Below are 241,916 nucleotides of genomic sequence, written 5' to 3' on the forward strand. Positions count from 1 at the left end.
AAGTGCTTGACAAGTTGGTCACACAATATAAATCCATGCAATTGGCATGGATTTATATTGTGTGACCAACTTATGAGGCTTTAAATGCAGCATCAATAGTAAAAAAAAAGAATTAAAACATAAAAAATAAAAAAAAACATTATACTTACCTCTCCGGTGGCCCCCGGTCTCCTTCTCCGGTTGCGTCCTCTGTCCTCGGCATCCCGCGGTGTTCTGAATGGACCTGCGCTGACGTCATTTAGACGCCACCGAAGAGGAGACTGGGGGCCACCGGAGAGGTAAATATAATGTTTTTTTTTATTTTTTACGTTTTATTCTTTTTTTACTAATGGTACCCAGGTCTGATGAGAGTCTCCTCTTCTCCAGACCCGGGTACCATCCGCGCATTGAACCGTCTAACATCCGCATGCATACATGTATACATGCGGATGTTATGCGGTTCAATGTAAGTCAATGGCGGCGATTTAGCCGCGATTACGCACAAGAAAAAGTTGTGCTGCGGATTTTTCCGCAATGATAATCCGCAGCAGAAATTTCCGCAGGATGTGCACAGCACATGCGGATTATCATTGGGAAACATGGCAGACAACTTAACATGCGTTTTTAATGTGTTTTCGCGTCGGAAATGCAGCCGGGGAAACGCATTAAATCCGCATCGTGGGCACACAGCCTAAGTGCTTCAATTGATTTAAAAAAAATATGCATAACCCTCTGAGGTCTCCTAGGAATGTATCCAACTTATTTCAAGCTCTTTATCGCAAGCAAAGCTTTAGTTATATCAAAGTGACCTCAACATTGGGTAAATGGAGAGTAACTGTTCTTTACTGCTGTGTTGTCTCACACACACTCTGTAATGTTTATGGCTTCCTCTCCTTATCTTTTTTACTAAGCTATGACATCCTCTCACTATTAGGGCTCATACCCATATGTGTGAAAAAAAAGGTCAGATATCTGGACCAAAAAATCGGATGAGTGTCATGAGATTTTCATGAGAGGACAATGCGATTTTTCACACCTAGCATCCATATGACATCCGTATGCAATGCGTTTTTTCTCTGCAACTATTATTCTACATTCATTTACAGGATCATTTACAGTGTTCAATGCTACAGAATGGTAATGTATCAGTAAAAATCGCATGGCATACGGATGGTCCGTGTGCTGTCCGTTTTATTTCTCGCCCCCATTGACTTGCATTGGTGAGCCTCGTCTGAGATACGTGGCAAATCGCAGCATGCTGCGATTGTTTTCTCAGTCCGATTTCAGCTGAGAAAAAAATAATCGCAGATGAGATGTAACTGTCACAGGGTTACCGCGACAGTTTGGAGCCAGAAGACCTCAGCGTTGGATGGCTCCTACTTCTGCTTTGAGAAGAAGCACTTCTTCATTTTAAATGTGCTGGTTTCTTTTGGCAGAACAGGGGTTAAGCGGCCATCTTGGATTTCCCTGTGTTCACAGCTGAGCTCGGTTAACCACTCCCTCTCCCTTTATAATCTGGGCTCTGACTCAGTTCCTTGTCAGAGTTAATGTGGCACCCCAGGAGTCCGGTTGCCACATTGGCATTGTCTCCCTCACAGGGGGTGATGCCATGCCTAGAAGCAAGGAGGGGTCCCCTTATCAGGTAACACCAGCATCCAACACATTTCCTGGCTCCAAACCAGAAGGGGGAGCTCTAACTCGGTTTCAGGGGAGCTTCCCCTTTAAATTGGAGCCTGGAGGCGGGGTTTAGAAAAGTCAGTTGGAGTGAGATAAGTCAGTTGGAGACAGGAGAGAGATGAGAGAGAACCTTAGGAGGGGAGCTGTGACCAAGCTCGCCCCAGAGAAAAGCGCAAGAAACCAGACACCGGAGTCCGTGGTTGTTCGGGTACTAAAGTCCTGGCAGCTAAATCCGGAGGGCAGGAGACTGCAGGTGTCCTGGCCCCACCAAACACCCGGCGGCTCAGCAGCATACTAGAGCCTGGAGCCGCCACTATGGAGCGACGCCTGAAAAAGGCTCGAGCTGCATGCCATACGGGTGAGGATTTAATGATTGCTCAGGAAAGAGGGCCGCAGCATAGCTTTAGGCAGCTGGGCCAAAGAGGACAGTGCAGAAGGAAGGCCTACAACTCCACCTGGCGAGGTGGATACCCAAATTGCTTCTAGGTCGCCTGGATCTCCATTACCTTCTGTGATCAGTGCCCCGGTCAACTCCAACAAACTTCAAGTAAAGGTAGAGGAAACCGCCATTCTTGTGTCATCTGGTCATTATCTGAACCCTCAGTCCTGCACCCCAACATTCATCCAATATAGTGCCCTGGGGCCTAGCTCTGCCCGTGGAGAGCTGCACTATCTCAGCTGCGTCACCATCAGCCCCAGTGTATCTGAATAGCAGCGGCGGCCCCCTATAGCCGCACACCATGGGTGGCGTCACAAAACTTTTCCCCTAAACAAACTGTCCTTGTCCTTTTTATTGACCGCCTAGGGCCCTGGACTGGGTCACGCCCCTGTAACAATCCCAAGGAACCAATTGAGAAGAAGCACTTCTTCATTTTAAGTGTGATTTCTTTTGGCAGAACAGGGGTTAAGTGGCCATCTTGGATTTCCCTGTGTACAAAGCTGAGCTCAGTTAACCACTCCCTCTCCCTTTATAATCTGGGCTTTGACTCAGTTCCTTGTCAGAGCTAGCATTTTGCTGCATGGTTAGTGGAGAGAGGAGTTTATGAAAAGGAGTTCTGGAGGAATTACTTGTGACTGTTGCCTGGTTTGTATGTGTGGTTATTCCTTATCCTTTTCCATTTTGGTTGATTCCCCTTACCTTCACACCCCGGTGATTCCCTCTGTTATATGTGAGAGAATATTTTGTGTGCCTGGAGTTTTCTGTTTACCCCTGTCTGTGTTGCCCTGTTTGTCGGGTGGATGTACTTCAGTGCACAGTAGCGTCCTCTTCCCTGGGTGGGAGAAGAGATAAAGCGGAGGGCTAATGCAGGAGTTAGGGCAAGGGCGGAGGCCACGGCATCCTCACCTTCTGAGGTATCCCGTGGAATAGAGCAAGCTAGGGCACCCCCTAGTGTTAGGGTCAAGGTAGGAGCCCTTGATCCCTGAGCACTCGGCAGCTGTGCCGTAACATTAGCTCTGATCGTAAACGTTTTTCTGATCCATCATGGATCCCATCTCAGCTCCGACAGTACAACTGCAGCAACTTAGTCTGGAAGTGGCTTACTTACGTACTGTGGTTTTTCAGAGCCCTAGCTCGTCAGTTTTGGGGGCCGTTACTCCCAGGCAACCCGTAGTGGAGCCCAAGATCACTTTGCCGGATAGGTTCTCTGGGGGGCGTGACAGGTTTGTAGTTTTTAGAGAGGCCTGTAAGCTATACTTCTGGCTATGTTCTACCTCCTCAGGTTCCGAGGAGCAACAGGTGGGGATTGTTATCTTTCTCCTTCAGGATGACCCCCAAGTTTGGGCCTTTTCTCCTCCGCTGGACTCTCAGTCACTCCGAACTGTGGAGGAATTTTTTCTGGTGCTGGGTCTCGTATACGATGACCCCGACTGTATCTCCCTGGCTGAATCCATACTACCTCAGCTGCAATAGGAAAACCTGCTGGTGGAGGAGTATTGCTCTGAGTTTCAGAGGTGATCCACGGACACTAAGTGGAATGACCCCGCACTCCATAGCCAGTTCTGTCCAGGGCTGTCTGTAAGGGTATTGGATGCCCTTGCATTATATGAGACTCCAGCTTCCCTTGAAACGGCCATGTCTCTGGCGATCCGGGTTGATCGCCGTCTTTGCTAGAGATGCAAAGGGACACCCCTGTGTGTGGAAGATCCAGGGCTAAGGGAACCCTGGTCTCAGACATCTGAGGAGCCTAAGCAGTTGGGTGGGGCAACTCGGTCTGGGGTTCAACCTGGAGTTGGACGTGGAGGGTGTGTGTGTTTTTACTGTGGAAAGAGGGGTCATTACGTTGGTGCTTGTCCTTCTTTACCTCGCCGTAAAACAGCCGCCGGAAGACGGATGAACCCGGGTGGCGGGGAGGTTAGCAACCCGGGTATACGTGTCGCCTCCGTGGGTGGATCTCAATTCTTTTTACCGGCTGAGGTCTATCTGGGCAAAAATAAGGTGACCATTTCTGCCTTTCTGGACAGTGGGGCGGGGTTTCACTTGATTGATGCCAAGTTCATCCAGGTCCAGGGCCTCACACTGCAAACACTGTCCAGACACATACCTGTTATTGCCATCGACTCCGCACCCTTGAGCCAGGGGTATTTTACTCAAGTAATCGGATGGTTACATTTACAGGTTGGGGCCATACACTCTGAATGTATTGACTGTTTTGTGCTAGAGGGCATATCCTCTCCTGTGGTTACCATGGCTCACGCTGCACAACCCTGTAGTAGACTGGCAGACACGGGAGGTGTTTAAATGGAGCCAATTTTGTCATGAACACTGTTTGGGCACTTGGCTGGCTAGGGTGGATACCCAGTCCATGCTTAAGTACCTGTCAGACTTTGAGGATATGTTTTCGGAGCAGGGGTTTCAAGAACTCCCTCCCTATCGTCCGGATGACTGCACTGTTAATCTGGTCCCTGGAGCCAAGCTGCCAAAGAGCAGACTGTATAATATCTCGGGTCCGGAGAGGCCGGTCATGAAACACTATATCACGGAAAGTTTGGCTAAGGGGCATATCAGACCATCCTCATCCCCTGTTGCTGCGGGGTTTTTCTTCGCAAAGAAGAAAGATGGGGGGGGGGGTTACGCCCCTGCCTAAATTTCCGCGAGCTCAATCAGATCACGGTCCGGGATCCATATCTGCTCCCTCTCATCCCAGACCTATTCAATCATATTGTGGGTGCAAAATTGTTTTCTAAGCTGGATCTCAAGGGGGGCATATAACCTCATTCGTATTAAAGAGGGGGACGAGTGGAAGATGGCTTTTAATACGCCGGGGTGTCACTATGAAAACCCGAATGGCATCAACAGGTTAACTAATGCTCCCGCCGTTTTTCAACATTTTGTAAATTACATTTTTAGTCACTTGGCAGGTAGGTTTGTGGTGATCTATCTTGACGACATTAATTTATTCTCCTGACCCTGAGTCACATCAGGTACATGTCAGGCAGGTCCTTCAGAGACAATAAATTATTGGTCAAGCCAAATAAATGCATGTTCTCAGTTGAGGAGATCCCTTTTCTGGGTTATATTTTATCGTCCACCGGATTTCGCATGGATCCATCAAAATTTCGGGCAGTACTGGATTGGGAGCGTCCTGAGGATTTAAAGGCGTTACAAAGGTTTTTGGGTTTCGTCAACTACCAACGCAAGTTCATCAAAAACTTTTTGGTAGTAGCCAAACCTTTGACGGATATGACCAGGTAAGGGATGGACTTTTCTAAATGGTCCGCTTCAGCCAGGGAGGCATTTAATACCCTAAAAGAGTGTTTTGCATCTGCACCTATTCTCATACAGCCTGACGTCACTCAGCCGTTCATTGTAGAAGTTGACGCGTCTGAAGTGGGGGTGGGGGCTGTGTTGTCGCAGGGTGCGTCTACTGGTAAATGGCGCCCGTATGCATACTTTTCTTAAAAACTGTCACCTGCTGAGAGAAATTATGACATTGGTAACAGAGAACTGTTGGCAATCTAATGGGCTTTTGAGGAGTGGCGTCATTTTCTGGAAGGGGCAGCTCATCCGATTATGGTAATCACGGATCATAAAAATCTGGAATATCTCGAGTTCGCAAAACGTCTAACGCCTAGATTGGCAAGATGGGCGTTATTCTTTACCAGGTTTAACTTTGCGTCACATATAGACCCGGGAACAAGAACATTAAGGCAGATGCCTTGTCTCGTTGTTTTACTGGAGGTGGAGATAATTTTTAACCGGTTCTTATACTACAAAAAGGCAAGGTGGTGGCATCTATATGCTCCGATCTTGAGAAGTAGGTTGTCGAGGCTCAGGGGGATGCCCCTGCGGCTTGTCCTGTAGGTAAACTGTTCGTACCAATGAATCTCCGTCTTAGAGTTCTTAGTGATCATCATGATCCGGTCTTGTCCAGACATCCCGGTAATAAAGTCACCATAGATCTTCTTACTCTGTGTTTTTGGTGGTCGGGGGTTCATCAGGATGTTCGGGAGTATGTAGCTGCCTGCAATGTTTGTGCGCATTCTAAGTCCTCTCATACTCATCCGTCTGGGTCTCTCCAACCATTGGCGATTCCCAGTAGACCGTGGACTCATTTATTGATCGACTTTATCACTGATCTACCCATGTCAGCAGGGAATACTGTAATTTTGGTGGTGGTGGACAGATTCAGTAAGATGTCACACTTCATTGCGCTACCTGCATTACCCAATGCCAAGACTTTGGAACAAATTTTCATCAGACAGATTGTAAAATTACATGGGATCCCTATCTCTGATCGGGGGGTGCAATTTATTTCTACGTTTTGGAGGGCGTTTTGAACTCGGTTGGGGATCCAGCTTTCATTATCTTCAGCATTTTACCCGCAGTCAATTGGGCAAACTGAACGTGCTAACCAGAATCTTGAGACATATCTTAGGTGTTTTGTGTCTGAGAATCAGGAGGATTGAGTTACTTTCTTACCTGAATTTAGCTGAATTTGAGGTAAATAATCGTTGTCATGAATCTACTGGTAAGTCCCCATTTTTCGGGGCATATGGGTTTCATCCTCAGTTCACTCTTTTAATGGTAATCGTCCTTCTGGTATACCTGAAGAAAGGTTTTCTTCTTCTATTATGTCTGTGTGGCAATGGGTTCATAACAGCTTGAGGAGGATGGGGTCCAAATACAAGTGTGTGGCGGAGATGTGTGGTGGGTCCGGACCTGTGTGTTAGTGACTTGGTGTGGCTGTCCTCAAGGAACATTAAGTTGAAGATTCACTCGTGGAAACTGGGTCCCAGGTTTATCGGTTCTTATAAAATCGTGGCCATCGTCAACCCTGTAGCATTCCGCCTTGCTTTGCCACCCTCCTTTAAGATCCATAATGTGTTTCATCGGTTGCTTCTCAAAAAGTATGTTGCGTCCTTGGTACCGTCACCGCTTCCGCCATCTCCGATCATTGTGGATGGGAATTTGGAATTCCAAATTTCTAAGATCGTTTATTCTTGCTTAGTTCGTCTGTCACTTCAGTATTTGGTACACTGGAAGGGTTACGGTCCGGAGGAGAGGATGTGGCTACCGGCATCTGACGTCCATGCGACCAGGTTGATCCGGTCTTTTCAAACAGTATGCCCGGATAAACACGGTTCTGAGGTTCCGGAGGTCCCTTGTAGAAGGGGGTACTGTCACGGGGCTACCGCGACAGTTTGGAGCCAGAAGACCACAGCGTCAAATGGCTCCTACTTCTGCTTTGAGAAGAAGCACTTCTTCATTTTAAGTGTGATTTCTTTTGGCAGAACAGGGGTTAAGTGGCCATCTTGGATTTCCCTGTGTTCAAAGCTGAGCTCAGTTAACCTCTCCCTCTCCCTTTATAATCTGGGCTTTGACTCAGTTCCTTGTCAGAGCTAGCATTTTGCTGCATGGTTAGTGGAGAGAGGAGTTTATGAAAAGGAGTTCTGGAGGAATTACTTGTCACTGTTGCCTGGTTTGTATGCGTGGTAATTCCTTATCCTTTTCCATATTGGTTGATTCCCCCTACCTTCACACCCCGGTGATTCCCTCTGTTATATGTGAGAGAATATTTTGTGTGTCTGGAGTTTTCTGTTTACCCCTATCTGTGTTGCCCTGTTTGTTGGGTGGGTGTACTTCAGTGCACAGTAGCGCCCCTCTTCCCTGGGTGGGGGAGGAGATCAAGCGGAGGGCTAATGCAGGAGTTAGGGCGGAGGCCACGGCATCCTCACCTTCAGAGGTATCCCGTGGAATAGGGCAAGCTAGAGCACCCCCTAGTGTTAGGGTCAGGGTAGGAGCCCCTGATCCCTGTGCACTCGGGAGCTGTGCCTTGACAGTAACCTATTGAATAACATTGGTCAGAGTCCAATTTGATTTTTTTTTTTTTTATCTGATTGCACTTGTCCACTTTTCTCTCAGATGAGTATGAGCCCTTAAAGAAGCACTCCTCCCATCAAAATTGTCATCCTCTTAATATATTGTAATCACCATATTCTATAGAGTACTTACAATTGCTCATTTTGCCCTTCTCCCCAGCTAATTATTCTATTTTCCATTAGGTCTAAGACATTACATGATTAAAGACTGACTAGCTGAACCCTTCTAATCTCTATGTAGAAACAGGAGATCAATTTTCCCTGCATGAGTCATATGTCACTGTAAAAGTCCCTGGCAGGGGCTAGGAGGCAGTAGCTGGGTCAAAAGTTGAAGAGTGGAATGATAAATACAGGGCAAAAGACTTCCTGTTTCTACATAGAGCAGAGAAAAGATGAAGTATTAGCTGGATAGAAAGGCAAAATGAGCAACTATAAGTACACAATGCCATATAATATGATGACTGCAATATATTAAGAGAATGGAAACTTTGATGTGAGTGCTTCTTTAAGAGTCATCACAAAATGACTGCTTCATTCCTTGCCTCTGCTTTTATACAAACTATGATAATCCTTCCTGATTGGCTGTGATAGTTGTAAGTCTCTATGGGGAATCCCTTCCGGCCGCACCTGAGGTAATATGAGCCTTCTCTGACTGATGCAATCTTCTGTAATATGTAAAATTGTGATACTATTTTAGGTAATTTGAATGAAACAATTTGAAAATTGTTCAAATTTGCTGGGTTGAAAAGTTATTTAGAAATATAAGGTTCATGAATCTTTATGGTTTGCCAATACAGCATTTATTATAGATAACATTGGTAATAGCAATTCGTTGGCATCATTTTTTAAAAATTTACAAATGCAATATTGTTCCATATACTCATCACAGATAAAAGGACCAAAAACTATGTCTATATGACACCATGAGCTGGTTTGGGTGATGACAGACACAACAGATAATCACATAAGACAGTAGGTAAGTAAGATAAAGGTAGGTAATACAGTTTGCAGTCTATGCCAGGAGAATATCTTGTCCATGGATGAACAGCAGTTACGGCATGTTCCATGCAGTCTGTGACATGGTAAATTTTGGGGTTGGCGTTGCCAATTAGAGTAGCCAAGCCCTGGGCATCTGTGTGAGAAAGCAAAATATAGAAATTATCTATATAATATTAATGAAAATTTTAGTTACTTTAACATGAAACACGCATGTCGTGTCTATTTTCTGTCAGATATGCCACTTTTAGAGCTGTGAGGTGGTCATATTTCACCGTCAAGAACATGTTGACTTACATTGATAGTAGTATAATTCTCCAAAGCAAGCTTTTATTTGTGCAGGAACATTCAACCACATGCGTTCTAGATTCTTCAAGTGAGGTTCTGTTGCTCCCAATCCTGTTTTAAAGGCACCCGGCTCAATTATAGAAACTTTCACTCCAAAATCTCGAAGCTCTCTTCTGCAATGGAACGAGGACATATACACTGTGTGCAGAATTATTAGGAAAATGAGTATTTTGATCACATGATACTTTTTATACATGTTGTCCTACGCCAAGCTGCACAGGCTTGAGAGCCAACTACCAATTAAGCAAATCTGGTAATGTGCATCTCTGTAAAGAGGAGGGGTGTTGACTAATGACATCAACACCCTATATAATGTGTGCATAATTATTAGGCAGCTTCCTTTCCTTTGGCAAAATGGGTCAGAAGAGAGATTTGACGGGCTCTGAAAAGTCCAAAATTGTGAGATGTCTTGCAAAGGGATGCAGCAGTCTTGAAATTTCCAAACTTTTGAAGCGTGATCACCGAACAATCAAGCGTTTCATGTCAAATAGCCAACAGGGTCGCAAGAAGTGTGTTGGCCAAAAAAGGCGCAAAATAACTGCCGATGAATTGAGGAAAATCAAGTGTGAAGCTGCCAAGATGCCATTCACCACCAGTTTTGCCATATTTCAGAGCAGCAATGTTACTGGAGTATCAAAAAGCACAAGGTGTGCGATACTCAGGGACATGGCCAAGGTAAGGAAGGCTGAAAAACGACCACCTTTGAACAAGAAACATAAGATAAAATGTCAAGAATGGGCCAAGAAATGTCTTAAGACTGATTATTCAAAGGTTTTATGGACTGATGAAATGAGAGTGACTCTTGATGGGCCAGATGGATGGGCCAGAGGCCGGATCAGTAAAGGGCAGAGAGCTCCACTCCGACTCAGATGCCAGCAAGGTGGAGGTGGGGTACTGGTATGGGCTGGTATTATCAAAGATGAACTTGTGGAACCTTTTCGGGTTGAGGATGGAGTGAAGCTCAACTCCCAGACCTACTGCCAGTTTCTGGAAGACAACTTCTTCAAGCAGTGGTACAGGAAGAAGTCGATCTACAGGGAGGGAAAACAGCACACCTCTCAGAACAATGTCTGGGAGGCTGTGGTGGCTGCTGCACGCAATGTTGATCGAAAACGGATCAAGCAACTGACAGAATCTATGGATGGAAGGTTGTTGAGTGTCATCCTAAAGAAAAGTGGCTATATTGATCACTAATTTTTTCGGTTTTTGTTTTTGCATGTCAGAAATGTTTATTTCTAAATTTTGCGCACTGATATTGGTTTACCTGGTGAAAATAAACAAGTGAGATGGGATTATATTTGGTTTTTATTAAGTTGCCTAATAATTCTGCACAGTAATAGTTACCTGCACAAACAGATATCCTCTTAAGATAGCCAAATCTAAAAAAAAAACACTCCAACTTCCAAAAAATATTAAGCTTCGATATTTATGAGTCTTTTGGGTTGATTGAGAACATAGTTGTTGATCAATAATAAAAATAATCCTCTAAAATACAATTTGCCTAATAATTCTGCACACAGTGTAGTATATGGCAGATGCACAAACCTAAATTTATAGCTTTCACAAAGCAGTTTTATTATCAAAAGAAGAAGAGTATAGCTATACCTGTGTATCAATAAACAGAATGTGCCATCAGAATATATGACACTTTTTAGGAGGTGACACGCGTTGATGTGCACGGTAGCTCAGCTCTTTTCCTTCCTCACTATGTCCACAGGTAACGCTTACTGATCTCTAGGTGTGGTTATTACAGCCTACTGCATTATCATAGTAGGATATAGGAGTGACTTATTTGCTTATATGCTATTTTAGCACAATTTGTACTCTTTTGTATTTGAATTTTGTACAATTCATTTGATTTTTGGCATGCTTTATTATTGCCTAACTATTTGGCCTATAATATGCTATTTGGCCTAGTGTAATACACCATTATGAATTGAACTAGGGCTATTTTCTGTGTTTTCTGTATCTTGTCTATATACACTGCTCAAAAAATAAAGGGAACACTTAAACAACACAAAGTAACTCCAAGTCAATAACACTTCTGTGAAATCTACCTGTCCAGTTATGAAGCAACACGGATTGTGAATCAATTTCTCCTGCTGTTGTGCAAATGGAACAGACAACTGGTAGAAATGATAGGCAATTAGCAAGGTATCTCCTATAAAGGAGTGGTTCTGCAGGTGGTGACCACAGACCATTTCTCTGTTCTCATCCTTTTTGGCTGTTGTTTTGGTCACTTTTAAATTTTGCCATTTCTCTTACCCCTATAGGTACAGTAGCATGAGGCGGTGTCTACAGTACAACCCACAGAAGTTGCTCAGGTAGTGCAGTTCATCCAGCGTGGCACATCAGTGCGAGCTGTGGCAAGAAGGGTAGCTGTATCTGTCAGCACAGTGTCCAGAGCATGGAGCAGATACCAGGAGATGTGGAGGGAGCCATAGGAGGGCAACAACCCAGCAGCAGCACCGTTACCTCCTCCTTTGTGCAAGGAGGAACAGGAGGAGCACTGCCAGAGCCCTGCAAAATGACCTCCAGCAGGCCACAAATGTGCATGTGTCTGCACAAACGGTTAGAAACTGACTCCATGAGGGTGGTATGATGGCCAGACGTCCACAGATGGGGGTTGTGCTCACAGCCCAACACCATGCAGGATGCTTTGCATTTGCCACAGAACACCACGATTGGCAAACTTGCCTCTGGCGCCCTGCGCTCTTCACAGATGAAAGCAGGTTCACACTGAGCACATGTGACAGACTTGACAGAGTCTGCAGACGCCGTGGAGAGTGATCTGCTGCCTGCAACATCCTTCAGCATGACCGGTTTGGCAGTGGGTCAATAATGGTGTGGGGTGGCATTTCTTTGGAGGGCCGCACAGCCCTCCATGTGCTCGCCAGAGGTAGCCTGACTGCCATTAGGTACCGAGATGAGATCCTCAGACCCCTTGTGAGACCATATGCTGCTGTGGTTGGCCCTGGGTTCCTCCTAATGCAGGACAATGCCAGACCTCATGTGGCTGGAGTGTGTCAGCAGTTCCTGCAAGATGAAGGCATTGAAGCTATGGACTGGCCAGCCCATTCCCCAGACCTGAATCTGATTGAGCACATCTGGGACATCATGTCTCGCTCCATCCACCAACGTCACGTTGCACCACAGACTGTCCAGGAGTTGGCAGATGCTTTAGCCCAGGTCTGGGAGGAGATCCCACAGGAGACCATCCACAACCTCATCAGGAGCATGTCCAGGCATTGTAGGGAGGTCATACAGGCACGTGGAGGCCACACACAATACTGAGCCTCATTTTGACTTGTTTTAAGGACATTACATCAAAGTTGGATCAGCCTGTAGTGTGTTTTTCCACTTTCATTTTGGGGGTGACTCCAAATCCAGGCCTCCATTGGTTAATAAATTTGATTTCCATTGATTTTTGTGTGATTTTGTTGTCAGCACATTCAACTTTGTACAGAACAATGAAATATTCTTATTTAATACTTTCATTCAGATCTAGGATGTGTTATTTGAGTGTTCCCTTTATTTTTTTGAGCAGTGTATGTGTATTTTATTGATAATCTATTTTTACTTAACTATGTTTTGAATAAAATCTATTTTTAATATAATACTTTGGATCAGATATTCCTTCAAAGTTCTCTGTAGGTTTCAGCAGGTGCTGCATGCTGCTCAAACCATGGGCACCATGTGTCAGCCACTGGCTGAACGATCACAGCCAGGTATGTTTGACTCTCAAACGCTGCGGCATTTCAGAGAAAAGCATACCTTTTTTAGCTGCCGAGGACCAAGCCGTGCAGTGACTAGTCGAACAGGCGGGTCCCCGGCAGCTTCTCCCCTCGCACTGACATTGACTGGCAAGACTCTAGCTGTGTGCGCATATTGACAGAGACTTGTCAGTTTCTGCCAGGGGGCAGGGTAGAAGCCGCTGGGAACCCGCCTATATGACTATTCATCCGCAAAGCTCAGTCCCCGGCGGCTGATAAATGTATGGTTTTTCCCTGAAACAATGCTGCCTACTGCCTTTTGTCTGATACATGTTGCCCATGGTTTGGGCAGCATGTATCACCTCACAGGTTCCCTTTAAGTCCCACACACTGGTGCCCAGGAGCATAATAACAACAGATGAGGAGGAGGAAGTCAAACCTGGGCAATAAGGCTTGAAGGAACAGCTCCAGCATATGAAACTACCCTTATTCACTCTCTGCACTATAATAAAACTGTGAAAATCATGTTTCAAACATGATTGTGAACAATATATCACATGACTGCTAGGAAACAATGCAAGAAGGATGCTGGTCCAAAAGGAAATATATTTTTTTATTTTATTTGCAGCACTTAAGAAGGGGTTATCCTGTAATAGACAATTCCTTTAAATAATAATAATAAAAAATATTAACCCTCATCTCCTGGCTTTGCGCCTTTCTCTGACAGTGAAAAGTTATAACTTGTCTAGGCTCAGTATAATGTCTTGGAAGAGTGGGAGCATTGTTAGCTTGGCTGTTTTATATTTTTGCAGTTTTTAGATGCCTGTTTCACAATTTATATGTTCTTCATGTTATATTTTAATTTCTTCTACTTTGCAAAACATAGGAACATGAATTCTACTTACCTAAGATTATCTGAAAAAGATTCAACCCCAGCCTTAGATGGGCAATATCCTCCCCCAACGATAGCTAGTCTTCCGCCACAGCTGGAAACATTGACAATTCGGCCCCTCGCCTTTATGAGTAACGGTAACAAGTTCACTGTTACATCAAAGAGTCCCACGAGATTTATGTTCACCACTTTAGCAAAATCTTCTCTTGTTGTCCACATATTAGGACCGAATGCAAATCCAAATCCAGCATTGTTAACAAGACCCCATAATCCTGCAAACAATTGATGGTTGGTAATTGATTAACAATCTTCTTAAAACATATGTAATACGATGTTTGAACTTTTGATGATGATCTGGCAGATAAAGAATAAAATCAGCTCTTTGCATTTTACAGAAGAGGGTGCAAGCCCCAAAAGAGCGCTGGATATAGTGAAAAAAAAACATAAACAGGGGCGAATAAGTAAAGTCTTCTATTTCCCAATTGGGACCCCTGCCATTTTCTTATTGCATACATGGATCGGTCTCACTGTCAACCACCAGTGCTCAGAATCCATGTAATGTGCAGGATGGAGGGAATTCTTTCTTTTTACCATCATTGCTCAATATGTTACATTATTACATCATAAGCAATGACAATTGATTCTTGCTTTAAAAATGTTCCCCATGTATTATATTACCTGTTTGGCAGGTTGGAGAAATCTTGTATGACCTGCACTTGATACAGTGCATTGTGAAAGTATTTGGCCCCCTTGAATTTTTCTACCTTTTGCCACATTTCTGGCTTCAAACATAAAGATATAAAATTCCAATTTTTGGGGAAGATTCAACAACTAGTGGGACACAATCGTGAAGTGGAATGAAATTTATTGGATATTTTAAACTTTTAAAAAAAAAAAAAAAATGAAAAGAAGTGACCAGAAGGTACAAAGAACTATTTACTACTTGTACTTAGATTCTCTTTCTCATTCTCCCTTACACTTTCAACATGCTTACATATGCTTTTACAGTTTTGGCCCCTCTAATCCTCACTCTCCTTCGCTATCCCCACACCCCAGCACCCTCTAACCAAATCATCATCTCTCCTTCCCTCCTTCCTCCCCACCTAACCTCATCTACAGATCTGCTCCTCAACCTCAGATTAATCCTCCAAAAACATAAAACAAGCCGGACACTCTCTTTCTCCCACCTGCTGTCCCTCTCTCTGCTTCTCCTCACTGCTGGTGGCATATCTCCCAATCCTGGACCCCCACAGCTTGCACCTTCCACCAATTCTCCCACCTGTCGCATCAAACCAAATGCAAACTACCACAACCCCTCCTACACAAAACCTGTCCCCCTGATGCCCACCCCGCTGCTCCCTCTCTCTGGAGCACTGTGGAATTCACGCTCTGTCTGCAACAAGCTACATTTTGTCCACGACCTCTTTACCTCTCGTCATCTCTTTTTCCTGGGCATCACAGAGACATGGCTAACACCCTCTGACACTGCCTCCCCTGCTGCGCTGTGTTATGGCGGCCTCCACTTCACCCACACTCCTCGCCCTGGAAACAGACATGGTGGAGGAGTGGGTCTTCTCCTCTCTAACAACTGCACCTTTAGCCCTACTCCTCCTCTTCCCTCCCTTATTCTCCCTTCTTTTGAAGTCCACTCTGTCCGCATTTACTCTCCCTCCAACCTCCAATTGGCTGTCATACCCCCGGGCCCAATCACTGCCTTTATCGACCAATTCTCCACCTGGCTTCTTCACTTTCTCTCGGCTGACATTCCCACAATCATCATGGGCGATTTCAACATCCCCACTGACACTCGCCAGTCAGCAGCATCAAAACTTTTGTCGCTTACTTCATCCTTTGGACTTACTCAGTGGTCCTCCTCAGCCACCCACACAGACGGACACACACTAGACCTCATCTTCACCCGACTCTGCTCCCTATCTAACCTCACAACCCCCCCTACCCCTATCTGACCACCACCTACTCACATTCTCATCCCTGTCCTCCTCACCTGTCACCCATGTCCAGCAACTAGCACACCCCCACAGAAACCTTGCACATGTAGGCACTCACACACTCTCTGACTCTGTTCTACCACTGACATCCATATCCTCACTCCATGACACAGACAGCGCCACTGCTTTCTACAATGCCACTCTCGCATCAGCTATTGACTCGGTCGCCCCTCTTATGCATGGCAGAGCGCGACGAGTCAACAGGCAACCCTGGCACAACAACCTCACTAAACAGCTTCGAGAAGCGTACAGGGTTGCGGAGCGGCGTTGGAAGAAAACACATACTCAAGATGACTTCACTGCATTCAAACAAGCAACGCTTGCATTCAAATCAGCACTCACCTCTGCTAAACAGGCCTACTTCACAACCCTCATATCTTCCCTATTCCCTAACCCCAAACAACTATTCAACACTTTCAACTCTCTCCTCCACCCTCCACTGCCCCCTCCGACCTCCATCATCTCTGCTGAGTTTGCCACACACTTCAAAAACAAGATTGACCAAACACGGCAAGTCTTTACTGTCCGACCACCACAACCCCTCTGTTTTCCACACCACTTCCCTACCCCTATAACCTCCCTTCCCAACATCACTGAAAGAGACCTTACTCATCTCCTCTCCAAATCACACCTCACCACATGTGCACTCGACCCCATCCCATCCCACCTCCTCCCTAACCTCACCCCCACACTCGTCCCATCCCTAACTCACCTCTGCAACCTATCACTATCCTCTGGTACTTTCCCTGCTGCCTTCAAACATGCCACAATCACGCCCATCCTCAAAAAGCCATCCCTCGACCCATCCGCCCTGTCCAGCTATCGCCCCATATCGCTGATCTCATTTGCCTCCAAACTCCTTGAGCAACACGTTCACGCTGAACTTTCTTCCCACTTTTCATCTAACTCTCTCTTCGACAGCCGACAATCCGGCTACCGCCCCCACCATTCCACCGAAACTGCCCTTACCAAAATCACCAATGACCTACTTACAGCCAAAGCTAACAGACAATTCTCTGTACTCCTTCTACTTGACCTGTCTTCTGCTTTCGATACAGTTGACAACTGCCTCCTACTGCAGACCCTCTCTTCCTTTGGCGTCAAAGACCTTGCCCTATCCTGGATCTCCTCATACCTTTCTAACCGCACATTTAGCGTCTCCCACTCCCACGCTACCTCCTCACCCCGCCCCCTCTCTGTTGGAGTCCCTCAAGGCTCTGTCCTAGGACCCCTACTCTTCTCAATCTTTACCCTTGGCCTGGGACAGCTCATAAAATCCTATGGCTTCCAGTACCATCTGTACGCTGATGACACCCATATCTACCTCTCTGGCCCAGACGTCACCTCTCTGCTGTCCAGAATCCCAGCATGTCTAGCAGCCATATCCTCTTTCTTCTCCTCCCGCTACCTCAAGCTCAATGTGGACAAAACTGAACTCATTATCTTTCCCCCATCTCGCATATCTTCCCCACCTGATCTCTCTATCGCAATAAACGACATCACTCTTTCCGCTGTACCGACAATCCGCTGCCTCAGAGTAACCCTTGACTCTGCCCTGTCCTTCAAACCCCACATCCAAGCTCACGCCACCTCCTGTCTCCTCCAGCTCAAAAATATTTCCAGAATCCGTCCTTTCCTCAACCCTAACTCTACTAAACTGCTTGTGCATGCCCTCATCATCTCTCGCCTCGACTATTGCAACATCCTCCTCTGTGGACTCCCTGCTAACACTCTCGCACCCCTCCAGTCCATCCTCAACTCTGCTGCATGACTCGTTCACCTCTCTCCTCGCTACTCCTCTGCTAAGCCCCTTTGCAAATTGCTTCACTGGCTCCCAATTGCCCAGCGCATCCAGTTCAAATTATTAACACTGACCTACAAAGCCATTCATAACCTCTCTCCTCCGTACATCTCTGAACTAATCTCCTGATATATTCCCTCACGTAACCTCCGGTCCTCCCACGACCTCCTTCTCTCCTCCACACTTATCCGTTCCTCACGCAATCGCCTCCAAGATTTCTCCCGAATATCCCCCATCCTCTGGAATTCTGTGCCTCAACACATCCGATTATCCACCACATCCGGATCCTTCAGACGGAACCTGAAAACCCATCTCTTCAAACAAGCTTACAGCCTGCCATGACCCCGCTGCCTCCTCAACAATGCCGAAGCTACTACTACTGCAACCCCCCAACCTACTGTCTCCTCCCCATTCCCGTAGAATGTAAGCCCACAAGGGCAGGGTCCTCTTCCCTCCGTACCAGTCTATCTTTGTTAGTCTGCTTACTGTAGTGATCTTCTTATTTTGTATGTAACCCCTTATGTACAGCGCCATGGAATCAATGGTGCTTTATAAATTAATAATAATAATAATAATAGTGGGGTGTGCAATATTATTCGGCCCCTTTACTTTCAGTGCAGCAAACTCACTCCAGAAGTTCAGTGAGGATCTCTGAATGATCCAATGTTGTCATAAATGACTGGTAATGATAAATAGAATCCACCTGTGTGTAATCAAGTCTCCGTATAAATGCACCTGCTCTGTGATAGTTTCAGGGTTCTGTTTTAAGTGCAGAGAGCATCATGAAGACCAAGGAACACACCAGGCAGGTCCGAGATACTGTTGAAGCGAAGTTTAAAGCCAGATTTGGATACAAAAAGATTTCCCAAGTTTGAAACATCTCAAGGAGCACTGTGCAAGCGATCATATTGAAATGGAAGGAGTATCAGTCCACTGCAAATCTACCAAGACCCGGCCGTCCCTCTAAACTTTCATCTCGAACAAGGAGAAGACTCATCAGAGATGCAGCCAAAAGGCCCATGATCACTCTGGATGAACTGCAGAGATCTACAGCTGAGGTGGGAGAGTTTGTCCATAGGACAACAATCAGTCGTACACTGCACAAATCTGGCCTTTATGGAAGAGTGGCAAGAAGAAAGCCATTTCTCAAAGATATCCATAAAAAGTCTCGTTTGAAGTTTGCCACAAGCCACCTGGGAGACACACCAAACATGTGGAATAAGGTGCTGTGGTCAGATGAAACCAAAATCGAACTTTTTGGTCACAATGCAAAACGATATGTTTGGTGTAAAAGCAACACAGCTCATCACCCTCAAAACACCATCCCCACTGTCAAATATGGTGGTGGCAGCATCATGGTTTGGGCCTGCTTTTCTTCAGCAGGGACAGGGAAGTTGGTTAAAATTGATGGGAAGATGGACCGAGCCAAATACAGGACCATTCTGGAAGAAAACCTGTTGGAGTCTGAAAAAGACTGGGATGGAGATTTATCTTCCAACAAGACAATGATCCCAAACATAAATCAAAATCTATAATGTTCAAAAATAAACATATCCAGGTGTTAGAATGGCCGAGTCAAAGTCCAGACCTGAATCCAATCGAGAATCTGTGGAAAGAGCTGAAAACTGCTGTTCACAAACTCACTCCATCTAACCTCAATGAGCTCGAGCTGTTTTGCAAGGAAGAATGAGCAAGAATTTCAGCCTCTCGATGTGCAAAACTGATAGAGACATACCCCAAGTGACTAGTAGCTGTAATCGCAGCAAAATGTGGCGCTACAAAGTATTAACTCAAGGAGGCCGAATAATATTGCATGCCCCACTTTTCAGTTTTTAATTTGTTAAAAAAGTTTAAAATATCCAATAAATTTCGTTCCACTTCACGACTGTGTCCCACTTGTTGTTGATTCTTCCCCCAAAAAATTAGAATTTTATATCTTTATGTTTGAAGCCAGAAATATGGCAAAAGGTAGAAAAGTTCAAGGGGGCCAAATACTTTCACAAGGCACTGTACATTTTCACAGAAAGTGACTGCGTTCACACATAGCAGTTACTCTACGGCTGAAAACTGCAACAGCACTGTGCCATTGCGGTCTTTCCAGTATTTTCCTGTACTGTCACTTGCAAAACCTTGGTGCATTTTGATCGGCCTCACAGCCATGTAGGTGGCTGAGTGTTTATGAAGGGAAACAGTGAAGGGACTTCAGGGATACAGGACAGTTTTAAGTAACAGCGTGACCACTGTGAGAATGCAGCCTTAAAGGAGTTGTCCTTTAAAACTACTTATCTATGGCCTCAGGGTGCTGCATAAAGAAAATATGAAAAAAAATCATTCACTTGTCGACTGCAGCCTTCACTTTTTTTCTCCTAGCGGAAGAAACAATTGTTCGCTCAGTTAAAAATGTGTATTCTGCAGCCAATCTGCACCTGCTGACTAACTGCAGCCATCAGGTGAAATTGTCTATGTGAGGAGACCAAAGGTGGACACAGGGTTGAGAGAGAGGGAAGAGGTGCCGGTCTGGCGGATAAGTATACGTTTATTTACCTTATAGAGTACCCTGTGGCCATTGATAAGTGGTTGTTAAGTAATGGACAACGCCTTTAAGGCCAGGGCCCCGCTATCAGTATTTGGTCAGTATTCAGTCAGTATTTTTTGTCAGGAGTGGAAGCAGTGTCGGACTGGCCTGGTGGAGTACCGGGGAAATCCCCGATGTGCCTTTCCTGCAGACGAGAGGAAGAAGAAGAGGATTAAAAAAAAAAGGCACGCGCCCTTTAAAAGCACAGGCAGAGTATATGCAGGGATGTGCGCACACAGCGTTCATTACCTGAACCGCCGCATCGCACGTCCCGGTGAAGCAGCTGAAGCTGTGCGTTTCACTTCGTCGGCTGGCGTATGACGTCATTGTCATGCGCCTGCTGCGACAGGAGTACGTGAGTCAGCTGCCGGCCTCTGATATGAGCGCACTGGATCTAAGCAGAGGAGGACACTGCACGGCGCCGGGAAGGTAAGGGGAATCTTTTTTTTTTTTCTGTGTGAGGATGCAAAATGGGATGAGGGCCTGGATGGATATTTGGGGGGCCTGTATGAACGTACGGGGGGGGGGCAAGGCTGAACACATGAAGGGGGGGGTAAGGCTGGACACATGAAGGGGGGGCAAGGCTGGACACATGAAGGGGGGGCAGGCTAGACACATGAAGGGGGTGGCAGGCTGGACACATGGGGGCCTGGATGGAAATATGGGGGGCAGGCTGGACACATGGAGGCCTGGACTGATATATGGAGGGGTAGGCTGGACACATGGGGCCTGGATGGATATGTGGGGGTGGTAGGCTGGACAGATGGGAGACAGGATGGATATATGGGGGGCAGGCTGGACACATGGGGGCCAGGAAAGATATATGGGGGGCAGGATGGATATATGAGGGGGAGGGCAGGCTGGACACATGGGGGCTAGGATGGAAATATGGGGGGAGCAGGCTGAACATATGGAGGGGCCAGGATGGATTTATGAGGGGCCAGGCTGGACAAGGGACACATGGGGGCCAGGCGGGAGCCGAGACACATGGGGACCAAGCGGGACAAGGGACACATGGGGGCCAGGTGGGATTTGGGACACATGGGGGCCAGGCGAGACAAGTAACTTTTTGGGGGCCAGATTGAGGAACATATATTAGTTCATGGTGGCAAGTGGGGAACATTATTACTTTTGTAATATAATTTACTTTTTAGGAAATGGTTTTCAATGGGGGAGGTGGACAAAAGGAGGGTCCTGTTACTGTGCAGGGCAGCATTATGCCACTTTTTTCTTCATCTGGTGTAGCGTAGAATGCGGGGAAAAAGTGTGGAATGTGCTCTAGAAGAGATCAGTTATTTATAACTGTGTGTTATTTTCTGGAGAGATGAGTCCTGGCTGGAAGAAGTGATGGCGGTCTGTGCCCGATAAAGAAGAAAAGCGAAGATGAAGGACTTCACCTAGAGACGTCACTGGTGAGTCAGTGTATTACATGTACACTTACACTATACACTATATAGTATATACAGAGCTACTGTGTATGTCACTGGTGATCCCTGTATTACCTGTACACTGACACTATATACAGGGCTCCGGTATATAACATCATTGGTGGTAATAACAGTGTTGTTAGTACTCATGATCAGTATTGTAGTATTTGGTCACTATATGGTGGTAATATGTAATCTGGTCATGGTGCGGCGGTATTTGTTCCTTGTATATGGTATTATTCGGTCACTATGTGGTGGTAATATGTGATCTAGTCACGGTGTGGCGGTATTTGTCCCTATTTGTCCCGATATGTGGTATCATTGGTGTTGGTATAGTGGATTGTGTTGTGTATGGTGGTCATTTGTTCTCGCTGATATTAACTAGGAGAAGATTTTTCCCATTAAGCCACAGCCTCACTATCAGTATTTGGTCAGTATTTTTTCTCCGGAGTGGGAGCCAAAACCAGGAGTGGGTGATAAATGCAGTATTAGTGATTTGTTTCTAGTATACCTTTTCTCTGATTGTTCCACACCTGGTTTTGGCTTCCACTCAGGGTCTGCCAGGGGTGTCTGGGGCCCATAGGGGGAATTGACCCTAGGGACCCACCATACAGCTATATGCAAACACCCATTAGCCGTTTCCTGAGAAAAAATACTAACCGAATACTGACCAAATACTGATAGTGGAGCTATGGCCTAAGCCTGTAGGTGGTTTGACAAAGAATCTGCCACCCTCTTGCAAAAAAAAGGACTCAAACATTACATGGACTCATAAGAAAATCCATGACTAAGCTATTACAGCTGTATGTAACCTTGAGCTTGTACACAAACAGAATATGGCCATGTGTGTGTGAGCCCTTTAATAGAACATTTACAAGTCACCTACAGTATATACCAAATAAATAGGGAGTTTGCATTATTTTTAAAACTGTGTAGACGTTAAAGCGCACCTGTCATCAGGATTGTGCTCAGTAAACTACATACACTGTCAGGTGGGCGACATTACACTGATTAAAATGATACATTGGTTGATGAAATCCATCCTGTGGTTCTTGTATAATCTTTTCTTTTCAGTTTGGAGATAATGATATGCTGGTGCTTCGGAGCGGCCGGGAGGGGGGGCTTTATCTGGTGCTCTGCTTACATATTCATCTGTATGCTATTATGACAGCTCATTGTCATTGTGCCTTCACTGACCTGCCTCCTGAACGATCAGTGAGCTGTCATAAGAACATATAGCTGAATATATAAGAAGAGCACTAGATAGAGCCACCCCACAGGCCGCCCCGAAGCTCAAGCATACCATTATCTCCAAACGGAAAGTAAAGATTACACAAGAACCACAGGACGGATTTCATCAACCAAGGTATCTATTTAATCTGTGTAATGTCGCCCACCTGACAATAGGATTGTGCTCAGTAAACTACATACACTGACAGGTGCGCTTTACGGAAGCCCTGGACGCATGGGCATTTAATTTTATAGTAATATGTAGTACTTACCATGATTTCCAACAATATTAGAAACCCACTTGGCAGCTGAGCTGACACTCTGTCCATCTGCTACATCTAGAATTACTGTTTGTAAGTGACTCGAGGCCTCCTTCTTCAGGTTCTCAGCCCCTTTCTCTGTCAGACATGAAGCCAGAACTTTCATTCCACGTTTGTCCAGTTGCTTGGCCAGCAGGTTTCCAAATCCAGTGTCACATCCAGTGATAAACACATATTTATCGGCGAGATTCTCCAAAATCTGACTCTGTCTGTACCATCTATACAGGATAATTAGACCCACCAGGACCAGCAGAGATAGCCACATGGCAGGATCTTACTGCAACCTAGGAAAGAAACAAGTAATATTTATATTTCTTTGAAATAATGATTTTTCTACATTCTCTATACAGTGGCTTACGAAAGTATTCACCACCCATAGCTTTTTACCTATTTTATTACATTACAAACGGTGTTTAAATATTTTTGTAATCCGATTTGTTTATGATGCATTAGCACTAAGTAGTCTAAGTTAGTGAAGTGAGAAAAATATAGGCATAAATTTAATTTATGGGATCAAATAACTAAAAATTGGCATGTGCATATGTATTCACCCCTTTTGTGATGAAGCCTCTAAAAATTTCTGGTGCAAGCAATTACCTTCATAAGTCACATGCTTAGTGAAAGGAAGTCCACCTGTGTGCAATCTAAGTGTCATATGGTCTGTGAGTATGTACACACCTTTTCTGAAAGACCACAGAGGCTGCAACACCAGTAAGCAAGAGCCACCACTAACCAAACAATACCATGAAGACCAACGAGATCTCCAAACAAGTCAGGGACAAAGTTGTTGAGAAGTACAAGTCAGGGTTGGGTTCTAAAAAAATATCGCAATCTCTGATGATCACCCGGAGCATCATCAAATCCATTATCAAAGAAAAAGAACATGGTAATGTAAGGAGACAAGACACTGTGGAACCAGAACAGCATGGAGGAATGACAGAGGGGAGGAGTTTGATCAGGCCTCTGGGGACAGCGTTGCTGAGGAGAAAAATAGCACGTGTGCAAGTTCTGAGGTGATTCTGATGCCAAAGAGAGAGACGGGAAGAGCAACAGCAGAGTCCAGAACTCCTGTCAGGAAGAAAGGTGCCACATATCCGCCAAGACCAGATGTCGATGGTCAAGCCCCGAAGACCCAATCGATGCAAGTCAAGGTTCCCAGCCCAGATCCGGACATGACTTTCTTGGAAACCAGGTCTGAGGCACAAGTTCAAGAAAAAGAGGCACCCGCCTTGATGGGCACAGTTCGGAGTCACCAGGTAGCTACCGCTTCGGAAGCCACCGGCAGGGAACCTGACTGAGCACGAGAATTACGTCCGGAGATCAGAGATATTCGAAGAGAGTTACACAATCTAGTAACTTGCCAAAGGACGGCCCCTCAGCTAGATATAAGGAGAATGACAAAGGAGAGGATGCTATACCTCCAAATTCCTTGTCTCTGACCCATCGCCAGATGGAAGAACCGAAGAGTTGAATGTTGGAACTGTGGTGGCCAAGGACATATATCCCGAGAGTGCCCAAGCCAGAGCCAAGGAAGAAGGGGGCGTCCTTTAAACTAAGGAGCCCCACGGTTGAGGAGCATACCATCAGATACCATGTCCCAGGAGAAGGGGAGGAAGGCTCTGAAAATATTGTCTCTGAAAGGAACATGACTTGGGCAGAATTTGATGGGAAACGCACTCAATATATAATGGACACGGGGTCTCAGGTGACCACTATGCCTGAAGAATACTTCCACGCTCACTTCCCTGCAATTGGCTGGTCCAACAAGAGACCGGATATTAGACTAGTAGCTGCCAACCAGCTCCCCATTCCAGTGGCTGAGGTAATGTGGATGATTGTCCTTATGTGCGGACAAGAATTAGGAAAGATAGGGATTGTGTTGGTGAAAGGCCCAATAAGCCCCAGGCCCATTTTGACGTTGGGAATGAATATCCTGAAGGAAGTAGGGAAGTTCCTGATTGGTCAACCACAAAGACGCAACCAGAATCACGTAACCAGGCGTCATGCTAGATGAAGGGTTTTTCAACAAGTCATCCAAGTGAGTTGGGTCCAGTACTTACCAGACACCGTTCAGCTTCTTGGCAAAGTGATTATATCACTGGAGGCTGCCATGACTCTACCCATTGGACAAACCATACTCACACTCCCTATAAGGGCTTGTGTACCCATCGAGGGGGTGGAGGTGCAAATTGAGCCCATAGAAGGAGATGAAACCATACCTGGGCTCCTGGTCGCCCGAACTCTCACCACAGTGCGGCACAGGTGTGTTCCGGTACGCCATGTCAACGTGAGCAAAATAAATTTACAGTTGAGCCCTCAGAAAGAAATTGACCAGGTGAATGTAATGCCAGAGGATCTTCCCAAACCCAACTCCATTGAGTTGACACAGGCTGGAAGGAAATCCATGGGCTCTATCAGTGTCTCTCGCTAAGAGAGTGAAAGAAGGGGGAGCATGGGTTGGTCGCTCTCTCCTGGAACAGATAAAGGCTGACCTTACAGAATTTTCCCCAGAGCAAGTAGAACAAATTGAGGGCCTTCTGCAGCGTTATCATGGGTTGTTCGCTAGTTAACAAGACGATTTTGGGTGACTGAGGCTATCCAGCATGAGATCTCTACGGGGGACACCGCTCCCATTAGAGAGAGATACCGTCAGATTTCGCCACAAATGTATCAATAAGTGAAAGACCTCGTCCCATATGTTACAAAATGGAGTAATTCAAGAAAATCAAAGACGTTGGGCTGCACCCATTGTAATAGTTCGGAAGAAGGATGGGACGTTAAGGTTCTGCATAGATTATCGATGGTTGAACGCTTGTACGGTGCGGGATTCCTATCCCCTGCCGCGGATTGAAGAATCCCTGTCTGCTTTAGGAAAAGCTAAATATTTCTACTTCCTCACTTTGGCCAGCGGCTACTGGCAAGTTCCTATGGCCGATAATGATCGGTCGAAGACTGCCTTCATCCTCCCCATGGGTCTATTCAAGTTCAACCGGATGCCTTTGGCCTTACTAATGCGCCTGGAACTTTTCAACGGTTGATGGAGAGATGTCTTGGGGATCTCAATTTTGATGTTGTCCACTACTTTATATGATCCCCCAATGTATTCCCCCAGGGCCCATAAATGTTTCTCTAAATACCTTGTGGTGCCTTTTCTGCCTGTGAGCGGTGCTATCAAGTGACCCCCGGCTGCAGCCGACTCTACATCCGCTGATGTCACGTCAAGTTCCAGCTGCATCAGGGGGTACTCACTTCTGCGTTCCAAGGGTGGACGCTGGGCTGTGGGCGGGGTTACCCAGCACGTCACACCCGGCATCCACTGCACACTCCCCCTCTCCTCATTTACTGGGAAAGCGTGGGATGGATGCTGGGTGTGACGCACGGAGTAACCCCGCACACAGCTCAGCATCCACTGCGGGAAGAGCGTCACTGATGTCACGCCTCACTTGATGTGACATCAGTGACGGGTCACACGATGCCTCTGAGCGGCCAGCGATAGCGCCGCTCAGAGGCAGAAAAGACACCGCAAGGTATTTACAAAAACACTTCTGGGCCCTGGGGGGATACATTGGGGGGTTCATATAAAGTAGTGGACAACTTCTTTAATCTGTCTGGACGACTTTGTAGTATTCTCCTCTACCTTCGAGGAACATCTCAGTCGGTTAGAACAAGTGCTAGAGAGGCTCCAAAAGCATGGGCTGAAGATTAAACCTCGGAAATGTCACTTGTTCCAGAGGGAGATTGAGTAACTGGGGCACATCGTCTCCAGTGCTGGGGTCTACCCCACCCCCAAAAAAGTGTCAGCTGTACAGAAGTGGCCCATTCCAACTAATATAAGAGAGCTAAGAGCGTTCCTGGGCCTGGCAGGTTACTATTAAAGATAGCGACCCTGCTCCACGAGCTTCTGAGAGGATCAGCTGGGGAACATAAACAATGGGCCATTCAATGGGGGCCCCAACAGGAAGAAGCCTTTTGTGCCCGGAAGATGGTATTAACCAACGCTCCCATATTGGCATATGCCGACTTCTCCCAAACCTTCTTACAATACACCGATGGAAGTCTGTATGGCTTAGGAGCAGTTTTAGAGCAAATTCAAGAAGGCAAAGAATGGGTGATTGCATATGCTAGTCGGTCACTGAGAGAAACTGAAAGGAACCTTGATAACTACAGTTCATTCAAGTTAGAGCTGCTGGCGCTAGTCTGGGCCATGACTTAAAAGTTTGCTGAATATCTGTCAGGGTTGGAGGTTCAGGTGAGAACCCATAACAATCCCCTTGCTCATCTCGAAAATAGTTAGGAGCGCTAGAACAAAGGTGGGTTGCCAGAATGTCCAAATACCGGTACAGAATCACGTATCAGTCAAAAGCTCAGAATACTCATGCCGATGCATTGTCTCGAGTCACTCCAATAAGTCCAAAGGGAGACACAGATGAAGATCTAGAAGGCGACGAGATCCTGGATTTCACTCGTTTCGCAGCCACCCGCCCAGGTCCTGGGACACCCAAGGGATGAGTGGATTTATCTCCAGCAGTCCAATCCTGAACTTGCGGAGCTGAGTAAGTGGGTTACCTTGGGGCAGAAACCTGATCAGGAGTTAAGAGCGACTCTATCAGCTAGTACGTTGCAGATCTTAGGCCAATGGGAACAACTTGTCATGAAGAATGGTCTGCTGTGCTGAAGGATTCAGCTGCTTCGGGAGATGGACATCACTTGGTGGCAAGTGGTGATCTGTGAAAAAATGGCGATGAGTCTGACAAAGGAAGCTCATGAACCAGGGGCCCATTTTGGCACTGAAAATACTTTCCGATGGCTGCAACTATTAGTGTACTGGCCTCAGCTGCGACAGACAGTGAAAGAAGCCTGTCGAAGGTGCCATCAGTGTGAGTTAGCCAAGCCTCCAGAACAAAGGGCACCAGTCCAAACTATAAAGACGTCTGCCCTGTTGGAAGTATTGATGGTGGGTTGCTTGATGATCCTACAACGGTTATGAGCATTGTTTGGTAATGACTGACCACTTCACAAAGTTCGCTGTGGTCACTCGACATCAGACTGCAGAAACAGCGGCCAAAGCAATTTTCCTAGATTTCATCCGTGTGTATGAGTGCCCGAAGAGAATTCATTCAGATCAATGAGCCTGCTTCCAAGGGAAGATAATGGAGGAAGTGCACCATCTCTATGGTACACACAAATCTCAAACCACGCCATACCAGCCAAAGGAAAATGTAGCTTGCGAACGCTTCAATAGAACTCTGCTACAAATGCTACGAACACTGGAAGAAGATCAGAAAATTAGGTGGCCTGAGTTTGTCTCTGAGCTGGTGTGGGTGTATAACAATCGGGTTCATGCGACCACTGGATACACACCCTACACATTACTGTTTGGGTATGGTGGTTGAGAAATTACCGAATTAGGACTAGAGTTAGAGGATGAATATTTGGGAAGTCACCCAACTACCTGCGTTTGGGGACATCATCATCAACTTCACATTATGAGACTCTTGGTGGAAGAGAGACTTAAGGAGATAGAATACCACGTCAAAAGTCCAACATGGGAAGAACCCCTTCAGGCAGAAGAGCGGTTGTTAATATAAGCCAAGCGACCCAAGAATAAGTTAGATTACTGGTGGGAAGAAGTGCCATATAGAATTGTGAGGAGAGTCCACACAAATAGCCCAGTTTATGAAGTTCGACTAGAATTTGAAGAGAGTGCACCGATGCGAGTGTTGCACAGAAATATGCTTCTCCCATGCCTTTCTGAGGCGGAAAAATGGGAAAAGGTGCTCCCCCTGAAGACCCCACTAGCAACAGTTACTGTACCGGCAGTCGATCATGATGAAGGGTGGATCAACATACCGACGAAACTGCCAGGGCTGACGCCCAGTGAACCGACTAGAATCTCTGACCTCTCAGAATAACCTCTATCGGGAGAACCATGCAGGACAGGACGAGCCAATGCAGACATTCCTCCTAGGCAGTATGCACAAGATAACTTCATCTGGATGCAAATCCAATGGAAAACTCAGGAATGTGTGCGGCTCTTGTCAAAAGTAGGACTACCCTTAAAGAAGCAACACACATTTGTAAACTTCCCTCGCCCAGGGACTGGTAAGATAAAAGAAGGGAGGCGTGTAGGGAAACAAGAGACTGTGGAACCAGAACAATTCTAGTGTATTCTGATAATTTATTTTGTTATGTGATTTGTTATTTGTTATTTTACTGTCAAATGATGTAAATTGTTACCATATAATACATGTTTTACAATTAATATTAGTTGTTAAATAAAAGAAATATACTGTTGTTCTGCCTGTGTCTCTGCTGTTGCACACTGTTTACCTGCATTATATTACCACAACAAACCTGCCAAGAGAGGTCTGCCCATCAAAACTCTCAGCCTGAGCAAGGAGGGCAGAAATCAGAGAGGCAGCACAGAGACCAAAGGTAACCCTGAAGTTTCCGCAGAGTTCCCAAGCAGAGACTGGAGTATCTGTCCATACGACCACAATAAGCCGTACACTCCAAAGAGGTGGTCTTTATGAAAGAGTGGGCAGAAAAAAGTTTTTACTTACACACAAAAATTGTAAAGGTCATTTTGAGTTTGCCAAATAACATGTGGTAGACTCCCCAAATGTATGGAGTAAGGTGCTGTTGTTAGATGAGACAAAAATTTAATTTTTGGCCACAAAGTAAATGCTGTGTCTGGTACCAAACCAACACAGTTCATCACCTCAAGAACAATATCTCCACAGTGAAACATGTGACGCGCCCCCTGGGCCGTGTGGGGAACCCGGAACCGGGCCTTTTGTGGGATGCTGGGGGTGGTAGTTACCGTGGCGGTGACCCAGTGTCGTGGCTCAGGGTGGTCAAACTAAATGGCAGTCTATATACTGAATGTCCGACTACGCCACCCGTGGATTGCGGTCAGAGTGAACCGCCGCTGCAGGGCAGACCGCTGAGGCTGGTGTTTTGGGTGCAGCAGAGTGTAGTATAACTCCCCACAGGAGGAGTGTAACGGGTCCGGGAGGCGGACTGTAACGGGTCCGGGAGGCGGAACCTCTGAGCTACTATACAAGGGGGCGGCCCTTGTAAGGGAGCGGGTGGCAGTCTCTGGGTGAACGGACAGGGAGTTACGGCAAGTGATCAGGGCAGTCTCTGGGTAAGGGGTAGGTACGACCTGTGATGGCAGAGCCTCCGGGTAGGCTAGCAGGCAGGTGGTAGATGTGTGCTCCCAGGTGAGCAAGCGAGAGTCTCTGGAATAGCTGATGGTCACCGCACGTGACAACGGGACCTCCGGGCTGGCAAGCAGGCAGGTGACGGAGATGCGCTCCCAGGTGAGCGGGCAAGAGTCTCAGGAATAGCTGGTGGTCACCGCACGTGACAACGGGACCTCCGGGCAGGCAAGCAGGCAGGTAACGGAGATGCGCTCCCAGGTGAGCGGGCAAGAGTCTCTGAGATAGCTGGTGGTCACAGCACGTGACAACGGAGCCTCCGGGCTGGCAAGCAGGCAGGTAGCGGAGAAGCGCTCCCAGGTGAGCGGGCAAGCTGGTCCATAGACAGACTGACCGGAGTTGTAAGGCAGACCGTCGGACCTCAGGCAAGCAGGCAGGTAACAAGTATTCAGGTAGGAATCAGGCAGGTAACTAGCAGGAAACTGGCAGGTAACTGGCAGGTAACTGGCAGGTAACTGGCAGGTAACTGGCAACGGGACCTGAGGGCTGAAGCACAGGTGAGACACAGGTGCAAACAACATTGCTCGGGCACCTCCATTTTGGAGGAGGTGCCTTATATATGATGAAGTCCTCCGGCCATTGGCCGGGGACTCTTTAGGGCGGCGCGCGCGGCCCCTTTAAGAGGAGGGGAGAGCGCGCGCGCGCGCCCTAAGCACAGGGGCCGGGAAGGAGCGCGCGCCGAGAGCAGAGCAGGAGGAGGACGCCGGGACGGAGCGCGCGCTGACAGCAGAGCGGGGAGAGGACGCCGGGCAGGAGCGCGCGCTGACAGCAGAGCGGGGAGAGGACGCCGGGCACGGAGCAGAGCGGTGAGGGGAGCAGCGTCCCTGCCTAGCAGAGGGCAGGGACGCCAGCGCTACAGTACCCCCCCCTTTAGGCCCCCCCTTTTTTAGGCCAGACAGAAATTTAGCTAGGATGAGAGGGGCATGGATGTTCTCCCGGGGCTCCCACGTTCTCTCCTCAGGACCAAACCCCCTCCAATCTACCAGAAAAAAGGTCTTTCCTCTTACCCTTTTGCTGGCAAGAATGTTCTCTACCTCAAACTTGTCCTCAGCAGAAACCAGAGCAGGAGGCGTACCTGTAGACTTAGAAAAAGAGTTAAGTACCACAGGTTTGAGGAGAGATACATGGAAGGAGTTAGGGATCCGTAAGTTGGCCGGGAGTTTCAATTTATAGGCTACCGGGTTGATCTGACCGATGACCACCAGTGGGCCGATGAACCGAGACCCTAACTTATAGGAAGGGATCTTGAGTCGGACATATTTGGACGAGAGCCAGACTTTATCCCCAGGACGGAATTGAGGAGGGTCCATCGCTAAATGCTGCCAGGGGGCAGCAGGTACTGGCAGAGGAAGAAGGCGGCCGGCCGACAGGTGTCTCGGAACTTTGTTGCGGGCGCAGGACACACAGGCAGAAACAAAGTCCATAACATCCTTGTGCAGGTTAGGCCACCAGTAGTGTCGGGTAATAAGCTGGAGGGTCTTTTTCCGACCGGCGTGGTCAGCTAGTTTAGACGAATGACCCCAGTGTAGGATTCTCTCCCGATCAGGTACCGATACGAACGTCTTACCAGGAGGGAGACAATTTAGACTCACGGGAGCCACCTGCATTACTCTGGCGGGATCGATGGGGCAGTCACATGGTCTATGAGGTGGTGATGTCTCTGCCTCCTCCTTAACAAAGACATCAGCACTAGACCAATAAGGAATCGGAAGTCCAGGTAGATTAGCTGGGATAGGAGAGGGACGGACGGAATGGACGGGAACCAGGCAGGTTTTATGACAGGCCTGTCCCCAGTGAAGGACTTCTCCGGTTTGCCAGTCAAGCACGGGTGCATGTCTCTGGAGCCAAGGCAGACCTAGCAAGAGGGCGTGAGGGAGACCAGGCAGAACGTGAAAGGAGATACTCTCTGAATGCAGCATTCCCACCTGCAGAGTAATGGATTCGGTGATGAATTGGATGGGGCGAGGTAAGAGGCCCCCATCCACGGCAACAACAGACAAGGGTACAGCCAGAGGTTTGGTGGGGATGCGGAATTTCTCCACCAGGGACTGTGAAATAAGATTTCCGGCTGCTCCAGAGTCAAGTTGGGCTAGTTCGGAATAACGATTCTCCCCGCAGATGATTGAGACTGACAACAGCAGGGATGGAGAGGATTTATTTTTGTCTAGATCGACCCCTCTGAGTGAACCTAGATACAGGCGTTCTCCCGACCTCTCCGGGCAGGCACGGATCAGATGCTCCTTACTGCCACAGTAGAAGCAGCTCCCCTCGGCACGGCGGAAATCCTGACGGGATTTGACCATCTTGGTCTGGTCGACCTGCATAGGCTCAGGAGAGTGTACCTGTGGAGAAACGGAAGGAATGACGGGTTCCTGGAAAGTAGGAGCTAGACGTGGAATCCTTCTCTCACGGGTGACCTCTTTGGCACGCTCCTGGAACCGTAGGTCAATCCGGGTGGCAAGGGTTATTAGATCATCGAGAGTGGTAGGAATGTCCCGACCAGCAAGTTCATCTTTAATACGGCCGGACAGACCCTCCCAGAAGACGGATACCAGGGCTTCGTTATCCCAGGCCAGCTCCGAGGCAAGGGTACGGAACCGTATGGCATATTGGCCCACGGTGAGGCTTCCCTGACGGAGGCGAAGCAGAGAAGATGCGGATGAGGTCCTCCGTCCGGGTTCGTCGAAGGCTTTCCGGAAAGCCATGAGAAAGGCAGGCAAGTCGGACACCAGGGGATCTCCTCTCTCCCATAGAGGATTTAGCCAGGCCAGGGCCTCCCCGGTGAGATGGGACATGATAAAGGCAATTTTGGCTCGGTCGGAGTTAAACTGGTGGGATAATAGTTCAAAATGCAGGGTGCACTGATTTATGAAGCCTCGAGCCAGGACGGAGTCGCCTCCGAAGCGAGGAGGTGCAGAGAGCCGGGGTCCGGAAAAGGATACCATGGTACTGGCGGAGGTTGTTGGTGGATCAGACAGAGTGTTCAGGCGAGTATTAACATTCCGCAGGTGACCCAGGATGGTCTCCTGTTGGGACCTCTGACGGGACAGTTCAAGACAGAGGTCCGAGAGCGAGGGAGCTTGGGTGCCACCGGGTTCCATGGCCCGAGCAAACTGTAACGGGTCCGGGAGGCGGACTGTAACGGGTCCGGGAGGCGGAACCTCTGAGCTACTATACAAGGGGGCGGCCCTTGTAAGGGAGCGGGTGGCAGTCTCTGGGTGAACGGACAGGGAGTTACGGCAAGTGATCAGGGCAGTCTCTGGGTAAGGGGTAGGTACGACCTGTGATGGCAGAGCCTCCGGGTAGGCTAGCAGGCAGGTGGTAGATGTGTGCTCCCAGGTGAGCAAGCGAGAGTCTCTGGAATAGCTGATGGTCACCGCACGTGACAACGGGACCTCCGGGCTGGCAAGCAGGCAGGTGACGGAGATGCGCTCCCAGGTGAGCGGGCAAGAGTCTCAGGAATAGCTGGTGGTCACCGCACGTGACAACGGGACCTCCGGGCAGGCAAGCAGGCAGGTAACGGAGATGCGCTCCCAGGTGAGCGGGCAAGAGTCTCTGAGATAGCTGGTGGTCACAGCACGTGACAACGGAGCCTCCGGGCTGGCAAGCAGGCAGGTAGCGGAGAAGCGCTCCCAGGTGAGCGGGCAAGCTGGTCCATAGACAGACTGACCGGAGTTGTAAGGCAGACCGTCGGACCTCAGGCAAGCAGGCAGGTAACAAGTATTCAGGTAGGAATCAGGCAGGTAACTAGCAGGAAACTGGCAGGTAACTGGCAGGTAACTGGCAGGTAACTGGCAACGGGACCTGAGGGCTGAAGCACAGGTGAGACACAGGTGCAAACAACATTGCTCGGGCACCTCCATTTTGGAGGAGGTGCCTTATATATGATGAAGTCCTCCGGCCATTGGCCGGGGACTCTTTAGGGCGGCGCGCGCGGCCCCTTTAAGAGGAGGGGAGAGCGCGCGCGCGCGCCCTAAGCACAGGGGCCGGGAAGGAGCGCGCGCCGAGAGCAGAGCAGGAGGAGGACGCCGGGACGGAGCGCGCGCTGACAGCAGAGCGGGGAGAGGACGCCGGGCAGGAGCGCGCGCTGACAGCAGAGCGGGGAGAGGACGCCGGGCACGGAGCAGAGCGGTGAGGGGAGCAGCGTCCCTGCCTAGCAGAGGGCAGGGACGCCAGCGCTACAAGGAGTATAGCCTCAGGGCAGTGAGTGCAGATGATGGGGGTGATGGTGCACGGGAATAATGACTCAGAGTCTCTGTAATGTAGTCCAGGGTCTTTACTCACAGTTCATTACTCCACGTTCCTCCGGCCGGCTGTAACTTCCCGCGTCGCACCATGTTCACCAGGTGAGGGGCTCGGCCATCTCCCAGATAACTTTGGAGCGTTTCACAGGACCCCCTTTGTGTGTCCTTTCTCTGGCCTGTCATACCCCGCCAGTGACCTCGCTTCTGTCCGGCTGCCTCGGGCCTTCTCTTGGTAAACTTGGCGCCAGTTTCCCTGACCCTATATGGTGCCTTACTAGTGGGTGTAGCGAGGGGCTGCGCCACATGAAATGTCACAGCCTCCGGTTTCTAGCTGAGGGTAGTTCCCCGCCTCCACTAGTTTCGGGGACCGGTCTCCCCCTTAGGCCTGACCCTTCTACGCAGGTAGATTCGGGCGTGCGGTGGCGACTCGCCGGTCCACACCCCTGGGGTCCCTTCGTTCCTTGTTCCTGGAGCCTCCTCCGCTCCTCTTCCTTCCTTCTCCTTCCTCCAGGCTCCGGCCACTCTCTCAGGCCTGTCTGCGGAGCAGAGCTCGGTCTGAGCCTCTGCTCCCTGTCTTCTCCTCTTACTCTCTCCTTGCTCTTTCAGTGCTGGCTGGGCCTCACAGGCTAGGCCCGCCTCCGGAGCAGAGCCCCATGCAGAGGCCCTGCTCTGTCACTTCTTCTCTCAGATTGCGCATTGATCTAAGATGGTGTCCACCTTTTATACCTCCCTCTAGGTGCACCCAGGAACTGCTTCCTCCCTGCTCCTGCACTACAGGGTTCCCCCTACCTCGGTGTTCCCTCCCCCACTCCAGCCAGGGACAGGGACTGTCGTGCTCTGCTTTGAGCATATCGGTTGCCCTGCCCCCCCGGAAATGTGGTGTAATGCATGCAGGTGTCGGGGTCCTGATCCACACTCCATCCTTACCTGAGAGTGAGATATCGCACATCTGGTTGAGATGCAATACCTCTGTAGCAACCGAGCCCTCGGGGAGCTACACATGGTGGTGGCAGCATCATGCTGTGGGGGGGCTTTTTGGCAGCAGGGAGAGGGAAAATGGTCCATGTCGAAGGGGAAGATGGATGTTGCAAAATACAGGAATATTCTTGAGCAAAACCTGTTTCAGTCTGTCAGTGATTTGAGACTGGGACAGAGGTTCACCTTCCAATAAGACGATGACCAAAAAAATACTGCTACAGCAACATGCAAGTAGTTTAAGGGGAAACGTGTAAATGTTTTGGAGTGGCCTAGTGAAAGCCCAGACCTTAATCCAATTGAAAATTTGTGTTCAGATTTAAAGATTGCTGTTCACCAGAGGAAACCATGTAACTTGATAGAACTGGAGCAGTTTTGCCTTGGGGAATGGGCAAAAGTCACAGTGCCAAGATGTGGAAAGTTCATAGAGACTTATCCAAATTGACTTGCAGCTGTAATTGCCACTGAAGGAGGCTCTAAAAAGTACTGACTTTAGAGGGTGAATAGTTATGCACATTAAAGTTTTTCAGTTACCGAATTTTGTCCAATTTGTTATTTGCTTCACAGAAAAAAAGAAAACCAGATGTTCACAGTTGTAGGCAAGTTCTTTACATGAACTGATGCAAACCCTCAAAAAAAAAACAGTGACATCCAGGTTGTGAGGTAGCAAAACACAAAAAAATGCCAAGGGTGTGAATACTTTCTGAAGCCACTGTATAACATTGAACTAACCAATATATATTAATACTATACTAAAAAATGAAATACCAGTAGTGATGAGCGAGCATGTTCGCTACTGCTCGGTGCTCACCCGAGCATCTCACTGTTCGAGATGCTCGGCGCTTGCCGAGTATTGCCGGGGTTGCTCGGCGGGAGCTCAGATCTCCTCCCTGCATGTTTAGCGCTCTTTAGAGCACCAATGAACATGCAGGGATTGCCTGCCACTCACTGTATTGCTGTAGCCATGTTGGTTGTGGCATTACAGTGATTCGCTGGCCGCACAGCGTCATCAGGTCTATATCAGACCTGGAGCCGCCGCACTCGTCACAGTCACTCCAGAATCAGACAGTGTAGGGAGAGGTGCTGCTGAGCTAGGGAGAGATTTGCTTGTTTCTAGTTAGTGTAGGTGTACCAAACTATATTAGAGACACATATCCATCTCAACAAACAGTGCTTCTTAGGACTAATCCATCTGCAGAGATATCAGGCAGGCAGTGTATATAGGCAGGCAGGGTATATAGCAGACTGCAGTGCACATAGCACAAGAGGCTCCATTGCAGTTTTGTCTGCTGCTGCTGTTAGATATTTCTATAAATAGGCCCAGGAATAATTTTTTGGGGTATCTTAAATCTCATTATTTGCTTAAAAAGCTGTTCAGAGAACACAGTTTTTCTGCACCATTTGCTTGTTGGCACTGCAGAATACAGTCAGGTCCTTTCCATATCACAACTCTAAAAATCTAGCTATTTAAAACTGTGGTTTGTCCGTCACACGGATCACATATAATTGCGCTGAAAATACTGCCATTTCTAGCCTCCATTAAAAAAAATTTCAGTGTGTCAGTGATGCAATTGACACTGGTTTGCTGTTCAAAATAGTTACCAACAGGCCAGGTATCTAAAACTGTGTTTTCTCCATCACACGGATCACATATACGTTTTCAGAAAATACTGCCTTTTCTGACCTCCATTAAAAATGTGTTTCAATGTGTCAGTGATGCAATTGACACCAGTTTGCTGTTCAAAATAGTTACCTACAAGCCATGTATTAAAAACTGTGGTTTGACCGTCACACGGATCACATATAAGTTCGCTCCAAATTCACTCATTTGTAGTGAGCGTGGAAGATATTGTCCTCCATTTAAAATGGACAACGCATGTGGCAAGGAATGGGGAACTGGACATGATGGTGATGATGGTGCATGCAGAGGCCGAGGCCGTGGGCAAGCTGAAATTGTGCCACAACAAACACCCACATCTTCTCGCTCGACCTTCCTGCCCCAATTAACAGGGGACCACAGAACACCACTATTGAACACAGAGCAGTGTGAAAAGGTTATTGGTTGGATAGCAGATAATGCTTCTAGTCACTTAGCCGACACCACCACCACCACCTTGTTTTCCACACGGTCAAGTCTCAGTAGCTGTGAGTCTGGACCGCATATTCCTCACCCTGAACCTCCTTCCTCCCACCATGCTGAGTGCCCAGAAACAACTGATCCTACGCTTGGACACTCCGAAGAGCTATTCACTTTTCCATTTATAGATTCGGGTCTCTTGCCCAGTCCACTTGAAGCTGGGCAAGAGGAGATTGTATGTAGCGATGCCCAAATATTTGAGCAGCAACGGTCACATGAAGGCGACGGTGGGAAAGTGTCACAAGAGGTGCATGTTAATGAGACTCAATGGCAAGAAAGTCAGGAGGAGGACGTGAGTGCGGAAGTGGAAGACGAGCTGGTGGATGATATAGTAACTGACCCAACCTGGCAGGAGGACATGCAGAGCGAGGATAGCAGCAACACAGGGGGAGGGAGGCAGAGCAACCCAACAGGCAGGAAGAAGCAGTGTGGTGGCGGGAGAAAGAAGGCAGGCAACCGTTCCCTGTAACACCAACACGAAGGAAGTTGCCAGTACAACTGTTAGGTCTTCCCGGGTCTGGTTGTTTTTTAAAGACATTTCCGAAAACCCCAAAAAGGCCATTTGCAACACCTGCCAGGCCAGCATCAGTAAGGGTGGCAAAATGACCAGCCTGACCCCACCAGCATGATCAGGCACATAGCAGCAAAGCACCTGACTTTGTGGGCCGAACCCCAGGGTCCAGGAACAGTGTCTGCGGGTGACACCACTGCTTCGTCCGCTTTTGTGCATGCAAGCCAAGCCCCTGTCCATGGTGCATGTGAAGATTCCTCCTGCCTTGCACCTGTCATTGCACACTCTCAAGTAGCAGCATCAGGAAGCACGTCTATGTCCTTGTCCCAGCGCAGTGTTCAGTTGTTCATACCCCAGTCCTTGGAATGCAAGCGCAAACACGCAGTCAACGCCCCACAGGCAACACTACTAAATTCACACATTTCGCGACTGCTTCTCTAGAAATGTTGCCTTTTAGGCTCGTGGAGACAAAAGCATTCCGCAACCTGATGGCGGCGGCCGTTCCTCTGTACTCGGTCCCCAGCCGCCACTATTTCTCCCGGAGTGCCATCCCCACATTACACAAGCACGAGTCCCAAAACATTAGCCGTATCATCAACAACGCAGTTACCGGGAAAGTTCACCTAACCACGGACACGTGGACAAGTGCTTGTGGGCAAGGACGGTACATCTCACTGACGGCACACCGGGTTAACATAGTGGAAGCCGAGACCCAGTCGGACCTTGGGACGGAACACGTCCTCCCGACACCAAGGATTACGGGCCCTAGGTCAATCAGGGTTGCCCCCACAGTCTACAGCTCCTGCACCTCATCCTCCTCAGCCTCCTCCTCCTCTTCAGCCTCCATCTCCGAAATGACCACATCAGTCACAAGCAGGAAGCACTGCAACACTGCCTCGGCCAAGCGGCAACAGACTGTGCTGAAGCTAATATGCTTTGGTGACAAACCGCACAATGCTGAAGAGTTGTGGACAGCTCTGAAAGAGCAGGCGGATCTGTGGCTCACACCGCTGAACCTACAGCCAGGCATGGTCATGTTTGACAATGGCTGGAACATGGTGGCGGCTCTGAGGCGAGGTGAGCTCACATACGTACCATGCCTGGTCCATGTGCTTAACCTCGTGGTTCAGCGGTTTCTCAAATCCTACCCGGAGGTGCTGGATCTGCTTGTTAAACTACACCGCCTGTATGCCCATTATAGAAAGCCACCTACAGCTTCCGCCGCCCTTGCCGTGTTTCAGCAGCGTTTGCCGCTTCCGGCTCACAGACTGGTATGTGATGTTCCCACGCGTTGTAACGCTACACTGCAGATGTTGGGAAGGATTTGTGAGCAGAAGAGGGCAGTTGTTGAGTACCAGCATCAACAAGGCCCTCGGTATTCAGGTCAGACTCCACACATAAGACCACAGGAGTGGACATGGATGTCAGACATATGTACCATCCTCCAAAACTTTGAGGACTCCACCAAGATGGTGAGCGGCAATGACGCCATAATTAGCGTCACCATCCCGCTTCTCTGTCTTCTGAAACGCTCTATACTCACAATCAAAGCGGATGCATTGCAGGCAGAGCACGATGAGATGGAGCAAGGAACCATACAGGGTGATTACACACAGCCCAGCCTCATCTCATCCCAACATGGATTGGGTGACAATGAGGATGAGGAGGAGGAGGAAGAACAGGAGCTAGTTTCACGCGCTATAGCCCAGCTGCACAACTGTCATACCGTCTGTTCAGCGTGGATGGCCAGAGGACAGAGAGGAGGAGGAGAGCATGGTCAGTCATGCTCTTGGTGATGACACGGAAGTCTTGCCTGTTAGCAGTCTGGCACGCATGGCTGAGTTTATGTTATGCTGCCTTTCCCATGACCCTCGCGTTCTCAAAATTTTGGATGACAGTCATTAATGGTTGGTGACACTTCTAGACCCATGCTACAAGGAGAACTTAATATCTCTTATTCCTGTGGTGGACAGGTCTACAAAAATGGGGCAGTACCAGAAGGCCCTTGTTGCGGAACTATTAAAAAAATTTCCATCTGAAAACGCTGGCTACAGAGGTCACAGTTCATTGGACAACCAAGGAGTACAGGAGAGAGAGACACAACTTCAATCCAGCAGAGGCAGGGGAACACTGTCAAAGTTCTGGGAGAGTTTTCTCAGACCCTCCCATCGCACAGGCCCTGAGGTGTGTGGTACTCTCACAAGGAGTGCAAAGTTTGGGAAGATGCTAAGAGAGTACCTTGCCGACCATACCAACATCCTCCGTGATTTCTCTGTGCCTTATAATTATTGGGTATCCAAGCTGGATACGTTGAATGAACTCGCTCTCTATGCCTTGGAGGTCCTGGCCTGCCTTGCCACTAGCGTTTTATCAGAGCGGGTTTTTAGTGCCGCTGGTGGAATTATAATTGATTAAGCGCATCCGCCTGTCAACTGAAAATGCTGACAGGCTGACTCTTATAAAAATGAACAAAGGCTGGATTGGGCCAGACTTCTCAACACCACCAAATGATAGCAGCGTAACATAAACTCAAATCCAGTGTCTTTTTTTGGGAGGTGTATTCCCATGCACCTCTTCACACCCACACATGGGTATACGCTTCCTGATATTGGCTATTTGCTCTTGTCCTCCTCCTTCTCCTAATCCTCATCCTCCACCACCATATCATCAGGGTGACCGTGGTCCGTGATGCAACACCCACATAATTTTTTTAAAGGGTGTTTATGATGCCCATAAAATTTTTTTTTATACAGTATGTGCATGTATGAGCCTTCTTGTTCGCTCTAATGAAGTCTCTTTGGGTCATATTGACACAGAAATTACCATGCTCCAGGAGAACCTAACTGAAAAACTTTCTGCTGAGGCACTCAATAAGCTTAATGAGGAGCTTGATGATATGTTCCAAAAATGGGAAAAGGACATCTTAACAGTTAAATCCAAAAAATATCAAAGAGATTGTACTGATTTTAAGATGAATTGGGTGTATAAATGGAGGAATAAAGGTACCATCAGACGTCGTTCACATGCTCGCTCCAACTCAGTCACTATCATCTATGGAGGAGGATTCGGCTTTGAATGTAAATACAAGCATCAGTTCGTTGGGGAAACTGGGACCCAATAGACAAATGGGTCCATGGAAGGGTAAAGTTAGCAAACGTAAGACCACCTCAATCAATGGAGAAAAAAAGTAAACATCAAAATTTAAAGGTAATTAATTTGTCTAATCACAAGCTGACTAACGATCAACGGGAGGTCCTACAATTGGGCCTCACCTTTCGGCCTGATAATAATTTTGATTTCTTCACTACAGTGAAAGATTTGCATCTTTTCTCAAGGAAACTGATTCTACAAAAATTGCATTCAAAGTCGAACTCTACAGTGGATCTTACCAGTACGGCCGAACAGGAGGCCATTCGTGTCTTGGAAGAATTGGAGAGGGAGGGCTCCTGTATTCAAGCAGGTACATATCCCTCCTCCATCTTTCCCAGATCCACCACTTTTCCCCCCTTATCTTTGTGTCCTCAGGTTGAAATATTTTCCAGTCCCCAATCTAGGTTTTCTAGGGACATCTTTCTTATTTTGGATGATGCCCTATCACAGGGCATTATTCCGAAAAAGGTTTTTGATGGGCTGATGGTTGAACATCCTGTCATTCCGACATTTTATCTCTTGCCAAAGATCCATAAAGATCTTATGAACCCACCTGGACGTCCTATTGTCTCTGGCATAGGAGGGCTGTGCGATCCCATTTGCAAATTCATTGAGTACTATCTGCACCCTCTAGGGGAGGTGCTGCCCTCCTATGTCAGAGACACTACTGACGTCCTGAGATGGTTGGACGGTCTGACATTGGAGTCGGATATGTTACTTGTGACTGCGGATGTGGAGTCACTTTATACGTGTATTAGACATCAGCAAGGCTTGGAGGCAGTGGAATTTTTTCTCGACATGAGCAATCTGGATACGTCTTTGTGCACCCTGATTTTGGAACTATTGCGATATATTTTAACTCATAATTATTTTATTTTTAAGGACAGGTTCTTTATTCAGACGAGGGGCACTGCGATGGGCGCGGTGTGTGCGCCACCCTACGCAAATCTCTTTCTCGGATACTGGGAGAGGGAGGTTTTCGGGGGTGGCGCGTGCGCCGCGTCCCAGGTGCAGTGCTGGTATCGTTATATCGACGATTTGTTTATAATTTGGCAAGGCAGTACTGATGACCTCTGCTCTTTCATGGCTGGTCTGAACAATAATCAATTCAACATTAAGCTGACTTACAAGTTTGATGTGCGACAGATTGATTTTCTGGATGTACAAATCGGGGTGCATAAGGACGATAGGATTGTTACTAACGTTTTCCGTAAAGAAACGTCAGTCAATTCCCTACTCCACGCCACCTCTGCTCATACAACCTCCACTATATGGGCCATTCCGAAGGGCCAGTTTTTGAGGGTGCGGCGCATATGCTCCACTGATGAGATGTTTGAACACCAATCTGAGGATTTACGGGCTAGATTCACTGCAAGAGGTTATAGTAAAAGATGTATAAAAAGAGGATACAATCGGGCTAGGAATAGCAACCGTACACAATTGTTGATGGGTTATGATGCTAGTAAGAAAACTATGAAAATGACATCTAGTCCATCTGTCAGATTCATCTCAACATTTAACAACCAGTGGGAGGATATGCGCCGCATTCTGGAAAAACATTGGTTGATTTTGAAAACTGAACCGACCATAGGTAAAAATCTGCCCGACCGACCTCTTATGACAGCAAGAAGGAGCAGGAACATTAGGGATTTAATTGTACGGAGCCATTATGTTCCACAATCTCCAACCTTGCCCTTTGATGTGGGGAGGCAGAAACAGGGGTGTTTTCCCTGTTGTTCATGTTTGGGCTACCGTAATATAATCAGAGCGAAAGCCTTTCTGTCGGCCGATGGGAAACGGGAGTATAAAATCCTCAAGTATGTTTCATGTAGCACTGATCATGTAATATACTATGCAACATGTCCCTGTGGAATGGTTAACATAGGGTTGACATCACGTGAGCTACTCATACGTACGAGGGAACATGTTAGAGCATACGTGCAGGAGCAAATGTGATGGATGTCTCATCTTTAAAAACTATCCCTCGGCACTTCAGACTGTGCCATGGTTCGGACCCAGAAGGTTTCAAGGTCAGAGGCATTGACCGTTTACATATGGGCGCCCGTGGAGACGACCATAAACGAGCTTCGGCGCGTCTGGAATGTAAATGGATAGTTAAATTGGGGACCATGATTCCCAATGGTCTGAATGAAAAGCTAAGTTTCTTTGTTTTTATAAGACCTTTATATAGTCCATTGGCATACTTGTCCTCAAACAGAGCATTTTTTGTGCAAAAAGGAAAAAACTCTGGATCTTAATCTTTTTTTATGTGTATATAACTGTGTTTTTTTAATTTTATTTTCAGTAGTCTGTCTTTACCCTGATGGATATTGTGCATTATTGGGCTTAGATGGGAGCCCCTCTCCATTTGAACACTTCATATGAGCAACGTCTACAAATGGCAGCCCCAGAAAGGATCATTCATCTGTCGATTATTATATATATGCAAATTATCCTGTATCAATCCATACTCAATGGTATTTATGTATATTGGGAATAATTTGGTCACCTGTATCTGCACACATTGGGTAACATATTCATTTAGGTATACTGAACGGTAATTGACTAATGAAAACCCCTTCTTTTGAATTGAGAATGGGGCTGGTAGTAATATGTGTTTGCCCTGAAGAAAAGATATATGGTACATTTTACTATTTTTATATTTTAGAGGTATGTATGCTACACTCACCCACTTGCAGAACCGTTGTGTCCGCATGTGCAGGCGGAGTGCTTGTGATCCCCGTTGCCTCGGGCATCTGTTATGAAGCCGTGCGTTCCACATGACGTCACAGGAAGTGCTTCTTCCTGGAACGCACGGCAGCTAAAGATCTGCCGGAGGTGACTGGTGTAAGCACTTGTGACTCTGCCCACATGTGCCTATTGGATACGGGGCTGCTCATCACCAGTCACATTAGGTGACTGGTGTATTGCTTGTGATTCCACCTACATGCTGTAGCGCTGGCGTCCCTGCCCCCTGCTAGGCAGGGACGCTGCTCCCCTCACCGCTCTGCTCCGTGCCCGGCGTCCTCTCCCCGCTCTGCTGTCAGCGCGCGCTCCTTCCCGGCGTCCTCCTCCCGCTCTGCTCTCAGCGCGCGCTCCTTCCCGGCCCCTGTGCTTAGGGCGCGCGCGCGCGCGCTCCCCTCCTCTTAAAGGGGCCGCGCGCGCCGTCCTAAGGAGTCCCCGGCCAATGGCCGGAGGACTTCATCATATATAAGGCACCTCCTCCAAAATGGAGGTGCCCGAGCAATGTTGTTTGCACCTGTGTCTCACCTGTGCTTCAGCCCTCAGGTCCCGTTGCCAGTTACCTGCCAGTTACCTGCCAGTTTCCTGCCAGTTTCCTGCTAGTTACCTGCCTGATTCCTGCCTGAATACTTGTTACCTGCCTGCCTGCCTGAGGTCCGACGGTCTGCCTTACAACTCCGGTCAGTCTGTCTAAGGACCAACTTGTCCGCTCACCTGGGAGCGCACATCAGCTACCTGCCTGCTTGCCTGAGGTCCGACGGTCTGCCTTACAACTCCGGTCAGTCTGTCTATGGACCAGCTTGCCCGCTCACCTGGGAGCGCTTCTCCGCTACCTGCCTGCTTGCCAGCCCGGAGGCTCCGTTGTCACGTGCTGTGACCACCAGCTATCTCAGAGACTCTTGCCCGCTCACCTGGGAGCGCATCTCCGTTACCTGCCTGCTTGCCAGCCCGGAGGTCCCGTTGTCACGTGCGGTGACCACCAGCTATTCCAGAGACTCTTGCCCGCTCACCTGGGAGCGCTTCTCCGTTACCTACCTGCCTGCCAGCCCGGAGGTTCCGCCGTCACGTGCCGTGACCACCTGCTATTCCAGAGACTCTCGCTTGCTCACCTGGGAGCACACATCTACCATCTGCCTGCTAGCCTACCCGGAGGCTCCGCCATCACAGGTCGTACCTACCCCTTACCCAGAGACTGCCCTGATCACTTGCCGTAACTCCCTGTCCGTTCACCCAGAGACTGCCACCCGCTCCCTTACAAGGGCCGCCCCCTTGTATAGTAGCTCAGAGGTTCCGCCTCCCGGACCCGTTACACATGCGCCCATTGGACGCGGCGCTGCCCATCATTAGTCACACCTGGACTTACACGTGAGGGGGTATTTAAACGCAGACCGACACAGTTGACACTTAGGTCCCTTGAGGAAGCAAGGTATGCAAAATGCGCATCGGGGCAGTCTGACATTCAGGACGAATCGATTATTCTATGGGTAAGCATGTCTTTATCCTAGGGCAGGTTCGGCTCTCACTACCTTATTGATGGTTCATTACTATCAGCCGATCTCTCTCTCTCTATCTATCTATCTATCTATATATATATATACACTTACCACTTTGGTCTAGGATAGGACATTTTTTATTCCATGTTGTACATTATGAAACAGGGATTGTTTACTTTTGGGGAGATATTTGAATCAGTGTTTATGCTATAATTACTATATCCCTTTATATGCTACCCATCTTTTTATTTTGTACGATGGAGATTTACATACTTCGCCTGTAATCGTCACACATTTTTCTTGTGTTGTCACCGTACAATTTCTCTGTGTATCACTTTTTCTACTGAATGAAGGTTTTTAACATCTATGCATTAATAAAAATGATAATTTTTATAGAACAACTTTGACACATCTTTCTTTTTTTCTTTTTCTTTATACTTTGGGATTTTTTGGCTACAGTTCCTTTTTATATTAGTAAGGTCTATACCCCCCAGGGGTAAATGTTTGTCAGCCCATACACTTAGTGCATGGGCATTACAAGTACAGGAGACCCGTTCCTTTCTAATGGGAACATTTTTTTATGAGGCCCTCTGTAAAGGGTCTGGGAGGTGGAACCACAGAGCAACTATACAAAGGGGCAGTCCTTGTAAGGAAGTGGGTGACACCCAGGGAAGGCGGGCAGGTAGTCATGGCAAGTGACAGGGACAGTCTCTGGGTAGAAGGGCAGGTAGTCAATGCAAGTGACAGGGACAGTCTCTGGGTAGAAGGACAGCAGGCAGGTGGCTGGTGAGCGCTCCCAGGTGAGCGGGCGAGAGTCTCTGGACAGGCAGGTGGTCACGGCAAGTGACGGCAGAGCCTCCAGGTAGGCTAGCAGGCAGGTAGCAGGTGAGCGCTCCCAGGTGAGCGGGCAAGAGTCTCTGGACAGGCAGGTGGTCACGGCAAGTGACGGCGGAGCCTCCAGGTAGGCTAGCAGGCAGGTAGCAGGTGAGCGCTCCCAGGTGAGCGGGCAAGAGTCTCTGGACAGGCAGGTGGTCACGGCAAGTGACGGCAGAGCCTCCAGGTAGGCTAGCAGGCAGGTAGCAGGTGAGCGCTCCCAGGTGAGCGAGCTGGCTGGTCCATAGACAGACTGACAGGTGTCGGAAAGCAGACCGTCGGACCGCAGGCTTGCAAGCAGGTAAGCGGATATCAGGCAGGTATCAAGCAGGTATCTGGCAGGTGACTGGCAGGTAACTGGTAACGGGGCCTGAGGGCTGAAGCAGAGTGAAGGCTTTGCAACAACATTGCTCGGGCACCTCCATTTTGGAGGAGGTGCCTTATATATGGTGAGGTCCTCCGGCCATTGGCCGGGGACTCCTTGGGACGGCGCGCGCGGCCCCTTTAAGAGAGGGGGAGCGCGCGCGCGCCCTAAGCACAGTGGCCGGGAAGCAGTGCGCGCTGCCAGCAGAGCGGGAGGAGGACGCCGGGCACGGAGCGGAGAGGTGAGGGAAACAGCGTCCCTGCCTAGCAGGAGGCAGGGACGCCAATGCTACAGTACCCCCCCCTTTAGGCCCCCCCTTTTTTAGGCCAGACAGAAATTTATCAAGGATGAGAGGGGCATGGATGTTCTCCCGGGGCTCCCACGTTCTCTCCTCAGGACCAAACCCCTTCCAATCTACCAGAAGAAAGGTTTTTCCTCTTACCCTTTTGGTGGCCAGAATGTTCTCTACCTCAAACTCGTTTTCAGCGGAAACCGGAGCAGGAGGCGTACCTCTAGACTTGGAAAAAGAGTTAAGTACCACGGGTTTGAGGAGAGATACATGGAAGGAGTTAGGGATCCGCAAGTTGGCCGGGAGTTTCAATTTATAGGCCACTGGGTTGATTTGTTTGATAACTTCTAGTGGGCCGATGAACCGAGGCCCTAACTTGTAGGAAGGAATCTTGAGCCGGACATACTTGGACGAGAGCCAGACTTTATCTCCAGGACGGAATTGTGGAGGATCCAGGCGTTTTTTGTCAGCGTGTTTTTTCATCCGCTCGGACAACTGAAGGAGTGCGGATCGGGTACTCTCCCAAATGGAGGAAAATTTGCTAACGAGAGATTCCGCAGCCGGATTGTCTACCGAGGTGGAGACGGGAAATGGGATCCGAGTATGCTGACCGAAGACTACAAAAAACGGGGATTTGGAGGAAGATTCGCTCTCGTGATTATTGTAAGAGAATTCGGCCCATGGCAGGAGATCCACCCAGTCTGAATGGTGGGCATTAACGAAGTGCCGGAGGTAACTGGTCAGGATCTGATTGATCCGCTCCACTTGACCATTGGACTGTGGGTGGTATGCGGAGGAGAAGTCCAGGGTGACGTCTAGCAGCTTACATGTGGCTCTCCAGAAGCATGAGGTGAACTGAACCCCACGATCCGACACGATGTGGAGGGGCAGACCATGGAGATGGAAGATGTGGCGGATAAAGTCTTTAGCCAGCTCAGGTGCAGACGGGAGGCCTGGCAGGGGAATGAAATGAGCCATTTTGGAAAAGCGGTCAGCGACCACCCAAATGACCGTACAACCGGCAGAGACAGGGAGATCTGTTATGAAGTCCATAGCTATATGCTGCCAGGGGGCAGCAGGTACTGGAAGAGGAAGGAGGCGACCGGCTGGCAGGTGTCTCGGAACCTTGTTGCGGGCGCAGGACACACAGGCAGAAACAAAGTCTATTACGTCCTTGTGCAGGGTAGGCCACCAGTAGTGCCGGGTGATAAGCTGGAGGGTCTTTTTCTGACCGGCGTGGCCAGCAAGCTTAGACGAGTGACCCCAGTGTAGGATCTTCTCCCGATCAGGTACCGTTACGAACGTCTTACCGGGAGGGAGACGATTTAGACTCACGGGGGCCACCTGCATTACTCTGGCGGGATCGATGATGTGTTTAGGTTCCTCCTCAAGATCAGACACCAGGAAGGATCGGGACAAGGCGTCAGCTTTGATGTTTTTGTCAGCCGGGCAAAAATGAAGAACAAAATCAAAGCGAGCAAAAAACAAGGACCACCGAGCTTGGCGCGGGTTAAGTCTCTGGGCACTCTGAAGGTAAGCCAAGTTCTTGTGGTCCGTGCAAATTATTACCGGGTGAAGAGCCCCCTCGAGCAGGTAACGCCACTCCTCCAATGCCAGCTTAATGGCCAATAACTCTCGGTCTCCTATTGAATAGTTGCGCTCGGAAGAGGAGAAGAGTTTGGAGAAGAAGCCGCAAGTTACCATTCTCCCGGAAGACGATTTTTGGGTAAGTACCGCTTCGGCTCCAGAGGAGGAGGCGTCAACTTCCAGGAAGAATTGCTTGTTGCCGTCCGGGCGATGCAGCACCGGGGCGGAAGAGAAAGCCTGTTTTAAGGAAAGAAAGGCTTCCTCTGCTTCGGGCGGCCATTCTCTGGGATTAGTGCCCTTACGGGTGAGCGCAGAGATTGGGGCAGTCCGGGAAGAGAAGTGCGGTATGAAGAGGCGGTAGTAGTTGGCGAAGCCCAGGAACCGCTGAATAGCCTTCAACCCCTCTGGTCGAGGCCACTTCTCGATGGCAGACAGTTTCTCAGGATCCATTCGTAGGCCGGTCTGAGAAATTATGTAGCCCAAAAACGGAAGCGAGGTCTGCTCAAAGAGGCACTTCTCATATTTAGCGTAGAGGTGGTTCTGCCTGAGCTTGATCAGAACCTGACGAACATCCCTCCGGTGTGTGGGGAGATCCGGAGAGAAGACCAAGATGTCGTCCAGGTACACCACTACGCAGGAGTAGAGAAGGTCCCAGAAGATGTCATTGACCAACTCTTGAAAGACGGCGGGAGCGTTACAGAGACCGAAGGGCATTACCAGGTATTCATAGTGGTCGTCCCGGGTGTTGAATGCCGTCTTCCATTCATCCCCCTGACGGATACGGACCAGGTTATACGCCCCACGGAGGTCCAGCTTGGTGAAGATTCTAGCCCCCCTCAGACGGTCAAATAATTCCGGAATGAGCGGAAGGGGGTATTTATTCTTCACCGTGATCTGGTTAAGGCCTCTATAGTCTATACAGGGACGGAGTGAGCCGTCCTTCTTTTTGACGAAGAAGAAGCCTGCTCCCGCCGGGGAGGTAGATTTCCAGATGAATCCCCGGGCCAGATTCTCCTCCATATATTCTGACATGGATCGGGTCTCAGCAGCGGACAAAGGGTAAATGTGCCCACGGGGAGGTGTAGCGCCGGGCATCAGGTCGATTGGGCAGTCGTATGGTCTATGAGGGGGTAATGTCTCTGCCTCCTTTTTATTAAAGACGTCCGCATACGACCAATAAGGAGCCGGAAGACCAGGTAGATTGGCTGGAGTAGGAGAAGGACGGACAGGATGGACGGGAGCTAAACAAGTCTTATGGCAGTCCTGTCCCCAGCGAAGGACCTCTCCGGTCTGCCAGTCAAGCACTGGTGCATGTCTCTGAACCCAAGGTAGGCCTAGTAAAAGGGCGTGAGAGAGTCCAGGCAGAACATGAAAGAAGATGCTCTCAGAGTGCACCATTCCCACCTGCAGGGTTAAGGATTCGGTGATGAGTTGGATGGGTTGTGGTAAGAGGCCCCCATCCACGGCAGCGACAAATAAGGGTACAGCTAGAGGTTTGGTGGGAATGCGGTATTTCTCTACCAGAGACTGAGAAATGAGATTTCCGGCAGCTCCAGAGTCAAGTTGGGCTAGTTCAAAATAACGATTCTCCCCGCAGATGATAGAGACCGACAGCAACAGAGATGGAGAGGGTTTACTCTTGTCTAGGACGACCTCTCTGAGCGATCCTAGACACAGGCGTTTCCCGACCTCTCCGGGCAGGAACGGATCCGGTGCTCCTTACTGCCACAGTAGAAGCAGCTCCCCTCGGCACGCCGTAACACTTGACGGGTTTTGACCATCTTGGTCTGGTCGACCTGCATAGGCTCGGGTGAGTGCGCCTGGGGAGTAGCGGGAGAAGTGACAGGTTTCTGAAAGGTAGAGGCTAGACGTGGAAACCTCCTATCACGGGTGACCTCTTTGGCGCGTTCCTGGAACCGGATGTCAATCCGGGTGGCAAGAGTTATTAAGTCGTCGAGAGTGGTAGGTATGTCAAGACCGGTGAGTTCATCTTTAATACGGCCGGACAGACCCTCCCAAAAGACAGACACCAGGGCATCGTTATCCCAGGCCAGCTCCGAAGCAAGGGTACGGAACCGTATGGCATATTGGCCTACGGTGAGATTTCCTTGATGGAGGCATAGCAGAGATGATGCGGATGAGGTCTTCCATCCGGGTTCGTCGAAGACTTTCCGGAAAGCCGTGAGAAAGGCTGGCAGGTTGGACATCAGGGGGTCTCCTCTCTCCCATAGAGGATTTAGCCAAGCCAGTGCCTCCCCCGTGAGATGGGACATGATGAAGGCTACTTTGGCCCGGTCGGAGATAAACTGGTGGGACAGGAGTTCAAAGTGCAGGGTGCACTGGTTTATGAAGCCCCGAGCTTGAGCGGGATCGCCTCTGAAGCAAGGAGGTGCAGAAAGCCGGGGTCCGGGGCAGGATGCCATGGTATTGGTGGGCAGCGGCGCTGCCGGGCTGCGAGTCATGACACTAGCGGTGGTTGCTGGTGGAGCAGTCAGAGTGTCCAGGCGAGAGTTGACATTCCGCAGATGACTCAGGATGGACTCCTGTTGGGACCTCTGACGGGACAGTTCATGACATAGGTCCGAGAGCGAGGGAGCTTGGGTGCCACCGGGTTCCATGGCCCGAGCAAACTGTAACGGGTCTGGGAGGTGGAACCACAGAGCAACTATACAAAGGGGCAGTCCTTGTAAGGAAGCGGGTGACACTCAGGGAAGGCGGGTAGGTAGTCACGGCAAGTGACAGGGACAGTCTCTGGGTAGAAGGGCAGGTAGTCACGGCAAGTGACAGGGACAGTCTCTGGGTAGAAAGGCAGGTAGTCACGGCAAGTGACAGGGACAGTCTCTGGGTAGAAGGACAGCAGGAAGGTGGCTGGTGAGCGCTCCCAGGTGAGCGGGCGAGAGTCTCTGGACAGGAAGGTGGTCACGGCAAGTGACGGCAGAGCCTCCAGGTAGACTAGCAGACAGGTAGCAGGTGGACGCTCCCAGGTGAGCGGGCAAGAGTCTCTGGACAGGCAGGTGGTCACAGTAAGTGACAGCAGAGCCTCCAGGTAGGCTAGCAGGCAGGTGAGCGCTCCCAGGTGAGCGAGCAAGAGTCTCTGGACAGGCAGGTGGTCACGGCAAGTGACGGCGGAGCCTCCAGGTAGGCTAGCAGGCAGGTAGCAGGTGAGCGCTCCCAGGTGAGCGGGCAAGAGTCTGTGGACAGGCAGGTGGTCACGGCAAGTGACGGCAGAGCCTCCAGGTAGGCTAGCAGGCAGGTAGCAGGTGAGCGCTCCCAGGTGAGCGAGCAGGCTGGTCCATAGACAGACTGACAGGTGTCGGAAAGCAGACCGTCGGACCGCAGGCTTGCAAGCAGGTAAGCGGATATCAGGCAGGTATCAAGCAGGTATCTGGCAGGTGACTGGCAGGTAACTGGTAACGGGACCTGAGGGCTGAAGCAGAGTGAAGGCTTTGCAACAACATTGCTCGGGCACCTCCATTTTGGAGGAGGTGCCTTATATATGGTGAGGTCCTCCGGCCATTGGCCGGGGACTCCTTAGGACGGCGCGCGCGGCCCCTTTAAGAGAGGGGGAGTGCGTGCGCGCGCGCGCGCCCTAAGCACAGTGGCCGGGAAGCAGCGCGTGCTGCCAGCAGAGCGGGAGGAGGACGCCGGGCACGGAGCGGAGAGGTGAGGGGAACAGCGTCCCTGCCTAGCAGGAGGCAGGGACGCCGACGCTACACCCTCTAAGTCTCTTCCAAGGGGCATTGGAGTGCTTCCCAATTTTTGGCAGCTCTTGCATTCACTGCATAGGCCAACACTATGGGAGACCCTCTCCTTTCTAATGAGAATTTGTCATTACTGTGGCCCTGATCTATGTGTCTTTAAATTCTTAGTGGGGTTTTTCCTAAATTTGGTCAGCCATTGGACTCACTGCATACCCTATAACTGTATAGCAGACCCTCTCCAATGGGAACATGTCGTACTTTTTACTGTGGCCCTGCTCTATGTGTCATAGAGCAGGGCCACAGTAACGACAAATTGACATTAGAAAGGTGAGGGTCTCCCATAGTATTGGCCTTTGCAGTGAAAGCAAGGGCTGCCAAAAATTGGGAAGCACTCCAATGCCCCTTGGAAGAGACTTAGAGGGCCTCATAAAAAAATGTTCCCATTAGAAAGGAACGGGTCTCCTATACTTGTAATGCCCATGCACTAAGTGTATGGGCTGACAAACATTTACCCCTGGGGGATATACATGCACTTACTGTATAATTTTTTTTTTACGGGCATCATAAACACCCTTTAAAAAAATTATGTGGGTGTTGCATCACGGACCACGGTCACCCTGGTGATATGGTGGTGGAGGATGAGGATTAGGAGAAGGAGGAGGACAAGAGCAAATAGCCAAAATCAGGAAGCATATACCCATGTGTTGGTGTGAAGAGGTGCATGGGAATACACCTCCCAAAAAAAGACACTGGATTTGAGTTTATGTTACGCTGCTATCATTCGGTGGTGTTGAGAAGTCTGGCCCAATCCAGCCCTTGTTCATTTTTATAAGAGTCAGCCTGTCAGCATTTTCAGTAGACAGGCGGATGCGCTTATCAGTTATAATTCCACCAGTGGCACTAAAAACACGCTCTGATAAAACGCTAGCGGCAGGGCAGCCCAGCTTGTGACTGATGTGGTCATTTCGGAGATGGAGGAGGAGGTGCAGGAGCTGAACAATGTGATTACATTGAGGCTACACTGGCGACTCTGTGGCCCTGCTCTATGTGTCTTTAAATTGTTAGTGTGGTTTTTCCCAAATTTTGGCAGCCTTTGCAGTCACTAAATATGCAATAGCAGTATAGGAGACCCACTGGTTAATAATGGGAACAACAAAGCATAGCCGGCTGATGGCTCTCTAACAATAGCGAAGGCCAACTGCTGGCCTATTAAGAATAGTAAGGGCCGCTGATGGCCCTATAAAAATAGGCTTTGTGACTTTCAGAGTCCCTCCATCATAAATTAAACAGGATGTCTCTGATGATGTGTCACACACCACATTGGCAGATAAAGTTGTAAAATGTTAAAATGACATTTCCCGGTGAATGCATTTGTCTTAAAAAATAACGTAAAAAAAAAAGTAGGATCTTTCTTTAGTATAAAAAACAGAGTCGCCAATGTAACCTCAATGTAATCACATTATTCAGCTCCTGCACCTCCTCCTCCATCTCTGAAATGACCACATCAGTCACAAGCTGAAAGCACTGCAGCACAGCCTTGGTCAAGCGGCAACAGGCTGTGCTGAAGATAACATGCTTAATGCTTAGGTGACTAACCGCCCAGCGCTGCAGAGTTGTTTAAAGCAGTAACACAGCAGCCTGAACTGTTGCTCTCACCGCTGAACATACAGCCAGCCATGGTCGTGTGTGACAATGGGCGGAACCTGGTGACGGAGAAATGACAGCCGGAGTAGATACGGTTTCCCTCTATGCCAGTCCTTTCACCGAGCTAAAGAATATGGCTGTGGTGAAATACGACTCCCACTGAGAAGCTGTTTCAGATTCAAAACATTGTGCCCACCAGAGGATTTGATTCTGAGGGCTCACCTTTCTTCCCCGCTCAAGAGCGCCATAGCAGCTGCAAAGTTAGCGCTATCACGAACTCTCCTGATGTAGAAGCCAGATGAGATCGTTAACCCTGCCGAGAAGCAGTCCTGGCTAAGAAAAGTGTGTGGGAAGGTTCCCGGACACTCTATGGCTGCTTTTTTACTGAGGTGGAAACCCACGCAAACACGAGGAGAATATACAAAGTCCTTGCAGATGTTGTCCCTGCTGGGATTTGAACTCAGGATCCCAGCGCTGCAAGACTTCAGTGCTAACCACTGATCCAATGTGCTGCTGTTCATCCTCTAATATCTAACAGGCTGGAGAAACTTGCACCTACTGCCACTCTATCTTCAGCTCCTTTGTGAGAAACTAATGTATTTAGGCAACCACTCAGTCTACCAAATAAAATTCCAGAGAAGGAAATTGGGGATGGCTTCGCTACTGGTACTGGGGGCAGTGCTAATACCATGGCGTCGTACCATAGCTTACTGGAAATATTCCAGGCTAGTAGGAGTCAAGCAAATTCCCACAGAAATGTACCAGCAGTAATGTTCAGGGACCCGTGCTTGTAGAAGGCGGAGACAACACCGGGACAAATAGTGACGGCTGGGGACCGAGTATGGACATGAGGCATGAGGCTGTGAAAAGCTTCCGCCTCCATGAGCCTAAAAGGCCACATTTCAAGTGGAAGCAGCTGCCCAGAAATCTGGCAGTTTAGTATTGCGGCCTGTGGGTGAATGGTTGGGTGGCTGGCTGCATACTTGCACTTGCATTCCAAGTAACAGAAAACTAAGCAGATGGTGGCCTCTATCATCATCATGGCCTCACCTCGGCACTATGAACTCTCCTGAAGGAGAAGCCAGGGCCCGCCGGAGGAGTCTCCGGTTTTCTGGTGGGTCCGTCCAACCCTGCAGAGAAGCAGCCCTGGCTAAGAAAAGTGTGGGGAAAGGTTCCCGGACACTCTATGGCTGCTTTTTTAAAGTGGATCGGATGTGCTTATGCATGTTATTTTTCAAACCGCATTGCAGATCAGGCCATTGCCCAACTCTGTAGTCATGAAATTAAATGCGCAAAGAAAGATGTTTGTGTGTCAAAGCAACACCGACAAGCGCGAGTTGATGTTGGACGGGCTGCTATTGCTTCTGCAACAAGCTGCATTAGAGGACTTCCTGGGAGAAATGACACCCAGAGTAGATATGGTTTCCCTCTATGCCAGAATATGGCTGTGGTGAAATACTACTCTCGGCAAAAAAAGCTGTGGACTGGCTCCGGACCGTCCCTGTCCACATTCACCTGTCCACGTGTTTGTGGTTAGGCTGTCCTTCCCAGTAAGTGCACTGGGGAGGGCACGGGTGTTGTGGGACCTGTGCTTGTGGAAGGCGGAGACGATACCGGGAGAAATAGTGGCGGCTGGGGACCATGTATGGACACCTGGCCGCCGCCGGCATTAGGTTATGAAAATCTTCCGCCTCCACGAGCCTAAAAGGCCGCATTTGAAGTGCAAGCAGCTGTCAAAAATTTGGCAGTATAGTATTGCAGCCTGTGGGTGGGTGGCTGGCTGGCTGCATACTTGCGCTTGCATTCCAAGGAATGGGGTAGGGATAACTGAACGCTGCAGTGGGACAAGGACGTGGACGGTGATTGTTGCAAGTCTGCAACGACAGGTTCATGGCGGGAGGCATCTTCACATGCGCCAAGGATTACTTATGATGGGCACACTTTTAGACAGTGACCTGGGAGTCAGAGATGCTTCCAGAGGTCTTCCCCATGCTGTTCCCATGTCTTTTCAGCATTATATGCATGTGTCTGATGATGTCTCACACACCACATGGCCAGATAAGGTTGTAAAATGTTAATATGACATTTCCAAGTGAATGCATTTGTCTTGGTTGAAAGCAATGCTGAAGTGCAAAAATGCATCAAAAACGCTACGTGTCAACATAGCCCAGGGTGTGGAGGAGTATTTTTGTTTCTGGTTATTTATTTTGCCTTATATACAAGTCATTACCCTGGAAAGGATGTTCCTTAACATATTTCCTAGGAAAATCCATTTTGGTTTAGTTTTTGTATGTTTTATTGTGAGTCGGTAAAAGTGGAGTAATACCTCTGACAACGTTGTTGACAGCAGTGACCTGGGAGTCAGAAATGCTTCCAGGGGTTTTCCCCATGCTGCCCCATGTCATTTGAGCACTGTTCCCATGGATTTGGGCAATTTTTAGGCCCTTAGCAGACCGCCGGGGGGAGCCGCCGGAAAAATGCTCGAGTTTCCCATAGACTTACGTTGGGCTCGTTGCTCGGGTCGAGCACCCGAGTATTCCAATTTGCTCGACCCGAGCAACGAGTACCCGAACATTTTAGTGCTCGCTCATCACTAAATACCAGATATTATTGAGAAAGGTTAAACTCTGCAAGAAAAATGCTAATATGTACTATGTCATGGATATCATTGATTACAGTCCATGATTTATTTATCAGCAGTTTGTAGTCTTGCAGTAGACTTTATCACAGTAGTGGAGATCACAGACTATTCCTACACTATATAATTAATGAACTACAGCTGCAAAACAACCTTTGATTTCATTTAGGGTTGTCGGCACACAGGTTAATCGTACGAAGGGTTTTTAACACATATTGTTAGTATAATAATTAACATGATGAGTGAAATAGATTGGAAATACAACAGCTCAAATACATCAAATGGTCGTACGGCAGCTCTGCAGGCAAGAAATAGTGAGAACTGAGAGCCAAACGCCAACATATTGTTAAATACATTACAATTTTTACTTCTTCAGATTAAAAGCATATCACAAACAACTCCACATACAATAGACAGGATGTAACATAACTCACGCGTTTCAGGCCGTTATGCGGGCTAGTCGTAGCATGTTAAAGAAATAAAATTGGAATGGTTTTAACCATATACTGGACTCCTATTTAATCAGAAATAATTAACCTAACAGTGCAAAATAATATTCTAGATAGAATACTGCAATAAAAGGGATTCAATCCTGGAATAAGAGATATAATTAAGAACATAAAATACTTGCACTAACTTTGTTATATACTACATGTTACAATGGGGAAATTAGGGATACAGGCTATGTTCACATTGCATTAATGGCCTCCGTTCATCATATATATATGCCAGGAAAAGCTCCCAGCGTGTACTTTAAACAAAAGTAAAATTAAAACTAGTAAGTGAATGCAATTTTTTGATAAAATATAAAATGTATCAGAGCTAAGTACAGACATGCCCAAAAATGATAATCAAAGAAATTTTAAGTGTATTTTGTCTTTTGAAGGTCCCATCTAATCTCATTAACAGCTGTGGAAAAAGAAGAATAGAAGTCTGTGATAGATTTTTACAAACAACTCTCCCCTCTCAAAAAAAAGTACTCATGTACATAATGGCTGCAGGTTTGAGGACCTTCATTTAGATTATTGTGACTGGTGTAATTACTGACAAAGGCAGAGAAATCAAAGCAGCTGAAACAGCCAATATCCTTTTCCTGCACTATTTTTTTCTAGTAAAATGACAGCGACCATGACAAATGCCTGATAAACCCTATTATAATCGACGGGCAGCACTTGTGTCTGTCATTTCACAAATACATTTGACGCGCCCCCTGGGACATATTCCTTTTTGAGGGGAATACCCGGCACCGGATCAGATGGGGGGTTGTAGTCTCCGAGCGGCTGTGACCCGGTCCCGTGCCCAGGGCGTCAAGCTAAGTGTTATGTGGCAGTCCTACAGATGTTATTAAAGTTCTTTTATGTCGACTACGCCACCCGTTGTGATGCGGTCACTGTGGCCGCCGCTGCAGCAGGGTCCGCTGAGGCTGATGGTGGATGTGCAGCTTGGTGGGATAACCCCCAACGGGAGGGGTATAGCCTCAGAGGGGACAGGCGCAGAGGATGGGGGTTGTGGTGGTGCGGTGCAGCCGGCAATGAAGACAGACTCGGGTTGTGCAGTTAAGGGTGTTTACTTACTGCTGATGTTGTACTGGTCACTCCAGCTGCTAGTGACCACCCGAGCCGTGCTGCGTCCACCAGGTCCTGGATCCGGTCAACCCCCAAACAAGTCCAGAGCGTGGCCCTGAGCTCTCCCTCTGTCCTTTCTTCAGCCGTCCCCACCAGTGATTCACCTAGGTCCAGCTCCCTCGGGCCTTCTTTTGGGACACCCTTGGCCCTGGGTTCCCTGACCCTGCATGTGGTGTGCCTTCGGGGTGAATGTGGTGGGTGACCGTGACAGACACTGCCCACGGTCTCCGGTCTCTGGCTGGGGATTGTTTTTGCCCCCACCAGCTTGGGTTCCGGTACCCTCTTGCTGACTCCTCACCCGGTGCTCTAATTTGGGTTCTTGGGTCCCTTCAGTCTTCCCCCTCTGGGTCTTTCTCTTTCTTTCTCCTCTCTCTCTCTCCAGGGCTGCTGTTTCCTTTTCTCTCTCCAACTGACTTGTTCTCAGCGTCTGACCCTGATCTAAGTTGGTGCCCTCCTTATATATCCCTCTATGTGTGAGCTCAGGTGACCAGCACCCAATGAGCTCCTATCACTACCCAGACTGCTCCCCCTATCTGCCCCTACACTACATGGGATGTACCACCCCCCTCCCACTCCAGCCAGGAACAGGCTCGGTTGTACCTGCACATTTCTAAGTGGGAGTACCGTCGGCCTGCTCCTCTGGAATGGGATGTATGTAGTGCATGCAGTCTATCTGAGCTCAGTTCCACACTCCTTCCTTACCCGGGAGTGGAATATCACACCTCTGGGTTGAGGTGCAATACCCCTGTAGCAGCCGAATCCTCAGGGTGCTACATTCCCCCCTGGTAAATCACAGCACGTCCTCGGGCTGTAAAGACAAAAACACCAAAACATACAAAATTTTTATATAAACATATAAAACATATAAGACATTATATATATAACATATCTTATCAGATAAAACTTTCTCGTAGACTTCTCTTGTCTCTGGTTCCTCCTCCGGACACTGTGCAACGTGTGTCCGGGAAAAGTGCGACAGTCTCTTAGAAAATCTGGTTTTCTTATAAAACCGGTAGGGGGCGCTTTAGGACGCGCAACTATATACAGGGAAGTTGGAAGTTGGCCGCTCTCAGTCCTCGGCCAGGTAGAGGGAAGGGAATGGCTGCTCACAGTCCTCAGCCTGTAGGATGAAGGGGTTAACGGGTAAAACAGTTCACTGGTCCCAACGGGGACTATTTTAGCAGCAACAACAGTTCCAGTTCCTTTATACCCTAATTGGGTAACTATTTACAACACCTGCTCTGCCGCACTCAACGGCGTCTTCCTCCTGCTCTTTGCTTATAGCTGGTTGTTACTTCAGACCCGTCCGGGTCCTCTTGCTCCTCCTCCTCGCACCGCAACTCCTCCTCCGTCAGGCGGTGTACGTGGAGGGCGTAAGGTCCTTTGGCACACTTGTGCCGGGTGAAAGTGACCTCGTCTCCGACGTAGAGGTCACGGCCTTTGTGACCTTCCGGCAGGTGGGACTCGACGTCTCTGCGAGTCACAAAAACGTCACCGCGGTTGTTACGGTCCCGAATAAAGCCCCACCCATGCTGCGGGTTGAACTTTATCACTGTCCCGATGGTGCGGGGACAATGCGCTGCACGGGGGTTCCTCCTAGTCCGGCTCTTCTGCTCCGCGCTCTGGATTTGGGCCTGTTGTTCTCTGACCCGCCTCTCCTCCCGTTCTCTCTTAAACTCTGCCAGCTGTTGACGGCAACACTCTGTACGTTCAGCTGCGGCTGCCCGAGTTTCCTGAGTGAACCCCATTAGATCTTCTCCGGTGGGGTCCCACTCAAACTGTGCGTCTTCCAAAGGAGGCGAGACCCGAGTCACGGGCTTCGGAGCCGGGATTAGGGGCTCACACAAGGGCCCTAGTCTTTGCTGCCGCTCCAGCTCAGGGTACCCTTCGGGCCAGATGAAGGGCCGCCCGTCCGGCCATGTGAGCTGGCCGAAGAGGTCCTCCCCCAGGTGTGGCACCCTAGGTATTGCGGGCGCGGGCGCGGTGGTGGTGGCGCCCGGGTTGCCCAGGCCTTGCGGCCAGGCCTGGGGCACCTGGAAGGTGAAGGGCACCGTTAGGACGGCGGCGCCCTGGGCTACCTGGCCTTGCGGCCAGGCCGGAGGCTCCGCGGAGGTAGGGGGCGCTGTTGGTGGTGCGGCGCCCGGAGGTACTAGGCCTTGCGACCAGGCTGGTGGTACTTCCTGCTTTGTCACGCTCCGGGTCGGGGCGCGTGACGTCACAGGGGTCGCTGCGGCGGCTTCCGGTCGGGGCCTAGTCCATGGCGGTGACCTGGCGGCTACGGGCACAGCAGGGGGACTTTCGGGCTCTGCGACGGGGAGCTGGGGCAGGTGAGCGGTGTCACGGCTTGGGGTATAGGCGTCCCCTTTACCTGCCTCCATGCGTTCGGCTCCCTCCTCGGCGCCGTCTCCGGCCTTGGGTCCTCCTGCGCCATCCTCAGAGGCGGTCTGCTTCCTCTTCCAGGGTAGCGTGCTCCGCTGACTGGTCTCTGCGTGCTGAGCCATCTCCCGGCTCCACTCCGCCAGTATCTCCCGCTGTACCCGGGCCATCCTCCGTGCGAGGCCCTCCAGGGCTGTTTGTGCACACTCCCGGTCTCGGGGGAGCTGCGCTAGGATCTCCGCTAGACCTAGCGGGGTTGTGGACTCTAGCAGGCTCCTGACCATCGGGTCGGTGCTGCTCTGCTCTGCTTCCGGCAGGCTCCTGGCCAGCGGGCCGGTGCTGCTCTGCCCTCCTTCCTCGGTCTCTAGCAGACTCCTGGCCAGCGGGCCGGTGCTGTTCTGCTCTCTTTCCATCTCCGGGTGAGCTTTTCTGCTGCTCCTTTCCAGGCTTCCTGCCTCCGGGTGCGCTCGCTCCAGACCGCTCCAAGCGACACCCATCTTTTCTCTTCTCTTTCGTCTCCTCCCACTTCGAGGGCGGTCCCGGGGCAACTCGGTGACTGTCAGCTCCAGGGGGAGTTCTTTCACGCTGACAGACACCTCCAGCATCACAGTCTCTGTTGGTGGGGGCGGTTTCCACTTTTGGCGCCATTTTCTGTCCTGGCCCACGATGGGAGGTGGCCTCCTGCCCTCCTTTGGCATGCCCATAATGGCGTCCGCTGCTCTTCCAAGGCGGGAAATCTGCGGTTTTGGCGGGAATCGCTTCCCAGTGGCGGGAAACTCTGCAGATGGCGGGAACAAGCTGGAAATGGCGGACAATCTGCGGGAAACGACTGGTGATGGAGTCCGATGGCGTGGACCCTCCGGAACCGGCGGGAGACTTCTTTCTGAGGTAAACTTGCACTTTTCTTCAGGCACGCAGTACCCGGGTGTTGCGGGCACGTAATCCTGCCGACTACGCCAAAGTTGACGCGCCCCCTGGGACATATTCCTTTTTGAGGGGAATACCCGGCACCGGATCAGATGGGGGGTTGTAGTCTCCGAGCGGCTGTGACCCGGTCCCGTGCCCAGGGCGTCAAGCTAAGTGTTATGTGGCAGTCCTACAGATGTTATTAAAGTTCTTTTATGTCGACTACGCCACCCGTTGTGATGCGGTCACTGTGGCCGCCGCTGCAGCAGGGTCCGCTGAGGCTGATGGTGGATGTGCAGCTTGGTGGGATAACCCCCAACGGGAGGGGTATAGCCTCAGAGGGGACAGGCGCAGAGGATGGGGGTTGTGGTGGTGCGGTGCAGCCGGCAATGAAGACAGACTCGGGTTGTGCAGTTAAGGGTGTTTACTTACTGCTGATGTTGTACTGGTCACTCCAGCTGCTAGTGACCACCCGAGCCGTGCTGCGTCCACCAGGTCCTGGATCCGGTCAACCCCCAAACAAGTCCAGAGCGTGGCCCTGAGCTCTCCCTCTGTCCTTTCTTCAGCCGTCCCCACCAGTGATTCACCTAGGTCCAGCTCCCTCGGGCCTTCTTTTGGGACACCCTTGGCCCTGGGTTCCCTGACCCTGCATGTGGTGTGCCTTCGGGGTGAATGTGGTGGGTGACCGTGACAGACACTGCCCACGGTCTCCGGTCTCTGGCTGGGGATTGTTTTTGCCCCCACCAGCTTGGGTTCCGGTACCCTCTTGCTGACTCCTCACCCGGTGCTCTAATTTGGGTTCTTGGGTCCCTTCAGTCTTCCCCCTCTGGGTCTTTCTCTTTCTTTCTCCTCTCTCTCTCTCCAGGGCTGCTGTTTCCTTTTCTCTCTCCAACTGACTTGTTCTCAGCGTCTGACCCTGATCTAAGTTGGTGCCCTCCTTATATATCCCTCTATGTGTGAGCTCAGGTGACCAGCACCCAATGAGCTCCTATCACTACCCAGACTGCTCCCCCTATCTGCCCCTACACTACATGGGATGTACCACCCCCCTCCCACTCCAGCCAGGAACAGGCTCGGTTGTACCTGCACATTTCTAAGTGGGAGTACCGTCGGCCTGCTCCTCTGGAATGGGATGTATGTAGTGCATGCAGTCTATCTGAGCTCAGTTCCACACTCCTTCCTTACCCGGGAGTGGAATATCACACCTCTGGGTTGAGGTGCAATACCCCTGTAGCAGCCGAATCCTCAGGGTGCTACACATTCTCTTCCAGGAGTTTTGTTTTCCTGTTCCTTCAGTTGAACTATAAATCATAATTCTTAATTCAAATGTGAACAGAGCCTTATGTGTATTTACTACTAATACTAAAATATATGTGTATAGCTAGCTATTTCCAGCTATATACATCATCCATGTGGATATCAAAGAACTATGTCTGATGCAAAGGAGCAAAAACAGTTTAAAATTATCTTATATAGCATAAAACAAAGTTGTTGAAAGTTATTGATCCAAATTTTAATCCTTCCAAAAATCTGACAAATAGGAATCAACTTCATTTTGCAAGAAGGTGAACATTGTGAAATACGACTCACCTGAAATAGTTTGAAGGTTCTGCAGTGAAGTAAGGGAATGTAAAACGCTCAAGGGTAAAAGAGCTGACTGTGCTGCTGTAGAAAATCAAACATATTGTTGGCAGAGAAAATAGGGTGGAGAATAGATAAGAAACCTGGAAACAGTATTAGGGCTTCCTCACACTGGCGTATAACACGGCTGAGTGCTATCTGATGTTTTATTGGATAGCACTCATAGCCCAATGTTATACTATGGGGCAGTGCAGATTCAGCATGAGAAAATAATCGCAGCATGCTGCAAGTGCATCCGATAATTGTATCACATGCACACATACAAGTGTGTTTGTGAAACATTGGATTGCACTTGGATGTCATCCGAGTGCAGTCCGACATCTGCTGACTCAGACAATGGAGAAATTAAGTTCTCCATACCTATGATATGATTCTCTCATGTGAAAGAATCGGATCACACTCAGATGACACTCTGCTCAAACTCTGGCAGAGCTTGAGCAGAGTAACTGCGTCCCAGGCACTGACCAACAACTGTCTCTAATGATGAACCGGCTGTTAGTCAGTGTTGTGGCCGCCACGCTCTATACACAGAGCAAGCAGTAACTGAAACCAGCACCATCCCTTTGGCTGGAAGCTGAACTGCCTGTGGGAATAAAGTTAATTTTCTCCCAGTGCCAGTGCTGCACGGTTTCAGAACACTGCAGTTTAACCCCATAGGTTAACAGCATTATTTAACATGACATGTTCCCTTTAAAATGCATATAAGATTTAGATATAGTTTGCCATTATTTATTATGCCTACTTATATAGCACCATCATATTCCACAGCTCCATACATACATTATCACTTTCCTCATTGGGGCTCACAATCTAAATTCCCTATCAGTATGTCTTTAGAGTGTGGGAGGAAACGGAGGAAACCCACGCAAACTCCTTGCAGATGTTGTCCTAGGTGGGATTTGAACCGAGGGACAAAGCACTGCAAAGCAACAGTGCTAACTAGTGTTGAGCGAGCATGCTCGACACTGCTCGGTACTCGCCCGAGCATCACGCTACTCAGGATGTTCGGCGAGCACCGAGCATTTCCGGGTTACTCGGGCGGGAGCTCGGGTCTCCGCCCTGCATGTTTGGCGCTCTTTACAGAGCCAATGATCATGCAGGGATTGCCAGCCAGTCACTGTAATGCAGCAGCCATGTTGTTTGTGGGCATTACAGTGATTGGCTGGCCGCACAGCGTCACCTCGAGTATTTAAAACTGGGCGCCGCCATCTTGGACACAGTCGCTCCGGATTAGACAGTGTAGGGACAGCGCTGCTGAGCTAGGGAGAGATTTATCCTGCAAAATAGTCAGTGTAGGGTCTGTAAAGGCTGCCAAATCAAACAAACAGTCCTTTTCAGGACTAATATCCATCCCAGATATCAGGCAGGCAGGCTGTATAGGAGACACAGTGGTTATACCAGCAAAAGCTGCATTACAGTCCTGTGTGCTCCTGTTTCTGAAATTGCTGGACTTAGCTCCAGGTCTCGGGGGGCCAGTAAAAATCCTTTTTTTTTCATCTAAATCCTCTTTTTTTTTCCTCTTTCACACTGTGCAAATACCCGTCTTATTAACCTATTGGTGTCCGTCGTCCCACCCCACCCCCCAAAAAAAAAGTGTGTCTCTGATTTTTCAGACACAAATATATCTGTTGAAAAGAGTCTGGTATAGGCCACAGAAACAGAAGTGTGGTTTTGCAGTTCCACGGGTTAAATCTCTGTATTATCCAGTTTTGGGCCTTTTGTAGAAAACACATAGAAAACACCTTCAAAGGTGTCCAAAAGCTTACAAACTGCTCAGAAGACACTCTCTTTAAAAAAGCCGGCCGACAATTCAGCAGCGGCATACACCGGTACCCGACAATTTAGAACAGAAAGAATAGAGCATCACACAATGATTAGATAGATAGAAACATGTCAGTCACATATATAAGAAGTACAGTGACAGTGTTGCTTACCGTACTTGTCATTTAGTGTTAAAGGATTTATTAAAAAAAATAATAGTGTTTTCATGCACCGTCTCTTTAAAAAAGCCAGCCGGCAATTCAGCATCGGTACCCGACAATTAAAAAAAATAAAGGATTTATTAAAAAAAAATTGGCGTGGGGTTCCCCGTAATTTTAGTCTCTAGCGGAGGTTAAGCAGACGGCTGGGGCAGATGTTTGAAGGCCTAGTAAGGGGGTAATACCCACGGAGCTTCCCAGGCTACTAATATCAGCCCCCAGCTGAATACCTAGCTTTAACTAGCTATTAAAATGGGGGACCCCCAAAAAAATGACATGGGGTCCCCCTATTTTAATAGCTAGCAAAGGCTAGGCAGACAGCTGGGGGCTGATATTAATAGCCCAGGAAGGGTGCCATGAATATTGGCCCCCTCCCAGGCTAGAAACACCAGCCGTCAGCCGCTCCAGAAATGGCACATCCATAGCGGTGGCAGTGGGGTAATAGGGCTGGGGTTGATGTCAGCTTATAATGCCAGCTGACATCAAGCCCAGGTTAGTAATGAAGAGGCTTCTATAAGACACCCCCATTACTAACCCCATAGTCAAAGTTAAAAAAAACACAAACACCCAGAATAAAGTCCTTTAATTGAAATAAACACACAATTCTTTATTCTAAATTAAACCATACTTACCATCACGCCCATTCCAGCTGAAGCCAATGTCTTCTGCAATAAAAGTAAAATAATAAACCAACATCATCCTTACCTTTCCATGGTTCCCACGACGCCTCCAGCTCTGCTACATTCACATGACAGGCTGGATCGCAGCCGAAAACTGCCATCCAGCTTGCCATGCCGCAGACACTGAGAAACGCAGGCATGCTTGCGCTCTGCAGTGTCTGGCTGTGACGGCATTCAGATGAGCCGAGGTCATATCCAATGAACTCGGCTCACCTCATGCACGTCACAGACAGCGTGGGAGAATTCTCCTGCGCTCAGCGCTTCAGCAGGAGAATTCTCCCACGCTGGGATGGCATTGAGATGACAGGCTGGATCGCAGCTGAACGCTGCCATCCAGCTTGTCATCCTTCAGAGACACTGCAGAGTGCAAGCATGCCTGCGCTCTGCAGTGTCTATGAAGGATGGCATGCTGGATGGCAGCTTTCAGCTGCGTTCCAGCCTGTCATCTCAATGCCATCCCAGCGTGGGAGAATTCTCCTGCTGAAGCGCTGTGCGCAGGAGATTTCTCCCACGCTGCCAGTAACGTTCATGAGGTGAGCTGAGTTCATTGGACATGAGCTCACCTCATGCATGTCACTGACAGCATGGGAAAATTCTCCTGCGCTCAGTGCTTCAGCAGGAGAATTCTCTCATGCTCACTGCAAGCGCAGGAGAATTTTCCCACGCTGTCAGTGACGTGCATGAGGTGAGCTGAGTTCATTGGACATGACCTCGACTCATCTTTATGCCGTCACAGCCAGACACTGAGGAGCTAAAGCATGCCTGCGCTTCTCAGTGTCTGCGGCATGGCAAGTTGGATGGTAGCTTTCGGCTGCGATCCAGCCTGTCATGTCAATGTAGCAGAGCTGGAGCCATCGTGGGAACCATGGAAAGGTAAGGATGATGTTGGTTTATTATTTTACTTTTATTGCAGAAGACATTGGCTTCAGCAGGAATGGGCGTGATGGTAAGTATGGTTTAATTTAGAACAATAAAGAATTGTGTGTTTATTTCAATTAAAGGACTTTATTCTGGGTGTTTGTGTTTCTTTTTTAACTTTGACTATGGGGTTAGTAATGGGGGTGTCTTATAGACGCCTCTCCATTACTAACCTGGGCTTGATGTCAGCTGGCATTATAAGCTGACATCAACCCCAACCCTATTACCCAACTGCCACCGCTACAGGGCAGTGGGAAGAGCGAGGCTAAGTGCCAGAATTCGCGCATCCTATGGATGCTCCATTTCTGGGGCGGCTGACGGCTGGTGTTTCTAGCCAGGGAGGGGGGCAATATTCATGGCACCCTTCCTGGGCTATTAATATCAGCCCCCAGCTGTCTGCCTAGCCTTTGCTAGCTATTTAAATAGGGGGAACCCCACGTGATTTTTTTTTGGGGTCCCCCATTTTAATAGCTAGTAAAGGCTAGGTATTCAGCTGGGGGCTGATATTAGTAGCCTGGGAAGCTCCGTGGGTATTACCCCCTTCGCCGGCTTCAAACATCTGCCCCAACCGTCTGCTTAACCTCCGCTAGAGACTAAAATTACGGGGAACCCCACGTCAATTTTTTTTTTTAATAAATCCTTTATTTTAACACTAAATGACAAGTACAGTAATCAACACTATCACTGTACTTCTTATATATGTGACTGACATGTTTCTATCTATCTAATCTATGTGTGATGCTCTATTCTTTCTGTTCTAAATTGTTGAGTACAGATGCTGAATTGCAGGCTGGCTTTTTTAAAGAGACAGGTGTATGAAAACACTATTATTTTTTTTTATAAATTCTTTAACACTAAATGACAAGTACAGTAACCAACACTGTCACTGTACTTCTTATATATGTGACTGACATATTTCTATCTATCTAATCTATATGTGATGCTCTATTCTTTCTGTTCTTTATTGTCGGGTACCGGTGTATGCCGCTGCTGAATTGCCGGCTTTTCATGTTTCACTGTGAGCACTGTTCCCATCGATTTGGGCAACCACTGTAATTCCACATCCGCCATGGCTGTGGCATTACAGTGAGTGGCAGACAATCCCTGCATGATTGGTGCTCTAAATAGCGCCAGACATGCAGGACACGCTTTTGGTGCACGAACAGTAATTGAACATAATCTCGAACAGCCGAATTTTTTGCAAATCGTTCGCGTTCCTCGAACGACTCGAACACCGCCCAAAACAGCTCGAATTTGAGATTGGTGAACAGTTCTAGTCGAACACCGCTCATCTCTACTCCTGTCTGTTCTGACACAAAAATATATCTGTTGAAAATAGTCTGTTGTAGGCTCGACAAATCCCAGTGTGGTTTTGAAGTTCCACGGGTCAAATCTCTGTAGTATCCAATTTTGGGCCTTTTGTATCTAAAAAAAACAGTTTGAGTGTGTCGCTCACTGTTCAGCCGCAAATCTATATATTTTAAAAAGTCTGCTATATACACCAGTAAATTAAAACTGTGGTTTTGCTGTTCCACGGTAAAAAATCTCTATAATCCTGTTTTTGAGCATTTTTTGCCTTAAAAAAACCCAGTAGTGTCTCCTGACTGTTCTGACACAAAAATATATCTGTTGAAAATAGTCTGTTGTAGGCCCAACAAATCCCAGTGTGGTTTTGCAGTTCCACGGGTCAAATCTGTATCCAGTTTTGGGCCTTTTGTATCTAAAAAAAACAGTTTGAGTGTGTCGCTCACTGTTCAGCCGCAAATCTATATATTTTAAAAAGTCTGGTATATACACCAGTAAATTAAAACTGTGGCTTTGCTGTTCCACGGTAAAAAATCTCTATAATCCTGTTTTTGCGCATTTTTTGCCTTAAGAAAAAACAGTAGTGTTTCCTGACTGTTCTGACACAAAAATATATCTGTTGAAAATAGTCTGTTGTAGGCCTGACAAATCCCAGTGTGGTTTTGCAGTTCCACGGGTCAAATCTCTGTAGTATCCAATTTTGGGCCTTTTGTATCTAAAAAAAACAGTTTGAGTGTGTCGCTCACTGTTCAGCCGCAAATCTATATATTTTAAAAAGTCTGGTATATACACCAGTAAATTAAAACTGTGGTTTTGCTGTTCCACGGTAAAAAATCTCTATTATTCAGGTTTTGTGTATTTTTTCCATAAAGAAAAACAGTAATAGTTTCTCCCTGATTGTTCTGATTGTTTAAAAGAGTCGGGTGTAGGCCAGAGAAATAGAACTGTGGTTTTCCTCTTCCACGGTTCTAATCTACTTTTTATTACCCTTTTTGCATTGATAGCGCGAGTGTAAGCTATTGTATTTCCTTTACAATGGGCAAGGCGCGTGGCAAGGGACGTGGAAGTGGACGTTCTGGTGATGGTGCGTGCAGAGGACGGGGCCGTGGCCAAGGTGAAAATGTGCCACAACCAACAGCCACATCTTCTCGCTCCCACTTCTTGACCGAATTACTAGGGAAGCACAGAACAACACCAGTATTGCAAACTGATCAGTGTGAACAGGTTGTTAATTGGATAGCAGATAATACTTCCAGTTACCTGAGCACCACCACCTCCGGTCTGTCTTCCACACGGTCAACTCTTTGTAGCCGTGAGTCTCGACCGCATACTCCTCCTCACCCTGATGCTCCTTCCTCCCACCATGCCGAGTGTCGTCAGACAGCAACTGATCCCACACTTGGACACTCTGAAGAGCTGTTCACTAGTCCATTTCCATATTTGTGCCCCTCGCCTGCTCCGCTTGAAGTGGTGGAAGAGGAGATCCCATGTTGCGATGCCCAAATATTTGAACAGCCACGGCCACAGGAAGTCGACACTGGCAATTTGTCACAAGAGGTGGACGATGATGAGACACAATTGCCAGGAAGTGAGGAGGAGGATCGTGGTGCGCAAGTGGAAGAGGAGGAGGTGGTGGATGATCTAGTAACTGACCCAAAGTGGCAGGAGGACATGCAGAGTGAGGCCAGCAGCACATAGGGGGAGGGAGGCAGAGTACCCCAACAGGCAGGAAGAAGCAGTGTGGTCCCGCAGACAGAAGGCGGGCAACCGATCCCCGTAACACCAACACGAGGGACGTTGCCAGTACAACCGGTAGGTCTTCCAGAGTCTGGAAATTTTTTAAAGACTCTGCTGATAACCCCAAAAAGGCCATTTGTACCACCAGCCATGCCAGCATCAGCAGGGGTGACAAAACTACCAGCCTGACCACCACCAGCATGATCAGGCACATGGCAGCAAAGCACCCGACTTTGTGGGGCGAACCCCAGGGTCCACGACCAGTGTCAGCGGGTGTCACCACTGCTTCTTCCGCTGTTGTGCGTGCAATAGAACCCCCTGTTGTGTGTGCAAGGCAATCCCCTGTCCATACTGCATGTAAAGATGCCCCCTCCTCTCAGTCTTCACTTGTTATGGCAGTTTCTCAAGAAACAGCATCAACGTCCACGTCCACGTCCCACCGCAGCGTTCAATTGTCCATATCCCAGACCTTTGAACGAAAGCGGAAATTCGCAACTAACGCCCCACAGGCCACAGTCCTAAATTCGCATATTTCACGAATGCTTGCATTGGAAATGCTGCCTTTTAGACTGGTGGAGGCGCAATCCTTCCGCAACCTTATGGCGGTGGCCGTCCCTCGGTACTCGGTCTCCAGCCGACACTATTTTGCCTGGTGTGCCATCCCCGCACTACACAAGCACGTGTCCCAAAACATCTGCCGTGCCCTCAACAACGCAGTTACTGGGAGAGTCCACCTGACAACGGACACGTGGACAAGTGCTTGTGGCCAGGGACGGAACATCTCCCTGACGGCACACTGGGTAAACATAGTGGAAGCCGGGACCCAGTCGGACCTTGGGACGGAACACATCCTCCCCACACCGAGGATTGCTGGCCCTATGTCAGTCAGAGTTGCCCCCATAGTGTACAGCTCCTGCGCATCATCCTCCTCCTCCTCCTCATGTTCAGCCTCCATCTCAGATATCACCACATCAGTTACAAGCTGGAAGCACTGCAGTACTGCCTCCGCCAAGCTGCAACAGGCTGTGCTGAAACTCATAAGCTTAGGTGAGAAACCTCACACTGCTTGTGAGTTATGGACAGCTGTGAAAGAGCAGGCAGATCTGTGGCTGAGACCGCTGAACCTACATCCAGGCATGGTCGTGTGTGACAATGGCCGTAACCTGGTGGCGGCTCTGAGGCGAGGCAAGATCATACAAGTACCATGCCTGGCTCATGTGCTTAACCTCGTGGTTTAGCGGTTTCTTAAATCGTACCCCGAGTTGCCAGATCTGCTCGTGAAAGTACGCTGCCTGTCAGCTCATTTTCGCAAGTCAGCTACAGCTTCCGCCGCCCTTGCTGTGTTGCAGCAGCGTTTACAGCTTCTGGCACACCGACTGGTGTGTGATGTCCCCAAACATTGGAACTTTACCCTCCACATGTTGCTAAGGATTTGTGAGCAGAAGAGAGCAGTTGTGGAGTACCAGCTGCAACAAGGCCGTCGATATTCAGGTCAGACTCCACACATAAGACCTCAGGAGTGGACCTGGATGTCTGACATATGTACAATCCTGACAAACTTTGAGGAGGCCACCAAGATGGTGAGTGGCGATGACGCCATCATTTGTATCAGCATTCCACTTGTCTGTTTTTTGCAACGCTCTCTGCAGAGAATTAAAGAGGAGGCATTGCAGCCAGAGTATGATGAGATGGATCAAGAAGCCGTAGCGGTTGATTACACACAGCCCAGCCTCATCTCATCCCAACGTGCATTGGTGGACAATGAGGGAGAGGAGGAGGAGGAGGAGGAGGAAGAACAGGAGCTGTTATCATGCGCTGTAGACGGTAGTACCTCTACAACTGTCATACCGTCGGTTCAGCGTGGGTGGCCTGAGGACAGGGGGGAGGAGGAGGAGGAGGAGAGCATGGTCAGTCGTCATCTTGGTGAGGACACGGAAATCTTGCCCGTTACCAGTCTGGCACGCATGGTTGACTTTATGTTACGCTGCCTTAACCGTGTCCCTCGCATTGTCAAAATGTTGGGTGACAGTCATTACTGGTTGGTGACACTTGTAGACCCCCGCTACAAGGAGAACTTTCACTCTCTTATTCCTGAGGTGGAGAGGTCTACAAAAATGGGGCAGTACCAGAAGGCCCTTGCTGCAGTACTGTTAAAAAAATTCCCATCTGAACACGCTAGCGGCAGAGGTCACAGTTCGTTGTTGCCCAACCAAGGCTTACATGCGAGAGAGACGCAACTCCAATCCAGCAGAGGCAGGGGAACACTGTCAACATTCTGGGACAGTTTTCTCAGACCCTCCCTTCGGACAGACCCTGAGGCGCGGGGTACTCTCACAAGGAGTGGAAAGTTTCAAAAGATGGTGAGGGAGTACCTGTTATGATCTGCTACAAGCACTAAGGAAAGAAAGGAGATCTGTCCCTACAATAGAACTAAGCTAGATCCCTACGATGTAACGGGGAACCTGATCCTGTGATCAGACCCGCTAAAGTCCTCTGCTAGTCTGTACGAAGACCTATAGATGCAAGGGAGGGATCCCTACAAGAACTAGGGACTGGGATAAAGTTGGGCACCTCCTAGCAGAAATTGTAGCAGTAAAAGACAAACACACAACATAAAACATAAAGGTCCGAAGACCAAGCTAAACAGACTGAGAAAGGTAACTAAGCACCAGGCTAACTTAAGAGTAGAAATTACAATGAAGTCCAGCAAGGCCAGGAGGGCGGAGCAGGATTAAATAGGCAAACAAGGTCATGAGACCAGCAAGATAGAAAAAACCTAACAGGAGAGTTCTAACAGTACCCCCTCTTCTATGAGGATCCTCCAGATCCCCTAGGCCCAGGCTTATCAGGAAACCTCTTGTGAAACGCTCTGACAAGTCTGGAAGCAGAAACATCATCCGCCCTCACCCATGAGTTATCCTCGGGTCCGAAACCTTTCCAAGCGACGAGATACTGCAAACTCCCTCTATACCGTCTAGAATTTAGGATGCGGGAAATTTTGTATTCCCCGTCCTCCACCACCGGAGGAACAGTGGCAGAGACGTCTCCATCCGACACACAAGCTCTTTTCAACAGAGAAACATGAAACACCGGATTAATCTTCCAGGAGGTAGGAACCTCCAGCCTAACAGCAGATTGGTTAACTACCTGAAGCACCTTAAAGGGCCCTACAAACTTGGGACCCAATTTTTTAGAAGGAATCCTGAACCACAGATTCTTAGAGGACAACCAAACCATGTCACCAATAGCAAACAAGACCTCTTGCCGTTTCCTATCAAAGTACCTCATCCGTCCAAACTCTCTCCAAGTCACCGGAAAAACTCTCCTCCTCAGGCACAGCCGATACCAATTTGGAGAATGACCCAAAAGACGGATGTCTCCCAGAACAACAAAAAAAAGGCGAACAACCAGCAGAAGAGGATGTATGGTTGTTAAGAGCAAACTCAGCAAGTGGCAGAAACTCAGACCACCCCTCCTGATTGTCTGCCACAAAACAATGCAAGAGCTGCTCAACATCCTGATTCTTCCTTTCTGTCTGGCCATTAGACTCAGGATGATATCCGGATGAAAACGACTAATGAACTCCCAACCTGTCACAAAAAGCACGCCAAAAACGAGCCACGAACTGAGGTCCCCTATCCGAAACAATGTCAGTAGGAACGCCATGTAGTCTGACAATTTCCTTGACAAAGGCCTTAGCGAGTGTCTTAGCGCAGGGCAGTTTGTTGAAAGGAACCAAGTGACACATCTTGCTAAAACGGTCCATGACCACCCAGATGACTGTGAAACCCTCAGAGGGGGGAAGGTCAGTAATAAAGTCCATAGCCAGATGTGTCCAAGGTGCACTAGGAACCTCCAGAGGGCAAAGCAACCCCGCTGCAGGAGTATGTGAAGACTTAGATCTAGCACACACCGTACATTGATGCACCCACTTAATGAGTTCCTTCTGCCATCCAGGCCACCAAAAACTGCGACCCACAAGTCTCTTGGTCTCAGAAATTCCTGGATGACCTGCCAACCGAGAATCATGACACCCAACAAACAAATCTCTCCTAAAGGTCCTGGGCACAAACAACCTCCCATGGGGAGTGTTAGATGTGGCATTCTCCTGTGCTTTAAGAATCTCATCTTCCAAAACGGAGTCCAATGCAGCAATCACAACACCTTTTTGTAAAATGCTCCCCTCCTCCTCAGCACCGACCATGGGAGAAAAGCTGCGAGACAAAGCATCAGCTTTAACATTCTTGGTACCCGGGATGTAAGTAACGGAAAAATTAAACCGCGAGAAAAAAAGTGCCCACCTAGCCTGATGGGCATTCAAGCGCTTGGCAGCATCCAGATAGATCAGATTTTTATGATCAGTGAAAACCTGAATGGGAAATTCAGCACCTTCCAAGAGATGACGCCAGTGTTCAAATGCGAGTTTAATAGCCAGCAATTCCCGATTACCAATATCGTAATTAAGTTCAGTCTCAGAAAATTATTTTGAAAAAAAAGCACAGGGATGTACTCCATCCTTGATTTCCTGAGACAACACCGTACCGACCCCCACCGAAGAAGCATCAACCTCAACCAAAAACGGCTTAGTCACATCAGGCTGCATAAGGATAGGAGCAGAGCTGAACCTCTCCTTTAGAAACACAAAAGCTTCAATGGCCTCAGTAGTCCACTGAACCGCATTAGCACCTTTCCTGGTGAGATCGGTCAGTGGTTTGACAATAATAGAAAATTTTTTAATGAATTTTCTGTAATAATTGGCGAAACCCAAAAACCTCTGTATCGATTTCAAACCAATAGGCCTAGGCCATTCCTGAACCGCCTGAACCTTCACAGGGTCCATCTCAAAGCCTTCGCTGGAGATAATGTAGCCCAAAAAACTAATTCTCTGTACAGCAAACTCACATTTCTCCAGCTTAGCAAAAAGCGAATTGTCAATTAATAACTGTAATACCTCACGTACGCTCCGCCAATGAGACTCCAGATCAGGCGAATAAATCAAAATGTCATCCAAATACACAACCACATTTTTGCCGATCAAAGGTCTAAGGATGTCATTAATAAGATTCTGAAAAAATGCTGGAGCATTGGTAAGACCAAAAGGCATAACCAGGTTCTCAAAATGACCCACAGGAGTGTTAAAAGCAGTCTTCCATTCATCACCCTCCTTCATGCGCAACAAATTGTATGCCCCCCGGAGATCAATTTTAGAGAACCACTTGGCCCCCACTAACTGGTTAAACAAATCAGGAATCAATGGCAGTGGGTAAGGATTGCGTACAGTAATTTTATTAATCTCACGAAAGTCCAGACAAGGACGTAAACCGCCGTCCTTTTTTTTAACAAAAAAAAAATCCAACAGCCACAGGAGACTTGGAAGGCCTAATGTGACCGGCGGCCAAGCTTGTCTGTATGTATTCCTCCAAAGCCTTTCTCTCAGGAATAGTAAGATTAAATAAACGACTTTTAGGAAGAGTCGCTCCAGGGACAAATTCAATGGTACAATCATAGTCTCTATGGGGAGGCAATATTTGTGACTCTTCCTCAGAAAAAACTCTCCAAAAATCCTGAATAGGTACAGGTAATTCCCCTTATTCCACTGCAGCAATACGTCCGTTACAACACTTGTCATAACACTTAGGACTCCAGGACTTAGTTTCATTGGTAGACCAATCCAGTACAGGATTGTGCAATTTTAACCAGGGTAACCCCAAAATTACTGGAGAAGGCAAATTATTTAATACCACCAAATCCAAATTTTCTTGATGGACACCATTAATAGTGAGGGGAAATTCACAGACCTTGTGAGTAACACTCTTCAAGGGGGAGCCATCGACAGAAACCATAGCAATAGGGGATGACAAAGGTTTGGGTTTTAATTTAAGTTTTTCCAAGAATCCCCCATCAATCACATTCAGAGTAGAACCACAATCCACAAATATCCGAAATTCAATTAATTCTTCCTGAGCAGTGGTAGTAGCAGAAAGAAATACCCCCTTAGAATTTAAACAGGCAATACGGGCGTAACTGACCTTTTTTTTTGTGTTGTTCATACGAAGTACACAGTTCTTAATAAAATGATCAGATTTTCCGCAATAAAAGCACAAACCTTCAGAAAATCTGCGGTCTTTTTCCTGAGAGCGGGGTGCCATCGCCCCGATCTCCATTGGCTCTCCAATGTCAGTACAGACCCTCTCAAGACTCAGAGCTGACATGGCAGAGGATTTACTTTCATTAACCCTTGCACGCAGTCTCCTGTCCACCCGTATAGCTAATTGCATAGCCTCCTGCAAGTTTCCAGGTGTGGGATAAGCAATCAGCAAATCCTTAACCCTTTCACCTAGCCCCGCAAGAAACAAACTTTTCAAAGCTGAATCGTTCCACCCCACCTGGGCAGACCACCGACGGAAGTGAGAACAATATTTTTCCACATTACCTGATCCCTGCCTCAAATGTCTTAATTCAGTCTCAGCTGATGAGACACGATCAGGATCATCATACAACAAACCCAAAGCAGAAAAAAAACTATCCACTGATCTAAAGCATGGATCACTAGGTTGGAGAGAATAGGCCCATCCCTGAGGTTCTTTGCGCAAAAGTGACATTATGAACCCTATGAGCTGTGATTCATCACCAGAGGATCTGGGCTCAAACGAAAATACAATAAACAAGCATTTTTAAAGGAAAAAAATTCCTGTTGATCACCAAAGAATAAATCAGGCAAACGTACCTTTGGCTACACAAAATGTGCTCCAGAACAGCTACTCACATGTTGTTGGAGCTCGGCCACCTCCAGAGAGAGTCCCTGCAGGCGTTGAGCCAAATCCTGAACCGACACCATGATGGAAACTGGAAGTCTTTCCTTAGAGATATTTTTGGGCTGGACTTACTGTTATGATCTGCTACAAGCACTAAGGAAAGAAAGGAGATCTGTCCCTACCATAGAACTAAGCTAGATCCCTACGATGTAACGGGGAACCTGATCCTGCGATCAAACCCGCTAAAGTCCTCGGCTAGTCTGTACGAAGAACTATAGATGCAAGGGAGGGATCCCTACAAGAACTAGGGACTGGGATAAAGTTGGGCACCTCCTAGCAGAAATTGTAGCAGTAAAAGACAAACACACAACATAGAACATAAAGGTCCGAAGACCAAGCTAAACAGACTGAGAAAGGTAACTAAGCACCAGGCTAACTTAAGAGTAGTAATTACAATGAAGTCCAGCAAGGCCAGGAGGGCAGGGCAGGATTAAATAGGCAAACAATGTCATGTGACCAGCAAGATAGAAAAAACCTAACAGGAGAGTTCTAACAGTACCTTGCCGACCGTACCAGCGTCCTCCGTGATTTCTCTGTGCCTTTTAATTATTGGGTATCCAAGCTGGACTCTTGGAATGAACTCGCTCTGTACGCCTTGGAGGTCCTTGCCTGCCCTGCCGCTAGTGTGTTATCGGAGCGTGTTTTTAGTGCCACTGGGGGAATTATAACTCATAAGCGCACTCGCCTGTCAACTGACAATGCTGACAAGCTGACCCTTATCAAAATGAGCAAGGGCTGGATTGGGCCAGACTTCTCATCACCACCAAATGACAGCAGAGTAACATAAAGTCAAATCCACTGTGTTATTTCAGGAGGTGTATTCACATGCACCGCTTCACACCCACACATGGGTATACTCTTCCTCATTTTGGCTGTTTTATGCTCTTCTCCTTATCCTCAGCCTCCACCACCACTATACCACCAGGGTGACCGTGGACCGTGTTGCCATTATTGAAAGTTCCTCCATCCTAGTTTTTGTCAGCTTTTGCTTGGAAGGCATAAGCAAAGACTGTGGGAGACCCACTCCCCAATAATGGGAATAATATTTTTAAGATGCTGTACTGTATGGATCTTCCAAGGGGCATTAAAAGCGTCTTGTTATACCACTCTGACCTCCACGTCTCTTCGGAGTGGCATTAAAAGCGTCTTGTTATACCACTCTGACCTCCACGTCTCTTCTGAGGGGCATTAAAAGCATCTTGTTATACCACTCTGACCTCCACGTCTCTTCTGAGGGGCATTAAAAGCGTCTTGTTATACCACTCTGACCTCCACGTCTCTTCTGAGGGGCATTAAAAGCGTCTTGTTAAGCTACTGGGATCTCCACGACTCTTCGAACGGGCATTGCATTTCCTCATAATTTTTGGAAGCTTTTGCTTGGAAGGCATAAGCAAATACTATGGGAGACCCACTCCCCAATAATGGGACTTATGTTTGTAATATGCTGTACTGCATGGCTCTTGTAAGAGGCATTGCAAGTTGCTCCGTCCTAATTTTTGGAAGCTTTGGCTTGGAAGGCATAAGCAAATACTATGGGAGACCCACTCCCCAATAATGGGACTTATGTTTGTAATATGCTGTACTGCATGGCTCTTGTAAGAGGCATTGCAAGTTGCCCCGTCCTAATTTTTGGAAGCTTTTGCTTGGAAGCCATAAGCAAATACTGTGGGAGACCCACTCCCCAATAATGGGACTTATGTTTGTAATATGCTGTACTGCATGGCTCTTGTAAGGGCCATTGCAAGTTGCTCCGTCCTTATTTTTGGAAGCTTTTGCTTGGAAGGCAAAAGCAAATACCATGGGAGACCCACTCCCCAATAATGGGACTTATGTTTGTAATATGCTGTACTGCATGGCTCTTGTAAGAGGCATTGCTAGTTGCTCTGTACTAATTTTTGGAAGCTTTTGCTTGGAAGGAATAAGCAAATCCTATGGGAGACCCACTCCCCAATAATGAGACTTATGTTTGTAATATGCTGTACTGCATTGCTCTTGTAAGAGGCATTGCAAGTTGCTCCGTCCTAATTTTTGGAAGCTTTTTCTTGGAAGGCATAAGCAAATACTATGGGAGACCCACTCCCCAATAATGGGAATAATCTTTTTAAGATACTGTACTGTATGGCTCTTGTAAGGGGCATTAAAACCATCTTGTTAAGCTATTGTGACCTCCACGTCTCTTCAAAGGGGCATTAAAAGCATCTTCTTAAGCCACTCTGAACTCCACAGCTCTTCCAAGGGGCATTGAAATGTTGTTTTTAATTACCTTACCTCTAGTCTACATGACTCTTCCATGGGCATTGCATTTCCTCCTAATTTTAGTCAGCTTTTGCTTTTCAATGCAAAGGTGAAAACTAAGGGAGACACACTCCCCAATAATGGGTAGAAGGTTTTTAGTATGCTGTAATCCACGCCTGTTTCAAGGGGCATTGCAGTTCCACATAATTTTTGGAAAGCCTTCCATTCACTGCTTAGGCCAACAATGCACAGGAGACCCAGTTGCTATAAATGGAAAAAAAGGTTTAGTTAAGGCCCTCTAACCTCCATGTCATTTCCAAGGGGCATTGCAGTGCCTCGAAATTTTTGGTAGGCATTGCACTCACTGTATGCCTTATAACTGTGTAGCCGAACCGCTCCTTTTGGTACAGAAACATATCCTACAAGACATATGTGGTTGACTGGCCTGATATTGATGTGAATGGTCCCTGTTCCTCCGCATCTTTCTCCTTTGCCACCACCTCATCCATCATTTATCACCTGAAGCATTCTTTTAACGGGAGTCATAGAACTTGGATAGTAGCAGGAAAACATCCAGCAATCTTCGGAGGAGGTAGGATATGCACCAAAATGCTGACCACCTCAGGCCTAGCCGCTACTACATACATGCGCTTGCATTCCAAGAAAACAAAGCAGATGCTAACTTCTATCATCCTCATCATGCTCCTCACCTTGGCACTCTCAACTCCCCTGATGGAGAAGCCAGGGCCCACCGGAGGAGTCGGGTTCTCTGGTGGGCTCGTTCAATGCTGCCCTAAAGCAGGCCAGTCTAAGAAAAGTGTGTGGGGATGTTCCTCAGAGAAATCGGGGCGGCTGGGGACCGTTTATGGACACCCGGCCGCCCCCTGGCGGCTGGGTACCGTGTGTGGACACCCGGCCGCGGGGCGGCTGGCCACCGAGCGTGGACACCCGGCCGCCGGGCAGCTGGGGACTGAGTATGGATAAAAGGGTACCGACGCAGCCATGACATGGTGGCCGGCGTCTGCCTCCACATGCCTAAAAGGCCCAATTTCAAGTGCAAGCAAGCTAGCAGTATGGTATTGCAGCCTGGGGGTGGATGGGTGGCAGGTTGCACACTTACACTTGCATTCCAAGAAAACAAAGCAGATGCTAACTTATATCATCATCATGCTCCTCACCTTGGCACAAACAACTCCCCTGATGGAGAAGCCAGGGCCCACCGGAGGAGTCGGGTTCTCTGGTGGGCTCGTCCAATGCTGCCCTAAAGCAGGCCAGTCTAAGAAAAGTGTGTGGGGATGTTAAGCGGAGAAATCGGGGCGGCTGGAGACCGTTTATGGACACCCGGCCGCCCCCTGGCGGCTGGGGACCGAGCGTGGACACCCGGCCGCCGGGCGGCTGGGGACAGAATATGGATACCTCGTTGCCGAAGCAGCCATGAGGTAGTGGCCAGCTTTGGCCTCCTCAAAACTAAAAGGCCCCATTTCAAGTGCAAGCAAGAAGTATGGTATTGCAGCCTGGGGGTGGGTGGGTGGTTGGCTGCATATTTGCGCTTGCATTGCAAGGAATGGGGGAGGTACAATTGAACACTGCCCTGGGACAAGGAATTGAACGGGGATAGTTGCAAGTCTGCATCTTCTGATGCGACAAGGATCACTTCTGATGGGCACACTTTTAGGCAGTGATCTAGGAGTCAGAGATGCTTTCAGGGGTCTTCCTCATGCTGTCCCCATGTCTTTTCAGCACTGTATGCATGTGTCAGACAGCACATGGCCAGATAAGGTTGTAAAATGTTAAAATGACATTTCCCGGTGAATGCATTTGTCACAGTTGAAAGCAATACAAAAGTGTAAAAATGCATGAAAAATGCTACTTGTGAACATAGGCCCAAGGTGTGGAGGAGTATTTTTGTTTCTGGTTATTTATTTTACCTTATACACAAGTCTTTACCCTGGAAAAGAAATTCCTTCACATATTTCACAGGAAAAAAGTTTCACTTTCATTTTTGAACGTTTTATTATGAGCCTGTAAAAGTGGCTTAATACCTCTGAACACGTTGTTGACAACAGTGACCTGGGGGTCAGAAATGCTTCCTGGGGCGATCCCCATGCTGTCCCCATGTCACTTGAGCACTGTCACTATCGTTTTGGGCACTTGTTAGGCTTTTAAAAGACTGCCGGGGGTGCCGCCGCAAAAATGCTCGGGTCTCCCATAGGCTAACATTGGGCTTGTTGCTCAGGTCGAGCACCCGAGTATCACGGCGAGCTCGGCCCGAGCTTCGAGCACCCGAGCATTTTAGTGCTCGCTCAACACTAGTGCTAATCACTGAGTCACCATGCTGCCCATAACACAAGTCCTGTTACAAGCATCCAGAGATGAGCTCAGCGCCACTAGCTAAGTACACAGCATGAGCCTCTGACCTCAGGGATTTGTTGCAGTGCCATCAACGTAATGTCTGTGCTGTAGCCGATCAACGGAAACTGAATTAGCAGTGGAGACATCGTGCTGGACCTGTAAAGAAAAACTAAACTTCAATTTGTTTTTTTACACAGAACTTGTATGGGCAAACGTTTGCTGAAAGGGGGCATCAGCTTTCACCTACAGAAGCAGTTCAGCATTTTTAGCCTATAATGGGCTGCTTAAGAAATAAAAAAAATAATGTAGAAGTTCTTGGAGCTGTAAAAAAAGTATTTTGCAATGTGTCTGTTTAAAAAATGTTGGCTGGATTTATTCCTACAAGTTAGGATCTAAGGGGTAACGTTACTTCTTGTAGAGAACGACTAGCCAGGCCTGGCATGTCAGAGTAAGGAGACTTATATGCCAAGCTTGCTTCTCTGTGAAATGAAATATGCAAATTGCCTCTTTGGAGAGAAAGAGGGCTTGAACTGCCATCTATTGGAAGTAGCGATCCTAAAAGTCAATATCGACCCTTAACGATCCTCGCACATAACTTAGGATAAAAGCCAAACCAGAACCTTTATTTTCTGACACGGGCAGGGTAATAACACTATTACCCTGTAGATTAACCCTATATCTGCAGTTTAATAGCATTTTTTCTTGGGACCTTTTCCAAGTAAGAATATTGCTCCATGTGTTTAACCCCTTAAAGACATATTCTTCAAAGAGCCATAACTTTTTTATTTTTCTATCCACACAGCATATTTGGGCTTGTTTTTAGCGGGACATGTACTTTTGATTGACGCCTTTCATTTTACAATTCAGTTACTAGAAAATGGGGAAAAAAATTCTAAGAGCCGTGAAACTGTACAAAAAACACAATTCCGCAATCCTATTTTGTTTTTACAGTGTTCACAGTGGAGTGATTGAAGCCTCAGCAAGGCCATCATAGCAAGGGATAATACTGCTCATGTATGGAATTTGTGGTGCAAATTTACCTTTGTGGATTTAAACAGAAGATTGTCAAAATTCATAATGAGTGATATGAGTGATTGACCAATATATGGAATATTGACCAGGTCAAAAAATGCCCAGGTAGCTGTTAAGGGGACTGAGGTGGCACTCATTACTATCATAGGTCCTTTAATTGCAATGTCAGAGGGCAGCATGTGGTCTGCCTCATAAGAACAGCTACTGATTCCGGTTTTCCGCTAGTGCAGGTCAGACAGATGCAAATCGAGCTCCTGGGCAGAGGGAAAAGAAGCTAGGACACCCAGCAGAGACAGTCTGTTTCTTTAGCTAACAAATGGGGGAGACGGAGTAGCACTTGCTATATATGAGCCCACAGAAGAGCAAGTAGTTAGATTAAGCCTGTACTATTATTGGCGTAATTGGTCCCCAATGTGGGAGACCAGCTCTTTGCATTAGCATGCCACTATTAGGCCAAAACCTCATTATCAGTATTTGGTCAGTATTCAGTCAGTATTTTTTCTCAGGAGTAGGGTCCAAAACCTGGTGAGGAACAATCGGAGAAAAGATATAATAGAAACAAGTCACCAATTCTGCATTTATCACCCACTCCTGGTTTTGGTTCCCACTCCTGAGAAAAAATACTGACCGAATACTGATCAAATACTGATAGTGGGACCATGGCCTTACGAAGAGAAAAGGACAGGATTGCCACCACAAGGTGAACACAGAAGTTTTTTTTCTGTAATTGAACAGTGAATTAACAAATTAGGTGAAATTTACCCGCCCACATGGGTCCATGGATAAGTCTATGTATATATGCCTGTATACGAAGATGGTTCCCATAACAGAGACTGCAAGGAGATTGGTGGCTGAGTGAGAAACTGAGATAACAGAGTGTAGGGTATAGGTGTGTGCAAGATTACCATAGTGGGGGGTCAATCCTACTGGACATTGATTGACACTGCGGATTTAAGAGACCATGCTCCCTTCTGGGTTTTCTGCTTTTGGACTAGTCGCCTCCCCCCCTCGGGCTTCTTGGTGTGTGCTGAGAGAGGGAGATGAACCAGGAATCAAGGAAACCTTGTGTGTGTGTGTGTGTGTCTGAGGGAACAGAGAGACTCCTGCCGGTTCCCTGATAAGGAGAGACTATAAAAAGAAACTGTTAATCTCTGTAAAGATGAGTACAGACTTTAGCAAGATTTGTTGCCAGGATTGTGTCAAAGAGTAGAGAAAAAACCCTTTTTGAAGAACTGTTTCCCTGAAGACTGGTGACATGAAGTAATAGACAACACAGAGTGCCAGTCATTTCTCAACAGTGAAAGTGAAGCAAGATTTGCCTGCCTGCAGAGGAAAGAGATCCAATATACAGGAGAAAGGGCTCAAGTGAACTCATTTGTCTCAGTTACACTAGGAACAAGCAGCGGCTGCCATCTGGGTCTGATCTGCGCAATTGTGAGTGACTCACCGGTGGTGAACTGTTAGGGTTTAGCATAGTTTTCTTTAGTTAGGATGCTGTAGCAGCATGGTCCGATTAACAGAAATCCAGATAGAGAATTAGCTTAGAGTAGTTTGTGAAACTTGATGTGTACTGTTTGTATTGAGCTTTCATTGCCATAGCTGGAGCATAGTTTTGTGACTCACTTCAGCTATATTTTCCTATATACATGTTATTAATATTATCTTTGTAAATACTGTTATTCTCATTTCCTGGCATATAATCCATTTGTACATAATAAAGCCGGAGTTTTGTTTCTACCTCCTCGTCTGCTGTGCCATACTTGAATCCTGCCTTGCGGTGTTCTTTGGACATCGTCACACCATGAAAAGCTACAGCAGAGTATTGATGCCAGAATGGAGCTAAACAAGCACTAAAAGAGTGCACTGTGCTGCATGCATAGTGAGTGAGGGGCATTTACACTAAAATATTGTCATGCACGAGCATTCTTAAAAACACAAATTTCATAATAATCTTTCCGTGTAAACAGGCTGCTGATCACCAGATGAACTAGCAAAACGTTCAATCATCGGGTGAAGTGATCTATCACTGATGTCTCAGTGACATTGCTTACTTTGGTCTCCATTTGATTGGCAACCGTTAAGTGGCACTGCTCAGTCCATGTCAATGGACTCCTAGGTAAAAACTTGGCTGGATTAAGAGAGATGATAAAGAGATTGCCAGCTGGCTTTATAAAATGTTGCATGTGCAGGCCCACAATTGTTGTATATACTATTTCTGTACCTCTATTGATACTAAAGTCATTGTTTAAACGATCTAGCCTGTTTCTTCATTGTGAATATAGTTGTTCTTGAACTGTCTTTGTATGCCTGCATTCCAGCCATCCCTGAGTGAGGAATCCTACATATTAAAAGGAACATGCTAAAATACAGCATCCCAGGTTAGCAGGACTGAATTGAGAAGGCGCCCAAAGCAAACGGAAAACTCTAACTTCCTAGAATCTATACACCATGCAAACTCTTATCAATCAGAGGATGCCCACTCACTCTGGTTTGACCTTGGACTAATTGACTATTCTATGTTTGCTTAGTCTGCCTGACCTCCTGGACACTGACCTAGCTACTTCTATGGTTTTGAATCTAATTTTGTGTTTCTGATAATGATATTGATCATCTGGTTCTGACCCTGGCATGTTTGATTTTTTTTCTCCAGCTAGAAGCAACAAAAACTTGAAAATTTCTAACAGAGTAGGCCTCGTAATTAGTGTTGAGCGAGCATGCTCGACACTGCTCGGTACTCGCCCGAGCATCACGCTACTCGGGATGTTCGGCGAGCACCGAGCATTTCCGGGTTACTCGGGCGGGAGCTCGGGTCTCCGCCCTGCATGTTTGGCGCTCTTTACAGAGCCAATAAACATGCAAGGATTGCCAGCCAGTCACTGTAATGCTGCAGCCATGTTGGTTGTGGGCATTACATTGATTGGCTGGCCGCACAGCGTCACCTCGAGTATTTAAAACCGGGCGCCTCCATCTTGGACACAGACGGTCGGGATCAGACAGTGTAGGGACAGCGCTGCTGATTTAGGGAGAGATATATACTGCAAAATAGTTAGTGTAGGGTCTGTAAAGGCTGCCAAATCAAACAAACAGTCCTTCTCAGGACTAATATCCATCGCAGATATCAGGCAGGCAGGCAGGCTGTATAGGAGACGCAGTGGTTATACCAGCAAACGCTACATTACAGTCCTGTGTGCTCCTGTTGCTGAAATTTCTGGACTTAGCTCCAGGTCCTGGGGGGCCAGGAAAAATCCTTTTTTTTTCATCTAAATCCTCTTTTTTTTTTCCTCCTTCACACTGTACAAATACCCACCTTAATAAACCTTTTGGTGTCGCCCCCCCAGAAAAAAAAAAAAGTGTGTCTGTGACAGTTCCGACACAAATATATCTGTTTAAAAGAGTCTGGTGTAGGCCCGAGAAATAGAAGTGTGGTTTTACAGTTCCACGGGTCAAATCTCTGTATTATCCACTTTTGGGCCATTTTTACCTAAAAAAAAACAGTTTGAGTGTGTCACTCACTGTTCAGCCGCAAATATATCTATTTCAAAAAGTCTGGTATACCCCAGTAAATTATAACTGTGGTTTTGCAGTTCCACGGTAAAAAATCTCTATTATCCTGCTTTTGGCATTTTTGTGGTAAAAAAAAAACTGTAATAGTGTCTCCCTGATTGTTCAGACACAAATATATCTGTTTAAAATAGTCTGGTGTAGGCCAGAGAAATAGAAGTGTGGTTTTGCAGTTTCACGATTCAAACCTCTGTATTATCCACTTTTGGGCCATTTTTACCTAAAAAAAAAACAGTTTGAGTGTGTCGCTCACTGTTCAGCCACAAATATATCTATTTAAAAAAGTCTGGTATACACCAGTAAATTATAACTGTGGTTTTGCCGTTCCTCGGTAAAAAAACTCTATTATCCAGCTTTTGGTATTTTTTCCGTAAAGAAAAACAGTAATAGTGTCTCCTGAATGTTCAGACACAAATATATCTGTTTAAAATAGTCTGGTATACACCAGTAAATTATAACTGTGGTTTTGCCGTTCCACGGTAAAAAATCTCTATTATCCAGCTTTTGGTATTTTTTCCGTAAAGAAAAACACTAATAGTGTCTCCTGATTGTTCAGACACAAATATATCTGTTTAAAATAGTCTGGTATACACCAGTAAATTAAAACTGTGGTTTTGCCATTCCACGTTAAAAAATCTCTATTATCCAGCATTTGGTATTTTTTCCGTAAAGAAAAACAGTAATAGTTTCTCCCTGATTGTTCAGATTGTTTAAAAGAGTCGGGTGTAGGCCAGAGAAATAGAACTGTGGTTTTCCTCTTCCACGGTTCTAATCTCCTTTTTATTACCCTTTTTCCATTGATAGTGCGAGTGTAAGCTATTTTTTCTCATTTACAATGGGCAAGGCGCGTGGCAAAGGACGTGGTACTGGACTTTCTGGTGATGGTGCGTGCAGAGGACGGGGCCGTGGCCAAGGTGAAAATGTGGCACAACCAACAGCCACATCTTCTCACTCCCAGTTCTTGACCGAATTACTAGGGAAGCACAGAACAACAGAACAACACCAGTATTGCGACCTGATCAGTCTGAACAGGTCATTAATTCGATAGCAGATAATACTTCCATTTACCTGGGCACCACCTCCTCCGGTCTGTCTTTTACACGGTCAAATCTTAGTAGCCGTGAGTCTCGACCGCATACTCCTCCTCACCCTGATGCTCCTTCCTCCCACCATGCCGAGTGTCGCCAGACAGCAAGTGATCCCACATTTGGACACTCTGAAGAGCTGTTCACTGGTCCATTTCCATATTTGTGCCCCTCGCCTGCTCCGCTTGAAGTGGTGGAAGAGGAGATCCCATGTAGCGATGCCCAAATATTTGAACAGCCACGGCCACAGGAAGTCGATGCTGGCAATTTGTCACAAGAGGTGGACAATGACGAGACACAATTACCAGGAAGTGAGGAGGAGGATCGTGCAAGTGGAAGAGGAGGAGGTGGTGGATGATCTAGTAACTGACCCAACGTGGCAGGAGGACATGCAGAGCAAGGCCAGCAGCACACAGGGTGAGGGAGGCAGAGTACCCCAACAGGCAGGAAGAAGCAGTGTGGTGGCCACACACAGAAGGCAGGCAGCAGTTCCCCGTAACACCAACACGAGGGACGTTGCCAGTACAACCTGTAGGTCATCCAGAGTCTGCTGATAACCCAAAAAAGGCCATTTGTACCACCTGCCATGCCAGCATCAGCAGGGGTGACAAAACTACCAGCCTGACCACCACCAGCATGATCAGGCACATGGCAACAAAGCACCCGACTTTGTGTGGTGAACCCCAGAGTCCACGACCAGTGTCAGCGGGTGTCACCACTGCTTCTTTCGCTGTTGTGCTGCAATAGAACCCCCTGTTGTGTATGCAAGGCAATCCCCTGTCCATACTGCATGCAAAGATGCCCCCTCCTCTCAGTCTTCACTTGTTATGGCAGTTTCTCAAGAAACAGCATCAACGTCCACGTCCACGTCCCACCGCAGCGTTTAATTGTCCATATCCCAGACCTTTGAACGAAATCAGAAATTTGCAGCCAACACCCCACATGCCACAGTGCTAAATTCGCACATTTCACGACTGCTTCCGTTGGAAATGCTGTCTTTTAGGCTGGTGGAGGCGGAATCCTTCCGCAACCTTATGGCGATGGCCGTCCCTCGGTACTCGGTCCCCAGTCTACACTATTTTGCCCGGTGTGCCATTCCTGCACTATACAAGCACGTGTCCCAAAACATCTGCTGTGCCCTCAACAACGCAGTTACTGGGAGAGTTCACCTGACAACGGACACGTGGACAAGTGCTTGTGGCCAGGGATGGTACATCTCCCTGACTGGACACTGGGTAAACATAGTGTAAGCCGGGACCCAGTCGGACCTTGGGACGGAACACATCCCCCCCACATCGAGGATTGCGGGCCCTATGTCAGTCAGAGTTGCCCCCACAGTGTACAGCTCCTGCGCATCATCCTCCTCCTCCTCATGTTCAGCCTCCATCTCAGATATCACCACATCAGTTACAAGCTGGAAGCACTGCAGTACTGCCTCCGCCAAGCGGCAACAGGCTGTGCTGAAACTCATAAGAAGCTTAGGTGAGAAACCTCACACTGCTTGTGAGTTGTGGACAGCTGTGAAAGAGCAGGCAGATCTGTGGCTGAGACCGCTGAACCTACATCCAGGCATGGTCGTGTGTGACAATGGCCGTAACCTGGTGGCGGCTCTGAGGCGAGGCGAGATCACACACGTACCATGCCTGGCTCATGTGCTTAACCTCATGGTTCAGCGATTTCTTAAATCGTACCCCGAGTTGCCAGATCTGCTCGTCAAAGTACGCCGCCTGTCAGCTCATTTTCGCAAGTCGGCTACAGCTTCCGCCGCCCTTGCTGTGTTGCAGCAGCGTTAGCAGCTTCCGTCACACTGACTGGTGTGTGATGTCCCCACATGTTGGAACTCTACCCTCCACATGTTGAAAAGGATTTGTGAGCAGAAGAGAGCAGTTGTGGAGTACCAGCTGCAACAAGGCCGTCAATATTCAGGTCATACTCCACACATAAGACCTCAGGAGTGGACTTGGATGTCTGACATATGTACCATCTTGACAAACTTTGAGGAGTCCACCAAGATGGTGAGTGGCGATTACGCCATCATTAACATCAGCATTCCACTTGTCTGTCTTTTGCAACACTCTCTGCAGAGAATTAAAGAGGAGGCATTGCAGACAGAGTATGATGAGATGGATCAAGAAGCCATAGCGGTCGATTACACACAGACCAGCCTCATCTCATCCCAATGTGCATTGGGGGACAATGAGGGAGATGAGGAGGAGGAAGAACAGGAGCTGGTATCATGCGCTGTAGACGGTAGTACCTGTACAACTGTCATACCATCGGTTCAGCGTGGGTGGCCTGAGGACAGGGGGGATGAGGAGGAGGAGGAGGAGATCATGGTCAGTCGTCATCTTGGTGAGGACACGGAAGTCTTCCCCGTTACCAGTCTGGCACGCATTGCTGACTTTATGTTACGCTGCCTTAACCGTGACCCTCACTTTGTCAAAATGTTGGGTGACAGTCATTACTGGTTGGTGACACTTTTAGACCCCCGCTACAAGGAGAACTTTCACTCTCTTATTCCTGAGGTGGAGAGGTCTACAAAAATGGGGCAGTACCAGAAGGCCCTTGCTGCAGAACTGTTAAAAAAATTCGTATCTGAACACGCTAGCGGCAGAGTTCACAGTTCGTTGCCCAACCAAGGCATACATGCGAGAGAGACGCAACTCCAATCCAGCAGAGGCAGGGGAACACTGTCAACGTTCTGGAACAGTTTTCTCAGACCCTCCCTTCAGACAGACCCTGAGGCGCGGGGTACTCTCACAAGGAGTGGAAAGTTTCAAAAGATGGTGAGGGAATACCTTGCCGACCGTACAAGCGTCCTCCGTGATTCATTTGTGCCTTTTAATTATTGGGTATCCAAGCTGGACACTTGGAATGAACTCGCTCTGTACGCCTTGGAGGTCATGGCCTGCCCTGCCGCTAGCGTGTTATCGGAGCGTGTTTTTAGTGCCACTGGGAGAATTATAACTGATAAGCGCACTCGTCTGTCAACTGACAATGCTGACAAGCTGACCCTTATCAAAATGAACAAGGGCTGGATTGGGCCAGACTTCTCATCACCATCAAATGACAGCAGAGTAACATAAAGTCAAATCCACTGTGTTATTTCGGGAGGTGTATTCACATGCACCACTTCACACCCACACATGGGTATACGCTTCCTCATTTCGGCTGTTTTATGTTCTTCTCCTTATCCTCAGCCTCCACCACCACTATACCACCAGCGTGACCGTGGACCGTGTTGCCATTATTGAAAGTTCCTCCGTCCTTATTTTTGGCAGCTTTTGCTTGGAAGGCATAAGCAAAGACTGTGGGAGACCCACTACCCAATAATGGGAATAATATTTTTAAGATGCTGTACTGTATGGCTCTTGTAAAGGGCATTAAAACCTTCTTGTTAAGCTACTGTGACCTCCACCACTTTTCCAAGGGGCATTAAAACCGTTTTGTTAAGCTACTGCGACCTCCAGGTCTCTTCCGAGGGACATTAAAACCATCTTGTTAAGCTACTGCGATCTCCACGTCTCTTCCGAGGGGCATTAAAACCATTTGTTAAGCTACTGTGACCTCCACCACTCTTTCAAGGGGCATTAAAACCGTCTTGTTAAGCTACTGCGACCTCCACGTCTCTTCCGAGGGGCATTAAAAGCGTCTTGTTAAACCACTCTGAACTCCACAGCTCTTCCAAGGGGCATTGAAATGTTGTTTTTAATTAACTCTAACCTCCACGACTCTTCGAACGGGCATTGCATTTCCTCCTAATTTTTGGCAACTTTTGCTTGGAAGGCATAAGCAAAGACTATGGGAGACCCACTCCCCAATAATGGGAATAATGTTTGTAATATGCTGTACTGCATGGCTCTTGCAAGGGGCATTGTAAGTTCCTCCATCCTAATTTTTGGCAGCTTTTGCTTGGAAGGCATAAGCAAAGACTATGGGAGACCCACTCCCCAATAATGGGAATAATGTTTTTAAGATGCTGTGCTGTATGGCTCTTGTAAGGGGCATTTAAACTGTCTTGTTTAGCTACTGCGACCTCCACCCCTTTTCCAAGGGGCATTCAAAGCGTCTTGTTAAGCTACTGTGACCTCCACCACTCTTCCAAGAGGCATTAAAACCGTCTTGTTAAGCTACTGTGACCTCCACCACTTTTCCAAGGGGCATTAAAACCATCTTGTTAAGCTTCTGCGACCTCCACGTCTCTTCAAAGGGGTATTAAAACGTCTTCTTAAATCACTCTGAACTCCACAGCTCTTCCAAGGGGCATAGAAATGTTGTTTTTAATTACCTCTAACCTCCACGACTCTTCCAACGGGCATTGCATTTCCTCCTAATTTTAGTCAGCTTTTACTTTTCAATGCAAAGGCGGAAAGCAACGGAGACCCACTCCCCAATAATGGGTAGAAGGTTTTTAGTATGCTGTAATCCACATCTGTTTCAAGTGGCATTGCAGTTCCTCATAATTTTTGGAAAGCCTTCCATTCACTGCTTAGGCCAACAGTGTACAGGAGACCCAGTTGCTATAAATGGAAAAAATGGTTTAGTTAAGGCCCTCTGACCTCCATGTCACTTCCAAGGGACATTGGAGTGCCTCGAAATTTTTGGTTGGCATTGTACTCACTGTATGCCCTATAACTGTGTAGCCGAACCGCTCCTTTTGGTACAGAAACATATCCTACAAGACATGTGTGGTTGACTGGCCTGATATTGATGTGAATGGTCCCTGTTCCTCCTGCTCTTTCTCCTTTGCCACCACCTCATCCATCATTTATCACCTGAAACTTTGTTTTAACAGGAGTCATAGAACTGGGATAGTAGCAGGAAAACATTCAGCAATCCTCGGAGGAGGTAGGATATGCGCCAAAACGCTGCCCACCTCAGGCCTAGCCGCTACTACATACATGCGCTTGCATTCCATGAAAACAAAACAGATGCTAACTTCTATCATCATCATCATGCTCCTCACCTTGGCACTCTCAACTCCCCTGATGGAGAATCCAGGGCCCAACGGAGGAGTCTGGTTCTCTGGTGGGCTCGTCCAATGTTGCCCTAAAGCAGGCCAGGCTAAGAAAAGTCTGTGGGAAGGTGACAGGATAAATAGGGGTGGCTGGGGACCGTTTATGGACACCCGGCCGCCCCCAGGCGGCTGGGGACCGTGTGTGGACACCCGGCCGCGGGGCGGCTGGGGACCGAGTATGGACATCCAGCTGCCCCCTGGCGGCTGGGGACCGAGCGTGGACACCCGGCCGCCGGGCGGCTGGGGACTGAGTATGGATACCTCGCTGCTGAAGCAGCCATGAGGTAGTGGCCAGCTTCGGCCTCCTCCAAACTAAAAGGCCCAATTTCAAGTGCAAGCTAGCAGTATGGCATTGCAGCCTGGGGGGGGTGGCAGGCTGCACACTTACGCTTGCATTAAAAGAAAACAAAGCAGATGCTAACATCTATCATCATCATCATGCTCCTCACCTTGGCACTCTCAGCTCCCCTGATGGAGAAGCCAGGGCTGGGGACCGTGCGTGGACACCCGGCCGCAGGGCGGCTGGGGACCGAGTATGGACACCTGGCCGCCCCCTGGCGGCTGGGGACCGAGTGTGGACACCCAGCCGCCGGGCGGCTGGGGACTGAGTATGTATACCAGGCCGCCAACGCAGCTATGACGTGGTGGCCAGATTCCGCCTCCAAATGCCTAAAAGGCCCAATTTAAAGTGCAAGCAAGCAGTATGGTATTGCAGCTTGGGGGTGGGTGGGTAGCAGGCTGCACACTTGCGCTTGTATTGCAAGGAATGGGAGAGGTACAATTGAACACTGCCCTGGGACAAGGACTTGAACGGGGATAGTTGCAAGTTTGCATCTTCTGATGCGGCAAGGATCACTTCTCATGGGCACACATTTAGGCAGTGACCTGGGAGTAAGAGATGCTTCCAGAGGTCTTCCCCATACTGTTGCCATGTCTTTTCAGCACTGTATGCATGTGTCACACAGCACATGGCCAGATAAGGTTGTAAAATGTTAAAATGACATTTCCCGGTGAATGCATTTGTCACGGTTGAAAGCATTACAAAAGTGCAAAAATGCATGAAAAATGCTACTTGTGAACATAGCCCAAGGTGTGGAGGAGTATTTTTGTTTTTGGTTATATATTTTACCTTATACACAAGTCTTTACCCTGGAAAGGAAATTCCTTAACATATTTCACAGGAAAACCGTTTCAGTTTCGTTTTTGAATGTTTTATTGTGAGCCCGTAAAAGTGGCTTAATACTTCTGACCACGGTGTTGACCGCAGTGACCTGGGGGTCAGAAATGCTTCCTGGGGCGATCCCCATGCTGCCCCCATGTCTTTTGAGCACTGTCACTATCGTTTTGGGCACTTTTTAGGCTTTCTACAGACTGTCGGAGGTGCCGCCGCAAAAATGCTCGGGTCTCCCATAGACTAACATTGGGCTCGTTGTTTGGGTCGAGCACCCGAGTATCACGGTGAGCTCGGCCCGAGCTTCGAGCACCCGAGCATTTTAGTGCTCGCTCAACACTACTCGTAATCTCTTAAATTGCTAGTTGTGAACACGTCGTAACTGCCCAAGTAAAGTGGATGTGTTTTAATCAAAATTCCTGCCTTTTTACTTGTAAAGATGTGGCTGAACTGTGCGGTTTGGGTACATTTTTTTTGCTCTGTAGGCTTCTATGGGGAGCCTAAAATGGCGCATGTAAAAAATGCAAATGCATTTTTAAGTGCAAAATTATAGATTTTCTGTACTGTAAAAAAAATCATTACAAGCGCTGCTTCAAATCTGCCCAAAAATGCATCAAATATAGGGAAAAAGACATAAAAAATGCAGCAAAAATGCTATAATCAGAGAAGATTGATATTGCTTAGTGCGGTGTGTACAGTGGCATGTAAAAGTTTGGTCACCCATGGTCAAAATTACAGTAAAGAAAGTTGAAGATGAAATGATCTCTAAAAGGCCTAAAGTTAAATATGACACATTTCCTTTGTATTTTAGGCAAAAAATATATATTTTCATCTTTTACATTTTAAAAATTCCAAAAAGGAAAATGGGCTGATGCAAAAGTTTGGGCACCCTGCATGGTTAGTACCTAGTAGCACCCCCTTTTGAAAGTATCACATCTTGTGATCACTTTTTGTAGATGGCAAAGAGTCTTTCAATTCTTGTTTGAGGGATTTTTATCCATTCTTCCTTGGAAAATTCTTCCAGTTCTGTGAGATTCCTGGGTTGTCTTGCATGCACTGCTATTTTGAGGTCTAGCCACTGATTTTCAATGATGTTCAGATCAGGAGTCTGTGAGGGTCTTTGTAAAACCTTCAGCTTGTGCCTTAAGAGGTAGTCTATTGTGGATTTTGACGTGTGTTTAGGATCATTATTAGAAATGAGCGAGCACTAAAATGCTCGGATGCTTGTTACTCGAACCAAGCAATTTCTAATGCTATGATGCTTATTTCGAGTAGCAAGTATAATGTGAGTCAATGGGAAATTCAAGCATTTTTCCGGCCGTCCATACAAGGAGGTCTGGGAGGCAGTGAAAATGTTGAAATGGTTGGAAAAAGTGCTGAAAAAAAGGAGAATAGCATGGAGAAAACCCCTGAAAAAATCTCTCACTCCCAGATTGCTGCTGAGAACAATGGTGCACTATTTTACTCCATTTGAAGGACTGTCAATAAAACATTCAAATCGAAGAGAACTTGGCGTTTACAGCAAAAAAATGTTAAGAAACATTTTCCTTGTATAAGGACTAGCGTTGAGCGAGTATGTTCTATTAACCCTTTCGCCGAGTATGCTCGGGCTGAGCTCCAAGTATTTACAGCTGCTCTGTGATATGGTTGAATCGCTCCCTTGTGCATGATTTGCAACTGTTTGACAGTTTTATTACATGTGAGGAATGTCTATTTCTTACACATTCCTCACATGTAATAAAGTTGTCAAACAGTTGCAAATCATGCACACCACACGGACGGGAGCGATTCAACCATATCACTGAGCAGCTGTAAATACTCGGAGCTCGGGCCAAGCATACTCGGACAGAACATACTCGCTCAACCCTAATAAGGACTTTTATATGAGGCAAAATTTAATAAGTATTTCTAAACTAATAATTTAATCCCTTTACCCCCCAAGGCTGTTTGCATCTTAATGACCAGGCCAATTTTTACAATTCTGACCAGTGTCACTTTATGAGGTATTAACTCTGGAACGCTTCAACGGATCTTTTCATGACATATTGTAGTTCATGATAGTGGTAAAATTTCTTCGATATGACTTGCGTTTATTTGTGAAAAAAATAGAAATTTGGCAAAAAATTTTGAAAGTTTCAAACTTCGAAATCTAATGCCCAGAGAGATCAGAGAGTTATGTCACACAAAATAATTAATAAATAACATTTCCCATATATCTACTTTACATCAGAACAATTTTTGAGACAATTTTTGGGGGGGTTTAGGAAGTTATAAGAATTAAAACTTGACTAGCAATTTCTCATTTCTCAAAAAAAATGTACTAAACCATTTTTTTAGGAACCAAATCATATTTGAAGTGACTTTGAAGGGTCTATATAACAGAAAACACCCAAAAGTGAAACCATTCTAAAAATTGCACCCCTCAAGGTGCTTAAAACCACATTCAAGAAGTTTATTAACCCTTCAGTTGCTTCAGAGGAAATTTTGCAATGTGGAAGTAAAAAGTGAACATTTAACTTTATTTCACTAAAATTTTAGTTTAGACCCAGTTGTAGTGACCAATACATTGTAGTGACCAGTATGTTATACACAGCTCATGCTTCTGGAGACATGCACCTGTAAATTAGGCAGGATCTCATCGCTACAGAAATGCCAAAACTGTGGATGCTAACTGCGGATTAGGTATTTTGTGAGTTTCAGAAGGGAGGGGGCATTTGAATTTGGAAGCACAGAATTTGCTGAATTTTGGGGGGGGAGCAAGGGCCATTTCGCTTTTCCAGAGCCTTTGTGTTACCAGTAACGTGGAAGCCCTCAATATTTCCATTAATAGATGACGAACCTGTTCCCATTTATCCTGCGCTCAGCGAGTTTCCATTTAAGTCTCTGAGTGACATAATTCAGATGAAACCCCTGAGGGATCCATTCACCATCATGAGATAGCAGAGTTACTCTGGACTTTGTCTGGCCTCTGTTCAGCAGTGTCCTTTTTTTCAAAGGTGCACAAAACTGTGATCGACAGCACTTTTATGCCCGCCTAAAAAGACGAACACCGCCGGATCATATGCCAGATGGCATCCACAGTGCTTCCATCTGCCTCATTATAGGGAATCTTCCACTAGGGTTTCGTTTGAATCATGTATTTCAGAGATTTACATGGAAACCCCAGTGTAAGCGCTCAGCGCAGAGCGCAGGATAAATGTTTGCAGAGTCTTACTGTGATCTTTGGGAGGCAGAATGAACAAATTAACAGCAGGTGAAGAATTGGTTTTATTTATTTTTTATGCTGTTCCTCATGCTGTATAAGTGATTAGACAAACTCATTCTTTGGATTGGTGTGATTACAGTGATACCAGATTTATATCAGGTTTTTATGTTTGGCTGCTGTCACACACTAAAAGACGCTTTTTTTTGCAAAAACTGTTTTTTTGCATCCCCATATTTTGAGAGCTATAATTTTTCCATATTTCTGCTGACATGTATTTTATTCTTTATTCTGAGATCTTTAACTTTTTTTATTTTACAGCTCATGGAGCTGTATGGTGGCTTCCTTTTTGCGGGATAAGATGATATTTTCAGCTCTACCATTTTTATTTACATTTGTCTTTTTGATCACGTTTTATTCGACTTTTTGTTCAGCAGAATAATAAAGCATCGTTTTCTTGCCTCATTTTTTTTTTTACAGTGTTCACTAAAGGGGTTAACTAGTGGGACAGTTTTATAGGACAGATCGTTCCAGATGCGGCGATACCAAATATGTGTACTTTTATTGCTTTTTTTTTTTTATAATAATAATATTTATTTATGGGTACAATATATTTTTTATTTTTATTATTATTTCATTTTTTTTTCACTTTTTTTGTCCCACTGTGGGACTTTTACTTTCTGCAGTCTGATTGCAGTTATAAGGTATAGCAATACAGGAGCATGGAAATGGCAATGATCGGAATCCTGTGATGACTTTGCAGAATTTCCTATCCAAGAGCAGAGGGGCTTCAGTCCCTCTGCCTGCTCGTCAAATGCTGCGATTGCTGTGATTTAGGGGGTTAAAGTGTCAGGAGAAGTGCATGCACCGCTCCTGGCGCTGAGAGTCAGGTGTCACCTGTCAGAATCAGCTGACACCTGGTGGCAATCACTCACGCATAGCTGCTGTGTGTGCAAAATCACCTAGACGTACCCATACGTCCAATGTCATTAACCAGGCGACCAGGACATATGGATACGTCTAAGGTTAGAAAGGGGGTTAAGTAAACCAAAACTGAATTTCTTATTACAAAAATTAGAAATGTCAGTATATTTTATGAAGGAAGCAATAAGTACCAAAAAGGGACTCAGATACACCCTGTACTAGACATAATGGAGGGTCTCATATACATTCTGTTCAAGTTGTCATGTAGTGGTACTTCTAGACTCATAAAGGCTAGGCACTGCGCAAAATTAGAAGCAGGGTCATCCATACACCCTTGAACTGTACTGCCTCATTCAAATATTGTGAATGAAGTATACTTGTGGTATTCATACACTCATAAAAGCTTTGCACACAGTTCAAAGCCTGCCAACAATTACAAGGAGGGTCATTCACACACCCTTGAAGGCAACAACTGGACTGCCTCATAGGAAAATTAAGAAAGGGTAGTTGTGGTACTTCTACACACAAAGGCTTTGCACAAAATGCAGGGAAAAAATTATAAGTAGGGTCATCCAGTCATCCATAAATCCTAAAAGGCAACAACTGGTGGGCCTCATTCAAATATTGAACATTAAAAACAGTTTATGTGATGCTCTCATTTCGTGGTGTGGAAAAGTCGGGTCTAATCCAGGCTATATTCATTTTTATCAGAGTGAGCCTGTCAGCACTTTTTATTGACAGGCAAAAGCATCTGTCTATTATAACTCCTCCCGTGGCACTAAAAACCTGCTCAGACAATATGCTAGTGGCAGAGCACCACAACACCTCCAAGGCATACTGGGACAGCTCATGCCAGGTGTCCAGCTTTGAGACCCAATAGCTGAAGGATGCAGAGGAATTAATGAGTATCCTGGTATTTGTGGCCAGATATTGCTTGACCATCTTTAAAAATGTTTCCCTCCTTGTCAAAAATGCCTGGTCATCAGGGCATGGATGATGGGAAGGTGTCATTAAATTAGCCCATACCTTTGACAATGTACCCCTGCCTGTGCTGTACATGGTGTCTGTCTCTTTGACCTCTCCTCCTTAGTTGGGCAAGGAAGCTTGCCACCTGCCACTAGCATTGTCTGATGGGAATTTTTTCAACATATTTTTAACAATGGCCTTATGATATAGCACCATTTTCGTAGACCTCTCCGTCTCAGGAAGGATAGATGCAAGGTTCTTTTTGTAGTGTGGGTCTAGCCGGGTGAACAATCAATACTCTTTTTTTTTTGGCCAAGATGAATGTAACACGAAGGTCACGGAAAAGGCAGCGGTATATAAAGTCTGCCATATGTGACAAGGTCCCTACAGCCAACACCTCCCGGTCTCCACCTTGATGACTATTCTCCATCTCCTCTTTCACCTCCATCTTTTCCTCCTCATTCCCCTCCTCAGCTCATCCACATAGGAGACAAAGAACAAAGCTTGTGTGGGAATTAGCTCCTGTTCCTCCTCATCTTCCTCAGCCTCCACCATCTCATTGTTACCCAATCTGCACTGAGAAGATGAGATGAGGCTGGGCTGGGAAATATCTCCCTGTCTCATGTCTTCCTCAGTCTCCAGCTGGTCCTCATGAAAAGCTTCATGTGTAATTGTCAGCTGCGACTGTTTAAGTAGGCACAGAAGCAGGATAGTTGAGCTGATTATGACATTATCACCGCTCACTATCTTTGTGGAGACCTCAAAGTCTTGGACAAATGTCAGACATCCATGCCTACTCTTCAGTTGTTATGTATGGAGGCTGACCAGAATATTGATGGGTGTGTTGGAGCTGGTATTCCACAACTGGTCTCTGCTGCTCACAAAGCCTTGACATAATGTGCAATGTGGAGTTTCAGCGCATAGTGACGTTGCACACTAGTCAGTGAGCTGGCACTTGCATGCGCTGCTGCAGCACTGCCAGAGCAATGGCAGCTGTAGCAGACTCAAGGAGATGGGCGCTGACACAGCGTACCTTGACTCCAGCAAATCTGAGTGAGTAGGTTTTCAGAAACTGCTGAACTACGAAGTTGAGCATATGGGCCAAGCATGGTATGTGTTTTAGCCAGGTTATGGCCATTATCACACATGACTATGCCTGGTTGTAGGTTAAGAGGTGAGAGCCAAAGATCTGCCTGGTCTGTTTTCTAATTCAATACGTCTGCCATGGGGTGAGGTTTGTGTCCTAACCAAATTAGCTTCAGCAGAGCCTGTTGCCGCTTCACTGAGGCATTGCTGTAGAGCAGTGTTTCCCAAACTCCAGTCCTCAAGGACCCCACAGGTCATGTTTTCAGGATTTCCTTAGTATTGCACAGGTGATGGAAGTATCATCAAGGCATCAGGAATTCTCTCACCTGTGCAATACTATGGAAATCCTGAAAACATGACCTGTGGGGTCCGTGAGGACTGGAGTTTGGGAAACACTGCTGTAGAGCTTTCAGCTTCCAACTGATGTGGAAGCTTCCTCCATTTGAAATGGAGGATGTGGAGGAGCAGGAGGGGGTGGGGGAAACCCTGATAGAAGTACGGCCAGCAATCCGTGGCATCCGTAGCACATGTGCTGTGCCAGGGTAGGACTTGGACTCGGCCTCCACAATATTCTTCCAATATGCAGTCAGGGAAACGTAGCGTGCCTGGCCACAAATGCATGTGCACGTGTCGGTCGTTAAGTGGACAATCCCAGTAACTGCGTTGTTAAAGGCACAGGTGATGTTTCTGGACACATGTTGGTACAAGGCGGGGACTAGAGATGAGCGAATATTTCAATATTCGGTTCAGATTATGGTCGTCGAATTTGCAATATTCACCAATTTATTCGTCGAATATTCGCCGAACGCCATAGGATTCAATGGGGACAAAAACAAACGCATACCTTCAAATGGGCCCAAAAGCAGCCAAAACACATCAAACTAGGGGCAGACACCATAAAGTGCCATCAATAGACCCAGACTACAAGTACTATATTTATTATTATTTTTAAAGTGACATTTAAAGTGACATTTATTCCGTGGCGCTTTACAAGTGAAAAGGGGTCATCGATTGGTACAAGAGGGGAGAGGACCCTGCCTGTGAGGGAGCACAAACAATCTACAAGGGATGGGTGAGGATACAGTAGGTCAGGGTACAGCTGGTCGTGCAGCGGTATGCTACAGCGAGGGTTAATGCAGATTGTACGCTTATCAGAAGAAGTGGGCCTTCAGCTTCCTTTTCAATGTTTCCATGGTAGGCGACAGTCTGATGTGCTGGGGTACAGAGTTACACAATAGCGGAGATGCATGGGACAAATCTTGTATGTGATTGTGGCAAGAAGAGTTAAATTGGAAGTAGAGAAGGAGATCTTGGAAGGATGGGAGGTTGCATGCAGGTAAAGGGAGACTAGGTCACACATGTATGGAGGAGACAGGTTTTCGATGGCTTGGTATGCCAAAGTTAGGCTTTTCAACTGTAGCCTCTGGGCAACAGGGAGCCAGCGCAGGGATTGACAGAGGGAAGAAGCCTGGGAATAGCGAAGTGACACGTGGATTAGTCATCCAGCACAGTTTAGGATAGATTGAAGGGGTGCGAGAGTGGTAGAAGGGAGGCCACAGAGAAGGAGCTTGTAGTGGTCGAGGTGGGGGATGATGAGGGCGTGCACTGGTGTTTTTGTAGATTCACGGTTGAGGAATGTGCGGATCCCCGAGATACTTTGGGGTTGGAGGCAGCAGCAAGTGGAAAGGGCTTGGATCTGATGTTTGAAGGACAGATCAGAGTTAAGCTTGCGGGACTGGGGAGAGTGGGCAGCCTTTCACTTTGATGGATAGGTCAGTTGAGGGGGATGAATGAGATGGTGGAAAGATGATGAATTCGGTTTTATCCATGTTAAGTTTTACAAATCCAGCAGAGAAGAAAGATGAAATAGAGGACATACATTTTGGTATTCTGGTTAGTAAGGAGGTGATATCAGGTCCAGAGAGGTAAATCTGTGTGTTATCAGCATAGAGGTGATACTGAAAGCCTTGAGACTATGAGATGTCCCAGGCTGAAGGTGTAGATGGAGAAGAGCAGGGGTCCTAGAACTGAACCTTGGGGGACACCAACACATAGGGTGAGGAGGTGATGTGTGAGTGGGAGACACTGAATGTCCTGTTATGTTAGGTATGAAAAGATCCAAGATAGGGCCAAATCTGTGATGCAGAGAGATGAGAGTCAGTAGTAAGAGGGAATGGTCTACTGTGTTGAAGGCAGATGACAGGTCTAGGAGGAGGAGGACAGAGTAGTGTTGCTTGGATTAGGCAGTTAGTAGGTTGTTGGTGACTTTAGTCAGGGCAGTTTCAGTGGAATGGTGTGGTCGGAAGCCAGATTGTAAGTGGTCAAAGAGGGAGCAGGAGGAGAGGTGGAAGGACAGTTCAAAATGGATATGTTGTTCAAGCAGTTTGGAGGCATAGGGGAGAAGTGAGATGGGGCGATTGCTAGGGAGGGCTTTTTGAGGATGGGTGTGATCGAGGTATGTTTGAATCATAAGGGGAAGACACCAGTTGTTAGTGATGAAGGGATGAAGACTGTGGAACGGTTTGGAATGAGGTGGGACGGTATTGGGTCTAGTTCACAGGTGGTGAGATGTGATTTGGAGAGTAAAGATGATCTTCCGTGATGGCGGAGAAGCTGGTTTTGGAGGCGGAGAGTTGAATAGTTATGAAGAGGGGCTGTGGGGACTTTATGCAAAAGCTTTGCCCTACAAAACTTCTGTTACTGGACTCCACTCCTTTTCTTTGGCAGGCATACAGCGGTACACCTTGTAGATGAGGGACAGGAAGAACATGTGCTCCAGTAGATGACAGGCGCTGCATAAAGTGGCCTCTGCTCCTCTTCCTCCACCTTAACATCACACACAGTACAGTCCTCAGACGTGGCACCCCAAATACTCTTGTTTTCACCCGTTTCACAACTCTCCAACTGCCCAACTGACTGTGGGGAAGCACAGATGAGCGAGTCTGCAGAGCTGTTCACACATTCTATTTCAGGGCATCAGAGGTCTGATCCAAAGCTTCATAGACTCAAGAGGGGGAAAGCATGTGTAGCAATGCCCCAAATTTTTTTCAGTTGATTCGGGTCCGGATGAAGTAAGGTCTTAGAAGAATCCAAACCCTCGTCACCAGATGATAACCCCTGGGGGTGGTCATGGACAGGTTGGAGAATGAAATTAATACACACTAGAACATGGAGAACTAAACTAATATACAACAGGGGTTGGAAAACTAAACTACTAAACAGCTGGGGTTGAAGAACTAAACTACTACACACAATGGTATGGAGAACGAAACCACTAGACACCAGAAGGTGTAGAACCAAACTAATAGACAAACAGGGGTTGGAGAACTAAACTACAACACACCAGGGTATGGAGAACTAAACTACTAGACACTAGAACATGGAAAACTAAACTAATAGAAAACAGAGGTTGGAGAACTAAACTAATAAGACAACATAGGTTGGAAAAGTAACCTAGTAAACAGCTAGGGTTTGAGAACTAAACTACTACACAACAGGGGAGGGAGAACTAAACCACTAGACACCAAGGTGTCACTAGACAGCAAGTTTTGGAATCTCCAAGGCTTGCTGGACAAACATCTGTATCTAACACGTCTTCCAGTGCTTCTGCCTCCTCCACCTCCTCTAGGGCCTCCACCTGAGCCCTCAACCTCTGCTTTAATGAGACTTAATGAGACTCACTTTCCAACAGTGCAGAGAGAATCCCCCCACCTCCGTACTGCGCAGCCAGGGCTCACCGCAATTAGGCAGTGTTAACAAAATAAATATCTGTTTAAAAGAGTCTGGTGTAGGCCAGATAACTAGAACTGTGGTTTTGCAGTTCCACGGTTCAAATCTCTGTATTATCCTGCTTTTGGCATTTTTTCCGAAAAAAACCCAGTAATAGTGTCTCCCTGACTGTTCAGACACAAATATATCTATTTAAATGAGTCTGGTGTAGGCCAGATAACTAGAACTGTGGTTTTGCAGTTCCACGGTTCAAATCTCTGTATTATCCTGCTTTTGGCATTTTTTTCCGAAAAAAAAAAAGCAGTAATAGTGTCTCCCTGACTGTTCAGACACAAATATATCTGTTTAAAAGAGTCTGGTGTAGGCCAGATAACTAGAACTGTGGTTTTGCAGTTCCACAGTTCAAATCCCTGTATTATCCTGCTTTTGCCATTTTTTCCGTAAAAAAAAACAGTAATAGTGTCTGCCTGACTGTTCAGACACAAATATATCTGTTTAAAAGAGTCTGGTGTAGGCCAGATAACTAGAACTGTGGTTTTGAAGTTCCACGGTTCAAATCTCTGTATTATCCTGCTTTTGGCATTTTTTCCGAAAAAAAAAAAAAACAGTAATAGTGTCTCCCTGACTGTTCAGACACAAATATATCTGTTTAAAAGAGTCTGGTGTAGGCCAGATAACTAGAACTGTGGTTTTGCAGTTCCACGGTTCAAATCTCTGTATTATCCTGCTTTGGCTTTTTTTCCGTAAAAAAAAAAACAGTAATAGTGTCTCCCTGACTGTTCAGACACAAATATATCTGTTTAAAAGAGTCTGGTGTAGGCCAGATAACTAGAGCTGTGGTTTTGCAGTTCCACGGTTCAAATCTCTGTATTATCCACCTTTTTGCCTTTTTTACATAAAAAATAAAAAAATTGAGTGTCTCGCTCAGTGTTCAGACACAAATATATCTGTTTAAAAGATTTTGGTGTAGGCCAGAGAAATAGAAGTGTGGTTTTCCTCTTCCACGGTATTAATCTCCCTTTTGTTACCCTTTTTCCATTGATAGTGCGAGTGTAAGCTATTTTACTTCATTTACAATGGGCAAGGCGCGTGGCAAGGGACGTGGAACTGGACGTTCTGGTGATGGTGCGTGTAGAGGACAGGGCCGTGGCCAAGGTGAAAATGTGCCACAACCAACAGCCACATCTTCTCGATCCCACTTCTTGACCGAATTACTAGGGAAGCACACTACAACACCAGTATTGCGAACTGATCAGTGTGAACAGGTTATTAATTGGATAGCAGATAATACTTCCAGTTACCTGGGCACCACCACCTCCAGTCTGTCTTCCACACGGTCAAGTTTTAGCAGCCGTGAGTCTCGACCGCATACTCCTCCTCACCCTGATGCTCCTTCCTCCCACCATGCCGAGTGTCGTCAGACAGCAACTGATCCCACACTTGGACTCTCTGAAGAGCTGTTCACTGGTCCATTTCCATATTTGTGCCCCTCGCCTGGTCCGCTTGAAGTGATGGAAGAGGAGATCCCATGTAGCGATGCCCAAATATTTGAACAGCCACGGCCAGAGGAAGTCGACGCTGGCAATTTGTCAGAAGAGGTGGACGATGACGAGACACAATTGCCACGAAGTGAGGAGGAGGATCGTGGTGCTCAAGTGGAAGAGGAGGAGGTGGTGGATGATCTGGTAACTGACCCAACGTGTCAGGAGGGCACACAGAGTGAGCCCAGCAGCACACAGGCAGAGTACCCCAACAGGCAGGAAGAAGCAGTGTGGTGGCCGCACACAGAAGGCGGGCAACAGTTCCCCGTAACACCAACGTGAGGGACGTTGCCAGTACAACCAGTAGGTCTTCCAGAGTCTGGAATTTTTTTAAAGACTCTGCTGATAACCCCAAAAAGGCCATTTGTACCACCTGCCATGCCAGCATCAGCAGGGGTGACAAAACTGCCAGGCTGACCACCACAAGCATGATCAGGCACATGGCAGCAAAGTACCCGACTTTGTGGGGCAAACCCCAGGGTCCACGACCATTGTCAGCGGGTGTCACCACTGCTTCTTCCGCTGTTGTGTGTGTAAGAGAACCCCCTGTTGTGCGTGCAAGGCAATCCCCTGTCCATACTGCATGCAAAGATGCCCCCTCCTCTCAGTCTTCACTTGTTATGGCAGTTTCTCAAGAAACAGCATCAACGTCCATGTCCACGTCCCACTGCAGCGTTCAATTGTCCATATCCCAGATGTTTGAACGAAAGTGGAAATTCGCAGCCAACGCCCCTCAGGTCACATTCCTAAACTCGCACATTTCACGACTGCTTGCATTGGAAATGCTGCCTTTTAGGCTGGTGGAGACGGAATCCTTCCGCAACCTTATGGCGGTGGCCATCCCTCGGTTCTCGGTCCGCAGCCGACACTATTTTGCCCGGTGTGCCATCCCCGCACTACACAAGCACATGTCCCAAAACATCTGCCGTGCCATCAACAACGCAGTTACTGGGAGAGTCCACCTGACAACGGACACATGGACAAGTGCTTGTGGCCAGGGACGGTACATCTCCCTGACGGCACACTGGGTAAACATAGCGGAAGCCGGGACCCAGTCGGACCTTGGGACGGAACACATACTCCCCACACCTAGGATTGCGGGCCCTATGTCAGTCAGAGTTGCCCCCACAGTGTACAGCTCCTGCGCATCATCCTCATCCTCATATTCAGCCTCCATCTCAGATATCACCACATCAGTTACAAGCTGGAAGCAGTGCAGTACTGCCTCAGCAAAGCGGCAACAGGCTGTGTGCTGAAACTCATAAGCTTAGGTGATAAACCTGACACTGCTTGTGAGTTGTGGACAGCTGTGAAAGAGCAGGCAGATCTGTGGCTGAGACCGCTGAACCTACATCCAAGCATGGTCGTGTGTGACAATGGCCGTAACCTGGTGGCGGCTCTGAGGCGAGGCGAGATCACACTTGTACCATGCCTAGCTCATGTGCTTAACCTCGTGGTACAGCGGTTTCTTAAATCGTACCCCAAGTTGCCAGATCTGCTAGTCAAAGTATGCCACCTGTCAGCTCATTTTCGGAAGTCGGCTACAGCTTCCGCCACCCTTGCTGTGTTGCAGCAGCGTTTGCAGCTTCCGGCACACTGACTGGTGTGTGATGTCCCCACACGTTGGAACTCTACCCTCCACATGTTGCAAAGGATTTGTGAGCAGAAGAGAGCAGTTGTGGAGTACCAGCTGCAACAAGGCCGTCGATATTCAGGTCAGACTCCACACATAAGACCTCAGGAGTGGACCTGGATGTCTGACATATGTACCATCCTGACAAACTTTGAGGAGTCCACCAAGATGGTGAGTGGCGATGACGCCATCATTAGCATCAGCATCCCACTTGTCTGTCTTTTGCAACACTCTCTGCAGAGAATTAAAGAGGAGGCATTGCAGCCACAGTATGAAGAGATGGATCAAGAAGCCGTAGCGGGCGATTACACACAGCCCAGCCTCATCTCATCCCAACGTGCATTGGGGGACAATGAGGGAGAGGAGGAGGAAGAACAGGAGCTGGTATCATGCGCTTTAAACGGTAGTACCTGTACAACTGTCATACCGTCGGTTCAGCGTGGGGGGCCCGAGGACAGGGGGGAGGAGGAGGAGGGCGAGAGCATGGTCAGTCGTCATCTTGGTGAGGACACGGAAGTCTTGCCCGTTACCAGTCTAGCACGCATGGCTGACTTTATGTTACGCTGCCTTAACCGTGACCCTCGCGTTGTCAAAATGTTGGGTGACAGTCATTACTGGTTGGTGACACTTTTAGACATCCGCTACAAGGAGAACTTTCACTCTCTTATTCCTGAGGTGGAGAGGACTACAAAAATGGGGCAGTACCAGAAGGCCCTGCAGAACTGTTAAAAAAATTCCCATCTGAGCACGCTAGTGGCAGAGGTCACAGTTCGTTGACCAACCAAGGCGTACAGGCGAGAGAGACGCAACTCCAATCCAGCAGAGGCAGGGGAACACTGCCAATATTCTGGGACAGTTTTCTGAGACCAGCCCAGCTTACAGGCCCTGAGGCACGGGGTACTCTCACAAGGAATGGAAAGTTTCAAAAGATGGTGAGGGAGTACCTTGCCAACTGTACCAGAGTCCTCCGTGATTCCTCTGTGCCTTTTAATTATTGGGTATCCAAGCTGGACACTTGGAATGAACTCGCTCTGTACGCCTTGGAGGTCCTGGCCTGCCCTGCCACTAGCGTGTTATCGGAGCGTGTTTTTAGTGTCGCTGGGGGAATTATAACTGATAAGCGCACTCGCCTGTCAACTGACAATGCTGACAAGCTGACCCTTATCAAAATAAACAAGGGCTGGATTGGGCCAGACTTTTCATCACCACCAAATGACAGCAGAGTAACAAAGTCAAATCCACTGTGTTAATTCGGGAGATGTATTCCCAATGCATCGCTTCACACCCACACATGGGTAAATGCTTCCTCATTTCGGCTGTTTCTTGCTCTTCTCCTTATCCTCAGCCTCCACCACCACTATACCACCAGGTTGACCGTGGTCCGTGTTGCCAGCATTGCAAGTTCCTCTGTCCTAATTTTTGGCAGTTTTTGCTTGGAAGGCATAGGCAAAGACTATGGGAGACCCACTCCCAAATATTGGGAATAATGTTTTTAATATGCTGTACTGCATGGCAGATGTAAGGGGCATTGCAAGTTCCTCCTTCCTAATTTTTGGCAGCTTTTGCTTCGAAGGCATAGGCAAAGACTATGGGAGACCCACTCCCCAATAATGGGAATAATGTTTTTAATATGCTGTACTGCATGGCTCTTGTAAGGGGCATTAAAATTGTCTTGTTAAGCTACTGTGACCTCCACCACTCTTCCAAGGAGCATTAAAATCGTCTTGTTAAGCTACTGTGACCTCCACCACTCTTCCAAGGAGCATTAAAACCATCTTATTAAGCTACTGCAACCTCCACCGCACTTCCAAGGGGCATTAAAACCGTCTTGTTAAGCTACTGCAACCTCCACCACTTTTCCAAGGGGCATTAAAATCGTCTTGTTAAGCTACTGCGACCTCCACCGCTCTTCCAAGGGGCATTAAAACCATCTTGTTAATCTACTGCGACCTCCACCACTCTTCAAAGGGGCATTAAAACTTTCTTGTTAAGCTACTGCGACCTCCACCACTTTTCCAAGGGGCATTAAAACCGTCTTGTTAAGCTACTGCGACCTCCACCACTCTTCCAAGGGGCATTAAAATCGTCTTGTTAAGCTACTGAGACCTCCACCACTCTTCCAAGGGGCATTAAAATCATCTTGTTAAGCTACTGAGACCTCCACCACTCTTCCAAGGGGCATTAAAATCGTCTTGTTAAGCTACTGCGACCTTCACCACTCTTCCAAGGGGCATTAAAACCGTCTTGTTAAGCTACTGCAACCTCCACCACTTTTCCAAGGGGCATTAAAACCGTCTTGTTAAGCTACTGTGACCTCCACCACTCTTCCAAGGGGCATTAATATTGTCTTTTTATTCCACTGCGACCTCCACCACTCTTCCAAGGGGCATTAAAATCGTCTTGTTAAGCTACTGAGACCTCCACCACTCTTCCAAGGGGCATTAAAATCATGTTGTTAAGCTACTGAGACCTCCACCACTCTTCCAAGGGGCATTAAAATCGTCTTGTTAAGCTACTGCGACCTCCACCACTCTTCCAAGGGGCATTAAAACCGTCTTGTTAAGCTACTGCAACCTCCACCACTTTTCCAAGGGGCATTAAAACCGTCTTGTTAAGCTACTGTGACCTCCACCACTCTTCCAAGGGGCATTAATATTGTCTTTTTATTCCACTGCGACCTCCACCACTCTTCCAAGGGGCATTAAAACCGTCTTGTTAAGCTACTGCAACCTCCACCCCTCTTCCAAGGGGCATTGATATTGTCTTTTTATTCCACTGCGACCTCCACCACTCTTCCAAGGGGCATTAAAATCGTCTTGTTAAGCTACTGCGACCTCCACCACTCTTCCCAGGGGCATTAAAACCATCTTGTTAAACCACTCTGTACTCCACAGCTCTTCCAAGGGGCATTGAAATGTTGTTTTTAATTACCTCTAACCTCCACGACTCTTCCAACAGGCATTGCATTTCCTCCTAATTTTAGTCAGCTTTTGCTTTACAATGCATAGGAGAACACTATGGGAGGCCCACTCCCCAATAATGGGTAGAAGGTTTTTAGTACGCTGTAATCCATGTCTGTTTCAAGGGGCATTGCAGTTCCTCATAATTTTTGAAAAGCCTTCCATTCACTGATTAGGCCAACAGTGTACAGGAGACCCAGTTGCTATAAATGGAAAAAAAGGTTTAGTTAAGGCCCTCTGACCTCCATGTCACTTCCAAGGGGCATTGGAGTGCCTCAAAATTTTTGGTAGGCATTGCACTCACTGTATGCCCTATAACTGTGTGGCCAAACTGCTCCTTTTGGTACAGAAACATATCCTACACGACATGTGTGGTTGACTGGCCGGATATTTATGTGAATGGTCCCTGTTCCTCCTGTTCTTTCTCCTTTGCCACCACTTCATCCATCATTCATCACCTGAAGCTTTGTTTTAACGGGAGTCATAGAACTGGGATAGTAGCAGGAAAACATCCAGCAATCCTCGGAGGAGGTAGGATATGCGCCAAAACGCTGACCACCTCAGGCCTAGCCGCTACTACATACATGCGCTTGCATTCCAAGGAACAGAAAGCTAAGGAGATGGATGGTCTCATGATCATGAATAATTTACTCGCTGTGTAGGAGGCCGACCACTGCTGCTGTCTACCTTCTGAACTTTGTGTTGAAGCCTGATTGACCCAGGACCCGCAATCCTCTATGCCTGGAGGATGTGTTGCATCTCAGTGTCCAACTGTGTCCCGGCTTCCACAATATTAACCCAGTGTGAAGGCGTCAGTGAGATGGACCAACCCTGGCTACATTCACTTGTCCACGTGTTTGTGGTTAGGCTGTCCTTCAAATAGGGACGGCTGGGGACCGTTGATGGACACCCGGCCGCCCCCGGGTGGCTGGGGACTGAGTATGGATGCCAGGTCGCCTACGCAGCCATGACGTGGTGGCCAGATTCCGCGTCCACATGCCTAAAAGGCCAAATTTCAAGTGCAAGCAAGCTAGCAGTATGGTATTGCAGCCTGGGGGTGGGTGGGTGGCAGGCTGCACACTTACGCTTGCATTCCAAGGAAACAAAGCAGATGCTAACTTCTATCATCATCATCATGCTCCTCACCTTGGCACTCTCAACTCCCCTGATGTAGAAGCCAGGGCCCACCGGAGGAGTCTGGTTGTCTGGTGGGCTCGGCCAATGCTGCCCTAAAGCACGCCAGGCTAAGAAAAGTGTGGGGAAGATTACTGGGACAAATAGGGGCGGCTGGGTACCGTTTATGGACAACCGGCCACACCCTGGCGGCTGGGAACCAAGCGTGGCCATCTGGCCACTGGGCGGCTGGGAACTGAGTATGGATGCCAGGCCGCCGATGCAGCGATGACGTGGTGGCCAGATTCCGCCTCCACATGCCTAAAAGGCCCAATTTCAAGTGCAAGCAAGCAAGCAGTATGGTATTGCAGCCTGGGGGTGGGTGGGTGGCAGGCTGCATACTTGCGCTTGCATTGCAAGGAATGGGGAGGTACAATTGAACACTGCCCTGGGACAAGGACTTGCAAGTCTGAGGCGGCAAGAATCACTTCTGATGGGCACACTTTTAGGCAGTGACCTGGGTGTCAGAGATGCTTCCAGGGGTCTTCCCCATGCTGTTCCCATGTCTTTTCAGCACTGTATGCATGTGTCACACAGGACATGGCCAGATAAGGTTGTAAAATGTTAAAATGACATTTCCCGGTGAATGCATTTGTCACGGTTGAAAGCAATACAAAAGTGCAAAAACGTATAAAAAATGCTACTTGTGAACATAGCCCAAGGTGTGGAGGAATATTTTTGTTTTTGGTTATTTATTTTACCTTATACACAAGTCTTTACCCTGGAAAGGATGTTCCTTAACATATTTCACAAGAATGCACTTTCAGTTTCGTTTTGGAACGTTGTATTGTGAGCCTGTAAAAGTGGCTTAATACCTCTGACCACGTTGTTGACCGCAGTGACCTGGGGGTCAGAAATGCTTCCTGGGGCGATCCCCATGCTGTTCCCATGTCATTTGAGCACTGTCACTATCGTTTTGGGCACCTTTTAGGATTTCTACAGACTGCCGGGGGTGCCGCCGCAAAAATGCTCGGGTCTCCCATAGACTAACATTGGGTTCGTTGCTCGGGTCGAGCACCCGAGTATCACAGTGAGCTCGGCCTGAGCTTCGAGCACCCGAGCATTTTAGTGCTCGCTCAACACTAGTCCCATGCTTAGCAAAACCTGATCAGGGGACCCCCGCTTGCTTCCAGGCATGGCATCACCTCTTGTGAGGGAGGCAACGCCACTGTGGCAACCGGACCCCTGGGGTGCCACATTCCTCCCTAGTTAACTTCAGTCAGGTCCTGGGCGTTTCCTGACATACTAGTATGCTGCTCTGCAGGCGGAAAGATCTCTTACTCAGCGGTTCCGGATCGGGCCTTCTTTCTTCCCCCTCGGCGGGCGGCAAACCACGTGATAACATAGTACAATAAAGTCTATGGCACACCGGACCCGGTTATACTGGGCTTCATGAATCCTGTTCGTGACGCCAAAAATGACGCGCCCCCTGGGCCATGGGGTACTCGGTGCCGGGCCGGTCGTTGCTCTGGGAGATGTCACAGTGGCGGTGACCCGGTCCGTGACCCAGGGCGGTCATTAAAAAGGGGATTTTATAGCTTTTATGTACAAAGTTTGTGACGCCACCTGTGGTATGTGGCTAAGGGAGCCGCCGCTGCGGAGCAGGTCCTCTGGAGCTGATGTTACTGCAGCAGGGATGGTGTGGCTCTCCACAGGTAGAGCTTAGCTCCAGGGCAGTGTAGATGTTATGGGTTATGCTGGGTGTTGTAGTGCAGGGGGTGATGGCGCAGGCAATAATCACAGAGACAGTGGGGTGCAGTCTTCCAAGTTTACTCACAGTTTTTAAGTCCTTCAGGTTGCACTGTACAGGTACAGCCTCCCACGTCGCGCTGTGTTCACAAAGCAGGGGTTCAGCAATCCCCCAGATAATTCAGGAACACTTAACGGGACCCCTTTCTGTGTGCCTTTCTCAGTTGTGTTCCTGTGCTGGATCTCACCCTTCTGCCCTGCGCCTCGCAATCAGTGTCCCAATCCGGTAGCCTCGGGTCTTGTCGGGCGACCTGCAGTCCCCTGGACCCTCTGTGGCCACCTTCTCGGCGATATAATTGTGGATGTGGCCACTGCACCTTGCAAGTACAGCAGCCTCCGGTTCCTAGCTGAGCCTTGTAGTTCTCCACTAGTTAAGGGGCCGGTCCCCTCTGCGGCTTGATCCCTCCACCGCCTGGCAGATTCGGGCATACGGGTGGCCTCCAGCACTTCCCGTACCCCTGGGATCTTTCCTTCTGGAGCCTTCTTTACTTCTGGAGTCTTCCTCCCGCTCTTCTCTTTCTCTTCAGACTTGGGCCTCACTGGCTAGGCCCGCCTCTGGAGCAGAGCTCCTGCAGAGCCTCTGCTCCCCTCACTTTCCTCCTCTGACTGGCTTGTCTTTCTAAGATGGCTCCCCTTTTTATACAGCTTCTGAAGTGCTCCCCTGATCTACGTCCTCCACCCACACCAACTACATGGTTCCTCCTCACTGGGTTCCCCTCACTCCAGCCAGGGACCAGGTACTGTGCTCTCCCGTAGGAGCAATCTTGCCCTGCCCTCTGAAGTGTGGTGTAATGAATGCAGGTGTTAGGGCCGCGGGCAGTACTCCATCCTTACCTGAGAGTGAGATACCACACCTCTGGGTGAGATGCAATACCTCTGTGGCGACTAAACCCACAGGGGCGCCACAGAAACACTGTAGCACTGCCTTAGCCAAGCGGCAACAGGCTGTGCTGAAGCTAATATGCTTAGGTGACAAACCGCACAATGCTGAAAAGTTGTGGACAGCTCTGAAAGAGCAGGCAGATCTGTGGCTGACACAGCTGAACTTATAACCAGGCATGGTCATGTGTGACAATGGCCGGAACCTGGTGGCGGCTCTGATGCGAGCTCACACACGTACCATGCCAGGCCCATGTGCTTAACCTCGTGGTTCAGCGGTTTCTCTAAACCTACCCTGATCTATCGGATCTGCATATCAAAGTACGCCGCCCGTGTACCCATTTTTGAAAGTCAGCTACAGCTTCCGCCGCTCTTGCAGTGCTTCAGCAGCATTTGCAGCTTCCAGCTCATCGACTGATTTGTGATGTCCTCACGCGTTGGAACTCTACATTGCAGATGTTGAGAAGGATTTGTGAGCAGAAGAGGGCAGTTGTTGACTACCAGCATCAACAAGGCCGTCGGTATTCAGGTCAGACTCCACACATAAAACCTCAGGAGTGGACATGGATGTCAAACATATGTACCATAGTGATGAGCGAGTGTATTTGTTACTATTCTCTATTCGCGTGGATAGTATGGTATTCAGTTTACTCATTATATTGCGAGTATTTGTGTACTCGCCTCGCTATATTCAGATGTCCCACCCTGCAGTTTTGGCTCCTCCTTTGCGGCCACTAAACATGCTGGGCTTCTTACAGTAATGCCTCAGACATCTTGGTTGTGGCATTACTGTGATTGGCTGGCTGCCCAGCGTCATAGGGTCTATTTAAGCCCTGCCTCCACCATTTTGTGCACATTGCATCCGGAGCCTTAGTTCTACAAGCATAGCGAGAGATCACTGAGCTGCTAGGGAGAGTGTTTAGTAGTGTTGAGCCACCCCCGTAGTGTTCGAGTTCGGTTCGGTTCGTCGAACACCCGTGTGTTCGCCGAACTGTTCGTCGAACTGTTCGTCGAACACCTTCGAACACCATTAAAACCAATGGCAGGCAAACAAAAACACATAGAAGCACATAGAAAACACCTTCAAAGGTGTCCAAAAGCTGACAAACTGCTCAGAAGACACAACTAACACATGGAAAAGTGACAAGTACATATAGTCATGCGAAAAGAAAAGAGGTGGAGGAGTAAAAGGAGGGGGAGACACAGATATAGGCATGTCATGCCCTTCTAAAAGCCAAAAAGTGAGAAGCCGACACGGCCAGTCCGTTCCTGCCTGTGCCACCTCTGTGTCGCCGGGTTTGTGCCAGAGCCGCGGTGGACCCTGACGGCCAGCCCCCCTATCCCAATACTGGTGCCTGTCCGCCGGTGGGTCGAGGCCCCCCACGGTGGGGGGGGGAGTAACATCTGCAGAAGAAAGACCATCTTCCAGCCAAACTAAGATGTCAACTTCTTTTCGTGGACAATGTGATACGATCCCATTCTTACGGACATACCCATCGCTACAAATTCTAGATGAGGCACAAAAACAGCAGGTGCTTCAACGGATATCAAGTGCTCCTTCAAGTGGGCTCTCCATCACCTCAATTTCAACATCACAAATACTCCAGTCCTCAGAGGTGTCACCCCAATCGCACTTGCTTCCTCACAGCTCCCAAGTCTCCAGCTGCCCGTCTGAGTATGGGGTAACACAGATGGCTGAGTCTGCCCAGCTGTTTACTCATACTATAGCCTGGGAAACGGAGGTCTGCTCCAGAGCTTCTGTTAATCCAGATGAGGAAATGATCTGATCCGATGCCCAGAATCTTTATAAGTTGGATCCAGGACCAGATGAAGAAGGTTCTTAGCATAATGTAGACCCTTGTTCCCAAACTGTAACTCCTGTTGGTGGAGACAATGATGAAGACGATGATGAGACTCAAATACCTGATTGGAGCGACAACTTGACTTTTCGGTCAGGGCAGGAAGAGGTTGGTTCTGAGGGCGACGGGTGTGATAACACACAGGGTGATGATGACGAGGTTGGAGATCCCACTTACTGTCAACCCACAGTCAGACAGTCGATGAGGTCAGCAGAGGAGGTGGAGGAGGATGTGACTAGCCCTGGGGATGGGGATGACTCGGTACCCGGGCATTTGCCTGGCCTTGGGGATGTCGCGGTGGTCGGCTCCCTGGCCCGTACCCTGGGGTCTCTCTTTAAAAGGGTGGATAATTGTTAATTTTATAAGAGTTCATGACGCCACCTGTGGTATCTGGTGACAAGCACCAGCGCTGCAGCAGTCCACTGAGGCCGGTGATAAGGCAGCTCGATGGTATAGCTCCCCACAGGTGGAGCTAGGTCTCAGGGCAGCGTATGCAGGGGGAATGCAGGACAGGCGAGACCCAGCTGGGTCAGAGCAAGAACGGGAACGGACAAGGTAGTCACTTCAGTACCTTTTACTGGTGGAAATTCAGGCACATCCCGGAGCACTGTAGGGTGAAGGGTGCATATCAGGATCCTCCCCAATGAGCGGGTGTAGGGCCTCCTGTTTCTTGCCTCTGCGTAGTAAGTTTCTGACCTGCCTGGAGCTAGGCCTAACTTTGTCTCTGTCCTGCGCTGGCTGACCTTGTGGTAGGGCCTTCTCTTGGAGTTCACGCTCCCAGTATGCGGGGCCTAAGCGTCTCCTGGCTCTGTTACATATCAGCACCTTAGCGATCCTGGGACTTGTAGTTCTCCAGGGATTCCGGTTATGCCTTACTGGGTCATAGAGATACCAGTAAGCTCGGATCCTGTGTCCGGTAAATGCTTCGGGGTGAGCTGGTTAAGCTCCTCTGCCCCTTATGTACTAACTCGCCACTCGCCTTCGGCCTACTCGGGCCCTCACTAGGCTATACACACTAATGGCAGCTTGCCGCGCTTCACTGATCTTACGGCACCGGCACACCTTAAGCTCTATCTGGGCTCCCTGAATCTAGCAAGCAGGAGCCTCGTGCTCCACTGCTGAACTATTAACTGCGTTCTCTAGACTAGACTGAGCTCCACTGCAGACTGACCTCTCTTAGGCTTCTCTACTGCAGGAACTCTTCAGAGGAACTGAACTGCCTAGCTCCACCTTCCCTATTTATATCCCTAACGGGCTCTCTCTGCTGGTCTGAGGTGGAAGGTGGAGATGTGTGAATGTTTATGGGGGCCTCTTGTGGAGGATTCCATCAATGCACTCTTGTAGGATCTGTGATACCAAGCGCAGCGGGGCATCACAGATGCTATTGACGACGAGGTTAGGTTGCGCCTTCCTGAACAGAGACGGAGTACTGGAAGCACGTCAACAACTGCATCCTCAACCACAACTCTGCCTCTGACCACAAGTCGTAGTGGCTCTTCAGGTCACATGGGCTCTAAGCCTTGCATAGCCTGGGCATTTATTCAGATCGATAAGGATGACCCAACTCGTGTTATCTGTAATATTTGTCAGCAAAAGCTAAGTAGAGGCCAAAAAATACATAGTTTGAGTACTTCATGCATGTACCGTCACATGGATATGAAGCATAAGTTGCAGTGGGAAGCTCACTGTGCTACAATGCGGCCTAGCCGGCTGGGCCAACCACCGTCTGCCCCATCTTGTGCATCCGCAGCCTCTTCATCCTCTGTGACTGGGGGGACAGCAGTCACACATGTTTTTGGACGCAGACCTGCCACCTCTTTACCCGCAACAGCCAGTGTGATTGGCAGGTCGTCAGTTCATTGGGAAGTGGAAACACCTGCTAGTGTTGAGCGCTCTCCGACATCGAGAGCACCACCTTTGGATCAAGGCAACCTAACATGTCCGCCTGCATCTTCCTCACAGACCGGCAGTTGCCGGGGACACCCTACTCAACACCGTCTAAGCACAACAGCCAACCCTCGGTCCCTCAGATGTGGAAAAGTAAAAGACCATTTCCTCCTAGCCATGAGAATGCTAAGAGGTTGAATTTCACCATCTGCAAGCTGTTGGCTAGAGAAATGCTGCTTTTCCACCTGGAGGACACAGAGGATTTTCAAGACCTTATGTCCGTCACAGTGCCCCAGTACCAGATGCCCAGTCGGCACTACTTCTCAAAGAAAGGTGTGCCTGCGCTCCACTAGCATGTCGCACACAACATCACCGCTTCTTTGAGAAACTCTGTGTGTGACAGGGTGCACTTCACCACAGACACTTGGACGAGAAGGCATGGACAGGGGCGTTACATGTCGCTGACTGGGCACTGGGTAACTATGGTGACAGCAGGACAAGGGGCTGCTGTCCAAGTCTTACCGTCCCCACGAGTTGTGTGTTAATCCTCTTTATCTCGAACTTCCTCCACTGCTTCTGCCTCCTCAACCTCCTCTCGGTCCTCCACCTGCACCCAAAGCCTGTCTGGTAATGCCACCTGCTTTCTAACTGCGCAGAAGGAATCCTGCACACCTCCTTACTATGCTGGCAGCAGGGCTCAACGCATTAGTGTTTACTTTGAAATGTCTGGGAAATGTGAGTCACACAGCTGAGGAGTTTTGGTCAGCTCTGGAGACCCAGTTTCATGAAAGGTTGTCTCCACTGGACCTGCAACCAGGGAAGGCCATGTGCGACAATGCTGCAAACCTCGGTGCGGCACTTCGCCGGGGCAATGTCACACACGTGCCTTGTATGGCTCACGTGTTGAACCTGGTTGTCCAGCAATTTTTAGCCCACTATCCCGGACTAGATGGCCTTCTGCAGAGTGCACGGTCGCTGTGTGCTCACTTCCGCCGTTCGCATCCCGCAGTTCAACGACTTACATCTCTACAGAAGTCGTTGGGCCTGCCAGTTCACCGGCTGAAATGCGATGTGCCGACACGGTGGAATTCAACTCTGCACATGTTGCAGCGACTGTGGCAGCACCGACAAGCCCTGGTGCAATACGTTCTGACGTATAGCCTGGGCCAACGAGATCCAGAGGTGGGGCAAATCACGCTGGAGGAGTGGTCTCAGATCAGGGACCTATGCACCCTTCTGCACAGTCTTGAAATGGCGACGAAGATGTTTAGTGCTGACGATGCCATTATCAGCATGACTATTCCGGTGAATTACATGCTGGAGCACATGTTAAACAGAATTCGGAGTCAGGTGGTGGGACAAGAGGAGGTGGAGGAAGTAGAGGAGAAGTCGTATGCGGAAGGGATAACATCTCCAAGGTCCAGACGGTTGGCAGCACCAAGGCGGCAGGCATGGGAGGGTGGGGGAGAGGGATTAACCAGGGCGCATGGTAGCAGCCAAACTGTTGAGGAAGGTGCAGGAGCCGAGGAAGAAGTGGAGGACGAACTGGCAATGGGCATGGAAGACTCATCAGATGAGGGAGACCTTGATCACATTTCTGTTGTGCGAGGTTGGAGGGAGAGGGCAGAGGAAGGAAGCATGATTCTTACCTCGCTACCAACACAACAAGGACTTGGTCCTTCTGGATGCGCAAGACACATGAGTGCCTTCTTGCTGCACTACCTGCAACATGACCCCCGGATTGTCAGAATTCGAAGTAATCCCGACTACTGGGTTGCCACACTCTTAGATCCCCGGTACAAAAGTATATTTGCCGAAATAATTCCTGCCATAAAAAGGTATTGACGAATGCAGGAGTATCTGTTGCAGAATCTTACATGTGCTTTTCCACAAAACACCAGTGGTGCACGTAGTGAATCTCACAGTTCTAACTTGCCAACGGTGGGACTGTCGAGTCTTCATCACTCAAACAGTAACAGTAACACAGTATCTGCTGGTAACAGCAATTTTGTGGAATCGTTTCACCACTTTTTTAGACCATCCTTTGCAAGGCCACAGGAGACAAGAAGTCTGACACATAGTCAATGCCTAGAGAGGATGGTACAGGAGAATCTCCAAGTGAACATCGAAGCCATGACTGTGTCACTGGACCCTTGCTCATTTTGGTATTCCAATCTTGAAAAATCGCCGGAGCTCGCCACTCACGCCTTGGAGATCTTGTCATGCCATGCAGCCAGCGTTCTCTCTGAACGTGTGTTCAGCGCTGCAGGTGGTGTGCTGACAGATAAGCGCACGCGGCTGTCCACTGAGAATGTAGACAGACTCACGTTCATAAAGATGATCAAATCATGGATTCGCAAGGACATTTCTACCCCTGTGTCATCCTTGGGAGACTAAAAGCTTGGGGATTTGGTAAAATCACCACACCAACCGTTTTAAGCAACAGTGGGGCAATTGATGCCACTTAACCCTAGAACGCATGACCATAAAAATCTACACTTTCACATACCTGGGGCCCTTTAGGCCCGTGTGCAAATAACATGGAATAACTCAAACTCAAATGACAAACAACTATATACATGAAGAATACCTAGAGTTTCAAAATTCTAACTAAAGCAATCTTGCAGAAAATAGAAAGCAATTAACTGGGCGGGCCTGTAAGGCCACAGGTATGCGTTCTAGGGTTAAGTGGTGTCTGTGCCACAATTTTGGGAGTCCCCTTGCTGTGTCTTACGCGACGTTGGCATCGTCAATTCCAGGTGGGTTGGGTCGCACCATCCCCTTTTAACTGTAAGAAACTACATACTCTATGGCTTGGGGTAACACAGATGGTTGAGTCTGAAGAGCTGTTTACTCAGAGGTCTGCTCCAAATCTTCAGTGTCTGCTAGTCAGCGTAGAATTTTTAACTGCATCTAGCCTAGGCAATACTTTGGGCGTAGTAGCCCAGCTGCGAAGCAAGCTGCACCGCCTGTGTATCTAATAAGAATTTTTAAATTAATCTAGCCTAGGCAGACTGTGGGGACCCCCAACCAAACCCAGATGCTCAGCCCCCCTACCGCCCCCCTTTCATGGACAACCCAATAATGTAACTCTTACAACTGGATGGGTGAGGATCGGTCACAGCTTTATTAACTCTTTATACTCATTCCATTAGAAAGTCATTTTATTTCTAAAATAATTCAGCTTGTTGCAGCATGCCCTGGGTCCCCACTCCGGCAAGTTGGCCAACAAGTGTAACTCTCCAACATGTCCTTTCTATTTCCAGGCCACGGAGGATCCAGCGTACTCGTATGCAGGACTCTGACCCCCACCCATCACTCTTAACGCTTGTTCCACTCCGTCCTGGAGTCCTGACAGGAATATGTCCAGTCCAATATCTATTAAGTGAACACCGTCGGGCCGTATGAGGCCTGCTTTATCTCCTTCCAGTTGTCGGTGTCGTATCACTACACCGCCTCTGTCTCTTCTAAATTTTGCCATCCGAATATTTATTACCCGCCTTGTCCATTCGATGGCCGTGATGTCTCGCGCACCTTGCCATACCGCTATCGGCACAATCTCTGACCATACTATAGCTAATTTTGTGAAAAATTCTCTGAAGCGCTCAGTGTCTAGTTTCATTATTGCCATTAGTTATGCGCTCTTGTGATGACCTAGGTTGTTTCCCCCGGCCTGTATAACTAAGATGACCGGACCTCTTGCCTCTCTCCCTACCTTGATTACCTCCATTAGTACCTGTGGCCATAGCAGGCCTCTAATACCTCTCCAGTTGAAATATGTGTTATGAAACTCTAATTTCCTCCCGCCTGGGCGGACTTTCGCCCTTTTTTGTGCCCAATATATATACGAGTGGCCTATCACTCACACTGTTGGCTTAGCGTCACCTGTAAAAGAAACAAACCACGTTAGGATAACAAGTCCGGTCTTATGTATCTCGCCAAACACGTGGATAGCCATCTCCCTATCCTCTGAACTTCCGTTTCTGACAGTCCTGCTCTTGCTGCTTCCGTGGCCGCACCTATGCGGAATGAGTGTGTCCCGTAATCTTTGGGGTGGTTCCCTGCCGATGTTATGCATTTATTAAATATAGCTTGGAACAGGTATCTTGATAATGGCGTTCCATCAATGTGTGATACGAAGAAATTACTTTGTGATCTGATGGTTAGATATGTTTTTACTATTGTTACCCGACTCAGTGTACCGTTTGTGGGTTGTAGAAGTACCCAAGTACCCCTGCCCGCTGGAACCGTTTTCGATTGGTGTATGCGTACACGTATTGCATTATTGGCTATGACTACTTCCTGGTGTAATAAGCGTCCACTGGTGGTAATTTTGGATTGAGGGACTAATTCGCTTATACATAGCGCCCCGAAGAAGGCGATCACAAATGCAGTAGACATTAGTGTTGCTTCAAATTGTGAGTGTCATGTTAATGGTGTTAGGGATAAGATGTGAGAAATCAGTTTTAGTGACACGGGACGGGACGTCTACATTCCTGACTTGGCTGACCCCTTTTCCACCCTTTTATGGATTGTCTGATGATGAATCTTTGTCACATCTCCCCAATTCAGTAGTTGGAAGTGAAATGCTACTCCGGTCAGACACCGCTGCGCTGACGCCCCTGATATGCCCCTCATCATTAGCTGGTGGAGAAATTCTATGGTGACTTGTGATCTGGCTTGTTCACATTGGTCAACCCGTCTGCCTGCTACTAGTCGTGTCCACTCTTCCCATGCCTTACCGTATGCTTGCCACGTTGACGGGGCAACTGACGCTCTGATTAATGGCATCAACTATTCGCCACTAGATCCCATAGGGAGGGTGGGCAACTGTTGCCCGATGGGTGGGCGTTGTGGAAGAGCTCTGTGAAAATCTGCCAATTGAATTGTTATAAAGCGTTAGCAGCAGCTTTATACCCCTCAGCATAGTGGCTAGCGCGGACCCATACATTGTGTTTTAGGCACAGGAATACTAGCCTGCGTAGTAGGCCTAGCACTGGGAGAGAGGATGATGCCATCTTATTAATGCAGTGCGCTAGGCTGGTGTTTTGTGTTATGAAGCGTATATTTTTGTTAGCCAGGCGCGCGCCCCATATTTCTATTGCTACCACTATTGGGAAAAATTATTTTCAGGGCTAGATGCAGCTAAAAATTATTATTAATTTCAAAGCTGGTGGAGCTTGGTATAGATGGCCTAATACAATGAGTCCCACACACTGCTAGAAGCCCAAATATTTTTTCAGAGGTAGATGCAGATAAAAATTATTTTTAATTTGCAACCTGATGGAGGTCAGTATAGATGGACTAATAGAGAAAGTCCCACACACTGCTAGAAGGCCAAATATTTTTTCAGAGCTAGGTGCAGATAAAAATTATATTCAATTTGCAACCTGATGGAGGTCAGTATAGATGGACTAATAGAGAAAGTCCCACACACTGCTAGAAGGCCAAATATTTTTTCAGAGCTAGATGCAGATAAAAATTATATTCAATTTGCAACCTGATGGAGGTCAGTATAGATGGACTAATAGAACAAGACGCACACACAGCTAGAAGCCCAAATATTTTTTCAGAGGTACTGTAGATGCAGATAAAAATTATTTTTAATTTGCAACCTGATGGAGGTCAGTATAGATGGACTAATACAACAAGTCCCACACACTGCTAGAAGCCCAATATTTTTTCAGAGCTAGATGCAGACAAAAAATTATTTTGAATTTGCAACCTGATGGAGGTCAGTATAGATGAACTAATAGAGAAAGTCCCACACACTGCTAGAAGGCCACATATTTTTTCAGAGGTAGATGCAGAAAAAAATATATTCAGTTTGCAACCTGATGGAGGTCTGTATAGATGGACTAATACAACAAGTCCCACACACAGCTAGAAGCCCAATATTTTTTCAGAGGTAGATGCAGAAAAAAATATATTCAGTTTGCAACCTGATGGAGGTCTGTATAGATGGACTAATACAACAAGTCCCACACACAGCTAGAAGCCCAATATTTTTTCAGAGGTAGATGCAGAAAAAAATATATTCAGTTTGCAACCTGATGGAGGTCTGTATAGATGGATTAATAGAACAAGTCCCACACACAGCTTGAAGCCCAATATTTTTTCAGAGGTAGATGCAGAAAAAAATATATTCAGTTTGCAACCTGATGGAGGTCAGTATAGATGGACTAATACAAGTCCCACACACAGCTAGAAGCCCAATATTTTTTCAGAGCTAGATGCAGAAAAAAATTATATTCAATTTGCAACCTGATGGAGGTCAGTATAGATGGACTAATAGAATGATGCTATGCCCAAAAGATTTTACTTCACTAGGTGCAGTAAAAAAATTGGTATTCTATACACAGGTGGTATATCTTGCAACACAGATAGGCTACTCCACTGACTAACACACTCTGCAATAGGCCAAAAAGGATTAGCTTTGCTAGATTCAGCCAAATGCTGTGAAAAAACCTTGCACAGCACTGGCACAGACCTGCCTGGCAAAAACTGATAGGAACTGATGTAACCTAGTCCTGAAAAGGACTCCAATTACAATTAGTCTTTACTCCCACAACCTATCTATTTAAGAGCACAGACCTGCCTGATAAAAGTCATAGGAAATGCTGTAACCTAGTCCTTAAAAGGACTGCAATCACAACTATTCCCTACTCCCAAGCTATCTGTAGATTTGTGCGAAAATTGGCTTGAAATTAACAAGGTATAGCGCACACAGCAACAGCGGTGCCGTCTAACACGCAGCTGCAGCAGTGAGAAAATGGTGGCGACGGGGAAAATGGCTTGGTCTTATAGGGCAAGGGCATGTGACATACACTGCCAATGACACATGCCCTTGCTTGTGTGAAAAAAAGCACTTCGCTCCGTGTGTGCGCTGCTGATAGGCTGACAGATTGCACCTCCCCACTGTAAATGCGGGAAAGAGAAAAAAAAAATGGAGATCTTCATTGTTCCTGCAGAGATCCATCCCTTGCCCCTCCCCCCACCCCGCTGTACACTCAAACTGCGTATTAACATTAATTTTCATCATTACTGAGAAAAAATCCAGTTATGATTTTGGTGCACGAACAGTTATCGAACATAAACTCGAACAGCCGAATTTTTCTCAAATTGTTCGTGTTCGCCGAACGGCTCGAACACCGCCCAAAACAGCTCGAATTTGAGATTGGCGAACAGTTCGAGTAGAACAACGCTCATCTCTAGTGTTTAGGCCTCTTAATAAAACAAAAGCCCTTTTAAGAGCTACCTGCAGTGTATATTAGTTCAGTGTAGAGTAGAGAGTAGAGATGAGCGGTGTTCGACTCGAACTGTTCACCAATCTCAAATTCGAGCTGTTTTGGGCGGTGTTCGAGCAGTTCGGCGAACACGAACAATTTGAAAAAAATTCGGCTGTTCGAGGTTATGTTCCATAACTGTTCGTGCACCAAAATTATAACTGGATTTTTTCTCAGTAATGCTGAAAATTAATGTTAATACGCAGTTTAAGTGTACAGCGGGGCGGGGGGAGGGGCAGGGGATGTATTTCTGCATAAATAATGAAGATCTCCATTTTTTTTTCTCTTTCCCGCATTTACAGTGGGGAGGTGTAATCTGTCAGGCTATCAGCAGCGCACACACGGAGCGAACTCCTTTATTTCACAAAAGCAAGGGCATGTGTCATTGGCAGTGTCCTTGCCCTATAAGACCCAGCCATTTTCCACGTAGCCACCATTTTCTCACTGCTGCAGCTGCGTGTTAGACGGCACCGCTGTTGCTGTGTGCGCTATACTTTGAGTGTTAATTTCAAGCCAATTTTTGCACAAATCTACAGATAGCTTGGGAGTAGGGAATAGTTGTGATTGCAGTCCTTTTGAGGACTAGGTTACATCATTTCCTACGACTTTTATCAGGCCGGTCTGTGCTCTTAAATAGATAGGTTGGGAGTAAAGACTAATTGTAATTGCAGTCCTTTTGAAGGCTAGGTTGCATCAGTTCCTATCACTTTTATCAGGAAGGTCTGTGCTCTTAAATAGATAGGTTGGGAGTAAAGACTAATTGTAATTGCAGTCCTTTTGAGGGCTAGGTTACATCAGTTCCTATCACTTTTTGCCAGGTAGGTCTGTGCCAGTGCTGTGCAAGTTTTTTTCACAGCATTTGGCTAAATCTAGCTAAGCAAATCCTTTTTGGCCTCTTGCAGTGTGTGATAGTCAGTGGAGTAGCCTATCCGTGTTGCAAGCTACACCACCTGTGTATAGAATACAATTTTTTTTACTGCACCTAGCCAAGTAAAACCTTTTGGGCATAGCATCATTCTATTAGTCCATCTATACTAACCTCCACAAGGTTTCAAATTCAAAATCATTTTTATCTGCATCTAGCTCTGAAAAAATATTTGGGCTTGTAGCAGTGTGTGGGACTTGTTCTATTAGTCCATCTATACTAACCTCCACCAGGCTGCAAATTCAAAATAATTTTTATCTGCATCTAGCTCTGAAAAAATATTTGGGTTTGTAGCAGTGTGTGGGACTTGTTCTATTAGTCCATCTATACTAACCTCCACCAGGTTGCAAATTCAAAATAATTTTTATCTGCATCTAGCTCTGAAAAAATATTTGGGCTTGGGCTTGTATCAGTGTGTGGGACTTGTTCTATTAGTCCATCTATACTAACCTCCACCAGATTGCAAATTAAAAATAATTTTTATCTGCATCTAGCTCTGAAAAAATATTTGGGTTTGGGCTTGTAGCAGTGTGTGGGACTTGTTCTATTAGTCCATCTATACTAACCTCCACCAGGTTGCAAATTCAAAATCATTTTTATCTGCATCTAGCTCTGAAAAAATATTTGGGCTTGGGCATGTAGCAGTGTGTGGGACTTGTTCTATTAGTCCATCTATACTAACCTTCACCAGGTTGCAAATTCAAAATAATTTTTATCTGCATCTAGCTCTGAAAAAATATTTGGGCTTGGGCTTGTAGCAGTGTGTGGGACTTGTTCTATTAGTCCATCTATACTAACCTCCACCAGGTTGAAAATTAAAAATAATTTTTATCTGCATCTAACTCTGAAAAAATATTTGGGCTTGGGCTTGTAGCAGTGTGTCGGACTTGTTCTATTAGTCCATCTATACTAACCTCCACCAGGTTTCAAATTCAAAATAATTTTTATCTGCATCTAGCTCTGAAAAAATATTTGGGCTTGGGCTTGTAGCAGTGTGTGGGACTTGTTCTATTAGTCCATCTATACTAACCTCCACCACCTGTGTATGTAATAAAATTGTTTTACTGCATCTAACCCAGCCAATACTTTTGGGCTAATACCACAGTTTGGCCCCTCAGCTCTGCTCGGGTTCCCATCCATTGTTTTTTGTGCAAACAACTCTAGAGTTGTCAATTAGTTAACCACCAAAATGAGTGGAAAAAGGCTTGCTGCTGGTGGAAAGGGGAATAGGCGTGTTGGGAAGGGAAAAAAAGGTTGTGTTCGTGGGGTAGGTGTTAAAGCAACAGTAAGATCAGCAGAAGAAAGACCATCTTCCAGCCAAACTAAGATTTCTACTTCTTTTAGCGGACAATGTGATAAGATCCCTTTCTTACGGCCACGCCAATCGCTACAAATTCCAGATGAGGCACAAAAACAGCAGGTGCTTCAACGGATATCAAGTGCTCTTTAAGTGGGCTCTCCTCCACCTCAACTTCAACATCACAAATACTCCAGTCCTCAGAGGTGTCACCCCAATCGCACTTGCTTCCTCACAGCTCCCAAGTCTCCAGCTGCCTGTCTGAGTATGGGGTAGAACAGATGGTTGAGTCTGCAGAGCTGTTTACTCATACTATAGTCTGGGAATCAGAGGTCGGCTCCAGAGCTTCTGTGAATCCAGACGAGGAAATGATCTGCACTGATGCCCAGAATCTTTTTGAGTCGGATCCAGGACCAGACGCTGAAGGTTCTGACCATAATGTTGACCCTCGTTCCCAAACTGTAACTCCTGTTGGTGGAGACAATGAAGAAGACGATGATGAGACTCAAATACCTGATTGGAGCGACAACTTGAGTTTTTTGTCAGGGCAGGAAGAGGTTGGCTCTGAGGACGACGGGTGTGATAACACACAGGGTGATGATGACGAGGTTGGAGATCCCACTAACTGTCAACCCACAGTCAGCCAGTCAATAAGGTCAGCAGAGCAAGTGGAGGAGGATGCTAGTGACGACGAGGTCAGGTTGCGCCTTCCTGGACAGAGACGTAGTACTGGAAGTACGTCAACAACTGCATCCTCAAACACAACTCAGCCTCTGACCACAAGTCGTGGTGGCTCTTCAGGTCGCATGGGTGCTAAGCCTTGCATAGCCTGGGCATTTTTTCAGAACGATAAGGATGAGCCAACTCGTGTTATCTGTAACATTTGTCAGCAAAAGCTAAGTAGAGGCCAAAAAATACATAGTTTGAGTACTTCATGCATGAACCAGCACATGGATATGAAGCATAAGTTGCAGTGGGAAGCTCACTGTGCTACAATGCGGCCTAGCCGGCCGGGCCAACCACCGTCTGCCGCATCTTGTGCATCCGCGGCCTCTTCATCCTCTGTGACTGGGGGGACAGCAGTCACACCTGTTTTGGGACGCAGACCTGCCACCTCTTTACCCGCAACAGCCAGCGTGATTGGCAGGTCATCATTTTCTTTGGAGGTGGAAACACCAGCTGGTGTTCAGCGCTGTCCGACATCGATGGCACCACCTTTGGATCAAGGCAACCTAACATGTCCGCCTGCATCTTCCTCACAGACCGGCAGTTTGCCGGGGACACCCTTCTCAACCCCGTCTAAGCACAACAGCCAGCCCTCGGTCCCTCAGATGTGGACATGTAAAAGACCATTTCCTCCTATCCATGAGAAAGCTAAGAGGTTGAATTTCACCATCTGCAAGCTCTTGGCTACAGAAATGCTGCCTTTCCGCCTGGTGGACACAGAGGATTTTCGAGACCTTATGTCTGTCGCAGTGCCCCAGTACCAGATGCCCAGTCGGCACTACTTCTCAAAGAAAGGTGTGCCTGCACTCCACCAGCATGTCGCACACAACATCACCGCTTCTTTGAGAAACTCTGTGTGTGACAGGGTGCATTTCACCACAGACACTTGGACGAGTAGGCATGGACAGGGGCGTTACATGTTACTGACTGGGCACTGGGTAACTATGGTGACTACAGGACAAGGGGCTGCTGTCCAAGTCTTGCCATTCCCATGAGTTGTGTGTCAATCCTCTTTATCTCGAAGTTCCTCCACTGCTTCTGCCTCCTCAACACCCTCTCAGTCCTGCACCTGCACCCAAAGCCTGTCTGGTCATGCCACAAGCTTTCTAACTGCGCAGAAGGGATCCTGCACACCTCCTTACTATGCTGGCAGCAGGGCTCAACATCATCAGGCAGTTTTTACTTTGAAATGTCTGGGAAATGTGAGTAACACAGCTGAGAAGTTGTGGTCAGCTCTGGAGAACCAGTTTCATGAATGGTTGTCTCCACTGGATCTGAAACAAGGGAAGGCCGTGTGCGACAATGCTGCAAACCTGGGTGCGGCCCTTCGCCAGGGCAATGTCACACACGTGCCTTGTATGGCTCACGTGTTGAACCTGGTTGTCCAGCAATTTTTAGCCCACTATCCCAGACTAGATGGCCTTCTGCAGAGGGCACGGTCGCTGTGTGCTCACTTCCACCGTTCGCTCAGCGACTTTGATCTCTACAGAAGTCGTTCGGCCTGCCACTTCACCGGCTAAAATGCGATGTGCCTACCCGGTGGAATTCAACTCTGCACATGTTGCAGCGACTGTGGCAGCACCGACAAGCCCTGGTGCAATACGTTCTGACGTATAGCCTGGGCCAACGAGATCCAGAGGTGGGGCAAATCACGCTGGAGGAGTGGTCTCAGATCAGGGACCTATGCACCCTTCTGCACAGTTTTGAAATGACGACGAAGATGTTTAGTGCTGACGAAGCCATTATCAGCATGACTATTCCGGTGATTTGCATGCTGGAGCACATGTTAAACAGAATTAGGAGTCAGGTGGTGGCACAAGAGGAGGTGGAGGAAGTAGAGGAGGAGGAGTTGTATGCGGAAGGGCTAACATCTGCAAGGTCCAGACCGTCGGCAGCACCAAGACGGCAGGCATGTGAGGGTGGGGGAGATGGTTTTACCAGGGCACATGGTAGCAGCCAAACTAGTGAGGAAGGTGCAGGAGCCCAGGAAGAAGTGGAGGACGAACTGATGGAAGACTCATCAGATGAGGGAGACCTTGATCACATTTCTGTTGTGCGAGGTTGGGGGGAGAGGGCAGAGGAAGGAAGCATGATTGTTACCTCGCCACCAACACAACAGGGACTTGGTGCTCCTGGATGCGCAAGACACATGAGTGCCTTCTTGCTGCACTACCTGCAACATGACCTTCGAATTGTGAGAATTAGAAATAATCCTGACTACTGGGTTGCCACACTGTTAGATCCCCGGTACAAAAGTAAATTTGCAGAAATTATTCCTGCCATAGAAAGAGATGCACGCATGCAGGAGTATCAGCAGAGACTGTTGCAGAATCTTACATGTGCTTTTACACAAAACACTAGTGGTGCACGTAGTGAATCTCACAGTTCCCACTTGCCAACCATGGGACCGTCGAGTGTTCAGCACTCAAAACGTAACAGAAACACAGTATCTGCTGGTAACATCAATTCACCACTTCTTTAGCCCATCCTTTGCAAGGCCACAGGAGACAAGAAGTCTGACACATAGTCAACGCCTAGAAACGATGGTACAGGAGTATCTCCAAGTAAACATTGAAGCCATGACTGTGTCACTGGACCCTTGCTCCTTTTGGGCTTCCAATCTGGATAAATGGCCGGATTTCGCCACTTACGCCTTGGAGATCTTGTCATGCCCCGCAGACAGCGTTCTGTCTGAACGTGTGTTCAGCGCTGCTGGTGGTGTGCTGACAGATAAGTGCACGGGGCTCTCCACTGATAATGTAGACAGACTCACGTTCATAAAGATGAACAAATCATGGATCCGAAACAACTTTTCTACCCCTGTGTCATCCTGGGGAGAGTAAAAGCTTGATGATTTGTTAAAATCACCTCACCAACCGTTTTAAGCTTTCAAATTACTAATCATGTTTATCTGTATCTTGACTGGAAAATAATTTGGGCCTTGTAGCAGTGTGCAGTACTGATTCTATTAGGCCATCTATACTAAATTTCACCAGATTTAAAATTACTAATCATGTTTATCTGTATCTTGGCTGGAAAATAATTTGGGCCTTGTAGCAGTTTGCAGTACTGATTCTATTAGGCCATCTATACTAAACACCAGATTTAAAATTACTAATCATGTTTATCTGTATCTTGGCTGGAAAATTATTTGGGCCTTATAGCAGTTTGCAGTACTGATTCTATTAGGCCATCTATACTAAGCTCCACCAGCTTTCAAATTAATAATATTTTTTAGCTGCATCTAGCCCGGAAAATAATTTTGGGGCTCCTAGATGCGTAAGACACATGAGTGCCTTCTTGCTGCACTACCTGCAACATGACCCTCAGATTATCAGAATTCGAATTAATCCTGACTACTGGGTTGCCACACTCTTAGATCCCCCACACTCTTCGATCAACCTTTTCATTTTAATAAAGAACAAAAAAATGGTCATTTTTGAAATTATAAGCATTAGCAGGTTATTAGAAACTGAAATCAAACAGTTTTCAACTCAAAACTTTATTCTAGGTGATGTTACATTTGCACATAGGACCCCTTGTTCGAAAGGAGCTTCTGAACTCTCTCGTCCATTGAATTTGTCAGGTTTTGGATGGTTTCTGCTTCAATTGTTTTGCATGAGGACAGAATACCCTCCCAGAGCTGTTGCTTAGATGTGAACTGCCTCCTGCCATCATAGACACTCCTTTTGATGATGCTCCAGAGGTTCTCAATGGGGTTGAGGTCAGGGGAGCATGGGGGTGACACCATAAGTTTGTCCCCTTTTATGCCCATATCAGCCAGAGATGCAGATGTGCTATGTGCAGCATGAGACGGTGCATTATCATGCATGAAAATGATCTTGCTGCAGAATACACGTTTCTTCTTCTTGAACCATGGCAGGAAGTGCTGTTTGAGAAACTCCACATACTTTATTGAGTTCATCTTTACCCCTTCAGGGATCCTAAAGTGGCCGACAATCTCTCTCCCCATGATTCCAGCCCAAAACATTACTCCACCTCCTCCTTGTTGGCGCCCTAGCCGTGTTTGCATGGGGTGTCCATCAACCAGCCATCCTCCACTCCATCCATCTGGACCATCGAGATAAATTCATGCTCTGAAGGACCCTGCATCTTGTTGTTCGGGGGAAGTGGGAGGCACCAGCAGCTTCAAAAACTTGTCTGCTGCTATGACAAGGCTTTTTTGCCGCTGCACTTTTAACCTGACGTAATTGTCTGTAGGAAAGAGTCCTCAATTTTCCCTTATCAGCACGAACACGTGTGTACTGTGAATCAGCTACATACTTCTTGATTGTGCGATGATCAGGATGAAGTGTCTTGGCAATGTTGATTGTAGTCATGCCTTGACCTAAACACTCCACAATTTGTTGCTTCTCAGCAGCCGACACATCCTTTTTCTTTCCCATTTTGGCAGAAAATGTAGGCTGCTTAATAATGTGGGACAGCCTTCTTAAGTAGTCTTGCTTTTCATTGGACACACCTGCCAAACTAATTAGCACAGGTGTCTGCAATTGCTTACAGTGATATAAAGTGCCCTGACACACATCACCATCAATGAGTTTAACTGACAAACAAAAAAAATCTTACCTTATCACTCCTAAACACTTTTTGCATAATAATTTGGAACACAGTGTACATGTGCTTTTCCACAAAACACCAGTGGTTCACGTAGTGAATCTTACAGTTCTAACTTGCCAACCGTGGTCTGTATGGAGTTGTTCAATAAAGGGCCCAAAATTAAGATAACATAGACTGGAGAGGTCTCTATGAATACGAATTCCTAAATATTTGATACCCTGTGAGGGCCAGGCAAAGGGAAAGTTGGACTGGATGGAATCCTGTATGGATTTGGGGAGGGAGACATTGAGGGCCTCAGACTTCGCTGCATTGATTTTAAAATTTGACCATGTACCAAAGTGATCTATTTCAGCCATAACAGCAGGGATGGATATATGTGATTGAGTGATATATGCTAGGACATCATCAGCAAATGCAGAGCACTGGTACTCGGTGCCTCCCACCTCAATCCACCTAATATTGGGGTTATGGTGAATTGATGAGATCAGGTGCTCCGTCACTAGGATGTATAAGAGAGGGGACAGAGGACATCCCTGCCTTGTCCCATTGGTGATTATGAAAGGTGATGAAAATCTTCCATTTATCTTCAGCCTAGGTGACGTATTGCGATACAGGGCCGTGATTTTGCCTATAAAAGGGTCCCCTAGACCCCTACCCCAAGCTTTTTAAGAGAATAATATATGGCGTGCCAGGAGACTCTATGGAATGCTTTCTCAGCATCCAACGAGAGTATCTAATTACAAATTTTTAACTGCATTTAGCCCAGGAAATACTTTGTGCCTAGTAGCAGTGTCTGCTAGTCAGCGGATTATCCCAGCTGTTAAGCAAGCTACACCACCCGTAGTTTGGACTCTTAATTTTTTCAAAGGAAATGGTCGGGCCCCCGGGACACTCAGTGAAGAGCATCGGGGAGGCACCCCAAGGCACAGGGGCTGGGACTGGCGGTTGGACGCCTTGCGATGGACCGCCAAGCTCGATCCTTATAAAAGCTTTTTAACTGCAGCAGCTTTAGTGGACGCTACTGGAGCTGGAATTACCGCGGCTGCTGGCATGAGACTTGCCCTCCAATAGAACCTTGTAAAAGGATTTAAAGAGTACTCATTCAAATTAGAGAGACAATTTAAATTAAAAAGATTAGACCTGCCTCCACCGCAGGGGGGCTCGCTCGACCCACCAGCGGACAGGCACCATTATTGGGAGAGGGGGGCTGGCCGTCAGGGTCCACCGCGGCTCTGGCACAAACTCGGCTTTGCACTTTTTTGGTTTTAGAATGGCATGACATGCCTATATCTGTGTCTCCCCCTCCTTTTACTCCTCCACCTCTTTTCTTTTCGCATGACTATATGTACTTGTCACTTTTCCATGTGTTAGTTGTGTCTTCTGAGCAGTTTGTCAGCTTTTGGACACCTTTGAAGTGTTTTCTATGTGTTTTCTATGTGTTTCTATGTGTTTTTGTTTGCCTGCCATTGGTTTTAACGGTGTTCGAAGGTGTTCGACGAACATACAGGTGTTCGACGAACCGAACTCGAACACTACGGGGGAGGCTCAACACTACTCCCGACATGTTGAAATTGGCGACAGAACCTTGTGTAACCTGCACCATCATCTTCTCCCACATAAGAGGAGGGAAACCCCAAGGACAGTATGATCTCTTGGAGGTGGTAGCCCCATCTTGAGCCACCTTAAGGATCCTCTCCCAGTCCCATTCCTTTCTCAAGAAGGGTTCACCCTGCACATTTCCTTCTCTTATCACACCCACTGCATACCAGCGATGTTGACCCTTCATTTTTAGGAACATGACTCTGGTTGCAGCCTTCGAGATAAGTTTTCAGTTTCTACTGCTGACTGGTTGAACGAAATGTATTGATGAGTCCCAAACTCTTCTATGGACTTCCATCTCTGCTGCCGGTCGTACGTAAGAGTTCTATTTTAACCTCATCATCCAAAATGCATCAGGCTTCTTAAATGTACTTTTAAACTCCTCTGATGCCGAATTTTATGTTGAGGATGCAGAAGAAGTTTTCTCCTGATGACTCTTCCATAAAGGCCATATTTGTGAATGTGTCTCTGGACAGTAGAACAATGTACCACAACTCCAGAGTCTTATAAATCTTTCTGAAAGTCTTTTGAAGTCAAGCGGGGATTCTGATTTGCCTCTCTAGCAATCCTACGAGCAGCTTTCACTGAAATTTTGCTTGGTCTTCCAGACCTTTTCTTGACCTCCAGTGTTCCTGTTAACTGCCATTTCTTAATTATATTTTGAAAAGAGTAAAGGGCAACTTGAAAACACTTTGCTATCTTCTTATAGCCTTCTCCTGGTTTGTGACCTCCACCATTTTAATTTTCAGAGGGCTAGGCAGCTGCTTGGAAGAACCCATGGCTGCTGTTTTTTAGCTCAACATTAGAGTAGGCTGGGTTTTTATAAAGTTTGGAAATTTGCATCACCTGGCCTTTTTTAACGATGACAGTGAACAAGTCTTAACTCTAACAGGCTAAAGTCTGAAACCTTGGTCAAAGATATCTGAACACACAAATCTCCAAAGGTGCCCAAACTTTTGCATCAGCCCATTTTCCTTTTTGCAATTTTTAAAATGTAAAAAATGACAATATTTTATTTTTTTTGCTTCAAATACAATGGACATTTGTCATCTTTATCTTTAGGCCTTTTAGAGACCGTTTCATCTTTAACTTGCTTAAAGGGGTATTCCCATCTCCAAGATCCTATCCCAATATGCAGTATGTGCAATAATGATAATATTAGCAAATACCTCCAATTAGAAATGTTGTATAATTTTTCTGGTTCGCTATAGCTCTTACCTCATGCTCAGGGATTGCCTTAGGTATCCATGGTTATGACCACTAGCAATTAGCTGTCACTATATCAGTGAGGCAGGAAGAGAAAGTGGGGGCACAAGGTGGGCAACTGTTACCCAGAACACCAACACGAGGGAAGTTGTCAGGCCAAATGTTAGGGGTTCCCGAGCCTGTCACTTTTTCAAAGACTATCCAATTATCCCAAAAAAGGCCATTTGCAACATCTGCCATGCCAGCATCAGCAGGGGCAGCACAACTACCAGTCTGACTCCCACCAGCATCCGCACATGACAGCAAAGCACCCAACTAGTTGGGCTGAACTTCAGGGTCCAAAAACAGTGTCTGCTGTTGACACCACTGCCTCTTCCCCTGTTCTATGTGCACGCCAATCGACATATCCTGGCGAAGATGCCTACCACCCTGCACCTGTCCTTGCACACTTGCAACCACCATCGGCAACCACATCCACGTCCTTGTCTCAGCGCAGAATTCAGTTGTCCCTACCTCAGTCCTTGGAACACAAGCATAAATACACAGCTACCCACCCACAGGCTACAATAATAAATGGCCACATTTCCAAGACTGCTTGCAGTGGAAATGTTGCCATTTAAGCTTGTAGAGATGGATGCTTTCCCAACTTCATGGAACAGGCCATCGCTTGGTACTCGGCCCCCAGCCGCCACTATTTCTCCCAGTGTGCCATCCCTGCCTTACACAAGCATGTGTTCCATATAGTGATGGGCGAACCTGAATACTAAAGTTCGGGATCTGTATCGAACACCTACTGTTTGGGCACGGACCATGAACATGGACCTCCTCAGGAAGTCTGTGTTAATGTTCAAGTTTGGGTGCTTCCCGCTCTGTCACTTGCGTGACAGTGCAGGAAACACAGGCTCTGATAGGCGGTAATAGCATTACCGCGGTCAGAGTGTTATGAAATCATGCTGACAGGTGTCAGCATGATCCCACAGCTGTGACAGTGACCCACTGTAAAAAGCTTACCACGGGTCATAGGCACCAGCTGATGGTACTACCACCATCAGCCGGCGCCTACTGTCATAGGAAATAATGAGCACAGGTGCCGCTGCATGGGAGCAGTAGTCTCTCACCAGCGGTGACTGTGCTCAAAGTAAAAAAAAAAGTTAAAATTAATACAAAAATATTCAAATAAAAATAAAACACATATTACTAATCAACACCTTGTCCCAAATGTTCTCCGCCCCTGCAAAAAATAAAAAATCACCATATACTCAACTTACAGCTAATCCCCGAAACCTGATGACCTGTAATAAAAGTAAAATAATAAAGCAGCCTCATCCTCACCTGTCCGCCGCACCATATACTCAATTTACAGCTAATCCCCGAAACCTGATGACCTGTAATAAAAGTAAAATAATAAAGCAGCCTCATCCTCACCTGTCCGCCGCAGTCCAAATAGCGATGGTCCCAGGGTGATCCCATGAACAGAACGGCCACATTGTTAAATCGATCTGTTCATTTGCCGGCAATATCACATTCTATAGAGACATTTTTTTGCATTTTGTAGTGAGAAATAAGTATTTGATCCCTCTGGCAAGCAACACTTAATACTTGGTGGCAAAACCCTTGTTGGCAAGCACAGCAGTCAGACGTTTTTTGTAGTTGATGATGGGGTTTGTGCACATGTCAGGAAGAATTTTGGTCCACTCCTCTTTGCAGATCATCTCTAAATCATTAAGATTTTGAGGCTGTCGCTTGGCAATTCAGAGCTTCAACTCCCACCATAAGTTTTCTATGGGATTATGGTCTGGAGACTGGCTAGGCCACTCCATGACCTTACTGTGCTTCTTTTTGAGCCACTCCTTTGTTGCCTTGGCTGTATGTTTTGGGTCATTGTCTTGCTGGAAGACCCAGCAACGACCCATCTTCAATGCTCTTACTGAGGGAAGGAGGTTGTTTGCCAAAATCTCACGATACATGACCCTATCCATCTTCCCTTCAGTATGGTGCAGTCGTCATGTCCCCTTTGCATAAAAGCACCCCCAAAGTATAATGTTTCCCCCACCATGCTTCACGGTTGGGACGATGTTCTTAGGGTTGTTCTCATTCTTCTTCTTCTTCCAAACACAGCGAGTTGAGTTAATGCCAAAGAGCACAATTTTTGTCTCATCTGACCACAGCACCTTCTCCTAATAACTCACAGAATCATCCAGGTGTTCATTGGCAAACTTCAGATGGGCCTGCACATGTGCCTTCTTGAGCAGGGGGACCTTGCTGGCACTGCAGGATTTTAAACCTTTAAGGCATAATGTGTTATCAATGATTTTCTTGGTGACTGTGGTCTCATCTGCCTTGAGATCATTAACAAGTTCCCCCCATGCAGTTTTAGGCTGATCTCTCACCTTCCTCATGATCAAGGAGCCCCACAAGGTGAGATTTTACATAGTGCCGCAGATCAATGTCGATTGATAGTCATTTTTTATTTCTACCATTTTCTTACTATTACACCAACAGTTGTCTCCTTTTCATACAGCGCCGTACTTAAGGTTTTGTAGCCCATTTCAGCTTTGTGCAGGTCTATGATCTTGTTCCTGACATCCTTAGAAAACTCTTTGGTCTTGCCCATGTTGTAGAGGTTAGAGTCTGACTGATTAATTGAGTCTGTGGACAGGAGTCTTTTATACAGGTGACTATGTAAGACAGCTGTCTTTAATGGAGGTAACAAGATGATTAGGAGTGTCTAACTGGTCTGTAGGAGCCAGAACTCATAATGGTTTGTAGGGGATCAAATACTTATTTCTCACTGCAAAATGCAAAAAAAAAATCAAATTTATACAATGTGATTTTCTTGATTTGTTTTTGGATATTCTGTCAATGTTAAAATTAACCTAACCTTAAAATTATAGACTGTTCATGTCTTTGTCAGTGGGCAAACTTACAAAAACAGCAAGGGATCAAATAATTATTTCCTTCACTGTATACTCTGTGTTCCAAATTATTATGCAAATAATATTTTCTCAGATTTTCCCAAATTACCTATATGAATTGCAGTCATTGTAATTTTCCAGTCAGATAACTATTAGAGTACAATTGAAAGGTTTGTGTACAAACTGCCTATGATAACAGTATATTTTTAAAAAAATAAAAAACTCAAACTGCACTCAAAATGCATGTTCCAAATTATTATGCACAGCAGAGTTTTCAACCTTTTCATTTTAATAAAGAACAAAAAAATGGTCATTTTTGAAATTATAAGCATTAGCAGGTTATTACAAACTGAAATCAAACAGTTTTCAACTCAAAACGTTATTCTAGGTGATGTTACATTTGCACATAGGACCCCTTGTTCGGAAGGAGCTTCTGAAGTCTCTCATCCATTGAATTTGTCAGGTTTTGGATGGCTTCTGCTTTAATTGTTTTGCATGAGGACAGAATACCCTCCCAGAGCTGTTGCTTAGATGTGAACTGCCTCCCGCCATCATAGACACTGCTTTTGATGATGCTCCAGAGGTTCTCAATGGGGTTGAGGTCAGGGGAGCATGGGTGCCACACCATAAGTTTGTCCCCTTTTATGCCCATAGCAGCCAGAGATGCTGATGTGTTATGTGCAGCATGAGACGGGGCATTATCATGCATGAAATGATCTCGATGGTCCAGATGGATGGAGTGGAGGATGGCTGGTTGATGGACACCCCATGCAAACACGGCTACGGCGCTAGCAAGGAGGAGGTGGAGTAATGTTTTGGGCTGGAATCATGGGGAGAGAGATTGTCGGCCCTTTTAGGATCCCTGAAGGGGTAAAGATGAACTCCATAATGTATGTTGAGTTTCTCAAACAGCACTTCCTTCCATGGTTCAAGAAGAAGAACCGTGCATTCCGCAGAAAGATCATTTTCATGCATGATAATGCCCCGTCTCATGCTGCACATAACACATCTGCATCTCTGGCTGCTTTGGGCATAAAAGGGGACAAACTTATGGTGTGGCACCCATGCTCCCCTGACCTCAACCCCATTGAGAACCTCTGGAGCATCATCAAAAGGAGTGTCTATGATGGTGGGAGGCAGTTCCCATCTAAGCAACAGCTCTGGGAGGGTATTCTGTCCTCATGCAAAACAATTGAAGCAGAAACCATCCAAAACCTGACAAATTCAATGGACGAGAGAGTTCAGAAGCTCCTTTCGAACAAGCGGTCCTATGTGCAAATGTAACATCACCTAGAATTAAGTTTTGAGTTGAAAACTGTTTGATTTCAGTTTGTAATAACCTGCTAATGCTTATAATTTCAAAAATGACCATTTTTTTGTTCTTTATTAAAATGAAAAGGTTGAAAACTCTGCTGTGCATAATAATTTGGAACATGCATTTTGAGTGCAGTTTGAGTTTTTTATTTTTTTAAAAATATACTGTTATCATAGGCAGTTTGTACAAAAACCTTTCAATTGCACTCTAATAGTTATTTGACTGGAAAATTACAATGACTGCAATTCATATAGGTAATTTGGGAAAATCTGAGAAAATATTATTTGCATAATAATTTGGAACACAGTGTAGATAGATAGATAATAGATATATTGATAGAGAGATAAATAGATTAATAGATATATGGGTGGATATTTAATAGATATATAGATAGATAATATATATATATATATATATGGATAGATAGATAGATAGACAGATAAATAGATAATAGATCAATAGATAGATACATATATGGATAGCTAGATACAGAGATAATAGATAGATAATAGTGCTCGTTACAGTATACATGGCCCCGCATGGTGCTCCGTACTGTCTACATGGCCCCGCATAGTGCTCCATACTGTATACATGGCCACACATGGTGCGCCGTACTGTATACATGGCCCCGCATGGTGCTTTGTACTGTATACATGGCCCCGCATGGTGCTCCATACTGTATACATGGCCCCGCATGGTGCTCCGTACTGTATGCATGGCCCCGCATGTTGCTCCGTACTGTATACATGGCCTCGCATGGTCCTACGTACTGTATACATGGCTCCACATAGAGCTCCCATGATTGCTCAGATTGGCTGGACGGCCAGGTCTAGGAAAACTTCTGGTTGTCTCAAACTTCTTCCATTCAAGGATTATGGAGGCCACTGTGCTCTTAGGAACCTTGAGTAATGCAGAAATTCTTTAGTAACCTTGGCCAGATCTGTGCCTTGCCACGATTCTGTCTCCGAGCTCCTTGGGCAGTTCCTTTGAGCTCATGATTCTCATTTGGTCTGACATGCACTGTGAGCTGTGAGGTCTTATATGGACAGGTTAGTGCCTTTCCAAATCAAGTCCTATCAGTTTAATTAAACAAAGCAGGACTCCAATGAAGGAGTAGAACCATCTCAAGGAGGATCACAAGGAAATGGACAGCATGTGACTTAAATATGAGTGTCTGAGCAAAGGGTCTGAATACTTATGACCATGTGATATTTCAGTTTTTCTTTTTTAATAAATTTGCAAAAAATTTTACATTTCTGTTTTATTTCAGGCAGGAAGGGGTGCAAAGTGTACTTTAATGAGAAAAAAATTAACTTTTTAGAATTTACTAAATGGCTGCAATGAAACAAAGAGTGAAAAATTGAAAGGGGTCTGAACACTTTCCATACCCACTGTATAATGGCCCCAGATTAAAAAAATAAATAAATACTCACCTCTGCCATTTCAACGCTGATCCCTACCTACCTGTGGGTCCATGGGTCATACCCTCACCCTTGTCAGTGCGTGCGCCATACCCCTCCCACCAGGCCACACACCCTCCCAACAGGCCGCGCGCACTCCCATCAGGCCGTGCTCCCTCCCATCAGGCCGTGCGCCCTCCCATCAGGCTGCGCGTTCTCCCATCAGGCCGCGTGTTCTCCCACCAGGCAGCACGCTCTCCCATCAGGCAGCGAGCCCTGATGGAAGTGCGCGTGCAGAGGAGAGTGGCCACAGCAGTATTGAGGCGATGGCCGACGGCTGGGTGGCCCAAAACCTCTGCTGGAGGACCGGCCTGGGGCGCATTTGCCCCTCTGTCCCCCGGCACAGCCCACCCCTAATCGTGGGACCCTCGTTATTTGGACTGTGGCATACAGATGGGGATGAGGTTGCTTTATTATTTTACTTTTATTACAGGTGATCATGGCCTTTGGAGATTAGATGTAAGGTAAGTATATGGTGTTTTTTTATTTTTTATTTTTTGCAGGGGCGAGAACATCTGGGACAAGGTGTAGGTGAGTATAATGTGTTTTATTTTTATTTGAATATTTTTGTATTAATTTTAAAAAATTTTTTTTACTTTGACCACAAGCACTGCTGGTGAGAGACTACTTCTCTCATCCAGTGGCGCCTGTGCTCGTTATTTCCTTTGGCAGTAGGCGCCGGCTGATGGTGGTAGTAGTACCATCAGCCAGCGCCTATGACCCCCGGTAAGCTTTTTACTGTGGGTAACTGTCACAGCTGTGGCATCATGCTGACACCTGTAATGCTATTACCGCAAATCAGAGCCTGTGTTTCCTGCACTGTCATGCAAATGACAGCGCGGGAAACCAGGTATATTTGGCTCCCCCATTCACATGAATGGGATCCGTGTTCGGGGTTCGGGTACTGTTCTGGTACCTCAACCCGAACTTTTAATAAACTGTTCGGGACAATTAGCCGAACCCGAACAGTCACGGGTTCACCCATCACTAGTACCATAACATCAGCCATGCCCTCACCAATGCTGTTACTGGGAAGGTCCACTTAACCATGGAAAAGTGCTTGTGGACAGGAATGCTACATTTCCATGATGGCACATTAGGTGAATATTGTGGAAGTCGGGACCCAGTTGGACTCTGGTATGGAACACGTTCTTCAGACGCCGAGGATTGTGAGCTCTGGTTCAATCAGGGTTTCCCTCACCTTCTACTGCAGTTCCTGCACCTCCTGCTCCTCCTCACCCTCCATCTATGAAAACGTCAACATCAGTCGCAATCTGGAAGCAATGCAGCACTACCTTGGCCAAGCAACAACAGGCTCTGATGAAGTTAATTTTCTTAGATGACAAATCACATACCACCGTACAGTTGTTGAAAGATCTAACAGACCAGACTGATCTGTGGTTCTCGCCACTGAACCTACAGACAGACATGGTCGTGTGTGACAATAGCCGTAATCTGGTGACAAACTCACATGTACCATGCGTGGCCCACATGCTCAACTTAGTGGTTCAGCAGTTTCTCAAAACCTACCCAGATCTGCCTGAGCAGCTTGTGAAAGTACACCGCATGTGTGCCCATTTCCGCAAGTCAGCTACAGCTTACACCGCCCTGGCAGTGCTGCCGCAGCGTTTGTAACTTCAAAATCATCGACTGGTGTCACCACGCATTGGAACTCAATGTTACACATGTTGGCAAGGTTTTGTGAGCAGCAGAGGGCAGTAGTTGAATACCAGCTCCATTATGCCCGTCGGTATTCCGGTCAGCCTCCTCACATTAGATCTGACGAGTGGGATGACGAGTGAGATGTCTGACATCTGAAAATGCTGACAGGCTTACTCTTATCAAAATAAACAAGGGCTGGATTGGCCCCAACTTCTCAACACCACCAGATGACAGCAGTGGGACATAAACTCAAATCAAGTGTTTTTCACAAAAGCATGGGTATACCCTTCATGGATTATTGCCTTATGAATTATAATCCTTGCTGCTGCAACCTAAAAATAAAAATATCAAGGTAACATCTATTCTATTCCCTATTTAGAGTGCAGAGATCAGCTGGAGAGGGCTGCAGAAACCACTTATATCAGCCCCCTGCTGCTGCCTGTCCTGTGCAGTGAGCTCTCCTCCCCCACCTCTCCTCTGTGAGGAGATGCTGCTGGAAGGAAAGGAGGAAGCAGTAGACCCACTGTAAGGCCTGCTCTCCCTCCACTATTGCTCCCAGTGTGCTGTTCTGCGGCCTGGGCTCCCTGACTACAGGTGAACACTCACCATCGAGACGCACCATGCAGGAGGACAGAGGCTGCAGCCTGTGAGTGCGCTCATCAGTCTGGCGGAGAAAGCATTTGTTGGCCAGCATCTCTCTCCCTTCATGACACGCCCCATTTTTTAATTCCTGCACTCTGTGCACCACTCTCTTCCCGGCTCTGGGTCAGAATGATACGGCTTTGACTGAGAGCGGCCCGATGCTGCTTGACACCGGACCCCTCTCCTACCTGTAATATTGACTAAGAGGCCACGTGGTCTTCCCCTATGGGCAGTACTCCCCTGCGGCAGCAAGAGCCCTCTTCCACCTCCGAGCCCCTGTGCTGTTGCACCGGCTGCACAGGCAGTATGTCTGCCCCTGAGTGGTAGATTACAATTTTTTTTATTAATGATCAGTGTTGTAGTATTTGGTTACTAAGTGGTGGTAATATGTGGCCTGGTCATGGTATGGTGGTATTTGTCCCTGTATGTGGTATTATTTGGTCACTATATAGTGGTAATATGTGGTCTGGCCATGGTGTGGCGGTATTTGTTCCTTGTATGTGGCATTATTCAGTCACTATGTGGTGGTAATGTGTAGTCTGGTCAATGTGTGGCAGTATTTGTTCCTTGTATGTGGTATTATTCGGTCACTATGCGGTGGTAATATGTGGTCTGAACATGGTATGACGGGATTTGTCTCTTGTATGCAGTATTTGGTCGCTATGTGGTGGTAATATATGGTCCAGTCATGGTGTGACTGTATTTCTCCCTTGTATGTGATATCACTGGTCATTTTGAAAATGTACGTGACACATTCCTTTAAAGAAAAATGAAGAAAATATACTTAAAAAGAGTATTGGGTATTTTAGGAAATGTTTAATAGGTTACAGTAGAGTATGGACTGACCAGAAGAGTCTACCTTGTCATGGTGGTGGCTTAAAAAATCTTTTGGCCAAAACAAAATCTGATGGCTATGTATGTAATCTGGTATTTGATGGGAACTGCTAATGTGTGATTGGTGAGGACGTAGTACAGAAGTGGAGTTTTTCGAAGAGTGGACGGTGGGACAGTGGAAGGTTTGAGAGGTGGAAGCAGAGCTGGGGTGGAGCCTTCAGCGGAGTCTCAAGATGGTCCCAAAATGTTGCCAGTATTGGGCCCTGAAATTCCTGGTGGCAGCCCTGTGAGGGCTTATACAGTGCTGGCCAAAAGTATTGGCACCCCTGCAATTCTGTCAGATAATACTCAGTTTCTTCCTGATAATGATTGCAATCACAAATTCTTTGGTATTATTATCTTCATTTAATTTGCTTGCAAGGAAAAAACACAAAAGAGAATGAAGCAAAAATCAAATCATTGATCATTTCACACAAAACTCCAAAAATGGGCCAGACAAAAGTATTGGCACCCTCAGCCTAATACTTGGTTGCACAACCTTTAGCCAAAATAACTGCGAACAACCGCTTCTGGTAACCATCAATGAGTTTCTTACAATGCTCTGCTGGAATTGTAGACCATTCTTCTTTGGCAAACTGCTCCAGGTCCCTGATATTTGAAGGGTGCCTTCTCCAAACTGCCATTTTGAGATCTCTCCACAGGTGTTCTATGGGATTCAGGTCTTGACTCATTGCTGGCCACCTTAGAAGTCTCCAGTGCTTTCTCTCAAACCATTTTATAGTGCTTTTGGAAGTGTGTTTTGGGTCATTGTCCTGCTGGAAGACCCATGACCTCTGAGGGAGACCCAGCTTTCTGACACTGGGCCCTACATTATGCTGCAAAATTTGTTGGTAGTCTTCAGATTTCATAATGCCATGCACACGGTCAAGCAGTCCAGTGCCAGAGGCAGCAAAGCAACCCCAAAACATCAGGGAACCTCCGCCATGTTTGACTGTAGGGACCGTGTTCTTTTCTTTGAATGCCTCTTTTTTTTCCTGTACACTCTATGTTGATGCTTTTTCCCAAAAAGCTCTACTTTTGTCTCATCTGACCAAAGAACATTCTTGCAAAACGTTTTAGGCTTTCTCAGGTAAGTTTTGCAAACTCCAGTCTGGCTTTTTTATGTCTCGGGGTAAGAAGTGGGGTCTTCCTGGATATCCTACCATACAGTCCCTTTTCATTCAGACGCTGACAGATAGTACGGGTTGACACTGTTGTACCCTTGGACTGCAGGGCAGCTTGAACTTGTTTGGATGTTAGTCGAGGTTCTTTATCCACCATCCGCACAATCTTGCGTTGAAATCTCTCGTCTATTTTTCATTTCCGTCCACATCTAGGGAGGTTAGCCACAGTGCCATGGGCTTGAAATTTCTTGATGACACTGCGCACGGAAGACACAGGAACATTCAGGTCTTTGGAGATGGACTTGTTGCCTTGAGATTGCTCATGCTTCCTCACAATTTGGTTTCTCAAGTCCTCAGACAGTTCTTTGGTCTTCTTTCTTTTCTCCATGCTCAATGTGGTACACACAAGGACACAGGACAGAGGTTGAGTCAACTTTAATCCATGTTAACTGGCTGCAAGTGTGATTTAGTTATTGCCAACACCTGTTAGGTGCCTCAGGTAAGCTACAGGTGCTGTTAATTATGCGAATTAGAGAAGCATCACATGATTTTTCAAACAGTGCCAATACTTTTGTCCACCCCCTTTTTTAGGTTTGGTGTGGAATTATATCCAATTTGGCTTTAGGACAATTCTTTTTGTGTTTTTTTCATTGAAGACAAATTAAATGAAGATAATAATACCAAAGAATTTGTGATTGCAATCATTTTCAGGAAGAAACTGAGTATTATCTGACAGAATTGCAGGGGTGCCAATACTTTTGGCCACCACAGTATGCAGCAATATAGAATGCTGTATATGAAGCCTGAAAGGTGGTGGCTGTATCTCGTATTGGTCAAACCTGGTGACAGGTAGTGATGAGCGAATATGTTCGAAGTCCGATCTCAAATGTTAAGTTCAACACAATTGTGGCACATTAGAATTCGTGATCGGTAAGGCGAGCAAAATTTGTTAAATTCAGTAACGTTCGGTGAATTTAGGTAGTTACACGATCGCGGGCAAACTACAGCGCTTTTTACAGTTTTGCCAGCATAGTGCTTGTGTATGATGAGCAGGGAGACGTGGCAGATGAGTGGGGGCAGGGGTGGATTAAGAGTAGCAAGGGCCCCGGGCAGTTTAGAAGGCACGCCCCCCCCCCCCCCACACACACACACACACCTGATGTATCACATGTCACATGATCCCCTCTGATAGATCATGTGATAGTTCACGTGAAATTAATTTGGCACAATATTAATTATAATAATTTTTTTTAGGCTGTGTGCCCACTATGCGCTTTTTAAGCTTTTCCGCAGCGGCAATTCCGCTGCAGAAACGCTTAAAAAACACTTGGTAGAAGGTCTGCCATGTTCCCCAATAATAATACGCACAGTTGAAATTTCCGCTGCGGATTATCATTGAAATATTCGCAGCATTACCAATTATTTTGCGGAAGCGCTGCGTTTTGCATTGGAACGCATGGAATCCGCATCATTGCATCTGTACATGCAGATTCCATGCGTTTCAATGTGCGGATGGTACCCGGGTTTGGAGAAGAGGAGACTCTCCTCCGGACCCGGGTACCATAGAACCTGTAAAAAAAGAATAAAATAAAAAATAAATATTATTCTTACCTTCTGATGGCCCCCGGTGTCTTCATCCGATGTGTCCTGGCTTGCTGGCAACTCGCGATGGTCTGAAAAGGACCTGCCGTGACGTCATTTAATCATGTTACGGGTCACGCGACCGCTGACGTCGGCAGGTCATCAGAAGGTAATTATATATTTATTTTTTATTTTTTACCATTCTTTTATGGTCACACTATATACCGTATTTTTCAGACTATAAGACGCACCGGACCATAAGACGCACCTAGGTTTTAGAGGAGGAAAATAAAAAAATAAAAATGTAAGCAAAAAATGTGGTCATGATGCACTTTTAAGGGTGAGGGGGTCTTCTGCTAACACTGGTATAGGGGTAATGGCCCCCAATTCTGACAATATCCCCCATCCTGGTATATATGCCGCCCCCCTTCCTTTTATACGTGGTCCCCATCTCCATCCTGGTATGCCTGGCATCCCTCCATCTTGGTATGCATGGCACCCTTCATCCTTATCCTGGCATGCATGGCACCCCTCATACCTATCCTGATATGCATGGCACCCCTCATCCCTGTCCTAGTATGCATGATACCCCTCATCCCTGTCCTAGTATGCATGGCACCCCTCATCCCTGTTCTGGTATGCATGGCACCCCTAATCCCTATCCTGGTATGCATGGCACCCCTAATCCCTGACCTGGTATGCTTGGCACCCTTAATCCCTGTCCTGGTATGCATGGCACCCCTAATCCCTGTCCTGGTATGCATGGCACCCATAATCCCTGTCCTAGTATGCATGGCACCCTTAATCCCTGTCCTTGTATGCATGGCACCCCTAATCCCTGTCCTGGTATGCATGGCACCCCTAATCCCTGTCCTAGTATGCATGGCACCCCTAATCCCTGTCCTGGTATGCATGGCACCCCTAATCCATGTCCTGGTATGCATGGACCCGCTAATCCCTGTCCTAGTATGCATGGTCCCCCTAATCCCCATCATGCTGCACATTAAAAAAAATAAACACTCCTACTCACCTCTCTTCTCTCCTCTAGCGCTGCGTCCTGTGTGCCTGCACTGATCTCTCCATGTGAGCCGCGCATGACGTCACTGCTATGCGCGGCTCACAAGGAGAGATCAGCTGCCGGAAGTCACTGCTCCCCACGCCAGGTCTGTGTGTATAAATACACCCCCCCCAACATTAGGACTATATGACGCACCCCCCATTTTCCTCCAAAATTTTGGAGAAAAAAGTGCGTCTTATAGTCTGAAAAATACGGTAAATACATGCTGATTGCATGGATTTATATACTGTGACTAAGGTGTCAAGTACTTTCCAAGTGATGCTAAAATCGCTTGGAAAGCGCTTGTCAACCCGCATGCAGAAATGCATGTGAAGAACGCTTCACTTCCGTTTGTCCCTGGCAGGAAAAACGCATGTAAAATCCCCATGCGTTTTTTCTGCCAGGGAGATGCAGAAACGCTCAAAAAAAATCCGGAGCATTTCTGCATCGTGGGCACATAGCCTTACATTAATTCTATGACTCAATATTGAGCACACGTAGCCATCTATACACGGCGGGAGGCCACACGTAGCCATCTATATACAGCGGGAGGCCGCACGTAGCCATCAATACCCAGCAGGAGGCCGCACAGCGCCATCTATACACAGAGGGAGGCTGCACGTAGCCATCTATACTCAGCTGGAGGCCGCACGTAGCCATCAATATACAGCGGGAGGCCGCACGTAGCCATCTATACACAGCGGGAGGCCGCACGTAGCCATCTATACACAGCAGGAGGCCGCACGGTGACATCTACACACAGCAGGAGGCCACATGTAGCCATATATACACAGCAGGAGGCCGCACGTAGCCATCTATATACAGCGGGAGGCCGCACGTAGCCATTTATACACAGCGGGAGGCCGCACGTAGCCATCTATAAACAGCAGGAGGCCACTTGGCGCCATCTATACACAGTGGGAGGCCGCACGGCGCCCCCCCCCAGAGACAGCAGGAGGCCGCACGCAGTTATGCACACACAAACATATACAGACATATACATATACGCATAAACACATTTGAAACACAAAAATACATATAAACAGACATCACACAATGATATCTGCACACACTCACACACATACACACACACACACACACACTCACATATACACACACTCTCACACACACTCTCAAACACACTCTCACACACACTCTCACACACACCTCACACACACTCACCATCCCCCGGCTCCAGTCCTCCAGCTCCTCTCTGGTGCAGCAGTGCAGGCCAGGCACGCACTGCGTGACATCACAGCTAGGAGACACGGCCGCGCACAGGGCTGTGTCTCCTAGCTGTGATGCGGCCGGGCCAGCACAGGGAAGTTAACAGCTGCAGTGCTGGCCCAGCCAAAGAAGAAGTAGCGGCCGTGCGCCGCTGCTGGGGGAGCGGTCCGGGGGCCCACCCTCCACTGTCTGCCGGTATGTGCTGCGGCACCGCACATATAATGAGGGCAAACTGGCCATAGACACCCCAGAGCCCCGGGCCCCCTGGAGGCCCGGGGTGCCGGGCGGTAGCCCACATTGCCCTCATTATAATCCGCCCATGAGTGGTGGGGCTGGTGATAGCTCAGAACAGGTCAGATCAGAGGTGCTTTTTTTTCTTTTTCTTCCTGTGCGTGGTAACTTTAAGTTAGGAAAGTGTGGCTAGCCAATCAGAGCGCAGGAAGCATCCACAGTGTCCCAGACATAAGGGCTTCTGCAATTGGCTGCTGAAATCACATGTCCTCCATATATAAAAAGCTGCCATGTTCCCTCAGCGCCATTTTATGCATGTCATTGAAGAAGATAGATGCTGCTCTGGGTGCTGGGTCCTGAAATGAGAAATATTAGCTAGATAGATGGGCGCTTCTGTGGAAGTCAGATAGTGAGTGTAGATAAGTCCTGATCTGTGTACCTGTTCAATCGAACTTGCAGTCCTTTTTTTTTTTTGTGCAATTACTGAGATTCTGACACAAACAGCAGGGCCTATGGCTCAGAACAGTGCTGTGCACCGGTTGTACTGTCTGTACTCCATGCAAGCTTCCAATCTATTTTTGCACTTGCTAATGTGATAAAGCAAGCAAGCCCTTGTAGGCCTCTTTCTGCTTTTGTGGGGTTGAAATTCAGCAATCTGCAGAGCTTGTCAGTAGTGATGAGCGGGCATGTTCGCTATTGCTCGGTGCTCGCCCGAGCATCTCACTGCTCGAGATGCTCGGCGCTCGCCGAGTATTTCCGGGGTTGGTCGGTGGGAGCTCGGGTCCCCTCTCTGCATGTTTGGTGCTTTTTAGAGCGCCAATCAACATGCAGGGATTGTCTGTCACACACTGTAATGGCGCAGCCATGTTAGTTGGGGCATTACAGTGACTGACTGGCCGCACAGCGTCATCAGGTCTATATCAGACCTGGAGCCGCCATGCTCGTCACAGTCACTCTGGAATCAGACAGTGTAGGGAGAGGTGCTGCTGAGCTAGGGAGAGATTTGCTTGTTTCTAGTTAGTGTAGGTATACCAAACTATATTAGAGACACATATCCATCTCAACTAACAGTCCTTCTGAGGACTAATCCAGGTGCAGAGATATCAGTGTTAGGCAGGCAGGGTATATAGCAGACTGCAGTGCACATAGCAAGAGGGTCCATTCCAGTTCTGTCTGCTGCTTTTACAGATATTTGTAGAAATAGCCCCAGGTATCAAGGGCCAAGAATCATTTTTTTTATTTTAATCCTGATTATTTGATTAAAAAGCAATCCAGAGAACACCGTTTATCTGTGCCATTTGCTGGTTGACACTGCAGAATACAGCCAGGTCCTTTCCATATTACAGCGCTAAAAATCCAGCTATTTAAAACTGATTTGTCCGTTACACGGATCACATACAATTGCGCTGAAAATATTGCCATTTCTGGCCTACATTGAAATTTTGTTGCAGTGTGTCAGTGAAGTTACTGACACCAGTTTCCTGTTAGAAATAGTTACCTACAGGCCATCTATTTAAAACTGGTTTGTCCGTCAAACGGATCACATATAAGTTTGCTCCAAATTCAGCCATTTGTAGTGAGCGTGGAAGATATTGTCCTCCATGTAAAATGGGCAAGGCACATGGCAAGGGACGGCGAACATGTAGAGACCGAGGCTGTGGGAAAGCTGAAATTGTGCCACAACAAACACCCACATCTTCTCGCCCAACTTTCGTGTCCCAATTAATAGGGGACCGAATAACAACACTATTGAACACTGAGCAGTGTGAAATGGTTATTGGTTGGATAGCAGATAATGCTTCCAGTCACATATTCCTCACCCTGATCCTCCTTCCTCCCATCATGCCGAGTGCCCAGAGATAACTGATCCCACACTTGGACACTCCGAAGAGCTGTTCACTTTTCCATTTATAGATTCGGGCCTCTCGCCTGGTCCACTTGAAGCGGGGCAAGAGGAGATTGCATGCTGCGATGCCCAAATATTTGATCAGCCACGGTCATACAAAGGCGACGGTGGGAAAGTGTCACAAGAGGTGTACGATGATGAGACACATTTGCCAGAAAATCAGGAGGAGGACCAGGGTGCGGAAGTGGAAGATGAGGTGGTGGATGATTTAGTAACTGACCCAACCTGGCAGCAGGACAAGCAGAGCAAATACAGCAGCACACAGGGGGAGGGAGACAGAGCACCCTAACAGCCAGGAAGAAGCAGTATAGTGGCCGCAGACAGAAGGCAGGCAACGGTTACCCGTAACACCAACACGACGGAAGTTGCCAGTACAACTGTTAGATCTTCCTGAGACTGGTTGTTTTTTAAACACTCTGCCGATAACCCCAAAAAGGCCATTTGCACCACCTGCCAGGCCAGCATCAGCAGGGGTAGCAAAACTACCAGCCTGATCACCACCAGCATGATCAAGCACAAGGCAGCAAAGCACCCGACTTTGTGGGCCGAACCCCAGAGTCCAGGAACAGCACCCATACTGCTCAGGAACCAGTACCAGGCTCTCACGCAGGAGAACCATGAAGAAATACAGCAAAATAAGACTTTGCCAGCAATGAATAACCTTGTAAGCCCTCAGAATCCTCCTGGATGGAGAAAGAAGAATGTTGTGAAGAAAAAACGGAGAGTGGTGGTCATGGGGGATTCCCTGTTAAGAGGAACAGAGGCCGCTATCTGCAGACCAGACATAACCTCAAGAGAAATGTGCTGTCTTCCAGGAGCAAAAATTAAAGATGTGTCTGACAGGATATCAAGACGCTTCAGACCTACAGATCACTACCCATTCCTGCTAATACATGTGGGGACAAATGACACCGCAAGGAAGGACCTGGAAACCATCTGCAGTGACTTTGAAGACTTAGGCAAGAAAGTGAAAGAATTGGGAGCGCAGGTGGTCTTCTCATCCATCCTCCCAGTGGATGGCCATGGAACAATGAGGTGGAATAAGATTCTACAGGTGAACAACTGGCTACGTCGATGGTGCCGTCAACAAGGATTTGGATTTCTGGATCACGGAATGAATTACCTATACGATGGACTACTTGCTAGAGATGGGGTGCACCTTACGAAGACTGGAAAACATGTATTTGGAAGTCGCCTTGCTACACTCATCAGAAGAGCTTTAAACTAGAACAATGTGGGAAGGGAAGCAAAAGGCCAGAAAAAGCCATACAGCTGACAAATACTATTGAGATCTCTGCTACTGGAAGTGGAAAAGAAGAACAAAGACAAAAAAATCTAAATAATAAAAATATGGGAGGAAGAGAAACCAATCACAAACTAAAATGTTTTTATACAAATGCACAAAGCATGGGCAACAAACAAGGAGAATTGGAACTACTAATGCAGGAAAAAGAATATGATGTCATTGGAATCACTGAAACTTGGTGGGACGATACACATGATTGGAATAAAAGGCTAAAAGGATACAACTTATTTGCAAGAAACAGACTTGATAAACGAGGAGGAGGTGTTGCATTGTATGTTAGAAAAGCGTATATCTGCACAGAGATTGAAGCTTCAGAGACTGGGAGTTCTGTGGAAACTGTTTGGGTAAGAATACAAGGAGAGAACAACGGAAAGGACACCATTGTAGGCATTTACTACAGGCCACCTGGGCAAGCTGAAGATATGGATGAACTCTTTATGTATCAAATGACCAAGTTCTCCAAAAAATATGACGTAGTGGTCATGGGAGATTTCAACTATCCAGACATTTGTTGGGAATCTCTCTCAAGTAAAACTAACAGGTCAAGCAAATTCTTATCCTCTCTTGCTGACAACTTTATCTTCCAAAAGGTAGGGGAGAAAACAAGGGGATCTGCTACTTTGGATCTAATCCTTATAAACAGGGAGGAAATGGTTGAGGAGGTAAAGGTGGCTGGGACCCTAGGAGGCAGCGATCATGCTATTATAGAATTTTGGATAACTAGAGGAGGAAGACATGTGAAGACTCAAACTTCAAGGTTAGATTTTAGAAAGGCAGATTTTAAGAGACTCAGAAAGAGAATAGGAGGGATCCAATGGCTGGATGTCCTTAAGGACAAAAATGTCCAGGAAGGATGGGAAATTTTTAAAAATGAGATTCTCAAAGCACAATCGTTAACAATCCCGAAAAGTAGGAAGAATGGGAAGCATTTAAGGAAACCAGGATGGATGAACACAGAACTTAAACACATGCTAAAAAGAAAGAAAGAAATGTTTATTAAATGGAAAGAGGGAGGCATATCTAAAGAAGATTATAATGCAGTCTGCAGATCCTGCAGGGCACGTATCAGGTTAGCTAAAGCTGACAATGAATTAAGGCTTGCAAGAGATGTCAAAAGCAATAAAAAAGGATTTTGGGGGTATGTCAAAAGTAAAAGAAAAGTCAAAGATGCTATAGGATTTTTACAGGATGAAAATGGAGAAATGGTAAGAGAGGATGTTGAGAAGGCCGAACTTTTTAATTCCTATTTTGCATCTGTTTTCTCTCAGAAAGAAAATGTAACATCAACTGATCTTCACTGTCCTTTTAAAGGAATAGAGGAATCCAAGTTATCTGTAAACAGAAAGATTGTGAGGGAATATTTAGCTAACATAAATGAGTTCAAGTCTCCAGGTCCAGATGAATTACACCCCAGAGTACTGAAGGAGATCGTAGAAGAAATTTTAGAACCACTCTCCATAATCTTTGAAAATTCTTGGAGAACAGGAGAAGTTCCAGAAGACTGGAGAAGAGCAAATGTTGTTCCTATCTTCAAAAAGGGGAAGAAGGTGGACCCAGGGAACTATAGGCCGGTGAGTCTGACTTCTATACCAGGAAAGATCTTTGAACAAATTATTAAACAACATGTATGTAAGTACATGGATAAGAATGAAGTGATTAACCAGAGTCAGCATGGGTTTGTAACTAACAAGTCATGTCAGACTAACTTAATTTCCTTCTATGACAGAATCACTGACTGGGTGGATCAGGGAAATGCTGTAGATATAGTATATCTTGACTTCAGCAAAGCATTTGACAAAGTATCTCACACCATCCTTATTGAAAAAATGACCAAGTATGCAATGGACCAGGCAACTGTTAGGTGGATTCATAACTGGCTTAGTGATCGGACTCAAAGGGTGGTTGTAAATGGCTTCACATCCAGCTGGATGAATGTCTCAAGTGGGGTACCACAGGGCTCCGTCCTGGGACCTGTATTGTTCAACATCTTTATCAATGATTTAGATGAAGGAATTGAGGGTAAACTGATTAAATTTGCTGATGATACAAAGCTAAGAGGGATAGCTAATACTAGAGAAGAGAGAGAGAGGATTCAAAAAGACCTAAATAAACTGGAGCAGTGGGCAGCAACCAACAGAATGGTTTTTAACAGGGAAAAATGCAAAGTACTACATCTGGGCAATAAAAATGAAAAAAGCATATACAGAATGGGAGGAATAGAGCTAAGCAACAGTACATGTGAAAAAGACTTAGGTATACTAATAGATCATAGACTGAACATGAGTCAACAGTGTGATGCAGCAGCAAAAAAGGCAAATACAATTCTGGGATGTATTAACAGAAGCATACAGTCTAGATCACGTGAAGTCATTATCGGTCTTTACTCCTCTTTGGTCAGACCTCATCTGGAATACTGTGTACAGTTTTGGGCACCACATTTTAAAAAAGACATAGACAAACTGGAGCAAGTTCAGAGAAGAGCGACCAGAATGGTGACTGGTCTGCAAACCATGTCCTATGAGGAACGGTTGCAGGATTTGGGAATGTTTAGCTTGCAAAAAAGAAGACTGAGAGGAGACTTAATAGCTGTCTACAAATATGTCAAGGGCTGTCACATTGTAGAAGGATCATCTTTATTCTCATTTGCACAAGGAAAGACTAGAAGCAATGGGATGAAACTAAATGGGAGGAGACACAGATTAGATATTAGAAAAAACTTTTTGACAGTTAGGGTGATTAATGAATGGAACAGGCTGCCACGAGAGGTGGTGAGTTCCCCTTCAATGGACGTCTTCAAACAGAGGCTGGACAGACATCTGTCTGAGATGATCTAGTGAATCCTGCTTTGAGCAGGGGGTTGGACCAGATGACCCAGGAGGTCCCTTCCAACTCTACCATTCTATGATTCTATGATTCTATGATTCTAACAGTGTCTGCAGGTGACATCACTGCTTCTTCCGCTGTTGTGCCTGCAAGTCAATTCCCTGTCCATAGTGCATGCGAAGATGCCTCCTGCCCTGCACCTGTCGTTGCACACTCTGAAGTAGCAGCATCAGCAAGCATGTCCTTGTCCCAGCGCAGAGTTCAGTTGTCCATACCCCAGTCCTTGGAACGCAAGCGCAAATACGCTGCCAACGCTCCACAGGCCACACTACTAACTTCCCACATTTCGCAACTGCTTGCGCTCGAAATGTTGCCTTTTAGGCTCATGGAACAGAAGCATTCTGCAACCTGATGGCGACGGCCATCCCTCGGTACTCGGTCCCCAGCCGCCACTATTTCTCCTGGTGTGCCGTCTCCGCATTACACAAGCACTTGTCCCACAACATTAGCCGTGCCCTCAACAATGCAGTTACAGGGAAAGTCCACCTAACCACGGACACGTGGACAAGTGCTTGTGGCAGGGATGGTACATCTCGCTGATGGAACACTGGGTTAACATAATGGAAGCCGGGACCCAGTCGGACCTTGGGACGGAACACATCCTCCTGACGCCGAGGATTGTGGGCCCTAGGTCAATCAGGGTTGCCCCCACAGTCTACTGCTCCTGCACCTCATCCTCCTCAGCCTCCTCCTCCTCTTCAGCCTCCATCTCCAAAATGACCACATCAGTCACAAGCTGGAAGCACTGCAGCACTGCCTCAGCCAAGCAGCAACAGGCTGTGCTGAAGCTAATATGCTTAGGTGACAAACCGCACAATGCTGAAGAGTTGTGGACAGCTCTGAAAGAGCAGGTAGATCTGTGGCTGACACCGCTGAACCTACAGCCAGGCATGGTCGTGTGTGACAATGGCTGGAACCTGGTGGCGGCTCTGAGGCGAGGAGAGATCACACATGTACCATGCCTGGCCTATGTGCTTAACCTCGTGGTTCAGCGGTTTCTCAAATCCTAGCCGGAGCTGCCGGATCTGCTTGTCAAAGTACGCCGCCGGTGTGCCCATTTTAGAAAGTCAGCTACAGCTTCCTCCGCCCTTGCTGTGCTTCAGCAGCGTTTGCAGCTTCCAGCTCACCGACTAGTGTGTGATGTCCCCACGCTTTGGAATTCTACACTGCACATGTTGGGAAGGATTTGTGAGCAGAAGAGGGCAGTTGTTGACTATCAGCATCAGGTTGTACCATTCTCTAAAACTTTGAGGACTGTACCAAGATGGTGAGCGGCGATGACGCCATAATTAGAGTCACCATCCAGCTTCTCTGACTTCTGAAATGCTCTCTGCTCACAATCAAAGAGAATGCTGTGCAGGCGGAGCACGATGAGATTGAGCAAGGAACCATTCAGGGTGATTACAACCAACGTGGATTGGGTGACAATGAGGAGGAGGAGGTGGAAGAACAGGAGCTAGTTTCATGTGCTATAGATGGTACTACCTGCTCAACTGTCATACCGTTTGTTCAGCGTGGATGGCCTGAGGACAGGGGGGAGGAGGAAGAGAGCACTGTCAGTTGTCCTCTTGGTGAAGACATGGAAGTCTTGCCTGTTAGCAGTCTGGCACGCATGGCTGAGTTTATGTTATGATGCCTTTCCAGGGACCCTCGCGTTCTCCAAATTTTGGGTGATAGTAATTACTGGTTGGTGACACTTCTAGACCCACGCTACAGGGAGAACTTTATATCTCTTATTCCTGAGGCGGACAGGTCTACAAAAATGGGGCAGTACAAGAAGGCCCTTCTTGCGGAACTATTAAAAAAATTTCCATCAGAAAACGCTGGCGGCAGAGGTCACAGTTTGTTGGACAACCAAGGAGTACAGCCAAGAGAGACACAACTCCAATCCAGCAGAGGCAGGGGAACGCTGTCAAAGTTCTTGGAGAGTTTTCTAAGCCCTTCCCATCGCACAGACCCTGAGGCACGGGGTACTCTCACAAGGAGTGCAAAGTTTGGGAAGATGCTGAGGGAGGTCCTTGCCGACCATACCAACGACCTCCGTGATTCCTACATGCCTTATAATTATTGAGTATCCAAGCTGGACACATGGAATGAACTGGCTCTCTATGCCTTGGAGGTCCTAGCCTGCCCTGCCACTAGCGTTTTATCGGAGCGGGTGTTACGGATGCGGGTGGTGGAACCTCTGTGCTGCGGTGCAAGGAGGGACCCAGAGGGGCGTAACTAAGTATCAACTCGGACCGACCTAGGTCGTACGGCAGCTAACGACTCCGTGACCAGGGAGGGACCGAGCAGAGGGACCAGGTGCTACTCTGGGGACAACCTTGTAAGAGAGCAGGTGACTCCCACGGGGCAGATGGCTGAGACTGACCGATACTGCAGATGGGCACAGCAGGCAGGCTGATGAGAGATCCGGGTAGATGAACTGGCAGAGACAGCAGGCGACAGGCGGGAGCCTCTAGGTAGGCTGTCAGGTGGTCACGGCAAGTGACGGCAGGGGCCTCCAGGTAGGCAGACAGGTGGTCACGGTAAGTGACAGGCGGGAGCCTCTAGGTAGGCTGTCAGGTGGTCACGGCATGTGACGGCAGGAGCCTCCAGGTAGGCAGACAGGTGGTCACAGCAAGTGACAGGCGGGAGCCTGTAGGTAGGCTGTCAGGTGGTCATGGCAAGTGACGACAGGAGCCTCCAGGTAGGCAGACAGGTGGTCACGGCAAGTGACAGGCGGGAGCCTCTAGGTAGGCTGTCAGGTGGTCACGACAAGTGACGGCAGGAGCCTCCAGGTAGGCAGACAGGTGGTCACGGCAAGTGACAGGCGGGAGCCTCTAGGTAGGCTGTCAGGTAACAGGCAGGTGCTTCCAGGTAAGCAGGCGGGCCAAGCCCATAGACAGACTGGAGGAATGAACGGAAGACAGACTGTCGGGCTGGAGAGTAGTCAGGCTGGCGGGCAGGACTAGTAGTCAGGCTAGCAGCGGGACCTGAGGGCTGAAGCAGAGGTAAGCACACTGTGCATCAACTATTGCTCGGGCACCTCCATTTTGGAGGAGGTGCCTTATATATGGGAGGAGTTCCAGCAATTGGCCGGGGACTCCTTAGGGCGGCGCGGCCCCTTTAAAAGGGAGGGAGCGCGCGCGTGCCCTAAGCACAGTGCCCGGGTAGCTGCGCACGTCGGCAGCAGAAGCAGGAAGAGGAGCGCAGGAGGACGCCGGGCAGGGAGCGCGGCGGTGAGAGGGACGACGTCTTTGCCTGGCAGAGGGCAGAGACGCCGATGCTACAGCGGGTTTTAGTGCCGCTGGTGGAATTATAACTGATAAGCACATCCGCCTGTCAACTGAAAATGCTGACAGGCTGACTCTTATAAAAATGAACAAGAGCTGGATTGGGCCAGACTTCTCCACTCCACCGAATGATAGCAGCGTAACATAAACTCAAATCCAGTGTGTTTTTTTGGGAGATGTATTCCCATGCACCTTTTCACACCCACACATGGGTATACGCTTCCTGATTTTGGCTATTTTCTCTTTTCCACCTCCTTCTCCTAATCCTCATCCTTCACAACCATATCACCGGGGTGACCGTGGTCCGTGATGCAACACCCACATAAATTTTTTAAAGTGTGTTTATGATGGCTGTAAAAAAATTTTTTATACAGTATGTTCATGTATACCCCCCAGGGGTAAATGTTTGTCAGCCCATACGCTTAGTGCATGGGCATTACAAGTATAGGAGACCGGCTCCTTTCTAATGGGAACATTTTTTTATGAGGCCCTCCTCCACATCTTTTCCAAGGTGCATTGGAGTGCCTCCCAATTTTTTTTTCAGCCCTTGGGAACATTGTTTTCAGGAGGCCCTATGACGTCCACATCTCTTCGAAGGGGCATTGGAGTGCCTCCACATTTTTTGCAACCCTTGCATTCACTGCATAGGCGAACACAATGGGAGACCCACTTCCTAATAATGGGAACATTGTTTTGAGGAGGCCCTCTGACCCTCACGTCTCTTCCAAGGGGCATTGGAGTGCCTCCAAATTTTTTCAGCCCTTTCATTCACTGCATAGGCCAACACAATGGGAGATTCACTTCCTAATAATGGGAACATTGTTTTCAGGGGGCCCTATGACCTCCACATCTCTTCCAAGGGGCATTGGAGTGCCTCCACATTTTTGGCAACCCTTACATTCACTGCATAGTCGAACACTATGGGAGACCCACTTCCTAATAATGGGAACATTGTTTTCAGGAGGCCCTCTGGCCTCCACGTCTCTTCCAAGGGGCATTGGAGTGCCTCCAAATTGTTGGCAACCCTTGCATTCACTGCATAGGCAAACACTATGGGAGACCCACTTCCTAATAATGGGAACATTGCTTTCAGGAGGCCCTCTGACCTCCCCATCTCTTCGAAGGGGCATTGGAGTGCCTCCAAATTTTTGGCAACCCTTGCATTCACTGCATAGGCCAACACAATGGGAGACCCACTTCCTAATAATGGGAACATTGTTTTCAGGAAGCCTTCCTCTAAGTCTCTTCAAAGGGGTATTGGGGTGCGTACAAATTTTCAAAGGGGTATTGGGGTGCATCCAAATTTTTGGCAGCCCTGCCACACATTGTGTATGCAATAACAGTATAGGAGACCCATTCTTTAGTAGGGAAAAACAAAGCATAGCCGGCTGATGGCTCTCTAAGAATAGTGAGGGCCGATTGCTGGCCCTTTAAGAATAGCAAAGGCCGCCTGATGGCCCTATAAAAATAGGCTTTGTGACTTTCAGAGTCCTTCCTTCATAAATGAAACAGGATGTGTCTGATAATGTCTCACACACCACATGGCTATATAAGGTTGTAAAATGTTAAAATTACATCTTCCGGTGAATGCATTTGTCACGGTTGAAAGCAATGTAAAAGTGCAAAAACGCTACGTGTGAACATAGCCCAAGATGTGGAGGAGTATTTTTGGTTTTGGTTATTTATTTTGCCTTATATACAAGTCATTACTCTGGAAAGGAAGTTCCTTAACATATTTCCCAGGAAAATCCATTTTGGTTTCGTTTTTGTATGTTTTATTGTGAGTCCGTAAAAGTGGCGTAACACCTCTGACAACGTTGTTGACAGCAGTGACCTGGGAGTCAGAAATGCTTCCAGGGATCTTCCCCATGCTGTTCCCATGTCATTTGGGCACTGTTCCCATCGATTTAGGTAATCTTTAGGCCTCTGCAGACCGCCGGGGGGAGCCTCCTGAAAAATGCTAGAGTTTCCCATAGACTTACATTGAGCTCGTTGCTCGGGTCGAACACCCGAGCATTCCAATTTGCTCGACCCGAGCATTGAGCACCCGAGCTTTTTAGTACTCGCTCATCACTATTTGTCAGTGCAGAGCACAGAACACTTTTTTTTTCATTTGCTAATATGATAGTGCAAGCTGTGTTAGCCCAGTTTGTCATCTTTTTGGTGGATGAACTTCAGCTTTATGCACAGTAAAACAAATATTTTTATGCTGTTGCTAGCCACATTCCACCAAAGTTTTTTCGTTTCGCAGATATGTTACTCTCTGCTATAAGCCACCTAGTGCTTTTAGTGGCGGCGAAATTCATCTGTTTTCTGAGTAAAAAAATAGATTTTTTTCTGTTGCTAGCCAGTGCCACAGTCCACCAAAGATTTTTTTTGTGTGCCAAACGTCACACACTCTGCTATATCTCAGCTACTACATTAGTGGCGGTGAAATTCTGCTGTTTTCAGAGTAAAAAAATAGATTTTTTCTGTTGCTAGACAGAGTCCAAAAATATTTTTTTCTTTCGCAAACGTGTTACACTCTGCTGTAAGCCACCTAGTCTTTTTAGTGGCAGTGAAATTCAGCTGTATTCAGAGCTTGTGCAGAGTAAAAAAAACAGTTTTTGCTGTTGCTAATGTTATACAGCAGGATAGATCTGAGTTTGAAATAGTTTTGGAGAATATCTCCTATGTTATACAGGCCTCATCCACAGTTAAAAAATACTTTGCACAGTTCCTAACGTTATACAGCAGGGACATCTCAGTTTGAAATAGTCTGGAGAAAATCTCCTATGTTATATAGGCGTCATCCACAATAAAAAAAAATCGAATTTTGTTTTGCTAATAGCATACTCCTACTACAGTATGTGAGCAACATGAGTGGGAAAAAGAGAGGTTGTGGTGGAAGGGGGAATAGGCTCGGTGTTCAAGGTATATGTCGTGGGGTAGGTGGTAATGTTAGTGAAAGCACTAGTGAACCAACACCGTCATGTCCCATCCAAAGACAACTGACAACTTCTGTTACTGGACGGGCTACTCCACTCCCTTTCTTTGGCAACGCCTTGTTTATAAGGGCCAGAAAGAGCAGGTGTTTCAGTGGATGGCAAGCGCTGCTTCAAATGGCCTCTCCTCTTCTTCCTCCACCTCAACATCACACACAGTACAGTCCACAGAGGTGGCACCCCAATTAATCTTGCTTCCCCCCATGTCACAACTGTCCAAGTGTCCAACTGACTGTAGATACAGATGATTTGCGAAAGCTGATGGTCTTCGCAGTTCCCCAGTCGCCATTACTTCTCTAAGAAAGTTGTGCCTGCGCTACACTAGCATGTCGCAGACATCACCCATTCCTTGACTAAATCTATATCTGCTAGGTTGCATTTCACCACAGACATCTGGACGAGTAAGCATGGGCAAGGGCATTACATCTTGATCACTGGGCACTGGGTGACTCTGGTGGCTGTGGTGACAGGGGGGGAAGTGGCTGCTCCACAAATCTTGGAATCCCCAAGGCTTGCAGAACAAACCTCTGTATTTCACACTTCCTCCACTGCTTCTGCATCCTCCACCTGCTTCTAGGGTCTCCACCTGTGCAATCAACCTCTGCCTTAAAGAGAAACGCGTTACAACAGTGCAGAGTGAATCCACATTACCTCCATACTGTGCAGCCAGGGCTCACCATAATCAGGCAGTGTTAAAATTAATATGCCTTGTAGATCACAGTCATACAGCTGAAGAATTCTGGACAAATCTCCAGGCCGAGTTTAAGCAATGGCTGTCTCCACTGAACCTGGAGCAAGGGAAGGTAGTGTGTGATAACGATGCAAACCTGGTGGCAGTCCTATGCCAGGACAACCTCACACACGTGCCTTGCATGGCTCGCATCCTGAACCCAATGGATTGCCACTCTGTTCCACGTTCTAAGAGTAAATTTTGCCAGATGCTTCCCGCCCTGTAAAGAGACACGTTAATGTTGGAGTATCGAAACAAGCTTTTAAGCAACCTTAATATAGCTTTTCCCCAAGATAGGAGTGAGGCACACAGTGTACATCGCAGCTGTAGTCTTTCAAACTGCAGAACTTCAGTTCGTCAACACCAAAACATTAGCAGCAGCAGCAGAGTAAGGGGCAGAAGCAATTTCTGTGAGTCCTTTCACACATTTTTTTAGACCAGCTTGTGCACCAGCACAACAGAGTACAACTCTGACATGTGTAGAACGACTGGAGAGGATGGTGGAGGACTATCTACAGCTCAATACGAATATCATCAGTGATGATTTTGACCCTTTTACATTTTGGTCTTCAAAAATGGATGAATGGCCTGAGATCGCCTGTCATGCATTGGAGGTTTTATCGTGCCAGGCAGCCAGCATTCTCTCAGAATGTGAGTTCAGCGCTGCTTGTGGTGTCCAGATGGATAAGCGCACCCGGCTGTCCCATGAAAGTGTTAATCGCTTAACTTTCATCAAGATGAACAAGTCATGGATCGCAAAGGACTTTTGCACCCCAATTGCAGACTGTACAGAGTAGGCGATGTTGTAGTTTTTAGTGTGCTGCATTGATCTTGCGGAATTGCAGTCTGTGATATGGCTTATGTGCTTGCACTTGCTGCGGCTGCAGGTTTTAGGCCCTAATTTTTGGAAATGTGGGGAATCCTGATTGGGTCTCCATCTACTGGGTTGGCTGTAGGGAAAGAGGTGTCATTCCTAATTGTACAATTTCTACCGTACTGAAATTGATGCCAGAGTAGGGTAAAGCTGAGTCTCAGTGCAGGGACAGCTTTTCCCTCCTATTCCTTAGTTCTAAGTTGCAGAACATAACACTGATTGGGTCTTCATCTATTGGGTTGGCTGTAGTGGAAGAGGTGTTGGTCCCCATTATACTACTTATATTCTAGTGAAATTGATACCACCTTGGTGGTTTTTGGCCCAGATGTTTTCAAATGGGAACAGTCCTGATTGGGTCTCCATCTACTGGGTTGGCTGTAGGGGAAAAGGTGTCATTCCTAATTGTACAATTTTTACTGTACTGAAATTTATGCCACTTTGTTGGTGTTTGCCAGTAATTTTTGGAAATTTGGGGAATCCTGATAGGATATCTATCTACTGGGTTGGCTGTAGGGGAAGAAGTGCCAGTCCTAATTATACTATTTCTACTGTACTGAATTTAATGCAACGTTGGTGGTATTAGGCCCTAATTTAAGGAAATGTGAACAATCCTTATTGGTTCTCCATGTGCTGGGTTGGCTGCAGTGGAAGAGGTTTTGGTCTCCTTTACAATAGTTATACTCTAGTGAAAATTATTTTTTGGTGCAGGTATTGTTCTCCACACAGGGGTACACAGACCTGATAAACTCAACATGGTTATATAAAGCAGACTGCATCTCAGCTTAAAATTGTTTGGGGCAGATATTCTTCTCCACACAGGGGAAAAAAAAAAAGGTTGGGTCCGAGCAGCTTCCTGACCCTCGACTGTACTGTGCTGTCATGGTAAGAAGAAGAGGAGGGTGACTCTGAGAACGAGGAATGGGATAACGCATTTGATGATGAGGAGGTTGCACATCCAACTGGGCACGCAGCTGAGTAGCTCATCTGAGGAGGTAGGGGAGGAAGACGAGGAGGTTACGTCGCATCTTATGGTGCAGACATGAAGTGATACAAGCACGAGGAGCACTGCATCCTTAGCCACAACTGTGGTATTGACCAGCAGCGTTCGCGGGTCTGCAGCTCGCAGGGGCGGCAAGTGTTGCCTAGCCTGGGCCATTTTTGAGACCGAAAAGGATGAGCCAGCTCACGTGTCTGCAAACTTTGCGATAAAAAACTCAGTAGAGGGAAAAAGTGCAATAATTTGACTACTACATGCATGAACCTTCACATGCGCAATCAACATGCATTACTCTGGCAATCTCACTGCGATAAAATTCAGACTAGCGGACCTCAACAACCATCTGCTGCCCCATCAACCGCATCAACTGCTTCTTCCTCCTCCTCTGTTACCATGCCAAGTATTGGCATGCAGATCTCCCACCGCAGAACCTCTGCTTCTCTACCCGCTCCAGTCAGGCTGTAATGGAAGCTGACATGCATGGTGTGTTTCTTTCACCGAGCACACCACATGTTTCTCAATCCACCATAACATGTCCCCCTGCACCTCACTCACAGTGCAGCAGTTTGCTGTTTCACCGTACTCCATCCTCTCTCAGCACCGCAGCCAGCCCTCGGTCCCGAATTTGTGGTCACGTAAAAGATTTTTTCCTCCCACACATGACAAAGCTAAGAGGTGGAAATCCAGAATCTCCAATCTGTTGGCCACGGAAATGGTAGTGTCAGGCCCTAATTTTTTGAACTGTGAGCACTCCTGTATGGCTGCTTTTTTACTGAAGAGGTAACCGGAGAACCTGAAGAAAACCCCCGCAAACACGGGGAGAACATACAAACTACTTGCAGATGTTGTCCTCTATCATCATTAAGGAGTTACCTCGTTGTCTACGAGACCGACCACTGCTGCTGTCTACCTTGTGAAAATTGTGTTGAAGCTTGCAAGGTGTCACGGGTTTACCGTGACAGAGAGGAGCCAGAAGACCACAGCGCCTGATTCCTCCCACTCCTGCAGTCATTAAAAAGAAGCCTTTCGCCTTCATATTAATCGGTGCAGGGGTTAATATGCTCAGTTGTGATCTCCTGGAAGTTTAACGTGATTTAGGCTCTCAACAGATTTGTCCCGTGCATCTCCCCTACTGTGATAACGCTGTGCCCCAACACATCAGGCTGTCGCCTACCATGGAAACCTTGAAAAGGAAGCTGAAGATCCGCTTCTTGTGACAAGCGTACAATCTGCGGTAAGCCTCGCTCCAGCATACCTCTGCACGACTAGCTGTACCCTGACCTACTGTATCCTCACCCATCCCCTGTAGATTCTTTGTGCACCCTCACGGGCAGGGTCCTCTCACCTCTTGTACCAGTCGGTGACAACTTTTGACAAGTAAAGCGCCACGGAATAAATGTCGCTGTAATAGTAATAATAATTATAGTACTAGTACTCTGGGTCAATTGATGGCACTTTCCAGTTTTCTACCCCTAATTTGATATGTTTTGGCAGCTTTTGGGGCAGTTTTAAGGTGTTGTGTATGCGTTTTTTTTGTCCCTCCATTGAATCCTATGGCATTCGGAAATGTTCGACAAACATTCGACGAATAAATCGGTGAATATCGCAAATTCGGCGATCGGAATCGGAATTGAACATTGAAACATTCGCTCATCTCTAGTGACAGGTTTCCTTTAAAACCAATTCCTTTGTCAAAGATGGAGCTTTTTGAAATCCGATGCATTCACACTTCCCTTATATTTGGAATAGTTTCCCTCACCAAAGATGTCGCCCATAACTTTTGGGTCTTTAGTGCACCTCCGTTGATATTCTCTATGATGTAACTACACTCTGACACCTGCTGGATTGCAAAGGATTGTACAGACATGCACAGTACAATACACAGGACGCCGAGTTTGGCGTCCTCATTAACTCTAAAGTAATGTATATGAATATTTTATTGAGCGACTCATCTCTCTAATCATATTAACATGGGTGTATAATTATGACTCATTAACTTTGCACCGTATACTCTTTGTATGTCATATAAATTATTTGTATTTAAAGTGATTTGGCATGATACAATGTATTGAAATATGTACAGTGGTGGCCAAAAGTATTGGCACCCCTGTAATTCAGTCAGATAATACTCAGTTTCTTCCTGAAAATGATTGCAGTCACAAATTCTTTGGTCTTATTATCTTCATTTAATTTGCTTGCAAGGAAAAAACAAAAAAGAGAATGAAGCAAAAATCAAATCATTGATCATTTTACACAAAACTCCAAAAATGGGCCAGACAAAAGTATTGGCAACCTCAGCCTAATACTTGGTTGCACAACCTTTAGCCAAAATAACTGCGAACAACTGCTTCCGGTAACCATCAATGAGTTTCTTACAATGCTCTGCTGGAATTGTAGACCATTCTTCTTTGGCAAACTGCTCCAGGTCCCTGATATTTGAAGGGTGCCTTCTCCAAACTGCCATTTTGAGATCTCTCCACAGGTGTTCTATGGGATTCAGGTCATGACTCATTGCTGGCCACCTTAGAAGTCTCCAGTGCTTTCTCTCAAACCATTTTATAGTGCTTTTGGAAGTGTGTTTTTGGTCATTGTCCTGCTGGAAGACCCATGACCTCTGAGGGAGACCCAGCTTTCTCACACTGGGCCCTACATTATGCTGCAAAATTTGTTGGTAGTCTTCAGACTTCATAATGCCATCCACACGGTAAAGCAGTCCAGTGCCAGAGGCAGCAAAGCAACCCCAAAACATCAGGGAACCTCCACCATGTTTGACTGTAGGGACCATGTTCTTTTCTTTAAATGCCTCTTTTTTTTTCCTGTACGCTCTATGATGATGCTTTTTCCCAAAAAGCTCTCCTTTTGTCTCATCTGACCAGAGAACATTCTTCCAAAACGTTTTAGGCTTTCTCAGGTAAGTTTTGGCAAACTCCAGCCTGGCTTTTTTATGTCTCGGGGTAAGAAGTGGGGTCTTCCTGGGTATCCTACCATACAGTCCCTTTTCATTCAGATGCCGACGGATAGTACGGATTGACACTGTTGTACCCTCGAACTGCAGGGCAGCTTGAACTTGTTTGGATGTTAGTCGAGGTTCTTTATCCACCATCCGCACAATCTTGCGTTGAAATCTCTCGTCAATTTTTCATTTCCGTCCACATCTAGGGAGGTTAGCCACAGTGCCATGGGCTTTAAACTTCTTGATGACACTGCGCACGGAAGACACAGGAACATTCAGGTCTTTGGAGATGGACTTGTAGCCTTGAGATTGCTCATGCTTCCTCACAATTTGGTTTCTCAAGTCCTCAGACAGTTCTTTGGTCTTCTTTCTTTTCTCCATGCTCAATGTGGTACACACAAGAACACAGGACAGAGGTTGAGTCAACTTTAATCCATGTTAACTGGCTGCAAGTGTGATTTAGTGATTGCAACACCTGTTAGATGCCACAGGTAAGTTACAGGTGCTGTTAATTACAGGAATTAGAGAAGCATCACATGATTTTTCAAACAGTGCCAATACTTTTGTCCACCCCCTTTTTTAGGTTTGGTGTGGAATTATATCCAATTTGGCTTTAGGACAATTCTTTTTTGTGTTTTTTCATTGAAGACAAATTAAATGAAGATAATAATACCAAAGAATTTGTGATTGCAATCATTTTCAGGAAGAAACTGAGTATTATCTGACAGAATTGCAGGGGTGCCAATACTTTTGGCCAACACTGTAATTGTATGATTGCACTTTATTAAAAAAGGTACATGAGATGGAATAACACTGTTATATATACCTGTTTGATGCACTCTTGTATTACTTGAGAAAGGTTCTGTGACCTGCAAGAGCCCTTTTCCACCTCAGAGCCACGGTGCTGTTGTACCGGCTGCACCGGCGGTATGTCTGCCCCTGAGTGGTAGATTACAATTTATATTCGGAATGGTGGGTTGCATAATAACTAATTATATATTAATGGTGGGTACACATCTGTTTTCATCTGCGTAGTGTAGGAGTTGGGGAATGTGCTCTGGACACAGTGCTCTAGATAACTGTGTGTTAGTTTTTGCAGAGACGAGTCCTGGCTGGAAGAAGTGATGGCGGTATGCACTACATTAAGGAGAAAAGCGAATATGAAGGACTTCAACTAGAGACATCAACAGTGAGTCAGTGTGTTATCTGTACAATGACAATATACATTGCATACTATGTACAGAGCTCCTGTCTATAATGTCACTGGTGATCACTGTATTGCCTGTACACTATACACAGAGCTCCTGTTTATAATGTCATGGATGATCACTGTATTACCTGTACACTCAACACTTTATACAGAGCTCCTGTGTATAATGTCACTAGTGATCACTGTTACCTGTACACTATACAATACATACAGAGCTCCTGTGTATAATGTTTTCAGTGATCCCTGTACTACCTGTACACTATACAATATATATAGAGCTCCTGTGTATTATGTCACTGGTGATCACTGTATTACCTGTACACTTGACTATACACTGTATACTATGTACAGAGCTCCTGTGTATAATGGCACTTATGGTAATATTAGTATTGTTTTTTTTTATTAATGATGAGTGTTGTAATATTCGGTCACTTTGTGGTGGTAATATGTGGCCTCGTCACGGTGTGGTGGTATTTGTCCCTGTATGTGGTATTATTTGGTCACTATGTGGTGGTAATATGTGGTCTGGCTATGGTGTGACGGTATTTGTTCCTTGTATGTGGCATTATTCGGTCACTATGTGGTGGTAATGTGTGGTCTGGTCAATGTGTGGCAGTATTTGTTTCATGTATGTGGTATTATTTGGTCACTATGCTGTGGTAATATGTGGTCTGATCATGCTGTGACGGTATTTGTCTCTTGCATGTGGTATTTGATCACTAATGTATGTGACACATTCCTTTAAAGAAAAATAAAGAAAAATATACCTAAAAAGAGTATTGGGTATTTTAGGAAATGTTTAATAGGTTAGAGTAGAGTATGGACCGGCCAGAAGAGTCTACCTTGTCATGGCAGTGGCTTAAAAAATCATTTGACCAAAACAAAATCTGATGGCTATGTATGTAATCTGATGTTTGATGGGAACTGCTAATGTGTGATTGGTGAGGACCAACTACAGAAGTGGAGTTTTTCAAAGAGTGGGCGGTGGAACAGTGGAAGGTTTGAGGGGTGGAGGCGGAGCTGAGGTGGAGCCTTGGACGGTGTCTCAATATAGCCCCAAAATGTTGCCAGTATAGTGCCCTGAAATTTATGGTGGCAGCCCTGTGAGGGCTTATATACAGCATTATAAAATGCTGTATATGAGGGCTGAAAAGTGGTGGCTGTATCTCGTATCGGTCAAACCTGGTAACAGGTTCCCTTTAATACCAATTCCTTTGTCAAAGATGGAGATTTTTGGAATCTGAAGCATTCACACACTTCCACTTGTATTTGGAATAGTTTACCTCACCAAAGATGTCGCCCATAACTTTTGGGTCTTTAGTACACCTCTGCTGATATTCTCTATGATGTAACTATTAGTGATGAGTGAGCATGCTCGCTACTGCTCGGTGCTCGCCCGAGCATCTTACTACTCGAGATGCTCGGCGCTCGCCGAGTATTTACGGGGTTGCTCGGCGGGAGCTCGGGTCCCCTCCCTGCATGTTTGGCGCTCTTTATAGAGCCAATAAACATGCAGAGATTGCCTGTCACTGCAATGCCGCAGCCATGTTGATTGTGGCATTACAGTGATTGGCTGGGCGCACAGCGTCATCAGGTCTATATCAGATCTGGCGCCTCTCTGCTCGTCACAGTCACTCCGGAATTAGACAGTGTAGGGACAGGTGCTGCTGAGATATTCGCTTGTTTATTAGGTAGTGTAGGTAGAACAGAAGTATATTACACATATCCCTCTCAACAAACAGTCCTTCTGAGAACTAATCCATCTGCAGAAATATCAGGCAGGCAGTGTATATAGCAGACTGCAGCGCATATAGCACAAGAGGCTCCATTCCAGTTCTGTCTGCTGCTGCTGTTAGAAATTTCTAGACATAGGCCCAGGTCTCAGGGGCCAGGAATAATTTTTTTGGGATCTCAATCCTCATTATTTGCTTAAAAAGCAATCCAGAGAACATCGTTTTTTGCTTGTTGGCACTGCAGAATACAGCCAGATCCTTTCCATATTACAGCGCTAAAAATCCAGCTATTTAAAACTGTGGTTTGTCCGTCACATGGATCACATATAATTACGCTGAAAATATTGCCATTTCTGGCCTCCATTGAAATTTTGTTTCATTGTGTCAGTGAAGCTATTGACAGCAGTTTGCTGTTAAAAATAGTTACCTACAGGCTAGCTATTTAAAACTGTGGTTTGTCCGTCACACAAATCACATATAAGTTCACTCCAAATTCAGCCATTTATAGTGAGCGTGGAAGATATTGTCCTCCATTTAAAATGGACAACGCATGTGGCAAGGAATGGGGAACTGGACATGATGGTGATGATGGTGCATGCAGAGGCCGAGGCCATGGGCAAGCTGAAATTGTGCCAGAACAAACACCCACATCTTCTCGCTCGACCTTCCTGTCCCAATTAATAGGGGACCGCAGAACACTACTATTGAACACAGAGCAGTGTGAAATGGTTATTGGTTGGATAGCAGATAATTAGTGATGAGCGAACGTGCTCGCCACTACTCGGTACTTGCCCGAGCATCATGGTGCTCGACAAGTCCTGCACTCGGCGAGTATTTCCGGGTTGCTCGGGCGGGAACTCGGGTCCCCTCCCTGCAAGTTTGGCGCTCTTTAGAGATCCAATGAACATGCAGGGATTGCCTGCCATGCACTGTAATTCCGTAGCAATGTAGGTTGTGGGCATTACAGTGAATGGCTGGCCGCACAGCGTCATCAGGTCTATATCAGACCTGGCGCCACCATGCTCGTCACAGTCACTCTGGATCAGACAGTGTAGGGAGAGCTGCTGCTGTGTCAGGGAGAGATTTGATCGTGTATTAGGTAGTGTAGGGAGAAAAACCGTACATTACACATATCCATCTTAACAAACAGTCCTTCTGAGGACTAATCCATCTGCAGAGATATCAGGCAGGCAGGGTGTATAGGCAGGCAGTGTATATAGCAGATTGCAGTGCATATAGCACAAGAGGCTTCATTCTAGTTCTGTCGGCTGCTGCTGTTAGATATTTCTAGAAATAGGCCCAGGTCTCAGGGGCCAGGAATAATTTTTTTTGCATCTTAATCCTCATTATTTGCTTAAAAAGCAATCTAGATAACATAGTTTTTTCTGCGCCATTTGCTTGTTGGCATTGCAGAATACAGCCAGGTCCTTTCCATATTACAGCGCTAAAAGTCCATCTATTTAAAACTGTGTTTTCTCCGTCACACGGATCACATATATGTTTTCAGAAAATACTGCCATTTCTGGCCTCCATTAAAAAAAATTTTCAGTGTGTCAGTGAAGCAATTGACACCAGATTGCTGTTCAAAATAGTTGCCTACAGGCCAGGTATTTAAAACTCTTTTCTCCATCACACGGATCACATATAAATTCGCTCCAAACTCAGTCCAGTCATTTGTAGTGAGCGTGGAAGATACTATACTCCATTTAAAATGTGCAAGGCACGTGGCAAGGGACGGGGAACTGGACGTGATGGTAATGGTGCATGCAGAGGCCGAGGACAAGGCCGTGGGCAAGCCGAAATTGTGCCAAAACAAACACCCACATCTTCTTGCCTGACCTTCCTGTCCCAATTTCTAGGGGACCGCAGCACACCACTATTGAACCCAGAGCAGTGTCAAAAGGTTGTTGGTTGGATAGCGGATAATGCTTCCAGTCACTTAGCCACCACCACCACCACCACCCTGTCTTCCACATGGTCAAATCTCAGTAGCCGTGAGTGAGGACCGCATATTCCTCACCCTGATCCTCTTTCCTCCCACCATGCCGAGTACCCAGAGACAACTGATCCCACACTTGGACAATCTGAAGAGCTGTTTACTTTTCCATTTATAGATTCGGGCCGGTCCAGTTGAAGCGGGGCAAGAGGAGATCGCATGTAGCGATGCCCAAATATTTGAGTAGCCATGGTCACACGAAGGTGACGGTGGGAAAGTGTCACAAGAGGTGGACGATGATGAGACGCAATTGCCAGAAAATCAGGAGAAGGAAGTGGAAGACGAGGTGGTGGATGATAGAGTAACTGACCCAACCTGGCAGAAGGACATGCAGAGCGAGGACAGCAGCACACAGGGGGAGGGAGGCAGAGCACCCCAACAGGTAGGAAGAAGCAGTGTGGTGGCCGCAGACAGAAGGCAGGCAACAGTTTCCCGTAACACCAACACAAAGGAAGTTGCCAGTACAACTGTTAGGTCTTCCCGAGTCTGGTTGTTTTTTAAAGACTCTGCCGATAACCCCAAAAAGGCCATTTGCAACACCTGCCAGGCCAGCATCAGCAGGGGTGGTAAAACGACCAGCCTGACCACCACCAGAACGAACAGGCACATGGCAGAAAAGCACCCGACTTTGTGGGCCGAACCCCAGGGTCCAGGAACAGTGTCTGCGGGTGCACCATTGCTTCTTCCGCTGTTGTGCATGCAAGCCAATCCCCTGTCCATGGTGCATGTGAAGATGTCTCCTGCCCTGCACCTGTCGTTGCACACTCTCAAGTAGCAGCATCTGGAAGCACGTCCATGTCCTTGTCGCAGCGCAGCGTTCAGTTGTCCATACCCCAGTCCTTGGAACGCAAGTACAAATATGCAGCCAACTCCCCACAGACCACACTACTAAATTCTCACATTTCACACTGCTTGCGCTCAAAATGTTGCCTTTTAGGCTCGTGGAGACGGAAGCATTCCCGTCCCTCGGTACTCAGTCCCCAGCCGCCACTATTTATCCCGGTGTGCCGTCCCAACATTACACAAGCAAAAACATTAGCCGTGCTCTCAACAATGAAAAAGAAAAGGAGCTTTTTGATGCAAATAGGAAAATATTTTATTAAATATTTTAATACACTATAAAAAGAATTCATATAAAGTCCATAAAAAGATTTTAGAATCGATGTGTTAGAAAAAGAGCAGACACCCCAACAGAGTAATCAGCCCTCGGTAAGCAGTGCGAGATAGAGAGAAATTGTATAAGGCACAACCAATTGTGCCAATTGAAGGCTTAAGGGACAGGGAAGCAGACAATGCTGCTATAGTACCCCACAATGAGTCAAAGCCAAGAAGACAAGAGGCAACAGGTAGAAGACGTAATAGTGAAATATGCTGAAAAATGGAGCATAGGTAAACAGGAGTAACAGGGCACTTACCCAAGGACTGAGAACCTGGGGATGAAAGGGTGCAAGGACACCTACCCAAAGCGCATTTCGCGTGGACAATGCGCTGCTTTCGCAAGGGATGGTCAATATAAATATTTTCCTATTTGCATCAAAAAGCTCCTTTTGCCTTTCGTTGTTATATGTATCTTGGAGCTATGCTGCTGGCACGACACGTGCGTACTCATAGGTACCCATAGGTATTGACGTATCCCCAGCAATCATGTTTTTGGATTTATTGTTTCTAAGTGCTCTCAACAATGCAGTTATCGGTAAAGTCCACCTAACCACAGACACGTGGACAAGTGCTTGTGGGCAGGGACGGTACATCTCGCTGACGGCACACCGGGCTAACAAAGTGGAAGCCGAAACCCAGTCGGACCGTGGGAAGGTACACGTCCTCCCGACGCCAAGAATTGCGGGCCATAGGTCAATCAGGGTTGCCCCCAAGGTCTACAGCTCCTGCACCTCCTCCTCCTCAGCCTCCTCCTCCTCTTCAGCCTCTATCTCCAAAATGACCACATCAGTCACAATCTGGAAGTACTGCAGCACTGCCTCGGACATGCGGCAACAGGCTGTGCTGAAGCTAATATGCTTAGGTGAAAAACCGCACAATGCTGAAGAGTTGTGGAGAGCTCTGAAAGAGCAGGCAGATCTGTGGCTCACACCGTTGAACCTGCAGCCAGGCATGGTCGTGTGTGACAATGGCCGGAAACTGGTGGCGGCTCTGAGGCGAGGTGAGCTCACACACGTACAATGCCTGGCCCATGTGCGTAACCTCGTGGTTCAGCGGTTTCTCAAATCCTACCCGGAGCTGCTGGATCTGCTTGTTAAAGTACGCCACCTGTGTGCCCATTTTAGAAAGTCAGCTACAGCTTCCGCCGCCCTTGCAGTGTTTCAGGAGTGTTTGCAGATTCCCACTCACAGATTGGTGTGTGATGTCCCCACCCGTTGGAACTCTACACTGCAGATGTTGGGAAGGATTTGTGAGCAGAAGAGGGCAGTAGTTGAGTACCAGCATCAACAAGGCCGTCGGTATTCAGTTCAAACTCCACACAAAAGACCTCAGGAGTGGACATGGATGTCAGACATATGTACCATCCTCCAAAACTTTGAGGACTCCACCAAGATGGTGAGCGGCGATGACGCCATAATTAGCATCACCATCCCGCTGCACTATCTTCTGAAGCGCTCTCTGCGCACAATCAAAGAGGATGCATTGCAGGCAGAGCACGATGAGATGGAGCAAGGAACCATACAGGGTGATTACACACAGCCAAGCCTCATCTAATCCCAACGTGGATTGGTTGACAATTAGGAAGAGGAGGAGGAAGGACAGGAGCTAGTTTCATGCACTATAGACGGTACTACCTGCACAGCTGTCATACCGTCTGTTCAGCGTGGATGGCCAGAGGATAGAGAGGAGGAGGAAGAGGAGAGCAGGGTCAGTCATCCTCTTGGTGAGGACACGGAAGTCTTGCCTGTTAGTAGTCTGGCATACATGGCTGAGTTTATGTTACGCTGCCTTTCCCATGACCCTCGCGTTCTCAAAGTTTTGGGTGACAGTCATTACTGGTTTGTGACACTTCTAGACCCACGCTACAGGGAGAACTTTATATCTCTTATTCCTGAGGCGGACAGGTCTACAAAAATGGCGCTGTACCAGAAGGCCCTTGTTGCGGATCTATTAAAAAAATTCCCATCTGAAAACGCTGGCGGCAGAGGGCACATTTCGTTTTACAACCAAGGAGTACAGGCGACAGAGACACAACTCCAATCCAGCAGAGGCAGGGGAACACTATCAAAGTTCTGTAAGAGTTTTCTCAGACCCTCCCATCGGACAGGCCCTGAGGCGCGGGGTACTCTCACAAGGAATGCAAAGTTTGGGAAGATGCTGAGGGAGTACCTTGCCGACCGTACCAACATCCTCCGTGATTCCGCTGTGCCTTATAATTATTGGGTATCCAAGCTGGATACGTGGAATGAACTGAAATGAACTGGCTCTCTATGCCTTGGAGGTCTTGGCCTGCCCTGCCGCCAGCATTTTATCAGAGCGGGTTTTTAGTGCCGTTGGTGGAAATATAACTGATAAGCGCATCCGTCTGTCAGCTGAAAATGCTGACAGGCTGACTCTTATAAAAATGAACAAGGGCTGGATTGGGCCAGACTTCTCAACACCGCCGAATGATAGCAGAGTAACATAAACTCCAATCCAGTCTTTTCTTGGGAGGTGTATTCCCATGCACCTTTTCACACCCACACATGGCTATACGCTTCCTGATTTTGGCTATTTGCTCTTGTCCTCCTCCTTCTCCTCATCCTCCCCCACCATATCACCAGGGTGACCGTGGTCCGTGATGCAACACCCACCTAATTTTTTTAAAGGGTGTTTATGATGTCCGTAAAAAAATTTTTTATACAGTATGTTCATATATACCCCCCCAGGGGTAAATGTTTGCCAGCCCATACACTTAGTGCATGGGCATTACAAGTATAGGAGACCAGCTCTTTCTATTGGGAACATTTTTAATGAGGCCCTTCTCCACGTCTCTTCCAAGGGGCATTGAAGTGCCTCCAAATTTTTGGCAGCCCTTGCATTCACTGCATAGGCCAACCATATGGGAGACTCTCTCCTTTCTAAAGGGAATTTGTCATAATTGTGGCCCTTCTCTGTGTGCTTTTAAATTCTTAGTGGGGTTTTCCCTAAAATTGTCAGCCGTTGGACTCACTGCATACCCTATAACTGTATAGCAGACCCTCTCCTTTCTAATGGGAACATGTCGTACCTTGTTACTGTGGCCCTGCTCCGTGTGTCTTTAAATTCTTAGTGGTGTTTTTCCTAACACTGGTCAGCCGTTGGACTCAGTGCATATTCTATAACTGTATAGCAGACTCTCTCCTTTCTAATGGGAACATATCGTACCTTGTTACTGTGGCCCAGTTCCGTGTATCTTTAAATTCTTAGTGGGGTTTTTCCTAAAATTGGTCAGACGTTGGACTCACTGCATACCCTATAACTGTACAGCAGACTCTCTCCTTTCTAATGGGAACATATCGTACCTTGTTACTGTGGCCCTGCTCCATGTGTCTTTAAATTCTTAGTGGGGTTTTTCCTAAAATTGGTCAGCCGTTGGACTAACTGCATACCCTATAACTGTATAGCAGACTCTCTCCTTTCTAATGGGAACATGTCGTACTTGTTACTGTGGCCCTGCTCCATGTATCTTTAAATTCTTAGTGGGGTTTTTCCTAAAATTGGTCAGCCGTTGGACTCACTGCATACCCTTTAACTGCATAGCAGACTCTCTCCTTTCTAATGGGAACATGTCGTACCTTGTTACTGTGGCCCTTCTCCATGTGTCTTTAAATTCCTACTGGGGTTTTTCCTAAAATGGTCAGCTGTTGGACTCACTGCATACCCTATAACTGTATATCAGACTCTCTCCTTTCTAATGGGAACATATCGTACCTTGCTACTGTGGCCCTGCTCTGTGTGTCTTTAAATAGTTAGTGGGTTTTTTTCCTAAATTTGGTCAGCCATTAAGCTCAATGCATACCCTATTACTGTATAGCAGACCCTCTCCTTTCTAATGGGAACTTGTCGCACCTTGTTACTGTGGCCCTGTTCTGTGTGTCTTTAGGTTCTTAGTGGAGTTTTTCCTGAAATTGGTCAGCCGTTGGACTCACTGCATACCCTATAACTGTATAGCAGACCCTCTCCTTTCTAATGGGAACATGTCGTACCTTGTTACTGTGGCCCTGCTCTGTGTGTCTTTAAATTCTTAGCGGGGTTTTTCCTAAAATTGTCAGCCGTTGGACTCACTGTATACCCTATAACTGTATAGCAGACTCTCTCCTTTCTAATGGGAACATGTCGAACCTTGTTACTGTTGCCCTGCTCTGTGTGTCTTTAAATTTTTAGAGGGGTTTTCTTAAAATTGGTCAGCCAATGGACTCACTGCAAACCCTATAACTGTATAGCAGACTCTCTCCTTCTAATGGGAACATGTCGTACCTTGTTACTGTGGCCCTGCTCTGTGTGTCTTTAAATTCTTAGTGGGGTTTTTCCTAAAATTGTCAGCTGTTGGACTCCATGCATACCCTTTAACTTTATAGCAGACTCTCTCCATTCTAATGGGAACATTTCGAACCTTGTTACTGTTGCCCTGCTCTGTGTGTCTTTAAATTCTTAGTGGGGTTTTTCCTAAAATTGATCAGCCGTTGGGGTCACTGCATACCCTATAACTGTATAGCAGACTCTCTTCTTTCTTATTTTAGTTTGTCGTTACTGTGGCCCTGCTCTATGTGTCTTTAATTTCTTAGTTAGGTTTTTCCTAAATTTGGTCAGCCGTTGGACTCACCTCATACCCTATAACTGTATAGCAGACCCTCTCCATTGTAATGGGAACATGTCGTACCTTGGTACTGTGGCCCTGCTCTATGTGTCTTTAAATTCTTAGTGGGAATTTTCCCAAATTTTGGCAGCCCTTGCAGTCACAGCATGGGCATTAACACTATAGGTGTCCCGCTCCTTTATAATGGGAACATTTTTTTTACTGAGACGCTCCTCTATGTCTCTTCAAAGGGGTATTGGGTTGCTTCCAAATTTTTGGCAGCCCTTGCAGTCACTGGATACGCAATAACAGTATAGGAGACCCACTTGTTAATAATGGGAGCAACAAAGCATAGCCGGCTGATGGCTCTCTAATAGAGATCAGCGGTGTTCGAATCGAACTGTTCGCCAATCTCAGATTCGAGCTGTTTTGGGCGATGTTCGAGCCGTTCGACGAACCCGAACGATTTGAAAAAAATCCGGCTGTTCGAGGTTATGTTCGATAACTGTTCGTGCACCCAAATCGTAACTGGATTTTTTCACAGTAATGCTGATAATCAATCTTAATACACAGTTTGAGTGTACAGCGGGGCGGGGGGAGGGGCATGGGATGGATCTCTGCAGAAATAATGAAGATCTCCATTTTTTTTTCTCTTTCCCGCATTTACAGTGGGGAGGTGCAGTCTGTCAGCCTATCAGCAGCGCACACACGGAGCGAAGTGCTTTTTTTCACACAAGCAAGGGCATGTGTCATTGGCTGTGTATGTCACATGTCCTTGCCCTATAAGACCCAGCCATTTTCCCCGTTGCCACCATTTTCTCACTGCTGCAGCTGAGTGTTAGACAGCACTGCTGCTGCTGTTAGCGCTATATTGTGTAACTGAATTGCAAGCGAATTTTCTCTTAAATAGACAGAAAGGTTTAGGGAGTAGGGACTAGTTTGTAATTGCAGCCCTTTTGAGGGCTAGGTTACAGCAGTTCCTAGCACTTTAAGCAGGCAGGTCTGTGCTCTTAAATCAACAGGTTGGGAGTAGTGACTAGTTGTAATTCCAGCCCTTTTGAGGGCTAGGTTACATCAGTTCCTATCACTTTTTGCCAGGCAGGTCTGTTTTAGTGCTGTGCAACTGTTTTTCACAGCATTTGGCTAAATCTAGCTAAGCGAATCCTTTTGGGCCTCTTGCAGTGTGTGTTAGTCAGTGAAGTAGCCTATCTGTGTTGCAAGCTACACCACCTGTGTATGTAATACAAATTTTTTACTGCACCTAGCCAATTAAAACCTTTTGGGCCTGTAGCAGTGTGTGGTACTCAATCTATTAGGCCATCTATACCAAGCTCCACCAGCTTTGAAATTAATAATAATTTTTAGCTGCATCTAGCCCGGAAAATAATTTTGGTCTTAGTAGCAGTGTGTGGTACTCATTGTATTAGGCCATCTATACCAAGCTCCACCAGCTTTGGAATTAATAATAATTTTTAGCTGCATCTAGCCCGGAAAATAACTTTGGGCTTAGTAGCAGTGTGTGGTACTCATTGTATTAGGCCATCTATACCAAGCTCCACCAGCTTTGAAATTAATAAGAATTTTTAGCTGCATTTAGCCCGGAAAATAATTTTGGGCTTAGTAGCAGTGTGTGGTACTCATTGTATTAGGCCATCTATACCAATCTCCACCAGCTTTGAAATTAATAATAATTTTTAGCTGCATCTAGCCCGGAAAATAATTTTGAGCTTAGTAGCAGTGTGTGGTACTCATTGTATTAGGCCATCCATACCAAGCTCCACCAGCTTTCAAATTAATAATAATTTTTAGCTGCATTTAGCCCGGAAAATAATTTTGGGCTTAGTAGCAGTGTGTGGTACTCATTGTATTAGGCCATCTATACCAATCTCCACCAGCTTTGAAATTAATAATAATTTTTAGCTGCATCTAACCCGGAAAATAATTTTGAGCTTAGTAGCAGTGTGTGGTACTCATTGTATTAGGCCATCCATACCAAGCTCCACCAGCTTTCAAATTAATAATAATTTTTGTTCTCTCTGAATGTGTGTTCAGCGCTGCTGGTGGTGTGCTGACAGATAAGCACACACGGCTGTCCACTGACAATATAGATAGACTCATGTTCATAAAGATGAACAAATCATGGATCCGCAAGGACTTTTCTGCCCCTGGGTCATCCTGGGGAGAGTAAAAGCTTGAGGATTTGTTAAAATCACCTCACCAACCGTTTTAAGCAACTCTGGGGCAATTGATGCCACTTAAGTGGTGTCTGTGCCCCAAATTTTTGGAAAAAAAGGAGACTCTTATTGGAGTCCCCTTGCTGTGTTTTACGTGACGTTGGCATCGTCAATTACAGGTGGGTTGGGTCCCCACCCCCCTTTTAACCGTAAGAAACTACATACACTATGGCTTGGGGTAACACAATGGTTACTCAGAGATCTGGTCCAAAGCTTCAGTGTCTGCTAGTCAGCGTAGTAGCCCAGCTGTGAAGCAAGCTGCACCGCCTGTGTATCTAATAATAATTTTTAACTGCATCTAGCCTAGGCAGACTGTGGGGACCCCCAACCAAACCCAGACGCTCAGCCCCCCTACCGCCCCCCTTTCATTGACAATACAATCATGAAACAATTACAACTGGATGAGTGAGGATCGGTCACAGCTTTATTAACTGTTTATACTCATGACATTAGAAAGGCATTTTATTTCTAAAATAATTCAGCTTGTTGCAGCATGCCCTGTGTCTCCAGTCTCCACTACGGCAAGTTGGCCAACAAGTGTAACTCTCCAACATGTCCTTTCTATTTCCAGGCCACGGAGGAGCCTGCGTACTCGTATGCAGGACTCTGACCCCCATCCATCACTCTTAACGCTTGTTCCACTCCATCCTGGAGTCCTGACAGGAATATGTCCAGTCCAATATCCATTAAGTTAACACAGTCGGGCTGTATGAGGCCTGCTTTATCTCCTTCCAGTTGTCCGCCTCGGTCTCTTATAAATTTTGGCATCCAAATATTTATTAGCCGCCTTGTCCGTTCGATGGCCGTGATGTATCGGGCACCTTGCCATACCGCGCTCGGCACAATCTATGACTATTTTTGTGAAAAATTCTCTGAAGCGCTCAGTGTCTAGTTTCATTATTGCCATTAGTTATGCGCTCTTGTGATAACCTAGGTCGTTTCCCCCGGCTTGTATAACTAAGATGACCGGACCTCTTGCCTCTCTCCCTACCTTGATTACCTCCATTAGTACCTGTGGCCATTGCAGGCCTCTAATACCTCTCCAGTTGAAATATGTGTTATGAAACTCTAATTTCCTCCCGCCTGGGCGGACATTCTCCCTTTTTTCTGCCCAATATATATACGAGTGGCCTATCACCCACACTGTTGGCTTAGCATCACCTGTAAAAGAAACAAACCACGTTAGGATAACAAGTCCGGTCTTATGTATCTCGCCAAACACATGGATCGCCATCTCCCTATCCTCTGAACTTCGGTTTGTGACAGTCCTGCTCTTGCTGCTTCCGTGGCCGCGCCTATGCGGAATGAGTGTGTCCCATAATCTTTGGGGTGGTTCCCTGCCGATGTTATGCATTTATTAAATATAGCTTGGAACTGGTATCTTGATAATGGCGTTCCATCAATGTGTGATAGGAAGAAATTACTTTGTGATCTGATGGTTATATATGTTTTTACTATTGTTACCCGACTCAGCGTACCATTTGTGGGTTGTAGAAGTACCCAAGTGCCCCTGCCCGCTGGAACCGTTTTCGATTTGCGTATGTGTAGACGTATTGCATTATTGGCTATAACTACGTCCTGGTATAATAAGCCTCCACTGGTGTTAATTTTGGATTGAGGGACTAATTCGCTTATGCATAGCGCCCCGAAGAAGGCGATCGCAAATACAGTAGACAGTAGTGTTGCTTCGAATTGTGAGTATCATGTTAATGGTGTTAGGGATATGATGCGAGAAATTTATTTTAGTGACATTGGACGGGACGTCTACACTCCTGACTTGGCTGACTCTTTTTCCACCCTTTTATGGATTGTCTGATGATGAATCTCTTTGTCACATCTCCCCAATTCAGTAGTTGGAAGTGAAATGCTACTCCGGTCAGCCACCACTGCGCTGACGCCCCTGATATGCCCCTCATCATTAGCTGGTGGAGAAATTCTATGGTGACTTGTAATCTGGCATATTCACATTGGTCAACCCGTCTGCCTGCTACTAGTCGTGTCCACTGTTCCCATGCCTTACCGTATGCTTGCCACATCGACGGGGCAACTGACGCTCTGATTAATGGCATCAACTATTCTCCACTAGATCCCATAGGGAGGCTAGGCAACTGTTGCCCGATGGGTGGGCGTTGGGGAGGAGCTCTGTGAAAATCTGCCAATTGAATTGTGATAAAGCGTTAGCAGCAGCATTAGACCCCTCAGCATCGTGGCTAGCGTGGACCCATACATTGTGTTTTAGGCACAGGAATGCTAGCCGGCGTAGTAGGCCTAGCACTGGGAGAGACAATGATGCCATATTATTAATGAAGTGCGCTAAGCTGGTGTTTTTTGTTATGAAGAGTATATTTTTGTTAGCCAGGCGCGCGCCCCACATTTCTATTGCTACCACTATTGGAAACAGTTCCAGGACTGTCTGTTTTTTTGTCAGCACTTGTTCTGCCCAATACAGAGGCCATAAGCTTGTGCACCATTGGTTATTTAGTATCGCTGCATATCCGCCTGATTCTGCCGCCCCGGTGAATAATCTTAGTTGAATGTTGGACTTTTCTGCTGACATAAATAACGTGTGACTGTTGAATGATTATAAGAAGGTTTTCCACACCTCTAAGTCCGCCCGTAGCTGCCTGCTGATTCTGATTGTATGACTCGGTTTAGATGCCCCTTTTGTTGCGGGCGATAAATGAAGAGAAAAAACCCTTCCGACTGGCATCACCCGGCTCGCAAACACGAGGAGACCTAGTAGTACTTGCATCTGCTGTAGTGTTACTTTACATACTGCGCAAAAAACCTAAATCAGGTGTAATGTTTTGGTATTTTTTCCCATGGGAGGCGGAACAACCTTGCTGTGGTGTCGATTTCTATGCCTAAGAAAGATTTTTTTTAGTTGTGGGGCCTATGTTTTTGGTTGGGCATAATGGGACTCCAAACCGACAGGAGATGTTTGTGAATTTGTTGAGTAAGGGGCAGCGAAAGTGGATGACCAATCGCCACATGGCAGAAAAAGAAAGGAAAAAATCAGCTCACCCACCTAGAAGATCAACAGCACGGAGCCAGGAGTGCTACCAGACGAACATGAGGAACCAGGAAGATCCAGCTGAAAAAATCTTCTAAAATCCACTTTTTATTGGGTCATACAAAAAATATTTTAAAAGTCCACCTTGGAGAAGAACAGCAAACGCGTTTCGAACTAAAGGTTCTTAATCATTGCATAGCCAAAAAACAGCAAGGAAGTGGTATTTATATGTCATGTCCTGCTATGCACATGTTCAAGGTTGAGTTAATCAGAAATTTAAACACATATACCATGTTAAAATCATATAGCATAGAAACAATGCATATAAATTGTAAGGCAGCGCTAGTCATCATAATGGGGGATACTCGCTGCACCAGGTAAATTAAGCACACGTGCAATGTCTTTCCGGTATTTTCTCAATACAGCAGTTTATTGCACTTCATAAACCGCATATCACACAGTCCTTCTTAGTTTATCACCGGCATGTTTACACACTTAACATCCAGGAGTCTCTCAAGTAGCAGACAGGCCCAATTGGCCCAAGTTACAGCCTTCAGCAAGGTAATACTATAGCAATGTCTATATAAGTGTCCATATAACAAAGTGTATTACCTTTGCCGGGTTTAGTTGCTGCAGTCCATTTAATCCGCCACCACTGTGGCTTTAAGGCTTTCCCAGGTGGGGGTCTCTAGCCGTCGTCCCGTCTAAGGCTACTGGAATGTTTCACTCACACACATCCAGTCTGCGCCTTTCCGGACTCTTCACCAAGCCGCTGCCTTCCAAGGCCACTGGCATCTACACAAGATCCAGCCTCGACCTTTCAGGCTGCCAGGCTTCACTGTATCACGGTGTCCCACACACACGGGGAACAGGCCTCACGCCCAACACACCGAACACACCTGTCTCCCATCAAGCAGGGTTTATATATCCATCCCGTGCACACACACACACACAGACAGGACCTTGCTGATGTCACAGTCATGTGATCAGACAGACATTCTGTGCGCGCAGGACCTGTGCTATGTCACAGTCATGTGACCAGTCACCTGAGGGGGAAGGTACATGGTCAGGTAAAACACATCCTGAACCATTACTGTAATGCCAGCAAGTCGCTGCATTACATATCCCCCCCTCTGTTCAAACTTGTGGGGTTGAACACATAATATACACAATCACTATAACCCCCAGCTCTGTTCAAACTTGTGGGGTTGAACACATAATATACACAATGGCATTATAACCCCCAGTTCACATAGAGACCATGTACTTTACAATTGTGCTACTCAGCCCCTGGAACATTAGTCAATGACATTAGCCCATTCCTTAGGGACCTACCATTTGTCACTGTCACTGACTTAGTCAGGTCACCTTTCCGGGTCGTAACCTTGTCAGAGCTCCCCCGCTCCCAGCGGTCAGTTGTAACCTTGTCAGGTCTCCCCTGCTCCCAACTGTCAGTCATAACCTTGTCAGGTCTCCCCCGCTCCCAGCGGTCAGTCATAACCTTGTCAGGTCTCCCCCGCTCCCAGTGGTCAGTCATACAGCAGTGTGACTCAGATGCCCTGGTATCTAAGGTCCGGTTCGACTCCGTACTGTCCCGTCCTCTATCGTTTGTATGGGCTGCTCAAACCTGAGTTACTGGAGGCCTCACTACCTCTAAACCCACGCCCACTACTCTCAGGACATCTTGAAAGGTCCCTAACTCCAGCTATAGCTGTTCTGTTATTTAGGGGGCCCTTTCTCTGTCTGGTCTCATAATTTCTAGACGGCTGCCATCTTCTGCTACTCAGATGATGCTGTCTATCCACTCGCAGTCTAGCGAGATTCAACTGTTCTACCTCTCGCAGGTTGGTCACTCGGTACTCCAACAGCATGTGCATATATCCCAGGCTTTCTTCTGTTCCTACAGCGGAGAAAGATACCATGCCGTCTTCGTCTGGTATCCAGTCCTGATGATCACGTGGACTGCTTACTTTCACCACAACAGACTACTTGACCATCATCTGCATGGCTCGACCATTTCTCCCAACGAGCTTCCTCACCAGAACATGAGGCACTCGGATGACCTCTTCACGCATACTGTGAGCTTTCCTCATCAACTCCAGTTGTCTAACGGCTTGTTCCGTCTTCAACCGGAAAAACTTCTTCGTGCGAATACATCGCCAGTGCATGTCACTTAGGATAGCCACCCTCTTCACTGTGACTTCGGTCGTGGACAGGACCACCAGCTGTTTAGCTTCTGAGGTCAAGTACACCTTACAGGCTCCCACGGCCTTCTTAAACTCCTCATGCACGGACTCACTGGTGCATTCTTCCCTCAAATCCTCGGGTACATCTACGAGGCACTTGTACCGAGACGTTTCGGTCTCACCAGTGGTTTCCAGACGATCAACCAGCTCAGGTTTCAGGGACAACTGACCTCCAGCTTCTTCACTCTGTATGCTTTCCCTGAGCTGACTCACAGCTACAACTTCACGAATTTCCGTCTTGACCACTTCCATCTCATATTTATCTGTGGTTAACACTCTCTTAGCTCTCCTCAGGTCCACCCTCTCTTGGTATAAGGGAGTGAGTGCAACGTGTTCGCCCTTTTCCTTCTCCAAGAAGGCCTCGTTCACTGAGTGATACTTTGTTAGGCGACTTTTGAGCCCAGAAACTTCTTCCTCTAGCTCCGCCACTCGCCTCTCAGCGGCCCGTCTCTGAATTTCCTCTTGCTTCCAATGGGTTTGTAGCGACTCCTTGAGCTCCTTGATCTCGGCTCCTACATCCACCGAATCATCCGAGCTCACATCACTCGAGGAGGTATCTGCTTCATACCTCCCATCACCAGCGGCCAACTCCTGGCCCTGGTCTGTGGCTTCTCCGATAGACTCCTCCATCTGTTTCTGCTCAGCCTCCATCTTGCTGAGCCTTTCCTTAAGGCACGTCTCTGCCCTCTGGAGATTATCACAGAACGTCTGCAGCTCCTTCACCTGAGCTTCCAGACCTAAGGTCTTTCTGCGGAGATCACCATTTTCATTACGGGTGTCCTGCAGAGTGGTCTCAACCACTTGGCGCATGTGCTCTGCATCCACCTTATCATCCTCTAGTTTTCCTTTAACCCTGAGGAGATCCTCATAGTCTCTCTTGATTTCTTGCAGTTCCCTATTGAGCTTTTCACCATATTCCTTCTTGGAGTCACATAGCTCTCGGTTGAACTGTTCGTGCAGGCGTTTTAGGTTTTGGTCACGTCCGGAAACTTCAACCTGCAGCGCCTCTTTTAAGGCAGACAGCTCTCTATCCCTCTGGTGTAGTCCCTCATCCAGCTTTTGCTTCACTTGTATCAGCTCTACGTGTACCAGGGAGACAAAACCTACAAAAGACAAAAATATATCTCATACCCTACCATCATTATATATAAATGTAAAGCAAAGTTGCATAATAAATATAGGGTACTTAGTGAACTATTTTTGATCAAAAAAAGTATACAAGCCGTCCCACCAGCGGCAAGGTGACCCTAAATTGGGACGGTACCTATACTGCCTATATTAAAAACCTTACTGTATATCAAAGTTGAAGCAATGCATATAAAAGGGTAGACAAATAGGACCGGGTCCCAACTCCAGACCACCCAGGCCCGTGGTAAGCTACATATATACCAGTCAGCTCAACAAAGGGGATGCCACACCCTTAAATTGCACAGAATGCAAACAAGACAAAAAACCAGGCAATGTGAACTGAGGTCTAAGATGGTAGACATGCAAGAAATAGGAGCATGTTCACACTAGCAAAAAAGAAACAAAACCTACAAAAGACAAAAGACAAAAATATATCTCATACCCTACCATCATTATATATAAATGTAAAGCAAAGTTGCATAATAAATATAGGGTACTTAGTGAACTATTTTTGATCAAAAAAAGTATACAAGCCGTCCCACCAGCGGCAAGGTGACCCTAAATTGGGACGGTACCTATACTGCCTATATTAAAAACCTTACTGTATATCAAAGTTGAAGCAATCCATATAAAAGGGTAGACAAATAGGACCGGGTCCCAACTCCAGACCACCCAGGCCCGTGGTAAGCTACATATATACCAGTCAGCTCAACAAAGGGGATGCCACACCCTTAAATTGCACAGAATGCAAACAAGACAAAAAACCAGGCAATGTGAACTGAGGTCTAAGATGGTAGACATGCAAGAAATAGGAGCATGTTCACACTAGCAAAAAAGAAACAAAACCTACAAAAGACAAAAGACAAAAATATATCTCATACCCTACCATCATTATATATAAATGTAAAGCAAAGTTGCATAATAAATATAGGGTACTTAGTGAACTATTTTTGATCAAAAAAAGTATACAAGCCGTCCCACCAGCGGCAAGGTGACCCTAAATTGGGACGGTACCTATACTGCCTATATTAAAAACCTTACTGTATATCAAAGTTGAAGCAATCCATATAAAAGGGTAGACAAATAGGACCGGGTCCCAACTCCAGACCACCCAGGCCCGTGGTAAGCTACATATATACCAGTCAGCTCAACAAAGGGGATGCCACACCCTTAAATTGCACAGAATGCAAACAAGACAAAAAAACAGGCAATGTGAACTGAGGTCTAAGATGGTAGACATGCAAGAAATAGGAGCATGTTCACACTAGCAAAAAAGAAACAAAACCTACAAAAGACAAAAGACAAAAATATATCTCATACCCTACCATCATTATATATAAATGTAAAGCAAAGTTGCATAATAAATATAGGGTACTTAGTGAACTATTTTTGATCAAAAAAAGTATACAAGCCGTCCCACCAGCGGCAAGGTGACCCTAAATTGGGACGGTACCTATACTGCCTATATTAAAAACCTTACTGTATATCAAAGTTGAAGCAATGCATATAAAAGGGTAGACAAATAGGACCGGGTCCCAACTCCAGACCACCCAGGCCCGTGGTAAGCTACATATATACCAGTCAGCTCAACAAAGGGGATGCCACACCCTTAAATTGCACAGAATGCAAACAAGACAAAAAAACAGGCAATGTGAACTGAGGTCTAAGATGGTAGACATGCAAGAAATAGGAGCATGTTCACACTAGCAAAAAAGAAACAAAACCTACAAAAGACAAAAATATATCTCATACCCTACCATCATTATATATAAATGTAAAGCAAAGTTGCATAATAAATATAGGGTACTTAGTGAACTATTTTTGATCAAAAAAAGTATACAAGCCGTCCCACCAGCGGCAAGGTGACCCTAAATTGGGACGGTACCTATACTGCCTATATTAAAAACCTTACTGTATATCAAAGTTGAAGCAATGCATATAAAAGGGTAGACAAATAGGACCGGGTCCCAACTCCAGACCACCCAGGCCCGTGGTAAGCTACATATATACCAGTCAGCTCAACAAAGGGGATGCCACACCCTTAAATTGCACAGAATGCAAACAAGACAAAAAAACAGGCAATGTGAACTGAGGTCTAAGATGGTAGACATGCAAGAAATAGGAGCATGTTCACACTAGCAAAAAAGAAACAAAATCTACAAAAGACAAAAGACAAAAATATATCTCATACCCTACCATCATTATATATAAATGTAAAGCAAAGTTGCATAATAAATATAGGGTACTTAGTGAACTATTTTTGATCAAAAAAAGTATACAAGCCGTCCCACCAGCGGCAAGGTGACCCTAAATTGGGACGGTACCTATACTGCCTATATTAAAAACCTTACTGTATATCAAAGTTGAAGCAGGGAGAACCTATCTTTCAACTCGCACAGCTCATCTTCAAACTCCGCTTTGTCAAGCCCCAACTGAAAAACCTCCTCTTTATTTCTCTGGAACTTTTCCTTCCAATTGTTGACTTCCTTGCTGTTTTCCTCCAGTTCTCGCTGCAAGTTCCTCACAACCTGGTTTATTTTCTGCCGTTCAGACTCCAGGCCCAGCTGGTCTGAGGACACGATCTCCAGGTTTCCACATAGCTGCCGCTCGTCACTCTGACACTGCTGGCTGATAGGCTCCAGCTCTTGGTCACGACTGGCCGCCTCCTCTTTCAGGGCTGTCAGATCCTTCTGACTCGGTACCGTACCGGAGGTTACTACTGGCAACGTCACCTCCTCTTCTGCCTCGGAAGGAGGATCCACCCTTGAAACAAAGGCACACAGTACTACATTTTCCTTATTTTCACTTTCAGCCAAGTCTACAGGAGCAACCTTTTAGTGGCCCTTGCGCCGTCTACGAGATGGGGACTTTCTCACCTCGTCTAGCCCCTCCTGACTGACCTCTCCTTCTACTTTCGTACTGTCACCGTCAGCTACGGGGTCTTTCTCACTCCCCATGGTGTTGTGGACTAACAGGTCACCTCCCACTTTGACGTCACCCCCTTCTACTGGAGCTACCCCATTATCAACGGTCCCATTGTCATTTTTAGGAGGTACCAACCCACCACCAGTAATTTTTTTTTATTTTCTATCCTCCACGCTGTTTTGAACAACCGCCTCTTTTTTAGACTCCGCCCCCTTTTTAACAACCACACCGGCAGGGGAATTTTTGCAAGAAAAATCAAAAATAGTCTTAGGACTCAGTTCACAACAGCTCTTACCACCTCCCCGGGCACTCTGGGACAACAATGGCGCCCTCAGAGAGTTCAAGGAATGGTCCACTACCGCTTTTCTGTAAAGGGCCAACAGCTCCTGCCCTTCCTGCACCACGACCTCTTGTCGTTTCTTCCATACCTGCTGTTGTTTCTCAAATGCCTGCTGCGAGTCCTGCTGTTGTTTCTCCACTGCCTGCTGCTGCGACTCCAATGCCTGCTGCTGCGACTCCAACAGGCATTTCAATCGCTCAACAGCTTCAGACTCATCTGCTGCTCCCTTCACAGCCATCATTATCTGCTCCTGCATTTCTTCAGGAAACTATTACGCCGAAGAGCGATTGCACACGGTCATCTAACTCCTTCTCCATTCCGTCTGGAGATACTGCATCATTCACGGCCATTGCGGTACACACTAGACACTCTACACCGCTCTCCCCGAAAATTTTCGTGGCCCCGCCGAGCCACAGCAAAACCGGATTTGAGTGCGATGACAACCTTCGCAACCCCGCCGAGTTTCAACCAGATGCTTTAAACTTCGTGAGCCCCGCCGAGCCACAGCAAACCAGGTTTGAGTGCGACAATTTTCGCAACCCCACCGAGTTGCAGCCAGATGCTTTAATCCACACTCGTCGTCCTGTGCCGTTGCCCCTAGAAACTGGGCTGCAGTTGCCTCAAGCAACCAGACTGCAGTTGCCCCTAGCAACCGGACTGCAGTTGCCCCTAGCAACCGGGTTGTCGTTGCCGCTAGCAACCGGGCTGCAGTTGCCGCTAGCGACCTGGCTGCAGTTGCCCGCATTCTCGAACCATATGTAAGGCAGCGCTAGTCATCAAAATGGGGGATACTCGCTGCACCGGGTAAATTAAGCACACGTGCAATGTCCTTCCGGTATTTTCTCAATACAGCAGTTTATTGCACTTCATAAACCGCATATCACACAGTCCTTCTTAGTTTATCACCGGCATGTTTACACACTTAACATCCGGGAGTCTCTCAAGTAGCAGACAGGCCCAATTGGCCCAAGTTACAGCCTTCAGCAAGGTAATACTATAGCAATGTCTATATAAGTGTCCATATAACAAAGTGTATTACCTTTGCCGGGTTTAGTTGCTGCAGTCCATTTAATCCGCCACCACTGTGGCTTTAAGGCTTTCCCAGGTGGGGGTCTCTAGCCGTCGTCCCGTCAAAGTCTACTGGAATGTTTCACTCACACACATCCAGTCTGCGCCTTTCCAGACTCTTCACCAAGCCGCTGCCTTCCAAGGCCACTGGCATCTACACAAGATCCAGCCTCGACCTTTCAGGCTGCCAGGCTTCACTGTATCACGGTGTCCCACACACACGGGGAACAGGCCTCACGCCCAACACACCGAACACACCTGTCTCCCATCAAGCAGGGTTTATATATCCATCCCGTGCACACACACACACACAGATAGGACCTTGCTGATGTCACAGTCATGTGATCAGACAGACATTCTGTGCGCGCAGGACCTGTGCTATGTCACAGTCATGTGACCAGTCACCTGAGGGGGAAGGTACATGGTCAGGTAAAACACATCCTGGACCATTACCGTAATGCTAGCAAGTCGCTGCATTACAAAATGTAAATAATCCAAAAGAAAAAGAAAAGAAGAAAAAAGGAACATATATATAATAATAATCTATAAATGATCATTCATAATGATGCATCAAATCATGTCTGATGTTTAAACCCGCTGGTACACGTGTATTTAAAGTATAAATCCACCAACTTTCTCTATTAAGGAGCTTTCTCCTATAATCATCCACCAAATCTCCACCAATCACCACGGCCCACGGAGGGGACACCACAGTCAGTGAATCCTTCCTTATTTAGTATAGAGTCTACCAATACTTTGGGCGTATTAGCCCAGATGCGAAGCAAGCTGCACCGCCTGTGTATCTAATAATAATTTTTAACTGCATCTAGCCTAGGCAAACTGTGGGGACCCCCAACCAAACCCAGAGGCTCTGCATCTTACCCAGCCAATCATTTGATAGTATTGCTAGTAGCAGAGTCGCATGGGCTCTAAACCTTGCATAGCCTGTGCATTTTTTCAGATCGATAAGGATGACCCAACTCGTGTTATCTGTAACATTTGTCACCAAAAGCTAAGTAGAGGCCAAAAAATCCATAGTTTGAGTACTTCATGCATGAACCGTCACACGGATATGAAGCATAAGTTGCAGTGCGAAGCTCACTGTGCTACAATACGGCCTAGCGGGCCAGGACAACCACCATCTGCCCCACCTGTGTCATTCTGGGGAGACTGAAAGCTTGAGGATTTTGGAAAATCACCTCACCAACCATTTTAAGCAACTCTGGGACAATTGATGCCACTTAAGTGGTGTCTGTGCCACAATTTTGGGAAAAAATGGAGACTCTTTTTGGAGTCCCCTTGCTGTGTTTTACATGACGTTGCCATCATCAATTCCAGGTGGGTCGGGTCTCCCCCCCCCCCTTTTAACCGCAAGAAACTACATACACTATGGCTTGGGGTAACACAGATGGTTGAGTCTGAAGAGCTGTTTACTCATACTATAGCCTGGGAATCAGAGGTCTGCTCCAAAGATTCAGTGTCTGCTAGTCAGTGGAGTAGCCACCGCCTGTAGATCTAATTACAATATTTTTTTTCAAATTCAAGTTTTTTTTTATTTTTGTGTTGAAAAGTACAAGAAAATACAATATACATAGTAAAAGGGGTAGTATAACTATAAATCTATGCATAACGACAGTACATTGGGGGGTACAGGGAGGGTTTTCCATCAATATCCACATCAAGCATGTATTTATCCATATGAAAGATAGAGAGAGAGGGAGCAGACCACGGCAGACCACCAATCAATAGAGTGCGATTATGATCATTGCTGTGCCGACTTCACGGATAACTTTAGTTGGGGGCTAGATGGTAGGCGTCAGAGTTTTGCAAATCAATCCAATCCCTCCAAATCACACAGTATCTATCAACATCAGCCGGTGAGATGGCAATCAGATGCTCAATCCTATTAAGGAGGGAGATCTCCGCAAACCATTCCTCCACAGAGGGTGGGTCTCTGCTTTTCCAGTGTCATGGAATGACATTCTTAGCCGCCTGTATTAGGTAGCCTATTGATGACCTTTTATAACTACGTTTACTTATTGGTAACATTGATAAAAGGAGGGCTTCTGGCGTATTAGGGATAGTCAAACCAGTTATTTTCTCAATCATGGGAACCACCTTTGCCCAAAATGCATTTATTATAGGGCATGCCCACCATATGTGTGACATTGTCCCTTCCCCCTCCCCACATCTCCAACATCTATCTGAGACCACTGGATACCATCTATGAAGGACTGCTGGTACCCGGTACCATCTAGAGATAATTTTGAAGGAGGTTTCCTGAGCTTTGGACCCTATTGAGGTTTTATGTGTTAGGAAGAAACATTTATCCCATTGTGAGTCAGAGAAGGACTTCCCCAGTTCCCTTTCCCATGCACCGCAGAATCCTGGCCTATTGTCAGTTACCTGGGCAATGAGGAGATTATACGGTAGGGAGATGGAGTGTGTAGGGGGTGACAATGATAGGCTCAATTTTTCAAAGTTTGTGAGATCTCTATGAAGATGTGTGCACTTCTTCACAGTTGAATAGTAGTGTTGTAACTTGCTATATTTAAAATTAGCCTTCGGGGAAGTGGCTCTTCCCTGTAGCAAGTCATTGAGGCGGAGCAGTGAAGTATTGGAGATGACATGAGAAAATAATATCGGATGGGATTTATTTGAAGCGAGAAATCTATTTGCAGATAGTCCTGGTGGGAAATCTGGATTATCTGAAATCGGGAGCAAGGGGCCCTGGGGGTCGATTGAGGATAAGCTTTTTTTGGGGGATCTCAAAGCCAAAGCAGTGGCATAAGTACTATATGACATGAGACCAAGAGAGGGGACAATTAAATGGGCGCACCATGGGAGAGTGGTAAGAGTTTGAGGACAAATGGATTGAGCTTTTTTGACCCACAATTTCCCCTCCGAATGATGGAAGAAGTCCAGGATTCTAGCGTGTACTGCAGCCATGTAATACCTTCTACAATCCGGAAGGCTAAGGCCCCCCTTTTGTTTGTGTCTGATCAGAACGTCCCCCCGAATGCGTGGACGCCCACTTGCCCAGATAAATGTGCAAAAGCTACTGCGTAGTCTTTTCCAAAAATTTGAGGGAATTACCACGGGAATGGTTTGGAAGAGGTATAAGAGTTTAGGTAGGACGTTCATTTTTAGTATATTTATTCTGCCGAACCAGGAAAAATCCTTCACCGGCCAAGAAGTAAGATCTATGGAGTTGTTCAATAAAGGGCCCAAAATTAAGATAAAATAGACGGGAGAGGTCTCTATGAATACAAATTCCTAAGTATTTGATACCCTGTGAGGGCCAGGCAAAGGGAAAGTTGGACTGGATGGAATCCTGTATGGATTTGGGGAGGGAGACATCGAGGGCCTCAGACTTCGCTGCATTGATTTTAAAATTTGACCATGTACCAAAGTGATCTATTTCAGCCATAACAGCAGTGATGGATATATGTGGTTGAGTGATATATACTAGGACATCATCAGCAAATGCAGAGCACATGTACTTGGTGCCTCCCACCTCAATCCCCCTATTATTGGGGTTATCGTGAATTGATGAGAGCAGGTGCTCCATCACTAGGATGTATAAGAGAGGGGACAGAGGACATCCCTGCCTTGTCCCATTGGTGATTATGAAAGGTGATGATAATGTTCCATTTATCTTCAGCCTAGCTGGCGGATTGCGATACAGGGCCATGATTTTGGCTATAAAAGGGTCCCCTACCCCAAGCTTTTTAAGAGAATAATATATGGCGTGCCAGGAGACTCTATGGAATGCTTTCTCAGCATCCAACGAGAGTAGCTACTTACAAATTTTTAACTGCATCTAGCCCAAGCAATACTTTGGGCCTAGTAGCAGTGTCTGCTTGTCAGCAGATTAACCCAGCTGTTAAGCAAGCTACACCACCTGTAGTTTGGACACTTAATTTTTTCAAAGGAAATGGTTCGGGCCCCAGGGACACTCAGTGAAGAGCATCGGGGAGGCACCCCAAGGCGCAGGGGCTGGGACTGGCAGTAGGACGCCTTGCGGTGGACCGCCAAGCTCGATCCTTATAAAAGCTTTTTAACTGCAGCAGTTTTAGTGGACGCTACTGGAGCTGGAATTACCGCGGCTGCTGGCATGAGACTTGCCCTCCAATAGATCCTTGTAAAAGGATTTAAAGTGTACTCATTCAAATTAGAGAGACAATTTCAATTAAAAAGATTAGACCTGCCTCCACCGCAGGGGGGCTCGCTCGACCCACCAGTGGACAGGCACCAGTATTGGGAGAGGGGGGCTGGCCGTCAGGGTCCACCGTGGCTCTGGCACAAACCCGGCGACACGGAGGTCGCACGGGCAGGAACGGACTGGCCGTGTCGGCTTCGCACTTTTTTGGTTTTAGAAGGGCATGACATGCCTATATCTGTGTCTCCCCCTCCTTTTACTCCTCCATCTCTTTTCTTTTCACATGACTATATGTACTTGTCACTTTTCCATGTGTTAGTTGTGTCTTCTGAGCAGTTTGTCAGCTTTTGGACACCTTTGAAGTGTTTTCTATGTGTTTTCTATGTGTTTCTATGTGTTTTTGTTCGCCTGCCATTGGTTTTAACGGTGTTCGAAGGTGTTCAACGAACAGTTCGACAAACAGTTCGGCAAACATACGGGTGTTCGACGAACTGAACCGAACTCGAACACTACGGGGGTGGCTCAACACTACTCTCTAACAATAGCTAGGGCTGACTGCTGGCCTTTTAAGAATAGTAAGGGCCGTCTGATGGCCCTATAAAAATAAGCTTTATGAGTTTCAGAGTCCCTCCATCATAAATAAAACAGGATGTGTCTGATGATGTGTCACACACCACATTGCCAGATAAGGTTGTAAAATGTTAAAATGACATTTCCTGGTGAATATATTTGTCTTAAAAAATAACATAGAAAAAACAAAACAATAGGATCTTATTTTAGTATAAAAAACAGCATCACCAATTTATCCTCAATGTTATCACATTGTTCTGCTCATGCACCTCCTCCATCTCCCAAATGACTACATCAGTCACAAGCTGACAGCACTGCAGCACTGCCTTGGCCAAGCGGCAACAGGCTGTGCTGAAGATAACATGCTTAATGCTTAATTGACAAACCGCCCAGCGCTGCAGAGTTGTTGAAAGCTGTAACACAGCAGCCTGATCTGTGGCTCTCACCGCTGAACATACAGCGAGGCATGGTCATGTGTGACAATGGGCGGAACCTGGTGACTGAGAAATGACAGCCGGGGTAGATACTGTTTCCCTCTATGCCAGTCCTTTCACCGAGCTAAAGAATATGGCTGTGGTGAACTACAACTCCCACTGAGAAGCTGTTTCAGATTCAAAACATTGTGCCCACCAGAGGATTTGATTCTGAGAGATAACCTTTCTCACCCGCTCAAGAGCCCAGTAGCAGCTGCAAAGTTAGCGCTATCATGAACTCTCCTGAGGTAGAAGCCAAGGCACACCAGAGGATTTTCTGATAGGACCGTCCTACCCTGCCGAGAAACAGTCCTGGCTAAGAAAAGTGTGTGGGAAGGTTCCCGGACACTCTATGGCTGCTTTTTTACTGAGGAGGAAACACACGCAAACACGGGGAGAACATACAAAGTCCTTGCAGATGTTGTCCTTGCTGGGATTTGAACCCAGGATCCCAGAGCTGCAAGTCTTCAGTGCTAACCACTGATCCAGTGTGCTGCTGTTCACCCTCTAATATCTAACAGGCTGGAGAATCTTGCAGCTACTGCCACTCTATCTTCAGCTCCTTTGTGAGAAAATGTATTTGGGCAGCCACTCAGTCTACCAAATAAAATTCCTGAGAAGGAAATTGGGGATGGCTTTGCTATTGGTACTGGGGGCAGTGCTAATACCATGGCGTTGTACCATAGTTTGCTGGAAATATTCCACGCTGGTAGGAGGCAAGCAAATTCCCAGTACCAGCAGTAATGTTCAGGCCACATTTCAAGTGCAAGCAGCTTTAGAGAACTTCCTGGGAGAAATGACACGCAGGGTAGATACGGTTTCCCTCTATGCCAGTCCTTTCACCGAGCTAAATACAACTCTTAACAAAAAAAGTTGTGGACTGGCTCCGTACCGTCCCTGGCCACATTCACCTGTCCACGTGTTTGTGGTTAGACGGTCCTTCCCTGTAAGTGCACTGGGGAGGGCATGGGTAACGTTGTGGGACCCGTGCTTGTGGAAGGCAGAGGCGATAACAGGAAATATAGTGAACCAAGCAATGTGAACTGAGGTCTAAGATGGTAGACATGCAAGAATTAGGAGCATGTTCACACTAGCAAAAAGAAGCAAAACCTGCAAAAGACAAAAGACAAAAGACAAAAATATATCTCATACCCTACCATCATTATATATAAATGTAAAGCAAAGTTGCATAATAAATATAGGGTACTTAGTGAACTATTTTTGATCAAAAAAAGTATACAAGCCGTCCCACCAGCGGCAAGGTGACCCTAAATTGGGACGGTACCTATACTGCCTATATTAAAAACCTTACTGTATATCAAAGTTGAAGCAATGCATATAAAAGGGTAGACAAATAGGACCGGTTCCAACTCCAGACCACCCAGGCCCGTGGTAAGCTACATATATACCAGTCAGCTCAACAAAAGGGAATGCCACACCCTTAAATTGCACAGAATGCAAACAAGATAAAAAACCAAGCAATGTGAACTGAGGTCTAAGATGGTAGACATGCAAGAATTAGGAGCATGTTCACACTAGCAAAAAGAAGCAAAACCTGCAAAAGACAAAAGACAAAAGACAAAAATATATCTCATACCCTACCATCATTATATATAAATGTAAAGCAAAGTTGCATAATAAATATAGGGTACTTAGTGAACTATTTTTGATCGAAAAAAGTATACAAGCCGTCCCACCAGCGGCAAGGTGACCCTAAATTGGGACGGTACCTATACTGCCTATATTAAAAACCTTACTGTATATCAAAGTTGAAGCAATGCATATAAAAGGGTAGACAAATAGGACCGGGTCCCAACTCCAGACTACCCAGGCCCGTGGTAAGCTACATATATACCAGTCAGCTCAACAAAAGGGAATGCCACACCCTTAAATTGCACAGAATGCAAACAAGATAAAAAACCAAGCAATGTGAACTGAGGTCTAAGATGGTAGACATGCAAGAATTAGGAGCATGTTCACACTAGCAAAAAGAAGCAAAACCTGCAAAAGACAAAAGACAAAAGACAAAAATATATCTCATACCCTACCATCATTATATATAAATGTAAAGCAAAGTTGCATAATAAATATAGGGTGCTTAGTGAACTATTTTTGATCAAAAAAAGTATACAAGCCGTCCCACCAGCGGCAAGGTGACCCTAAATTGGGACGGTACCTATACTGCCTATATTAAAAACCTTACTGTATATCAAAGTTGAAGCAATGCATATAAAAGGGTAGACAAATAGGACCGGGTCCCAACTCCAGACCACCCAGGCCCGTGGTAAGCTACATATATACCAGTCAGCTCAACAAAAGGGAATGCCACACCCTTAAATTGCACAGAATGCAAACAAGATAAAAAACCAAGCAATGTGAACTGAGGTCTAAGATGGTAGACATGCAAGAATTAGGAGCATGTTCACACTAGCAAAAAGAAGCAAAACCTGCAAAAGACAAAAGACAAAAATATATCTCATACCCTACCATCATTATATATAAATGTAAAGCAAAGTTGCATAATAAATATAGGGTACTTAGTGAACTATTTTTGATCAAAAAAAGTATACAAGCCGTCCCACCAGCGGCAAGGTGACCCTAAATTGGGACGGTACCTATACTGCCTATATTAAAAACCTTACTGTATATCAAAGTTGAAGCAATGCATATAAAAGGGTAGACAAATAGGACCGGGTCCCAACTCCAGACCACCCAGGCCCGTGGTAAGCTACATATATACCAGTCAGCTCAACAAAAGGGAATGCCACACCCTTAAATTGCACAGAATGCAAACAAGATAAAAAACCAAGCAATGTGAACTGAGATCTAAGATGGTAGACATGCAAGAATTAGGAGCATGTTCACACTAGCAAAAAGAAGCAAAACCTGCAAAAGACAAAAGACAAAAGACAAAAATATATCTCATACCCTACCATCATTATATATAAATGTAAAGCAAAGTTGCATAATAAATATAGGGTACTTAGTGAACTATTTTTGATCAAAAAAAGTATACAAGCCGTCCCACCAGCGGCAAGGTGACCCTAAATTGGGACGGTACCTATACTGCCTATATTAAAAACCTTACTGTATTTTTTAATATAGGCAGTATAGGTACCGTCCCAATTTAGGGTCACCTTGCCGCTGGTGGGACGGCTTGTATACTTTTTTTGATCAAAAATAGTTCACTAAGTACCCTATATTTATTATGCAACTTTGCTTTACATTTATATATAATGATGGTAGGGTATGAGATATATTTTTGTCTTTTGTCTTTTGTCTTTTGCAGGTTTTGCTTCTTTTTGCTAGTGTGAACATGCTCCTAATTCTTGCATGTCTACCATCTTAGACCTCAGTTCACATTGCTTGGTTTTTTATCTTGTTTGCATTCTGTGCAATTTAAGGGTGTGGCATTCCCTTTTGTTGAGCTGACTGGTATATATGTAGCTTACCACGGGCCTGGGTGGTCTGGAGTTGGGACCCGGTCCTATTTGTCTACCCTTTTATATGCATTGCTTCAACTTTGATATACAGTAAGGTTTTTAATATAGGCAGTATAGGTACCGTCCCAATTTAGGGTCACCTTGCCGCTGGTGGGACGGCTTGTATACTTTTTTTGATCAAAAATAGTTCACTAAGTACCCTATATTTATTATGCAACTTTGCTTTACATTTATATATAATGATGGTAGGGTATGAGATATATTTTTGTCTTTTGTCTTTTGCAGGAAATATAGTGGCGGCTGAGGACCGAGTATGGACACCTGGCCGCCGCCGGCATGAGGTTGTGAAAAGCTTACGCCTCCACTAGCTTAAAAGGCCATATTTCAAGTGCAAAGAGCTGCCCAGAAATCTGGCAGTTTAGTGTTGCGGCCTGTGGATGGGTGGGTGGCTGGCTGCATACTTGTGCTTGCATTCCAAGTAACAGAAAACTAAGCAGATGGTGGCCTCTATCATCATCATGGCCTCACCTCGGCACTATGAACTCTCCTGTAGGAGAAGCCAGGGCCCGCTGGAGGAGTCTCCGGTTCTCTGGTGGGCCGGTCCAACCATGCCGAAAAGCAGCCCTGGCTAAGAAAAGAGTGGGGGAAGGTTCCCGGACACTCTATGGCTGCTTTTTTAATGTGGATCAGCCATGCTTATGCATGTTATTTCTCAAAACGCATTACAGATCAGGCCATTGTCCAATTCTGTATTCAAGAAATTAAATGCGCAAAGAAAGATGTGTGTGTGTCAAAGCACCACAGACAAGTGCGAGTTGATGTTGGACGGGCTGCCATTGCTTCTGCAACAAGCTCAATTACAGGACTTCCTGGGAGAAATGACACACAGGGTAGATACGGTTTCCCTCTATGCCAGTCCTTTCACCAAGCTAAATACAACTGTCAGCAAAAAAAGTTGTGGACTGGCTCCGTACCATCCCTGGCCACATTCACCTGTCCACGTGTTTATGGTTAGGCGGTCCTTCCCAGTAAGTGCACTGGAGAGGGCACAGGTAATGTTGTGGGACCCGTGATTGTGGAAGGCGGAGGCGATACCGGGAAATATAGTGGCGGCTGGGGACCGAGTATGGACACCCGGCCACCGCTGGCATGAGGTTATGAAAAGCTTCAGCCTCCACGAGCCTAAAAGGCCACATTTCAAGTGCAAGTTGCTGTCAAAAATTTGGCAGTATAGTATTGCAGCCTGTAGGTGGGTGGGTGGCTGCCTGCATACTTGTGCTTGCATTCCAAGGAATGGGGTAGGGACAACTGAATGCTGCAGTGGGACAAGGACGTGGACGGTGATTGTTGCAAGTCTGCATCGGCAGGTGCATGGTGGGAGGCATATTCGCATGCACCAAGGATCACTTATGATGGGCACACTTTTAGGCAGTGACCTGGAAGTCAGAGATGCTTCCAGAGGTCTTCCCCATGCTGTTCCCATGTCTTTTCAGCACTGTATGCATGTGTCTGATGATGTGTCACACACCACATGGCCAGATAAAGTTGTAAAATGTTAAAATGACATTTCCTGGTGAATGCATTTGTCTTGGCTGAAAGCAATGCAAAAGTGCAAAAATGCATCAAAAACGCTACGTGTGAACATAGCCCAAGGTGTGGAGGAGTATTTATGTTTTTGGATATTTATTTTGCCTTATATACAAGTCATTACCCTGGAAAGGATGTTCCTTAACATATTTCCCAGGGAAATCCATTTTGGTTTCGTTTTGATATGTTTTATTGTGAGTCCATAAAAGTGGCGTAATACTCTGACAACGTTGTTGACAGCAGTGATCTGGGAGTCAGAGATGCTTCCAGGGGTCTTCCCCATGCTGTTCCCATGTAATTTGAGCACTGTTCCCATCGATTTGGGCAATTTTTAGGCCCTCTGCAGACCGCCGGGCGGAGCCGCCTGGAAAATGCTCGAGTTTTCCATAGACTTACATTGGGCTCGTTCCTCGGGTCGAGCACCCGAGTATTCCAATTTGCTCGACCCGAGCAAAGAGTACCCGAGCATTTTAGTGCTCGCTCATCACTAATTACTTCCCATAAATCATCTTTAGACAATAGCATTTCTACTTTGAACTTCCATAACTGATAATTCTCATTATTCAGCTTAGCTACTGTGAGTTTTAGCTCTGGGCTACTTGTCATCTTTAACTTGTCTTACTTGTTTGTAGAGAATTGTACTGAAGAATTCTTCTGCATTCACCAGGGTCTTGCTGAGAGTTACGGTGTTCTTGGTGTCTGGGGTCCTCGGTGCCTGGGCCCATAACCTGTTACACAGCTTCTAGATACCCACAGTTGCGGTAGAAACTTTACAGAGCAGATTACATGGGATAACAAGCTTTTACTTCTCAGAACATGAGGTAAAGAAAAAAATGCACAGTCACACGGTACTGCACCAGGAAGTAAGAACAAAACAGAAAATACAAGAGAGACTTTTTTTCATTTTTCAATACAGTAAACAAGGAAACTTTACACACCATCACCATCTACTGTCAGATCAGCGTAAAGTCCTCCTTCACGCAAACAAAGAAGAACACAACTGTTGCATATACCAACAATGCTAAGGGTATAGTGGGTGTATAAAGATGGCACTAGGGCTACGTTTCCCAGCATACACTGCATCCTTGGACTTCCAGTTTCCCCAGATGTGGTTTTATATGGCTGCTGGGGAATACAGTTTTGTAATTGACAGGGAGAAGTCAGAGACAGAAGTGTAATATTATTATTACACTTAGCATTGTGTGCGGGGTGGAAAGCGGAGCTACAAGTCACAGCATGCAGGCAGCTCTGTCATCATGCAAGTGGCAGTAGGAAGGGGTTAGTATAGAGAGAGAGGCTATAATGTGCTGTTATTTACAGACTAGGATCTGGCACTACAAGTCCCAGCAGCTCTGTCATCAGGCAAATGGAAGTAGGAAGGGATTATTATACAGAGGGTTAATAATGTGTTTTTATGTATAGGGGGGGCAGGCACTACAAGTACCATCATTCTTGCAACTATATCAAAAAGCCAGAGAATTATTACTTTTTTGTCATCATTAGTATTAACATAGTCTTAGTGAGGAATAAGGACTACAAGTCTCAGCATTTGGGGGCTTGCACAGGGTAGGAGGTCATGTTGGGGGCTTTCAAAAGGAAGGGGTTCATGTTGGGGGCTTTCAAAGGGAAAGGGGTTATGTTGGGGGCTTTCACAGGGAAGGGGGGCTTGCACAGTGTAGGAGGTAAGGTAATATTGGGGGGCTTGAAGAGGGAAGGGGTCATGTTGGGGGCTTTCACAGGGATTTCTCTGCCGTATCTGTGCGTCATGTATCATGGTATGTGTTAAAGGAGCCCACTCAGACTCTTTTGGCCGTGGCTCGCGAAAACCTGGAGTCGGCCCTGGGAAAAAGAAATGGTAAATTGGTGTGACTAGGGGCGTGGCCAAAATTTGCCAATTCGTCTCTCTTTCTCTTCTTCCAAAGTTGGGAGGTATGCCACTAATAGCATTGCGCAGGGCACACCTGATTTTGATTGCAACATGTGTGTGGAGGGCAGGGATGGCCTGCCTGGAAAAGTAGTGGCAGCTGGAAACCACATACTGTGGGATAGCCACCACCAGAAGATTTTTAAAATTGTCCATGTCCATCAGCTGGAAAGGCAGCATTTCAAAGGCCAGGGATTTTGAGATGCTGGAATTCAGAACCAGGGCTCACGGATGGGTAGGGGGCTACTTCCTTTTTCTCTACAGTGTTTGGGGGATGGACAGCTAAAAGCTTGGGACGTTGTGGAGACGTTCGATGACACCGCTGGTGCTGTCACATCCACTCTTTGCGGGGAGCCAGGTGGCCCTGTTGCTCGGGAGCAGGAGAAAGAGGGATAGACAGCAGCAGAAGTGGGAGCAGGTGGTGCCTCAGATCTCTCATGGTTTTTCAGTTGTGTTTTTCACGTGCACCTCGTCATGCAGGTGGTGCTCAGGTTATGCCTCGCTTTAGACTCTGACGGCACAGAGTGCAAACCACCCGTCTCTTTTCGTCAGCACATTGCCTGAAGAAATGCCATGCCAAATAGCTCCTTTCCGCTGCCTTTGGTGTGCTCAGTTCATCAGCGTGGTGGGCAGTAGCAGCTGGCGTACTGGCTAGGGGCTGTCTGCTGTGCTTTTCCACCCTTCTCTCTCTTTTGTTGTGAAGCTGGGGCAGCGTGACCACCACCTCTTCCTCCAAAGTGCCCAACTTCCCACGTCACTCGAATGGCCTTGAATACATTAGGGGTCTAGGACCTCATCATCTTCCACCTACTCCTCACCCCTGCCCTACTTGCTTGTCTGCACACTGCAGAAAGCTGCAGCAGTTGGTACCTGTGTTTCATCATCATCATGTAACACCTGCACAGGGAACTGTCAGGGCAGCTACCAGTATACTGGAACTTACAGACTCTAAGAAGAGCTTTGCAGCTGCTGTTAAACAGGGACCTACAGACATTCACCATTTTTCCCCTGAGCTGCAGTGGACTACAATTCCAAGGGACCCTTGTTTCAGTCAGATGACACAGCCTGGAAGGATAGAAGGAGAGAGAGTGGATTGGATGAGGAGGGACTTGGAGGAGGGAGCTGGCCAGGAAGTGAAAATGAAAGAGCGTGGCAGCTTGCGGTGAGAGACGGAGCGCTGCGGATCTGCATTCCTCTAAGCTGCAGAGTTTTGCTGACCCCTCTGATATACCCCCGCTGCTGGAGAGAGCGCGGCCTTGTCACCCTCTGAAGCAAGTGGCATCAAGGACTCGGAGAGTTCTACCGGCACTCCGACTGTATAAAGGCCTGAATCATGCCGCCCCCAGCTGGTGTCCAGAGAACCATCCAACAGTTTGAGACACACAGTGAGTGCCCTTCTGAGACTTGTGGTTCTACCAGCGCTATTTACAGTGAGTACACTACAGCCCAAACTATTGACATTAATATTCATCGAAGTGCACCAACTGTTCTAATTTGCACGCCAACATCCGTGGCAACTGGGCCCCAATGTTTGGACTGAGTTAAAACTAAAAAGGAAAACCTGCTACGTAATATTTGCAGGGTCGGAGTAGAAGTAGCTTGTGATGTGTACATGACTTTTATAGAGCACCGTTACTTGTATTGTATGTTATTCCTTTAAACCCACCTCAATTCTGCTGCATAGCATTAACCTGTTAAACGGTTTTACTCCTGTTCCCTATGAGTGTGTACTGAGCTGTGGCAGGGGCTTCCCGAATCAGCCCCTGGCAGAAGATAACAGTCCTTCTGCAGTCCCAGAGAGAGAGCTCCAATCAAGATTCGGGTGGAGGCACTGCGCCCTAGAGAGGTGAGACCCCCCATAACACCCAGTGTACTGTGGTAGCCCTAAAGGGGTGTTACAAGCAGAATGTGCTGCGGTGGTACACTGGATATTTGCAGAACTCTTCTCAGATACTCATCCTTAAACAGAACAAGTGGTTGAGCAAAAGTGCACTCAATCCCTTCCACTTGCGGGGCACGGCCCGGTGGATGGCCCATAGAACCACAACCAGCAGAGTCATCAAAAATCAGAAGTGACTGCTGTGTGGCTTTGGGCTCAGAGTGCTTGCCTGATTTGCAAGGGGGTGATGTGGAAGACGTATGCCCATGGTCTGCAGGTGCAAACTATGCGCTCTCAGCAGGGGACTGGATGGAAGACAAAACAAAGGAAATCGAGGCACTCTCAGCCATTCAATCTAAAACCCCCTCTACTTGTTCTAGCCTCACCTTTCATTCACCAGTACTCAGGCCTATGAAATTATGCAGAACGTCCTGTCGCCTGCATGCACAAGATGCACTTCCCTATCTGATTCTCTCCTCTTTCTTTGCACTCCAAAATGTCCACCGTATTACACAGTTTGTATACAGTAATCCCAACAGAGCCTGTTTTGCAGAGTACCCCCTAAACAGAGCCTGTTTTGCAGAGCACCCCCCCAACAGAGGCTGTTTTGCAGAGCACCCCCCCAACAGAGGCTGTTTTGCAGAGCACCCCCCCAACAGAGGCTGTTTTGCAGAGCACCCCCCCAACAGAGGCTGTTTTGCAGAGCACCCCCCAACAGAGGCTGTTTTGCAGAGCACCCCCCCAACAGAGGCTGTTTTGCAGAGCACCCCCCCAACAGAGGCTGTTTTGCAGAGCACCCCCCTAACAGAGGCGGTTTTGCAGAGCACCCCCCCCAACAGAGGCTGTTTTGCAGAGCACCCCCCCAACAGAGGCTGTTTTGCAGAGCACCCCCCCCAACCAACAGAGGCTGTTTTGCAGAGCACCCACCCCGCCTACAGAGGCTGTTTTGCAGAGCACCCACCCCGCCTACAGAGGCTGTTTTGCAGAGCACCCCCCCAGCCAACAGAGACTGTTTTGCAGAGCACCCCCCCAAAAACAGAGGCTGTTTTGCAGAGCACCCCCCCCCCCAACAGAGGCTGTTTTGCAGAGCACCCCCCCCAACAGAGGCTGTTTTGCAGAGCACCCCCCCCAACAGAGGCTGTTTTGCAGAGCACCCCCCCAACAGAGGCTGTTTTGCAGAGCACCCCCCACCACCAACAGAGGCTGTTTTTCAGAGCACCCCCCAGCCAACAGAGGCTGTTTTTCAGAGCACCCCCCCGCCAACAGAGGCTGTTTTTCAGAGCACCCCCCCGCCAACAGAGGCTGTTTTTCAGAGCACCCCCCCCAACGGAGACTGTATTGCAGAGCACCCCCCCCGCCAACAGAGGCTGTTTTGCAGAGCACCCCCCCAACAGAGGCTGTTTTGCAGAGCAACCCCCCCAACAGAGGCTATTTTGCAGAGCACCCCCCCAAAAGAGGCTGTTTAAGAGAGCACCCCCCCAACAGAGGCTGTTTAAGAGAGCACCCCCCCAACAGAGGCTGTTTAAGAGAACACCCCCCAACAGAGGCTGTTTTGCAGAGCACCCCCCCGCCAACATAGGCTGTTTTGCAGAGCACCCCCCTGCCAATATAGGCTGTTTTGCAGAGCAACCCCCCCAATGGAGACTGCATTGCAGAGCAACCCCCCGCCAACAGAGGCTGTTTTGCAGAGCACCCCCTCAACAGAGACTGTTTTGCAGAGCAACCCCCCCTAACAGAGGCTGTTTTGCAGAGCAACCCCCCCAACAGAGGCTGTTTTGCAGAGCAACCCCCCCAACAGAGGCTGTTTTGCAGAGCACCCCCCCCAACAGAGGCTGTTTTGCAGAGCACCCCCCCCAACAAAGGCTGTTTTACAGAGCACCACCCCAACAGAGGCTGTTTTGCAGAGCAACCCCCCAACAGAGGCTGTTTTGCAGAGCAACCCCCCCAACGGAGACTGTATTGCAGACCACCCCCCCAACAGAGGCTGTTTTGCAGAGCACCACCCCCAACGGAGACTGTATTGCAGAGCACCCCCCCCAACAGAGGCTGTTTTGCAGAGCATCCCCCCCAACAGAGGCTGTTTTGCAGAGCATCCCCCCCCAACAGAGGCTGTTTTGCAGAGCATCCCCCCCAACAGAGGCTGTTTTGCAGAGCATCCCCCCCAACAGAGGCTGTTTTGCAGAGCATCCCCCCCAACAGAGGCTGTTTTGCAGAGCATCCCCCCCAACAGAGGCTGTTTTGCAGAGCATCCCCCCCAACAGAGGCTGTTTTGCAGAGCACCCCCCCAACAGAGGCTGTTTTGCAGAGCACCCCCCCAACAGAGGCTGTTTTGCAGAGCACCACCCCCAACAGAGGCTGTTTTGCAGAGCAACTCCCCAACAGAGGCTGTTTTGTAGAGCAACCCCCCCCCCAACGGAGACTGTGTTGCAGAGCATCCCCCCAATAGAGGCTGTTTTGCAGAGCAGCCCCCCCAATAGAGGCGGTTTTGTAGAGCACCCCCCCAACAGAGGCTGGTTTGCAGAGCATCCCCCCGCCAATAGAGACTGTTTGCAGAGCACCCCCCCGCCAACAGAGGCTGTTTTGCAGAGCAACCCCCCCCCAACGGAGACAGTATTGCAGAGCACCCCCCCGCCAACAGAGGCTGTTTTGCAGAGCACCCCCCCGCCAACAGAGGCTGTTTTACAGAGCACCCCCCCAACAGAGGCTGTTTTACAGAGCACCCCCCCAACAGAGGCTGTTTTGCAGAGCAACCCCCCCCAACGGAGACTGTATTGCAGAGCACCCCCCCCCAACAGAGGCTGTTTTGCAGAGCACCCCCCCGCCAACAGAGGCTGTTTTGCAGAACACCCCCCCAACCAACAGAGGCTGTTTTGCAGAGCAACCCCCCCCAAGAGAAGCTGTTTTACACAGCACCCCCCCCCCCAACAGAGGCTGTTTTGCAGAGCACCCCCCCAACAGAGGCTGTTTTGCAGAGCACCCCCCCAACAGAGGCTGTTTTGCAGAGCACCCTCCCCCCAACAGAGGCAGTTTTGCAGAGCAACCCCCCCCAACAGAGGCAGTTTTGCAGAGCAACCCCCCCCCCCAACAGAGGCTGTTTTGCAGAGCACTCCCTCAACGGAGGCTGTTTTGCAGAGCACCCCCCTCAATAGAGGCTGTTTTGCAGAGCACTCCCTCAACGGAGGCTGTTTTGCAGAGCACCCCCCTCAATAGAGGCTGTTTTGCAGAGCACCCCCCTCAACAGAGGCTGTTTTACAGAGTACAGCCACAGAACCGAACACAGTCCCTCACTCGAGCCATGTCCTGTCCCTACACTAGTCAGAGCAGAATGGCGGCGCCTCCCATGATCCGGCGGTTATACAGGCTGGGTCACGTGATGCGCTGGCCTATCACAACCATGCCAATACTCAGCATGGTTGTGATGGCTGTGGAAGTGCCCACAGCCAAAAAGTTTGTTGATTGGCTGCGCTGCAGAGCACCCCCTCAACAGAGGCTGTTTTGCAGAGCAACCCCCCCAACGGAGACTGTATTGCAGAGCACCCCCCCCCAACAGAGGCTGCTTTGCAGAGCACCCCCCCAACAGAGGCTGTTTTGCAGAGCACCCCCCCCAACAAAGGCTGTTTTACAGAGCACCACCCCAACAGAGGCTGTTTGCAGAGCAACCTCCCAACAGAGGCTGTTTTGCAGAGCAACCCCCCCAACGGAGACTGTATTGCAGAGCACCCCCCCCCAACAGAGGCTGCTTTGCAGAGCACCCCCCCAACAGAGGCTGTTTTGCAGAGCACCCCCCCAACAAAGGCTGTTTTACAGAGCACCACCCCAACAGAGGCTGTTTGCAGAGCAACCTCCCAACAGAGGCTGTTTTGCAGAGCAACCCCCCCCCAACGGAGACTGTATTGCAGAGCACCCCCCCAACAGAGGCTGTTTTGCAGAGCACCACCCCCAACGGAGACTGTATTGCAGAGCACCCCCCCCAACAGAGGCTGTTTTACAGAGCATCCCCCCCAACAGAGGCTGTTTTGCAGAGCACCCCCCCAACAGAGGCTGTTTTGCAGAGCACCACCCCCAACAGAGGCTGTTTTGCAGAGCAACCCCCCCAACAGAGGCTGTTTTGCAGAGCAACCCCCCCAACAGAGGCTGTTTTGTAGAGCAACCCCCCCAACAGAGGCTGTTTTGCAGAGCAGCCCCCCCAATAGAGGCTGTTTTGCAGAGCACCCCCCAACAGAGGCGGTTTTGCAGAGCATCCCCCCGCCAATAGAGGCTGTTTTGCAGAGCACCCCCCCCCCCCCCCGCCAACAGAGGCTGTTTTGCAGAGCACCCCCCCGCCAACGGAGACTGTATTGCAGAGGACCCCCCCGCCAACAGAGGCTGTTTTGCTGAGCACCCCCCCAACAGAGGCTGTTTTACAGAGCACCCCCCCCAACAGAGGCTGTTTTGCAGAGCAACCCCCCAACAGAGGCTGTTTTGCAGAGCAACCCCCCCAACGGAGACTGTATTGCAGAGCACCCCCCCAACAGAGGCTGTTTTACAGAGTACAGCCACAGAACCTAACACAGTCCCTCACTCGAGCCATGTCCTGTCCCTACACTAGTCAGAGCAGAATGGCTGCGCCACCCTTGATCCGGCGGTTATACAGGCTGGGTCACATGATGCGCTGGCCTATCACAACCATGCCAATACTCAGCATGGTTGTGATGGCTGTGGAAGTGCCCACAGCCAAAAAGTTTGTTGATTGGCTGCGCTGCAGCCTTTCAACAAGCTTTATTCAGCATCCGAACTACAAAAACTAAAACGGACTTCCATGAGAAGTCTGTGTTCGGAGTTCAGCACTGGTAGGAACCCCAAACTTAACAGTTTGTGTTCACCCATCTCTAGTTACAATCTATTTTTCATCATCTGGATGACCGAATGCGTGAGCTTTGTTTATATGGGGAAGGTACAGTGATGCTCTTCATGATTTCTATTGAGTTTAATTTGACATTAACATTACATTTATCAAAAGGAGTTATCCTTTTACAAAGTCTATTTGAACTATTTGAAACCTTTGAGCACATATATGGTGTTTTTGATTGCAATATGTATTACTTCTGTTTTTAATTTTCACTAGAATTTACCCTAGAAATGTAATTAAATCCAAATTTACAAAAAAAAAATAGAATAGCATAGAATGTTTAGCGTTGGGGTGAATTAGTAGGTCAAATGTATGCTGTTCCTATAAAATGTATTCACACCCCCTGATCTTGTCCAGTGTGAACACTGAATCAGAGTGGATTTGATAACTTATCTGTTAATGTTTAACAAAAAAAGATTGCAATCTCAAAGAGAAAAAAAAAGTGTAGACAGGAGAACAAAGAAGGCGTTTGTTGTTGTAGGTGCCATGTTTAATAAGCACAGTAGTTCCTTTTCAGTGAGGTCTATCTAAGGCTATGTTCCCATGTGTAAAAACACTATTTTTTCAGTGTTTTCTGCAATTGTCGGCATAAAGATACACAACATCAATCAGTTATAAATATAGTGGTTTTGCTTAGTTTTTTCATGCAGGTGGGTGCAGATTTGAAGCTTTTTTTGTGCAGGAACAGCAGGATTCTGCACTCAAAGAGTACCATAACTAAATCTTTGCTAAGTTTTTTTATTATATGTTTTTGTCCTTTTATTACAAGCAGACAATTGTGGAGGTTCAAGTCCTCACCGATCACTCAAAAATCTTTAGAAAAGTGCACAAATTAGAAGACAGGAGCATTAAGCTCCACCCTGAGCACACACACAGAGCACGGTACTTTTACAATAGACTTAATATTGTATCTATAATCCTCTCCTATCTCATTGTAGACCGTGTATCGGGGTTGGCTTCTCCTACAGCAAAACTGTGAACAAGGAAAACGGCCACACACCAAGCTTGCGAGCTTGGATAAATGCAAAAGAGCTAGACAGGCACATCCAATAAAAAAAAAATCTTCAAGCTTTATTCCAAATACATATGTTTAAAAATCCATACAAGGATGATGTGGTACAGGAACTGCTCTGACACGGTTCTGGCGCCTCCTGCACCCTTAGTCATACTGTAGAGCTTTTTTTATGCTCTATGACTAAGGGTGCAGTAGGCACCAGAAACTGCATTTTTTTCCCTTCCAAAAGCCATTTTTTTTTTTAATTTTCTGTCCACATAGCTGCATGATGACTTGTTCTTTGCAGAACAAGTTGTAGTTTTTAATGACGCCATTCATTTTGCCATTAAATGTATTGAAAAATGGGAAAAGAAAATTCCAAGTGTGGTGAAATTAGAAAAAAAATTAAATTTTGCCATAAATTTATGGATTTTCTTTTAATAGTGTATATAATCTGTGGTAAAAATTACTCAGAATCATAATTCTCCAGGTCAGTCAAATTAAGGTGATACCAAACGTATATAGATTTTTTATGTCAGTGGAGAAAAAACTCAAATATGTAAAAAAAAAAAATCTACATTTTTTTTGGTTTGTGCTATCATATTCTGACACCTGTAAAAACCTGAGGATGGCTGTAATGCATAGTGTTTTTAATAAAAAAGTTTTTTTTTTTTTTTTTTACAAAACACTTGTATAATCTGCACTTATTGAGTCCACTTGCTTTTTTCATCTCAACAGGAGCGACCTTTATCCTGGTTTGTGTCACTTAAATCGGCTCTGTAGGAACTCCACGTAGAGGAGATTTTCACAGTATTCCCGGATGGCTGCACCTGCGGTTATCCACTATAGTGCAATTGTCTATAGCACAGCTTTGCCAGGTGAGAATATCTTTCACTATTGGTTTTATATTTTAAACTTGCTACACTCAGAGCACTCCTTTTTCTCTTTTTTCCACCAAGGAAAATCTACTATTGGTTTAAATTTTTTATTTGTGTAAGTGGAGAAAAATAATCTGAAATTTGTAAAAAAAAAAAAAAACGAAAAAAAACCAACATACCATTTTTTTTGTTTGTGCCATCATATTCTGAGACCCGTAACATTTTTGTGTTTTCATCTATTGAGTTGGAGGAGGGTTTGTTTTTTTCATGAACTGACAATTTTATTGATACAATTTTGGGCTATATTTGATGTTTTGATCTGTTTTTATTGCATTTTTTAAAAGTAGTATGCTATAGTGTTGCAGTATATAGTGTAAACCAGCGAAGAAATATAACTAGTATCTGCCGCGTGTGTAGAAAGGTCAGCCCTTGAGCCTCCCCACCCATACGTAATCATTCCCAATCATGTATACAACTCCTGGCAAAAATTATGGAATCACCGGGCTCGGAGGATGTTCATTCAGTTGTTTAATGTTGTTGAAAAAAAGCAGATCACAGACATGGCACAAAACTAAAGTCATTTCAAATGGCAACTTTAGGGCTTTAAGAAACACTAAAAGAAATCATGATAAAAAATGTGGTACTCAGTAAGGGTATTTTTTTTTTCAGACCAAGCAGAGGGAAAAAATTATGGAATCACTCAATTCTGAGGAAAAAATTATGGAATCATGAAAAACAAACACACAAAATAACTCTCCAATACATCACTAGTATTTTGTTGTACCACTTCTGGCTTTAATAACAGCTTGCAGTCTCTGAGGTATGGACTTAATGAGCGACAAACAGTACTCTTCATCAATCTGGCTCCAACTTTCTCTGATTGCTGTTGCCAGATCAGCTTTGCAGGTTGTCTTGTCATGGACCATTTTCTTCAACTTCCACCAAAGATTTTCAATTGGATTGAGGTCCAGACTATTTGCAGGCCATGACATTGACCTTATGTGTCTAATTTCAAGGAATGTTTTCACAGTTTTTGCTCTATGGCAGGATGCATTATCATCTTGAAAAATGATGTCGTCATCCCCAAACATCTTTTCAATTGATGGGATAAGAAAACTGTCCAAAATATCAACGAAAACTTGGACATTTATTGAAGATGTAGTGACATCCATCTCCCCAGTGCCTATACCTGACATGCGGCCCCATATCATCAGGCTAAGTGCCCATGATGCAGAAATGCTGCATATTTTTTCCGCTTCTCCCTGGCAGGAAAAACGCATGCGGATTTTACATGTGTTTTTCCTGCGAGGTAGAAGCGTTTGTCAAGCGTTTTTGCATGCATTTCTGCATGCGGGTTATCAAGCGCTTTTCCAATCGATTTTAGCGTCACTTGGAAAAGTGCTTGACAACTTGGTCACACTATATAAATCCATGCAACCGGCATGGACTTATATAGTGTGACCAAGTAATAGTTAAAAAAAAAGAATAAAAATGGTAAAAAATAAAGATTATACTTACCTTCCGATGGCCCCTGGTATTTTCTCTGCTCTGTCTGGTCTGTTGTATGGGTCACGGTGGTGTGAAAGGACCTGCGATGACGTCATTGAGTCATGTGACAGGTCACACGACCACCGACGTAAGTGGTCGCGTGACCTGTCACATGACTAAATGATGTCATGGCAGGTCCTCACACCACCGCGACCCATACAACAGACCGGACGCATCGCTGAGGATACCGGTGGACATCGGAAGGTAAGTAAAATCTTTATTTTTTATTTTAAATTCTTTTTTTTAACAGGTTCTATGGTACCTGGGTCTGGAGGAGAGTCTCCTCTTCTCCAAACCCAGGTACCATCCGCACATAGAAACGCATATTATCCGTGTGTGCAAATGTGCTGACACGGATAATATGCGTTTCAATGCAAGTCAATGGCTTCAATTACGCTGCGTGTCTGCAAAATTAATGGACACGCTGCGTATTTTTCTGCAATGATAATCCGCAGCGGTAATCTCCGCAGCATGTGCACAGCACATGCGGATTATCATCGGGGACCATGGGGCACGTATTACCGAGTGTTTTTTTAAGCGTTTTCGCTGCGAAAATTCCGCTGCAAAAACGCTTGAAAAACGCATAGTGTGCACGCAGCCTCAATGACTGTGGAAATTTGCATGTTCTCTTCATGCAGTCATCTTTATAACTCTCAATGGAAAGGCACCAAACAAAAGTTCCAGCATCATCACCTTGCCCAATGCAGATTCGCGATTCATCACTGAATATGACTCATCCAGTCATCCACAGTCCATGATTGCTTTTCCTTAGCCCATTGTAACCTTGTTTTTTTCTGTTTAGGTGTTAATGATGGCTTTTGTTTAGTTTTTCTGTACGTAAATCCCATTTCCTTTAGTTTCCTTACAGTTTGGTCACAGACGTTGACTCCAGTTTCCTCCCATTCGTTCCTCATTTGTTTTGCTGTGCATTTCCTGTTTTGGAGACATATTGCTTTAAGTTTCCGGTCTTGACTAGTGATGAATGTGCTCGCCACTACTCGCTACTAGCCCGATCATCATGGTGCTCGACAAGCTCGGCGCGTATTTCCGGGTTGCTCGGACAGGAACTTGGGTCCCCTCCCTGCATGTTTGGCGCTCTTTAGAGAGCCAATGAACATGCAGGGATTGCCTGCCATGCACTGTAATGCCATAGCCTTGTTGGTTGTAGGCATTACACATGCTTGTCACAGTCACTCCGGATCAGACAGTGTAGGGAGAGCTGCTGCTGTGTCAGGGAGAGATTTGCTTGTGTATTAGGTAGTGTAGGGAGAAAAAACGTACATTACACATATCCATCTTAACAAACAGTCCTTTTGAGGACTAACTAATCCATCTGCAGAGATATCAGGCAGGCAGTGTATATAGGCAGGCAGGCAGTGTATATAGCAGACTGCAGTGCACATAGGACAAGAGGCTCCATTCCAGTTCTGTCGGCTGCTGCTGTTAGATATTTCTGGAGATAGGCCCAGGTCTAAGGGGACAGGAATAATTTTTTTTGCATCTTAATCCTCATTATTTGCTTAAAAAGCAATCCAGAGAACACGGTTTTTCTGTGCAATTTGCTTGTTGGCACTGCAGAATACAGCCAGGTCCTTTCCATATTACAGCGCTAAAAATCCATCTATTTAAAACTGTGTTTTCTCCATCACACTGATCACATATACATTTTCAGAAAATACTGCCATTTCTGGCCTCCATTAAAAAGTTTTTTCAGTGTGTCAGTGAAGCAATTGACACCAGATTGCTGTTCTAAATAGTTACCTACGGGCCAGATATTTAAAACTGTGTTTTCTCCGTCACACGGCTCACATATACGTTGTCAAAAAATACTGCCATTTCTGGCCTCCATTTAATTTTTTTTCAGTGTGTCAGCAAAGTTTTTGACACTGGTTTGCTGTTCAAAACAGTTACCTACAGGCCAGGTATTTAAAACTGTGTTTTCTCTGTCACACGGCTCACATATACGTTGTCAAAAAATACTGCTATTTCTGGCCTCCATTAAAAATTTCTTTCAGTGTGTCAGTGAAGCAATTCACAGCAGTTTGTTGGTCAAACTACTTACCTACAGGCCAGGTATTTAAAACTCTGTTTTCTCCATCACACGGATCACATAAAAATTCGCTCCAAACTCAGTCATTTGAAGTGAGCGTGGAAGATACCGTCCTCCATTTAAAATGGGCAAGGGACGGGGAACTGGACATGATGGTAAAGGTGCATGCAGAGGCCGAGGACAAGGCCATGGGCAAGCCGAAATTGTGCCACAACAAACACCCACATCTTCTCACCTGACCTTCCTGTCCCAATTTCTAGGGGACCCCAGCACACCATTATTGAACCCAGAGCAGTGTCAAAAAGTTGTTGGTTGGATAGCGGATAATGCTTCCAGTCACTTAGCCACCACCACCACCAGTATTCCACATGGTCAAGTCTCAGTAGCCGTGAGTCTGGACCGCATATTCCTCACTCTGATCCTCCTTCCTCCCACCATGCCGAGTACCCAGAGACAACTGATCCCACACTTGGACACTCTGAAGAGCTGTTCACTTTTCCATTTATAGATTCGGGCCTCTCGCCCGGTCCACTTGAAGCAGGGCAAGAGGAGATTGCATGTAGCGTTGCCCAAATATTTGAGCAGCCATGGTCACACGAAGGCGATGGTGGGAAAGTATCACAGGAGTTGGACGATGATGAGACACAATTGCCAGAAAGTCAGGAGGAGGACCAGGGTGTGGAAGTGGAAGACGAGGTGGTGGATGATAGAGTAACTGACCCAACCTGACAGGAGGACATGCATAGCGAGGACAGCAGCACACAGGGGGAGGGAGGCAGAGCACCCCAACAGGCAGGAAGAAGCAGTGTGGTGGCTGCAGACAACCGTTCCCCGTAACACCAACACGAAGGAAGTTGCCAGTACAACTGTTAGGTCTTCCTGAGTCTGGTTGTTTTTTAAAGACTCTGCTGATAACCCCAAAAAGGTCATTTGCAACACCTGCAAGGCCAGCATCAGCAGGGGTGTCAAAACGACCAGCCTGACCACCACCAGCATGATCAGGCACATGGCAGCAAAGCACCCGACTTTGTGGGCCGAACCCCAGGGTCCAGGAAGAGTGTCTGCGGGTGGCACCATTGCTTCTTCCGTTGTTGTGCATGCAAGCCAATCCCCTGTCCTTGATGCATGTGAAGATGCCTCCTGCCCTGCACCTGTCGATGCACACTCTCAAGTAGCAGCATCAGGAAGCACGTCCATGTCCTTGTCCCATCGCAGCGTTCAGTTGTCCATACCCCAGTCCTTAGAACGCAAGAACAAATATGCAGCCAACGCCCCACAGGCCACACTACTAAATTCTCACATTTCACGACTGCTTGCGCTCGAAATGTTGTCTCTTAGGCTCGTGGAGAAGGAAGCATTCCGCAACCTGATGGCGGTGGCCGTCCCTCGGTACTCGGTCCCCAGCCGCCACTATTTCTCCCAGTGTGCACTTGTCCCAAAATATTATCCATGCTCTCAACAACGCAGTTACCGGTAAAGTCCACCTAACCATGGACACGTGGACAAGTGCTTGTGAGCAGGGACGGTACATCTCGCTGACGGCACACTGGGTTAACATAGTGGAAGCCGGGACCCAGTCGGACCTTGGGACGGAACATGTCCTCCCGATGCCAAGGATTGCGGGCCCTAGGTCAATCAGGGTTGCCCCCACGGTCTACAGCTCCTGCAGCTCATCCTCCTCAGCCTCCTCCTCCTCCTCTTCAGCCTCCATCTCCGAAATGACCACATCAGTCACAAGCTGGAAGCACTGCAGCACTGCCTCGGCCAAGCGGCAACAGGCTGTGCTGATGCTAATATGCTTAGGTGAAAAACCGCACAATGCTGAAGAGTTGTGGACAGCTCTGAAAGAGCAGGCAGATCTGTGGCTCACACGGCTGAACCTGCAGCCAGTCATGGTCGTGTGTGACAATGGCCGGAACCATGTGGCGGCTCTGAGGCGAGGCAAGCTCACACACGTACCATGCCTGGCCCATGTGCTTAACCTCGTGGTTCAGCGGTTTCTCAAATCCTACCCGGAGCTGCCGGATCTGCTTGTTAAAGTACGCCGCCTGTATGCCCATTTTAGAAAGTCAGCTACAACTTCCACCACCCTTGCAGTGTTTCAGCAACGTTTGCAGCTTCCGGCTCAGACTGGTGTGTGATGTCCGCATGCGTCGGAACTCTACACTGCAGATGTTGGGAAGGATTTGTGAGCAGAAGAGGGCAGTTGTTGAGTACCAGTATCAACAAGGCCTTCAGTATTCAGTTCACACTCCACACATAAGACCTCAGGAATGGACATGGATGTCAGACATAAGTACCATTCCTCCAAAACTTTGAGGATTCACCATCCTGCTTCTCTGTCTTCTGAAACGCTCTCTGCTCACAATCATAGAGGATGCATTGCAGGCGGAGCACGATGAGATGGAACAAGAAACCATACAGGGTGATTACACACAGCCAAGCCTCATCTCATCCCAACCTGGATTGAGTGACGATGAGGAAGAGGAGGAGGAGGAGGAGGAGGAAGGACAGGAGCTAGTTTCATGCACTATAGACGGTACTACCTGCACAGCTGTCATACCGTCTGTTCAGCGTGGATGGCCAGAGGACAGAGAGGAGGAGGAGGAGAGCATGGTCAGTCATCCTCTTGGTGAGGACACCAAAGTCTTGTCTGTTAGTAGTCTGGCACGCATGGCTGAGTTTATGTTACACTGCCTTTCCTATGACCCTCGCTTTATCAAAATTTTGGGTGACAGTCATTACTGGTTGGTGACACTTCTAGACCCACGCTACAAGGAGAACTTTATATCTTTTATTCCTGAGGCGGACAGGTCTACAAAAATGGGGCTGTACCAGAAGGCCCTTGTTGCGGAACTATTAAAAAAATTCCCATCTGAAAACGCTGGCGGCAGAGGGCACACTTTGTTGGACAACCAAGGAGTACAGGCGAGAGAGACACAACTTCAATCTAGCAGAGGCAGGGGAACACTGTCAAAGTTCTGGGAGAGTTTTCTCAGACCCTCCCATCGGACAGGCCCTGAGGTGCGGGGTACTCTCACAAGGAGTGGAAGATGCTGAGGGAGTACCTTGTCGAGCGTACCAACGTCCTCCGTGATTTCGCTGTGCCTTATAATTATTGGGTATCCAAGCTGGATACGTGGAATGAACTGGCTCTCTATGCCTTGGAGGTCCTGGCCTGCCCTGCTGCCAGCGTTTTATCAGAGCGGGTTTTTAGTGCCGCTGGTAGAATTATAACTGATAAGCTCATCCGCCCGTCAACTGAAAATGCTGACAGGCTGACTCATAAAAAGTAACAAGGGCTGGATTGGGCCAGACGTCTCAACACCACCGAATGATAGCAGTGTAAAATATACTCCAATCGAGTGTCTTTTCTTGAGAGGTGTATTCCCATGCACCTTTTCACACCCACACATGGGTATACACTTCCTGATTTTGGCTATTTGCTCTTGTCCTCCTGTAGCGCCCCGAGGGCTCGGCCACTACAGGGGTATTGCACCTCTGCCAGAGGTGTGATATTCCACTCCCGGGTAAGGATGGAGTATTGACCAGGGCTCAGTTAGCTGTACACAGCACACTCACCCCATTTCCGAGGGACAGCTCAACGGTACTCCCATTAGACAGAAATGCAGGTACGACAGACCATGTCCCTGGCTGGAGTGAGGAGGGGGGAGGAATACCCGGTGATGTAGGAGCAGATAGGGGACGGTTCCTGAGCGTAGGTAGTAGCCCATTGGTTGCTGGTCACCTGGGCTCATGGCTAGAGGGAGGTATAAGAGGTGGGCACCATCTTAGGACACAGGACAGTCTGTGCAGAGAGAGGAGAAGACAGGGAGTAGAGGCTCTGTAGGAGCTCTACTCCAGAGTGGGCCTAGGGAGAGGCCGAGAAAGAGAGTGGAGTGGAGAGAGAGAGGAGGTGAAGGGGAGCTGTGGTTTCTTCTCAGCCCAGCGCCACGAGAAAGGAGAAGAAGAAGGAACAGGAAAGAAGAAGAGAGAGAGAGAAACAGAAGGGCTCAGGAACAAGAAGGTGGAAGGGACCCTAAGAACCCACGAGAATACAGGGTGAAGGGTCAGGCAGATTAAGGGTACCGGATCCCAAGTTGGTGGAGGAGAAACAACCCTCAGCCAAAGACCGGAGGCTGTGGCCATTTATTGGTGCAGCACCTCATCAAACCTGCTAGGAAGGCACCATAAAGGACTAAGGAGAACGGGATCCACGTTTAACCGCACAAGTCCGCGGCAGCTGGACAAAAGTGGGTCACTGGTGAGGCAGGCCAGAGTAAGGATTGAAGGGGGTTCTGAGCCATACTTCTGAGCTGCCTGGGAGTTGACCGAGCCCCACACCTGGTGGACGCAGCACAGCTTGGGTGGTCACTACCTGTACAGAAGTGACCCGGAACAAATGAACTGTGAGTAAAGACCCTGGACTGTAACTTGTTGTCTGTGTGCTCCTTTGCACCTCCAGCACTATTGGTACCGGGACTCTCACCACCATCACTCCCACCATCCACTACACTGCCCTGGGGCCGCACTCTTCCCGTGGGGAGTCACACCATCCCAGCTGCATACATCATCAGCCCCAGCGGTCTGCCTTGCAGCGGCGGTTCCTAATAAAAGCAATCCACGGGTGGCGTAGTCGGACATCACTTAAAACTTATAAAGGGACTACCACTGGTCTGAACACCCTGAGCCACGGACCGGGTCACCACTACTACCCCCATCGTTCCCCTATTGCCCGGATCCGAGTGCCCCACGACCCAGGGGGCGAGTCACTCCTCCTTCTCCTCATTCTCCACCACCATATCACCAGGGTGACCATGGTCCGTGATTCAACACCCACCTAATTTTTCTAAAGGGTGTTTATGAAGCCCCTAAAAAAAATTTTTTATACAGTATGTTCATGTATACCCCCCAGCGGTAAATGTTTGTCAGCCCATACACTTAGTACATGGGCATTACAAGTATAGGAGGCCCGCTCCTTTCTAATGGGAACATTTTTTTATGAGGTCCTCCTCCACGTCTCTTCCAAGGGGCATTGAAGTGCCTCCAAATTTTTGGCAGCCATTGCATTCACTACATAGGCCAACACTATGGGAGACTCTCTCCTTTCTAATGGGAATTTGTCGTTACTGTGGCCCTGCTCTGTGTGTCTTTAAATTCTTAGTGGGGTTTTTCCTAAAATTGGTCAGCCGTTGGACTCATTGCATGCCCTATAACTGTATAGCAGACTCTCTCCTTTCTAATGGGAACATGTCGTACCTTGTTACTGTGGCCCTGCTCCATATGTCTTTAAATTCTTAGTGGTGTTTTTGTTAAAATTGGTCAGCTGTTGGACTCACTGCATACCCTATAACTGTATAGCAGACCCTCTCCTTTCTAATGGGAACATGTCGTACCTTGTTACTGTGGCCCTGTTCTATGTGTCTTTAAATTCTTAGTGGGGTTTTTCCCAAATTTTGGCAGCCCTTGCAGTCACAGCATGGGCATTACCACTATAGGAGACCTGCTACTTTATAATGGGAACATTTTTTTTTACTGAGACCCTCCTCTATGTCTCTTCAAAGGGGTATTGGGTTGAGTCCAAATTTTAGTCAGCCCTTGCAGTCACTGGATACGCAATAACAGTATAGGAGACCCACTTGTTAATAATGAGAACAACAAAGCAAAGCCGGCTGATGGCTCTCTAACAATAGCGAGGGCCGACTGCTGGCCTTTTAAGAATAGTAAGGGCCGTCTGATGTCCCTATAAAAATACGCTTTATGACTTTCAGAGTCCTTCCATCATAAATAAAACAGGATGTGTCTGATGATGTGTCACACACCACATTGCCAGAAAAGGTTGTAAAATGTTAAAATGACATTTCTGGGTGAATGCATTTGTCTTACAGAAAAAACGTAAAAAAAAAAAAAAAAACAATAGGATCTTTCTTTAGCATAAAAAATAGCGTCACCAATTTAACAACAATGTAATCACATTGTTCAGCTCATGCACCTCCTCCTCCATCTCCGAAATGATCACATCAGTCACAAGCTGACAGCACTGCCTTGGCCAAGAAGCAACAGGCTGTGCTGAAGATAACATGCTTAATTGACAAACCGCCCAGCGCTGCAGAGTTGTTGAAAGCTGTAACACAGCAGCCTGATCTGTGGCTCTCACCGCTGAACATACAGCCAGGCATGGTCGTGTGTGACAATGGGGGAAACCTGGTGACGGAGAAATGACAGCCGGGGTAGATACGGTTTCCCTCTATGCCAGTCCTTTCACCAAGCTAAAGGATATGGCTGTTTTTGAAATACAACTCCCACTGAGAAGCTGTTTCAGATTGGAAAACATTGTGCCCACTAGAGGATTTGATTCTGAGGGCTAACCTTTCTCCCCCACTCAAGAGCCACATAGCAGCTGCAAAGTTAGCGCTATCATGAACTCTCCTGAGGTAGAAGCCAAGGCACACCAGAGGATTCTCTGGTGGGACCATCCAACCCTGCCAAGAAACAGTCCTGGCTAAGAAAAGTGTGTGGGACACTCTATGGCTGCTTTTATACTGTGGAGGAAACACACGCAAACACGGGGAGAACATACAAAGTCCTTGCAGATGTTGTCCTTGCTGGGATTTGAACCCAGGATCCCAGCGCTGCAATGCTTCAGTGCTAACCACTGATCTTATGTGCTGCTGTTCACCCTCTAATATCTAACAGGCTGGAGAAGCTTGCACCTACTGCCACTCTATCTTCAGCTCCTTTGTGAGAAAATGTATTTGGGCAGCCACTCAGTCTACCAAATATAATTCCTGAGAAGGAAATTGGGGATGGCTTCGCTACTGGTACGGGTGGCAGTGCTAATACCATGGCGTCGTACCATAGTTTGCTGGAAATATTCCAGGCTGGTAGGAAGCAAGCAAATTCCCACAGAAAAGTACCAACAGTACTGTTCAGTGACCCGCGCTTGTAGAAGACGGAGACAACACCGGGAGAAATAGTGACGGCTGGGGACCGAGTATGGACACGAGGCATGAGGCATGTGGTTGTGAAAAGCTTCCGCCTCCACGAGCCTAAAAGGCCACATTTCAAGTGAAAGCAGCTTTACAGGACTTCCTGTGAGAAATGACATGCAGGGTAGATAGGGTTTCCCTCTATGCCAGTCCTTTCACCAAGCTAAATACAACTGTCAGCAAAAAAAGTTGTGGACCGGCCCTGTACCGTCCCTGGCCACATTCACCTGTCTACGTGTTTGTGGTTAGGCGGTCCTTCCCAGTAAGTGCACTGGGGAGGGCACGGGTAATGTTGTGGGACCCATGCTTGTGGAAGGCGGAGGCGATACCGGGCTGGGGAAAGAGTATGGACACCTGGCTGCCACCGGCATGAGGTTATGAAAAGCTTCCGCCTCCACGAGCCTTAAAGGCTACATTTCAAGTGCAAGCAGCTGTCAAAAATTTGGCAGTATAGTATTGCGGCCTGTGGGTGGGTGACTGGCTGACTGCATACTTTCGCTTGCATTCCAAGAAATGGTGTAGGGACAATTGAACGCGGCAGTGGGACTCGGACGTGGACGGTGATTGTTGCAAGTCTGCAACGACAGGTTCATGGCGGGAGGCATCTTCGCATGCACCAAGGACCACTTATGATGGGCACACTTTTAGGCAGTGACCTGGGAGTCAGAAATGCTTCCAGAGGTCTTCCTCATTCTGTTCCCATGACTTTTCAGCACTGTATGCATGTGTCTGATGATGTGTCACACACCACATGGCCAGATAAGGTTGTAAAATGTTAAAATGAAATTTCCTGGTGAATGCATTTGTCTTGGTTGAAAGCAATGCAAAAGTGCAAAAACGCATCAAAAACACTACGTGTGAACATAGCCCAAGGTGTGGAGGAGTATTTTTATTTTTGGCTGTTTATTTTGCTTTATATACATTGTACATGTCATGGAAATGATGTTCCTTAACATATTTCCCAGGAAAATCCATTTTGGTTTAGTTTTGGTATGTTTTATTGTGAGTCCGTAAAAGTGGCGTAATACCTCTGACAACGTTGTTGACAGAAGTGACCTGGGAGTCAGAAATGCTTCCAGGGGTCTTCCCCATGCTGTCCCATGTCATTTGAGCACTGTTCCCATCGATTTGGGCAAATTTTAGGTCCTCTGCAGACCGCCGGGGGGAGCCGCCTGAAAAATGCTCGAGTTTCCCATAGACTTACATGCGGCTCGTTGCTGGGGTCGAGCACCCAAGTAGTCCAATTTGCTTGACTTGAGCAACGAGTACCCAAGCATTTTAGTGCTTGCTCATCACTAGTCTTGACGCTTTGATGTCTTCCTTGGTCTACCAGTATGTTTGCCTTTAACAACCTTCCCATATTGTTTGTATTTGGTCCAGATTTTAGACACAGCTAGCTGTGAACAACCAACATCTTTTGCAACATTGCGTGATGATTTACCTTCTTTTAAGAGTTTGATAATCCTCTCCTTTATTTTAATTGACATCTCTCGTGTTGGAGCCATGATTCATGTCAGTCCACTTGGTGCAACAGCTCTCCAAGATGTGATCACTCCTTTTTAGATGCAGACTAATGAGCAGATCTAATTTGATGCAGGTGTTAGTCTTGGAAATGAAAGTTTACAGGGTGAATCCATAATTTTTTCCTCAGAATTGAGTGATTCCAGAATTTTTTCCCTCTGCTTGGTCTGAAAAAAATGACCCTTACTGAGAACCAAATTTTTAATCTTGATTTCTCTTAGTGTTTCTTAAAGTCCTAAAGTTGCCATTTGAAATGATTTTAGTTTTGTGCCATGTCTGTGATCTGCTTTTTTTCAACAACATTAAACAACTGAATGAACATCCTCCGATTGAGGATAATTCCATAATTTTAGCCAGGGGTTGTATGATACTGCGTTAAGGGGTAGTGTTGAGCGAGCACTAAAATGTTCGGGTGCTCAAAGCTCGGGCCGAGCTCACCGTGATACTCGAGTGCTCGACCCGAGCAACGAGCCCAATGTTAGTCTATGTGAGACCCAATCATTTTTGCGGCGGCACCCCCGGCAGTCTGTAGAAAGCCTAAAAAGTGCCCAAAACAATAGTGACAGTGCTCAAATGACATGGGAACAGCATGGGGATCACCCCAGGAAGCATTTCTGACCCCCAGGTCACTGCTGTCAACAACGTGGTCAGAGGTATTAAGCCAGTTTTACGGACTCACAATAAAACGTTCAAAAACTAATCTGAAACTGCTTTCCTGTGAAATATGTTAAGGAAGTTCCTTTCCAGGGTAAAGACTTGTGCATAAGGTAAAATAAATAACCAAAAACAAAAATACTCCTCCACACCTTGGGCTATATTCACAAGTAGCATTTTTTTATGCGTTTTTGCACTTTTGTATTGCTTTCAACCATGACAAATGCATTCACCGGGAAATGTAATTTTAACATTTTACAATCTTATCTGGCCATGTGCTGTGTGACACATCATCAGACACATCCTGTTTTATTTATGATGCATACAGTGCTGAAAAGACATGGGAACAAGCATGGGGAAGACTCCTGGAAGGATCTCTGACACCCTGGTCACTGCCTAAAAGTGTGCCCATCAGAAGTGATCCTTGCCGCATCAGAAGATGCACGGGATAGTTGCAAGTCTGCAAGTCCTTGTCCCAGGGCAGTGTTCAATTATACCTCCCCCATTCCTTGCAATGCAAGTGCAAGTATGCAGCCTGCCACCCACCCACCCCTAGGCTGCAATACCATACTGCTTGCTTGCACTTGAAATTGGGCCTTTTAGGCATGTGGAGGCGGAATCTGGCCACCACGTCATCGCTGCATCGGCGGCCTGGTATCCATAATCAGTCCCCAGCTGCCCGGCGGCCTGGTTTCCACACTTGGTCTCCAGCCGCCAGGGGGCGGCCGGGTGTCAATACTCGGTCCCCAGCCACCCCGCGGCCGGGTGCCCACACACGGTCCCCTGCCGCCCCTATTTGTCTTAGTGCGCCTTATACACAAGCCCGCATACCAAAACATTACCTGTGCCCTCCCCAGTGCATTTAGTGGGAAGGACAGCCTAACCACAAACACGTGGACAAGTGAATGTGGCCAGGGATGGTTCATCTCACTGATGCCTTCACACTGGGTTAATATTGTGGAAGCCGACACTGGGATGCAACACGTCCTCCAGACATTGAGGATTGTGGGTCCTGGGTCAATCAGGCTTCAACACAAAGTTCAGAATGTAGACAGCAGCAGTGGTCGGCCTCCTACACAACGAGTAAATTATTCATGATCATGAGGCCATCTATCTCCTTAGCTTTCTGTTCCTTGGAATGCAAGCGCATGTATGTTGTAGCGGCTAGGCCTGAGGTGGTCAGCGTTTTGGCGCATATCCTACCTCCTCTGAGGATTGCTGGATGTTTTCCTGCTACTATCCCAGTTCTATGACTCCCGTTAAAACAAAGCTTCAGGTGATGAATGATGGATGAGGTGGTGGCAAAGGAGAAAGAGCAGGAGGAACAGGGACCATTCACATCAATTTCAGGCCAGTCAACCACACATGTCTTGTAGGATATGTTTCTGTACCAAAAGGAGCGGTTCGGCTACACAGTTATAGGGCATACAGTGAGTGCAATGCCTACCAAAAATTTCGAGGCACTCCAATGCCCCTTGGAAGTGACATGGAGGTCAGAGGGCCTTAACTAAACCGTTTTTTCCATTTATAGCAACTGGGTCTCCTGTACACTGTTGGCCTAAACAGTGAATGGAAGGCTTTCCAAAAATTATGAGGAACTGCAATGCCCCTTAAAACAGACGTGGATTGCAGCATACTAAAAACCTTCTACCCATTATTGGGGAGTGGGTCTCCCTTAGTGTTCGCCTATACATTGAAAAGCAAAAGCTGACTAAAATTAGGAGGAAATGCAATGTCCGTTGGAAGAGTTGTGGAGGTTAGAGGTAATTAAAAACAACATTTCAATGCCCGTTGGAAGAGCTGTGGAGTTCAGAGTGGTTTAACAAGACGGTTTTAATGCCCCTTGGAAGAGACGTGGAGGTCACAGTAGCTTAACAAGATGGTTTTAATGCCCCTTGGAAGAGACGTGGAGTTCAGAGTGGTTTAACAAGACTGTTTTAATGCCCCTTGGAAGAGACGTGGAGGTCCCAGTGGAATAAAAAGACATTATCAATGCCCCTTGGAGGAGACGTGGAGGTCACAGTAGCTTAACAAGAGGGTTTTAATGCCCCTTGGAAGAGACGTGGAGGTCACAGTAGCTTAACAAGAGGGTTTTAATGCCCCTTGGAAGAGACGTGGAGGTCAGAGTGGTTTAACAAGACGGTTTTCATGCCCCTTGGAAGAGACGTGGAGTTCAGAGTGGTTTAACAAGAAGATATTAATGCCCCTTACAAGAGCCATGCAGTACAGCATATTAAAAACATTATTCCCATTATTGGGGAGTGGGTCTCCCATAGGCTTTGCCTATGCCTTCCAAGCAAAAGCTGCCAAAAATTAGGATGGAGGAACTTGCAATGCCACTTACAAGAGCCATGCAGTACAGCATATTAAAAACATTATTCCCATTATTGGGGAGTGGGTCTCCTTTAGTCTTTGCCTATGCCTTCCAAGCAAAAGCTGCCAAAAATTAGGACGGAGGAACTTGCAATGCTGGCAACATGGACCACGGTCACCCTGGTGGCATAGTGGTGGTGGAGGCTGAGGATAAGGAGAAGAGCAAAAAAATGCCAAAATGAGGAAGCGTATACCCATGTGTGGGTGTGAAGTGGTGCATGGGAATACACCTCCCGAAATAACACAGTAGATTTGATTTTATGTTACTCTGCTGTCATTTGGTGGTGATGAGAAGTCAGGCCCAATCCAGCCCTTGTTCATTTTGATTAGGGTCAGCTTGTCAGCATTGTCAGTTGACAGGCGAGTGCCCTTATCAGTTATAATTCCCCCAGCGGCACTAAAAACACGCTCCGATAACACGCTAGCGGCAGGGCAGGCCAGGACCTCCAAGGCTTACAGAGCGAGTTCATTCCAAGTGTCCAGCTTGGATACCCAATAATTAAAAGGCACAGAGGAATCACGGAGGACGCTGTTACAGTCTGCAAGGTACTCCCTCACCATCTTTTGAAACTTTCCACTCCTTGTGAGAGTACCCTGCGCCTCAGGGCCTGTAAGCTGGGCGGGTCTCAGAAAACTGTCCCAGAACGTTGACAGTGTTCCCCTGCCTCTGCTAGATTGGAGTTGCGTCTCTCTCGTCTATACGCCTTGGTTGGGCAATGAACTGTGACCTCTGCCGCTAGCATGTTCAGATGGGAATTTTTTTAACAGTTCAGCAGCAAGCGCCTTCTGGTACTTCCCCATTTTTGTAGACCTCTCCACCTCAGAAATAAGAGAGTGAAAGTTCTCCTTGTAGCGGGGGTCTAAAAGCGTCACCAACCAGTAATGACTGTCACCCAACATTTTGACAACGCAAGGGTCACAGTTAAGGCAGCGTAACAAAGTCAGCCATGCGTGCCAGACTGGTAATGGGCAAGACTTCCGTGTCCTCACCAAGATGACGACTGACCATGCTCTCCTCCTCCTCCCCCCTGTCCTCAGGCCATCCACGCTGAACTGATGATAAGACAGTTGTACAGGTACTACCGTCTACAGTACATAATACCAGCTCCTGTTCTTCCTCCTCCTTCTCCTCCTCCTCTCCCTCATTGTCCCCCAATGCACGTTGGGATGAGATGAGGCTGGGCAGTGTGTAATTGCCCCTTAAGGCTTCTTGATCCATCTCTTCATACTCTGGCTGCAATGCCTCCTCTTTAATTCTCTGCAGAGAGCGTTGCAAAAGATAGACAAGTGGGATGCTGACGATAATGATGGCGTCATCGCCACTCACCATCTTGGTCGACTCCTCAAAGTTTGTCAGGATGGTACATATGTCAGACATCCAGGTCCACTCCTGAGGTCTTATGTGTGGAGTCTGACCTGAATATCGACGGCCTTGTTGCAGCTGGTACTCCACATCTGCTCACAAATCCTTTGCAACATGTGGAGGGTAGAGTTCCAACGTGTGGGGACATCACACACCAGTCGGTGTGCCGGAAGCTGCAAACGCTGCTGCAACACAGAGAGGGCGGTGGAACCTGTAGCCGACTTGCGAAAATGAACTGACAGGTGGCGTACTTTCACGAGGAGATCTGGTAACTCTGGGTACAATTTTTAAGATAACGCTGAACCACGAGGTTAAGCACATGAGCCAGGCATGGTACTTGTGTGATCTCGCCTCACCTCAGAGCCGCCACCAGGTTACGGCCATTGTCACACACGACCATGCCTGGATGTAGGTTCAGCTGTCTCAGCCACAGATCTGCCTGCTCTTTCACAGCTGTCCACAACTCACAAGCAGTGTGAGGTTTATCACCTAAGCTTATGAGTTTCAGCACAGCCTGTTGCCCCTTGGCGGAGGCAGTACTGCAGTGCTTCCAGCTTGTAACTGATGTGGTGATTTCTGAGATGGAGGCTGAACATGAGGAGGAGGAGGAGGAGGAGGATGATGCGCAGGAGCTGTACACTGTGGGGGCAACTCTGACTGACATAGGGCCCGCATCCTCGGTGTGGGGAGGATGTGTTCCGTACCAAGATCCAACTGGGTCCCGGCTTCTACTATGTTTACCCAGTGTGCCGTCAGGGAGATGTACCGTCCCTGGCCACAAGCACTTGTCCGCATGTCCGTTGTCAGGTGGACTCTCTCAGTAACTGCGTTGTTGAGGGCACGGAAGATGTTTTGGGACACGTGCTTGTGTGGTGCGGGGATGGCACACCGGGAAAAATAGTGTTGGCTGGGGACCGAGTACCGAGGGACGGCCACCGCCATAAGTTTGCGGAAGGATTCCGTCTCCACCAGCCTAAAAGGCAGCATTTCCAACGCAAGCAGTCGTGAAATGTGCGAATTTAGGACTGTGGCTTGTGGGGCGTTGGCTGCGAATTTGCGCTTTCGTTCAAAGCTCTGGGATATAGACAATTGAACGCTGCAGTGGGATGTGGATCTGGACGTTGATGCTGTTTCTTGAAAAACTGCCATAACAAGTGAAGACTGAGAGGAGGGGGCATCTTTGCATGCAGTATGGACAGGGGATTGCCTTGAATGCACAACAGGGGGTTCTCTTACACGCACAACAGCAGAAGAAGCAGTGGTGACACCCGCTGACACTGGTCGTGGACCCTGGGGTTCGCCCCACAAAGTCGGGTGCTTTTCTGACATGTGCCTGATCATGCTGGTGGTGGTCAGGCTGGTAGTTTTGTCACCCTTGCTGATGCTGGCCTGGCAGGTGGTACAAATGGCCTTTTTTGGGTTATCAGCAGAGTCTTTAAAAAAATTCTAGACTCTGGAAGACATACCTGTTGTACTGGCAACGTCCCTCGTGTTGGTGTTACGGGGAATGGTTGCCCACCTTCAGTGTGCGGCCACCACACTGCTTCTTCCTGCCTGTTGGCGTACTCTGCCTCACTCCCCCTGTGTGCTGCTGGCCTCGTTCTGCGTGTCCTCCTGCCACGTTGGGTCAGTTACTAGATCATCCACCACCTCCTCCTCTTCCACTTCCACACCACAGTCCTCCTCCTCACTTCGTGGCAATTGTGTCTCTTCATCGTCCACCTCTTGTGTCAAATTCACAGCGTCGCCTTCCTGTGGCCGTGGCTGTTCAAATATTTGGCCATCGCTACATGGGATCTCCTCTTCCACAACTTCGAGCGGAGCAGGCGAGGGGCCCAAATATGGAAATGGACCAGTGAACAGCTCTTCAGAGTGTCCCAACTTTGGGATCAGTTGCTGTCTGACGACACTCGGCATGGTGGGAGGAAGGAGCATCAGGGTGAGGAGGAGTATGCAGTCGATACTCACGTCTACTAACACTTGACCGTGTGGAAGACAGACCAGAGGTGGTGGTGCCCAGGTGACTGGAAGTATTATCTGCTATCCAATTAATAACCTGTTCACACTGATCAATTCGCAATAGTGGTGCTGTTGTGTGCTTCCCTAGTAATTTGGTCAAGAACTGGGAGTGAGAAGATGTGGCTGTTGGTTGTGGCACATTTTCACCTTGGCCAGGGCCCCATCCTCTGCACGCACCATCACCAGAACGTCCAGTTCCACGTCCCTTGCCACGCGCCTTGCCCATTGTAAATGAAGTAAAATAGCTTACACTCGCACCATCAATGGCAAAAGGGTAATAAAAAGGAGATTTGAACCGTGGAAGAGGAAAACCACAGTTCTATTTCTCTGGCCTACACCAGAATCTTTTAAACAGATATATTTGTGTCTGAACAGTCAGCGAGACACTGAAACTTTTTTTTTTATGCAAAAAGGTGGATTACACCCAGATTTGAACCGTGGAGGAGGAAAACCACAGTTCTAGTTATTGTTATGATCTGCAACATGTACTAAGGAAGATAGGGGAAAGCTGTCCCTACAGTAAGACTAAGCTGAATCCCTACGATGTAGCGGGCTGCCTGTTCCTAGTGAACAGACCAGCCTTAGTCCTCGGCTAGTCTGAACGAAGACCTATAGAATTAAGGGAGGGGTCCCTAAAAGAACTAAGGACTGGAACAAAATTGTGACACCTCCTAAACAGAAGTTGTTGCAGAACACAAAAAGACAAACTGACAAAAGTACTAGAGGTCCCAGAGGACAAAGCGAACTTGACAGAGAAAGGCACAGAAGCACCGGACTAGAGAGACAGTAAAACACTGAAGTCCAGCACAGCCAGAAGGGCGGAGCTGGAATATAAAGGCAGATGGTCATGTGACCCCAAACCACAAGATATAAAAAACAAACAGGAGGGTTCTAACAGTACCCCCTCTTTTATGAGGATCCTCCGGATCCTCCAGGCCTATCTGGAAACCTCCTGTGGAAAGCTTTAACAAGCCTAGGAGCAGAGACATCATCCGTCCTTACCCAGGAGTTGTCTTCGGGACCAAAACCCTTCCAGGAGACAAGATACTGTAATCTCCCTCTATGCCATCTAGAATTCAAGATACGAGAAATTTCATATTCGTCATCTTCCACCACAGGAGTAACTGAGACAGTGGCATCCCTATCAGATACGTCAGCCTTTTTCCACAAGGAAACATGAAACACAGGATTAATCTTCCAGGAAGTAGGGACATCCAACCTAACAGCAGACAAGTTAACAACCTGAAGCACTTTAAATGGACCCACAAACTTAGGACCCAGTTTTTTTAGAGGGAATCCTCAACCGCAGTTTCTTTGAGGACAACCAAACCATGTCACCCACAGTAAACAAAACCTCTTTACGTTTCCTGTCAAAATACCTCTTGGACTTCTTGTTAGCCTCTTGAAGGTTACAACGTACATTAGTCCAAACTCTCTCCAAATCACAGGAAAAATTCTCCTCCCCCGGCACCGCCGACCCCAATTTGGAGAACGAACCAAAAGACGGGTGTCTCCCAGTACAACAAAAAAAAGGAGAACACCCAGCAGAGGAGGATGTATGATTGTTAAGAGCAAATTTTGCAAGAGGCAGAAACTCAGACCACACCTCTTGATTGTCCGCCACAAAACAACGCAAAAACTGTTCAACATCCTGGTTCTTTCTTTCAGTCTGTCCATTCGACTCAGGATGATAACCAGGCGAAAATGATAAATGGACTCCCAACCTGTCACAAAAAGCACGCCAAAAGTGAGCCACAAACTGAGGTCCTCTATCAGAAACAATATCCGTGGGAACGCCATGGAGCTTGACAATCACCTTAACAAACGCCTTAGCGAGTGTCTTGGCGCAGGGCAACTTAATGAATGGAACCAAATGACACATCTTACTAAAACGGTCCACGACCACCCAGATGACAGTAAAACCCTCGGACCCAGGAAGATCAGTAATAAAATCCATAGTGAGATGCGTCCAAGGCGCACTAGGAACCTCCAGAGGGCAAAGCTAACCCGCAGCAGGAGTATGTGAAGCCTTTGACCTAGCACACACAGTACACTGACGCACCCACTTGATGACTTCCTTCTGTCATCCAGGCCACCAAAAACTGCGACTGATTAGTCTCTTAGTCTCCGAAACTCCTGGATGACCTGCCAACCGAGACTCATGACACTCCACAAACAAATCTCTCCTAAAGGCTCTAGGCTCGAACAACCTCCCATGGGGAGTGTTAGATGGAGCATCATCTTGAGCATTCAGAATCCCATTCTCCAAAACGGAGTTCAAAGCCGACACCACAACTTCTTTCTGTAAAATGCTCTCATCCTCCTCGGCACCGACCGTAGGAGAGAATCTGCGAGATAAAGCATCGGCTTTAACATTCTTAGTACCAGGGATATAGGTAACAGAAAAATGAAACCAAGAAAAAAAAAGTGCCCATCTAGCTTGACAGGCATTCAAGCGCTTGGCAGCATCCAGATAGATCAAATTCTTATGATCTGTGAAAACCTGAATAGGAAATCTAGCGCCTTCCAAAAAATAACGCCAATGTTCAAACGCAAGTTTAATAGCCAGCAACTCACGATTTCAAACATCATAATTCAGTTGGGCTTCTGAAATTTTTTTCGAAAAGAAGGCACAAGGATGTACTCCACCCTTGTTCTCCTGAGACAAAACTGCTCCGACCCCCACCGATGAAGCATCGACCTCGACCAAAAAAGGCTTGGTCTCATCAGGCTGCATAAGGATAGGGGCAGAACTGAACCTCTCTTTGAGATACTCAAATGCTTCAATGGCCTCAGTAGTCCACTGGGCCGTATTCGCACCTTTCCTGGTGAGATCGGTTAGAGGTTTAACAATTACAGAAAAATTCTTAATGAATTTCCTGTAATAATTGGCAAAACCCAAAAATCTCTGTATAGATTTCAAACCAATAGGCCTAGGCCATTCCTGCACAGCCTGAACCTTCACAGGGTCCATCTCAAAGCCCTCACTGGAGAACATGTAGCCCAAAAAACTAATTTTCTGTACAGCGAACTCACATTTCTCCAGCTTAGCAAAGAGTGAATTATCACTCAATAACTGCAAAACTTCACGTACACTCTGCCAATGGGACTCTAGATCTGGTGAATAAATCAAAATGTCATCCAAATACACAACCACATTCTTACCAATCAAAGGTTCCAGGATGTCATTAATAAGGTTCTGAAAAAATGCAGGTACATTGGTAAGACCAAAAGGCATCACCAGATTCTCAAAATGACCTACCGGAGTGTTAAAAGCAGTTTTCCATTCATCTGACCTCTGATTCAAACATCTAAGTTCTGATTCAGCAGATGAGATTCAATCAGGATCGTCATATAATAGCCTCATAGCAGAAAATTCTTCAACAGACCTTAAACACGGATCATTAGGCTGGAGAGAAAAGGTCCACCCCTGTGGTTCATTGCGCAAAAGTGACTTAATAAAACCAATGCGCTGTGATTCATTCCCAGAGGATCTTGGTCTCAAACGAAAATATAACAAACAAGCATATTTAAAGGAAAAAAAATCTTGCTGTTTAAAAAGCATCAGGCAGTCATACCTTGGGTTCGACAAAATGCGATCCAGGACAGCTACTCACGTGTTGCTGAAGCTCGGCCACCTCCAGATACAATCCCTGCAGGCGTTGAACCAAATCCTGGGCGGAAACCATACTGATCCCCAAATTTCTTTCCTTTTAGTTTTTTGGGCTGGACTTACTGTTGTGATTTGCAACATGTACTAAGGAAGATAGGGGAAAGCTGTCCCTAAAGTAAGACTAAGCTGTATCCCTACGATGTAGCGGGCTGCCTGTTCCTAGTGAACAGACCCGCCTTAGTCCTCGGCTAGTCTGAACGAAGACCTATAGAATTAAGGGAGGGGTCCCTAAAAGAACTAAGGACTGGAACAAAAATGGGACACCTCCTAAACAGAAGTTGTTGCAGAACACAAAAAGACAAACTGACAAAGTACTAGAGGTCCCAGAGGACCAAGCAAACTTGACAGACAAAGGCACAGAAGCACCGGGCTAGAGAGACAGTAAAACACTGAAGTCCAGCACAGCCAGAAGGACGGAGCTGGAATATAAAGCCAGATGGTCACGTGACCGCAAACCACAAGATAGAACCCTCCTGTTTGTTTTTTCTAACAGTTATCTGGCCTACACCAGAATCTTTTAAACAGATATATTTGTGTCTGAACAGTCAGCGAGACACTGAAACTGTTTTTTTTTATGCAAAAAGGTGGATTACACCCAGATTTGAACCGTGGAAGAGGAAAACCACAGTTCCAGTTATCTGGCCTACACCAGAATCTTTTAAACAGATATATTTGTGTCTGAACACTCACAGACACACTAAATTTTTTTTTTTTTTGGGGGGGGGGGAAATACCAAAAGGTTAATAAGACGGGTATGTATACAGTCTGACTGAGGAAAAAAAAAAAAAGAGGATTTAGATGAATAAAAAAAGATTTTTCCTGGCCCCTGAGACCTGGGGCTAAGTCTAGCAATTTGGAAAGCAGCACACAGGACTGTAATGCAGTGTTTGTTGGTATAACCACTGCGTCTCCTATACAGCCTGCCTGCCTGATATCTGGGATGAATATTAGTCCTGAGAAGGACTGTCTGTTTGATTTTGCAGGCTTTAGAGATCCTACACTACCTATTTCGCAGTATAAATCTTTCCCTAGCTCAGCAGCACTCTCCCTACATTGTCTGATCCATAGCGACTGTGTCCAAGATGGCGGCGCCCAGTTTTAAATACTCGAGGTGACGCTGTGCGGCCAGCCAATCACTGTAATGCCCACAACCAACATGGCTGCGGCATTACAGTGACTGGCTGGCAATCCCTGCATGTTCATTGGCTCTGTAAAGAGCGCCAAATATGCAGGGCGGAGACCCAAGCTCCCGCCCGAGTAACCCGGAAATTCTCAGTGGTCGCCGAACATTCCGAGTAGTGAGATGCTCGGGCGAGTACCGAGCAGTGTCGAGCATGCTCACTCAACACTATTAAGGGGTTAAACGCACAGTGGACATGAGTTTTCATGAAATTGCATCCAGTTTGCTTGAACTGTTAGGCTGTGTACGCATCTTTCGTTTTTACTGAGTTTTTTTAGTGCACATTTGTCGCAAAACCAGAAGGGTATCCTAATGCCAACAAAGTGAATTAAAATCCTGAAGTCTCATGCACACGTTGCTTATTTGTGACTTGCACATTTGGATCAGAATTAGGCTACATTCCCACGATGAGAGTTTGGTGCATTTTTGATGTTGCAGAATTTCTGCGCCTATTATTTAAATTAGGTGTGATGGATGACACTGGAGAGATAACACATATCCCACTGCTGCCACTAATATGGTAAAAAAACGCACCTCGCAGCCCCACCTGATGTCACTAATACATCAAGGGGATCATGCGGTATGGTTTCTCCTCTTTCACCAACATGACGTTCCACACCCCTGGGGATACGTAAGGTCAGCTTGGTACAGTTTTATACAGATACCTCCTGTACACACGGGCACAGTGAGACACGGAGAGTGAGAGAGGATGGCCCACGTAGCCGTTAGGGTGGCACAACACTTGCTCACAACATTGACAGTCTGAGAGACCCCTTTCACTAGCACCAGTGAAACAAAGCCTTGCCAGCCCAGTAGGACTGCCACCAGTTCCTTGTTAGCTATAAGCCTGGTTAGTTAACGGGATTATATCAGGCCAGAAACCAGTCCTTGTAGAAAGTGTAGTTAAACAGAGAACATGAACATGTGGATTCATGGACCAGGATCAAAGAGCAGCCCAAGGTTAATTTGCATATTTAGTCGCCTTAAGGGCACACTAGACAAAACACTATATATGTAATGGGGGGCAGGGTGGTAGTAATGAGCGAGTGGCACATCTGATTCAATGACTTTCTCTTCACCCCGGCCCGCTACAGAAATAGGGGACTCTGAGAATCCCTGGGTGTGTGTGCTGTGGTGCTTCTGTGGAGGAGACTGCCATACTCACTTCTGACCCACCATCCTGGGTGCCGACTCTTAGTGTTCAGAAGGAGAAAACCAGGAGTGTTCAGAAGGAGAAAACTTAAAAATGTAAAAACCTCTTTACTAACAGCATGTTCATATACAGGGAGTAACAAGTAATACAGTCTTTTTGTGTTTTCTTCACATACAGCGGCACTTTACCAGTGATGAAACACATAGACACAGATTGGAATATGAAGATTAACGTGGAATGCGCCAGCCCTAGGCCTAAATACATTTTCTGTCCCACTGCCTGACCTGCTTGGATCCACCTTCCCTTTAAGGTTGTCCTGTCCCGGCACATAAGGTGAAGTTCCCAAATTGACCTCTCCATGTACATTTGTTCTTGTTGTCTTCGCTGTCTAGACTGCTCGGATCACCTTCCAGATAAGGCTGTCCAAAATCTCCCTGTAGGTGACACACACACACACACCCTTCTGTTGTACTTTTTCCTGTGTCCTGCTGACGCGTCCTTCACTATTCACTGCAAATTGTCTCTTCAGAGAGGAAGAGGACTATAACTCTAGTGCCACCTACAGGAAGTAGCAATTCTAAAAGTTAATAGTGACCCTTTAATGAACCTTATCATATGACTTGGGATAAAATCCAATACCAGAAACTCAATTTGCAGACACTGTGTTTCGAGGTACTGCCCTCGTCAGTGCAAAGTGTGAGTTTTGGTTTAGCTGGATGAGAGGAGTCAGACCGGTATCTAGGGGTAATATTTCTCCTTGCGGAGAGTGACGTGTTAAGCACGTCAGCTGAGGAGACTTTTAAAACTGCACTGCTTGTGGCGCCTCTGAGGGTTCAGTCGCCACAGAGGTACTGTACCTCACCCAGAGGTGTGGTGTCCCCTTCTCTCAGGTAAGGAGGGAGTGCTGCCCGGAACCCCAACACCCGCATTCAACACTACACTACTCCAGGCTGGCTGGAAGGGCAAGATGCACTGTGTTTCTGCTGAGCCCTGTCCCTGGCTGGAGTGGGGGGAACCAAAGAGAGGGGGAACCAGTAGTGGGTGAGGGTGGAGGAAGCATTTTAGGGGAGCACCATTATAGGAGGTATATAAAGGGAAGCCATCTTAGAGACAGGGGGAAGTTCAGAGAGTGAGTAGTAAGGAGAGGAGGGGAGCAGAGTCTCTTCAGGTGCTCTGCTCCAGGAAGGGGCCTAGTAATAGAGGCCCAGGAGGGGAGCAGAGAAGAAAGGCTCCGTTAACAGAGGAGATCTCAGGGGGTAAGGTGAGTGCAGGACGGCACCCTTACGTTCGAGTCTGCCAAGTGTCAGAGGGATCAGGCCGCAAGAAGGGAACCGGTCCCTGGACCAGCCGTGTTACTCCAGGTCTCGGCTGGAAAACCGGAGGCTTCTGCACTTCCATGGTGCCGTTGCCACAGCCTCACCCTAGTCACCGTGAAGGGCATCAAGTAGGTCCGGGAACTCCAGGATGCCCAGAGGGACTTCAGAGCACCCGATAGGGACTGTGTGTGGGGAAGCGCAGGGCAGAAGGGAGAAGACCTGGCGCGAGAAGTCGGTCTAGTAAGGAACATAAAGAATGGCGGTTCCATCAAGCGCTCCTAATATACTTGAAAAAGTGCTGGACCCCTTATCTGGTGGACGCAGTGCGATGCGGGAGGCTGACACCCGTACCTGAGGAACTTGAACAGAACTGTGAGTAAACTCGGATGACTGCACTCCGCTGCCTCCGTCAGTTATTTCCGCTGCGCCATCTCTCCTGCACCACAAGCCCCCGCATCACCTTCATCTATACTACACTGCCCTGGGGCCCGCTCCACCTGTGGGGAGCCGTTCCAACCCAGCTGCCCTATCAACCTCCCCAGAGGTCTGAAGCAGAGCTGGTACCTATTACCAGAAGCCACAGGTGGCGTCACGAACACTTCCTAAGAACTAGAAATCCCATATAAATATTTTTCTTCCCCTTTTTGTTGACCGCCCTGGGCCACGGACCGGGCCGCCGCCACTGTGACATATCCCTTCCCCCAGCATCTATAGGCCCTGCACCGAGTAACTCATGGCCCTGGGGGCGCATCATCTCTGGCGTCACAAACAGGATATGTGACCAGCCCGTTATCAGCGGGTATTGTGTGCCTAAAGAACTGTTTTTCCACATTGAATGTGGCGCCCGCCCCAGAAGAACGGGCGCCATTATGTTCGTGATCAAAGACAACAATATGGAACCTCCCATCGTGGGCCGGGTCCCAGAGTGGCGCCAAAAGCACATCCCGTCCCTTTCAACTGTGACCGTCTGCATAGATGTGTCCGTCAAGGTGGGGAGGACGTCCCTGGGCGTGACCGACAGCAGGCTGCCATGGAACCGCCCCCGAAAAGGGAGGAGAGGAGGAGAGAAGGAATGGAGACAGGATGTGGTCTTAACCAGTCTAGACAGACCGCACCCGGCAGCCAGAATGGAAGGAGGTCAGGACCAAACCTCCGACTCTGGCCTGCAGGAGCTGGCAACCCCTCTCACCCGGGAGGAGGCAATAGTGAAGCTGTCCCCGGAGGAGACCGAATTCCTCCAGGGCGAAGTACTGGAGCGGAGCCAGCAGCTGGAAAAGGCCCAGCATGCGATGATTGCCAGGTGGAAAATGGAGCTGCTGGCGAATATCACCGCCCGGCGGCAGTCAGCACTGCGTACTACCTGCAGCACTCCAGCCCCGGCAAAGCATGATGAGCGCCAGGAGGTCGCGTCCAGCACAGGAGCATGTAGGAGAAGTTCCCCTGTCCCGGGCGCTGCAAGCGCCGACCTGCTCCTGGGCCTCCTACAGCACCCTCCATCCCCAGCCACGTACACCCTGGAGCAGCTGCTAAGCCCTGAACCTCCACTCCCGGGCGCTGACTCCACGGACCTCCTGCTCGGCTCCCTCCCGGAACCACCAGCCTCGGCACCCGAGTGGGTGTACGGAGCGCCCTCGTTTGATTGGTCTGCCAAGTTCGAGGACCAGCAGCAACGCCCTCTACTCCCCGTACCAGCACCCCCGGCGGCCCGCCAAGAAGGAGAAGAGTATAGGTGAGACAACCGGGGGGGGGACCTGATGGGGTTTCCGCAGGAGACCCGAGCCCAAGCCCTGCAGAGAGAGGAGTTCTGCAGACGGGAGCTCCAACAGCTAGCAAAAGAGCGGCGCACCCGGCGGGTGCGCTCAGGGCAATTGGAAGCCAGAAACAAGGCCGCCAAGGCACAGGTACGCCAAAACGAGACCATTCGGCCTAGTCCCCAGGAGGAGGGACTGATAGTCAAATTCAACCAAGAAGCCGGATGGGGCTTTATAAGTGACCCAGAATTTGACCGGGACATTTTTGTGAACAGGCGGGATGTCGAGTCCCACCTAGAGCAAGGACACCCTGACCGGAATTTATATCCTGGTGATTATGTCTCCTACACCAGGCACCATGGGGAACACGGGTGGTACACCCTCCGAGTCCATCGCGTGTTTAAGGAGGACGAGGACATGCCCCTGAAGCCTGAGGCTGATGACCCGGCCGGGTCAGTCGGCGAGCACCAGGAACATCCCCAGTGGGGATACCACTACTAGTGTAAAAGTAGATGGAACTAAGAACTGTAAATAGTCACCCGTAAGGGTACAAAAAGAAAAGTTGTTTTTGTGTGCATTTGGTTACCCGTGAGGGTATACAGACTGACAGGCTGAGGACTGTGAGCAGCCAAAGACTTATACCTGTACATAGTTTGCACTTCTTAAAGGGCTCTTTACACTATGTGCAGAATTATTAGGCAAGTTGTATTTTAGAGGATTATTTTTATTATTGATCAACATCTATGTTCTCAGTCAACCCAAAAGACTCATAAATATCCAAGCTTAATATTTTTGGAAGTTGGAGTGGGTTTTTTTTAGATTTGGCTATCTTAGGAGGATATCTGTTTGTGCAGGTAACTATTACTGCCCCGAATTATTAGGCAACTTAATAAAAACCAAATATATTTCCATCTCACGTGTTTATTTTCACCAGGTAAACCAATATCAGTGCACAAACTTTAGAGATAACAATTTCTGACATGCAAAAACAAAAAAATTAGTGATCAATATAGCCACCTTTCTTTATGATGACACTCAACAGCCTTCCATCCATAGATTGTCAGTTGCTTGATCTGTTTTCGATCAACATTGCGTGTAGCAGCCATCACAGCATCCCAGACACTGTTCCGAGAGGTGTACTGTTTTCCCTCCCTGTAGATCTCACATTTTATTATGGACCACAGGTTCTCTATGGGGTTCAGATCCGGTGAACAAGGGGGCCATGTCATTATTTTTTCTTCTTTTAGACCTTCACTGGCCAGCCACGCTGTGGAGTAGTTGGATGCATGTGATGAAGCATTGTCCTGCATGAAAATCATGTTTTTCTTGAACGATACCGACTTCTTCCTATACCACTGCTTGAAGAAGTTGTCTTCCAGAAACTGGCAGTAGGTCTGGGAGTTGAGCTTCACTCCATCCTCAACCCGAAAAGGTTCCACAAGTTCATCTTTGATGATACCAGCCCATACCAGTACCCCACCTCCACCTTGCTGGCGTCTGAGTCGGCGTGGAGCTCTCTGCCCTTTACTGATCCAGCCTCTGGCCCATTCATCTGGCCCATCAAGAGTCACTCTCATTTCATCAGTCCATAAAACCTTTGAAAAATCAGTCTTAAGATATTTCTTGGCCCATTCTTGACGTTTTATTTTATGTTTCTTGTTCAAAGGTGGTCGTTTTTCAGCCTTCCTTACCTTGGCCATGTCCCTGAGTATCGCACACCTTGTGCTTTTTGATACTTCAGTAACGTTGCAGCTCTGAAATATGGCAAAACTGGTGGTGAATGGCATCTTGGCAGCTTCACACTTGATTTTCCTCAATTCGTGGGCAGTTATTTTGCGCCTATTTTGGCCAACACGCTTCTTGCGACCCTGTTGGCTATTTGCCATGAAATGCTTGATTGTTTGGTGATCATGTTTCAAAAGTTTGGAAATTTCAAGACTGCTGCATCCCTCTGCAAGACATCTCACAATTTTGGACTTTTCAGAGCCCGTCAAATCTCTCTTCTGGCCCATTTTGCCAAAGGTAAGGAAGTTGCCTAATAATTAAGCACACCTTATATAGGGTGTTGATGTCATTAGTCAACACCCCTCCAACATCACCAGATTTACTTAATTGGTAGTTGGCTCTCAAGCCTATGCAGCTTGGAGTAGGACAACATGTACAAAAAGTATCATGTGATCAAAATACTCATTTGCCTAATAATTCGTCACACAGTGTATTGGTTTTATATACGTAACCGCAGACCTCAGAACAAAAACCCGTTTGGCGTGGCCGAAGCCGAGGTCCAGTATCTGGATCACCTATGCCCTGCAGCCACTCCCAGGGCCTACGTTGAGGGTTTTCGGACGGGTCCCTCATGCTGCTCGATTTGCACCTTTACGTGTGAAAGGACACCCTGTTAGGGATCTCACTACATTTGCTTGAAAAATGTTGAAAATGTTTTACATGAAAAAATAAAAAAAATGTATATTCAAGTGAAAAGTTTTATATTGTTCTTGACAATGTTAACCTGTAACGTTCAAGTAATGTGCCTCCCATAAAGGGAAGAAAAAGTTTTATAATCTTCTAAGTGATGCATCTAAAAATTTTGTATGTCTAAAATACTGTGTTTTTGCTCAGTTCCAGCCCGCGGACGTGCTGTGTTTTACCAGGGGGGAGTGTGGCGCCCCTGAGGGTTCAGTCGCCACAGAGGTACTGCACCTCACTCAGAGGTGTGGTGTCTCCTTCTCTCAGGTAAGGAGGGAGTGCTGCCCGGAACCCCAACACCCGCATTCAATACTACACTACTCCAGTGTTTCTGCTGAGCCCTGTCCCTGGCTGGAGTGGGGGGAACCAAAGAGAGGGGGAACCAGTAGTGGGTGAGGGTGGAGGATGTAGAGTAGGGGAGCACCATAAAAGGAGGTATATAAAGGGAAGCCATCTTATGGTGGCGAGAGAGCAGAGAGTGAGAGTGGATTCAGTGAAAGGAGAGGAGGGGAGCAGAGTCTCTTCAGAAGCTCTGCTCCAGAAAGGGGCCTAGTAATAGAGGCCCAGGAGGGGAGCAGAGGAGAAAGGCTCCATTAACAGAGGAGATCCCAGGAGGCACGGTGAGTGCAGGACGGCACCCGTACGTCCGAGTCTGCCAAGTGTCAGAGGGATCAGGCCGCAAGAAGGGAACCAGTCCAGTGACCAGCCGTGTTACTCCAGGTCTCGGCTGGAAAACCGGAGGCTTCTGCAATTCCATGGTGCAGTTGCCACTGCCTCACCCTAGTCACCGTGAAGGGCATCAAGTAGGTCCGGGAACTCCAAGTTACCCAGAGGGACTTCAGAGCACCCGATCGGGACTGTGTGTGGGGAAGCGCAGGGCAGAAGGGAGAAGACTGGGCCCGAGAAGTCGGTCTAGTAAG

General features: G+C 47.2%; 1 protein-coding gene and 1 long non-coding RNA gene across 2 annotated transcripts; one reads left to right on the forward strand and one right to left on the reverse strand.

Moving 5' to 3' along the window:
* Positions 1-8,754: 8,754 nt before the first annotated feature.
* Positions 8,755-63,502, reverse strand: LOC141201271 (retinol dehydrogenase 7-like). The gene is made up of 5 exons (XM_073663362.1): positions 63,357-63,502; positions 23,241-23,572; positions 13,940-14,198; positions 9,271-9,434; positions 8,755-9,109 (listed from the first exon to the last, which is right to left on the reverse strand). Exons 2-5 carry the CDS (start codon positions 23,551-23,553, stop codon positions 8,889-8,891), a joined length of 957 nt encoding a protein of 318 aa, XP_073519463.1. The 5' UTR covers positions 23,554-23,572; positions 63,357-63,502; the 3' UTR covers positions 8,755-8,888.
* A 20,303-nt stretch (positions 63,503-83,805) lies between these two features.
* Positions 83,806-235,790, forward strand: LOC141201371 (uncharacterized). The gene is made up of 4 exons (XR_012272931.1): positions 83,806-83,894; positions 210,801-210,940; positions 211,610-211,760; positions 235,641-235,790. It is a non-coding gene; the product is annotated as an uncharacterized lncRNA (long non-coding RNA).
* Positions 235,791-241,916: the final 6,126 nt, after the last annotated feature.

This window comes from Phyllobates terribilis, unplaced genomic scaffold (assembly GCF_046119375.1).
Source record: "Phyllobates terribilis strain yellow unplaced genomic scaffold, ASM4611937v1 Scaffold_2__4_contigs__length_985480577, whole genome shotgun sequence".
In the NCBI taxonomy this organism is placed as follows: domain Eukaryota; kingdom Metazoa; phylum Chordata; class Amphibia; order Anura; family Dendrobatidae; genus Phyllobates; species Phyllobates terribilis.

Coding starts and splice junctions, on each gene's coding strand:
- LOC141201271 (XM_073663362.1), bottom strand. CDS start 23,553: ATGTGGCTATCTCTGCTGGTCCTGGTGGGTCTAATTATCCTGTATAGA. Junction 9,435..13,939: donor TCTTTTTCAGATAATCTTAG/GTAAGTAGAATT, acceptor GTTCCATTGCAG/AAGAGAGCTTCGAGATTTTG. Junction 9,110..9,270: donor AGAATTATACTACTATCAAT/GTAAGTCAACAT, acceptor TTTCTCACACAG/ATGCCCAGGGCTTGGCTACT.